Source organism: Diuraphis noxia, unplaced genomic scaffold (genome assembly GCF_037042655.1).
Source record: "Diuraphis noxia isolate RWA-SAM2 unplaced genomic scaffold, SU_Dnox_SAM2 contig0004, whole genome shotgun sequence".
Lineage (NCBI taxonomy): Eukaryota > Metazoa > Arthropoda > Insecta > Hemiptera > Aphididae > Diuraphis > Diuraphis noxia.
The window spans coordinates 22,679,320-22,967,677 of NW_028301714.1; the positions used below are offsets into that span (position 1 = coordinate 22,679,320).

The following is a 288,358-nucleotide window of genomic DNA, read 5'->3' on the forward strand; positions in this document are numbered from 1 at the left end:
TTATATCATAACGTATATACAATTGTCACGTAAATATTTGATGACAATTTAACGCATTACTGCTGATAAATTTTGAGTTTCAACCAAATAAGCTTAATCATTTTTATCAAAAACTAATTTTACCTAAAAAATATCCCTATTTTTTTTTTATGTTTTTCTCGATGCTTTGAGAATTACTGAAATTGAATGTACTGATTAGATTCAATTTTCCACCCAGAAATATGCTGAAATTGAACAACAAAACATTATAGACAAAAAATAACATCATTGTAATATCACTCAAAATCTAAAATATCAATTATCAATATTATACATTTTATAAAAAAAAAATTAAATAAATGTACACTTTATAAAAAAATAAAAAAATATTTAACAGAAAAAAATTATAAATAGATATCTACAAATTATATTTAAATACTTTTTTAAGATAAATTTATGAATAAATTATTATGTATTTTATAAAATATACTTTGCACCAGTCCTTATATAGTTTTATTAAAATCTTATAAATATAACCGGTGACATATTATCATGTAAACTTTGGAAAATTGTTAGAACTCTCTCTTAATTCAAACTTTGTAAACATTCTATTAAAATATTTTATAAGTCCCTCGTATAGACTCTTTTAAAACAAAAACCCGAAAAGTTTCTCAGTTATAATAATGCTATAAGCCAACAGTTGAGCATAACTCATCGTAATATTCCGGACCACGGCTTTGGCTGTTCGTTCATACATATGTTGTAATTTTTGTTAAGTCGTTTGACGGACTTCATAAACAAAATAAATTTATATTTTAAATAAATATATAGTTTATATTATAGAGGGACAAGACCACAAGACTTGTCAGTGGGTGATCAAAATCCTTTCCAATAAGTCGTATAACAGTATTCGCCTTTTTCCTTTACGCTAGTCACTAATGTATAGCAATTTAAAATATTTTATTAATTTCAACTCTGAAATTTGTTTACAAGAATAATTTGTAATTGTAACGCTCGCACGATATGAAAAATTATTTTTTGTACTGTAGCCGTAACGTATTCAACATAACATCTAAAGGATTTCTTGGTAAGAGGCTCGAAACAATAAATCAATTTAAATCTTTTTTTTTTAATCTTGTAGATGGCTAATTTATGTAAATATTTTATACTAGCTAAATTCCCTATTATTAATTTCTATTAAATAATTCAAATAGTGATGTATTGTTAGGTAAGTCTTGGTGCATATAAGTAGAAGTATGAAGTAGAGTATATATTTTATAATAATTGTGTAATATAGTTAATGAGTGGGTACGAGTTAAATTGTTGAGACATTCCGTATACGTAACACATTGTCATTGATAATTTCTGAGGGCTATATCCTTCAGATATTTAGTAATAAAATGTAATACATAGTATATCAGTAGTCCAGTAGTGGCATATTATTATAACAGTTTCTGATTTAAAAATGTCACATATTTCTAATTTAATTACAAAGTTACGGCCTATATAATATACTACTATTCTTGAAATAAATCTAAATTCTATGTACCGACACACAAAACATCATAAAAGGGCATAATCACTATTACATCACATGCTAAGAGCTCAAAACGATTTTAATTCCTAGGGTCACATTTATATACTTAAATATTTTATTAATTAAACATACTTTTAAATGAGCTATATATTTCAACTTATCACATATTTTCACTATGTTTGTATATTTTATTTTATTTTTGTATTATTCAGCATTCACTAATCATGTTAAACTGCCTTTTGACGTTATAAAATACAATAAAAATGCTGTATCGACAATGTTCGAATACCAAGTAATTATATTTTCTTTTATAATAGTGCGTGGGCTACGGGCAAAGTGAAATCTCCGCCAAAACCAACAGAAACTGCAGTGCAGCACTTAGTCCGCGGGCAATGGACAAACTATACTTTATAGTCTTTATACTATTGTTGGTCATTGAATCCGGATGATTTGAAATAAAGCAATGCTTAGACATTATTTTTTACTGCTGTACGCCTATTGTACGTATATAATGTGGTCTGGTGACTGGTCGTATTAATGCGGTCCATTAATAAAATATATAAATAAAATTTTATGTTATTATCCACTGCAATGGTGCACGCCACGGGATATATAGCGGTGTTACTAATGTTACTAACCACTATCGTCTATCCATCGTATATTACACTGCTTACACCGTACACAGCCTTTTAAAATTGTGTCTTTAGAATCGAATCATTTATCAGGCGTTATAGAGATGCAGCCATTATAATAATAGTTTGTTATATAAATATTATGTGTGCATCATTTTCAACCCCTTTAAAATTGTTTATTCAAGTATTAATTGCGTGGTATAGGCTGTAAGACAGAGATGGCGAACCTAGCTATAAGCCTATAACACACTCAACTGTTCAAAAATATATCATTCGTCATAAAAGTTTGTAATCTGCAAAAACCACTAATTAGCACGTAACGTAAGTTAAAATGTATGAATTGAAAAGTAACGCCATTACAGAAATAAAATATCACGTAGGTATAGATGGAAGTGCTTGACTTATTTTTTATCATTCAATCCATCATGGATACGGGAATTTTTAAATTTAAAAAGGTCATCAAATTAGTTGACAAGCAGGGAAAATAAAATCCGATCAACATTTTTAATTGACACATGGGTACAAAAATATTTGCTAACCCTGAGTTTGGGTCATGCTTTCAAAATACGGTTGTATTTGTATGTATATCACATGGGTGTAGGTAGGAAATATTTTCGGAGGGGGTTTTTGTCTAAATCTATATTAATATGATAAAATTAAGAATTATTTATTTGTATGTATTGAATAATATTATAATAATTATAAGTATTTATAATATAAATACAATATTTTGTCCATATAATTTACAAATTTAAAAATATAAAAAAAAATTATAAGATAAAACTTTTTTTTCTTGGTTAGGTTAGATTGTTTTATTTAATTTCGGGGGGTGTTTGAACACCCACCCCCCCCCCCCTACCTACGCCCATGGTATATCATATGCTGTATACGAGAAATAATAAGTATGAGTGATAACTAACATAATTTAAGTATAATAATACTTATAATAAATATTAAATACCTGCTAATATAGTAATAAATTAATTAATCAACGGCGTTATCATCATATACTCAGCGTATATTATATTATTAATTAATGTTATTTACGTGCTTATGTATATCGTTTTAGTTTCCTAAAAAGGAGGCATCCCCAGATGCATGCAAAGGGTGTAAAGTTCTAGTCTTCTATAGCTAGGGTTACCATACGTCCGGATTTCGTCCGGACAGTCCGGATTTCAAACACATGTCAGGATTTGAAAAATGTCCGGATTTTACAAAGGTAATCGTTTAACGTGGTTAAATTGATATAAAAAGTTATATCAGGTGGCAGATTTTTGGGTTCACTCTTCTCCACAATTCTATCAATGTGGATCAATTATTTGATGAACGGTCGTCTCTAGTCCAAGTACTAAGACATCTGAAACCTAACTGGGCTTCACAACCAAAAGAATTCACACCAAAAATGCATGAAAAATGGACGAAAATATTTGATGCATTTTTTAGAAGCAACGTTTCCTTTTTGAATATTTTTAAAATAATAGAATTTGCCATGTGTCTGCCTGGCACTTCAGCTCCCGCCGAGCGTATTTTTTCAATGATGGGGTCTATTTGGAGTGCTGAAAGAGAAAGATTGTCAATAACAGTTCTAAAAGAGCTGCTTAATATTAAAGCAAATTCTGATTTGACATGTTTACAATTTCATGATAAAATTAAAATTGACAAATGTTTTATGAAGAAAATGAACGCATCTGAAAAATATGAAAAGAAAAAAGACGATGAAGAATATTGCGAATCAGGACCAAGCACGAACTAAATAATGAACTAATAAAAATTATTATGTAACACATTTTATAACATATTTAACCTAATTTATAGATCTAAATAAAATTGTATTAATGAAAGAACAATTTTTTTCACCCCCCTCCCCCACCCCCCCGAAACAGAACTGATGTCCGGATTTGGTCTAAAAACATTATGGTAACCCTATCTATAGCACTCCCATAAACATACTATATACTAACATATACTAGCATCGCTTCATGAATAATAACATGAAATTCGAATTTATTTTCTATAATGTGCGTGTACGACAGCGTAGTTATTATAATGCAGTTTATAGTACTTCCTTGTTTTTATCCATCACAGTATGTAAAGCCACGCCATGGTTAAATATTTTTTTAATAAAAAATGGAAAATTTCATCGATTCGTTATGGAAAACCCAGCACTTCCACTGTGTACCTATATTATGTGTTCATTCTTTATCTCGCTCTTTCCGCCTATAAAGTCATAAACAAAAACATACAGAATTTATAATGTACATGTTCTACGTGGATAAATAAATTGTTTTCGTCCATTCGTGTGGCCTCGTGTTGTTATCCCTATAATATAAATATTTTTTCTAATATTACCTATCATAATATTATTATGCATAGGTACCCCCTCCCCCTCTAGAGATTCAGTTGACAAACGATCAGGTAATCACCATAATAATACATACCTATATGTATTGTTTTAGGTACTTACGTGAATGGAAATTAAAATGAATAATGTGGGAAAAAATATTCTACCAAGCTTTAATGTGTTAGCAAGTTAAAAAATTTACTAATAATTGCACCATCTGCCATCTGACCTCCATGAACTATCTTCATCATCACATTATAATAAATACAAAGTTTAAAAAAGAGATGGGTCATACAATCATACTACTTTATATTAATTAGTCATTTAGCTAGATAATGATAGTATCCCTATTTTTTTTTTTTTTTACTTATTTAAATTTTGATGGAAAATACCGGAAAGTTTTTATGATGGGTAAAAATTAGTAATTACTAATAAAATCGAGTGCAAGAGTAGGTATAATAAGAATTTGATAATATTATGAAACATCATTTTAGCAAAAATATTGCTGCTCTATTATGGTACTCTAATGCATATCTAAGTATATTTATATATTTATATTTTTAACACAAAATGTATATTAAAAAAAAAACGTATACGACATGTACCTAATTTATGTAGATAGCTGATAGACCTTTAGAGTAGGATTTTGCGATTAATCATTTGTGTATAATATTTCAGCACCAAAATATTAAGTTGATTCTTGATTCATAAGTAAGTTAAATACTATACTTTGATTGATAATTATTAGTTTAAACTTTTTAACACAAGTTTAAAATTTATGAACATGTGTCCTACGTTTTCAATATCAATTTATATAATATATAAAATATATTAAAAAAATCTTATCATATTTTTATTTCTATGATAATATGAGTTATGATAATAAAATGATAACTTAAATATTATTCTAATATTCTAAATTCCTTACAATAATGTATTAATTTATTATTGAGTGTGAACTGCAAAGTATCTATACTTAATATTAGTATATTAGTATATTACTTATTGCTTTAGTGCCATAGACTAAATAGTTAGTGTCGTGTGACTGGTCAAAGTAATAAATTAATACAGAATTAAATCATGTCATCCCAAGTGGAAAAAACAAAAAAACCATTCGATAAAAAAAAATGGAGAACAAAAAAATACAGCAATAAACAAAAATGTAAGCATAATATCTAAAATATAAACTATTCAAAGTGTAATATCTTATTTTTAATTGTATACAAAGTATGTTCATATGACAAAAGTGTATTGCAGTATAATGTAGAAGAAAAGTAACTTAATATTTATTTATAATTAAATACAAGTAAACAATAGATGCCAAAATTTGATCCATGAATACTAGATGTTATTCTTTTCAACATCCCCAATGTTAACGTTATTCACATACCTAATTTGTTATTTTGTTTAAAACTATTATTATATTCAGCATTTCAGCATTATAAATTACTCCCATTGGTTAACAAAAACTACCATTACAATTTATATTTCTTTATTGCTATTTCAAATAAATTACATTTGAATAACAATCATCTCAGAAATAGTTGAACTATAATGAAATAAAGACCTATTGTACTATTATATTATTCCTAAAATAGTGTTTTGTATTTTGCTCAAATTAATATCACATATATTTTAGTTCAAGATTGGGATGAGCGTCGCAAAAAAGCAGTAATTCGTGATTACTACAAAGAGTTAAACAAATCTGGTAATGAGCGGCCTTTGGATACATTAAATTATGAAGCTAACAATCTAACTAAACAACAAAAAAGGTAAAAACAAAAAAAAACTTAAATATTCAAGTGTCAAAAAAATAAGCATACACTATAATATAATTACTAGTCTCATTCTTATTAACTTTTGAAGTTCTTTTGGCTTTGATGGTATAAAAGGTTTTTGTTTGCTTGTGTCTAAATTTGTATTTAATAGTTTTCTGCTTATGAGTATTCTGTCATACCGTACTCATATATCTAGATTATTGATTAATGGTCAGCTATATATATGTATTGGCTTCCAAATGCTCATACAATGCGTAAACAATTTTAGATATTTATGAACATAATGTTTTGTTCTCAGGCAAAATCCTCATAAAGAAGCACAAGAACGTTACAATCAAATTCAAGAGGAAAAGAAAGCTAGGCGCTTAGAAGCATCTAAAAAAAAAGAAGAAATTCAAAAAGCTTTAGAAGAATATAAACAAAAGAAAAGGCTTAAAAATAAAAAACTTGGGAAAAAAACAAAAAAAGGTCAACCAGTTATGAAAGAAAGATTGGAACTTTTATTAGAAAAAATACAAGCTAGCGTTAATTCATAATTTTCTACTTTTATTTATAATTTTAAATAAAAATACTTTGATAACATATTTTATGAAATGCTGTATTTTGTCAACTTTGATATTGTTCAAGACTAATAAACTTTATATTTATGATTATTATACTATTGTAAAAATTATTTAATTCTTTTTAAAATAAGTACAAAGAGATATTAGGATTTTTTTTAACTGCATAAATTCATCTAATATTCCCATCAATTTTTAAATAAAATAGTTGTCCAGTGATTAAATGTACTAATTTCTTATTAAATGTTCTATAAACTTGCAATGCTGAATAATTTCCAATTCAAGTTTTTTTTTTTAAGTGCAGTCATTTCATTTTTAATATTTTAGGGTTTAAGAATATGTTCTTAAAAGTTGTAAGGACTTTAAGCAAATTTAATATTATCATGGAGATCTGTCATAATCAAAAAATAAATTGTCATGATTACGATATTGTATTAAAATACTCTGTCTACATATATACAGTTTATCTAAAAAGAAAGATAAGAAAGTAAGCGAATTATATAAATTACAACATTAAATATCAAAACAAATTAACTCGCTTATTTTTAAATAACTTTCAAATTTTATATAACAGTTGCAAGGTTAAAATAATTCATTTTAAATCTTTGATTCTACTTTATTTTGACACAAACTTTACATTTGTTAATAGTTGTATTTACACAATTATAATATTATGAATATAAATTGTTACCTATACTCCATTCATGTTAAAAAGAAATCTCGACGGCGATAAGATAACACCCGTCTATTGTCCTTACCAAGTCAACCATCTATATGCCTGCTATGCATTAAAATCACAATAAGTATCTGAGATTTAGGGGAGAAAAGCTGAATAATTTTAATGTAGGGATGAAAATGTTTTGAAGTATTCTAATGTAACATAAAGTCTTAAGGTTAGTTGAAGGGGGCAATAGTCCTCCCAGTGACCATGTTATTTGCGTTGTGCCCCTGACAGTGTGCATAATTCAGTCGCCGAGATAACTTCTAAACCTGCGTGGAGTATGTAATTAAATATTTTTAATTGACATATGTTTGTTACTTAATAATTGCTTAATGAGGTGAAATCTTAATACTAATCATCGAATTCCATATCTTAAAAATATTATTTATAAATTCAATAAATGTATTTTATTGAATCATATTTAAAGATGTGATATTTAGAAAATATTTATTTTAAACACATTAAATTGATATATCTACACTAAGATATTAAATTTTTACTTAATATAAAAATTATATTAGAAAAAACAAAATTAAAAGTTGAAACATAACTTTATCTAAGAAAATATAACAATATACAATGTAGAGATGAAAGTTACCAAACGGTCGGTATTCAATATGCACAAAAAGTGCAAACATTGAGAATATAATTCTTGTATAACTTATTTCCTGTACAATTAGATTGATTAAAATTATTAGCATTAAATAACTGTATTTATGATGTCTACAATCATAAATATTATACTAGTGAACAATATTAATTAATATAAACAAAAAACCATATTAACCCAATAAACATGTTAAATTTTTCTTATCCTGACATCAATAATCAGTCTTTTTTTAAATATTATATAGCTATAGCCTGTGGTCCTTTTTTTGGTTAAGTTCGAAAATTATTCTAATAAAATAAAATGAATCCTCGAAACAAAAACAAAAAAAATTCCAACATTCATAAATTGTAACTTAACCGTAAAATATTGTATATTAAATCAAATTGTGTTCATAAATTGTCATTTTTTTTATTATTATTATATTTTCTGATCAATATAAACTTTAATACCTTCTCAAAAATGTTATACAAAGTGTTTACACATAAAATTTTCAGGAGTTAATTCAAGCATGAAAAAATAAATGAATGTTATTGCTAACATAATAAACACCACAACACCTGGTTGTAAGACAAAATTATTTCTAAACAATAAAATGAACTAATATGAAATTTAAACATCAAGTAAATACAAAAATAACAGTAGGTAATTTTATTTTATACAGTCTTTATTATGATAAATAAAATTATTTAACGTAAAGACGAATTATAATCAAAATATCATAAAAACAGTTTGTGGATTGTGATCCCTAAAAAAAAAAGTACATTATATGAAAAAATTAGCCTACAATAATTATGCAGTTTTTACTATGTGTAATGAGTTAACCCTCTGGTACATGGTGACAAAACTCAATGGTTTTACCGATTTATATAAAATGTAGGTATTCTTTTTAAAATATAAAATACTTGTTAAACACAAATTCTAACGTCTCTTAGGATAATGAAGGTTATCTCTTCTCCTACGGTCAGTCTTTTGAGACCGTTCTATTTCTGCAAGATGTTTACGCCGTTGGTCTTCTTTTTCTGCAATCTGTTCAATAGAAAGTGGAGACCAATAAAGGGTTGGAGTAGTTTTGGTTTTTCGAAACAACTCGTCTAAACTTTTGGTAGGAATACGATCTGGTGTTTTGGATTTTGACTTCTTACGTTTATCTAGTAGATCTTTTTCGTCCTTCTTTATTTTTTTATCTTTTGTAGCATGAAGATCGTCAGATATTTTTCTTTTTATAGGTTTCTCATCTTTTTCATCTTCACCATTCATATCTTCCAACTTACCTCTATCCCATTCACGTAAAATAAAATGATTTTCTACTTGAGTTCTAAGTTTTTCTACTTTAGACTCTTTTTGTTTATCTAATCGGTCTGGATGAGTTCCACTCAGGGCTTTATTTAATTCTTCTTTACTTGTAAAAACGACTCTCAAAAATTTTGGATTGGTTGAAGGCCATTGGGAATCATTGAGTGCATATACAGTTTCAATAGCTTGATCTTCATTTTCATACTCAACAATACATTGAGATTTAATTGTATCTATCCAAAATCCATTAGGTACAATCTTTCCCGTTCTTTGTAACAAATCTCTTAGTTGCCCAACTGTGAATGGCCTTACAAGGTTTGTAATACGAATTACACTGGTAGTTGTGATGCGCTTTACAGAAGATTTTTTCCTTGTCTCCAATTCATTTATTTCTTCTGCCAAAGACTTATCCGATTTATTATCATAATTATCTATGAAAGGTTTCTCTTCTTCTTCTGGTGCTTCATAATCAACTGCTTCGTGATCAATTAACATAGTATCATTCATTTCCATAGGTTCTTCAACATCTTGTTCATCGTCTGAATCTGTTCTTTGTATTTCTCCTTCTTCTGATCGATACTCACCATTATCAGCAATAGAATCCCCATTAGATTCTATTATAGTACCTAAAGTAAAAGGACTTATCGTTATAGGTGTTCTTGTTTTACAAGAGCCCCATTTACGTTTAGGGTGTGAAGACAGTAGTTTTGGCGTTTCATTTAATTCTTTTTCATCATCAACTTGTTTTATATTATTTATATCTGATGATAGAACTTTATAAGATTCTTCAATGGGTGTAGTTACTTGTCTGACTACTTGTTTAGATTCATCTTCATTCACTGGTTTAAGTTCTATTTCATTGTCTGATTCAGTTTCATTCACATTGACTGAATTAGATTCTTCTTCATAAACTTGTTTAGGTTCTTCTCCGCCAACTAGTTTAGTTTCTTCTTCAGTTGGTTTAGGATCTTCATCGTCAACTAAATCTGGTGATTCAACAGTTAATTGTACAACATCTTCCATTTGTTCTGAATCATTAATATAATCAGGTTTATTGAACTCTTCTTGTATTGGATTATTATCTATTTTATTTATGTCAACATTTGATGCAGTTTCTAAGACTTCAGGTTCATTTACTACACCTACAATAGATTCTGGTGCAATATCTTGAATATCTTCACTTAAAGCTATTGGAATATCAATAACTTCTCCAGTAGTTACACAACTTTCTTTTAAAACAGGTTCTGATACATCACATTCATCAATGGATGGACGGACTGTAGAGTCTATAAAATCTATTGATAAATTGGTAGGATTGGTTGATTCTACTATAACAGCAGCAGGTTCTAAAACGTCTTCATGAATTTTTTTTTCTTCAACTTTAATTTCACTGACTACTGCATCAATAAGTTGCTCATCAGTAGAGATATTTTCTACAATAGGTTCATCAGGAGTTATGAATTCAGATGATACTTCAACATTGTCTATTTGGTCATCACCAATATTTTCTTGATTGCATGATAGTTCATTGGAAGGGGCAACAACTTGCACTGGAAATGAAAATAATACAGTTTAGAATTATTATCTTTTTAAAAACTAAGAAATCTAAATAAAATTAGGTTGTTAGTTATTAATGCATAAATATGTTAACATTAAGAATATTATATAGACACCTAATATTATGTAAGGTTCAATTCAATTTTTTGATTTAACAATACTGTTAAATTCATAAAATATTAAGTATCTAAATGTATTATTATATGAAAAAAAAAAACAATTAAAATGTTAAATATGTACTATCATCAATTTTTAATGCATAATAATAAGTAGATGCAATTTATTCAAAATGTGGTAGAAATTAAGGCAAATTGTTTACAAGCATAACAAAAATTAAAAAAATTGTAGATACATAATTAATAACTATAGAACAAATCTTGATTCTTATTATAAAACATAAAACATATAAATATATGTTCAACGCTATTTTCATTTTATTTTACAGTAGGTAAATTGAAAATAAAAATGTTTTTTAAACAATAAATTTACACTTCAGATAGTGAATTTTTATCAATATATACAGTAGTTACTCGATAATTAGAAAAACTCCATAAATCCAACTTAATGTTTAGCCCCCTGCGAAAACCACTATAATTAGAAAAAAAGACATGTATTCCAGATCCCTCGATAATTTCCAGAACCTCTATAATTCGAATTTCCTTAAACGCGATTATATATATGTTCATATGTTTAAAGATTATGTACAATCTATTTGACGTATTCGAGGTGATACTAATAATGATGGCGATTAAAATATAATATTCACCTACCTAATCTGGACTTTAAGTGTACCATTTTACTAAAATAAACCTCTGCAATGGGTTGTTGAAATGTAATAAAATATAATCAGTCGGAATATGGTCATGGGTTCCGTAAAGTACAAGTGTTTGTTGATCGCCCATAAAAAAAGTGGTCGTGGCAGTTAAAGCAGGTGAAAAATAACAAAACATTTTTCACATCTCTTTAATTTGAATTAATTTTTTTTCCCTTAATTATTTAAACACACGGTAAATCGAAAACTTTTATAAATCAAATTTTTAGCTCAGTCCCCTAAATTTCGAATTATCAAGTGACTACTTAATACATACTTTATTTTTTCATATTGAACATATTATGTACCTAAGAACATTATTATATTTTTTTATACTAACATTGATAAAACAAAATAATCATGTATTAACATAGGTATTAGGCGGCATATTTAATATACTTAAATTCATAATTTACTATTTCGTTATTTCAAAATTATATATAAACCTACTACTCCATACTTAATATTATGATAACTAACACTATAAAATATGAAAATAATTTAATAAAGTTAATTAGTGCAATATAAAATATAAGCACAAACTCAATTTTTCTAACACTATTTAAGGGACTATTTATCAATAATTGGTTGAACACATTAATTAACTTCTAAAGTCAAAGAGTTAAAATTGTTTATAATTATTACAATTGGTACTATATTGAATACTTAAGTGTGATATTAAAAACATTATTGTTGATTATTTGACAAGAAAAATATTAACATTTTTTTTATTTTTATTATTATTATATTTTTTTATGTTATTGACTACAACAGACTAACCAGGTATCTAAAATATACTTATTAGAAACCCAAGAAAATTTCTAAATTAGGTTATTTTTGTTAGTGTTAATGTAAATATCTTTAACATTACCTTGTTCACTAGAATCAACTATGTTTTGTTCACTTTCTTCAACAGCAACAGTGCTACAAAACTGTTCTAAATAATTTGTAACGCTACCATCCAACATAGACGGATTTGTTGAAGTGCCTGCAGCTTCTTTTTCTTTTCTTTCGGCTGAATATTTAGCTTCCGCAGCCTGCTCTCTTAGTAAATCTTTAGGCGAACGCCTCAAACTAATTTTTAACTTTTGAATGTCGCCATCTGATCCATTGGAACACTCAACCTTCCACATACCAGTGGTATTCTCTTCACTGCAATCATTACTTTCTGGCTTAGGTAGTTTTATTGTTAATGCAACTTTCCTTTCGCCCTCTTCAACTCTGCTAGAAGCTCGGGTTTTGCCAACTTTAGGTGGTGGTGGCACATCTTCTGATGATGTTTCAGATGTAGACGAATGGCGCCTAGTACGACGCCTTGACGTACGTTCACGTTTCGGCTTACGACCAGTTCTTTTGCTCATTTTATGATTTTATTATTATATATTTTTCGCAAGGTTCACTATCATATACCCACGAGCACAGGGGACATTATAAATATTCACAACATATATTTTCAAATTAAAAAATCACTGGCAGTACTTACTACAGCATAGCGATAAATTCACCTACTTTATTTTACAGTGCAAAACTTACAAAAAGGTTTTTCTACACGTCGATCCATTTATACGAAGACTTAACGTAATTTTTGTTTTGGAAATTAAAAAAACGAATCAATAAGCACCAAATTTTTGTTGTACTCGAAACGAAACGGCGGCCATTTTAATCGTTTATCAACACAAACACATTTCATCGACATCAACTTTCTCCATTTTTTTTTTTTTTTTATTATTCGCACTTAAAAATACCTAAATAATTTTTTCACACATAATTTATCGAGCACAAGTTTTTAAAAATTAAATTAAATTAAATTTATCGAAATATTCAAAATTAGTTAAATAACATTTTTTATTAAAATTTAAAAAGTTAATCACAATAGTTTTAAGGTGTAAGCAGTAAGTTGGCAAACTTGTCAAAATATCATTTGATAACTGTAATCTACTATAGGCCATTTCATTGGTCAATATTTTTCGACTTTTTACTATAAACAATTTATAAATATTATAATACTGTATCAGAATTAGATAATATCTAATAGATATTTATTTTATTTTATACAAATTTCTTGATAATTTAAATTAGTATAGAATAATTATTAAGTTCGTACAATATAATTTAATTACTTCAGTCTAGTCACCAATTATGTACTTTAATACACAATAGTAAAAATGTAAAATTGTCATGATTAGTACTTACCTGTTATATACATTTTTATAATGTGGTTTGAATGTATAAAATTAAAATTTCGAACTGGTAAATTTGCAGATCCTTTTAAATGTTTAAAATTTGACTAAATGAGATAACAAAGTTTTTATTTTAAACAAGTATGTAAACTAATTTAAATTATTTCCCTTTTTATATTTTATATTAAAATAAGTTTTAACAATATTTATCTTTAATCAATCATGTGTGTGTATAGGTGCCTTAATTATACTAAAATACATATGTCAATTGTCACATCCATGATAGTGTAATCTATTTTTAATTTAATAATTCACCGACATTCAAAGTTGTTAATACATTTGTTATTCAATTATTTTAATTAGTCTATATTATTGTCCACTACTATACTATGTACAAATATTCAACACATCATGTCTTCTGTAGCAGTGTTTACTTCTGGAAATAAGGTTTATTTTTTAATTGTTTCACCCCCTTTGTATACCTAATGCTAAGAATAATTGAAAAATATATTTCAATTGAATAAATTATTATTTAATAGATAATCCATTTGATTTAAATAAATCTTATATAAATCATAATATTTAATCCATTGTTCAAAAGAAAAACCTGTTATAAAATGTGAAATTGACATAATGATTTATAAATTTACTTGCTTATTATAGTTTAAATTAGTTTACTCAATTTATGCATGTTTTTATATTTAAATACATTTTTTCCTCAATTATATTTAAATAGATCAATGTATTCCATTTTATATTTAATTTTGCATTTAAATCATATGTAATGTAATGTTTATTGTAATTTACTATTAACTATGAAGACTGATTTTATTTTATTTTATTTATTGTATTCCATACAAGTGTTTTAGATTCAATAAGCTTAAAATTTAAATTAAGGTTAAGTTTCCATCTCACAGAATCAATTTCCTTATTTTCAGAAGTGTGCTGGTTCATCAAAATCTATCAGTTGGTATCAAATAGATTGTGACTTGTGATCACATGAACCATGAAATTTAAAAAGCATATAGAAACATTTTTACATACAATGAAGGAAAAAGCACAAACCAAACTTTCCAAATCAAATAATTCACGAGCTGAAATATATAACCGACTTGCAGCTTATCGTCCAGAATACGATAAAGTTGTTTCATGGTATGAACGGGTAACTGGTTTAAGTGAAGTTCGAGTAGCCCAAGATAGAGTGTTGGAGTCTCAAAAACAATTTATGAATGCCCAAGATAAAAGAAGAGATGTTTCAGTGGAACTCAGAACAATTCAAAACAAACTAAAAGACATCCGAAATGAACTTTTAAATACTTCTAGATCAGAAGATAGGTATATTGAATTAGTAACACAGGAACATGCTTTATTAAAACAAGAAAATTATATCATCGATCGGGTAAACTATAGTGAAAAAGAGGAAAGAGATAGCTTCATATTACTCTCTACCACCTTGAAAGATAGTCATGATCGAGAGAGAATTCAAGCTGAGAGAACTAAATATGTATCTATTGTTGGCTCAATTCTGGGTACTATTATTGGTATAATTGGAAGTACTGTAATCAATGCATGGAAAATGAATGAATTCAAAAGAATGGTGTTGGATGCCAAATTGGATTCATCAAATTCAATCAAAAGTGATCAGATAAAACATTTATTGTTACAAGTTCAAAAACAAAATAAAATGTTGAAAAATGCACAATTCAAGTTAAATTCAGATAAACTGACAAGTATCGTAGAGCCAAACTGGAAATACACTGACCGTGATGTTATTATATTAACAACTATAAATTGTACTTTAGTAGCTCTATCAGCATATTTAGTGTCAAAGTTATTTTAATCGGTGATGTCTATTCAAATTTTGTTTTTATTATTGTTGTTGGTTTTTATTTTTTATCAAACAATGTTCTCCCGTTAAGCTAGTTAATATATATTATATTATTATTTATAAGTATTTATATGTGATAAATGATAATAAAATAATTTGATTATTATATTAATTTGCTCAAATAGTGGTCTTGGGGAGACTTCTTAAGTTTGAGTTACCCAAAGTTTTTACCATAACCTCCAATTAAAATTTATTATAAAGTACTATGCATTTCAAAAAAAAAATTTTCATATTTTCACTTTTATTAGAGCTACTTCTCCAAGCAAACTTATCTACTATACGTCTATACTTTAATTATACTCTACACTTTAATTTATAATTTATACAAATCAATATTCCATGTGGATTAAACTATATAAGATATAACCTTATACCTAGTTGCTGGTTATTTGCAAACTTTAAATAAATTTAGACCTTTAATTCGGTATTAATAATCGGTTAGTTATAACTTTGAACTTGGTAACTTACAATTCTAAATGAATACAATTTTTAAATCTATTACCTTATTATTTGGTTCTTATATACAAAAAAATTATTTTTTGCATTATATATTTTGAACCTAACCTATTATCTTATTAAAACATTATATCAATAAGAATAACAAATTTAATTTTAATTAGAAAATTAAAATAAATTATCTTCAAAAAAATGTTTTCTATAAAGATATATTATGATATGAAAAAAATTTTAAATTGGCAATGCTTAGCATAACAACTTAAAAATAAAGAAAACCTTATTATCATCTATTAATATGCACAAGTCAATGCCAATTGTATAATTAAAAAGTCATATTTACTATTACAGATAAGATATAGTGATGTATAACTCAACTTCAGTAGTATATTAATTTTTTTATTAGAATCATTTTTATCATTTGCATACCTAAATATAAATATCGCAACAATTCAAGGGTGGAAGCAGTGCCGTAGTGATTCATTCTCATTCTTGCATTTTTTTAAATATTTAATTTAAGGGACAACATTTCAAAGTATTAATGTATGAAAATTAATAAAATATTTTTTTCAATGTCACACAGATTTTGTGTAGATCAACTATATGAAGCAGTAAGATACTAAGATATCTTTAATCTTCAACTTTGAAAGTGATTAATGGTTTATTGGTTTGTTAGTAAAAACTAGATCAGTGGTTCCCGACCTTTTTTATTCTGTATCGCTCTCCCATTGTACATTTTCAAAATGTTTACACTCTGCCACTAAATTAGTTTTAACGATCTTTTTCTTTTTTTTGCTATAATGAAACAAAATTAGTATGTAGGTAGTATACTACTAATTATATTATTTTTTTTCCATTAAATAAAAAATAAATCAAGTAAATGATAATAGTTAATACTATTATTTTTATATTTTTGAATAAGAACATTTTTATATTAAACATTCTAACGCCCCTAATTACAATTTACAATAGTTGAATTCCGATTAAACCACGGAATACGGCCGGTAAAATCAGTGATTCAAGCATAACCGACCGAGGTTTAAACTAAGATTGTAAAATTTATTTAATGAGATTTAAATTTTTTATTAGATAAATTGTTATCGCTGTCGACGTGTCAAGTCATTTTTTATATTTATTATCATGCAATCTGTCTTTCAAGCTATAATAGTAGACAGGCCCATGTGCATGAGGGATCACATTTTTTTTTATTCTTATATCATTAATATAAATACTAATATTTATTTATTTTAATCATTTTTTAATTTTTGCTAATAAAACACCCTTTTAAAATTCAGAAATCCAGCTCACGAGCCTCTAAACTAAAAACAAAAATAGTTGCGTTTTAATAATTTTATTGAATTGTCCGGAAGGCCGGAAGTATCTTCAAAACTTAGTGCTTATTGAGGTAGTTGGTGTTTGTATGTCCTAAAGTATCTTATATAAGATAATAAACTTTATTTTTCAATTAAGATTAAGATAGCTATATCATAAGTCATGGTTTTGATTTGTAGGTCGTCGTGTAGAAATGTATTAATACAAAACAAGAGTATAATATTGGAAATGCAATTTTAATCTGCTGCAGATGAAAACAATAACATATTGAACATTAAAAATAAATTGCATTAACTTTATCAATATTGGATCTACCTGTAATATAAGAATCTATTACAAATGCCCTACAACTTTTAAACAATTAGCATACAACCACATATATTTTGATTAATCGTTTGTACATTTAGGTTATTCAAAAGTTACTGGTATATATATGTTACCTTTATACTTATTAGGGCCGGCGTTAATGGTGGGTGTGGGGGGGTGTCACACCCCCCTACTTGGTATTTTTATGTTAATTAGTCGGCAAATTATTATTTGTATAAGAAGTCGGCAAATTTAAAAATAAAGGTAAAAAGTAGAAAAAGTACCTACTTATTTATTGTTGATTATTGATACACAAAAAAAAAATTGTGAATTTTAAATATTATTATTAATTATTATGGTTTCACAATTTTGATGAGTCACAGGTCTGGTAGATTATTTTTTGCTTATGTCATATTTTGAGGCACCCTGAAACGGCTGAAACTACAACAGTGCAATCAGTTTATTTATTATCATCAGTATTGCGGATATAAATAGATTATTAATAGCATTGGTTGTATTTTCCTATTTAGTATTTTACAATACACATCAAAATGTTGTTATCGACGTTATCGTTTTCATTTTATAAATTGAAATTTATTCTATCGACTCCTGTTGTGTTGTTATTGTGTTATATTGTTGGTATTTTCAATTTTGTTAAAAATGAATACGAGTAAAAAGAGAAAAAGGACAAAACTCGAATGCTTAACCTGTGGTAGCACATTCGACGACGATTATAGAAGAAAACATGAATTAAATGTACACGGTGGTAACAGAATAAACGTGAAACATTTTGGCGCTCCTGACAATCCATTTATAGCAGCATCTGCACTGTGTAAAAGGAAAAGTGTACAGCTATCAACAAATAATGAGGAGGTATGATTTGTTTTAGCTTTAGAATTTAAAACCTTCAGATATTTAAGTATATTTATTTATTAGTTTATTCATTATTATTTATTATAAAATAATTTAAACTTTGTGTATAATATAATATAATAAATTAAGATTTTTTCTGAATTTTAAATTTCTGTTTTTAATATGTAGGACAAAGGCCATTTTTCTACCCTATCTTTGGAAACTGTACCTGTACAACTGATATCTTCAGATATACCAAATATTACAAGTAAATTAGATTATTTACACGTTGGTTTTTTACAAAAATCAAATTATATTATTTCAAAATATACTAATTGTTAATAGATAAACAAGACATTGAACTAGTTGAACTAGGAAAATGCATGGAATCTAGAACTGAAGAACCAGAAAAAGGTATGTTAAAACATATCTTATTAATTATATTATTTCAAAATATACTAATTGTTAATAGATAAACAAAACATTGAACTAGTTTAACTAGGAAAATGCATGGAATCTAGAACTGAAGAACCAGAAAAAGGTATGTTAAAATATATCTTATTAATTATTTATCATGATATATCTGTAAATCTCTGTAAATATAATACTTATGTATTTTATACCAGATAATATTATAGATGAACTAAAATATGAATGATAAGATTAGTAGCAGTGTGTGAAGCTTTTGATAAAACTGGTCTGGGAATCGCTGAGAACATTAAAGAAATAATACAAAAAAATGGTCTACCATGTGAAAATATTGCTTTTCAGTCTTATGACTTTGCAAGTAGCATGTCTGGTAAGATAAACGGAACCCAGCAGAAACTATCTGATCTTGTTGGTCATATAATTTATTTTATTCCTTGTCAGGCCCATCGAATAAATACTTTCTTGGAACATAGTTGTGATGCAAGTTCAATGATTGGGGACTTATTTTCTAATCTTGAGGAATTGTATGTTTTTTTTTCATCGAGTACTAAAAGATACGCCCATTTACACTCCAAGTTAACCGAGATAGAAAATTCTTTACATTTACGGAACCTTTCAAAAACCAGGTGGACTGCCCGAGCGGGGTCAATAAAAGCTGTATGGATATCTTATGAGATAATTTTAGAAGCACTTCAAGTAATGTCTTCTGCTCAGAAAATGGATAAAAAAACAAGAACACAAGCTTTTGGACTTTCAAAAAAAATGTTATCATTTGATTTTATTGTTGCTATGTATTTTATGAAGAACATTATGTATAAAATGAAAATTTTAACAGAAAAACTTGAAGCGATAGAACTAAATGTAATTGATGCATTAATGTTATTAAATAATACTATTGAAATTTTAAAAGACATTAATAACGACGATATAGGTATGAATAACCTTGTAGAAAGTTCAATACAATTTGCTTGTAAATTAGGGATTGATCCTAATTACGATTTTAATCGAGTTCATAGAAGACGATTGAAACCCAATAGATTAGATTCAAATCCAATTACACAAACAAACTTTGATATGAAAACATTTTATAGATCAGAATTCAAAAGAGTTCTAGACACATTAATAACATTATCTTCAGAGCATTTAAAGAAATGTATGACTACTATCAAACCTCTTTTCAAAGTATTTTCGACACCTTTACAACCCAATTATATTGCAGACAATTTCAAAAAAATTATTGAACTATTTCCTCCAGGAAGTTCTGCATCCAAATTAACAGACTATGATGGAATTTTTTCCGAGTTTTTAATACTAGTTCATCATTGTAAGGGTATGTTAAATTTATTAGAAATATTAAAAACCTCAGAATCTTTTAAACACCTTTTACCAAATGTGAACATGATGCTACGGTTGGTGTTTACAGCTCCCATTAGTACTGCATCTAATGAACGGGCATTTAGTAAATTAAAAATGGTGAAGAACTATTTAAGATCTACTACGTCTAATGATCGCCTACAAAATTTAATGCTGCTGAACTCAAACAAAGATATTTTGGATAATGTTAATATAACAATGCTTGTTGATAAATGGTCACTTTTGAAAGAAAGAAGAATAATTATGTAAAAATTAAATATCTTATAGAAATATTATAATCTATGTGTATTGTATAACCTACCATATTTTATATTTTGAATGCAAGTAATTTGATAAATACATGAGTACATGACAACATTTTAACAAATTTTAATTATTATTTTTTTTTTTTAAGTCGGCAAATTTACCATAGCACACCCCCCCCCCCACTTGTTATTCATTCACGCCGGCCCTGCCTATAAGTACCTATAAGCAGTACAAAATATATATAATAGCCATTGGCCATTTTCATTAAGTTGTGGGTAAGTAAAATCCGTCTTTATAATTCAACTATCTACAATGATAAGTGATAATATAACCGTGAAGTTAATAAAAGCCTTGTAGTATAATTGTAATAATACCGGCTGCAAATTATATATAGACGATTATCATTATTATTTAAAGAATAGGGGGGGTTTTATATAGAGTAGTAACTAGAGGGTATAGGTAGATATATAATATATCCTATATACAGGTTAAACTATTATAAACTATATGACAATAATATATACATACAGGCACGCCCTCTAAATACATCGCGTCTAATGATTATATATATACTTACCAACGTCAAAGTATTTAGTTTTTATTCAAATCTAATAATAAAATATCCAAACTAAAATACATATTAAATGTATATAATAACAATAAGTAATAATTTTTGTGGCTACATTAACTTTATGTTAAAGCCGTTGAAGGCCATATAGGTATATATAATATATATACCTATAATTATATCAAAGCTTATCAAGCTCGTGGGTCAACGTGTAGATACACACATCACACTGTAGTATCTAAACCATATACCTATAAACTTATAGATCTATGACCTAAACCTATACCTATAGAATTGATTAAGGTTAATCACAAAAAGGCGGGTAAGTCGTGGATGTCGCTCTGCTGTACAGTAGGTTAAAACGTTAAAAGTGGGTTACTGTAAAGGATGGAATTAAATTTGAATCCAATGACATTATATCATTGTTGTTGAAGTACACCAGATACACAGAAGCTAAAGGTAAATAATAATAAGATCGGATATATGTAATAATATAATAATAATATGTATAATTGATACGAATAACTATAGTGCTCTGAGGCGTAATATAAAACAACGACTAATCGTCCTACAGGCTACTACATAGAACGAATATGATGCTAGTAATACAAAATGCCTATTCAGCGTCTGCTGTACTACAGTGTGAATAATTTTACTTATAATCTACATATTATAGGGTGTGTTGTTTACATTCAACACTTCCCCTTAAACAATATACCCTAACTTAGAATTAATATATCTTATTCCCATCATCTCCCTGAGTTCCTGGAATCTTGGTCGTGGAGTTGGCTTAGTCAATATGTCAGCTAACTGCTCCTTGCTTGGCACATACTCCAGAGAAAACATCCCTTCACTGAACTTCTCACGAATGTAATGATAGCGAATATCGATGTGTTTTGTTCGCTTATGGTATTCTGGATTTTTCACTAGTTTGATGGCGCTTTGATTGTCTGCATACAAAACAGGTGTATCTCCCTGTGGCTCCAGAAGATCACTGATAAGTAGCGTCAACCAAGTGAGTTCCTGTATAGATTGGCTCAGCGCTATGTATTCTGCCTCAGTAGTCGAAAGTGCTACCGATTTTTGTCTTTGTGAACACCATGCTACGATTCCATCTCCCATCATGAAAATGAATCCTGATGTTGATCGTCTTGTTGTTGTGTCACCAGCATAGTCTGCGTCACTATATCCACGCAACTTCGGTGTTACACTAGAATCATAAAGTAAACCATAATTAAATGTTCCCTTTAAATATTTAAATATACGTTTCACCGCATTCCAATGAATTGTCAGAGGCTTTTCTAGATAACGACTGACAAGATTTACTGCAAAAGTTATATCAGGCCTTGTTATTTGGTTATTTGGCTTAGATACAACAAACTTCCAACTGCTTCTCTGTATGGAACTTCCCCTGCTTCCAATGATCCTGACAAATTTGGATCTAATGAGTGTTGTGGATCTGTGGGAATATGCAGGACTTTGGTTTCTTCCATATTGAACCTCTCTAAAATGCGCTTGCAATATGAAGATTGGTGTATGAAAATTGAACCATCAGGTCTCTGATCAATTTCAATACCCAAGAAATGATCAAGTTCACCTTCCTTCGTCTCGAAGTTGTCCTTTAGATACTTCACCATTATGTCCACCAGCTGGTTATTTGTTGCTGCGATTAGTCCATCGTCTACAAAAATAGCGACAATTAGTAATTGATTGTTTTTATTACTTACGAATACACAAGGATCTGCTTTTGTTTCCTTTAGGTCAAAGTTCATCAGCATATTTTTGAACATTTTGTTCCAGCACCTGGGTGCCTGTTTCAACCCATATAGGCTCCGTTGAAGTTTGCATACTAACTGTGTTCCATCTTCGTAACCTTTAGGCTGTTTCATATAAATGTCTTCTTCAAGATCTCCATATAAGAATGCTGTTTTAATGTCAAATTGTCTGAGTACTAATTTTCTGGCTGCTGCTATCGAAAGTATTACTCGAATAGAATCATATTTCACTACTGGGCTGAACGTTTCTTGAAAATCTATTCCATGAACTTGCGCACATCCCTTTATTACTAACCTTGCTTTGTACCGATCGACATCTCCGTTCGCTTTGTATTTAGTCTTGTATATCCAACCATTATTTATAGGTTTTTTATTTTGAGGCAAGTCCACAAGTGTCCATGTTTTATTTTTATTCAATGACAACATTTCATCGTTCATTGCTGCCTTCCAATCATCTGAATTGTCACCTGTCATAGCGTCTTCGTATGTAACTGGATCATTACATGCTGAAAATAATGCATCTTTATACCTTATAGGTTTATTGAGTTTTCCTCTGTCTCTGAGTGTCATTCTTGTTTGCTCTTCAGCTCCTATTGGTATCTGTTCATCATCATCCAACTTTTCTTCGTCGTCGTTGTTGTCTTCCTCATCTCCAGCTTCACCTTCCGAATTTATTTCTTCCTCTTCTTCTTTATTTATGATTTTTACTTGTGTAGCTGTAGATGGACTTGTTGACTCTTTGAATATTACATCTCTGCTTATTGAAATTTCTCTTCCATCAAAGCATATACGATATCCTTTGATTTCTTCTGAGTATCCAACGAATATACCTTTTCTACCCTTTTGATCCCATTTTCTTCGTTTTTCTTTTGGTATATGTGCATATACTTCGCTACCAAAAATTTTCAGATGATTTATATGTGGTGTTTTATTGAACCATAATTCATAAGGTGTTTTTCCTTCTCGATCTGTGTTACCTGTACGATTTATTGTATACACGACTGTATTCACTGCTTCTGCCCAAAGTGTCTTGGATAGATTTTTGCTATATAACATAGTTCTGGCCGCTTCTACAATTGTTCGCATTGTTCTTTCCGCCTTTCCATTTTGCTGGGGTGTGTATGGTACACTCGTTTCATGTTTTATTCCAAATTTGATCCAACTTAATATTATCACAGATCACACTTCTCTTACTCAATCAAGATATGGATGACTTTAAAGTTGGCGTAATCGACAAGGATTTTAATGTCAGAGAAATCACACTACCCGGATCTTCGCAAGGAGGTTCAGCTGAATACCCCTCATCTTGGTTTAGGGACAATGGTGCTGTTAAGCCACCTATTAACACCAGCCTTAAGCCGGAGTCTGTGGAATTGTGGGATAAGCTGTTAGGCTATAATCTCCACACCATGGTAAATCCACACATCGCGGTGCTGTTTATGATAGATTATATCATGGACAACTTCATTGCTGTAAGTACTCAAGACTGGAAGTCCTATGGAGTACATATAGCAGGGAGAGGAGCGCACGTGACCCCAATGTCCCTATTGTCAATCAAATCTGGCACAAACGTAATTATAGGAACGGAGGGACCAGAGATAACTGAAATGGAAAAACATAGACTCTTTTATATCTTAGTGGCCGGGTACAGATATGGTTTGGCCTCGGAGATTATTCAAGGTGACTATAAGGCTACGGTACTTGGGAAAATTAACCAAGTTCTGCGGAACGATCCCTATAATCTAGAGAGTGACCTGACTCCTACGGAACTATCCCGGTCTAAGTCCTGGTATAACAATCTGGAATTCAGAAAGTTGATAGCCGCCCTGGACATGTTCTGGACAAAGTTCCCGGATTCTTCAGGGGCAAAGCTAAGAGTATGCACCCTGAATTCCCGGTTTAAGGACTGCTCATCCATCAGTGAAATAAGACATCTGTCGGAGGTATCTGGAAAGAAGGTCGGGGATATACTTAGATATATATTTAGTGCAAGGGTGGGGGAGGAAATCATGAAAATCGGAAAAGAAGGAGAAGAGGTGAACCAAGAAGATTCTTATTTTCCTTACATGCGGGAGTTGGGCCTCTCTAAGAGATCCCCTTATTCTTCGACCGAAAACGTACATCTACACAACTGGATCTCCATCTTCTGCGCACTGTTAGGGAGTGAGAGGTCGTTCAATGCAAGGGTTGTTTCAGAAAATGGTCTAATGATATCCTTAAACTTGGCAATACTTGCAGCGTATGCTTTCAAGACATACTCATCTCCCACGATTGTATTCGGAACTAAGGAAGATGCGGAAGAGGCAAAAATGTTGAAGGAGATTGATGAGGAGGAAGGTTCAACTGACTGTGCTTTCGATCCAGCGTCTCCCATGGGAGTTTATAAACACATGTCCGATAACTCAAACTCAATACCACCGGATGTAAAACAAGTGTTTGTTACCCTATTATCTAAAATGGCTTTTACTTCAGTATTTTTATATTCCAGACCACAATCACTTCTTAAAGTAATTACTGAAATATTTAACTGATTTTTGACTGTATTTAAAAATAGTTCAAATTTATTTTTAACTTCTGATTTTTGGCTCATAAAATACACATATGTATATTTAGAATAATCATCCTTGAATATAACAAAATACCGTTTACCTCCAAGTGAATTTTCCTCCATAGGGCCACAGACATCACTGTGAATTAATTGACCTGGTTTTGTAGTTTTTGTATTGCTCAGTGTAAATGGCTCTCTGTGTTGTTTACCATAAATGCAAGCTTCGCAGAAAAATTTGTTTTTCGTTTCTGTAAATGGAATCCGCATATGTTTCAAGTAGCTCCGAACATATTGGACATTCTGATGACTCAACATTTCATGCCACTGTAGTAATGTGAGAGTTTTAACTGCAACATTTGCTTGTTCAGCTTCTTGCACTGACTTTGTCTTCAGAGCCATTGAAAACATTTTATTCTCACGAACTCCAATAGCAACTATTTGATTATCCCTTTTAAATGTACATCCATCGCTGTCTGTCATCATTTTTATACCTTTGTCAAGGCACGCTCCACACGAAAACAAATTTACCTTAAGATCAGGTACATGTAAAACGTTTGACAAATGACTGTCAACCCATTTATTACCGATTTTCGCTTGAACATTTATATTCCCTTTGCCAATTGCCATGATATGTTTGCCATCACCAATACGTACTGGTAACTGAACTTCAAATGACTCATAGTTACTGAACCATTCTCTTCTGCTAGTCATGTGATCGCTAGCACCTGAATCCACATACCATTTTTCTGACTCACTGATTTTGATGTCCTTTGATTGTACACCAACCAACGCATTTCCTGAGTTGCTCTTATTTCTTTCTTTTTGTTCTTTTAAGAAAATCCGGCATTCACGTCTCCAATGCCCTGGTTTTTTACAATGATTACACTTGCCTGGTTTTTTATCATTGTTCCATTGATTTTCAGAATTGCCAATTTTCGTACGTTTTTCTTTATTTGTTCCAAATGATTTCTTTGCCGAAAATGCACTACTACTTGCAGTATATCTCTCAGCATCATAACTTTGAGTTTGTCTTGTTTCCTCTACCATGAGTCTAGATGACAAATTAGACAATGTTTTGTCCACATTTGGTATCGAATCCCACGCACTGTAGAAATGTTTATAATTTTCTGGCAAAGTCATTAGTATCTTGGTCATAAGCATTGAGTCGGATATTGGTTCACCTAACTGCTTTAATTTTCTACTAAGACTCTCCAATTTCGAAATATGAATCGCCATATTGTCATCTGGATCTTTAACATAGCTGTAGAACTTTTGTTGAATCAACGTTACACTCGAGTCCGACTTTTGTTCATATACACTAAGCAACTTGTCCCACATTTCCTTAGCCGTGTCACAATTCATTATGTACTGCAGTGGTTGTTCATCCACTGACGTGACTATATACTTTTGAGCCTTGTTGTCCGCTTTTTTATATATTGAATAATCTACACCATACCTTTTTCTTGCATCTTCTTCAGTTTCTGAACTTGATTTTGTAAGAGCAGGTTTTTTCGATTTTCCGGTCACAACATCAAATATATCGGCTGCAGTCATCATGACTTTTATTTGGAATTTCCATGTTTCCCAATTGTCATTACCGGTTAGTTTATTAATTTTTATAGATTCGTTTTCCATAATAACAAATTATCTGTACAATGTCTGTACACTATACATGTAATAATAACAAACACAATTGCTGCGCTTCACACGATCGATGCACTAACACTGCACTGCACTAGACTTCGCGAATTATTATTGCTGTACACTGTCTGTACACAAACACGCGATTCGTAAATCAATAATTATTGTATCAAACATACACGACTTTATTATAATTACCTTACTATACTGGGCCCATAACCTGTTGAAGTACACCAGATACACAGAAGCTAAAGGTAAATAATAATAAGATCGGATATATGTAATAATATAATAATAATATGTATAATTGATACGAATAACTATAGTGCTCTGAGGCGTAATATAAAACAACGACTAATCGTCCTACAGGCTACTACATAGAACGAATATGATGCTAGTAATACAAAATGCCTATTCAGCGTCTGCTGTACTACAGTGTGAATAATTTTACTTATAATCTACATACTATAGGGTGTGTTGTTTACATTCAACAATTGTATATGAAAAACGATTCTGAGCGAAGACGGTTTATCTGTCTAGGATATATTGTAGATTATTAAAAATTTTCAAATCTTAGTTTTAAAAAGAAAAATTTTTATGAATTTCTAGTTTGAAATAATTTGCGAATTTTCGTGATTTTTACATAATATGTTGTAAAAATTCAAACTTTGAATGCTTGTAAAAAAAAAATTGTGACTATGCATTTCTTTTATTTTTCAATTTTTATTGTAAAAATATATTATGAGCCTTGTATTAAATTTTCAAATCTTAGATATAAAAAGAAAATTTTTTATGAATTTCTAGCTTAAAATAATTTCTGTATTTTCGTGATTTTTACATAATATTATGTTGTCAAAACTCAAACTTTGAATGCTTGTAAAAAAAAATTGTGACTACGCAATTCTTTTATTTTTCAATAGCTATTGTAAAAATATGATAGGAGCTATGTATTAAATTTTGAAATCTTAGTTTTAAAAAGAAAATTTTTTATGAATTTCTAGCTTAAAATGATTTGTGAATTTTCGGACTTTTATTAACACTAATTGTTTTATCCTAAGATTTACCAAATCTCGTTTGTAAAAATTTGAACTATATAAAAATCATCCAGGGTTTGACAAAATAATTTTGTGTTTCCTAGATGTTTGACTGAAATCAATTGTAAAATGTCCGAATATTTGCCAACAGTAGTCAGTGAAATCTAAGATTCATCGGTAAATCCTAGGTCTAACCGGTACTTTTAACGTAGGTAACATCATATATAATAATATAATATGGAAATTTAATATTATCATACCATTTTTACCTATTTACTTATTGTCTTATTCTATTTTTTCTATTTCATTATTACTGTGACGTGATTAAAGATTTCTATTTTATTAAAGATTTATTTATCAAATTATGATACCTACATATATATTATCTTTAAATGTACGCTTGAATGAGATAAAAATTATAATTTGCGGCGGTTTCTCAGAGATATCCAATTATTACATGTTTTTTCTCAGAAATTATTTTAAGAAGAAAATTTACAATTTATATCAGGAGTAGGTATATATGGGTTGAGAAAACGATATAGAAAATGTGTTGTATACCATAAATATATAGCCATATAGGACAAGGTTATAAGCTGTATATATACCTATAACTATAAGGCTATATAACTATTCATATAGTTAGTAAGTACGTTTGTCGTTTAAAAATTAGATGTATAAAAGCTAAAAGCGCATAAATGTACCTAATAATGTATAATTGAGAGGCTTTAATAGCCTTAGTTTAATACCTAACCAATTATTAGTATAACTGCCTACGTGTTGTGTTAGAGGACAAATATATTGTGAGACATTGTTTACTGAAATAGTGAAACGATATTACAATAAAACTTATTGTAGGTATATTTGTAGGTCTTACCTATTAGAGGTATCACATATTTGTTTTTCTATTAATAAATAAAAATTTAAAAAAAAAGGTTTTTCCTGAAAAGCACTGTGGTACAATGTGTGGTAACGTTAATAAAGTTACCGTGGTTTAAAAACATCTGCAACGGTAGTAGGCTACAACTTTACTGCTGCACAACCCTGTATGAGAAAATCAATAAATTAGACAGCCCTGCTCGAAATTCGCATAATATAGCCACGACGCCGCCGTCGTTCTTACTATACCTACATAGTCCTACAGGCCATAGTTGTATTCTACATTAGCAAGTCAACGCACTCTAGCACTGTTATTATACCTAACCTTGTTAATCCATTGACAGTTCGCACTTTTCACCAGCTATTTAAATAATATAGGTACTTCATTAAATATTTTGTATTTACCCATATGCTTATTTCAAATTGAAGTACTCGAACTAGATTTTAATGTTTTTAAATGTTTAGTTGCTCATCCAATTTTTATTGAATATCCAAACTTTTCATATTTTGTCATTTTTTATAGATTTTTCATAAATCCCTCTAAAATGGAATTTAAATTCGATATAAAAGATTTAGCTGAAGGTGGAATTAAGAAAATTGACCATACTTTAATACCACTTGGCTGCGAATATGATGAAAAGTATGCTTAAAAATCATGCATATTCAGCTACTATATTACCAGAAATATTATTTTTTTATCTTTACAGCTTACAAAGAAAAGTTTCTATGATCATTGACGAAATGGGTAAAGCATCTGCTAGAGCACAGGATTTAAAAATGCCTATAACAACAGCAGAAAAATTATCAAAATCTGATCACATAATATATTTATTGTCAGAACAAATAAACGATGAGTATGTATTTTATTTTTATAATAAATAGGCACCTATAAGGTTAGTATATGATACTTAATATAATATTATTAAATTAGAACAAATGTATATTAAAACTTTTACCTAATTACTAATTATGTCTTATAGTATACACTATATACCTAATCAGTAATCATGGATACAATATTTTTAGGACATTTGTAATTATTGGAATTTTGAAAATGGGATGGAAAAAATTATATCTTTTTGACAAAAAAGGTTCCCGTTCTGAAGCCATGGTGTATTGTTTACTTGATTTTTATATTCACGAAACTAGACAACGTCAAGGATATGGAAATAAGCTAGTTGAACACATGTTGAAGGTTTAAAAACACAAATTAAATATTTTCTTTACTCTTAATCTTAAATATAATTTTAACAATTCATACTTTTTAGGATAACGAGTTAGAAGCAAAACAATTAGCTATAGATAAACCTTCAAAAAAAATGTTACAATTCATGCAAAAACATTATTCACTTAAAAAGTTAGTTGATCAAGGGAATAATTTTGTAATTTTTGAAGAGTTTTTTGATACCCCAGGTAATAATATTTTAAACTTGATATACTCTAACTGCTATGTATTATGGTTACCTTTATCATATATTTTTAACTATTTTTTCTATTATGACTTTAGGATTTACACAACTAAAAGATAAATTTGACAGGTAAGGTATTTTTGATTTAAAAAATGATAACTTATTGTGAAACCTACTACCTAGCTATTACAGTATTATATATTATGTATTAAAATCATTGTATTAGAATTTTTTATGTGTTTTAGCACAAGTGGATACAGAAGCAAACCTTCTTATGGACGCCATGCAGCTAATAAACACAATGACTCCATGTCTGATGTATGAATAATTATTTATTTATATACTTTATATTAGGTACCTACTATGAGTTAAGGTGTTAAGTCTAATATTAAAACTATGAATAAGCTTACAAATATAAAAAAAAATATACTAAATTCGAATAAAGATTTAAAGGAATGGGTTTGTTATAATCAGTGGCGGCTCGAAGGGAGTATATTTGAATCATGCGATTCACACAAATATTAATGGGTGGGTGGATGGGTCTTATGGTTGGAAAAGGTAGACTGGACCATTTTTGCAGGTTGGTAATTTAAATATTAAGTTATAAATAATAAATAATATATAGCCGCCGTAATATGTACTCGGCAGATAATGTACCTACAGTAATAATTAATAACTAATAACTATGTTTTAGGGTGGGTGGTGTAAAAATATTAAACATGATTCTAGGGAAAAAAAGTTCAAGCCGCCACTGGTTATAATTGTTATAAAACATATTGAAAGGGGATAGTATACTGTGGTTAGAAAGAGAACATCACATGGCTGCCAGATAGAAATTGGTTTATTTTGCACATCCACATCAACCAACAGAAGTAAACGGTAGTGTTTAGCTGGAAACAGGCAAGGCTTTAGCTATTAGGTTCCTTAAAGAAGGAAATGGGATTATAAGTGAGCGCTAGACCATCAATCTATATGTACAAAAACCGTGCAACTCGTTAACTACAGTATAGATTATGCATACATATAATATATGCATATATTAACAATTAACACTTATGAAAAAACCAAACTAAACAATATCCCTTGCAAACTGCATGATCCTAATGTTTGTCGAGTTCTTGTGGTATAAAGAAGTTAGGCGATGAAGTTTAAAAAAAAAAAAATTGGCTACTGTAAAAATGAGAAGGAATTATGGCTAATGAAATTTAACTATGCAAACAAAAATATATACATATGAAATGAATAGTGTAATTTATTGTTGATATTAATATATTTTTTGTTAAAAAAGTTTAATATTAATTTAATGTTAGATATTACATGGGGCTGGTAGTGCAACTCGATTGAATGACAAATACGTTGCTAATGCTGATATGTAAGTAGCTATTAAATTATATCCAAATTATATAATTTTTCATTTACAATTAAATTTTTATAATCAATTAATTGTTATTTTTTTTTTTTATCACATATAAAACAGCATCAATAATAAATTCAAGGACAACAAGCCAAATCTCGTCACAGTTCTTCCTTCAGAAAAAGATGTAAATGACACAATTAATGGGAAAAAAGGTGCTCCACCAAAACTGGATCTCAAGTTTTATCATTCACATTTGTGGTAAAAAGCTTTTATAAATATCAGCTATTATATCAATAATTGAATTTTTAACAGTCTTATTAATCTTTGAAATAAGGAGCTTTTTAAACTTTTTATACAATTATTTGTTTAATTTAAATATTGTGTTGATTATAAATAATTAAAAAATTAAGTACATAATACACACCATATTTTAATATTAACATTAAATGTAATTATAATATAGGCATCATATCTACTGGCAGTGTTGGGTAAGTTATTTTTTTATAGTAACTAAGTTACGTTATAAGTTACAAAGATAATGCATAACATTATACTTTTTTATTAGAAAGTTATACTAATTATAATGACGTTACTCTTATGTTATTTATGTTATTTAAGTTCTATAAAAAAAACGTCTATTTTAAATCAATCTACTTTATCTGATATGATCTAAAAACAAATAAACTAATATACACATAGCAGTTGCCGCTTATATAGTAGTCTGTAATCGATGTTTATAGTCAGTTAAATCGAAAATAAAATTAACACAAAGTCGTTTATTTATATAATCATATTAGATTATACTGGAACATGTTATAATTACATAAATACCTACTTTAATAGTTAAATCATAGGCTTGTCCACGGAGGGTGCAGGGTATGCACCTGCACCCTCTGCAATTTCTAGAGGCACAATGAATTATTAAGAAAAATTATTTAAAAAAGAGGGCTAAGGCCCATTAGCCCCTTGGGTACGCACCCGGTTGCACCCTCTGCGTTAAAGGTCTAGACACACCTATGAGTTAAATTATTAATATAATTACATTTTCTGATGTGGCTACGAGGGGAAGGACCACCTTAAAAAGTAGCACCACAATATTCCCCCCCCCCCAAAAAAAAAAAAATTTAATTTACATTGCAATGTGTCCTTCTGCTAAGTTACTTTTAAATAATTAATGTAGTTACTCTTGCGTTATCCAAAAGTAATAATAACGAAGTTACTATAAGGTTACTGAAAAATGTAACTATGTTACAGAAACGAGTAATGTAGGTTACATTACTACCCAACACTGTGACTACAGGTAGGACCTGTCTTCTTTTAATGTTATATACTTTTCTACAATTAGCTTAATCAGATACGATTAAATTGTTTAATTTTAGTTTTTGATTTTTACATTAAAAATTTTATACGTTGATCTATTACTTAAAATTATTATATCTTATTCTATAGGTATTAGGTATATATATGTATGTATATATATATATCTGTGATTTAATTTTTATTCATTTATTTTTGTGTTACCCATTGTTTGAGTTATGTTAAATTTAAATTGTTTTGTTTTAACACATTTAAATAGGATGCTTCATAAAATTGTTTATATGTAATTTATTATACCTTATATTATTTCTGATGATATGTAAAACTATTAATTAGCAATATTAATTACTAATCATAGACTGTTTGTACCTAGGTACCACATAGTTATTGATTAAAAAAAGTTTTAAATGTTTTGCATGAATATCAAAAATCAAAGTTATATTAAGTTTGTTTGGTAGATATATGAGTTATTAAGTTAGTATAAGAAAATTAAACTTCTTATAATATTATAATTTGCCATAAACATTTGTATAAGACATAAGTATGTAATATAAAATTATAAAGATAATAATATAATATGTTTGTTATAATTTATAAGTTTTACCTAATTTTCAAACTTTAAATAGTTTTGCAAATATTTTCAAAAATATAGAAATTATAGGTAGTCAGTTGTAATTTGTATTTTATTATAATAACATAAAAATTAATGTCTTATAGCAAAACATTTTTCTAAACAAATTTTATTATTATGGTTTTATGCAATATTATTATTTTCTGGTGTGAAATATTAATTTGGAACAAAAAAATATGGGACGTATATATTATCATAATTTTTATTTAATAAAATAAAACAATTATAGGAAGATTGAGTGTGCAATGGCCAAATACATAGCAGTGTTAAAAATAATTTCAAGGGGTTTTACATAATCCATTGATGAATCGAAATAATATACACAGATCACATTTGACAAATACAGTTATTTTGTAGTCGTTCCATTTTATTATGATTTATGACATGCATTGTGAATTATTATATATGATTTTGAAGTGGGTGTGTGGATGCAAAATTAATGATCCTTGTTTTAAAATTGATTGGTCAAGGGAGAAACATAAAATACGCATAAGCTATGTGGCCTAATTACCTATACCACATTTCCACCAACCGCTGTTAAAGAAAAGAGTTATTATAGCCGTCGGTTGGTGGGTATTGAATATTGACTAAAATAATAATAACAATAACTTACAATGTTGTAAAATACTTATAATAATTAATTTAATCATTATTTTATTTACTTACCCTCTATAATAATAATTAAATATTAATATAGTATAATAATGCAATGTTCCTGTCTTTTTTCTGGAAAAATTAATTCAACATATTGTTTTACTATATTTTATGAAATAAATTTCTATTATTGAAAAATAGATATATCGTAAAATATACAAAATATACTAAGTTTTATAGCAGACCCTAAAGTAGGTCTTGCGTTTTCGTATAAAATTAATGAATTAATCCAATAGAGTTAAACAAATAACAAATAGATTATTGTGTAATACTTACCATGTGTATTGTTCTGTGGTAATAATGATTAATTTTTTCAAGCAATGGCGGTAAATATGACTTGCAGTGTAGACACCGAAAACAAATTATTGGCGATACCGTCATGGGCTGCCGTTTATCTTATTTTAAATTATTCTTTATCACGTAAGCATGTACAACCACGTACAACGGAAAACGGTAAACCGTAAACGGAACGTTCAATATTATATTAAAAAAATAGTAATTTAGTTCATATAATATTGTAGACCTGTAGTTTTTCTGTGTCGTCCATGAAATCTACAGGTAACGGTTCCACTTCCTCTTTTTGTTTGTTCACTTCTCGGCCTTCTCACTGGTAAGTGGTAAACTGGTAACGCATTTTTATTTTCGTCCGTCATTACTCATTAAACGTTTACGTCTCAACGGTAATTCATCATATTACATAATCCACTCGCATACATGGGTAATTTCGATTTTTCTCTTTTAGATTCACTCAAAATAATATCGTAAGCAAAGCTCATCTGTCCGCAATAGTTCGTTTGTATAAGTTCACCGATATACTTCAAAAACTCAACGTCATGGAGTTCCAATTTGATTTGAGCCATGTCGCCCACGATCAGATCATCAAAATCGACAACTCATTGTTGCCAGTTGGCTACCAAAAAGACGATCCAGAGTTAGTATATTTATGTATTGTAAATACCTTGTACACAATCGATTATTATTATGTCTACTCTGTGTGTCACGCTTTAGTATTTTTTTTTCCTCAAGCATTGACAACTATGGTCATTAGCGTTTTGTGGGTTGGTTGAGGAACACATGTATCTGAGATGAGAATTCGAATGTAAAAATCCGGGTGGTCACCCAACTGTCCAACTATCGATTCCGGTCAATGCTTGATCTCTAAACATGACAGGCCAACCACCTAGCCACGCTATGCCCCATACTACTATTGTCCTAGTTAGCCATAACAATTTTGTCAATATTTCTTTAGATAGCTAAGTATTTGCATCTTTCTGATTTGAGTGGTGTATAGTAATTTTACATATTTTACATACAACTTTATAATTCTAATGACACTACTAAATCGGGCAATCACTATGCCCTTAAAGTATAAAGCATGCATTTAGGTAGGTACCGACTTGGTTTATTGCATAATTATAACATGTGCACCTTTACCTACAATATTTTATACACTACCTAATGTGTTTTCTAAATATCTGATGTGTAAGCATGTGTGTAAAAAACTTAAAATAATATCTTAATTAAGTTCTAACTGGGTACCCACATCTTTAAAGTATTTTAACAGCCTAGATAATTTTTTCTATAATAAGAACTGTTTCACATTTCAGTATTTTCTTTAATACCTACCATTGCTTATATTAATTGTAAATGTTTTATTGAATTTAAAATGTTTTGTTGCTATATAGTCAACCCTTATGAAAATTACTAAACATTTGTTTATTTATGTGTCCCAAGGTACCTACATTATCTTAAAAATTGGTTTATCTAAATATTGTTAGCTAATTAAGTTTATACCTACCTATGTATGTCTATTTCATATTTAATAAACCATGAAGTTACCTAAAGAAAAAATGAAATCAACTAATCAATATCCATCTATTTTTTTTTAACTTGAATATTGCCAATGATAATCAAGTATCAAATAATTAAAGCATAGTACGGCAAGTTAAATACTGTTTATTTTTCATGTTTGTATAAATATATATAATTTAATTTGTTATGCTAAATGCTCGTTATGTATGGTGTTAAGCACTATTGCAGTTATGATAAAATTAAATAAATAAGAATAAGATTATCATAATAATTACAATAATATATTAATAATCATTATTCAATTTAAGGGTTATTCCAATTTTGATTGCATTTGCCTTATATGGTGATTATTGTTTATCTATTTATTATTTATAAATACTCTAAGAAATTAAAAATTTAGTTGATTAATATAAAATGTAACTCATTTTTATAGATTGCAAATGATGATATCTAATATTTTGGATAAAATGGGGATAGCATCAGGAATTGCTCAAGAATTAAAATCTCCAATTACTTCAGCTGAAAAACTTAGAAATTCAGATCATATTCTATATTTGATGACAGAACAAACATCACCAGGGTAATAAATTGATATTATTGAAAATTAATAACATACTTAAATATATATATATATATCAATAACCTTATTTTATTTCAGACATTTTGTTGTGGTTGGTTTGTTAAAAATGGGATGGAAAAAGTTGTATTTGTTTAATAAAAAAGGTTCGAGAACTGAAGCAATGGTCTACTGTTTACTTGATTTTTACATTCACGAAACCAGACAACGTCATGGATATGGAATAAAACTAATGGATTACATGTTAAAAGTATTAAAATTTAATAAATATTTTATATACATTCCATTCCATTTAATGTTTTTTAATTGTACTAGGATAATCAAATTCAAGCAAGACAATTGGCTGTTGATCAACCTACTAATAAACTTTTACAATTTTTATGGAAATACTTCAACTTATCCAAATTAGTTAATCAAGGAAACAATTTTGTAATTTTTGAAGAATTTTTTGAAAGTAATGGTACCTTTAATAATTATTATATTTGTACAGTTAATAAATTTATACTTGTTTTTATTTATTTAGACCCATCCGATAAAGATTCTGCTAATGACGATCGGTAAGTTCACAGTGTTTAAGATGATAAAAATATATTTATTGTGTATAACTAAAGCTCAGAAGTTGATGCTCTTTGAAACAATAAAAAATAACTTATAAAATTATAAATATTAGTTTTAAATTAAGACTCTATTTTACTATAAAATTCTATATAGATTTATCAAAGCTTCGAATTACTCAAAATATGACATAAATGTCCTTAAAAAATGAAACCATGATTAGTCTAATAAAATTACTAATCTTAGTCTGAGGTAATTTCAAAGTTGTAAGTTATCGGCATAATAGTCGACAAGAAACGATAAGAACTGATCTAGTGTGAAATCAATAAAAATGATCTAAAAAGTAATAAACACCAAAAATGATAAATAAAAATTAGTTATTCAGTTTCAAATGCTTATGAAACAGATTTTTGAAAGTTCCAAAAAAAAAAAAAAATGCAATATGCATTATTCCGAGCCCTATGTATAACTAATATATATTTTTGTATATATAGCTCAAGTGGTTATAAAAGTCAGCCGACATTTGGACGTCATGGTGCTGCTAGACAACAAGATTGCATGGCAAATGTATTTATCTTTATTCCTAATTTAACTTCTTTTACATTTGTTAATTATTGTAATAAATTATAGATACTATATGGAGAAAAACCAGTAGAAACACATAATGGAAATGGAAATGGAAATAAGTAAATATATACATTTAATTACATAACCGTATTATTAATCAATATTGTTATGATTCTATTCAGAGTTGAATATCAACAAAGAGAAAATAAACAGCATAATGAGGAACGCCATGTTGAAATGCAACAGCATCACTCTATGGATGAAGGAGATGGTCAGAAATCAAACCAAACCCATCCAAAATTAGATCTCAAGAATTTTCACACTCAATTATGGTAATCTATTAAACTTCGCCTTTTCTAACAGGTGGTAGCTTATTATTTGTTACATATTTATTACTGTATTTTATTAGCAGTTAACAAGAGTTACTCTTGTTAATTTATACTAATCCTAAATATGACTGCAATTATAAAGTAGAATTAAACAAGTTTGTAATAAATTTGCACTGATCAATCTATGAACTAATTTTATATACATAACATTGGGTTCAACCCACTTTAAAAAAATAATAACACAAATACTATATCATTATTTTCAAACTTTTAATTGGTTGTTAGTCAACATGATTAATTAGTAATTAATTTATATTTTTATAATTTTTTTAACTATTTATTTAATTTTTGTAACATGCATTCTATATGTAATATTAACATTTAAAAATTGTTGAGTGAATTTTTTGTTGTGAAAAACTAATTGAAAATTTGTAAACTTTTATGTTGACTGTCTTTTGTGTCATTACTCGATGTCAGACCATTGTATTGAAAATTTATTTTACTTTTAAAGGCTGAAAATGTATTTTCTATAGAACTGTATTGCTTTTGTGTTGAAAAATGAATTAAAACTGGCATAATTTATTTTAAAAATGAACTATTAATCATAATTCTGATACTTTTAATATTGTTACAAGATTTCTTCTTTGCAACATAATAATACAATTATAAAATGTATTGTATTTTCTATAAAATGTTCCTAGACAATGTTTTTTTTTTTCAACAATAATATCAATCAATTTGTTTGCATTGATGTTCTTATAAATAGTTACTAAATTATTTGTTAGACTTTGACCTTATTAATTTCTCATGTATTAAATAAAATAAAATTTATCATTTCATACCTTAAGTTATATAATTTCCATTTAATAAAGTATATTTTTTTCTATTAAAAAACATTTTATTTTATGCTGTGTCTTTATAAATCCTAGAAGATATTGGTAAGAAAATTAATAATTAAACATATCATTATTTTGTGATTTTATTCACAAATAATTAGTCAAATAATATATTTTTATTATCTTATATAATTTAATTATTTATTAAATAGTGTATCATGTCTTCAATTTCATCAGTTTATTGAGACAGTTAATTTAAAAATGTTTTTCCTATTTGGATTTTGGGCTACATTTATGTAAACTATTCATCGGTTCTTCTGTAAAGAAGAACTACTAAGTAGAAATGTAATAATTAGTAATGTGGATTTGAATGAAAAATGCATTTTTTTGTTTGAAGACATTGCATTCTAAGTACAAAGTTCATATTATACATCAAGAATTTAAAAAATCTAACTTGTATTTTCATTTTCTTGACTTTATACAAAAATTGATAGAATTGGAAAAAATTCATTATAAAATAATAAATTAAGATATTATTTATTTCGTCTCTTATTTCTATTTTTATTAAGTTCTAGCTGAAGTAGACGAATCATTAATATGAATAAGAATTTATATAATAACAAAACAAATATTTTTTATGTTAATAAAACATAAAAAGCATAAGAGCAGCATTTTTTAGTGAATTTAAAAATTAAATCCATTTTGAGTGCATTAGATTGTATTTTTAAGGCATTTTTCTTGCTTGTTAAAGCTTTTAAATTAATTCCATACTAATAAATTTAATAACGACACACATTCAACTTGAAAACATGGTATCAACATTTAAAAAAATTATGATTTCATTTAAATGATTATGAACAAACTTTTGTGTTACTTCAGTACTCACAGAATTTAAATTGTAGATACAATGTTTCATATTCATGTAAATCATTATGGGGTGTAACTATGTAAGAAAAATGACTCTTGACGTAAAAGTTGTATTCAATTTTTAGTTATTGAAATATAGTAGTATAACTATAAATAAAAAATTGCAAGCTTTGGTAAATGTCTTAAAATGAAACAATGTAAAATAAATTGTTAATAAACTAAATCCCCCATTCTTCATGCTATAGCAATGACATAACCAAAAATAAGTTCTGATTAATGGACATTAGCTGTTATAATTTTTATATATTATAACTGTAGTTTGTCATAAATTCATTTGAATAATATTAGTAATTTAAATTATAATTCTGTGCCTAGGTCTTAAGAAGTTATATATTGTCAACTATACACAATATAGTCATATTGGGTTGGTAACATACAGTGGCGTATTTTGTATGTTTTTTTTTTTGGGGGGGGGGGGGGGGGTTGTCCAGATAATATTGGTATATACCTACTTATTTGTTAATTGGTTACAATATTTCTCTGTTTTACATTTACTACCACCAAGTTCATAATAATATACTCATCAAATATTGTAATGAAACATTTTTTATTTATTTAATTAAAAGTAGTAATTTTTATGCAATTTAAATCATACATGTATAAAATACCTACTGTAAACATAGTTTTAAAATTTAAAAATAAAAATAAAAGCAAATAATAATAATTTTTAAAATAGAAAATAATAAATACACTTAAAATTATTATACAAAGTAATTTAAATAATAAATTCAAGACGCCTTTTTTTTTAAGCTCAATTCCTTCAAAACATCATCAGTAGTAATTTGTTCATATCTGTGAATCGATAACATAGCCAAACCATTTAATCTCTTCTATAATAAGTAACACAGACACATGGAAGGCACGGAGCCGCAAGATAAAAATATAAATTGCATGTATACTGTAATAGGATAATAATAACATAATATTATTTAAACATATTAATATACATTAGTACCTATATAGTTATCATCATCGGTCACAATAATTTAATAATTATTACTATATATTTTGTTTGTTACATTCGATACCAGTGGTGCTATAAGAATAACAGTTTTATAAATAATTAAAAATATAATAGGATAATAGGTACATTATTTAAAACTAAATTTATTTTCTTTCCTAATTAGTTTAGGACTTTATATAATATTAAAATAGTTCAAAACGAACCACATATTTTTGTTTGTCAGATTCCCTTTAAAATTTATCAAAATTAAAGATTAATTTTTTTTTTGGTTTGGGGGGTGTCTAGACACCATGGACACCCCCCCCCCCAAAAAAAAAAAAAAAAAAAAAAAAAATACGCCACTAAGTGCTATTATAATAATAATAATATTATAATAACCACCCAGTAACATATTATATTTTATGTAGAGTACACATATTCATATTTTCAAATTGTAAATACAAAATCATTATTTGATTTATATAAATTATTTACATTGTGATATATTTTAAAAGTAGATATTTGGTTGAGATATTATCTTTATTAGATATAATTGTAATGTGGTTTTAAGTGATATTGTCACAGGTTATTATTAAATTTTAGTTGTATATTAGATTTTCAACTGTTATTGAATGATAAATATATAGTCTTATCAGGTTTATTATTAATAATAATATAATTTTTAAACTTATTATGTGTAATGTTTTGTCATTCAATAATTCAAAAAAGTTAAATGTTGGAATTATAAAAAGTTATTGAATGGGATGTATAAGTTACTGGTAGAATCGATTATAGAATAGGTCTACTCTACAATCAATGCTAGTAGGTAGATAATTATTGACGATTAGGAATACAAAATAAAATCAGTAAAAAAAAAACCTGTGAGTAATTGATGAACTCCTTACCATTAACACCGCCTCCCCTTTGTAATTTTGTTACTATGACAGAACTGTTACTTGTATTTTTTTTTTCAACCTTGGTTTGTTTGCAGCTTTCTCTCAATTTTCCATGGTCTATTTTAAATTTCCAAAGAAATATGTTGTCCTGGTAGTATTTTATCATGTTCTCTATTATTGTGCTATATAATTCTTTTAGATGTTTAAGTATGTATCCTACCATCTTCCATCTCACTTAAATGATATCCATGGTTGATGACCGATTCTCTCCTACTTTTCTAGGTACATCTTGGTTGCCCAATTTTTTACATGTGACACCTCATCTCCAGTGCTTCTAGTACCTTTCTTTCAGTTCCATTAAAATTGTTTTACAAACATTAAGCACATAATGATATGCTCCAGACATGTTTTTACAAGTCTCTTCCTAATAATGTTTATGTTTAATTTCTTGGGTTTGAATTTTTAACTAAATGCAGCAGACCTTATAATTTCTCAAATGTCCTTACTATTACTATATTGTCAGTAAAATTTATCATGGAAAGTTTCCACTCTATTTTTATTCCAATTAATTATAATTTAAACATTGTTTTCATTTTTTTTTTACATTATTGGTATTTAATTTGAACTTAAAGTAACATTACTCTTTATGACATCTATAACAAAAAAAAGAATAAGTAATTTCTTACATATTATAAAATAACTGAAGATAAGACGTTATTGATTTATCAAATATGATTCATGTCATTAAATTAATGAGCAATTAATGATTTGTGCTTAGCTTGTTTATTTGAAAATACATTCAAAGCATAAAATTCAAGAGATGCAAATACAAGAGAATTTATACATAAGAAGGCAGTCGGTATACTCAAAATAGAAATGTCTGCTCTATTTTTCATTGTATGATTTTGTTAATGATTTGCTTATAAATTTAGTATATGCAATCAATCATATACTTATTTTATAATTATATGATATGTATACTATGCATATTTAGCTTTTGTTTTTGTGTACAGTTATGTTTCAACGGGCTTATATATTTGTATTTTAATGTTAATTCTGCTTTCATAATTTTAATCTGTTTAAAGTGTGATAACTAAAAGTTCATCTGGTTAAATCAATCAATATAAACTATCAAAAGGTGATATTTTTTACAAAACAGAGTAGCAAATAAAAAAAGTTTTTTTTATAATGTATTTTTACTTTAATTTTTAAATGTTATTTTAACAAGTTTATTTTTTTTACAGATAGAATCCTTCTAGAATTTACATAATACAATCATATTAATTCAGAAATATTGAAACAATCACACACATATAATCTATTATTACATTTTACATATACAATAAAAAAAAAATATTCAATAGACTTCCGGTCTATTGTAAATGTACAATATATTTCTTGATTTTATATATTATATTATTTTATTTTATTTATAAATGTTTAGTTAAAATTTACACATGATATTCTCCACCTTCCAATTTATCATCTGACACATATGATACCAAATACTCGGCTGTACTTTGGTCGATCCAAATAACAGATACTGCTAATGATATAAAATACCCTAATATACTGCCAGCAATTACATCTAATAAATGATGGCGTCTTAGAAGTATTCGACTAAGAGCCACAGCTACTGCCCAAACACATAAAAACAATACAATAAACTCATTTAATGGATACAATTTATAAAAATAAAACAATATGAAAAATGCTCTTGAAACATGTCCTGACGGAAAAGAGTAGACGTCCGGGCCAATTGTAACCCATTGGTCATTTTTATTGCCTACAGGTCGACGGCGACGAACAAATGCTTTTATAATAGCAACCGCAAAAATATCAACAAATAATCCTGAATAAAAAAAAAATCTTCAATATTTCGTATTAAATGTATGTAATAGATATGCATATATTATTTAAAAACTTAAATTTAAAAATTTAAAAATTATGTTTTAAAATACAGGAAATTTTGTCTATATTAAAAAAGTGTAAAAATAAAAATAATTTGTAGAAATTAGAATTTAAAATCACTAGGTGAAAAATGTAATTTCATATTTTGAACATAAGTTTAGATATCTAATAACTAGATGTATCTGTAATGGTGCGTTATCTATGTGATCCATATCAATTTTTACAATTTATTTATTATTAGAACTGATTGCAAAAAGTAAAAAATATATTCAATAGTAGGTATGCAATGGATTAAATAGATGAAATGTGTAATAATCTTATTTGAATCAAAATTGTTATTAAAAAATATTGAAATATGAATTTTAAAAAAGTCCTGTAAAATATTAAAAAAATTGAGGTGTGTAACTTATTTAGATTTCTGAACAGATGCTTGCAGTGTGGGTATTTTCTAACTTTCCTTAAAAGATTTCATATAAAAATTCTAATAGAAACAAACAATTAAAAAAATAATTTTAGGTCTAAATTATGATTACATTAAGATATTCTCGTTGTATACATTTTACAGACTTTCTGTAAGTTTTTTTAACGACCTCAATTTTTGTATATTTTTTTTTCACTCTAAGTTTCAGAGCCATAAGACACAAGAATATTAGTCAACATCATCAAATATTAATGATAGGCTTTTATCCTTAAGAAAATAATATAATATTGCCGTTTGTTCTGGCTATATACATAACTAAATAACATTTTTCAACATAAATAATTGATGAAAAAAATTAATGAGTGCTTGTATAAAAGTTATTTTAAATTGTATACTGTCTTAATTATATAAAAATATACAAAGCTTTTAAATATGTGAATGAGGCATATTGTTAAATGTAAAGAACATACAACAAGAATACCCAGCCAGTAACTTCCAATTACTTACCAATAAGAAGGTTAACTTGCATTTGAAACAAAGATTTTGACCAAGCAAACCAAATGAAAGTCAACCAGCAGGCGATCCATACAATTCCATGACACGAATACTTAAATTCAACATGATTAATATTAATCATTTTGATTAAATTTAAGTACATTTTTTAAAGTATGCAGGTATTTTACCTCTAATCCTTTGTAATATGTGGTAAAACTGCGAGTAGGCAGAAACCTAGAAACTGTGTTACAAATAACTGAAGTAAGTTTTGAGTCGATATCCAAAATACTCTTCACCGGCTCCGGTACATTCCGTTTTAGAGGCATTTCAATTTTTTAAACAATTCAATGAAGTCATGAAGAACTGATAAGTGTTTAATCAACTAGAAAACTTAACTACTTAACATCAACGATCGTTCATAGAAATAATATTATAGTAGTAGTATTTTTTTAATAATAACTGATAGCAATAGCAACCGGGATTATTGTGATTCTGTACTACAATTTTTATTTTTTATTTGAACAAAACAACATTATCAGTTATCAGTTATCACAAAACTAATCTCGATTGGATTTTGTACTGTTCTATTAAATACGTCCTATTTACTATAATAGTAATAAAATAGTAATTAGTAATTACTAATGAATAATGATGGACTAGTAGATGTCTAACCATTATTTAATCTATTCTTTAGTTCAACTATAATATCATAAAACTATAACATGACAAAATACATTTATTTTGTCATGACTCATGAACTATTATACATCTGACATCAGCTAGGTAATCTTTGAAACCATAAAAAATAAATCCACATTGACAGTAGTTGACAAATAGTTATTGTTTACATTCATGCCTAATGACTAATGAGTAACGATACTTATTAGTTATTATTTATTTGTAGTAATGTATTGTCGTGCAGTAATAAGTCGTACACTTATACTAATAAATAATAATGATTTTATATTTTTAAGTTATTATACAATCCAACGTTTACTATTGAAGCACATCTTATGATATTGTTATTTTCTGGGCATCGACGCATCTATACTCTATAGTGGGTGTCGGTTGGAGGTGAAAGCTGAAGGGACATATTCTATTTTTAAACACATTTTTTTGCGCGATATACCTGTAGTGGTGTACAGTTTGTTATTAATTATTGCTATAGTTTATTTGCTTGATTAGTTCCATTTATTTTTTGTAACAATCTAACATTTGCTTCTCGAACATTGCTATGATATAATTGCTAAGCTTGACACATAAAATGCCTAAGTATTTTATAATATTGGTAAGTTGGTATAGGTAGATACCAAGAATCAAGATGTTGGCATGTTAATTTTTTTCTGTCTTCAGGCTATATTTTATTTTTCATATAGTTGACACGTGAATTTAATGTATGTATGGCGTTGATGCGTTGTAACTGTTGGAAGGTTACATATTTAATGTAACTTAAAATTTATTCTAGGCACAAAAACTATATAAATGTTTTATGTTGTCGCCGACTCGCCGTAAAATATAATGGAAATGGACGATCAGTTTTCGTATAATATTATTCGTCTCTATCTCACAATTATTTAATTTTTACAGTATTATTAGGTACTTGTTATTGTTACACCTAAAAATAATTTCTATAATCTAAAAGTTATTACCGTACATGGTACATTTGTCATAACATAAAAATCGTTGCAATGACATACCGTTTCACGACTTCGCGGTAGGTATAACTGACAACTGTATAAGTAGGTACCTAATTAAAAATGAGAAGTAAAATCGTAAAGAGCAAACGGTCATTTAATATTTGTTCACTTATTAGTACCTATAATAATTAATAATCATTTACATTTTTAACACTTTGTATTTAAATAAAATATTAATATGATGTAAACATTATATCGTGTTTAAAATTTTAATAATTAAATATAATAATATAAATATATTAATAATTAATAGGTTATATATATATATATATATATATATATATATATAATATATCTATGTGTATACAATAGTATATGTTTATAAATATAATATATACATTTAATAACAATAATAATGATTCTTTTAACACGTATAATAAATTAATAAAATGTATATAAACAAAATGCAATATAATTTAGCAACAAACTGAATTAGATGTATAATAGGTTAACGTAAATTATGTTTCCATAGTATGATGAAATATTATTAGAAACTATTATATGGGTGTAATATTATCGTCTAATAAACTATATCTGGATTCCCTAGTTGGTTCGAAACAGTAAATACTAAAATTCTTATGTTATTTATATATTATTAAATTCTATCTGATAAATAGATTTAATTACTTTATCATATTATGAATTATGATTAACTATATTAATTACTTTCATAATACCAGAATTACATGAGATTATTATGGAAGTGTAATTGCGGAGGACCTCCAATTGGTGACCGTAGTGGAATATCATCACTCTTTCTGTGTACCATTTGTCGACCTGACCAAGCTCGAGTCGGGCTTGGTGAGTTACGACAAGTTCTCGGTAATGTTTCAATTGGTCGGATTGGACTTTGAATGTTTAGAACGCTTCTCGGCAATGCTTCCACAGACAAACTGAGTGCTCCAACACCACTAGTTCGACCTTGCATTCTCATCATTTTTCGTTTCTATAGAACATTAGGTGTGAAGTTTACACACATATATTATACGTTATACATTTTATTTTGACTTAATTTAACCGTCGAGTAATATTTCACAGTTTCACACTTACTTGAACTATAGCCCTCCAGGTTTGTCCATAATTACGAGCCAACTGCAATCGATTCTGTTTACGAACATGATGTTTCTTGTAGCCTATCTCGATTACAATTAAAAACATTCCAACCACTATGCCCACAGCGACGAGTATGAATACACCAGCCATATTTTTCAATCCTAATGTATTGGGTGTTTTTTCTTGATCTTCGCATTGTTCTACTCTCCCTTGAAATATCCACTTATCGTCCAAGCTTTCCATGAAACCACCTGGCTCAAGAATATCAAGGATTATATTTCATCATCCTTGTAATTGTATTATAGAAACTCGAATTATACATAATACGCATAATACATACTCTCGTGGAAGTCTAAAATTGATAATGTAACTGATTCAGACCAAGGAGAACCTTTTTGTAGACCGACCCCATACCCAGAACGTCCAAATAATTCGCCGGCCGTGACTAATTGACAATCTTGTGCAGCTTCAAATTCTAAACGGCTGCTGTCCCAAATAAATGCCATAAGCTTACTGAAAATTATTTTAAATATGTTAATAACCACTGTCAAACTTAATTTAAATATTCTGATCGTACTCGTTCTTCACATCTCGAATTGCGTCTTCAGCAGTTTCGTAATTGTTGGCTTCCATTGTCCTATACATGTTTGAGAGTTCCACTTGTCGTCTAAAATACATGTCAACTGCGGATCCCTTTACCGTGGCACAAGTTAAATTTTCCATTGTACTACGGAGCTATTGTAGAACAAATCAATGACTTATGTTTAAGTAGTTGAAAACTATTTCAATTAGGTTATAATTAGTAAACATGAATTTTTCTTACCCTAGCATCATTAATTCCAGATAGTTTCGTCTTCGGCCTCTCGAGCACGAGAAAAGCAGCCAAGTTGGCAGTGTAAGATGCTACAATTATCATGGCGAATCCAGCCCATACCATTCCTAGTACTCTAGCTGAGAAACTCCTTGGTGTGCCTTCGCCGATACCACTGTTCAATAAAACTCCCCACGCAAACCATGTAGCGCTTGATAAATTAAGTGCATCCTCTTCTGTGCCATCAGCGTTAATCAACTTGAATCTAGCAAAAGGAGAAAACCTGTCGAGTAGATATAACACAAGTGCAACCACATGAACAGAACCCATGACAAGCACCCAGAGCGTGTGACTGAATGGTTGCAAAAACGATACAAGTGTCGAAGACCGCGATGGCTAAAAAAAATATGAAAAATCTTTTATTATGAAAGTAGTAAGTGGGTAATGTAAAGATATTGAGGTACATTTTAACTATTTAAGTATTTTTCTTTTAAAAATGTAAATGAAGTTTTTTTAATTTAAATATTTTAAAAAGATATTACAAATTTGTGTACCCGATATCTGTATCAAAAATCTCAAAGCATTTACCTTTTTCTCCAAAATAGTAATTCCTTGATATTTGAATGGTTTACTGAATTCTATGAATTCTGCTCTTTCCGGATTGATGGTAAGAGGAGCTAATATCATATCTGCTCTTTCATACACTATTTCGCCAATCAAACCATTCCATTCTTTTTTTCCACTAGCTAAAAATATTAATCACAGTTATAATGAATGTATATAACCTTGCAATTTTTATTATTTTATTGAAGTATTCACCTGAGTTATTTCTTATTTCGTAATTTCCAAATTGACCATCTGGCGATAATGATAAACTGTAAGTAAAATTTATCGTTTCAGAAAGCTCCATTAGCAAATCAATACAATATCCTTTGCAACAGTAAACTATTGGTTCTAGAATCAAAATAAACAAACATAGATTTTTATCCAGTTTTTCGTTTACTCTTTAAAGTAAAATTGTTTACCTTTAGATGAAGTATTATACAATGGACACATTATTTCATCCGTCTTACAACTATTTCCATCATCCTTCTTTAATGGTCTTACATACACAAATGGTTTTTCTTCTATTGTTAATACTTTTAAATGTGTGGGAATCATAAAACCTTCGGGTTTCTTCTTCAAACGTCCTGGCCATAAAATGTTAGATTCGTTAAGTCGCAATTTCATCTTATTAAAATCCTAAAATCATTTATGACTTTTAGAATCATCAATATTTGTTTTCATTATGTTAATTATTATTGTTCATTTATTTACATTATTAAAATAATATTTCCCAATAGCATCTTTATTGGCCTCTTCTTTGATATTGACTATATCATATTCAGCATATATCCGATCACCGTTATTATCGAAAGCTACTTTACCTGTGTGTCCATCTTTATACACTTGTTTCTTAATATACCTAAAGAAATATTAATGATTACATTTCATTCAAAATTGTATGAGATATAGGTTGCAAAAGTTACTCGAAAAGCGTCTTGCCCGTATCCCAAATAGCACCTGTGTTGTCACAATCAGCTGGGGGTGGGGTTATAGTTTTTGTACGGTTCATATCTGTAATCGCTGAAGCCAATATATATCTGCAATAAACCAAATTAGAATTTTAATACTTAATACATGAAAAAGTAAACTACAAGAAAAAATATAGATGCGTACATGCTATCGTATATATGAGCTAACTCATTAGAGGCGTTAACCAATTTCAATCCGATTGTCCCTTCCGGTACATTAGTGGCGTCTAAAGCTTGCTCCGTCACAATCCACACATATCCTGCTTCGGTCATGTTTCGATGAGCCGCGTCCCTGAAAATGACTTCAGCATCCAGTTTGCTCGCGTACATTAAGTACACCCTGGCTTGTGCATTTTTCATTTCGTTCAACTGGTTGTTAAAATGAAACAGGCCCGGTTCAAACTCAATAACTGCCTCCACCTACAGTAAATTAAAAGAAAACACCGTAGGTGCGTTACACATTACACAGCATAACATTTTGTTATCTACATTATAATTTAAATATCTCATATAATTAATATAATATATATTATTTGCATGCTGCAGTAGTTGTGTTTAAGGGGGAGGGGGTATGATGAGATGATGAGAAATGTTTTAAGCCACACATTAGATTATAATCTAATGTCTATAGACATTATATATATAGAGACAGTTTCGTTTATGACTAGTATATGGTTTGCGTTGGGATGATTTGTAAATTAAACGGAGATAAGTATTGATATATATATTCAAATATTCAATCAGTTCATTATTATATATTATGGTAATGACCTGGACTTTCTTTTCGATGTCGTCTCCTTGATTTTGAGAAGTAGTTTGGAATCTGCCAACAAACGCTCTACCATCGGTATCTGAGCTGTGAATAAATATGACCTAGAGCAGATATAATTTCTGAATTATTAAAATGTATATAAAGCTATGTGTATAGTGTAATGGAGTACCTAATTCCTATTTACCCAATACAGTAAGAGTGTAAGATGTACATTTTAACTGCATACAATGACATCAGACAATGCATATTACCTACCTGTTTTACCTACCTTTAAATAGTTGAAATATTTGAGTAATTCAACCCATACTTCGGCTTGGTGTGAATAGGGTGGAACGGTACGAAGGAATGACACGTGAATGTTCTATAACAATAGTTATAATTTAGGTACACAACAACAAGGCATCAATAACGATCAACGTAAATAATACAATATAATAAATATGGTTGTGGTTACTTTATCTGAGAAAGCAGAATCTCTAGATGAAATTCCGATCACTGGTATATGATAGAAGCCACTAGTGTATGATACAGCGGCCGGAGACAAATCTCCGATTTGTGGATGAGACACGATAACGGCATACACCCTACGTACGATGAGTTGCTTACAAACGTTAAGAGCGGTTTTAATTGGATTTGGATCCATTTTTATTGAATGAGCATAGAATGTATTGCCGGGTTTCATAAATGGTGTATTGAAGTTTAGGTGCTATATAGAACAACACAAGTTTGGTATAAATATATATGATAATTATTATTTATTTATTTTTATTTCAAAAAATGATTACACATATATTATAATAATAGGTTAGGTACACAGCTGTGTCGCTAAGATTTGGCGCTCAGGGAAAAATTAAAAATATTTAGCAAGTTTAAAATATTATTAAAAAAATGTTTAGCACCCTTTAAAAATCATGCGCCCGGGGCGTACGCCCCCTAGGCTGTCCACGGCACGGCTTTGGGTAGGTACCTATATTAGCCTATAGCTTTATATTTATGATTATTATTATACAAAGGCCATGAGGCATAAATAGCACGAAATGGGTTCATCAAATCTATCTAAATAAAATGTCGTCGGACTTATTCCGTATTAATTTTAAATTAAATACTATCTATAAATTAAACTTATATAATTATAACAATTATAATATTATACCTTTATCAAGATAAAGTACCCACTATAATATTATATATTTTCATATTTACCTATATTATCAAAATGATTATAATAAAAAATAAACCTTTTTTAATTCTTGTCAAAAATTTTCAAAAATACCTTCACAAAATATATATTATTGTTATTAAAGTAATTTATTTTCCTATTAATATTACGGTAGTACACTGTACGCAGGAATATTAAATTAATTTTTATTGAAAACATTACATTAATTATATTATTAAATTTACGTAATTTTTATAATAGTATATATTGATATAATTTATTATTTTTGTCAACTAGAGTCGATATATACCAATAACCTATATATGTACCGACTATCGTAGAATTGTGAGAAATCACTGAGTATAGATTCATGGTATTAACAAGCATTAATGCATTTACCTACTTTATACTTAAAATGAATCTAAATGTTTTGTGAATGTCATTGCAGTGTATATCAAATATAATATGATAAAGGCTAAAGATTCAATTCTCCATTTATACAACAATATAATATAATATTGTATTTAAGCAATAATTAAAATAAAAAAATAATCATATTCTTTAAATATCTAATTTTGTCCAAATTTAAACTTTGATCTTTACATAATATACCTATTAAATTTTAGATTCTGAGGGGAGCGAGGTATGCGAATTGATTTTACCACGATGTGTTTTTTTTGTGTCTGTGGTAACGTTTTGGGGCAGTAAAAGTGTTTCGATTTTCGACTTTAGTATCTCGTTCGATCAGAAAGTGAATCTAGTTGGTACTATGAGGGGTCAAAAGTAAAAAATTACTATTTTTCTAAATAATCGGGATAAATAAACTAAAAATTAAGGGGAAAACGGGAAATTTTACGAACAATCAGTTTTCGACAAAATCGATTTTGGTTTTTGATTTCACATTAAAACAAATGACCATAGATACATGAAATTTTCGAAAAATTCCAACTTAAGTTTAACTATTTATAAATAGGTAGGTTATAGGCATATGCAATTTTCGATCATTATTATTATTTTTTTTTAATGAATATCGATAAAAATTTATTTGTTAAATAGAAAAGCTTGAAATTTAATACAAAGCTTCTAACATATTGTTACAATAGTAGTTTAAAAATAAAAGAAATGCATTTCAGTCACAATTTTTTTTATAAGCATTCAAAATTTGAATTTTTACAAAATATACGTAAAAATCACGAAAATTCGCAAATTATTTTAAGTTAGAAATTCATAAAAATTTTTTTTTTTAAATCTAAGATTTGAAAATTTGTAATAATCTATAATATATCCTATTTTTTTCAAATTTAATTCCATCCTTTACAGTAACCCACTTGTAACCTACTACACAGCAGAGCGACATCCACAACTTACCCGCTTTTTTATTTCATAATAAACAACTTATAAAAAAATGTATGTTTTTTACTTTTAACCCACTTTAAGAATCAACTAGATTTATTGTCCTATCAGAAAATAAAATGAAGGTATAAAAATATGCATTTTTCTTCTGTAAAAAGGGTCTTTATGATGCATAAAACAAAAAATAGTGTCATAATTATGGGCGTAAAATGGAGGGGTCAAAGGGGAATATAGCCCCCTAAAATTGTATTTAATCTCCCCCATACTGTACCTAGTGTACCTACAATTTTCTAGATATATTTTTAAAATAATTGCTGTATACCAGAAATATAATAGGCTGGCTATAGCCCCAACCCTTTTATATAAATTAATCACATTACAATTATGGTAATAATTTATTAAAATTATCGATCCACTCAAAATCTAAAAAAAAATTAATGGACGTAACATTATAATTTCTGTATATGAGATTTATTTATCCACCTTTTATATCATTCTTGCTTCATGCATAATAAATACAGTAACTCATTATTAAAATGCTGACAACGACAAGGACTACTTTTATTGACGAACTTCAGTTAAAATAAATACTGCAATTTTATTAAAATTATTTAAATGCCTATTATTAAAATATAAAAGCTGTACATTACTTCAATTGTTTGTTTGAAATAATCTTCACTTGCATTGCTACTTAAAACTCCACCAATGTGAAATTCATATGGATTATTATCTGTATTTTCTTTTTCTGTATTTTCGCTTTTACAATAAAATGTAGAAAACAAACATAACATAAAAACACTGAAAACTAGTTTCATTATACTAAATTTAAATTTAAATATCTTAGACATTTTTAAAAATTTCAAACAATATTCGATTAAAAATTTGTTGCGTAGGTACCTACGCCCGAATTGTGAAGACAATTTTTATTATTGTTTCAACTATTTATCGTCGTCTTTGTAAAAACCCTTTTATATTTAAATATAATTTAACGAAGGTCGTCAAAAACATTGTGATTTACATCTTATATTGTAATGGTTATTGTATAACCGTGTAAATTACGAGACTAAAAGTTACAAGCCTATAATGGACCACAGAGCATGATAGCTTGAGAAAGACCGTAACCACGGCAACAGAAAATTATCCTGTCTGGGTATATTGATCAGATTACGGTATAGCCATACCTACAAAACTTAATAACCAAAATGTAGAAATAAAATTCAATTTGAAACTATAAAGAATTATAACTTTTTATATTATTTATTATTTATTCCATTAAATTATATATGTTAATAAGAAATAATACCTATATACGATTAAAACTAATCAGCTATACTTATTTAGAAGAAGATCCACTTTTAAGCAATGATAATTAAAAAAATTATTCTAAGTAGATTATTAATGGTTTTTTTTTTAAATTTTAAAGGTTATCAACGATCATCCTATAAAATAAAAAATATTTTGAGACAAGTGATTTTACATTTACACTATTTTCGTTACCTGCATACAATGCAATCCTGTATTACATAATGGACGCTGCAACACTGTTGTTGCAGACTTGCAGTCAGGCACGTCGCCAAGGGGGGGGGCCTTAGGGGGCCTGGCCCCCTAAGAAATGTCAATGGCCCCGGACTGGCCCCCTTGATTTTTATTTTTAAATATTATAGTATGTAATATAATTGTCCCAAGCCGGTTAAATCCTAATTATATATTATAATATGGTACTCCATAATATAGTAATGATCGTATAACAAAAATTAAATTCCGAAATTTTATAAATATTCGTCAATAATACAAGATAGACAATAAGATGTCTATTGATAAATTGAAATCTAGGAATGCCAAATACGGGTATATCGAACGCACATTTGATAAACACAACTATAGACAAAACTATATATAATAGTGGACCAATACGGTAATCGTATAATAAAATAAACATGCCTAACTAAATGATATATCCCAATATAATATTATTATATATCGAGTTAGAGACTTAGCACTAAGCAGCAAACCATATAAATAGATGACTTTTCCTGATATAGTTTTTTAAGATGTATAATATTGTATACCTATATTAATAAATAACAAAAATATAATGCTTAACTAATAAAAACAATACATTGTGAAATATAGTATTACTTTTTATAGATATTGTCTGATAAGGAGAGGAGAGGTATTGGGTACAAAAAACAGAAAGGGGCCAAAAAATATTGGCCCCCTTATAGAAAAATGTCTAGTTACGTGCCTGCTTGCAGTATCTATATTTTAAACAATACATAAACATTATTATTATAAATATGTTTTGCATATAAATATTTTGTTTTATGCTATATACATTAGGAAATCAGGCTTTAGCTAGCCCTATAGCTGATTATTAGAGGCGGCTCTTAATGTTTTTTAGAGCCCGCGTTGTGATTAATCTATTGCAACAGACAATATATTATTACTAAACACACCTACCAATACGTATTTTTATTTATTTGCGATCTACATCACTACATCAGGTCAAAGCGGGCCGTGTAACTTGTGAAGTGATGAACCCCCCTCCCATTGGCCCACTTACTTCTTAGACAATGTTATACTTACCTATGTGGTTATACCTATCTAATTAATATCTAAAGCCTTATAAAGGTAAAGATTGATCATAAATCGTGACAGGGGCGTAATTAAGGGGGGGATGAGGGGGATATATCCCCCCAGAGCCTATATAATGTGTATATTTATAATATATTAATTTGAAGAAATTATTATAATATTGTATAGGTACTAAATTGTGTAGAATTTTAAAGCACATTTATTAATACATTTTGTGTACATATATATTAGTTTAAGAATTTTTGATGAAATATTGTACTTGAAAATCTAAGTATTTCGTGTGGAAAAAAATGTTTATCCCCCCCTAAGACAAATTCCTAATTACGCCACTGAATCGTGATGTACACACATATATATATATATATATGTGATAATGAAAAATATATTACGATGATACATTTGTACCGTCTACGGTTAAACTTCGATTACGCTTAATCAGCTGATAACAGATATTTAACCGTGCAAATTCAGCCGATTAAACTCCGGTTAACTTTAATCAGAGACGGTACAACACGTCTGCCCCTAGTTTTGTGTGGATTACTGGATTATGCACGGTTTAACTGGTTTATAATAACTCAACTTATTGGACCAATAACTAGTTATTGGACCAATAACTAGTTATTGAACCAATATAGTTTTGTGCAACCGGCCCTTAAGATTATAGGTTCTCAGCATCTTTTGGAAAACTAAATAAATAATTGGTAAATTGTAAATAATTCATTAAATTATAGAAAATTGACTTTAATAAATTAATATTTTTTTAAAATAGTTTAAGCTTACCCATGAAATGAAATTCCTTTAGTATATCTTTGAGTACAATTATATGCTGAACAAGAAATTACCATTTTTAATATTATATTATATTATACCTATACAAAATATGAATAATAAATAATAATTTAAAATAGTATTTTAAATAAATAATAATATGCTTAATTATAATAATTATATTAATAATTAATAAGGCAATATGACAGTAAAAACTGTGTTCCAAACGGCAAACGCTGTAAGCGGTAAGCCTGTGAACGAGTGAACACCAAATAAACAAATTAATAATAACTTGAAATTGTTTTGCCCAAACGTGACGTCATATATCATTAAACATGATGGCTACATAATTGTGCCTATGCCCTATACAAGCATATGATAAGGCGCGTATATTAGCTTATATGGTCGAAGACTTTACCCTTAGTCCTTAGAAAATAATAATACCCATAATGATAGTATAATATATTAATATGATCTAAGACTTTACCACTTTATCAGTGACAACAGTAATGCCTTGTTTACACGTGACGAGTACTCGGTCGAGCACTGTCCCGTCTCCCGTATGAACTCATTGAACTCAAGGAACCAGTACTCGGCCAAGCAATTGGACGAGTGAATAGAAACAGTTTCTAATGTTTCTATTCGCTGGGCCGAGTGACTACCCCCACTACCAAGACCGAGCAACATAACGAGTGACACGGCCGAGTACTCGTCAGTTCGTCACGTGCATGAACATATAATAATAAGGACTGGCCACTGGATAAGAAAAGTGTATTCCATCTGTCACGTTATCAAACAGAATCGCCACCAAGCGCTAGTAGTCGGTTCGCCCTGTTAATTCATATTTCAATTACGAAATACACCAATTATTAACGTGCATTTTGTAAGCAGATTTTTTTTTTATATCCTGTATACAAAATTTCTACCAGAAGGAATGCTTCGATTTCAACCACGGTAGATTATAATCCACCGTGATTTCAACATATTATAGTACCTTATGGCTTATCTTTTAGCAAATTGGATCAAGATGGTACTTTAGAGAGGTCATTTTCTCATTATTTATTTAATACCACGCGAAAAACTACTGACAAATTACGAAAAACCACTTAAAATGGGATTTTAATTTCTTACGCTTTGTCTATCACCATGGAAACGAATAAAAAATAAAAACATTATAATATTAATTCAACTTAGACTATAATAAATTAAAAAAATTAAAAAAATCCAGACTGATAAACTGTCTCCGCTCAGAATCATTTTACTTATACAATGATATTTTATCATTGAATTCAAGTTTAATACAATTCATTATACATTGACCCACTTGTAATCTACTGTACAGCAGAGCGACATCCACTTACCTTCTTTTTTAAATACTTTTTTTAAGGAAAGTACCTACTAAATACGGTATTTAGAATACCTACTTTTTGTGAAGTATTCCGAATACTTAGGAATATTATTATCATAAAGTATTCAAATACATATTATTCTAAATACTTTTTTTTTAATTATTTGGAATATGTATTTTAAATACTTTTAAAAAGTATTTCACCCAAGTCTGAAAAATTCTATAATTACTTAGTAGTAATTGTTATAGGCATATTGTTAATAATAATTTATTAGTTATTACTGTTAGGTTTGTATACAATTAAGTAATAATCTTTTTAATTGTGGTTGTTTACTTGGACTAAGCAAAATATTAATTTTCCTAGAAGTTGTATCAATATTTTTTGACATCCGAAGTTTTTTTCGATTCACACTTCGTAAGGCACAAGTACAATACTGGCAAATATCTTTTTTTTCAATAATAAATTGACATGAAATGTGTCGAATATTTCCAATTGGATCAACATAAGAGTTTTGTGTCTTCAAATATGAATCTACTTTGTACCCTTTACAAATATTTGAACTATCAAATTTATTTAAAAGTTCTTCCAAAAGTGTAACACTAGTTATTTCTTGAATACCAAATATGCTTATAGAAATTTCTGTATTTAAAACCAAACAACTGGCCTTTAAATTAATATTCAAGCAAACTCTCTTGAAAATAATAGGAGTGGGCATTTCAGTGTCATTTCCTAATGTAATATAATAGGAAAAAAAGATCAATTTGTTGGGTATATCATGCCTACTCCATGCTGTAGGAAGAACAATGGTGTTAATATTTTCTTGCATAGTCTTAAAAGAAAATGGTTCAACGGTATTTTGTTTTTCAGGTTCAGTGTTATTAAAACATTCTTTGTCAACAGATAGATTGGAAATAATTTCACCAAATGGCTTATGAGTATTAATTGCCATTTTTTTCCGTTTTATTGGGCTGTGTCGTAGTAAAGGTGCTTTTCTTGGGTTTGAGTATTTCGTAAGATATTTTGGGCAGTTTTGAAATATAGAAGGGACTGCTCCTTCTTGTAATCTAGGTATTTGATACAAAGCCTACAACAAATTAAAATATTCAATAATTAATAAGAACTTCAACAACTGAAAACTTTTTCATACCCAATTAAATATTGCAAAAAAATAAATTTCAAATTAAAATAGGTACCTAGATAGGTTAAAAAAAAAATTAAATAAAACTCTTTTAATAGTTAAATTTAACAATAAAATTTATTTCCACGAGCAATAAATAATATGCATACAAAATCATAGGTTATTTTTAATACTATATTAAGCAATAGGTAATTGATTGGTTATAAGAATATTTAAAGATCTAAATCAATCACAAAAGTTGAATTTTGATACTCATTAGTATTTAGTTATAGAGTTAAATTAATAAATAAGTATAAGGTCATTTTTAATTACAAATTTACAAACCTCTGCAAGTACTTTCCCGTTTTTATCTGTCATAATTTTTTTACGTATTATGTCTGATTCTCTGAAGTGTAGCTCACAAACCACTTGTTTTGGTTTGATTACAAATTCTTTCCTGGGTATAGCTTTTGTCCATTGAGCAAGTCTGATTGTATCTTTAGGGACAGTAAAAAAGTGGCGTTTTTGAGTGCAAGAATCATATCCTGAAGTACACGCCGGAACAATACAACGATGCCCGGGCATGTTGAAAAATTAAATACTATAGTGACTGGTCTATAATCTAAATACTATACAATATCAATATGTCATCAATATCAATATAATAAGTCAAGAAGTCAATAAGAAATTAAGAAATAATATTCGTCATTGGACATTGGTACATACTACATAACAATATAACATAGCCGTCGTAATTATATTATAAAAATATACAATAATACCTAGGTATATCCAGCATTACTAGTTACTAGGGCGAACTCACAACTAGCGCTTCGACGGCCAATCACACTAATAGGCGACACTAAAGAATCATCATTTAACATGATTGATATAGGAAAGTGCATCGGCGTGGTCACGTGTAAACAAGGCATAAGTGGTGAAAGATTCCTACGTGTGATTCTATTCATACTTAATGTTAATTTTATTAAATTATTAAATTTTTTTATTTTAGCTAGGAAGTTAAGTACCTACTTAATTCAAAAGTTTCCTGTGACAATACCAACTTCTGTTTTTCAAACATAATCCAATCCTTTTTTTACTGTAAATTATTTAGTGGATGTTTTTGAAACTCGTCATGTACCTAAATTCAAAATTTGGTTAGTTTCTCAATTACACAAATGTTTATTAGGATAATGGTTCTTAAAAAGTCTAAAAAAAATATAAAATAGATATATCTAGTATATTTTATTATAATTAGGCCATTTTGACAAATTATTTATGTTGATTAATCACTAAATCATGCACCACTCACTCAATTTTTAATCCTCCGAAAGAGACTGGCATAAAGGCAAATGGGGTGTAGATAGGTTTTAAGGGTTAAGCCTTCCAAACATTATTTTTAAGCTTATAAGATAAAATCAGGGATTCTTTTAAGCACTTCTCCGGGGGAGGGGAGGCATTGCCCCTCCCAGAAAATATCCAATGCCCCCCGGTGAAAATGTGAAGAATAGTAAATAAAATAGTTATCAGACAAAGGTAGTTTATTTATTTTGATAGCCTTAGCCTAGATAACCTAACCTAGGTTAAAATGTTTAATACATGCATAAAATTATTTACAAACATTTTTTTCCTAAGTGTAAAATAATTGCTCCTCTATATTTGTAAATGTCCCCTTCCTGGAGAAAATTATCTGAAAGAAACACGAGAATACAATGATTTTTGAGCTACAACCTCTCCCCTAAATCTTATATTATATTTTGCGTAGGGATAGGACTTATCATTTGTAGTGTTTATGACTGATGCTAATTTATTTATAATATTAATACCTATATTATAACATGAGTAGATTAAATAGACTTATAATCTAATATATTTTGTGATTATATGGTTATATCTTATATATATATAGGCGTGCACAGGGGGGATGCCGGGTATGCCATGGCATCCCCAGCAATCTACTCAGATATCTTGTTTTATGTTTTTACTATTAATAGTGAAAACTATCAATATTAACATAATTTTTATCACAAACGTAACAGAGAGTTTTATAGTTATGTATTACAATATTTTAGAAAAAAATTCTGATTTGTTTTTTTTTTTTAAGAGAGTTAAAAATTGAGTTATTTTGAATTATATTGGCATCTCCTGTGAATAAAGTCTGCACATGCCTATGAATTATATATATGTAATATATATCAATATTTATCATGAACAATTATCCCAATTTCCATATTTTATGAATGCTATAAATTTAATCATAATTCATAAATCATAAGCTATGTTAATGTTATATAAAAAGTATTTTATAATTGTGAAAATTCTTAATATATTTAATTTAACTGTGATACACTGGTACCATTTTACAAAGATACAGTAAATTTTAACTATGGTATAATGTGAGATCCAAGGATTAATAATAATATGGACAATTATAATTTACCATAACTTAGTTTAATATTGATCGCAAAATAATTATTTGTTAGGGTTTAAAAATTAAATTGATAGAAAGAAAGAATCTTCATAATGACTGTCATCAATTACTCAAATCTGACTTAAATAGTTAAATCTGAATTTTAAGCAATGAAGCAGCAAAACCATAATCAATAATATACCTATAGGAATATATAGTATTAACACTTATAACTACAATAATAATCTCACAATTTTAAAGATTTTTAATGAGTGTAAGATGTGTTAAAGTGTAGAATATAGTATAAAATATAATGCCATTACAAATGTACACCTACAAAAATTAATAATTTACAATAAATACATAAAACATACAAATACAAATGAATATTACATGGAAAAAAAGTTAAGATGACATTATACTGGCATATTTTGCTTCTGTCTTAAAATTGAATGACATATTAAACTTTTGCTTAGCACTTTAGCAGATTATGTGTAGCTCCATTATATTAAAAATTAGTGTGAATCAAACTATTATGAAACTTGATGTTAAACTTAAGAGAGCATTATATGTGTTTATATGTGGGATTTTTTTATGGTAGTTAATATTATAGCAAGTTATATATATGGAATATATTAAATTAAAAATGCTCATAACTCATTTAAAAACTTAATTACTGAAAAAAAACTCCCACATAAACATAGATGACTTAAAATCAAGTTTGATAATAACTCAATTCATTTTAATTTTTAAATTAACAGAGTTAAACACGATAATTTGTTATGCTATACAATAATTGTAAGATGGAGACAGCATTTTTTTTTTTGTGAGTGAAAATCATAAATCATAAAATCACTAAACATAAAAGTATGACAAAAAAAAATATTGTACTTGATTGATAAATTATGAATTACAATTTATTGAAGTAATTATTCAATTATTGATAAAAATATCTTCAATTGTTTTAATGCATCTATTTCCAGCAAAAAATTCGCTAACTCCTTTGGCTACCGTGTTTTCATCTATAAAATTTAATTTAAAAATCAAATATTAACATATATACAAGAAACATGCATAAACTATGTGAATAATTATCATTTTAGTTATAAAATAAAAATTACTAGCCAGTTTTGATTTATAAGTTAATGTTGTTAAGTCAAAATTACTTGAAAAACTAAGACTATCGAAGTATGGTATGCAAAATAGATATTGCTGTTTTAAAAAATATAAACTGTACTGCACAAATCCCTCTTAAAATTTAGTTAGATATCAGCTGATTTTGTCAAAAATGTTCAAATTCAATACAACATTATACAGCTTAGAAGTTAAACAATTTAGTGTTCTCTAAATCAATGTACTTCAAGTGTCATGGTTTATATTAGAGGTATACATATAATACGAGTAAGTCTTTGAATATATGTAGTATATTAATATTATATTTTAGTGTTTATATACACTATTATAATTTTTTTAAACTATACTTTACTTAACCAGTATATTTTTCTATTAAGGTTACAGAAAATTAATTGTAAAAAAAATTTTTTAGAAGGTATAATTATATTAATGGTTTTAAGTTTAATATAATTTTATTATGAAAACTAAATTAAACGTAACTATATTTATTGTATATAAGTATGCCAAATAGCATAGAGATGATTTCATTTTCCCACATTTTCAACCATACAATAGTTTATGGACAATATTACTTGGATAAATTTTAAAAAAATTGAATTGCAATTTGTTCCTATTTTTTTAAACCTTTTTATATGTTTATTTACTAAGGCATATTCTCAAATCTATTGAACATTAAACATTAAACAAGTTGATAATTTTTATGTTAAATCTCATACATTTTTATTAAAACCTTATAATTAGATAAAGTAAACTACCATTTAAACTCAGTTACCTGGGTCATATGATCGATCCATAAGATTCTTAGAAATTAACTTAGCAAGATTTTTAAATAAATGTCTGCTGATACGGTGTGCTTTGTAATAAGGTGTCATACATTCTACAACCATTTTTACAATTCTTTTATGTGCAATAATACGTTCTTCTTCTTCAGATAATGGATCAGATTCATAAAAATGACTATTCCCAAACAAGTCATTAAATTTCTGGTTCAGTCTGATTTGTAGATTTTGTGGCAATTCATTCATACTGTTCCTTAATTGATATGACTTGGCAACTCGTTTACTTTTAAATTTGTCTGTAATTATTTCATTTATTTTGTTTGGACGTATAATATTAGGACTTATACTGATTGGTTTAGTTATCTCGGTTAAATTATCTGTGGAATTATTATTTTCAATTGCTAACCCAAGTGCAATTAAACGTTCCTCCAATTTTGAAGACTGTTGTTCATATTCAGGAGAATCTTGAAGATCTCTTAATAATGCATTAATACTTAGTATATCATTTGATGTAGAATTTTCTTGTTCGTCTTTCCTTTGTATATTTTCAAATTCAGAAGATTCATACTTATAATTTACTTCCATATGAACATCAGGAGATGAATTTGAAGAACAAGATGACTTTAATAAAGAATTTAAATTATTGAAGATATTATTTGATTCAGAGATCTTAGATTTCACTTTGTAGGGACTAGATGGTATATTAGGTTTATTCACCAGATCTGTATTAACATTATTAATAGGAAATTTATCAAGTAAATTATTGTCAACATTTGTCCATATTTCAGTCTGTGTTGATGTTATTTTATTACATTTTTGTTCAGTATTAACACTTGCATCAATACCCACTGATTTCTTCTCTTTTATATTTCCAGATTCAAATAATTTATCATTTGATGGTATTTGATTATTTGACTCAATAATATGCTTAAGCAAATCATATAGCATTGAATTTTTTGTGCACGTCTTGACTTTATTGATCTAAATATAAAACATATAAATAATTTTTAATCATTTAAATAGTGAAACTATGTATCTATAAAGGTTAAATTAAATACAAATAGGTGTTTTATTAAATTATTTATAGTCTAAATGATGAAAATAACTTATAGTTAATTTACCATAAACTTATTTATCAAATGGAGGCTACATCAAGTTTTTTTTTATTTAGAAGAATATATTTACAATCTATTTTTACAATAATCAGTAAGTATGATGACAATATTGTATTTATGACATTAAGGAGATTAGAAAAGGTAATGCCTCAGTAGTGCCATCTGACAAGAAACATTAAGTTAATTATTTGGTATGGTTTTAATTGGATTAAAGGGTTGTAATGAGTGTGGAGTTTGGAAAAGAATTTGGTAAATGGAATTTGGCCAAATCGTTAAGGGTAGGTAGATTTAAATCTTTGTGATTTTTATTTGTTACGTACCAGAGGGCGGAGGTTATTAGGCGTAGGCATATTGATTGAAAAGCTTGTAGAGTTCTGGTGTTGGAAGGCTTTGAAAACCCCCATAGCTGAATGCCATAGAGCCAGGCCGGGCAGATTATCACTTTATATATTGTCACCTTGTTTGTTAGGGATAGTTTAGATTTTAAAAGGGGTCTAAGGAGGTGCAGCCTGGAGTTAACTTGTTTCCGCTTTAGTTTTAGGTGTGGACCCTAAGTAAGACGTTTGTCAAATGTGAGCCCTAAGTACTTTACTTCGTTTGCTGAAGCAAAGACTTTGTTGTTGAGTGTAACTGGAGGGCAATCAGAGTTTCGTAAAGTGAATGTTACGTGAATTGATTTGGTATCGTTTATTTTTATTTTCCAACGAGCTACATCAAGTTAAAATTGATATAAGTATGGTATTAAATATTTTAATTTAATATAAAAAATAGGTAAGTAAAAATAATTAACAGCTATAGATACACACATAAGCAAAAAAACATAAAAAGTTTATTTTAAATAGTACCTAATACAGAAATAAAAACATACCACATTAGTCATTCCTTCACGATAAATACTAGCAATCATACATCGTCTTAAAGCTTGCTTTTCCAATTCAGCCATACATATATTAACACAATGTTGAATCTGATAGTGAGGTTTATTTTTATAATGACTAGTAACATCTAAATTATTGAGCAATGTTTGATGGAGACGTTTTAAATATTGATTTCTAACCAATTCGCACAAAACGTCCAATTCTTCTAAGTTATCATCTACATCCCATGGACTTTTAGGTAAATCAATATTCCAAAAAGGAATTTTAGGTACTGAATTCTCAAATAAACTGAGAACAGGCTCAACATTTAATGTCATTTTACCTAAAAAATAATATACTTTTAATACATGCACACCTAATATTTTCAAGTAATAAATTATGATTAGTAGGTAGGTATTTTAATTTAACCTGTAAACGTTCAAGTGCTATCAATTTAAGTAATATCCAAAACTATTTATATAGGTGTATAAATGTTCCGAGTTCATTTTGATTTTAAATAATCCATACATTTTTTTTACTATTTAACTAGAGGTACCTATTACAATATTCATCTGCAACAGTTTCTAGGAGTTTATTGTCTTGCATTATTTCGATAAGTAATATAGTGCAAGCTGCTTATTATTGAATAATGACATAAACATCTAAGTATTTACTATTTATGCAATACTTCGCTGAGGACAAACTAATATTAAGAACAACTTGTATTAGGTACCTTCATAGGTATTAATTGAAAATTGTAACGTCTATGTCCAACGCACATTATAAGTTTATTATCCATTATTGTTTGGAATTACAATAAGTATTTTCATCACAGCGCTAAAAACTCATTTATATTATAAAAAGATTTTCATACCTACCGGCTACCATACTATTACGGATAGTTGATAACTAATAGTTTATCAGTTTATGACAGATTTTAGACAGATAAATGATAATATAATTATAATATTACATTTTCATTATTATAAATTATGATTGATGCGACCCCGACACTGCAGTGCGGCAATGAGTTATTTGTTATCAAATTGTAAATACCGAAATTTAATCTATTCTGTCCCGAAATCAAACTAATTTTTACTGTTTAAAAAAAGAATACACTCACTCCGTATCCACTAGATCGCATTAACAGCCTCTGCAAAGGCGCTAATGTTGTAAAACAAATCTTCGTCATTTATACGAATGAGCGTCTTGGCAGTTGACAAATGCCACACCCTTATAAGTTATAATTCTGGTACGAATCGACTATCGTACGCATCTATCTATATTCTATGATCGTACGATTCGTAGGTACGGTACGACGTGTCTATAAAATGTAAACGGTAAAAAAGTTTGAATTTATTCTAAAATTATTCGGTTAAAATTATTGTTCTATGATAATAATTATTAAAAAAGGTGGTAAATTGGGTATACCGCTCTGCCAAATTTAAATGCTTAGGTATAACGAAAAATCGTGCCAAAGTATTTTAATATTTTTGACCTGTTATTCTAACACCTCATGAAGAACCATAATATTATATTCAAGGTTCAAGGTTCTTGAACGAGTAAAAACTAATTGATTGACAATAATTGAATAAAAAAAAAAATTGTTATGGGTTATGCTTATGAATATAAATCAATGGCGCCGGACCCTATATTGAGGTAGGGCCTTGATCCAACATGGCAACATCTTTTGAAAATTTAGGATGGGGCCGCTTCATATTGGGCCGAAGTTTGGCTGCATAACCGTATGGAAGCTTCATTACAAAGTTAAAGCTTACTCTTCTTACATCTTTAACGATAATATTTTGTTCATCAGGTTCATCTATTGTATGCACTGTACACTTAAATGATTAATATATTATATTATATAGACGTTTAACCAACAGCGTAAAAATAATGATTTATATTAATGAATACTTATACATTTATAATAAATAAATATTAATTAGTTTTACACAGAAATAAGTTTTCATTATTTGAAATCTAATTATAAAAAATTATAGCAATATTTACATTGGGATTGTGATATTTGGAAATGATCAGAGCCGTGCAAAGGGGGGGGGGGGCAATTAGGGCAAGTGCCCCAGGGCGGCAAAAGTAGCAATATTTTATAGGGCGGCAAAAAAGATGGTACTTTTCCATTAGTTTAGACTCCAAATTCGCCACGGTCACAAAAATTAAAATATCTACCATCTATTTTAAGATAAAATATTTTATCTGTGAAAAATGTGTTGTAAATTGTAATTTATGATTATGGACCGGTGTATGTGCCTACACTGGCTTGTTGACCTATGGGTGGTGGCAGGGGCAGGTGACTAAACGGCACGGACTAAGATATATAAATATATATAGTCCGTGCTAAACGGGTAATTAACAAGCCACGGTATATCTTAAACCGTGTAACAAGCTATTTTTAACCATTTTTCGGAAAATTTATTGTTATTGAATAATCGACATGATAATAACTTGATATACTAATAAGTAATATAAATATTTTTAATTAATAATAATAATATGATGGTAAATCGTGAATGGTCTCACTCTGTCATGTTAATGATTTAGAAGTAGAATTTGCTGAAGAAATCGTTCAATTTAAAAAATACATAATACATTTTCCCAATGAAACCAAAAACATGCAAGGAATGTTAAAATACTTTAATAATATTCCATCATTAAACACAACTTTTCCTAATGTTGAAATAATTGCTTTAAAATTATTTATTTGTATGCCATGTTCTAATGCCAGTGGTGGCAAAGGTCCTTTTCTGTTTTGAAGATAGTCAAAAACTATTTACGATCATCATTATCAAATGAGAAAACATCAGCATTATCAATATTATGTATTGAAAATGAAATTGTCAAGAATATCAGTTGTATAAGTCTTGTTAAAAAATTCTCAAAACTTAAAGCTAGAAAAAAAACATTTGTATAAAGTTATTTATAAAATCGTTATTCAATATTATAATAAAAAAAAATGTTTTTATACATTTATTCTTACTGTCTCCTAACTAAATGTCTTGTAACTCATAACCGCCATGAGATTTTATTTGAGATCTCAAAACAATTACTAGTACGTAGTGGTTATTTTCACGTCCTGCCCTGTGATTGGTCGTAATATTGATAAGAAATATTTAAAATTTAAATTATAATACAGTCATACAGAATATAGATTAATTTTAATAATTCAAGTCAGTCGTCAGTGTATAATAATATTAAATTAAGTAAATAAATCAATAAAATAGTTTAAAATTCATGGTCTAAATGTAGTATAGTATAAAACTTGATTAAATTTGTTTTGTTTTGCAAAATTTGCAAAACCATATTTTTTTTTAAATTAGGGTTTACATTAACACAAATAAAGTGGAACCACTTTCATTGCTTGCTATTGCCTTAAGTAAAACAGCATTTGAAACCTTTTCAGGTACAGTTTCAACATCTTCTTCATCTATTATTTTATTTTGATGTACAGCAGATTTAGCAATAGTGTCATGTACAAACCAACATAATATTTCATACTGCCTTATATCTGCTGGAAGTTTTTCAAAAGGAAGTAAGTTTGTCTTGAGTTTTCTTTTCTTAGGTACACCAATCACAGTTTTGTCTTTACCTACATGGCTACATTTAATAATAGTTAAAATATGTACCTATATTAATAATATAGAAAGGTAATGTTACCTTATGGTCGACCTCTTTTAGGAACTCTTGGCGATATAGATGGTAAAGTATCTTCTGAATTGTGGTGATCTATTTAAAAATTTCGGGGGGTCCGATCCCCATGGACCCCTCCCCCTGGTTACGTAATTATTTTATTAATTAATTAAATAAAATCAATAATTCAAAATTACGCGGGTTTCCTTATCAATATAACGACCAATCAAAGAGCAGGGCGTGAAAACAAATACTTTCACGTCGGACGTGAAATTGTGAAAATAACAACTGCCTTACTAGTACCACAGGGCACAGATTACAGAACAATAGTACTGAATATCTCATACGGAGTCACGGATAATAGATATATCTATTATCCGTGATACGGAGTCTCAATATTTGGTACTTTTTGCCGGATTTGAAAAGTACAGTGTTGCCACTTTCAGATGGCGTAACAAGCTTGCAGATATCATTTTTAGTTTTTTTTTTATCAATATTTGTTTAAATCGTCAAAACTGTTACCAAGTAAAATCCCCTTGGCGGCAGGGAGTAAACTGGTGAGATCTCATACAAGAGCTCATGGCGGTCAATGTGTTAAGGGGGGCCCGAGGGGTCTTGGCTTGGCGAGGTATTTAAAAACAAACTTATATAGTTAATAGTTATGTAGCTATATATGAAACATACGCCATATAAAATACCCATTACAAGTTTTATACTTTTTAATATTTTAATATTGTTTTATTATAGCGTCCTCATTGGCTAATTCTTATCGCAATATCGCCTCGGCGGTTATAAAATTTTCATGGAAAATGTTAAGAAAAAAAAATGCCGTTGTATGCGTCGTGGTGGGTTGTGCTGTGGTGCACAACTTTACTGACTGGCACCACCGCTCTGTTGATTGTTATGAATTGTGAATTGTGATAATGTGAAAATATGAACGTAAAATTCACAGCGTGGCAGCGTGCCCAGAGTGGTACCAATGGTCGGTGGGAGGCATAAAAGCATTAAATAAATAATCTTCATTTTCTATTTTTCCATGATAAATTAAATAGGTATGTCAGCAATATGCTAGTTTGCAACTATTTCCGCGCAAATATGGCTGCTGACGTTCGCCTCTTCTCATTGGACTAAATACTACTCGTGATAACGTAATAGCGCGATACTTTAGTACTGATCACGGACTAAGATATATCTTAGTCCGTGGTACTGATACAATAATAATTGATAATAGGCGAACGACGTACGCCATTTTGTGCGTATCACTAAGTTGCTGACATACCTATTTATTTTGTCATGTATTTTTCTAAATACCATTGAGCAATATCGGCCCTAGACATGTTTAATGTTTATCCTTTATCCTTGTCACGAGTTCACGACTGACACAATTCATGAACTCACGCTGTTGTCCTTAATCCTACAAGAAAAAAATAGTTCTCATTTTCTCAACAATGTTCTTTAGTGGTTTATCTTCTATATTTTTTATGTTCATATCGTTTTATGTATGCTTTACAGTATTCCACTGCCCCCACGTTATGTAACAAGTCGTAATATAAATATTATGTAAAAACTAAAACAAACTATTTGTTATAATATGTCTCATGTTATTTCATGTAAAGCTTTTTAAAACATTTACCTAAACGTTGAAAATGGCCTCAATTAACATCTCAACTCTACTGGATTAATTGATTTGGTTTGTTCCTGTTTGATTTGTAGGTAGTATTCTCCGAGGTAAGTCTTATTTGTTTATTTATATTAATGTTTTTATAAGGTATTGTATTTGGTTCTAGTGTGAATCATTATTAAATTAAATATTTTACGCTAAATTATTTATGAATGCCCTGTTTACAGTATAATTGGCTGAGTCTAAAAATATTTGAAATAATGTATTGACATATATAAATATATTAGTTAGGTTGATGTAATTTATACAACATTAGTTCATTATTAGTTTACTTTTTTAATAGTAACTATTATAATATGCTTGATACTTATTAAGGAAATAACTACTACTAGTATACATGATAATATAGCTATTAAAATATGTAAAAGTAGATTATCTTCTGTAAATTTTGGTAATTATTGTATTAACAATTTATTACACAATGTTGTAGTATCAATGATTAATAATATTGCACCTATGTTAGAATATTTATTTTATCGAGAGCTAATTAGAACATTAAGTATTTATTTCTTTATCTCAATATTTATTTTTGACATTTAGGTACATTTTATCTTAATTTATTTTCTAAATTTATTGAATGTATAATATGAACTGTTTAATCACATTTTGAAAAATATTTTACATTATTCTTATTATTGAAAATAGTTTTATTACGTTATATATGAGAATAAAAACAAATAATCTCTTGTTTAAATCAGGGCTCAATGATATATGTAATCTGTATTGTATCATTTTCAGCTGTAGTTAATCTCTTTTCTATAGTAGTGGTGCTTCATGTAACTTCCATCACCAAATAATCAATTGTCTTTTCTGGTAAAGACAGCTCACAAAAATAAAAATCAATGCAAAAAAAATGTTAACTAGTCCTTACTATTAACTTTAACAAAACTATGGTCTTGGTAAATTATTATGGCAACATATTGATTTTTATTATTAAATACTGAATTTTCCATTTAATCAATTTCATTTTTATCATAAATTTTGATATTTGGACTGGTTTGAGCCAAGTACACTTGACTTAACTTATGTTGGTAGGTAGTAGGTACCTACTTACATAGTTATTATTTATAAGTTGCTAGATTGACTGTTATGTAGTATGTGAGTCAAGTGTACCTCGTCATTGAATGTGGTACTGTAAATATGAGATTTCAATTTTAAAATAATATTATTATAGTATTAATGTTATCATTTTTGAATTTTTATTCTAAGATTTTTTGTGGATATTTTTACAATTCTTTTCTTCCATTAAAATTCAATTAAACTGAATTAAAAAAAAAGTGTTTCCTTTTTTTTAACTTCTCCTATACGGATGCTAATTTTACCTGCAATTCCTTTCGTACCTATTAAAGTCATTCTACTTTTCATCCTTTATGTAGATTTTTTAATTTTAATTGTATGAGTTTTAGAAATTTAATATTTCAATATTTTTTTTTTTAGTGAAATAGGTACTTATATCTAAATAAATTATTTATGTTTAAAAATAAGTTATAATTATTAGTTAAAGGTAATTAAGTTATAATAATTGTTAGGTGAAAATATCTTCATCAGTGTTTAAGGAAATTATTTGTAAATGTAGGATTTAAACAATTAACAGTAAGGTGGTTTTAATATGAAGGTCAAAAAGAGGCTGGTGAGAAAGTGATGTAAAATAAGAAAATATAAAGTGATCAAAAGTTTTTAAGAGTTTAGATATTGATAAGTACTCATAATTGAATTTGGTGGTTTGATGCAAATAGTTGTAACTAGAGTGCGGATTAATAATATTCATTTGCATATTTCTTTCTGATTGGTTGTATGATATGCTAGTGAGTGTAAAATTTGTTTCATAGAAAAACAATTTAAAAAATGAAACTGTTTTAGTGCATATTTTGCATAATTTGGTATCTAGTTTTTCTATTTGAAAGGCTTATTTTACAATTTTAATCGTGTATTTCATTTTTTTAGCGTATATTTTAATGTTTTTTGTAGACATTTTTGAAATATATACTATTGTCATACATTTAAGAAACAAGTATTATATTTTTATAGTTTTGATTAATATCAAAATAAATTAATAGGCATACTTGTAGGTATAAACAGTTTTCTCTAAGATCTTAGACTTTAAATCAATAATCATTATATAAAACAAAAGTATCAGAGATATAAAATATATATACCAAGATAGGAAAATATTAATTATGACTTCACCATTGACATTATTTTAGAAAAAAATTAAGAAAAGTATTTAAAATAGGGTTCCATAATTTTAAATAATATGTTCTTTTAATTAAATATTCAAGAAAATTAAAAAATTAAATATTTTTTATCTTTTGATTATATTTCAATGTTTTAGTGCATAATATATTTATGCATATTCAATATTTTTCAGCGCATATGGTTGGTTTTTAATGCGTAAAAATCCGCATTTTAGTTATAATGGACATTGATATATCCAGGGCCGAATATCTTCGGATATCTATCACTTTCAAACTTAATATCAATGATATCTATAGTTGAACTCTAACACATTTTCAGCCAGTCACCTGATGACTTAAATTCCCCAAAATTATTGGGGCCCCGCCAAATTTTACTCGGTAACTCGCAGGGCCAATCTGGCCCTAGATATCTCATATTATGTAGTTTAGAAGGTGTTAGCACAATACCTGTTTTTTCCCTCAGACCCACCATTTTTTGGTAATTTAATACATTTTGATAGTTTGTAAAAGAATGTTTTGTATTTTTATCAGTTTTTATAAATAATTCAAATTAATATTTGCAGACGTGTGATTTCTAAAAAAAATCAAAATGATGAAATAGTTTTTATTTGAATAATCATTGAGTTTTCTAATATCTTAAATTGGTCATCAAAACACAGACACAGACATAATATTATTTCACCTATTATTTAGCGAAAAATCAACTTGTAATTATTGGATAGATAGTGATTATTGTCAGTTGTATGATGATTAATAATTTTGTAGTGCTGAAAATTATGTCCTTGGTAACTAGACAAAGTGTTTTATTTGGTTTTATTGAAACCAAATCTGACCATATCTGAGGTATGCAAATTTTTTGGTTAAGACGAATATAATATCTTAGTTACATTCAGCTAAAAACTTTGAGAGATCAGTTCAGTTTGTAAATACCTATTATAAGATTGTTTTCAATTTGAGAATTTGGCAGTGAATCATTTCTTCACATTTTTATGTACCTACACAAAAGATTTTAAGTTATATTTTATTGTATAACGTTCTACTAGTGTATTTCTTGTGATCTGCAGAAAACTCAAGTAATGTTCTTGAATTAAAATTCATTTCAGATATGCCTCCCCAAACACTAAAAAGACCTACTGAAGATGTGAGTTATAGTAATGGTACGTAAATTGTACTATTTAAAATGAGTTTGTAATTTCCCAGGAATAAGTTAATATTAGAGTTATTAAGTTTAAGTATAATATAATTTGTTTCAATTTACTTATAGATGAGGACGAGTATGACACATGGGTAAACAAAAAAAAATCAAGATATTTATATACATACAAATTAAAATCACAATCACCTGATTTATTTCAAAATATAAATGATTCAGATCAATCTGAAAGTATTCATAGTACCCAATCCAAAGATACAAGTAATCATTTTTTAAAAATATTTAAGTTGACTTTTAAATTTAACTTAAATATTTGACGTTGAGTGTTACAATTGTGTGATTTAAACAAATAATGCCACAATCATTTTAAGTTTTTAACTTTCGGAGGGTTCCATCACTGCATGACTTCTGTCATCATGTGCTTCATGTGTCTTGCTTATTATTATGCATATGCCTATGTACAGTTACTGTTTTTACTTATTTATAATAAGTAAAAGTTACTAACTTATAGTCCGGATTAAGAGAAAGGGATTTAGTTGTTGAATAAAAACAGAAATATAAAAGTTAGAATTAATGAATTGTTTTGTTATATTGATATAAACGAGACAGGTTTAATTCTCAATTATTTGTTGAAATAGTATATTTCACTTATGATTGTTTAAAGTGTTTTTGTTACTAAAATATGAAAATCTTATTAAAAACATGAAAAAATATTTTATAATATAAACAATTTTATGTAGTTGATATTTTTATTAAAATTAAAAGTAAACAAAAACTAAGGATATGTATTTTTAAAGGCTATTAATTAAAAAAAAAAAAAAATGAATAAGTAATAAAATAATTTAAATTTTAGAGAACAATAAACTTCTGCTTCAACATTCTTTGTCCAGATTTTTATAGCTACTAAGCTTTTTTTTATTTAAAGCCCTCTGCAATAGTCTTAATCTGGGCTTTATTAATTTAAATAATATACTTTGGTAATAATTAATAATAAAGTAAGATAGACATAAGATTTAATACTAAAAATATTTAAACTCATATTGATATTTACTTTATTTATATACATATATTTATGTATGTGTGTTATATACATTATTTATGAGAATATTTTATTGGCTGCACATGGGGATAATTTTTTAATTATTTGTGATTTGTATTATTATTATTATTTTATGAGTTTTATTACAATAGAAGTAAAACAAATGAAAACATTTTAAATTAGTTATGTCAGTCATAATTGATCCTTATGATCAATTAATGAATGTACACTTTTGTCTTAAAAACTTAACTTTGTATTCACCCACCTTTAAATAATTAACTGAAAATTGTAATAATCAAAATAATAATAATAATAATTTTATCTATTGAATGTTTATTAATGCAAAAATAAAATTTTGTTCAATCTATTTTTATTTTATTTTAGTGGTTATTGAACGTTAATTTTTAAATTAACAACTAATTATAAATATGTATAATTTATAATTAATTTCAATAAACATAGTTTTGATATGAAGAAAAATCAAACTTGATCATCTATTCAGGATCAAACAAGAGTTGACATGTATTGATTCATCAAAGTTCATCAAATTAGACAATTCATGCACCACGTCAATTTTTAATTTAATTTAATATATTTTGATTATAAGTTTTAATTAACTTAACCTTTTTTTTTAGTTGAGGTAGCGGATCTCCTTGATTTTTCATCTGTAACAAGTTGCCATAGTGACTGTGATTGTGACGGTTCTAGTCAAAGCGATTGTGACTATAAAAGTTCAAGTCTATCAGATTCATCAGAATGTGAGGTAGTAAGTATTAATTCTGATTAGAATAATCACATAAACAGAGTACTCTCGACTATACATAGAATAGGATGTTGGGGTATTCGTGGATAATCTGCTAAATTCAAATTGAAACTAAAATGCTTATTATATTATAGTATAAAATTATATTATTGAAACAATTATTATGATTTTAATTACTGTTAATTTTTAGGTTACAAAAAACGATATCTTCCTTGACATTGAGAATGGTTATGTCCCCGATGATACAGATTTACAAATATTCATTTCAGAGACAAATTTTAAATCGTCACTAATTTTTAGAAAATGCTGTCAATGTCAAAAACCAAATTCCAACCTTAATTTTCAGTACTGTAATCAGTGTTTTAAGGTAAGTTATAAAGTAAATTAAACATTTTATTTTTAAAAAGAAATATTATATAATATGTGCCCTAGAAACAACAAAAATAAATGATACAAGATTATTTACATAAAAACTTGAGGAAAAGAGCTACCCAGTGATATCATTTGTTATTTAAATTTTTAGTGTGTGTAAAGTAAGATTGGAAATAAATGGTAGGGCATTAGTGATAGTGCATAGGATTTCAATTTAAAAAGTTTGGATTTTTTGTTATTTTGGCATAGATTAAATACACATCAGCTTAATCTTTAATTTATAAAAGTGATTTGATCTTAAATTTCAGTGGTGTCCATTCAATTTTCTTATGGAAAGGGATTAAATTATATACATTTGCTAATCAGAGTACTTGACCCAAAGCAATAAGTTCTATTAAAACATCATTTAAAATCTTCAGAGTTTTCACTATCATATATATTGTAATAATACTTATTAACTTAATATGGTATATTTCTGTTTTACTGATCACCCATTTTTTTTTATTTAAGCGCATGTGTACTTTGGCCCATGAGAGTCTGACTGTAAATCGACCGCAAAAACCTATCTGTCACTACGCATCAGTCTCCATCCTATATACCAAACCATATTCACGATGGGAAAAATTTTGGCCAGCTGACTTTGCACGCGTCAATATTAGTGCGCTATTTACAGTTGGACTATTGTGGGCTAAAGTATAGTTTGATATGCTGAAAACGATGATGAATTTGAAATTTGACAGTTGGACTTATGGCTTATGGCTTTGAAGTTATAAAATCCAAGTCTTATCCAAGTTGATTTTACATAGCAAGTTGAGCGATGATATTGATTTTAAAAGTTTAATTAACTATAAGTTAAAAACTAAGTCCAACAGCCAAATTCTGACTTCATCATCGTTTTTTGCATGCTTAACTATACATAAGTTAAAACAAAAAAAAGGTGTTGTCTTGTAATACAAAAAAGTCCTCAACTTATAAGTATTGAATATTACTCTGTTACAAAAGAATTTACAACCGTTGCAACTTGTCTGCTGATATTGGGTAATAATGATTTATGGATAGCAAAGCTAAGTTCTTCACTGTTTAAAAAATAAGTTTTTAGAAAAATATTTAAAGAAAGAGAAATAAGTAATCAAAACATAAACTAAAATAATATTTTGATGGCGCCAGTATACCACTACTAAAATAGATTTAAATACAAACATACCCATTGGCCACAACACAAAGACAATTGCTTTACTAATAATGATAAATAATGTTAAATATCTATAAAGAAATAGTTTTTATGTCAATAACAGTCTTTTATTTAACCTCAGACAACAAATTAATATTTTTTTTTAATTCCAGCATAGTTGATAAATTCTAAATTTAATACTCATGTTGAAATTTTTACGATGTGTGTATTTTTTATTTTTCATTCTAATCATTTCAAAACTGATTTTTTGTTTTTTGTTTTTTGTTCTTGGAGGAAGATTTATCCCAATCCCTATCCCTCATTAGTATACCACAGCTAAATTTAGTATTTTTTGGATATAAATGTTTTGATTAAGCAAAAACTTGCATTTGAAACTAGTTTTTTATCTTATACAAAATTCCCAGGTGAGACAACAGTCAATGATTTCACCTTAGTCTTTTGAAGATGGAATTGGTTTATTAAATCAATAATGAATTAAACGATTTTTTCTGGGGTTATTAAAATGTACCTAATTAATATTACGAGTAGTATGTGAGGTCTAAAAATGGTAGACAAAATTAAACTAATATTTTAAATTCAAACAAAATATGTTATTAAATTGTAAATTTTTATTATTTCTTTAGTATCGGATGCAATTATTTGAGAATTCGTCAAATTCAAAACCAAAGAGTATCAAACGTTTTTACAACATGGCCAACCGCACAGAAGAAAATTATTTGCCTAAAGATTGTCAAGAATCGTCTTCTACTTCAAATTCCCAGGAGTCCTTAAATTCACTTGGAATATCTGGTCTATGTTTATCTCAAGATAGTACATCTAATACATTTGAAAATACTACAAACTCTTGTAATATTTGTTTTTTAAAACCAAAAAATGGCATTTTTAATCACGGCAAAACGGCACATGTGTATTGTTGTTACACGTGTGCCAAACATATATGGAGTAGATCAGGTAAATGTCCAATTTGTAATTTAAAAATAAGATATGTTACAAAAGCAGTTTGTGCTTGATAATGTTATATTATTTCATCAAATCACCTATGTATATTATAAAATATTTATTAAAATGTTTATTGTACATCCAGAATATAATGTTATTTTTATTTTTAATTACTACCATATATTATTTATAGGTATATACCAAAATAATCTTAAAAGATATGTGTTATTTCTGGATACTTACTCATTTATAGGCCTGCACAGACTGTAAAGGGCGGTGTCCACATATTGTCATTAATCTTCTAGTCAATTATTTTATAAATACAATGCCTAAATTTATTTTATTTTTTTCATTACTGTTATAATAGGCTATAATAGTCCTGTTTATGTACAAAATATTAAACTATAGAGTGCACATAGTGAGTTAATACATTTTTTTCAAGTTTACTTTTAAAATATCTTGAATTGAGTTTGATAATTTAAGTATTTTGATGACAAATATATGGGTAATGTAATTGAAGTGTACGTAGGGTGCTTTGCCGCATGAAAAATCATAATCACTGGGCATCCCATTTGTGCACGCCTATGTTCTTATTAGTTATACAATTTTTTTATTATCAACCAAATCTTAATGTCTTGTTACCAAACATTATTAAAACACTGAATTTTTCAGTATGAATCAAAGATTTATATTATATAAAATGATGAGGCTACTATTAATTTAACCAAAAACAATACAAAATAATATTTTAATTAATTATATATAAACATTTTTATATAATATGTAATAACAATATAAATAATATAATTAATTTAATATAAAATATCCTAGACTGACAATCAGTCCTTGTTTAGAATCGTTTTTCATATACAATGACTTTATAACATCGAAATAAAATGTAATACCATCCATTACAGTAACTTGCATGTAATCTACTATACAGCAGAGTGATATCCACTTACCCTTTTTATAATTTTGATAAAATGTTAAACCTGTAAAATCTGGACATATTATTTACCCACCAAAGATTTTGGCGTTAAAACTATAGTTCAAATTTAAATAATATGTTTGTAAAATCAATTAAAAAACTCCTTGAATAAAAATCGAGCATTTGACAATTTTCAACACTTGATATTTGCCAATTATCATCAGGAATGGCACTTATATTTGTCTACGAGTATTGTATATAACAAACCAAATTCCATCTATAAAATACATTTTTTTTTATACACAATAACTATCAATTTATTATTACATTCAGTATTAAAATGTATAAAAATAACATGTGCACTCAGTATATAAAATCTGAGTAGATGAGCGAATTCAGCTGTGACATCAGTGATCAGCATTCAGATTTTTAGTAGGTACCAGTAGGTTAGGTAGGTACCTAATAGAAATATTAATTAGCTAAAATAAGATTACTAACTTCTCGGGCAGATACATTTCGTTCTGTCCTCAAATTTATATAATTTTATTGTAACTTAATAAACATTTAATAATAATTTTTAACGTCTCATTTATAAACTCTGTAACTTTCTCCTTTGAAAAACTTGCTCGTTATCCAACGTCGTCGAGCTCAAAATATATAAGCGTTAGTGAAGGACCCCTACAGTACCCATAAATTATAAGTTATAATACTGTGCTACTAAGTACTAATCGTAGTTAAATACAGTAGGTACGTCGTGTTTACAACGTGTTAATGTATAGCGCGTATATGTATTTACGCCTGCCTACAAAAAATTTTAAATTATTGTAGTATTCGGACACCCGAAGGTCGAAGAGTCTTCCCCAGAGAGAGCCTACAAGTGGCAACTCGTAGTTAGTCAATGGTGAACTCGGGCACGACCGCACAGCCCTCTGGAACTCCAGTACATTGCGCTCCTGGTCGAATTCCTGCAGGAACATGTCATTTACAGCAGTCGAGGGTGCCAAGTTCCAGTCGGTGACGGGGGCCGCAGGGAACAGGGAGTCTGCTATTAGGGCTTCTCTGCCCCTAGCTGGAGTCCGCTGCTGGGTTTCAGATGCCAACATTTTTCATGACAAGTCTGTATGGTCTTCCCCAGGGATCTGTGTCCACCTGAGAGCAGAGATTAGCCCAGGATTTGCCAAGAGACTTCGCGTATTGCTATCCTGAGATTCCTCGTGGCTGCGGAATAGAAAAATCTAGCCTCCTGTATGCCCGGGTGGCCGTCCCGCCTGAGACATGATTGGTACTGTCTACGAAGGACCTGTGACGACCTACGTAGCTCGGCAATAGCTTCGTTCCACCAGTACACTGGACGTCTGCCTGCGTGACTGGGTCTCGTTCTCTGCATGCAGGCATCGCAGGCGCCAAGTAGAAAGTCTTTCTTCCAGTGGATCAGCCGATGTGAGAGCTTTCCCAGAGACTCGGGGCGTCTCCGTTGAGCTTTATCACGGTCCAGCTGCAGTTGGTGCCGGGGTGAGGTTCTGGTGTTGCCGGGACCTGGGCGTGATTGACTACGTTGAAGAGGACATAGTTATGGTCGCTCAGCGATTCTGTCTCTATTAACGCCGCAACAAAATAAATTTTAAGTATCAATGGTCACGGAGGAACAGCTGGTTACACATACACACACAATTACCGTTGTAATCATTGTTTTATTTTTGTATACAGGTTGTTTCTATGTAATTAGTATGCTATTATTATATAATATTTTGCATACCATGATTGGCTTGAAAAGAAAATAGGTGCAGGGCACGCGTAACGCGTATTATTATTGTTCGCTTCCGGTCCTCACAACCTCGGCACCCTCCAACCCCTGGGCTGCGAACCTGTAAAATGTGATATCTATGATGCAGGTAGCTGCTCCATGTCTGAACATTGGTGTTGGTACCCAAAGTTTGCAAGAATAAGCCCTGGGCTGGAGACGATTTCAGAGAGTGCCCGGCCCTTAGGATTGCTGACTCTGGAGCCCCATTCGACGTTCCATGCGTTGAAATCCCCAGCCGGTATGATGGAGGTGTTACCTCTGGCTCAGATTGCGTCGTCTAGATCACTCAGAGAGGTGATGAAGTCTTAGATCTAACTGGGGTGGAGGTAGCATTTGAAGATGGTCAGGTCCCGGAAGGACATTCAGGCGATGCCGTTTCCGTGGCTGAGCTGGGTATGGCGTGTATGATGGCCCATGGAGGTCTTACGGTCGTAGCTGAAGCTCCATCTGTCTTTCCGGCAGTAGTGGGTCGCAGGTTAGGTTAGGAGATGAAGAGGACATCCGCTCCCTCTTATCCGTCGTCTGAACCACGAGTTGTTCCACTGTTTAGTTTGCGTTCAGGTTGATTTGAAGAAGTCTATACATTGTGGCCGGTTTTGCCACCTGCCGAATGTTTTCTGGCGGCACATGCGCCCGAACCTGGCTTGTGGGGAATTTTCGGGAGCCCAACGGACTCACATACAACGCACAGATCGTCTGCTTCCATGCAATCCTTCATAGCGTCTCCAGTTCAAGCAAGCACCGGTTCTGTCAGCTGCCTTGCAGTCGGAAACACCTCCCCGGAGGTACGGCGTACGCGGAACATGGTCCACCCGATTGGGACCCTGGTGATGATCACGGCCAAGTGCTTGGGCATCTTGCCGTAGCAATCTGTTGACCTGAACGGGTACCCCATATCCTGACGTCGCTGTAGATGACCTCCCTGTCGACTTTCGCCACTGGGTCGTCCAGCCCGGGGATGGCGTCACAGCTGTGGCGGCTGCATCGATATCAACTTCCACCTCGACCTGTAGTCCAAGCTGCTTTACCTTGCCGACGGAGTTACCGAGCCTGGATGACATAGCCGAAACGATGTTTTTCGCGGCAGAGGTCGAACTCACGCCTTTCGGGAGGAGGAGACATCCGTCCCGCGTCTGCCTCATTGTGACGTTAGTCCCAATGTCTTCTCTGGATAGGCCACAGTTGCGGACCACCAGGATTGTGTCCCGGTAAGTCTTGCCCCTCATCAGCGTTCCTGGTGGGAATAGCTGGTGCCTTGTTCGAAAATCTCGTCGGCTGCGAGCGGAGGGCCACTGCAGTCATCGTTGTTTTCGCTTGCCTAGAGCTTGCCATGGCGGTATCAGCCTCGGTCTTGGAGGGAACTGGGAGGCTGAGGCCTTCGAACTCCTCTTACGTTGGCTAGGGGGCGGCCGTTCTCGAGCCCTGGCTGTCCCAAAACCCTGAGGTAAGTTCTATATCTGTGTTGGCGTCGGACGTGGGTCTTCTCACTGGAGACACCGGCCGAAGGTAGGTTGTGTTTGGGCAAGCCCACGACGTTGCCATTCTTCTCTAGAAGCGAGTCAACTGCCGTTAACGCGTCAGAAGAAGCTCAAGATGGGGCCGCAAGATGTCGTCCCAGTTTTATCCATCACGATCTTCGCGCTGGATGTAACACTTATGATGATGGACCTCGCTTTGATAAGCTACTCCCTCAGTTTGGTGTTCCGAATGTTCCGATCGTGTCCGTTGGAATTCTGAGTCAGCCTGAGGCCTGGAGGGGGCCTGCCACATTAAGTTTCTTGACGGTTGGCCCGCCACTGGCAGCGGAGGTCTTTGCAGACGCTTCCGCTGGGGTCAAGACTGGCCGGCCTGGTCCATTTGGCTGCTATGGTCTAACATGTTATTACCAGGGGCCGAGCCCCAGGTGCCTGGTATGGTAGTTGACTTTTCTTCCAGTTGGTTGCTGTTCCGATCCGGATTGCTGTAAAACTGGCGTTCAGAATGCAGCGCACTGGGTTATATAGGGTACCGCAGAGGTGTTTCTGCGCTTGCACGGTGGATAAACCCTACTGTTGGCTGCTAAGTAAGCCTAGCGCATGTAACTTTCTACGGTTGGCTGGTGGGCGTGGTAAGCTTCTGAGGGCGCGTTACTTGGTGGGGGCGAGTGGGGGCATGGCCCCACCAACTGAACTATACTATTATAGTTAATTTCAGGTTATAGGTTACAACAGATGGATGTAACGTATCCTGTCAAATATAACACAAATAGTAATACAATATAATGGTCCGGTGCCCGTCGATAACGATGTACGGGAAAACCATAAACATATACGACTTATACAGTATTACAGCATACATAAATATATATTATATATAATACAAATTAATTAACACAATATAATAAATAAAACGTTTTTCAAAATTGCCACATATTATGTCGATTTGTTTACTTTGGTTGCATTCATACAACTGCGACTTAGCTTATTAAAAGAAAAACAATAATGACCCTGGGAAACACCAAACACGCCTTTTCTACAGCCTGCAGGCAGCTATGCACGTGCAACTAGTCGCCAAATTCTCACTCCACGGCCAGTCCCAACCCACGTTTATGTATTATTATTTATGGTAATCAAGGATTACGTAGCTTTCCACTGTATAGTTCATTTAATCCTTAACGTATTCATGTATAACAATAAATAATTAAATGCTGTATTAATAAGTCCGAACTTGGGCACTTTGATGACTTGACGTGATGTAAATAATACTGCCAATACAATACCTGTTGGCTATAATTAATCCAATAAATGAAAATCTCAGTGGATGCATTAAAATATGTTATAATAAACATATATTATTTTTTGTTTAAACATTTTACTGGATTTTAGATAATATAACGAGTAATAGATAATAATATTTTATCATAATAAAATATAGAGGTAAACGGAAAAATGTTGAAATGTTGAATAATGTAGAGTAATGTCATCAATACATACGATTATAACTAGAGAACCTAGTTAGGCTCTCTTATAAAGTTATAACTACCTATATAAAATTCATACTATTTTACTGTATTGCAGGGTAGGCACAAACTAAATAACAACATAGAATATAGATTACAGAAATTATGTACTTCTAAAAATATAATATGAACTGATTTAGCTGCGTGTTATATTGAACATGACACACGATTTTCGGTTTTTGAAACCTTCGAATTATTGAGTACCTATATAACAAAATAGTTGGGAGTGATGAACTAATTTACAAATATTGTTAGCATTTTTTATATTGTTGTATGCGTTTACCATATTTTTTTTTATAATGTTTGTTAATATTATTTAATATTAAAGCCTTTACGCGTAATTAATGCGTTTGGAGTGTTGGAATGGAGGAAAAAACACGTAATCAGACATTAAAATAACACGACGAAACTCCCTTTTTTTATATAAGTACAAAGCTCAACGTTGCTGGTTTATTGATTTACCGAAGTAAATAGCTTCGTGTTATCTTTTTGACGGTTATTCTTCCAAGGCATCGATTTGTGGTGCTAATACCATAGGTGAGACGGACAACACGCTGACCGTGTGCAAAACAAAATAATGGATTGGCCATTGGCGGGTACAGATTATATAGCATTTTGGGCGTCAGACTTGCCACGATCATGGCGTTATTGACAATAGTAGGGAGGTGGTCAATAGGATATAAATTATAAAACCTCATCTCTTAAAACGTCCCATCAGAAATTTTAAACGTTAATATTAACAAATTACATTATCCTACATTGCTACAAATATAAACCTAAAACGGCTAAAACCAATTCAAAGTCATGTACAATAGTCAATAATGTGCTGTTTGTGTTTGTTATCACCTGACTAAGATTTAAAAAAAATATTTCCATCCTCAACTTTGAGGTGATTTATGAATTATGATACCTAGCGAGTTTGTTATGGTTTGATTTTAGTTTTTATAAAGGGGATATCACTTATAGGTGCATAATGTAGATTATCATCGATTATCATTAATTTTTATACACTACTTTTAATTCGTTGTTAATATTTTATGACCACGAAAGCAATGTAATTCGTTTTTAGAAGATATGCTGTGTTCGCCCGAATCTGTAAAAATGAATTCTGTGCTAAAGATGCTAAGTTCAGTTTTTGAAAACTCCTCCAAAATAGCCAATATCGGGATAAATGTACTAAATGAGGATGCATTGGGATTTTATAAATATGCAATAAAATATTTTTATTAACCTTTTTCATATTATATTTGAGAAAATAATTGGCTAACGTAAACCTCTCATAAAATATGTGTTTTAATTTACATTTTAGTTCGTATAAATTATTACGGTAGAAAATTGAAAGCATACCTTTTTTAAATCAATTTAATGATTAATCTAATCTATGCACTGCTACGAAGATCGGTCATCCGGATATGGATTGATTCGGATTTAGTGCTTAGCACTACTCAATACGATAAATAATAGAAAAATTCTTCAATATTTAACTTTTAGTCAGTATCGGTGCCATGGGTGGGCACGAAGTGTAACCGCACAGGGCCTCGCAATTGTTTATTGGCGTTTTGTACGATTGTAACATTATGTTTTCGTTGTCACTTGTCCAAGAGATGGAGAAGAGGGCCTTGTTTTTATAAATTGCATAGGGCCTCGCGAATCATAGCACCGTCACTGCTTTTAGACTTATAGTGTAGTTTCTGAATTAAGATTTGTCGAAATTGAAAATTCAAAGTATTTCTCAAAAATATCGAGATAAGAAAATAAGGAATTACAGGATTTAGAAATAAATACTTAACAAAAAAAAAAAAAAAGATTTACATATTAGTTAAAACATATGGTAATTAAAATTTTATATAGATTTAAAACACAATTACGTAAATTTTTGAACCTCAATTATCCCCCCTTCCTTGGTGAGTGATAAAACCCGCGGGGCTAGGTAAATTGAGTTCGAGATAAGTTTGGTACATTTTGAAAGCGGTAAATTGAGTCCCGGGGAAAAAATAGGTAGTAGGTAAGTTGAGTCCCAGGGAAAACGATTTATATGCATTTAAAATTTAAAAATGTGCACTATAAAATTTTTATTTGTGATTTGTGGACATTTATTGACTGCATGTATATGATTTTGAAAATAGCAACATGCATTTTTATTGCATAAAAAATAATTATATAATTAACAAAAATTCAATTAAAATGCATGTTGCTATATTCAAAATCATATAGGTACATGCAGTCAATGAATGTCTACAAATCACAAATAAAAATTGTATAGTGCATATTTTTAAATTTTAAATGCATATAAATCGTTTTTCCGTGGGACTCAAATTACCTACTACATTTTTTTCCCAGGGACTCAATTTACCGAGTTAGGGTCATTTGGGACTCAATTTACCAACCCCGGGTTGTAATTGTAAATATTTTCTGAATCTCAAAGGCTTTACTCATTACTACTAAAATTAAAAAATCTTAGAATATAAAAGACTGCATTACTGCAATAATTGATTGGCATCATAGACATTAGACATATAAATATTTATATGTCTATTGTGTATGATTGGCACCTTGTACCTACTTAATAACATTTTACAATTTATACACATTTTAAATTTTTAACACACTTCATATTAATGATAAAAATTAAGCGCGACCTGTTGGCTGAAATAAAAAAATATCTTTGCAATTTTTCTAATATGTGTCTAACAATTAAGGAAATATGTTATAATTTATAAGTTTACAACGAATTATTTATATTATGACTTATGTCATATAGGTGGTTACGTGGTTATGTCCAAAATTGTATTCATTTAAGTTTAATTATTTCACAAATTTGAAATTGATTGTAGGTATCTTACTAATAGTTTGACGTAGACCTAAAAAATAAGTGGTGACAAATTAGAACTTTAAAGTGTTGAAGACCCTTTTGAACCTTCAGTTGTGACAATACAGTCAATACACGGTTACACTGAAAGTTGACTGCGACTATATTCATATACTACATACTATATGTATTTTTTTAATATACTATTGACAGTGACAATATACAATTATAGTTAGTAAAAATTAGTAGTAGGTAAAATTAGTCATTTGTCATTACTCATTAGTCATTACTCATATTGATATTCAGAACAATGTTCAAATAGTAAATACTTGAAACACCAAACACTTCAGATTTTAAAATACCTATAATAATTACAATTAACAATAACCGTTCAATGATTTTATCGAATCTCGCTGTATTTTACTTAAAAAAATAAAAATATTTACAATCTATACTACAATAAGCTTTAAGGTAATAAGGTAAAATAAATTAGAAAAAAAATCAGAAATAATACTAAATAACAATAACATGAAGAGGGAGGCTATCCAGAAATAGAATCCAACATCATTTTATGTAATGGACATAGATAATATCTATGGTAATGGGAAGTTGAACCACAGAATTTAATTTAATTTAATTTAACCACATAATCTGTGATTGAACTGTTTAAATAGGTACGTTTATCACAGTCCACACTGATAACGTACAAAATGACGTAAAATCTGTATCAAAGAGCTACAATAGTACACCACCGTACCAAATCTTTTTCTCTAAATTTAAATCGATTACCGCGTACTGTTTTTCCTGTGTTGCCCGTGCGTACTACACTACAACTACTCACTACTCAGTACTCACTATATAATCACTACTCGGTAGTCCGTAGTTCCGTACTCCGTGTTGACAGAACACTGAACAGTCAAGTCTCCGACGTACTATTGGACGGACCTATGTCGTTGCTTAGTTGGCGTCACGTTCGCATACATTTCGAAAAATATTGCCATCCGTTCCGTAGCTATTAATTCCATTTATACATAAACATTTCAAAATCATTTTGTGTTCAAACAGTTTTCTATACATCAATAGCAATAATTACCGTTTCTGTTAAGCAATATATATTTATATACGAACTAAAATCTTTGATATTTACTTATAAGTTTTCGTAAGTTCAGTGTAAAAAAAAAAACTGTTGTTAAAATGTTTAACGGAATCACTAGTCAGATGAGTAGCTGGATCGGTAAAAAGCAAGAGGATGTAGAAGAAACTGTACCATCACCAAAGACTGAACAGCCAGAGGAGTACATTGAAAAAAAAGAAGATTTAAGGTAAGTTATTAATAAAAATTAAAACATTAGGTAGGTATTTTGATTGTGTGTCTGATTTTTGGTATTTACACAGCTAATGTATTTATTATTTTTAGCCCATCAAAACCGCCCAGTAAACTAGAGATGTTGGGAAATGTGAAAAATCAAATGTCCAGTTGGTTGGGAAGTGGTATATCTGGCTTGCGTAAAAGTGACAGTGAAGTTGTACCAGATCCCCCTGCAGAACTTTTACAAGAAGCTGCCAAAGAAAGTTTTAAAGAGAAAGATGACGATAACTCTAGGTGAATTATAAATTATTTCTTTAAAGAAAATATAATATTTATTTTAATTTACTATGTTTTAGTGCTACTGGAGATCCAGATACTCCTATTTCAGAAGGAGAGGATGATTTGGGTAATAATCAAGGAGGAAATGGTTAGAATTTTTCATAACTGATTACATTAATAATTTGGTTTTGGTTTACTGTTTAGGCAATATTAAAATAGTATACAGTACCTAGGTAATATAAGCAAAAATTATATTATGACAGTATTATTTATTTAATTTAATATTTATCTTGATAATGAAATTGATATCATAAATTTTATGTTAAATATTATGCATAAGCTAATCTTAATTCATTAACATTCCTTTAACATTTGTTTTATTCTTTAATATAGTTATGTATTCTAATGTTCTTTGATTTTTTTTTTTTTATATATATTTCCAGTATCAACTAAAGCTTTACAAGGAGCAAAATCGATAGGAAGCTTCTTATATAGTGCTGTGAATAAAGCAGGAAAAACAGTCAGTGAAGCAGGAGCTAAAATCAAGAAAACTGTTGGAGAAAACGTAAGTATCATGATGCCTTTATATAGATTTTTTTTATCTGTGTGTTTGCTTATATAAACCTAACAAAATCGTTTTTAAATTCTACAAATATTTTGGTAAAATCCAAGTAGTCATGATTTAAATGAACCAATGTACTGCTCAAAATAGGGAATGTATTATTAAGTAACATTTCTTTTAGTAAAATAGAAATCACTCTTTAATTACCCATACATATTTATTTAAAAACTAACATTGGTATGAAGTACTTGTCTATTTTTTTATGTATAGAATCTTAAATGTTGTTTTTTACGGGTTTTTTTACTTTATTTTAAAGAATATTTATATAATATATTTGTCAATATATAAGTTATTAGAATAAAATATAATTTTTTAATATAGTGTAAGTCTTTTCTTTACAATACAATATATTATTTATTTTAATTTTATTGTGTTGTACCTATATTGATAATCTTTTTATAATTTAACATAATTGAGAGCTTTTTATAATTCATCATACACACATACACATTCAAATATTGTTTATTTTTTGTTTTTTAATTTCTGTTAAACATAACAATTTATTAATTTCAAGTAATTAATAGCTTAAATAATTAATTACAATCTAATATATAAAATAAATAAGTTAATTTTTGCTGGTTAGGTTAGGTTTACTTGTATGTGGATGCACTATATTTAAAAATGTATCATTTTTTTCATTTATGCCACCCTCTTGTGGCATATAAGTATAACGGAAGTGCTCAAAGGGGAGGGATGCTGTTTAATAGCAGTAGCAGTTTATTGATCCATCCTATCCCCTTGCATTTCCCAACCCTACTCATTGTACGGCTTTAAGCAACTTCTCCCAACCTTGACCTACTACTGCAAAAAAAAATAAAAAAATAAAAATATTTATGTTACAATGATTAATTAAATATATATTAATTGATTAATAATATGTGAATAATATTAATCAGTATAAAAATATTATTAGTTAGTATTGATTATATTGTTTGAAATAAGTTCATATAAAATTATTTTTGAGTTGTATAATTGTATCAGTTGTATTACATAATTTTATAAAACTAATCATAATTAAAAATAAAAACAGAAATTTATAAATATCTATTCAAATATTATTACTTTTTATTCAATATTACAGTTTATTCATACTGTATAAGTTATTAAATTTATTAAAACAATTGTGCTCTTATTTTTTAATATATGCAGATTTCAATATTTGTTTAATAACAAAGAAATTAGCCAAATTATTTTTTGTAAAGAGTAGGTAAGCATTTAAATTGTTAATTTCTTCACAGATTTTCATTATTTTTGTGAACATTTTAGAATTACATTTTTAAATCCCAATTACGTATATTTTTGAATAAATAGATACCAGTAATATATAAGTTTTAGTGTACTTTTAAAAAAATAATAAATTAATAAAATACTTAAAATACCATAAAATTTTAGTATCAATAAATTCCATAGTTTGCAGTTCGTACAGTCTACTTATATTAATCTACAAAAATTGAATGAATTTTTAATTTAACGATGATGACTAAATGTTATAAATCGTATTGTGTTAAAACTAATTTTTATTCCTATATTGTATTATATTAATATAAATATCTCTTGATAAACCTATAGGAGGTTCTGTTTATTGAATAAAAGTTTTTAAAAAAATGTATAAATTACAATTATTAAAAAAAAAAAGAAAGAGGAGCACTGAAAATATAAAAAGTATTTTAGATAGGTTAGACATCCATTGGGTTAGGAAATCATCTAGTATATAATGTAAGAAAAATAATGACTAGATGTGTTAAAAAATATAATTTTGCTTACGTGTTAACATGTAATGTTGTGGTGTAAACAAAAATGTAAATTATACCAAATTAGATTCTATATAATTTTATATCTCTCATAAAATAGAATAAGAAATACATATGCACCTATGTTTGATATGATCTGAGTATTTAAATTAAATTAGATCATATTCTTTACAGTGCATATTGAGATTTAATTATCAATATTTTAATATACTATGATTATAATGATACATACATACCCTGCCCAGCAAAAGAATGTGAAGCTTGCCAACTAATATCATTTTTCTGTGCTCCCCATGCAGCAACTTGTTGTTGGAGAACCACTTTCAATAGCTGGGTGACACAGTGATATTTGCAGAATTAGCACGTTCTCTTGCTGGATAGAGTATAGATAATAATTATGTTTGAGTAATGATTGTATATTTGTATGATTGTAAAGGGAATACTTGGAGAATTAAACAAAGAACAAGAGTCATTTTTAAAAGATAAAAAAGATAGTGAGGTTGCTGCTGTTCCACCTTGGATTGGTCACCCAAATGAAGAAGCTGTGAAAGCTGAATGTCTTGCATTATCTACAGTAAGTATAAAACTATAACGTTTTAACCAAGATTCCTTAATTCTAGGTAATTAATTTCTTTTAGACAATATTTTTTCCCCTAATTTTGAATTAAATAGAATTATTCAACTTCATATACCCAAAATTATGAAAGAACTCAAATAACTCTCATATTAATTCCCTTATGTTTATTAGTTGAAATGATCTATTAATTTAAATATCAAATTATTGTAAAGTGTATGCTTCTGTAGCATATTTGTTCTCATTTTGCCCCATGAATCATGATGTTCTTGAATTTAAATAACATAAATTATCATAATTGTTTTGAAGTAAGTATTAATTATATAGAATGTTATTTTATAAATAAAGTAGATCAATACTGTGTCAAACGTAGATATTTCAATTTTTTATAACCTCTAAAGTAAACTGAAACCCGTTGAATTTACCATACACTAAGACTCGATATCTTAAACATTTTTCTGTTTCCCTTGAGACAGGGCCAGCGTTAAAAGGGAGAGCAAAGCAGGACATTTATAGTCCAAGGCCTCGCGCTTAAAATTTACATTGAAAAATGTTTTACAAGGAAATCCTATAGGCTGGTTATTGTTTGAATAAGTTTTGCCCAGGGCCTCGCAAAAAATAATGCTGGCCCTGCCTTGAGATATGACATAATGACATAATATAGTTAACTAATTAACTGTACATGTATGTTAAAACTATTTGTATGATAACTAATAAGGTATTATACTTGTGTTATATCTATAGGATAAACGTAATTTTGTACGCAGTCCTCCAGTAGGTGTAGATTTTAGTTTCAATTATGAAACTTCATATCCTGTCGCTTTGGCTATTTTAGCTGAAGACCCAAACTTAGAGAAAATGCGATTTGATCTTGTTCCCAAAATGTAAGTTCTAATTCTCAAAATATAATTCTATGTATCTTATATCTGAAATTATTTTACTTAGAATAAATGAAGAAAGTTTCTGGCAAAACTATTTCTACAGAGTCAATTTAATTTGCAATGCAAGCAATTTGGAATCACTAGAGACAACAGATTACAAAACAGCATCATCAAATGTCAATTCTGATTTGACAGGTAATTAAATAAATAAATAAATAGTTTAAAACATAATACATATTAACTATTGTAATAATATGTAGTTAATAGGTAAAAAATCTTTTACATTATTCAACAGTTATTTTAAAACTTTAATATTTAGAAAATGTTAACATTCAATTTTAATTTATGTATTAGACAAATTATCATTGAAAATTAAACATAAAGCTTTGTTTATTTTCATAAAAATTTGATGCTTTATTTTTGCATGAAGTAATTTTTGGACTTAAGTACCTGTCTTATGCCATTTACTTCTAATTTTAGTGAAATAATGCACATATTATTTTTTAGCATTCACTTTATTTTGCTTCTTTAAAAAATTATTATTGTAACAATAGACACCACAAAAAATGACAATTATATGAAAGAATCAGAGTTTGTATCAGACACATTTGCAGAACATGATACAAATGAAATAAATGAAATAAGGAAGAGTTTGAAAGAAAGTTTGGGCGTTGAGTCTTCAGAAAATGGTAAGTCAAAGTAAAAGTCAATATCCAAAGAATCATAAATAATTTTATTGACATTAATAATTAAAAAACTATTTAAATATAGGCTGATACTAATTCTGATTGTCTTATTATTTTAAAATTTTATATAATAAATACAAAATTCTGGTACATCATAAATTGTACGTTTATTAAAGTCACTATAAATTCTAAATTGGATTACTAGTAATGGACCAAATACCCATAAGTTTTATACAATTTTTATAGACTGTTTTACTTTTTTTTATAAAGAACATAAATGAAAAAGATGAAAATTAATTTGAACATGTATATAAAAATAGTTTTAGATTATCATAAATTTAAATATTTGCATTGTTTAATTTTAATTTTTGATTCTCATTACCCGTGGTAATTTATAATTGTAAAATTACAAAAATATTATGTATTAAACGAATTTAAATTTAAAAAAATGTTTAATTAATATCATTTATTTATTACATTGAAAAATGGTTATATTAAAACTTTAAAATGCACTATTTTTTTTTTGCTATTAAACCCTAAATCAACATTAGAACAATGCACTTATTTTTTTTATTAATTTGTTATTAAATTAATGCATATGCGTAATTTTTTATTTATGTTATATTTGTTTTTTATAGTTTTGCATTGCACTATATCTTATTATGTATCCTTGTTTTTTTATTATTATTGTTAATATTATTTGACATCCAATTTATTGAGTCTAAACATTTTTATATCATCTGAAATAGCATGGTGACTTCACATAATTCATAAAATATTGTTTTATACCTTTTAATTAAAACGTTCCAAATTTATATAAATTACTTAAAGTTTTCATTTAATTAATTAATTTACTATATGCAATCGGTAAGTAAAATCATTTTACTACTGAATGATTTAATTATTATATTTTTTGATGTCCCCTTCTTAATTATCATACTATGGTTAACATTCAGTATATGCTTATTTTCTAACATACATGAAATTCATTCAAGTATGTGTGTAGACTGAAAGTATTTTTAAACTTATACAAATATGTATGTGTGTGTGTGTGTGTATTGTGTTAACAGCTTGAAACGATGTCAACAAATTGCAACCACAAGACGACTTTCTTTAAGCGCTTCGCTTCCATTCCCCCAAAAAGCGTATTTTCTCTTCTAATCGCTTTTCCTATATCCTTAATGTGCAATAATAATTTATACCCATAAGATCTATAAGTACTTTTCCTATCCTTGTGTGTTTATTTAAAATTTACGGACCCGGTTTGTAGAAGAACATTGGGAAAATGAGTTGGAGGCAGAACTACAAGAGTATGAGATTGTCAAAAACAATGATGATGGCCAAACAGACAATACAAAAACTGGATTCGGTGAAATATATGACCTCAAATAATTGTTTATTACTTAGCTATTAGGTCTCAAAAATATTGTTAATTGATTTTTTAAGGCTGGTGTTCTATGTAGAATCTAGATTAAATAAGTAATAATGATTGACTGTTTAAAATTTTATTATTTACAAAATTAATTCTATTATAATATTATAATGAAACAGCCTAACCAAACATTTATAACCATTTATGGTAAACTTAAAAAAATTACCTTCATGTTGTTAAATTAGTGATAATTTATTATTATATTATATTATATTATATTATTATTATTACAAAAAAATTATTATTATTATAATATAATCTTATAAAGCAATAAATTGTTTTTATTATTTATTTTCACAAAATAATACATCTAAGATTTACAATTTATTTCACACTTAAAAAAAAAACAAAAAAAAAACGTTAACATAAAATTAATAGACATGTACCATACCATACAAAAATCTGTTAATATAAGGTTAAGAATAATTATTAATATCTACTAATACATTTTTATGTAATATGTAACCTTAATACTATGTCATTCATCATTATTATACATACATAGAGACATGTCAATGGGTTACAGTGAGGCAGAATTAGCAGATACATAATATAAAAAATTGTTTTGAAGTTTTAAATTTGCAGCTAACTGCTAAATACTTCAACCCATAATACAGAGTTAAAATGTAAATGTTATACCTAATCAATGAATTATTTTTTAAAAACCTATGAAACCCTATAGGTAGTACAGCGGTTTCCAACCTTTTTAGTTTCGCAGACCACTAATTTTGTAAAAAAATATTTGAGGCCCACCCATAGCATACCTATATACGTTTTCATAAAATTATAATATAATATACTATATACATATATACATGCATATATAGTTATTAGGAATAAAAAATATAAAAAAAAACAATTGTTTATTAAAAAAAACCTAATTATATTATATATACAGGGTGATTCTTTTATCAAACAACACTTATATGGTGTCTGTGTGTAAATACCACCTAACATACACCTATAACACACAAACATTACCCAAAACCACCCAACTTTGGGAGGCTATATCTTGTAAACGGATTAACGAAAAATGAAAATTTAAACGTGAAAATTCATTGAAAAATAACCTTTTTAGTTTATGAAATTTTAAGTATAGGTTGTCATTTGAAAATCAAAAGTTGATAATGGTTAACCTGAAAGGGTGAAAATATTTAAAAAATATATAGTTCTATACTCTATTCAGTTTAAGTTGACCCACTCTCGTGCACGCATACTAAGCCGCCGAAACAGCTAGACCCTTCTGGTCGGTGAATGGTGATCTGTGATTGGTCGCCGATCGACGTTAACTATCGGAGACCGGAGTCGACCAGTGTCATAGTCAATAGGTGGTAAGGCGACATTGGACACTAGCGCTGCGAGTGAGTGCGAGACATGCGCAATCATGACCGGTTTTCGTCTGACAAGTGGGTCAACTTAAACTGAATAGAGTATAGAACAAGATGGTTCTAAATTTTTAAAAAAAAAAATTTGAAAAAGTCAATAGTTTTTGAAATAATGAGTGTTGTTTGATAAAAGAATCACCCTGTATATAATATTTAATAGTATAGGTACCTACGGCCCATGGTTTGGGAACCGCTACTGTAGTAAATCAAGTCTTAAGTGTTATTTGTCAGCTAAAAAATCAAAACTTATCATCTTCAATGTAGATAGTGTTATGGTGAACTTTGTATTTTTAGAGGCAAGTTTAATAATTTACCCAAACTGTTGCACCAATAACCCAACAAAGGCATTCACTAAAATATTTGTAACCTGTTGTATGTTATTATTAAAATAGGTACTATAGTTAATACCATATTGTAAAGAAGATAGATCTTCTTTAGATCGTGGTTAATACTAAATAATCAGTTTTCACATATAGGTTATAACTTATTTCCCCACTCCTTCAATTGGTGGTCACCTCTAATTTACCCTTTTTTCCATGCTATAAGCTGAGTCATGTACCACTTGTAAGCGCTTTAATTTTATTCTTTTATGGGTGGGAGGGGGAGGATTATAAGAGGTGAACTGAGGACTTTCAATATAAGCTCAATCACGTCAAATGCCCAAATTAGTGGTTGCCAATGATTTTGTATTAGGTAGTGGGGATGGGGATAGAAGGAATGTGGCTGAATTCTTAACATAAACTGTTTTGAACATTAAAAATACATTTTATAGTCACTGTTTTAAGTTGAAATTGAAAAAATATCATGGATGAAGACTACCCTTTATCACACATTTTGTGCCCACCACTGTGTCAAATATAACTAAAAATTGTGAAAATATCTAATTAAAATTGTTGTATTGATTAAATTCAAAAAGGATACGTCCAAAATAATACATATGTCTAAAAATATTTAATTAAGGAAATTAATAACAATTTTGTAATAATTTCATATGTTTGTAACAACTAATTAATATATTCAGGTTCACATTAACAAAATTATAAATTAAAAATAATCATAATCATAACTATGGATTTTTAATGACAAGTAATAAATCGAGATTTTATTGTTTAGTGAACAAACACTAATCATAATCTAATGGCCCAAACAGCATTTTGTTTTATTTTTATTAACAAAAAAGTATACATTTTTATCAAATAGTGGTGTGGGTATTGCATTGTGCAACAACTGTGTTTGCATAAAATTTGAAAAATATATTCATAGATGAGTCTAACATGTGAAACAAACAACTTTTCATGTTCCAAATAATACATACATAGTAATTATGCAGCTATTTACAATTTGATTTTTATAACATAGATATGTTTTTAGGGAGTTGAATGTAACTTTATTTTTATACATTAAATTTATATTAAATTGATTTAAAGTATTGACAACAATAGTTTAATATACTTCACTTTTAGAAAAAAATTGTGTTTTTTAAGGTTGTTAAGAATAATATATAAAAATGAATGTCACCAGTTTAATATTAAAGACAATGTTAATTCGTTCCTGAATATATATTATATTTACAAATCTTTGTAACTTTAAAAAAAATGTATTTTATAAAAAGGATACAAAAAGTCCACTGAAAAAACCTCCTGTTAATAGACTGTGTCTGTTGAGGAAATATTTTTGCCACAAATTTCCTGCTTTGAACAACAACAAACCCTAAAAAAAAAAAATAGTTAATTAAATCCAAATGTGTGTGTGTATTAAGTATTATGCTTTTTCAGTACTAAAATTAGTTAAATTCTTATCAGTGGCACATATAATAGTATTATTAGTAAAACCATATACTTAGTGTTTATATAAATTAAAACAATTTATTTTGTTAGGCACCCTAAGAAAAATTTCTGGTTGTGCCACTGATTCTTATGTATTAAAACATGTATTTAATTATTAATGAATAATTTGAACCTCGACATTTATTCTTGATGTAAAGAAGTTGATGAAGTTGTATCAGACTGTCCACGCTTAATTTATCTGTACTTTGATTTACAATAAAGTGATTAACAACTTATAGAAATCAATTTTGATATACTTTTTTTGTAACAAGTAAATTTTTTTTTACTGTGAAATTTATTTTTGCTGTAGCAGTAGATAAGGGTCCAAAAATGAGTGAATATAATTTTCAAACTTAGATAATATGTAGTTCTATAGTTCAAGTGTATTTTAAACGATACGTTTCAAAAATTCAAAAGTAAAAACATAATTTTATTTTAAAATACAATTTAAAATATGTCCAAATGGAACTCATTTTATGTATTTTATGTAAAAGTAATTTGTATATCCTTATAGATAGGGCATTTCAATAATACATCATATCAAGAAATGTGAATTATTAATTAAGAAAAATTAAACAAATTGCTTTTATGAAAGGGATAAAATGTAATGGTTAACTAATATGATGAATGAAGAACAGTATCCAAAAATGGGTTTAAATTTTGTTCAGGGTTATGAATTTGTTCTGTAAATCAAATCATTAATAGTGATAAGAGTAAATAAAATATATTTTTTTAAACCAGTAATTGTTAAAGATCCTATTATTCTGGCATGCAAACATTACGTCATTTCAAAACATGACTTTTGTAATAAGTTGAATAGGAGATTTTTGGCATACAACCTAAATTATCTAGATTTCAAAAAAAAAAATTATAATTATATATCAATGTGAGTTTACCCATAACGCTAAAACAGAAAATATGTAGAATATGAATCCAGATAATCCAGTCAATCCGAGAATGCCAGCAGTACACCCAGATAAAGCAGACATTGAAGTACGACAGTATTCAACGACTGAAGAGTTATTGCGAAGAGCCGGTTCACTGTAGGATACCAATTCTACAAATATTGTGCATCATATTATCAAAAACTAATTCAAATTTTTATTTATTTAAAAGAAAGATTAAATAGTATTTGAAAATTACCTTTAAATTTTGTTTCTTTAGATTCTTTGTTTTCTGTCATTTTAGATAAATGATGTAAGCGAAAGAGAAAATTAAATATTTTGTAATATGTTAAATAAATTGAATTGGACTAGAAATGGAAATTTATTGCTTATTTACATATACTAAAGTACAAAAACGACTACAAAATTGGAATCTTGGATGGTGATTAAATTGAAACACTATTAATTTTTACTTTTTTAGTGGAAGAATAATAATTATTAATTAATCGCCCATTCATTTATCATTATCTATATTATAATAAAATAATAAAAATATTAAAATAAACATAGGATATTCATATATGCCCACGGCTATAGATAATAATAATAATAATAATCCATAGCCGTGTGTATGCCTGACGCCATCTGTCACAAACATATAATATCTGGGACCTGGGTTCTACATTATCTTATATTATAATCGTTTTATCATCATGGCTTGTACCAAATCAATTCTGTGCTTGTACCGCGGTACATATATTTTCACATGGATTATCAAGTTACTTAAAAAGTGCTTATTCTTTGGATACAACTTTTAAGAATTTAAGGTTATCGAAAGCCGATGTCAACGTGTTTTTTTTTTTTATCTGAAATAAAATTGATGATATTGTATTTTTGTTCTCACAGCCACTTATTTTAATATGTAAATGTTTTTAATTTCGGTTGATTCTGTATTTCTGTAATTAAAACAAGTTCTATAGTTATTAGTGAAGTATACTATAATAACAGTTCATCAATAATTGTTAGTTGTTACTTTTTGATAATTTCTTAAGGTATGAAAACTTACATAATTATTTATTAAATTATTGTACACTCATATTATTGTTTTATCGTTAAAGTTAATAACAATATTTAGTACCTTCTGACTTTACCTAATACAAAATAACCAAACACATTCTTTAAAATAATATTAAACGATTTTTTTTTAGTTTTAAAAAATATTTTGAAATGCCGCGAAACAAAGCTGTTGAAGAGACGGATAAACAAATCCGAATAGCTATTGTGAATAATGATAAATGTAAACCCAAAAGATGTCGTCAAGAATGCAAAAAATCTTGCCCTGTCGTAAGGATGGGAAAATTATGTATAGAAGTAACACCCAATGATAAAATAGCTTCAATATCAGAAGAATTATGTATTGGTTGTGGTATATGTGTCAAAAAATGCCCATTTGAGGCAATAACTATCATTAATTTGCCTAGCAATTTAGAAAAGGATACTACACATAGGTATTCTAAAAATTCTTTTAAATTGCATAGATTACCAACACCAAGACAGGGTGAAGTCTTAGGTTTGGTTGGAACTAATGGTATTGGAAAATCTACTGCATTAAAAATACTTGCTGGCAAACAAAAACCAAATCTTGGACGTTTTTCTGTGAGTTGATTTAAATTTAACATGGAATTCTGTCAATGTTTTATTGCAGATATTTAAATTATTTTTTACTATCTTGAAATATTCATAGGATCCACCCGATTGGTCTGAAATATTAAATCATTTTAGAGGATCTGAACTACAAAATTATTTTACTAAAATTTTAGAAGATGATTTAAAAGCCATGATTAAACCGCAATATGTTGATCAAATTCCAAAAGCTGTTAAAGGTACTGTTCAGCAGTTATTGGATAAGAAAAATGAACGTAATAATATTGAAGAAATATGCGATTTCCTTGGTATGTTAGTACTTACTTACAGTATAATTATTTTTTGACTGCCATTATTTATTTAATCATAAAGTCCTAATCTCATTTAAATATTAATATGCATTAATAACTATGTTTTAAATTAATTTTAGAATTGGATAAAATACGAGATAGATCAATCGAACAACTGTCTGGTGGAGAATTGCAACGTTTTGCGTGTGCAATGGTTTGTATACAAAATGGAGACATATTTATGTTTGATGAGCCTTCTAGTTACCTTGATGTTAAACAACGTTTAAAGGCTGCTTTAACTATACGGTCCTTAATTGCTCCTGATAAGTAAGTTATATTTGAAAATTCTATTTAAAATACCAATTAAATCTTTGAAAAAAAACTTTCTAGGTATATAATTGTAGTAGAGCATGACTTATCAGTGTTAGATTATTTATCTGATTATATTTGTGTTCTTTATGGAGTACCTGGAGCTTATGGAGTTGTCACTATGCCTTTTTCAGTACGTGAAGGTAAGAAATATTTCTTTATTGGCTTAAAATTTTACTTTTCATATGTTTATTAAAAATTATATATATAAATGGATTTTATATCATAAATAAAAAAATGTTAATATATTTTATTTTTCATATATTTGTTTTAATAATATTTTAGGCATAAATATATTTTTGGATGGTTTTGTACCAACTGAAAATCTACGTTTCCGAGATGAAAGTCTTATTTTTAAAGTCTCAGAGAGTGCTACTGAAGAAGAAGTTAAACGCATGACTCATTACGAATATCCAGAGATGTCAAAAACTTTAGGCAATTTTTATTTGAAGGTTGAATCTGGGCAGTTTACAGATTCTGAAATTTTAGTTTTGTTGGGTGAAAATGGTACCGGAAAAACAACATTCATTAAACTTTTGGCTGGTATTATGCCCCCTGATGGTGCCAAAGGTATTTTACTTTTGATTGTTCCAATGTCTTATATTCTATAGTTAAATCAACTTCTTAACTTAATGTTGCAGTTGAATTACCACGGTTGAATGTCAGCTATAAACCTCAAAAAATCAGTCCTAAAAGTCAGTGTATGGTGCGAGTGCTTTTACACGAAAAGATTCGTGAAGCTTATATTCATCCACAGTTTATAACAGAAGTTATGAAACCATTGAAAATTGATGACATTATGGATCAAGAAGTTCAAAACTTGTCTGGTGGAGAATTACAAAGAGTTGCTATTGCACTTTGTCTAGGAAAACCTGCAGATATATATTTAATTGATGAACCATCTGCTTATTTGGATTCGGAACAACGTTTAGTTGCTGCTAAAGTTATTAAGCGATTCATTTTGCATGCTAAAAAGACAGGATTTGTAGTAGAGCACGATTTTATTATGGCAACTTATTTGGCGGATCGAGTTATTGTATTAGAAGGTCAACCATCAGTAACATCTACAGCAGATACTCCTCAAGGATTATTAGCTGGAATGAATAGGTTTTTGGAGCTACTTGGAATTACTTTCAGAAGAGATCCTAATAACTTCAGACCTCGAATTAATAAAACAAACTCTGTGAAGGTTAGTAAATATATATATATATACTTGGAACATTATTCAATCATAATATTGTATGATATCATGTGTAGGGAGTTACTGAAGTTAAAATTGATAAATTGATTACTTATTAACTTCAAATTACATTATACATTAAATTAGCATATTCCAAAATATTTTTTCTTAATAAAACTGGTGTATTCAAATATGGTTAGATGATAATTATAATTCATTGTCATATCTTCACCTGATATTTGATACTATAACTATAACTAGGAATTATCCTTCAATTTGTTATATTGAAAAAAATAGCTTTTTACTACTTATTACTTTATAGAAAAAGAAAAATATATTTATATTATGTAATTGAGTCTAAAATATCTACATAGATAATACGATAAAATTAGCTTAAAAAATATTGAACTTGCATAAATATATAGAAACTTGAAATATATGTTATTTTATTTGAAATTGGCAAAATGTGCATTTATAATTTTTATTTTTGAACTTTTATTATATTAAATGCTTTTTACTTTTGTCTGTTATCATGGTATAAACATAAATATTTTATTATGTTAATATTATGAGTTGCATATTATAGTTAAATATGTAACTTCTACATATTCCAAGCCCTAGTGTTGACTAGGGTTTTTATATATGTCTAAGAATATAGTTTATACTCTGCATTAAGATTGGTATCTTACTGTTTACAATTTTACAATTTATTATATTTCTATAGTCATATATTAACAATATTAACCTATGTTATTATGTTTATCATAAATTAAATTATTTGATTTTTCTAGGATGTGGAACAAAAAAGAGCTGGACAATACTTTTTCCTGGAAGATTGAGAAACAAAATTATTCAATTGTTTCATAAATTCTTTATCTCAAACATCAAATATAATACATTTTTATAAATATAATAATTGAATCAATTGAATATATTTATATGTATTTTTTTATAACATGTATAATAAGTTGATTTATTACCTCCTGTATATACCTATATAAATTATTTTTAGAACTATTTTAGAACATTAATTAAATTATAAATATATTATGAGTATAATATTTATTTTGGACAATAAAGTATAGTTCAAAATATAGAATGACCCCTAATTTTCTATTGAGCTTATTAAATACATTGTTACTCAAGAATTACAATTTTAATATATTTTATTTTTTATAGATAATCTTGCTTTAAATTAAAACTTATAATTTCATTTATTTCAATACATTCAGTTATAACTTATCATAATAAGTTACAGCATTGATTTCATAATAAATTATTAGGGCAGAGGACTTAAAACATTTGCATATTTGTTTTGCACAGTCACAAAAATAGCAGATTATGATACAAATACATTTCATGCTTTCACAAAGCTAATTTTGAAATTTTATTGTGCATAAAAATGCATATTTTGCGTTTTTGGTTTTTAAGTTATATTTCACACTTTTATGCGCTATTTTATACTTTTTGAGACATTTAACTTAAATCAATTTTTTTCACTGTGACATTTTTATTTCAAACAATACAGTCAAAATGTTTGGATAAATATTTATTTATTTTTAATTTTTGTTCTTTAATATAGGTTTTGATTGAGTGTGCACGGGCACACATTTTTAGTAAAAACAAAAACGATCTAACGTCGTACACTATACCTACGACATCACCGCCTCAGCTTTGTGTGCACAGTGCACTACATAGGATTTTATTCGATTAGGATTTATTAATAAAACATTTCTAGAGATGACACTAATCAATATTTTAGAACTTAGTCTCAGTCAGTTCTATATAAATGCGGTATGTACATTTGTGTAAAAAAAAAGTTTTAATTGCATAAGTGCTTGCATTTTAGAGCTATAAGTCCTCTTCCCAATAAATTATAAATAGTAATATTTTTTTTTGATTTTCAAGTCAATGGTTAAAGTCAACATGCATCTTACTAAATAGGTATCTAATAAAATATAATAATAAAGTCCTACTAATAACCTTTTTTAAGTTTTTTAAAATTTTAATTAAAATACATTTATGAATGCTAACAATTGTATTTTAAGTAATCATAAGTAAATATGAATGCTTATCTAACCTATTTAAAAAAATCCGTATTTTAGCAAAGATAATCAAATTTATATTTGTTAATTGATCGTTTTAATACTTAAAAATGTATGCTAATATTTTTGAATAAATGCGTGTAATATTAGAACACACCATACTACGTCATATCGTACCACAATTTAAATTTGTAGATAATTTTTACATGTTAACGTATTAGTGCATGGCATGTCTGTGAGAACATAAATTAATTTACGATAAAAAAGTTTTACCATTACCTTTGTATTTAAACCTAACCTAATAGGGCATATCACGGACGTATATACACTTCCGGTGGTGTATATAACTCAATAATTTTATTTTGCTCTAAAATAAGGTTATAAAATATCAACTAGTACCTATTAACCCAATAAATTATAGGTATATCAATGATATAATATAATTATTAATTGTTATACAATTTAATTAACTGATAGACTATGTGTTTGATTGGACGTCTGCAATGGCTGTAGATATTATCCATCACTCCATCAGCCGCGACGTCGTGCGACTTCTGCAATATTGTCTAATAACATTTAGAATTAAACGCATTTAGGTAGTTCCTTGCGAAGTTGTGACAAACTGGCTATTCACTATGTGTGGAACAAGTAACTTAGCAACTTTCAAGGAGAAAAAATTGGTTGTGTTGTAACTTGTAGTTACCTACTATAAAATTAACTTTTGAAGTGTTTCGTAGTGTCATGCCTTCCATAGACAAGAATTTTGTATGGAGGGGAGGGGAATACATAGTTTTTTTGTAAAATAATAGTTTTAATATAATGGAGCATAGCTGAAACCTATACTATATTTTAAGCACTGAAAATTACCTACTCACCAAATTCAGATTCTTTCGCTATCATAAGTGACTCTCCGATTTTCTTAAATCAATTTTAAGTCCCTATTCTAAGAACGAATTATGCAGCATATCTAGAAATAGACATCATCAACCAACAAAACAACTGCTTTCATAATTTCGTGTGGGTCCTTCCCCAGACCCCAAGTCGGTATTTCTGGCAACGAAATAGCAGATAAATTTGTAAATGAAGTTACACTTTCTCACAACGGCATAAAACCAGTGGCGTATTTGGTTTTTCCACCTCTAGGCACTTTCCATTTCGCCGCCTTCCTCCCCCTTCATCCTTCCTACAATTATTTCTAAAACGTATTTAAATATACAATTTATTATATTATAATATTATATTAAAAAGATACATTGAGATATATGTAGATATATGATTAATTTTGAGCGAACAAAAATTAGTTGAGTTTGATTTCATCAAATGAAAAATAATTTTTCTAATTTTGTAAAAAAAAATTGTTGAAATTTGCCGCCCTCCAATGTTGCCGCTCTAGGCCCGGACCTGTGCCTAAATACGCCTCTGCATAAAACTAAAACTTATTACATCTTCAGAGTCACCAGACACCATTAATGGCATTAATATAAGATTCTGTCATTCTGGATACATGGCAGAAATTATGGAGCAACGTTCTCCTCACAAATAAAAAATTAAGTACTATCAAGTCATTCACCTATGAATGGAACTTCCCCCATACCCTAAAAAGAAGAGACGAAGTCATCATAACCAGTATAAGAATAAGTTACACCTTCACAAGCTTCACACATTCTTTTCCCATCTTGTAAGAACTTGCTCCAGTATGCAACACATGTGAGGAAAACCTCTCGATCGACCATATCGTCATTGGATGCTCAAAATACGCTGAAGCACGAAACATTTTCTACATCCTTCCAATTTGCTCTCGCGCGTCTCTCAGTGAAGACAATACCAAAAACCAAAGCAATAAATACCTTTAAATACTATCATTGATACTATATTCCTGTTCATATTTCAATATTTGTTACAATTATTCTAAGCTAGTAAAGTAATAGGTAACTACAAGATGTTGAAGCATTTACCTTATATTACAAATATTAATGATAGGCAGAATTTGGTTCATAATGAACAAAAAGTCACGGGTTATAATTTTGAATAGAAAGGTTAAATAAGTACCTCAATTTCACAAACTGCATAAAATTAAATTAAAAATTAATTATAGTAGTTTTAATGTCATTTTTTAAGACTGCCATTTGCCAGAGAATAATAGCAATGATAATAAATTGAACTATTGAAAAATAGGTTCATTGTTTACCTATTCAATCACGAAAATATTTTTGATTATTTATCCCTAATAATTAATTTTGTCTGGTACTCATTATGACTTCTAACATTAAGTTAGTTTTTACCTCATAAACGTAGGTATGTCGTAGAGAACAAAATCAGTTATGAGCTGATATCAGCTGTTATGAAAATGAAACAATAGGTTGTTAAAAATATTAGCTAAGGAGTAAGGACTGGTAAGATTTTTCACATAATAAATACTAATTAGGACAATTAGGTATACAAGAATGTTTATCTCAATTAAAGTAAGGTAAAACTATATATGAAAACCCCATAATCCATTTACTTATAGGTCCGAGAGAATGTGATAGTCGGTAGTGGTTAACTCACTTCTTCACTTATAACCATTGATATACCTATCTATACTCAATGCTTATACGTACAACGTATGATAAATTTAAGTCTATGATCTAGTAAAGTTGAGCCCATGACTAAATGGTAATGGGAAAAAAAGATAACCAAAAAAAAAAAAAAGCAATCAAGGTTTTTTTCAAATATATCAAATAACTCGATATTAATAATTGAAATACCATACCAACTATATTTTTCTTTATCAGATAACTACGTAAAATACACCGTGTGTTCACTAATTTAGGGAACACTTAATTTCTCGGCCGGATTTTGTTGAAATTAATCAAAATTTTTTTTACAAGCTAATGGTATATAAATACACATTTTCAGATAATTTTTCAATTTACGATTTAAGATTTACTTACACTGTTATAGTTCACTAGTTGATGTACTTAAAACATAGATATACCATAGATAATAAATACGTTTTATTATTTATTTCCATGAAATAAGCATAATATGTATAGCGATAACGGTATAGTTATTACTTACTGCAATACTTGAGTTACTTGGCTACTGAATAGTCAACTCCCGTTGTATTTGAATTTTGAATGTACATTAATAATATTACAGTTTTAGCGCTTTTTTTTCAAAATCCATAAAATGGCTTGTATTCAAGCATCAAAGAATTTAGTTATGTTGGTACTTCTCTCATATCACATGTTATCAGTAGCATTACTTAAGTAAAGTAAGTTGTCAAACGTCATTTTTCAGTCAGATTTCAGTTATTTTCATTCCGAGTGTTAAACTGTTAACTAAAATTCACGTTGTTTAATATTATAGTGTATATTTTTTTAATTATTGATATACCTCAGATATGACATTATAGTTTCGATTTTGAATTGAAGGTTTTTCAGACTCTAGAATGTTTGGTAAGTGGTTTAATTGTTTTGTTAATACAAGTAATATTACATTTTTAGTGCATTATTATTATGCATACATTGAATAATTTGTTAAAATAATTATAATTTGTATTATAATATTTTATTATTATTGTATACAATAATAATCTATATTTATGTTATACTAAATATGATAGGTTCTGGAGCAGGTGCATTTTCCGGTGGGGCCGGAAACACGTCAGGATTTGGTCAGTCGGCATTTGGTAAGCCTACAGCACCTGCAGTATTTGGTCAAACAAATACATCACTATTTAATCAAACTACACAGCCTAATACGGGATTATTTGGATCTACTGCTGCTGCGCCTGCATTTGGTCAGACACCAACCGCTCAACCAACATTTGGAGGTTATTATTTAGAGTTAATTTGTAAATCCAATAAATTAAAAGTATTTCATTAGGTTTTAATACTGGTGGAACTTCACTATTTGGAACTCCTACAGCAACATCGGCATCAACTGGAGGTTTATTTGGCCAGCAAAATGCTTCAATGGGTGGAAATACTGGAGGTGGATTATTTGGTTCTAGTAATCCTAATACATCATTCGGACAATCAAAACCAGTTGGAACAGGTTTTTCTTTTGGAACACCAGTTGCTCAGCCAACGGGTAATATATTTGGTACACCTCAATCAAACACTACAGGCACTGGAATGTTTGGCGCTTCTACTACTGGTAATCCATAAACATAATCATAAGGGTTGAGATATATACAATAGTGTTCTTATATTTAATTTAACTTAAGCTAAGACAAACAATTAATTTGTTTAATATTTTATGGGAAAAATCTTACCACTCTTCCACGGTCAATCCCTGTTTTAAATTCCTATTTTTCGATTACTGAAATATCACATAGCATTCTACAATATGCAGTTATAAGCTAACTAAATGTTACAAATCAAAATGTATAGCCAGTAAAATGATATGTTTACTAAAATTGTCTTGAAGAAGCTGGGAAATAATTAATGTATTTATCAATAATTGCTGTCTCCAAGCCTGTTAAATAATTTAAAATTAGATTTTTTAAGTAAATTTTGAGAATTTTTAATTTATGCTATATTATATATGCTAAAAATTAGAACTAATGTAAAAAAAACCACATATAACCATAGATAATGTTCTTACCATCAAGTTTCATGATTCATCAAACCACTTTAATCTTCAAACTAATGAAGCTGCATATGATCTGCTGAGTGTAAATATGTTATGTTAATGACTTGTGTCAACCTGATTTTCGGGTATAACATCCTTTTAATTGTAATATTAATTTTGGTGATCAAATATGCTATTAGTAGATTATTTTGAATCTTTAGTGTTTAGGAGAAACATATATAGTTTTTTTTATATTAATTTTACATTTTTCCATTTTTATAAATTTGCAAAAAAAAAATTTATTATAGTTCTCATTTTAGATTATTCTTTAAAATATATATATATATGAATTCATTCTAATTAATTTTAGGAAAAATAAGGTTTTATAAATAGATACTATTATATGTAAATAATTCACAGGAACCTTTGGTGCTACATCAGGATTTGGAGCAACATCTGCAGGCGGTACAACCATAAAATTCAATCCTGTGACTGGTACTGATACAATGGTCAGAAATGGTGTAAATCAAACAATTAATACTAGACATCAATCAATAACTGTTATGAAAGAATATGAATCAAAAATATTTGAGGAACTTAGATTTGAAGATTATTCTGCAAACCGTAAAGTTGGACAACAGGTAATCTGAAAATAAGGATTGTTTGTAATGTTTTGCTAACTTTTCTATTTGCTCTGAAAATATTTGAAACTACATTAATTGTTATCAATTATTATCACCTAAATAAAACCTTATATATTTTTTTTTATTCCTTTTTATAGGGTGCTGTTGGTGGTGGCATCTTTGGATCTCCTAAAACTTTATTTAGTTCTACAGCAACAACAAGTACAGGTTTATTCGGAGCAAATGATAATAAACCACTTTTTGGCGCAACCTCGACTACACCTGCACTTGGAGGTAAGTTTACTTTGTAGTTATATATTTCAAATTAAATTGACTGAAACATTAGAATGTATTTATTACATTACTTCATACAAATATAACAATTAGTAAAACCTTAAGAGATAGAAATTCTATATAGATTTAAGAAATACCTATTAAAGTATTTTTATGTCAAACCATTTATATTTTATCATAATATATCTTGAACAATTTTAATATTTCAAAATTATATTATCATTTTGACTCATTTAAATTAAGGTATATGTCGAATAGACTTTAGTCTACCAAACTGATTGACTTCCCTGATGAAGCACCACCCTTAAACTATTCAAAATGCACAATCGACGTTGTATTTTCTTATTTAAATATTTTTATTAAATAATATTTGTCCATAAAAAATTTAAATTATTTTATTAAATTGTTTTGATTAAGTACAAGAGTTTATACATATAGTTTAGTTTGTATCCATACTTAAAAACTTGCAATTATCGTAATGTACTTTAACCAAAATTGTTTTTGGGCACTGCAAGTCATAATTCAGTCCTGTATTAGGCTTAAAGTTATAAAAAGTTTACTCTACTTAAATATAAATATATTTATTAACAGTTATGTAAAATTAATAGGATTTGGAAATACTAGTACTTCCAATGTTTTTGGTGCACAAAATAGCATTTTTGGGAAATCTCAACAAACAACACCAGCATTTGGTACTCAACCGTCAACTCAACCTTTTGGTATGAATACAACTCAACCAAATATCTTTGGATCAAATACAGCTCAAACAGCTAAACCATTTGGAGGTAATTTTCAAAATATAAATCAATATACAGGGACACATAGTGATTTTTTAAATACTTCTAACCCCCATTTTTTCTTTAATTTTATTTTTTTATTCAATTCCTGATTTTCAGGATTTTTAAGAATGCCTAAATACCACATGTATTATTAAATTCTTGACATTTTTTTAACTTAAAAACCGTCCTACAGAATTCTATTTTTAATGAGAACCCACCTTTACTACTGTAAATTATTTGGCAGGCAATTTTCTTGAAACTTTTGATGTATCTAAATCAAAATTCTAATAATTAATTTTTGAGTTATTAAAATGTTTATTCTTAAGTATGTTTTAACTAAAGTATAAACTGTTATATAGTATTAGATGTAATATTCATTATACTTTATTTATTTTATAAATTAAATATATTAATAGATCGATAGTGATAACTAAAATTTTAAAATTATCTTAGCCCCTTATCTACTTAATCCATTACCATAGACATATTATCCTCAGTACAAAATGTTATAGAACTCAAAAACTCTTTGAATTTTGATTTAGATATATTAAAATTCTCAAACAAAAAAAAGGTGCTTAATATTTATAGGTGAATATGGGGGGGATTCCTGTTTGAAATAATAGAAGTTTGTATTCACTGGATTTCTCTAGTGAATTATTTATAAGATAGATTGGTTATGTTTCGTAAAATATTAAAGTCTCTAATCAATCAACCATTTTCCTCATCTTAGATCAATACCTATTATATTGATTTTACTACTTGTTTGTGATTAAATTATTAATTAGTTATTTTATATTGTTAGTTATATTTTTGTATAAATACCTTAATATATATATATATATATATTTATATTTAAGTTGCTGCTCCTCAGACAAATATATTTGGAAGTACTGCACCTTCAACTTTTGGTACTCAAACTACTGGATTTGGTCAAACTGGATTCGGACAACCTGCTCAGGTTATTATTGTTGCTTTAAAAAGTAACTGTTTATTTCTCTTTGTTTTACAGAAATATTGTAATATATTTTTAGAACAATCTATTTGGTCAGAATAAACCAGCATTTGGTCTTGGATCAACACAAACAACAACAGGTTTTGGTTTTGGAACTAATACATCTACTAGTACAAACGGTATTTTTGGTAGTAAACCTGCTAATACTGGTTTTCAAATGACTACTCCAGCTTTTGGTACAAACAATGCTTTTGGTGCTACTTCTACATCTCAACCAGCTACTGGTGGCTTATTTGGTTCTAATTCTTTTAATAAGGCACCAACTACTTCATTATTTAACCAACCTTCAAATCAACAAACAGGTTTATAAAATTATTATTACCTTAATAATAGCGATGAAATTAAATAACATTATTAAATTAAAACTGTAGGTGTATTTAATAATGCTGCTAAACCAGGAGGGTTATTTGGCCAAGGAACACAAGGAACTGGACTTTTTGGATCATCTAATACTAATAGTTTTGGTACAAGTGGAACATCGTTTTTTGGGAATAACCAACAAACTAGTGGAATTGGGCTTTTTGGAAAGTAAATAAATTTTAATAAAATTAAATTTATAACTTCTGAAACCATATTATTTTAATTTTAGTACCAACAATGTTCAGTTATCTACAAATCAGGCATCACAAAGTAATCAAATGCAATTACAACTAGATACATTAAAAGCAATGCCATATGGAGATTCACCACTGTTCAAAAGATTTTATAAGGTACTCTAAATAGTGCTAAATGATTCATTATACTTTTTTTATTAAAATTAATATTAAATATGTGTTAAAATTAGGACGTATCAAAAGTAGATGATTCATCTCTTGTGCGATCCCAGAGTGTATCACTTGAGAAGTTTGGTAGCTATAAAGTTTCTCCAATACCAACACCAAAGAGAATACCTCAAATTCGTAGAAATTTCCCTCAATTCAATCGTAAATCCTTATTTGATGGACTTGAAGAATCTCCACCAACAATGAAATGTCTAGATAAAGTTAGTGATAATTCACTGCTACTTAATATTTCTTCTCCGAGATCAGGCTGTAAGAAATTGAATTTAAAAAAAGACATTAATGACTGTAGTAAAAACAATGGAAATAGTATGATTATGCATACAAAACCACTTGCAAAGTAATATATAAATATATGTGATTTAATGTATTAAATTAACGAATTATTAATTTTTATTTTAGATTAGAACTATATTTTTCTAATAAACAAAGCTCTCCAGAGGATAAATCACATTCTGTTAATTTATCTTTAACTGAAGAAAATAACACAATTTCTCAATTACAAAGCAATAAACAAATCAATTTGAATACTTCAAAAGAAACAGAAGCCAATGAATCTTCTCGAAATAATGTTATTGGTAAGCAAATTGTCAATTTTATACTTAAATGATAATAAGTAAATCTTCTTCTTCTTCGGTTTTCAAAGGCCATTGAGGCCCATTACCGCAACACAAACTTGCTTCCATCTATCTCTGTCCTGCGCTATTGTTTCTCCATCTCGTATTCCAATCTCTGCTAAATTTTTCTCCACTTTGTCAATCCACCTTTGTTTCGGCCTGCCAAGTGGTTTTTTCCCCTGGGGTTTCCATTTTAAAACCGCTTTCAGAAGACCATTTGACCTTCATACATGACCGGCCCATGCCATTCTCCTATTTTTTAATACTGCTACTATGTCTGGCTCTTTATATAATTGTTGTATATCTATATTATTTCTTTTCTCGTATTGTTGTGTCATGTTATTTATTTTTGGCCCAAATATTCTTCTTTCGAGTATTGCTAATTTGTCTTTGTCTCCTTTAGTCATTGTCCATGTTTCACACGCATATAAAAGGACTGGTCTGATAATTACCTTGTATATTGTAATTTTTGATTTAAGTGATACCTGTTAATAAGTAAATCTATACATATAAAATGCAAATACCACTCACTCACTGATCACTGTAACTCAAAAACTACGCAATGTACGAACTTGAAATTTGGAATAGAGGTTCTTCTCATATTTTCAACTTGCAATAAGAAAGGATTTTCAAAAATTTTGTGTTTTAGTGGAGTAATTAAAATTTTAATTATTCATTGCCAATACGTACGTATTGTGCTGCATGCCACAGGCTCATGAGGGCCCGTGGGTTTCTAGCTACCTGCAACCTATCCTTTTTGTACGAAGTTGAACAAGTATTGTTCTGAGAAGTTTATCAATAAAAATAATCTCATGCATCGCGCATACACCAATATAATATACTTAATATACCAATAGAATATTATGCTCGTATTATATATTAATTGTCGAACGATAAAATGCACACCGATAACATAAACTAATACACATACAAATTAATAAAAAAAAAAATTTTTCATTTGATTTGTTTAATCTCTGGAACTATTTTAACTGATTTAAAATTTTTTTTACTTTCAGAAAGCTAAAAAATCCTATGAATCTATAGGCTATATTATGTCGTTATAAGTTGCCCTACATTTTTTAATGTAATTTTGAGATTTTTATAGAAATAATAATAATATTAAATATATTTTTATACAATTTAGTGTGGAAGAATAAGAAATAAGCAATTTGTTATTAGGCAGCAATTTTAAAAATTGTTTCACATATACAAAGCTAAAAATCCAATAAAATAATATTATTGAATATACTTCTTCTTCTTCTTCTTCTTCTTCTTCTTCTTCTTCTTCTTCTTCTTCTTCTCTATTGGCTTCGGCCTTTAAGACCATGCCGCTATAAACAAATCTTGCCATCTGTCCCTGTCCTCTGCAACTTCTCTCCATCTGATTCCTGGTCCTATCGATTTTATGTCCTTCTTTACACAGTCTTCCCACCTCAACCTGGGTCTTCCTAAAGGTCTTTTCCCTATAGGCTCTTCCTCTATTACCAGCCTAACAAGAGATCCTTGCTTACGCCAGGCATGACCTCCCCACATGAGTCTTCTTTTTGTTATCTCTTTAATTATATCAGGCCTCTGAAACTGCATTTGAATTTCATAATTATGCAATTTCCTCCACTCGTTTGTTTGGTTATCAAAGACCGGTCCATATATTTTTCTTAAAACCTTTCTTTCGAATACTCCTAGTCTCTGTTCTTCGGCTTTTCTCAGTGCCCACGTCTCAGATCCGTACATGACAATAGGTCGTAATAATGTCATGTACATTCTTATTTTTAAATTTTTAGAGAGGGTCCTAGATTTCAGTACTTTTTCTAACCCATAGTATCCCTTATTAGCTAGTTGTATTCTCGACGACGCCTCTGTTTTAAGTTCATTGTCTTAAGTAATAATAGATCCGAGATACTTAAATTGTGAGACTTTCTTAAAAATATGTCCTTCTAATTCAATATGTTGTCCTAGTCTGTAATTTTTGCTATTTCGGCTAACAGTTAAGTATTCTGTCTTATCATCGTTAACGGTTAATCCCACTTTCTCTGCAGCCTTTATAAGTTTTTTTCCCAGCCTTTTTATCGTCTCAATATCATCTCCTAAGAGAGCTATATCGTCCGCGTATGCTAAAAGTCCTATTGTTATTTGTCCCAGCGCAATTCCTTCTGAAACGTTCATTTCTCGTACTATTTTTTCCAGTACCAGGTTAAACAACACTGGGGAAAGCGCATCCCCTTGCCGGAGACCTGTCGTTACCCTCACAGGCTGAGATGTTGTGTTCGCTATCTTAACCTTTATATCCGTCTGGTTGATGCTGGCTCCAATGAGGCTTACAATTTTACTTGGGAATCTAAATTCTTTGAGTATATTTATAAGGCTTTCTCTATGAATAGAATCATAAGCTTTTTTAAAATCTACAAACAATATGTGTACATCCTTATTATACTCCCAACTTTTTTGGAGGATCTGTCTTATTACGAAAATCTGATCCATTGTAGATCTATTCGGCCTAAAACCTCCCTGATAGTCTCCTAGTAAAGTCTCTGCTATTGGCCTTACTCTATCCAGTATACAATATGCTAGGACTTTATACGTTGTATCTAGTAATGCTATACCTCTATAATTACTACATTCTTGTGGATCATTTTTTTTGTGAATAGGACACACTAATGCGGTGCCCCAATCCTCCGGAAGTCTTTCTTCATGCCAGATACTATCTATAATACTATGTATTCTATTTATTGCTCCGTCATCCAGGTTTTTTAGTACTTCTCCTTGGATCCCGTCCTCCCCAGGAGTTTTGTGGTTTTTTAGTCTATTAAGTTGTTGTAATACTTCCTCTTTGCTTGGAGGCGGACAATCAGTGTCATTAGGTTCCGTTGGCATCCATGTAAATGTATTGACTGGGTTTTCGCAATTAAGTAATAATCCAAAATATTGTCTCCATTTTTCCAATACCTTGTCTTGTTCTGTCACAAGGGAACCATCGTCATTTTTAAGGAACTTTTCATGTTTTTTGTACCCCCCTCTAATTGAATTTATCTTCTGGTATAATTGTCGAGTTCTATTTACTTTGTGATCAATTTCGGCTTCCTCTAATACATCTTTTGTGTATTTCCGTTTTTCATATCTAAATATATTATTTGCTTCCTTTTGACATTCTTTGTATGCCATCACTTTCTCTCTATTATAGGGATTGTTGAGCATTTGAGTCCTGGCTTCTTTTCTTCTATTAAATGCTTCCTTGCAGGAGTTGTTGAACCACGGTTTCCTTGTCCTGTTTTGTAGAATATACTTCTAGTCCTGTATTTTAAATGACTGTGTTAAAATTCTTTAATGTAGATTAAGATATGGTAAATACATGGGAAGTTTTGATCATGACTAGGCCTGGTATAAATGACGAATTAATCATACAGGGTCGGTATTTTGAACGGGCAATGTAGTGCACGGGGAAATCAGCTAGTAATATCTAAATTTAACAAGAAACATTATGAAATGTTTGAAGTAATGGTAACTTGCTTTTCTGCTTTATTTTTCAAATTAGAGATTTAAATCTAAATGGGTTTAATTTATTATGCTATTATTGATTTATTTTATGTTTAATTCTTGAACAGAAAAAAAAAATGTTATTAGAATAGTAAACTTTGATTTGAAATTAGATACTACTCATTTACCTAATTACAAGGCTGTAGACACTAGAGCTTTGCCTTCCTTACAACATGGAAATATATAAATTTATTTATTATATATTTATATAATATGAAATTATTATGATAACTCATCACTGTACTAAATTCCTGTCTGGCCCTGCATAAATATTTTTAAGATAATTTCATCATGTTGTCAATTTTTTAAAAATTAAACCACATAATATATAGGATAATAAATTCACTGACAAATTAAAAAAAAGTCTAAATTTAAACAATTTTAGTGAAAAATAATTTAAACTTTCAACAATATTAAGAACATAAAATAAAATATTAAAATTTAATTTTTACTGTATTATAAACCTTAAGACTTAAGGACTAAGATTATAACTAGAAATTGTTTGACCATGCAACCATAAGTAAATATATAAGTGTTAAAGAAATACAAACTTAAAGTCATGAGATAATTGTTACAATTATGGTAGTTAAAAAACAAAAATAGTTTTAAATATATTATGTATGGAATGTTTTCCCCTGGTTTAGATACTGTCATTGAGAACCAAGAACCTTCAATTGATCCCAATTCTCCTGAAGCAGAGGACCATCCTACCGGGATAAAGTTAAGACGTGTTGGATATTATACTATTCCACCTATGAATGAATTGGCAGAATTAGTAGATGATGATGGATCATGTTTTGTGGATAATTTCACAATAGGACGCTATGACTTTGGAAATGTTTTTTTCCCCGATCGTTTTAATGTTGCAGGTCTAGACTTAGATACTATTGGTAAGTAAGCAGTGTTTTTTTTATTTGTTTTTTAAAATAAAATTATGTCAAAAAATTGTATATTTGTTACAGTGCACATACGACATAGAGAAATTATAATTTATCAAGATGATGAACTCAAACCCCCTTTAGGGGAAGGGTTAAATAGAAAGGCTGTTGTTACTTTGGATAGAGTCTGGCCTAATGATAAGACGACAAAGCAACCAATAACTAACCCTGATCGTATTGCAGCTACAAATTTTGTTGTTAAACTTCAAAGGGCATGTGCCAAACTAAACACTCAATTCGTTGATTATCGTCCGGACACGGGATCTTGGGTTTTTAATGTTGAACATTTCTCCAAGTATGCTCTTGTAGATTCTGATGATGACGATGATGAAAATAATGTGGAACGTAATATTGAACCTAAAACTCTTCCTAAACCAACATTACAAAAACCAAAAACTATAAAATCAACTGAAAACGTTAGTCCAAAACAAAATGTATGTCTTTAAATTTTTTTGAATTTTCTTCTTTAAGCGTTATTATTATATATTTATATATCTTCTTAAATATATTTATATAGGTTATGAAACCATTGTTAGATCTTTCTGTTGGTCTTGATAGAGCTCAATTACCACATCAGTATTTATTAAAACCAAACTTTCAACTATCTGTTGTTAATGAACCAACTAATGATTCACACATGCATTATTACGGTACAAATTAATTTTAAAAAAAAACTTTTTTGTATTCTAAATGATTTTTAATTACAAATATATTATATTTATTTTAGACATCAATAAAGAAAATAGCATTAATGTGACTGCTCAGCTATCACAACATATGAATTTACAGACATCAAAGATACAATGCATGAAAGCTTCATTTAATGATATTTTTTATAATGAATTAGATTTGATGGAACAAGATGATGATACATATGGTATGATTATATATAATGAATAACAAAATACACAATTTATTAATGAATGAGTGTCTTTTAGGACAAAAAGATAAATTTGAAGATAAGTTGGAAAAAATTTTGGAAACTATTCCTGAATGTTTAATCAGCCCTAAAATTCAAGATAGTATTTCCAAGTCAAAATCAATAATTGCACCAGTAGATAATCAAGCGTCTCCAAAGTTTTTCATCCCAAAACAAAGTAATTAATTTTTTTTTTATTATTTAAAATACATCTACAATCTATACAAATGTTTGTACAATAATAAGATTTGATAAAAAAAAGAAGAGAATATAAAATGACGGCGAATATTAAGATTGGCAAGTTATCCATTGATAACACCCTGCCAAGTAATTAATTTAAGTGATTTAGTTCAGGTTTTATAGTTAAATAATTATTTTTTCAACTATTATTGACGTAATAAAAATTTAAGGATACCATTTTAAAGTTGTTTAAGTTTTTACATTTTTTTCTTACTAAAATTTCCATTAGCCTACAAAAGTTAAGGAACAATACATTTTAATTTTATCATAATATGTAATTATTGAATTATTGACATTTTTTGTTATTGCAGAGGAATTTTAATCACGTATTAAGTACATAGTATTACTTTAAACAGAATTTTTAAAACCTACAGATAAACTTTTCAAATTACAGTTTACAATTTATTGAAACAAATCTTATTATTTATTTTATTTTTCTAAGACTTGAAAAGTCAAAGTTATACTAAGTATAAAACTTTTTAACGACTACAATAAGCATTTAGTTTAATGAATGTGAATGCTATAAAAGATTAATTCTATATAGTTAATTTTTAAAATTACATTTGTGTTTTTAATATCTGATTAACTTTTTAATAGGGCTGTTATTTTTTAACTAAATACAAACATATATTTACTATCGTGTGATAAAAATAAGTTACTTAATTATTTGTCAATAATATTCTAACCTAATTTACTCAAATAGGTTTATATTGATTACTATGTTATTTATTTTTAGAAACTAAAGTTATTCAAGCTGCAGAACTATTGAAACCTATTTCAACTGCTCCAGTAAGTAAATATATTTTTTCTATACTGTTTCAATTTAATATAGCTCATATTTATAATTCTAATCAATCTAATCCATTATTACTTTATATTTTTAATCAATGCCTTGTATAATTTATTACTTAATCTAACCAATACTTACTCAAATACTTAATTTTTCTGGTGCATAATCGATACATTTATTCTTTTTATAACAGCTTCAAGCTCAACGGTTCAATTTGCTATACAATTCTAGTGTTCGGTTACCATTTGAAGTAGAACTTAATAATACATGCGAATCTAGTAAATTAGCATTGTTGAATAATTTATCAATGAAAGTTCCTTGGTCTGGCAATTTAACATTTATTACACTCAATACAAAATCTAAAGGAAGTTGTTTACCAAAAAAGGGATTGGACATTAGTTATTTATCAACAGAGTTGTCTGGGCGTGGAAATAATGATTATACTTCTACTATTGTACAGAAGTTACAAATTATTACCCCTAACCAAACAGAGACATTCACTGTAAGTTTATAGCTCATATACTTATATAACTTATAAGTTAACAACAATATGAATTGATTATGTAAATTGTTACATTTTAGGAATTATTGACTGAACATTTGGAAATTTGTATGATGAATAGTAATTGTGATGCTAAAAATGGTAACATTCCATATTTTTATCCAAAATTTGGAGTTGATGCATTACATTCTCATTGTTACCTGCTGTCCCACTTTTCTGAACTTCCCGAAGAAGAACATTATGCTCATGTATGGGAGCTGATGAAAGCATTATGGGGCGATCCAGAAAATCTTTATACTAAAGACTGTCCTCAAGAACATGTATACAACATGGCTAGACGTCAGGCGGTGTCTGATTGGTTAGAAAATATATTAGAAAAGACAGTGAATTCTAAAAATGTTGAAGAGAATGTCTCTCGAAAAATATTAAACCTAGTGTCAGTTCATAAAATTATGGAAGCTTCTGATTTAGCAATTTCCAATAGTGTGTAACATTAATATTATTTAATTTCAAATAATACAACTTATTTTTTAACAATAATATTTATTTTATTTTACTTTGATTAATTTTGTTTTAGACGAATTTATTTTAGCAATACTATTATCACAGTTAGGAAGTGAAAATTCTGTCAGATGTTGTATTCAACGACAACTTTGGCAATGGTTCAACAGCAAAGCTGATCTGTTTATAGATATTGATCACCTAAAATTGTACACTATGATTTCGGGTCAACCTTTATTTGATTCCAATCAAGGTATAATAAACGTCTGTGAAAATTTAAATTGGATCAGAGCTTTTGCTATACACATGTGGTATGTATAATTGGGAGTTTTTATTAATTGTCATAGTAAATGTTCTAATATGCAATGTACAATTTAATTTTAGGTACATACTACCTTCAACCAGTACCATTGGAGATGTATTAGATGCTTATCAAAATTCATTTGAAAGTGACGACTCATATGCTTTCAAACCATATAAGACATATGATGGCATTATTGATATTGATGATAAATTTGCTACTTATGATGTCTGTTACCATTTATTGAAACTTTACACCGATTCAGCATACCAAATGGACAAAATTATAAATCCTTTTACTCATACACGAGATCCATTGGATTATAATTTTAGTTGGCTTTTGTTCAACACGTTACAATCCCTTGGCTACACTCAAATGTCTGAAATATATGCCAATCAATTACATATAAATTTTGCTTCACAGTTGGTATCACATGGACAGTGGCAATGGGCAGTATTTGTTCTTATGCATATAAAAGAAGAACAATTGTAATAAATCCAAGTTCTAAGATAATTTTGTACATAGATGTAGATAAGTTATCATATATATTATTTTAGGAGAGAAAGTTTAGTTGAAGAATTTATTGGAAGAAATGTTGAACTACCTGTTGGCGATATCAATGAAATAAAGCTTTCTGAGAAAGAAGCTTTTGTAGTAGAAAAGTTAAAAGTTAAAGAAGTGATACTATTTAATGCAAAGGCTATTTTAGCTATGACACAAAAAAAGTATATTATTAACTGTTTTAAAAGCTAAAATTGAATAATAATTTCAGTCCTCATATATTTTATACTTATTGATTTTAGATATTTGGAGGCCACATTTTGTTACTTAAAAGCCGAACAGTGGCAAGAAGCACATAACATACTTGCAAATCACTTATTTGCCAATTATTTACTTCAAAAAAGTATTGATTATTTAAAATTAATTATTTTTTCACAATTTAAATTTTTTATTTCTATTTTAGATGGCCAAAAAACATTAAAACATTTGCTAGGTTGGTTAATAGATGGTTCCAAGATAAATGGGTCAATACCTACAACCTTGCAAGATAGTTTAACTATTTTAGAATATTTAAATTTAAATGATAATTTAAGCAAAATGTCTGATGAAAAATCAATAACACATATTGCATTATTATGTGAAAAAGTATCATGTTTGCCTGATACTACAAATGAAGAAAGGTATTTAACAAGTCGTTTTGTTTAGGAAATATTTATAATACAGTAGAATCCGCTTAATTGGGACTCAATGGGCAGTGACCTATTTGTCCCCATTATCCGACTGTCTTGTTTAACCGAATAACTAATAAACCGAAATTATTAAAGTGAATATTTATACATACATAATAACTTTATTTTAAAAATACATACATACATATTATACTTAATTCGTACTTTATATAAAAATTATATATTTTTATTAATATTATTATTAGCAGTAGTACATTATATTTACTATTTAGTATTATTATATCATAAATTAATTAGATAATTATTTGATTATAGATATTTATTATACATTAATTGATTATCATACTTAATTTACTCGATTTTGTACATAGGCTAATTGACTCTTATTGTGGTAGTAGAAAAAAAGAAATAATTGATTTGAGATATACGCGTACCTACATTACCGGTGTGTACATTATACATATACGTACGTATATAAAATATAATAGAGCCATAAAGATAAGATAATTACAGTTTCAATAAGAAAGTAGATAATTTAGGCCAGAATATAAACGCTTTTATTTTTGTCCCTTATAACCGATGGTTTGTCCCGGATAAACGAAGTTAAATTGCATTAAACTTATACATTCGTTCGGGACTATGCCAATTTTTCCACTTTAAACGGTTGTCCCCTTTATGCGGTGTCCCAAATAAGTGGATTATACTGTATTTATAATAGTACAAACATTTTTATTTTCATTTATATTTTATGATAAAGTTTTATTATTATTTTCAGGATGATAAAAACTGAATTGTCTAGTGTTATAACTTGGCAAATTGGACAACTGATATCAAAAATTGATCCAAAAAATCTTGAGATTTTGGATTCTTTAGTTCTACCTTTATATAAGTTATCTATGACTGATGATTATACAACAGAAGAATTACTCAAAACCTTATGCAAATATATTTAAATATTATTTAGAGTATTTTTATCATGATTATTTTGTTTAATTTTTTTTTTTCATGTCCAAATATAATATTTCATCTGATACAGTATTTACTTGATTAATGTTACAAGATTTTCCTTATTATTATTTTGAAGGTATAAAAAAATACCACTTTTATTTGTTATTTTTTTAGCTTTAATTTAAGTATGAAAAGTCTACAAACATAAAATAATTGTAATCATAAATTTGGATAATAATTTTAGAAATGTTAATAAACTGATTAATTTTGAATAAAAATAATAATTTGTTTAATAAATTATTTAATGGTTAAATTAATTTTATAAAAAAAGAAGCATTTATTAGTGTTTCATAAGAATAAATAAAATGTTTATTGTTTAGTTTTGGCTGCTTGTCGTCGTTTAACATCCCAGTTGTAAACCCTGGCCATATTAACTTCAGTTGTAGTAAATTGATCCCTGAAAATAAATACGAACCGATAAAAATAAACATATTATATTTAATTATTTAAATTAAGTATACCTTAGAAAGTCAAGATCATCGTCAACTTGTGCCATATTGTTTGTAGCCAATTGTATATTCCTTGAAATAAGTTCAGTGGCATCTTCAAGATTATACTCCAACATGACATTAGCCTGTAATAAATATAAAATATCAATAAATTAAATACCAAAATATTCAGTTAATTGATAAAAGTAAAAATTAAATTGCTAAACAAATAATAATTACACCAAGCCAAAGATACACATTGTCAGTTCCTTGTATGTGAGCTTTCGCATAAACATCATCAGATAACAAGAAGTCTGTCTTCAACTGTTGTCCTTTATGAGCTTTCATAGTTTGAATCATCTCAAGTGTATTTTCTAAATCGGGTAATTGTGATTGCAATCTACATTCATAAATAAAAGACAAGATATACTTATTATAATATGATATAATTTATTTAATAATTGAACAAACTTAAGAGGACATGAAACCTAAATATACTTTCTTCAATCAAGATTGTAATATTTAATTTAATACGAGAGTTAAAACTACTATTACCAAATTTTAAGAGCAGAAAACTGGTTGAATAAATAATGTTTTAAAAAGAAGTTGAAAAAGTACATAAAATCATAAAACACACTAACTGACCACATATTTTAGAAATAATATGTAAAATACAGATGGGTCAGGGACTCGAGGACTTATTTTTGATATTATACGATTGAAAACGTAATATTTTTTTAGTAATACAATTGAGAACAATTGTCGGCAGATTAAGGTTCATCAATCAAACAGTTAAAAACATTTTTAAAGATAATTAGTTGTTCATCTTAATTTGTAGCAATGAAGATAAATAATACGGTATTATGGTTTAGGAGGACATAACATTTTTTGTCTCTCAATCTTTTAAGTGACATACCAAGTTAAGTACATACTAAATTTACACTCAACAGATCACATGTAGCTTTGTTAGTTTAAAAATTATAGTAAATTAATCTATTATAAGACATGATAGTAAGAACATAATTGTAGTATGTTTATAAAACTATTTATGGAAATACCTAACATCATATTTTTAGCCCTGGCACAGAACTAAATCCGAGCCCCTCTAAAATAGCAATTAATTTTGAAACATTTTTCTGTATGATTTATTGAAGTAATTATTTGCATGAATGCCAGCCCCCTCTAAAGTCTAGGCTCTAGTACCATGGGTCATTCTGAACCCCTCTTGTAGGGGCACTGTCGTCAGCTTAACAATATACTGTACTTGGATAAAAATTAACCATTTAATCTAAGAGATAATTTCAATTTACAGATATTACAAACTAAACCTTGCTATGCAATAGTGAAATGAAGAAAAATTTAAATAACATTTTTTAGTGCCCTACACAATCTTACAATGTTTAATTGTACATAAAATTATGTCTTACCCAAATGAAAGAAGTGCCAATGAGCCAGAGGTCTAAGAGAGTAATGGCTAGTATGGCACAGATAATTGAAAATTCCGTAGAAATTTGAATATAATATTATATGGTAGGTATAATAAGCTCTAAATAAAAAAAAACTACTTGCACATCTATACTATTGGTTGACAGAAATTAAATGTTTATTCATTGATAATTCTACTGAAGATGACTTGAAATGGATAAATTCCTTAATAGTGGGAAAAAGCCCAGGCATAAATTTTAGTTTACAAAAATAAATAACCATTATATACTTAGTTGGTATTGATAATTTTCAGAATAGTGAATAGTCAAAATATTTTATTAATATGCTTTTAATGTATAATAGAAAAATTACAAAAATGTAATAATAATTAAACAATTTTTACTTTACCTTTTTCTCTTTGTAATTAAATTATATTCAAAAAATTTATATTTGCTATGTTGTTCATCCAATCTTTTAAGTACATCTTCAACATTACTATTTTCTGTTTTTTCCATAAACTTATCTACATCATCCTGCATAAAAATTTGTTTATTAACATTAAAAATATATAAGTACATATCATATCATTTAAATTGAACAGTTAAAATTGTAGAATTTACAAACCACAAAGACTGCTGATGGTATTCGAGGATTATTTTCCTGTTTGTTACCTTCTTTTTCCATACTTCTAGAAAGTTAAAAAATATCTTGAGTTTAAACTAGAATTGTTCAAATTTCATGTATCCACTATTCACACTTCACGGGTCTAAATTCAAATTCAATATTCTTCAATCAGATTGAAATTTTGAAAACCAACATCAAATTATCAAAATGATCTAACCTTAAATAGTTAAATCTGACACAATACTAAATTATTGCATGGAAGTTCAGGAAATATTTTACTCTATTATATTTTGATAAAAAGTGTTTGATAAGAAGTCTGAAGTTATTTATTTAGTCATAACTCACAAGCACGGACTAGTCTGTGTGCCATCCGTGGTCATAAGCATATTGTATAACACAATTATATAAAATAAATATATCTGTTTGTCATAACAGACAACAGAAACAGAGCCCGACTTGGACGTGCAAAGGTAGCCCGGGTACTGAGCCACTGACATAATTAGGGGCCCCATATATTACTCTTAATATGTAAAACAATACCTATACGGTTTATTATCAATATCCAATAATAATTACTCATAAACTTTCATAAAAGTAAATTTAATATAAAAAACGGAATTTATAATTTAAGTCAGTGGTTCCCATTTTTTTTTAATTTACCTCCCTCTGCAAAACCACCCCCACTATTTTTTATTATAGGTACAAAATTAAAAGAAAATAATTTATTGTATACCTATAAATGAATGTAAATTGTTTTATTAAAATAATTTAATAGAAATATATTTTAAAAATGTTTGGATTATAGTCCATAATATTCATGATAGAGTATAACTGTATAAGCAATACTGTACTATGGTATAAGTATCTGCTTTTGCAGCCTGAATTTAGAAATCTTTTATCTTGGTATCCAAGTATGTTTCCTTGAACTTAATTTATGATAAAGATTAGATTTTAAGAGTAGATTACTATTTACTCTAATACTCCAATATTGAATATAATATATAATAGAATAAATGTTGTTGTGATAGCCGATAGGTAACTACGGTTTATACGACGAAAGGTCTAAAAATACAGAGTACTGCATATGTGTTAAAATGTTAAAACTTGGATAATATTGTAATAATAATAACATAATATTGTTGAAAAAATTGAAGCAGTCCATACCCGACTGTTTCTCTTCCCTTTTTGTAATCGAGTGCCCCCCAATTAAGCTTTTAACTTCCATTGTCCTCCTGCATAGCCTACATAACCAGCTACTCTAGCCCTCAATTTAGTTCACATACCCAATATCACCCATTTTAGGAAACACTGATTTAATTTAAGGAGCCTCACCAAAATTTTAGGGAACATTTCTAGTTTAGCGCCCACGCGAATTTTTCAATTTTTTTTCGGAAACCTATGCGTTTTAACGAGTTTAAAACGATGGTGCAAAAATTAATTGGCGGAAACCATTATTTTGGAAGTAATAGCCTTCCAAAGTTTGCAATTTTACGTTAACGTTTATGTCGTAGTATGGGCAGTGATGCCTTGCTAGCGGCACTCGTCGCTACGCTCTTCGACGCCGTCGCTCAGCTCCGCAAATCGAAAATATCCCTCGACTTGCTGTGCAACACCGCCTTAAGTAGGTCACAGGGACAGTGGGAAATCCCTAACCAAAATGCATTTGACGAAAAAAAGGTAATAAAAACGTTGATTTAACTAGGATTTGAAAAAAAAATAATTGAAAAATTCGTTATAAGCGCGAAAAATATAGCGTTTTGCGCAAGCGTATAAACGTAAAATTGCAAACTTTGGAAGGCTATAACTTCCAAAATAATGATTTCAGCCAATTAACTTTTGCACCATCGTTCTAAACTCAGAAAAAAAAATTGAAAAATTCACGTGGGCGCAAACTAGAATTATGCCAAGTTTAGCACTGGGCACCAAAATTCCTATGTAGTGCTCTGAAAGCCATTTTCAAAAGATGAATATTCATTTTTTTGTTGACACAAATTAATCGTATGAAATTCATTTGGCTATAACTTTGAATAGTAAGACCAACGGTAGAAACTGAATTATTGAAATTATTATTATTATAACGATTTATAGCGAATCTGTTAAAATTCTGACGTTTTTTTGGTTTATTAAGATTATTAAAATTATTAAAATTATTATTACTTCCTCCATGATTAAAATTTTGACTTGCATTATTATTATTATTAAAATTTCTACTGCCGTTATTATTAAAATGTCTGTTATTATTTTGTTCGTTTCTATTATTCATCGCATATTCGCATTTTTTTTTATTTTTTTTTTTTATTAAGAATAAGCCCTCGGCGACATCGGCCATTGGGAACAATGAAATTACATTATTTACATCTATAATTTACAGAATTCACATTTGAATAAGTGTCCTTTTTTTTTTTTTTAATTTTGTTTTGAAGTTCTGCCAATGAAATGAAGTTGAAGGTGACTGCGAGTGAAGAGTTGTTGTGGCCAATAGTGATTCTGCCAGGTGTTTAGGAAGATTTGATTCCAATCTGCATATTCGCATTATATTGATTATTGTATTGTCTATTCATGACTCATGTTATTATTGCCGTAATATCGATACGCGTCATAATCGGATGTAAGTTCGGTTTCTTTTCTACCTCTTTAGCTAACTGCATAGCAGCTTTAAGTGTGGGAGGGTTACGTCATTTTACAATTGTTTTTAAACTTGGTATTAATCCCTTTAAAAATACAACTAATGTTTGTTTTTTTAACTGATCGGTTATTACAATAGATTGTTTAGATATTTTTTATCCTTGGTAGTGACTACGCATAAGTTAAAATATAATTGTTCTACCCTATGTGCATAAGAACTAACGTTCTCATAACTTCGCATAATCGCATTCTGACTGAATTTAACGCTACCTGTAAGGATGATGCTGTTTTGATTGATTGATTATTTATTATTTAATATTTATTATTTCCCTATTATTTTACCCTACTTAAACTATACTACAGCCAATAATACTGTAGGAGACGTACAATTAAAGTTTCACAACTTATACTCTAATACTCACTAACGCAGCTGACATTGTTGAAGATGTTGCCGAAGTACTTTCCATGTCTAGCTTGGATTGATTTTCTGAATACGATTGTTGACTGTTAGTGGTAGTGGTGGATTCTTTTCTGGAGTTGCTGGAAGTTGATCAGGCCCCAATTGTTATTCGGTGATGAATTTTTCTCCAATTATTGAAGAAGACAGAAAAATTTCAAAAAAAAAAGAGTTTCAAAAAATGTCTAAGTTCTTTTTTTTTTTAAACCCTGTCCACAGCGCCAATTGTAACGATACCCAGTCGGAAAATCAATTTAGTTAGATGGAAGATAGATAACTCTTGATGATTTATTGAAATATTATGAATTTATTTAAGTCCAAACAGTTATTTATTGAAATTTGACTAAGTCCAAATAATTAACTGTGATGGATGAGCGAGAGGTGACTGAGTGTGGTGTGGTTTCTGGTCGTCCAGTCGCTAGTCGTCTTGTTTTACGTCTGATGATCGTGTCGTCGACAAGCTCCTATCGTAGAGAGAATCCCTAATCCCCGCTACATGCAGTCAATATCCTTGTATATCTCATATTCATGGTCATAAAGCGAGTGCGTGTGGCTGCACGCGTGCTACACAACCGGATGTACCTTACTCCCTTGCACATTTATTAAATAATATTCTCGATCGCTGGTATCTATATTGCTATAGATATTTTATTTAGTTCATAGTTGTTTAAACTTCAAACAAATTTATTTAACAATAATCTATGATACTGTTGTAAAAAAAAAATAATAATAATTTCGAAATAAATTAAAAGTTCAATAAATCTCAAGTGAACAAATTTCCGACCACAAAATTTTGGCGCTCTGAAAAAACTTGCAACCAGGGTAGTTGTAGCCAGTGACCCCCCCCCCCCCCCTGAATGCAGCCCCACAGAACGACCCATGGTATAGGGGTAGGGCGTTTATGCAAATATTATGTATTAACTACTATTAAGCATTATAATTTATTAGATACCAGAACTATACATACATACAGTATAAATTGTAATAATCATACTATTTTATTTTCACCTATAAAAAAAATATAGCAAATGTTTTGTATAATTTTTTTTTAATTTTAACTTATAACATATATTTTTAGTTTGTACTATGTAAATATTACATTTGTTCTCAATTTATAAAGGATACCTATAAATTTGTTGATGTTTTATTTTTTAATTATACTCCTCTAATCATATAAAATCTATACATAAAACTAATATTTAAGGTATATTCGTGTCAAAAAATTAATTGTTATTTAAGAGGCCCGGATTTAGTTCTGTACTAGAGCCAAAAATATGATGTGGGGCCGTGGGGGGCCTGTCTGACTGACTGTGAGATAGTTTGTGATCTAGAAACCATAGCTAAGTAATAGGACTATAGGAGAGTAATCTCTATTCTATAACCTATTTAATCTATACTTTATGATTTGTGATGAGTGTGATGCAACAATAGAGGCATATACTAATTGTATAGACCCAAAACAATTTTTTCTTTCGTGCTTTTATAAGCATAGATATTATAAATTCTTATATCTACCTATGTTTATATTAAGTCTACGCCTCTACGGCACGGAATGATATTCGGATTAATTCGTGGTCTATGGATACAACCACGGTATCAACCATTTAATTATCAGTGGTACACTGGTACATGACCCATGACCCAACTACCATAGATAAGTAATATACATAATACCATATTATAGCAGGCTGATATATAAATATTTATATGTCTATATATCTTAATAGGTACCAATAATATTAATATACATGTTATATTATTATCTATGGAACTAAAAGGAGCCACGGTCTGAGGAGCAACTTTACTGGGCAAGCTGCTATGATCTTCAATTCTTCATAATGACAAATAACATGAAGATAAGAAATTTTTGTTTTTACTTTGAAGTGATTGAATAAAATATTAAAGTCAAATAAAATCATTAAAATCCTTAATATATTTATAAGTTTATAACGTTAAACATCTTATAATATTTATATGCTGATGTATTATTATTTTATAACTAATAAATGGAGTTTTCTTGATTGATAGTTCTGTTATCGTGAAATAAGTCAATAGCTGTAGGTATAGAATGGCTGATGACTTAAATACCGAAGCCGCTTCATCAGCGACTACATCGGAAGACAACGAATTAATGATCCCATTTGATGAGGCGGTTGAACCAATTCATAGCGATAAAACTGACCGGGAACATGTGGGTGATATAACTCCTGACAAATGTGCAGTTGTCGCTGTAGACATAAATGAACCTATAATAGGTAATAGTGAAGAAATTAAAAGTTTGATAACGACCACAGAACATGATATTAGTAATGAAGATTTAGAAACAAGGGTTAATAAAAAACACATTGATGAAAATCTATTGGATAGTGAAAACAAACTTGATGAAATCGATACAGGTGTAACAGAATGCTTGGATAATGACGCACCTGTTATGTTTATTCCTAACGTTGAAAACAAAATAATGGAATCAATCAGTGAAATTGAAATTAATATTGACCAAACTGACCAAATAGTTGATAAAGATATTACAGGTATTAATTACAATTTATAATTATTTATTTATCATATTCAATATTTTAAATATTTTTAAACTATATTATTTTATAGACTCACCAACAATTGATATTTTAGAATCTACCAGAAATAATGACTGTAATGAATATAATGATGAAGATAAAATTATAAATGAAGAATATGTAATAAGTGAAGAGAGTCTGAATCAAAATAATATGATATTAAATCCTGATATACTCCAAGAAAAACAACCCCAAAATGATTTAAGTGAAACACTTTTGAAAACAAGTTCTAGACCACAACGCCAAGCAGCAAAAAAAGCAGAAAATCAAATCAGAGTAAATATATTCAAAACTTATGTCATATTAATTAAAAAGGCTATTGTATCTGTCTTAAAAGTGCTTAATATCTCAAATTTACTTCCAACAGTTCATTTTTAGCTTAGTTATTGAATTAGAGTGAATCATTCTATCATGAAACTTATTGGTAAGGACATTATTAATGTTCATATATCAGTTTTTTTTTTAGATTTTTGGGTGATTAAATGGCTCACTTAACTCGCTTAAAAACTGAATTATTGTAAAACACCAAAAAAACATACATGGTTGATGTTCTTACCATTTAGTTTCAGAATAAGTTGATTCACTCAAATTTTAAACTAACAAAGATAATCTGAACTGCTGAATGTGGAGATAATAAATGCGGGTGTAACATTTTTCAAATATTTATTCTACAATTTATAAACAATGTATGTATTGATATTTAATTAATATTTTAGGAAATAGCTAAGGAAATAATCAAACCTATTGATAGTATTGATGAAAAAATTATAGATGCAGTTGAAGAGTTATCTTCTCCATTAAAGAAAGTATGCTGCCAATGTAACAGGGTATTGAAGACTTATTTACAATTATTTCTTGTACCCATTGTTTAACGCATATGATTAAAATAATTGAATTTACAGTTTCGTTTATGTAAATTTACTGTAAATGACCATAAGTCTGTCTATTTGTGCCAAGAAGAATGTGTTGAAAATTACCGTAAGAAAAATAGTCAGTGTAAATTTGAAAAAAAGTGCCAGCATTGCCTATCAGTGATTTTAGAAAACGAAGATAAAAGTTACTATTGGCAAACAAAACATTTTTGTTCAGTAGATTGCCTAAGTAAGTAGTGTTATTCTATAATTTATTGTAATTTAGTTAATTTGAAATTAATATTTTGTTATGATTTATGTTGTATTATTTAGGTCACTATCAAAATACTGTTTTTGATTCAAATTGTATAAACTGTCAAAATCTTATAACATCAGATGTTGATTTAGGAAAGTTTTGTCGATATATTTCTGGTAAACTATTACAATTTTGTGGGACTTATTGTACTGAAATGTATGAAAATAAGTTAAGTTTGTGCAGTTTTTGTCAAAAGGATTTAGTTGGTTGTGATTTTAAAGTAATAATTGAATAAGAATCAATAGTAAATGTGTTATTATTTTTATATACTTTAATATTTAACGGATATTTTATAGGATTTCTGTTCATCATTTTGTCAAACTAAAGATTATGAATCAAGAAGAAAGCATGCTGATCCAGATATTTCTGTTATAGATTATGGTTCAAATGAAAAAGTACAAGTCATTGGTAAGTCCACATTAAAATATGTACTAACTTATATTATTATTAATATATTTTACGTAATTTAACACCTATATAAATAATAAATATTTATTTACAGATATATGTAATGTGTGTTTCTGTAAATTAAATTCTTCATCCACAAATGAGTTTCAAATATTAAGTAATACAAATATTTTATTTAAGTTTTGTTCGAATGAATGTTTAAATAAATTCATTGTATCAAAAAAGAGAACTGTTTCTTGTTCAATATGTAAAGTAAGTGTATTTTAATTGCATAAACTATTTTTTGAAATTGTACTGTTCTTTGTTGCCGATAAATATCATATATTTAGAATAATCCATTTAAATAATTAGCTGCTACATTTTCCTAGGCAATTTCTGTATTTTTTGATCAAATTTTAATCTGAAATATTATTTTAGTCAGTAAAATTTATATGCATAAATAAAGTGATTCACCAAACATACATCCCATTAGATGTGAGGGGGGTGAGTGGATTTGTGTGGTAATTTTAATTGACACTGCTCAGGGTTAACGCAGATGCAAAAAGAGCATTTACTCAAGGCATCAAATTTTGAGGGATAGCCATGTATTAAAACTAAATATCTGAAAAATAAGAAGTTACTCTGGATTTTATCAATGATTTTTTTAGTTCAATACCCAAGAAAAATTTTAATAATAACTTATAAGTTTATTAAAATTCAATATTAACTATGTAATTTTCATCAAAACATTTTCTTAAAATTATTTTTATTTGTAAAAATTGTTTATATGGGTGTATTTATGCGGATACATTAATAAGTTAAATTATTAAAAAAAAATTATTGGTTATAAAGTTATAATGATGAGAGGGGTAAGGGGCAAAAATGTTATGATCACTGGCAGCGTTGGACCTTAACTCGACTGACACTGCTATAGTTTGAACATGACATTAGTATTTCTCTGAGCAGTCAAAAGTTTAGGAAAAGAAACTGTTATACCCTATAAACTAGGTATAATGGAAACCTAAAAGTGCCTAAGTCACGATGATGTTAGATAGACTACCAAATTGTGCCTTTGTGCCTATTCTTACTCATGTCAAATTTAGATTTATTATGACAAATATTCATTTATATTATTCAATCGCAATTATATATTAAAATCGTTTAATATTTTAATTTATTATTTCAAATTATTGAACATAAAACATGTTGAACTTACGATAAATCATATTTTAACTGTTACCTTTTTCTTTTCTAAACTATTTAAAATTCTTAATATTATTCTTAACTTATTTTGAACTGTTATTCATATTTTATAAGATGTAATATCTCTGAACCTATCCATTCAATTTTTGTATAAACCAATAAAAAAAATTTAAAAATAAGGTCAAGCATAGTTGTTGAAATACCAAGTGTATATTATATATACCTATTAAAACATTTGCATTAATATGTGATTTTAGGTTAAAAAGTATAACATTGATATGATTTCTACCAAAAATATGTTTTCCAATAATTCTACATATATATGTTCATTAAACTGTGTTTTTCATCTACAAGAATCACTAGCATCAAAATCAAAAAAGTATTTTTCAATTCAATAACCTATTAATAAATTATTTCAATTATTTATTTATTTTTTCATTATGATTGTTTCCTAGAATTATTTGTGATAAGTGTGGATTACATTCTCAAGCAAATTATAAAACAATCCATATTGGAACAACCTACAACTTTTGTAGTCAAAACTGTTTAAATTTATTTCAGTTAGAAAAAAAGCAAAAAAAATCTAAATCTAAATCTAAAAATGGTTTGTATAATTGTATATAAATATAATATATAATAAATATTGTAATATTTTATGGCTGACATAAATAAATATATTCAGGGTATTACAGAATAACTGGCAGTTGTAATAATTTTTACTCATGCTTACCAATTTAAATAAATATTATTTTTAATTTATGTATAATATAGTTTGCTAATTTTTAATTATTTAAAAAATATATAAACTGATTTTAGTTAGAACAAAAATTATTACATATTAGTTATTTATATTAGTCAGCTTTTTCTGTTATTTTTTGCATGTATAATATAATAATTAAAATAAAGAATTATTCTAGTTTTTAGTTTGTTTTTTATATTACATTTTATATAATTTTAACTAGGAAAAAAATCTTCAGCTTCTAGAATATCTACTCGTCAGTCTGTGCGTAAAGAAGACAATGATATTGATGTAAATACAAATTATTAATAACTCTTTATAAGTAGTTATTCATAAAAAATAAATAAATATCTAAATATTGTGGTTTTCCAGAGTTATGGAGTACATAATTCTCAGCAAAAAACTTTGAAAGTTAAACGAAAAGTTGGTAGAAAATTAAATTACAAAAATGAGGCATTTAATGTTGATAAAGAAGTACAAACAGGTAGGATTTAATTTTTTTTATATTTATATGAATAAATCAATAAAATCAACATTTATGTGCGATTTATTTTAGATCAAACGGGTGGTAAAGGAGTAATAATACCAATTCCAGTGCCAGTTTACATTCCAATGCCTATGCATATGTATGTAATGCCATATCCAGTACCAGTGCCATTCCCAATACCTTTGCCAATTCCAATTTTTATACCTACGACTAAAAATACTACTAAAGCAATTTTTAAGGATATAAAGGTAATCAAATAATTGATCTAGTTGAAATTAAGGCTATTATCTAGTTTTTTATAAATTATATTTAACAGGGAAAACCTTAGTTTTAGATTTTGAGTTTTCTCATGAATTTACTAGTTTTTCTAGACCATAAATTTTTTTATATGTGTGAAGACATTTTACAGCAGAAAAAAATTTTCATTTTCTATTATGAAGGTTGATTTCTAGTAGAAAATATGATATTGTTTGATAAGTGTATGCAAAAAAGCGAACAATAATCTAAAACAATAGAAAAATCTGGTAGTATCTTGCTTAAAAATTAAACAATTTGAAGAAACTTTAAAAAACACAGATAATGTTCATAACTAAGTTAAATTAAAAGTCTATTCTTTCTAACAAAAAAAAGAATGGTGCAGAGTTTTTTTAAAAATATTAAATTGTTTAGCATGTTTAAGTTTTTTTTGTAGTAATTGTATTATATAATAAAAAGTTTATACATTCGACTCTCGATAATTCGAAATTGATGGGACTGATGAAAAACTTTGAATTACCAAGAGTTCGAATTGTTGAGTAGTTCGAAATAACGAGAGGGCAAAAAAAATTCAAATTATAAAGAGTATTATTATTGTATTAGTAGTATTATTATTGTACATGCATACATATTAATTATTTCAGTAAATTAGGTGATTCATATTAGTTATTTATTGTTAGTTAATAATTTTAAAATTTTTAATAATTTATTATTATTATAAAAGATTATTATTTTTTGAAGAAATCTGTAATGGTTTTCTGCTTCATTGAATTTAGTTTCATTTTTTCAATAGTATTTTCTATAGTAAATAAAGCCTCAAAACCTCAACAGTGACTTCGGACTGAGCGAAAAATTTTGTAATTAATATTTTATAGTTATCGACAATAATAATCTAAATTTCTACTCGATTATATAGTAAATTCTTAATAAAAAAATTATAAGAATTCAGATAAAATACATTTGGTGAATATACTTTGAATTTCCGAGCATTGAACGAAGGATCCTTCAAATTGTCAAGTATTAGAGGCCAGTTTTCCCAAAATTTAATTTCGAATTACCAAGTGTACTTAAATGCATTGTTTTTGTTTGAATTACCGCGTGATTTTCAAGGAACTGATTATTTACTTCGAATTACTGAAAGTTTCGAATTATCAAAGGTTTGAATTATTGAGAGTCAACTGTAATTGGTTTTCCAAAACTCAGTTAAAAGCTTTAGATTAAATTAATTGATATAAATATTTGATTTAAAGAAAATTAGAGAAGAAACACCAGCTGATCCATTTGAAGCAGAACTGTTGTTAATGGCTGGCATGGTAGCTAACGATCTAAAACATGATAATGGCTCATCTTCAGATACTGAAAACGACGTATCAAATAATGGTAACAAACTTATTTTTCTTTGGAAATTGTATTTTTTAATATACACAATATTTATTAGAATACAATGATGACACAAAAGTTGTTTCATCAAGTGCTCGTAACACTAATTCTTTTGGAGATGATGTTCTCGCAATGGCTTTGAATATGGCAGGAGCAGATACAGAAACTCTTGAAGGGTCTGATGAATTATCTACCATGACGTCAAATGATCAAACAAATCAAATTATTGATGATGTTGAAGCAAACTTAGTATCTTCTACAATTATGCCTCAAACACCTGATCCAATGGAGAGTAAGTTTCAAAACTAAAAACTCCAAAACAAAATATTCTTTTAAAGTAAAATATTTATACTTTTTAAAGATATAACCCAGGAAAATATGATATCTTCCCCTCAAGATGTGTTATGTCGACCTCCAAGAAAACGTGCACCTCGTTCACAGTCTCAGCGTAACTCAAATTCAAAACGCTCTCGCAAAACTGAATATCCTCAAGCGCAATGCATCCAAGCAGGATTAATACAACAAGTTGTACAAAATCCTATATATACCATTCCGATGTCTGTAGTTAAACCTGACGCAAATATGTGTCTCAAGTATACATTAGGAGTTAACGCCTGGAGACAGTGGGCTTGTACAAAAAGTATAGAATTCGAGAAAACATTAACTAGTTATGTGTGTGGCATAAAAAAGACAAATATATTTAAGTTGGATCTCTTACAGTTAACAGCTAACGAATTAAATTATTGTCTATGCTTATTTGTGAAAGAGGTACGCAAACCAAATGGAAGTGAATATGCTCCAGACACAATTTATTATCTGTGTTTAGGCATTCAGCAATATTTATTTGAAAATGGACGAATTGATAACATTTTTACTGATATTTCTTTTGAAAAATTTACCGATACTTTAAATGAAATAGCTAAAAGATTCACTGAAATCTATAGTGATACAAGTAATACAATTTTTTCATTTAACATAATTTATGTGTTATAATAAAAATTTGTTTAGAGTATATTGTTACACGTGTTGAAGAAGAGTATCTTTGGGAAAGTAAACAGCTTGGGGCACATTCTCCCTACGTATTGCTGTGCACATTGATATTTTTCAATACCAAACATTTTAATTTAACTGTAAGTACAGTATAGTAAGTATTATAATATAGTTATCATTCGTGTTTATTCTATTTAGAGTGTTGAAGAACATATGCAACTATCATTTTCACATATTATGAAACATTGGAAAAGAAATCCTAACCAGCCATCAACGTCTGGTGTTAAGGCACCAGGAACCTATAGAAATGTATTACTGCGTTTTTATCCTCCACAGGCATCCATTGGTAGACATATAAAATTTAATTCAATATCAATTACCGAAATAAAAATATTTCGTTTTTTTTTTTATTATAGACTCACCAAATTCTCGAAAGAAAAAAGTGTATGAGCAACATGAGAATGAAGAAAATCCATTGAGATGTCCTGTAAAGTTGTATGAATTCTACTTATCAAAATGGTTATTATTTTATATTGAATCAAACAGTCTAAATTTGTGTTTTTTTAATGTTTTTATAAATGTTTATAAACATAATTATACACATAATTTTTTTTTTATAGCCCAGAAAGTGTTAAAACAAGAAATGATTTGTTTTATCTAACTCCTGAAAGATCTTGTGTACCTGATAGCCCTGTATGGTACTCAACTTGTGCATTAAATAAAGAATCACTTGAAAAAATGCTCAATCGAGTTAAAATGGTAAAAGAAATTAATGTTGCTTTGTTATCTTCCTAGTTGATAGTTTATAAATTATTGTTGATTCAATGTTTTAAGTTTTATAAGAAATTTTTTTTAATATCATATTATTAATATTTTTTGAGTCTATTTGTATTGATAATTTATAATTGTTAAATATTGATAATTAGTTGTATCAAAAACAAATGTTATATTTAAAAGTGTTACCTTAGTAATGTCATTAATATTTTGTAAGTAAAATTTTATTTTTCTTCTTATACAACAGAAGCATCCTAATGTTTGTTGTACCAACTACCAACACAATTTAATTGTCCAACAACCTAAGTAGTACCACTAGTATCTACTATAAATCCTTTGACCCTTTAAAATATATTTTTTACCTACCTAAAGTGAACATTTTAATTAGTTTGTTTTATTTAAATACAGAGCGATATTGAAGAAAACTGTTACATTTTTAAAAACATGATCCATCAATTATTGATTTTAGAAAATATCTAAACTTAAAAGCTTAAAATAATATTGATTTAAAAATGACATCACATATTATTGAATCAAATGATAAATAAGTAATATTTGTGTTGTTTTTAAATTCTCTGTATTAATGTAATGGCCTAGGACAGAGGTCAGTGACGTATTTAGGGTGGCAGGGGGGAGGGCTCTGGCCCCTGGCGCTAAATTTTAGAGAGCATTTTAGTGTAATATGGTACCTAGGTCATTTGGGTGATAAAAAAAAGTTTATTTAAAAGTTTTTTTACCAATAAACTATCATTGTTTTTTACAAATATAACTATTGCTAAAGAAATTTAGGTTGGAAGGAGGTGTTTTTTTTTACCTGAGACCCAAAATTCCTAAATACGTCTCTGTCACTTAGTGGTGGTCAACAGATTAATACTATCTGACACATAGTTAATAAAAAAAAGTAAAAACTTAATATTATACGTTCTTGTGTTGTAGTTTGGTATCAATTTTTTACATTGGTTTTTACCGACGTGTGCAATTTTGATGGCCCTCCAACAGGTTCCTTATGTGTATAGTGCAATTTCAATAAAAAAAAAAAACCAAGGTCGTTTACGTCGTAATCCATTTCGTCATTGTATTAACTTTTTTTTTTCTAAGAAGTTTTTGATACATGAGCACGAACATTATTTGAGGGTGCTAATACCCCCTAAGCCCCTTATTTGCACTTATGCTTAGGTATGTGCAGGGCCGTCCCTACAATTTGCGGGGCCCGGGGCATAACTCTTTTAGCGGGGCCTACAAAAAAATGTAGTGCATTCCAAACAATGGCATTACACTCCCGTAACCTCTACCATTTTAATGTACATGTACATACCGTATGTGGCCTTCAAAAATATTAATTGGTGACTTGCACTAAGAACTTGAGCAGGGATTATCAACTTGTGTGCCGTGTGACCTTAAAAAATTGGAAATTGATGTTCCAAGGTAACTTTTTTTATGCTATAGTTATATCTATGAGTAAAAACAAAGTTACGTATTTGCTGATGCCTGATAGGGTTTTTAATGTTTTAGATAACGGTAATATACTACTGTTGTAACTTAAAGTTATTAGCATTTGTGCGTTTGTATTGCCGTATTGGTATTTATAATTCATCAATCATCAATATTGTGCGGTACTTTAAAGAAGAATGAAAAAAATCAAGTGTTTTCAACAAACAATAAAAATACCGTCGGTTTATTCCAACAACAATAAATAATAATAGTAAAAAATATATCTAATATTGCACATCGTAAAAAACAAAATTATACATGTATAAAATTTCCTCTGACCCTGTGTGTTCATCTATATGATTTTTGCCAGATTTGTAACAAAAGTACTCCTGAATGGAACCTGTAGAAAACTACTAGTGGCAATGATATCCTGGACAGTAGTCCCCAAAAAAGTAAGCCCATGAAACGCAGTTGTCGTTCTTGACTAATCCAACTCTGCGTAATGAACGAATCGAATAACCACAGAGCGATGTTGCTGCATAGCAGGTACGTGATTATCTGAAGATGCAAAAAAAAAAATCATTAAATTATCTCAATTTTCATGATATACGAGTGGTACTGCAATTGTTATTTACGAGTATTATGAATTGTACATATTAAAGGTGGTAATACGTGGGGAGAGCGAGACTAAGCCACCCCAATATTCCATTACCCTCTCATAAATAGACAGCTTTTTAGATATGCGAGATAAAATGCCCTGTTACTAACATTTACGTTAATCCCCCCCCCCCCCAATTAAATTTAAATGGATTCCCACCTATGATTTTACAATTCGATCAATCCAAAGAGCATAAATCGCAGGGAACGTCAAAATATTTTATTTCACTGCGAAAATTAAAAATTAAAATTACCGTCAGGTGTAAGTGAATTTCTAAAATACATACCTAGGATAAATACACTTTGTAATCTGTATTATTGAGATTAACTATAATGTAGTCTATATTTACTACATTTTAATATAATACCGAATCTCGTAATAGTGTATAATATATCTGCATTTCTAGAATTTGTGCGTAAATTATTAAATAATGATAACTATTGTTCGTAAATGTGTGCACAAATGAAATGTTTTTTTTATAAAATGTGGTGGGGGCACAATAAATTATATCCGTCAATCTCTGTGTTCCTAAATTTTAAAAAGTAGGTAAATACAAAATACTAAACTTAAAGTTATAGTTTTAAACATTCCTTAAAATTTGCTTTTAACTATAAATAATTAAAAATTAAGAATTACCTAGTTAAAAATCGATCAAATAATTGACATTTCGTTATTTCACGTACCTAACCTATTTATTATGTTTGTGAATTAATAAATTTAATTTTCAATTTAAACTATGAATGTAATTATTATGATAAATTATGTAATTTATACATGGACAGATTATTTGTAACTAGGCATTGATAGGTAACTAATTATAGGATATACTATAAGTATACGCACGATTATGGTTGAGATTATTTGACAATATTGACATTAATTCGAGTTTGTCAATAGAGATATTGAACTTGATCAAGTAATTAAAGCAAGTATATTAAATACTCGTATTATTTTATGTAGCCCATGTATGGGATTGAAAAATTAAATATCAACTAATGTTTTGACGAATTAAAGTTGGATGTTGAAATTTGCAGAAATTTGAAAATATGGTGTTTTTCATCGACTTTCCCACTTAAATAATTTATTTATCTATAATTAAATCTAAATTACCCTTGTATGAAATTACTTAGTATACGATTATAGGTAGTATGGTTTTCATGATATACTTTAGTAGTTTAGTTTTTATACAATTTAAATAAGTCATCGGAATGCGTTAGAATCTTTAGCACAAACCAATAAGATGCAGAATAGTGGTGTCAAATTTCAAAAATTCACCGTACTATTCTTATAATATCAATATGGTATTGTAGAGTTGTGAAGGTTACCTGACGGCCGGGTTTGGTGAATAGTTGATGTCTCGACCATGAGCTTCTCCTGTAAGCCTCGGCGGTCAGTGAGCTCTGTACGGCCACTTGGACTAGCTGCAGCACGTTGACGGCGGTCAACATGACGTCCACATTCTGTTCCGGTGTGCCAGGCTGCGACGTGACCACCCCGACAGCGCCCACCATGGCGCTGAAAACCGCGTACAAGACGACGCCGGCACCCGACACTGTGGCCAGCATGGAGTCCAAAGCTGTTAGGTGGTTACCGTTGTGGCACAGCTTGCGAATCTGGTAGAGGCCCACACAACCCAATAGCGTACCGGTGGACAGTATGGTGGCCAACGTGGTGGACGTCATCCAGAACAGTGTGTCTGACGCAAAATCCGCATCGTCCTTGACCACCAGAAATATGATGACCACCACGATCACCATGACCAACGTCAGCAGACCAAGGAATAGGCCCTTGTTGGCGCCCGAAAAGCTCACCCCCTGAGACACGTACATCCGGCCCAGCTGAGCGGCTGAGTCTTTCTGCAGGTCTTTGGGCGTCGTTGACGAGGACATCGACGACGACGGCGGTGGTTTTTGCATGTTACGTTTCAACGGTTTCATCGGACAAGTGCCCACGTTCTGGCCCATAACATATGTAACTCCGGCAGCTATTAAACTGTGTGATATAACAAATTTGATATATATTTTTACTATTTATACCACGTGATTCATTTTATGTAAGACACTCATTATTTCAAAAAAAGGCAATCATTTTTAAAAAATTTTTTCACATAATTTTAATCCGTTAAAAAGTATAATTTGTTGTATCGTTGTAATTTTTTACCCTTTCTAATGATAACATGCAATTTTTTATTTTTTACTCCAATGCAAAATATTGTTGGAATACTTTTATGTAAAAAAATCGAATTTTGGAATATTAGCTTATGAGTAGAACTCGGATGTTAATGACTAAAATGTCACTAAAATATGCAATTATATTAAATATTCCTATTTTTCAAAAAATATATACAAAAAAAGGTTAATATTGATTAAAAAAAATTATATACACTTAAATGTGTATTTAAAATTACTTTATTACAAAATACACAGCTTTAAAATTCGAAAAAAATAATTGCTTAGTTTCCGATATATTCAAATTAAATTTTACATTATAGGTTTAGTACTTAAAGTACCAGGATTACATATTTACATTGTATAACAATTATTTTTTGATATTTCAAAATTTGAAAGATTTTCGACGGCCCGATCATATGTTTTTATAGATCAAAACGACCGCTCTACGTTATGAAAAATGTATATTTCATCACATTTTTCCAAGTCGTATACTCGTATTAAATATTTGCATTTTCGTACTGTACCTACATTACACATATTGCACACTAAAAAAAGTATACGTATATGTGCTGGGACAGTTTAAATGATAACAGACGCAGAAGATTAGATGAATAAATGTATCATGTAAAAAAAACCCCTTTAAAAAATTATAAAAACGAATATGAATAAAATATAAATCAATAAACACAAAATGTATAATACATTTTTCTAAAGTTTGTATTTTTATAATGTATTGCAATTAGGTATTACATATATATTATATTATATATATTATATATAATATACATATATATTACCTATACCGAGATAAATAGTAACTGTAACTAAATAATAGTGATTGTACCTATAATTTTTCAACTATGACACTTTAGTAATACTTGCTAAATTTAATTAGTAACAATAACTAAAATATAGCGATACCACCTACAATTTGAATAGCTATAATTTTATAGTAATTTTTTTTTCCGTGCAGTTTGTACCTAATTAATTAAAAATATTATCTTAGAAAAAAAACTATTATATGCACATTTAAATCTGTTCCTATATTATATACCTATCTTCAATAATATCAATATTTTTTCTTATTATACTTATATTTGACTAACCTAAATTGCACAATGAATGGATAGAGATATGGCATAGAAGATGTTAAAAGTTGTCCGAGTGAATTAGTGTTCAAACAATGATGAAGTGTTACTACTTGTGACACGTGGTTCTCGGATACTGGTTGGTAGATGGTATTTCTAAACGTCTCGTTGTAATCTGAAAATATCCCAAATGACAGTGTATCATAAATTCATAATATAATTTATAAATTGTGTAAATAAAGTCAAACATTTCCTATACCTATACCTAAAACATCTTTGATCAAATTTTCACTGATCTGTTTGTTCGTCTTTATTTATACACATATATATAGTACTATATATAATTATAATGGCATACATTGTCAATATTGTTTGTTTATAATGTTATTGTTTTCAAATTTCGTTGTGATGGTTGTGTATAAATCGTATAAGTTATAATATGCGTATAATAGTTGGTAAAGTTTTAGGTACCTGGTTTTACGTCTCGCGTGTGCCTCGAAGTGATAAAACTGGGAAATCCACGAAGTTGTAAGGGTGTTGGAATACTTGATTCATATGTCGATGCTGACATACCAATGTTCGATGTCTGTGCTAGATGGATGAAGTAAATCCATTCAATGCCACTCTCCCAGATTACCAAACGAACCCATAAAGCAATGTTCGTGGCAGCTAAATGCATGAATCCGAATCTGGCAGCCAAACCAAACCTTTCGACTAATACCTAAAGACACACAGGTGAATTTATAAGTTTTTTTTCAGACAGGTAGGTTATAGAGGAACGTGGGGCAAAATGGGGACGATAAGGTTTTAGTACCTAGCAATAAAAATGTTAATTTCACATGATATTTTTCTAAAATTGGATTCATATGATCTTTATGTTGTCTAATATAATACCACTATCAGCTAATAACAATAAAAAAATATAACTTATGTTATTGGATATTTTTTTTTCATCTCATTTTTTCTATTAGACTATTGACTATCATAAATATTGTTTCATAATCACAAAAATTTAAGTAATTTCAACTGATTGTATTAAATTATTTATATAGCTAGGTATATGACTAAAGTCATAAAGAATGTAGAAAATAAATCTTATACAGTAACGATGATGAATTATGTTAAAATACTTATGCTGTAAAGATAAATGTTTTGAAGAAAATCTCTCATGATAAACCATATTTAAAGAGAATTTGTTTTTCATACACAGTGCATGATGATACTTTAATCTTTTTAGCAAGTGGTGCGTGATTCCTGTACATGACGTGGGTACAACGTACGTATCGTCATGGACCATGCTTCGAATATTTTTTCTTAATATAAATATTATGAACATCAACGGATTTATAAATCGTACTCTGCACTGCTTGCTAAATTAATATATTATAATGTCACGTTCTAAAATCTTCAATAATACATTAAGGAACAATTTAACATTTCAATTTAAATCTATTTCACTACTGTTGTACTCGTATAAACTTCTGTATACAGGTAGTACAGAATAGGACACAGGTACCTATCCTATTACAGTGTAAGGTTTTTCATTCTACTTCTTTCTTTTCGCCTGTTAATTGTGAAACAAAATTGAAGTTGTTTATATCATTATCATAGTCATCCGCGCTGCCATATCTATCCATGCAATATAATATAGGTATTATAATCTGCTGCTCCTTCCAGATGATGCGTTCAGGAGGCGACGTATTGAGGCGATGGCGGAGAAGCAGAGGTTGGCGTTTGGCAGAATGGTGGAGGCGATTCTCGGGCGAAAGGAGGATGCAGAGCGGTCCAGACAGGCACGATTAATATATGGTGGTTGAATTTGTGGGCTGAAGGCCAAATACCTGGGGTGGTTAGAGGCCCCCACGTATGTATATATCTTTGTTGTAAGTTTTTGTTATGGTGAATAAACGATACGGGTTCGGGTGGCAGTATTGTGCTAAACAGTTCCCACCCGTTCCCGGTTTCAAGAAGGAAAAAAAAAAAGGTATTATAATCTGCTGAACTCTAAAACTCTAAAGTCTCTAACTCTATCTAACTTTTTGAACTTATATTCGATTAGCTAAATGAAATGTATTAATGTAATACATTTGATATCTTTATATGCATGTTTATTCAATAGTATTACCTTCATTAATTTACATGTATTGATGTATTACCAATTATTTCGCATTGTGTAACATACACCGGCCGCTCGGGTGTGCGAAGTTTCAAGCAGGTCATTTTGAAATTTCACCAGGCCATATAAAAATATATATACATACGTATATGTATATTATCCTGCATTCAATTATTTCCATACATTATAGACCGGTTATTACAATTTGATTTTAATCATATAAATAATTTTGCATTCGTGGCTCGTGCATTATTTTAGGCTTCAGCAAGGCGCAGGCCAATTGTAACATTCTAAAAGTAAGGGTTGCAACCGCACACCCTGCCACCCCCCAAATGACGCCCCTGACCGGCCGTGCTATACAGTATGAGAATATAATTATTTAGTGTCCGTTGTTCATATGAGTGTGATGGTCATAGACTATACATTTTATAATAGCGGTAGATGGAGCATAAGTGCATAACAAAATAATGTAGAATCTTTGATATTTTTTCAGAAATATTATCAATTTTTAGTATAAAATTCACATCTATGACGCCTATATTATTAAAATATTACTTTACCATTGAGTATTATGTAATGGTAAAATATTAGATTTTATTCTTCATCTATTTTTTAATAGCGTTTTAATATCCAGCTGTCACGGTCTGTCAACTCAAACTTTCACCGAAAATTACAGATAAACCATCATGTAAAAATAGTGCATCCAAGTCTGAAGTTATTGTTGTTTCTTATATTTAATCACAATTTATATTTTGTATTTTAAAATAAAGTGAGTATTGCTAGGACGCTGTTGGTAAATAATAATATTATGTGGTACCTATTATAGGTAAAAAAAACGGGCTCCGAGTACTCTTTATTCATAATACTATTATAATATAATCATTCATGATAAGTACAGTCTATAATATATACCATTATAATTTATAACTGTAATTATATTTTGGTCCGGCTGAAGAAATTAGATCTACAAACAATTTCAGGACAGCACACAATAATAATTGTAATATAATAATACACGGCTTCAGTCTTCCGCCATAAATTATCATTTATTATATAATATATTATGTTAAAAAAATACTTAGTAGTAGACTAGTAAGTAGTAGGTATATACTTATGGTTGTGGATATAAGACTATACCTACAATAGTCTACTACAAATTCATTTTTTATACAACCGCCTACTGAAGTTATTAATAAAAAGTATTGAAATAAATTACTTGGTAAAATAAACAAATTTTACCTGGGAATTTATGAAAAGAAAATGCATCTGTAAAAATGTGAACAGTCCGTGTAGTATTGGATGTACGAATATAACATCGTTTAAACAACTAATGTCCATCATGGAATACATGGCCATTTCCAAACCATTGAATACGAGCGTTCCTAAACCGAATACTGAAACAATTAAGAGGTCATCAGTATTATTAATTAATAACGAAAGTACAAAAATATAATATTGATATTACAATAGGATCATGCAACGAATGTATATAACAAAGGAGAAATTCTCAAAAAAAAAAAAAAAATGCTCGTCACAGAAGATATTTTTAAATAGCTTGGTGCTTGAAATATATTTTTGATTATATTTTCCAAATATTTTCTCAAATATCAAGTAGTATCGTAAAGAATACAATAATATGATTTAAAATTTTTAAATAAAAATATTCGGATATTGTGATTTATGATTGATAGGTATTTTAAATAATTTTCGGTGTACAGGTAAAGATTTGAAATCATTTATTAATACTTTTCAAAAGTATGTTTCTGAGACCTCTGAGGCTCTGAAGTGGTATAAATAAATTTAATGGTGTAGATAAAATACTATGGCCTTAGTGTTTTTACAGTATAATTGAACCTAAATACATATTAAAGTATATAATATTAAATAAATATGAATTTCGTTTTAAATTTGCACAATATAGACTTAAACATAAAATATTGGTTTTGCTAGCTAGCATTAAAATGGAATAATATAAATTAGTATTCCCATTGTAGATAAAACCTATTCATTTCAACTTACCTAAAGCCCCTACTCTCAAATAGAAGCTGGTGTCCGAAGTCTTTGAACGTGAAATATGCGCACGTTTCAGCGAATTGAATTGTTTCAATGAGTTGAACCGGCTCAATGTAAAGACACCTGGCGACGATGAGCCAGATGTGACGATATCAGTTTCGTCCGACGTTAAGCTGACGCACGAATCGATTAGCACCCACACATAAATGCATATAATTACGGCTATGCTTCCCAAGTAAAGGTACATAAGATAAATCCCCTGTATAGATAATAACTTAACAGGATTGTCCATAACTTCTATCAAACAGATGGCGAACATGAGAATAACCAACACCATTCCGTAGAACGAGCTGAGCGTCACCCAGCAGTGGTGGCTGTAATAAACATAAAAATTATAATAATTTGTTATGGCTATAATACATATAATAAATATTATACTATATAACAGCCAACAGGTGTAATTACATTGCTCGTCAACATAAAAATAAATTGATTGGAATTGAGGTAGGTACTCACAAAGATTCCGTATGTTGTAACATGGACATGTCTGTCCCTCTATTCGTCAACAGGTTCATCAGAGTCCGACTACTTTTAAGTTTAAGTCCATCAGATCGACCCATTTTGGAAGATCTTTGGACTAGTTTACGATTTATGTGTGAAAAATGATCATCCAGACTATCTTGTTCAGTTAATTCACATATACTATGCACTGAAAATTAAATCATTTTAGATCATGTATTTTATTTAATAATTTAATGTTTGAAAAGAATAAATGAAGGAAAAACATATAATATAATTTACACATTTAGTAAATTGTTATACCGTTATTGTATACCTACATAATATACAATAATTTTATAGTAAGCATAGTACTATATAGTGTATATAGTTTTCAAATTAATTTAAACATTTTCAATTTAGATTGGAAGATTGTCTTTAATTTCATAAAATTTCTATTTTTTCTAGCATTTTATTTTTGAGGTACAAATTTCTGTTTTTCAAATGTCAGCCCCCTTTTGTACTGTAAATGAATTGGATGTATCAATACCAAAATTCGAACAATAATAATAGATATATTATGTGTGCTCTGAAAAATATATAGGTACGAGCTCGATTATAGCTGGTTCGGAAGATATGGGTTCTATAGTAATTTTAAAATGTTAGTAGCTTACACATTTTTATAAGATAGTTAAACATTGTCCAAGTACAATAAAATAAATACTAGATAAAATCATTCTAAAAATATTATTTTATTTTTATTACTATTATATGTATAATTAATATAAAAGTTTAAATAACTAAAAACCTACTCGTTTAAGTTTTGTATTGTGTATTAGGGACGTTTACAAAAAAATTATCTACTAAAATATAGTCTTTAAATGCATTTAAAAATTCTAAAAATTAAAATAAATTTATCATCAAATGAAAAATGGAGGTGGGTATGAAAGTGAATCATTCTGTATACATTTTCTTTTTTTTTTTTGAGTTAATAATAATATGATCACTCGAGGTTTCAGCTTGGATTTTAATACAAAAATAATACTGGTTTCAAAAGTGCTGAAGTTTAATGTTTAAACGCTAAAGACGAATAATTGCTTTACTTATGCCGTTTATTCGATGCGTAATTATGTATAAAAGAATATTAAGAAGAAACAAACAATAGGTAGTAAAAACTAAAATATCAACAACACTATACTATACGCCATACGGTAGCAATATTCAGTGCTCATAATTTTCCCTTTCAAAACGAACGTCCGTGCATAATAATTACACACATAAAAGTAATACATATACACGTGTGCCCTGTGCGGCGTTTCAAGTCATTGCGGCCCTATATACACATAACAAATATAGGTAGGTAGCTGCTATATTATAATATTATAATGTTACACCACGTGGCATACTATATACATTATTATGTGTTTGTATGTAAATGTATATATGTATATATATATATATAATTTATATATATGAACTCAGCGATGACATTAATCTAGGAATATATGGCGGTTAAATCCGACTAGCTGTGCTCTTCGATCCGCGTAGGTTGCAGTGAGCAAGTGTAATAATTGTAGTATGTAGACTATGCGACGAAATGTCGTGTATATATATATAGTGTATACATATATAACCTAACCCGACAAAACAGTCTTTAAAATGCGTGCAGAGATTAACTAGACCATAGTCATAAGTCGAGTTGTATATGTATAAATATAATATAATATTTTGTAATTTATGTCAATAAAACGTACAAAGTTAGTATATACATATAGCAGGCACCTATTGCATAGGTGTATTATAATTATAATTATTATTATGACTGTGCCAACGGTTTAATTTTTATTTAACGGAAAACAAAAATCTACTATGCGTGTTATTTGCAGCAACATACATCATTCCACATGTTAGTTAGTACCTAAGTCCCAGCCCCTAAGTATATATGTTAAAGTCTATATACGTGGTATCATTTTATTTTAGAAATCAATAATTTCCCCCCCCCTCAACTTTATAACGAAACCATTTTTTTCTAACCTTTATGGCGTTATTATTTTTTGGTTTTAGCACGGTTTATTATATTTGATGTCATTATGTTTTGGTTTATGAGTACTGAGTAGTATCTATATGACTATATATGACATTTCAGTATACGTGTATACGTTAATATACTACGATAGCGTAAAAGTTTGATCAATATTGCGTATATTATGTACTCTATTTTTATAAAGCCAAATTTATTAGCTACGACGTATATTTTACAGTTCACTTTAGAAACACACTCTTTCAGGAAATAAAATAATCATTATGTTGAAGCGACTATATATTTTATGCTCACTTCTCGTTCCGGTTCCTAAATAAATACTTTCCCACATTACAATGATGGAAGTCTAGAAGAGTATTATATAGTTATGGTGATTACTAGCTGATTTTATATTATAGCGGTTTTTAATAATAATTTGTATTGATAAACGTAATGTTTTACATGTAACGCAGATTACACATCATAATTAGTATACCTATTGTTATTTTTACAAAAAATATGAAACATAATATTAGATAAGTATAATCTTATTATAGGTACTACTATATCATTTTTTTTTTTTGATCATTCATATACCATAGAAACATAGCCTATAGGCTGCCCAGCCACGTTTATTGTAATAGTCGCATTACTTAACGTATCGTATATTGTTATATATATTTTATTTTATGTAATAAACGATGGCGACGATGTCGACGTAAAGCGCAAGGAGTTCCGGCAGCGTCGTCGATATCACAAAAAAAAAGGCTGCCCAGCCACTATAAATATATTATATGATTTATATGAGTACCTAGCTATTAACAGTGCCTATGGCAAAATATAATTTTATGATGTGCCTCTTTTTGACTTGGCCGGGAAGATACTCTTAAACGACATAAAATTATATCACCTACCCTTAAGTACAAATTTCGACTACAGAACGAGTTTAGAGGTGAGAGGTGACTGGAACTATATGAGTTTATATGACACTGGCACACTGCAGTTTGATCCTGAAGGTTTAAACTGCAACTTTCAAATAATGATACAAAAATACCTCTAACCTTGACCAGCTGTTGTGATATTTGGTAATTGGAATTATATTATACTTATAACTTATATAAGCTATAAATTTATCAACAATTAAGTTACTTTAACGATATTGTTTTAACAGGATATAACTATAGTAAGTATATAAATATGTAAATCGCGGTTATTCGAATAAAAAATTATATTTTTGTTGAATTCTCCAATTTAAAACATAAAATTTTTTTAATTTGTGACAAATCCCCGAACTCAAAACATCTATGTAATTTAAATAGTCTAAGAAAATTGGCATGATTGACGAATACGATGAAACTATTTCTTCATAATGCATAGAAAATAATTTAAACATTTTTTTGAAATTATTCTGCTTTAGATTGTTCAATTTAACATAAAAGTTAGGTACTATTTAAAAAAAAGTAAAAATCACATATTAGTATGTTAAATTTTTTTTTTTTTTTAATGTCTAAATTCATCAATCTGTTATGAAAATAATGTGAGTGGTGTCCGGTCTGAATATTGCAGATATTATAATATAATAATATGCCATTATAGTTTATTGAAAAAGAAAAAAAAGTTCAAATGTTCGCACAACGTGCCATACAATACGGAGGAATAAAAAAAAACTAAACAACGTTTTATGAAAGACAAAAAAATCTGCTGGTATTACCGACCCGCTTTGATAACATCGTATAATACAATAAATTGTATAATTACAGTATAATAGCATCATGTGTACAGAAAAAGGTAACGTGATGAACACACGCGTACAGTGGTACGCAAACGGTTAGGGTATTTGTTGTTCACAATAAGCCGGGTTAAATTGTCGTCATTTTCCGAAGAGATAAGTTGGATGTCGGAAACGAATTCGATTGTCCTACTTCGCTGCAGTAGAGTCAGAAAAATGGAAGCCCAGTCGCGCACACACATGACGCGAATACTTATATGAGTTATGAGTTATGAGTTACTAGTTGGGTATTCTTCTGTACTTGTAATTAACTCCGAACTATAATAGTCTCTGAACTCGCTGACCACACTACCACAGGGACATATTATATTGACGGGGGTAAGAGAGAGTGATGGGATGATGGGAAAATAGCCGAAATGATTAAGACGAATAAAATAATTTATATACGTGTTTATTTACAATATAACGTGGCTAAAAGTGATATTTTTTTGAAATTAAAGGTTTCTATTTAAAAACAATAAATGTTATAAAAGTTATAATGATAAAACGTGCCAATGGATCGTAAGTGTTCATTGAAAGGTATATATTAATTATGGGATCACTGAATAATGAAAGATACCTACTGATGTATTTTAGCTGAACTCATAAAATGAAGTCATAAAAATTATTAATTAAATACTATACGATCCACATCAAATAGTTTCAGAATCTGCTATTTTCGTCAGTATTTTTAATCTTTCGACGATGTTGTTCGGGTGGTTGTGTGATTATACCGATCAGTTGTTTAATTTTTTAATCGCGTGGAACAATCATAATAATATATTTTTAGCATTTTACAGTTAAAGATTTATAACAACATTATGTGGAAATAATAATTAGTAATTACACGTTTACTGCTTTTTACGAACAGAAAAAATTATTCGCAAACACGCCACTGCAGCGAACTCGGTGTGTACGCACATTAAGACACACTACTCACTCGTCCAATCGCTATCGGCTGACCCACCTTTAGCGGCGGCAGCGGTGTCTCGACACCCGTCAGAAGCTGTACTGTTAACGCCGTGCTGCGCCAACTTCCAATTCTCACGTCCCACGGCGTCTCGGGTGCCCGCGTTCCTGCTCCTGCTGCGGCCGTCACCGTCGACATCGACTGCAGCGGTGGCCCGCCGTTCGTGGACGACGACCGTCTCCTCGGAGGCTGACGCGACCGCCGCCGCAGCCACTGAAGATGACGTCGGCGTCGTCGTCTGCACGTTATTGACGGTCCCGCCGCGTACCGTAGTGATCATTGTTGTGACTTGTTTATGTGTGCACTGCTAGCGGGTCCGTAAACGCGCGGCATCGCGGATCGGCTACGACTACAATGCGATGGACGACGGTTCGGTCACTCACGCTCGCTAGGTACCGCATATGACCCGATGGAGAGGGGGGGGGGCGAGGAGAGAGGCCTTCTATACGAATCGAAAGTATAATGCGAAATGTTATAATTAAGGCCCGGATTTCAATGCAAAGTGCATCTTTTTTTGATTGGTCATTGACAATGCTTTCCAAGTATAAAACTTGTTTTATATAACGATATAGTGTTTCAAAGCTAAACATTTTTTTTTTGCATATTTCGGGGTTTCTATGTTATAAGAGCATTTTTAGCACTAATGGGTCATTTTTATGGTTTTTAATGCATATATATTCGTTCAATATACTACTAAACAAATTTAGTGTATTTATTAATATATATTTTAGTGTCTAAATTTAGAATGAATAATAAATTCCAAATTAAAATAACATATTGTATAAAAAATAAATATAAATGGTATTTTTAAGGTTATTTTTTGAGGGAAAATGCATGTTTTAAGGACATTTTTGGCTATTTTTTAGAGCATATTTGTATGGTTTTAAGTGCATTTAAATCCGGGCCCTAATTATAATGATAATAATATATTGTACACTTTGTTTTGTATAGGCACATTGTAGCACACATGATATTATTATTATTATTCTAGTGATGATACGTACCCATAATACCGAGACGGTTGCTGACGCAATTATAAAATATTATATAGGTAGGTATATGTTATGTGCAGACCGGACGATGGTCGTTGTAAAAGTAATACTTCCGAAGTATAACGCGTGCACGAAAATTGTATAGGATTAAAATTTAAAATACTTACTGTGTATGGTGATATGATAGGTGACGACAATAATGATATAGGTAATAGTCCGAGTGATGTGGTCTCGTCGCGTGCTGCCGCTGCAGTGTCTGCCAATATTATTATAATTATTGTAATCAACGAGGCTGATCCGATAAACACGTGCTGCGTGTGTCTTGTCTAGCACTTTGACGGCCCCCCCCCCCTCAATAATAATAGTCCAATGTTTACATAGGTATGTAATGTTAAATCGAGATTAATGAACCGTTGACGGTCGGTACTAACACGCCTAAACAATAATAATATAATATATAATATTATAGACTATATAGCAATAATATTATTATATGAAAATGTTATTTATGACTATTATTAGGTATTATTATTATCTTTGTTTTTCGAGATATTTTTTGCCGTATATGTCTCCGGGACGGTGTCGCATCATTTACTGTTGCGATTGTCGCACGCGACCGGATGAGGTTCGAGCATGTGCTCGAGTGGTGTTCCTCTTCCACGCGACCAATAAACCGGTCGGTTCGACGGAATCCGTATTTTCTTAATTAAACACGGTCACTTTATATACATATATTATGGTTTTTTTCGGCATAGTTTTTACGCTGATATATTAATATGTTTTTTATTAATGTGTACCTATTTTACATTTGTTTTTATTGGCCGCGTCATCAGCGCCGACGACTTTCCAACGCATACTTATATATAAAATATAATATACGAACCTGTCGCGGTGACTTTACGGAACCGCTCTGCAGCACATGATATTATAATTAACCACGTTTACATATTATTATTATTATTATTATTGTGTATGATATATATATGGTACCTGCCTATAGGCTGTGGCCTACATTTTCGTACGCGCATCACACACGTATAATATAATAATAATACAGACGATGATAATATGTTTTTGTTGTTAAAGTCGCTCCAGGGAAGTGATCTGTCGACGGTCGTTTGCGCATTATTTTATATTATTAGATTAGATTTTTATTTATTATACCTACTATTGTAGATGGGATGCAGCCAGCAAGTTTCATAGGTAGGTAGTGGACTGCAAGAGTGAAAATTACTTTTTATTTTCATCTTGTTTTTTATGATGGTATTACCATTTGTGCTGCGTATACTGCAGGGTGATTATTTTAATGGTGGACATCCGTATTTTTACGGAAAGTATCGGAATCGAAAGTTACTTGTTGAAAATGTATAGGTCACGTTTTACTCTCTCGATTTTTAATCAAGTATTTACGGTAATCAAAAGAAAAAAGTATTAATTTTGAAAATTTAAAAAAATTGTTGACAAATATGAGCTCAGGCCAGAAAACTATATTTTTAAAACTTTCTTTTAAACTATACGAGAGCTAGACTTTTAATAGATAACTCATTAAAAAAAAGGCTTGTTAATTAAATACAAAATGTGAAATAAAAAATTGTGTTAATTTTTTAACCGTTAAAAATATAAATAGTCAATTTTAGCAAGATTTTCTTTGTATAGCGACTCAAATCTCCGAAACTGGAGAATGGATTTTGTTGTTAAGGGTCTTGTTAGATTCATATCTATTGACTAAGAGAAGAGAAGAACCACCTTCAGATCACTGTCTGGTGTACAATATGGTTTAATCCTATTGTAATAAATATATACTACTTAAATTGTTAATAATTCAATAAAATTGAAAAACCAAAAAAGTAACACGCCATACGCCAAATCCAACGAGGCAAGCATTTATTTATATATATATATATTTTTTTTTTGTTCAGGCAAGTGGACCGCAAATCGTGAGCAGCATATGCCTCTTAGCTCGTCTTTAAACATTCAGATAACTTAAATTGGTGTCTATTAACTAATTAACAAGTTTTAAATATGAACGCACATTAAATGCATAGAAATAAAAAGTAATTCTTCCGCAGCACAATACTCAATATTTATAAAATAAAATCAGAAATTTAATATAGGTCGCTTTATATTAGAAGTCCAAAGTTCGTAGTGTTGCATTCGCCAATAATAATAATATTATGTGATCTTATATACTTTAACGTTTTTATAGTTCGTAAATACGTTTTAAAACAATAAACGAATGTTTAAACGTTTGAAGTTGAAATTATCATTGGTACTGTATAATATAATGTATACATATATTATATTTTATAAGTACGACCATTCGTAATAATATCACATTACGATTTACGATTTACGACTTTCTGGCGCTTCTAATTTATACCCGTACCAAGATAGGGACAGGTGTCTATTTTTATTGATTGGATCTTAATATAAATAACATGTATAAATATTTACAAATCTATTTATAGTATATATTACAGCCTATCTATTCCAATTCATCGTTTTCGAAAGGAACATTCAACGTAATTAAAAACTTTGCCCTACTATATTAGTATAGGTATAATATACTGCAGATGTAGGTAAATACTATTTATTGTTTACAAACCGAACGTTTGACCGAATATATTACATGTATAGATTAAATATTTGTTGTTTTGACTTTCGAGAATAAGTGCTATAATTCCAGTGGTATAATAAATAATAATGAAATACTTATATCCGTATAAACGACTATCAAAATGTGAGAGTTTGTAATACACGTATAGATAATAAAATTATACATACATTTTATGTACACAATATATACGTTATACATATTATATATATATATATTACGCAGTGACGTCCCCTAACAAATTTCTAATGGGAGGGGCCCTGAATATAATTCGTGTTATAATACATTATTTATTGTACATAAATATAGGTATAATATAATAATCAATGTGGTATACAAAGATAAAAAATATAGATTGGGAGGATTGAGGGCAACTCACGTCCACGTGTATAAGAATAAAAAATTGATTTCTCGAGTTGCAGATTTAAAATCGTAAATGTAAATTTATATCATGTGACACATAACAAAGTGAAAAGAAAATTTTTAATTTCAAATCAAACTACGTTTTCGACTTGTTAGGTGCTGGAATTCTGCTGTCTTGGCTGCATACTCTAGTTGCGTCCCGAAAATATTTACGAAAAAAGATCTAATCCGAATTGCGGCCCGAGTTTATTCAATTCTAGATAATTTAATCTTAACCGAAAGACCTATCATGCAGTGACTTGGTATACTTTATAAGTACGTCCTGAGATCTTCAACAGATGTAGAACGAAGTTTTTCTCGATTTTAGAGTTTATTTACTGAAAATTTAAGTCTTTAGTAGTCAACTGTAACTCTTCAGGTAACTTTGAAATATTAAAAAATATACTTAATTTATTTTAATTTATTATTGTTCATGACTTTTTATTTAGATGAGTGAATGTTCAAAATGCAACATCCTACTTTATACAAAATACATAGCTAAATATCTACATTAGGTATACATCAATTATTTCAAATATTAGATATATATTTAATACATTTTTTTGTCCATATTACTCATTTAATGAATTATATATATTTGTCATTTTTAAATTAAATAAATTTAATTAACATGCATTTTTGTTAGCATATTTTTGCATATTTGAATGAAAATCAATGCATATTATAACATAATAAAATATAATTACATACATATAATTAATTTAATTTTAAATTCCGGGACGCAATTCATAGGTAACTCAAAAAAACTCGGGCCGCAATTCGTATGCATCCCAAAAAAACTCGGGCCGCAATTCGGAAGAAATTTTTACCGCGGGACGCAACTAGTAGCCACCCGCTGTCTTCTGCAGACGTATCATATAATGGTACCTTTTTTTTTTTTTTTTTTTTCTGTTTGAACCGACAGCAGGGGAGGATCTGTGTGAACAATCATATTATAATGGTACCTATAGTACCTACCTATACTTATCTATAGCCAGAATTTCGATTTCTATATACATATAGGCGCACATTTTTATGACTCGAACACAATCATTTTCTATATTGTTTACTCGTTTGTGTTTTTTGTAGTCCTGCTGTATAATTATGATAGTCATCAAAGAGTCTTGTGAATATATATCAAAAGCGCAAACTAAACCGTAAATATAATTCAGCGCGATTGACAGTTGACCGCAACTACACGACCGTTCCCGATCAATACTTTATATTATTATTATTTATATATAATTATTAATAACGAAAGACCACAGGGCAAACAATAATATTGTTGACAATAGTTGTATCCAGGGTCGGCTGTAAGTTGGTTCAAGGTGTGAATTGTCATAAACTAATAAGGCCTTTTCTTGTGGCCTGTGGGAGACCTGGTTATAGCACCATAGGCCAAACATTATTTTATTATGCATCGCAATACGCATCGTTATTATGTCATTGAAAATGTAACTGGAATACGAAATATTGTATTAGGTACTTCGGTACCTATAGGTCATATCTTGAGTTTAGAACGTGCTTATATATATTGACATCAAAATATTAATATCACAATGAACTTTTCACAGTTATATTATATATCTTAGCAAGTAGCGTTCTCAGGGAGGGGGAGGGGGGTTAGTGGTTATATCCCCCTCCGTTTTCTTTTTTTGGCCGACCTGCAGAAAATAACTTATTAGTTGTAAGAGCTGTTTTAGGGTTTACTTAACACTTTTTATTAGTCATTAGCAAAAAGTTATAGTAATTTCATATTATGAACAGAAATTATATATAAACTATATAGACATATAGTTGCAGAACGCAGTAATTATAATAAATAATGTTTTTTAAATACCTTATTGCGGTGTTGTATGAATATTTAATAGTAATAAATATTTATATATTAAAAATATGTTTTAATGTCTCTTATTGTTTATTTATATAGATTCTAATACATAGTTTATTATCTTGAAATCGTTAATATTTTAAATAGGTGTTTTCATTTTCATGTTTTGTATAAGTCTTTGACTTTGGATAATCAAATCGCAATTACAGAGAACAATATTATTTATTTGAAAATATGTTTTCACAGTGTAAATAATAAATATAAGTATTATATACAAATATATAATACATTTTTAGAACAAATTATAATAATTAATTATGTTATATTATGCTATTACAGTATTCATTTTATGTATAATTTGTATTGTTATAAACCAACGATTCGGGTCACTATATACGCCGAGATGCACAAACATAATCATACGCTAATTTAACAAAAACAAAAAATGTTCAGTATTAAATAATCAGCTTAAACATAGTAGGTAGGTACTATCATTTATTATGCCATGATTACTTAAACCTACTAAAAATTATTGAGATTGGTGATTACTTTATTAAATAGTCTTGAAAATCTAAAGTAATTATATTACCTATTTACTCTAAAATTGATACTATCATTTTTCTTTTATTTTAAACAATATTCACATCGATGTTTTTAAATTATATTTGGTATTAATTATTCTGCTGATAAGATTTTTCTATAAATTGGTATTTAGAAACGAAATGGGTAATTTATATTAAAGTTGCAATACTCGTATTATTATAAATTTATTATATTTAGCTTACCTAGTATCTATATAGATACTAAATTAGTAAAGTTACTATACTATAGCAAAGTTTGCAAGTAAGATAGTATAATATATATGTATATACTTACTTAAATATTTGCATGTAGTATTCATATATTAAGATTTTACACAGCAGGAATCAAAAAACAAATGTATTTTTAATGTCGCGGTCGATTGATATTATTGTAGGTATTATTTATAAGTTATTATTTTATTACTTATTGTTGTAATTTGTAAATAATACCTTTCTATAGAATAAATGGCATGTATTATTATAATGTATGGATAAAATGTTGTTATATTTTGTTTTTAAAAATAATTCATTAACTTTAAAATGTACTTCTACCCAGTTCTACGTTTAAGTCAGATTGTTTTTCTGCTTGTTCAGAATAAAAAGTGTATTTAATAATATGACAGTGAAGACATGTAGTATTTGTGATCTATAAGATTTCATACTCAATTAAACATAAAATAAAAAAAATAGTTTAATATTATTAAATAATTCATATATTGTATATTATTATAATAGTTTATTCAGAGAAAAAAATGCTTAACACGAGTAACGTTATGTAAAAATCAAATGTTGGGCTTTGCATATTATGCACATAATATGTTGAGATTGTTATCGCGTAGGTACAGTTCATTGTCGGTTTCCAATTCGGCATTTCTCTAATTAAAAATATGGCTCAGCAAAAACGATTTTCTAACATTACATCTACGATAATGTAATACAAAAATATAATTCGCGTGTCGTAAGTGAATTTATGTACCATAACGGATCTTTTGTGTAACACGAAAATAAACTGTTTAATAAACGGTTTGAATTCATCATAAAAACAAAGATAACTCTAATTAAAATAGTATTATGAAACTATGAGAGTCGTCTGAGTCAATAAAAATTCACAATTTATTGTTTTTATACATATGTTATAAGTTATAGTGCAAAAATTTTTTTTACTTAATTGAGCTATTAAAAACACGTATTTCGGCAAAAAAAAATATATTTATCGTTTTTTTTTTTCTTAAAAATAATAAAACATGAAGATATCGCTCGAAGACTGTATATTAGTATTTATATATATATATTATATGGGTTAAATGTCAGAATAGATCTGCGTGTCATATAATATCATATAATATATAACCATAATATTATCATATAATATATTCATATACAAGTAGGTATATGCGCTTTTTTTCGTGTCTATATTAACGTGAAGCTCTTAGCATATTACATTTTAGCGATTTCGTAACGTTTTTCCGCACTCTGACCATAATACAGGAAATAATAATAAAATGTATCATAAATATACAATTTGGACGTCTTATGTCATTATATTTTCGTCGAGTGATACCTTCAATATATAAGTCTGTCTGGGCTATGTTATAAAGCGTTTGTTATTTAAAATGACTTTTAAAGTTAATTTTATCTCTCGCTTAACTTCGATCGGGTTCGATCTCGCAAATCCCGTCTATAAGACTATAAATGGTGTATATTAAGGAAGAACCCCATTATGGTGACGGTGGCAGTAGCTACCATCGCTGTGGTGGTTGCGCTGTACCAGTACGGTCCATTGGAGACATCCCTAGAACCATTGCACATGTCTGAAGTACAGGAGCAATGGGTAACGTCGATGTCATGTGACCCGAGTCTGCTGTAGCAATCCTGGTCATCGTGAACAGGATCCTCTATGTACCCGCAATCCCGCACTATCCGAATACTCTTGTGAACTGTTTAAAAATATGACAAATATCAATTACCTATACATGTATAATCAATATTATAAGGGTAGTTAGGGGTAATAGTGGTAATAAGGTGAAATGGAACAGTGAATATTGAATGATTTTTAACGTTTTAAATGTTTTAACAACGATTATTAATCGAATAATATTCATGATGTAATATATTTTTAATGTTATACATATAATCACTATCAGTATATAATATCAGGGCGCCGAAGAGTTTAAAATATACCATGCCATAATACATCAAGGGGCCTCATCATCTACCCTATTTTTATAATTTAACCTGCATGCATCTGATGCACATTAAAATCATCTATACAAATAAGTAATGTATAACGTTTAATCTGGATACAGTACACGGCAGTATCTTATGGTGGGCACCCCATCTAAAAACTCGAATATGGTATATGTCATATATATGTATATTAGATGATTGGCGATACTGTATAATATTATATATGTATACTAACTATTTTGGACAGTCTTCCGACATATCACTGGTTCTCTTCCTTTCAAGTGACTAGGAACGTCTGTTATGTTGCAATCAACTAAACCGATGGTGTACGGATTGAATGGATCTCCACACCTCGGATCATATTTAGAATTGCACTTGTAACATATTATAGATTTTGCACCTATAAACACAGTAAAAATAATTATTAAATCTATTCGCAAATACACAACGAATATATATATAATATTATATCATAATATATTCGTATATTTATGCAGTAAAGCAATTTAAATAAGTTATAATACATTTTCATACTGAATTCTTGAGATTTTAGCATTTATTCGATTGTTAAATATTTTTAAATCCTATTCCAGCTTTTAATGGATAAAGTACATTTCGATTTTTATAAACAATTCAGCCAAACTGAATGTAATATTGTTAATATTTATTTAACAATTATTTAACATTATGCCAGAGGTGGATCATTTTCCGCAAAAAACTGAGATACCATTTTCCTCTACTGTCCATTTTACATCAATTATCATAGTATTTACTATTTAGCCGAGTCCAGTAATTGAATCCTAGTTATGTAGCAAGAGGGTTTGGGTGTTTAAACCTCCCTTCATTGTGTTTTCCCCCATACTAAATGTATTTTTTTTTTATACGAAAACTGTAAAAACTTGGTTTTATTTATACTTAACCCCTCTCCCCTTTACAAGATCCAGGCTACGACGCAGCATAGTGTTATGTAGGTACCATATTTAAAAGTGAGAGTAACAGCAGTCGTATAAATTGCATCGTAACTTTGATTAAATCTAATATTAAAATACATTTTATTTTATTTTATTTAAAATTGTTAAATACATTAATTTTTGGTTTGTATAATATAATAATCCAAACATTTATTTTTGCTATTTATTTATTTTGTATTAAATAATATAAAAAAAATATAATATAATAAAATGACTTAAAAAATATTTATTATACTTTTAATTTCTGATTGTAAGAAAATGGACAAGATTTTTTTAGGAAAATAGACAGTGGAAGGCATAGGCGTGTCCAGGCCTCCATGGCTGGGGAGGCCATTTATAAAATTTAAATTTTTTACTTACTACAACGATCTGTATTTAATAATCTATATTTGGGACTTTTTATTTTTGTATGGAAATTATATAGCACTACTAACCATTTAGAAATCCGTGTTTCAACAACGGTAGATTATACGCCAAGAGGCCAAGAATCAAGTCACTGGGGAGGCCGGTGCCCACCCTGCCTCTCCCGTAGACACGCCTATGGTGGAGGGGGAGGTGAAATGGCTACAAGCCTACAACATATACTTGCAGATTAATTATTTAGGTTATTATTTATTTATTTTGTATTCCTTTAAGTTATTTATTTTTTAGTATATTATATAATATTGTTAATTTATACAATTGATACACGTGTCGTATGCTATCTACCGTTATCTATATTATCTACCGTAATCCGTATTGACGGCATCGATATTATATATATTTATAATTCCTTTAGGAATTTCAAAGTTTTGTATTATAGAATTTAGTACCTATGTATTCGTTGATCGCTAAGATCAAACGTCGTAGTTGTGTTTTTTCATTAATTGTAAATTTATGGTTTTATAAAATGAATACATTGGGAGAATTATACAGAAAAATTATTTTTAATGACGAAACTTGTATACAATTTTTAAAAGATCGTGATTTATTACCCAATACAAAGCTATGTACAAAAATAAATTCTATTGGAGAATAATGTATAGTGATGAAATAAAAGAAACTTTAAAAAAAAGCCGAAAACGTGATATCAACGGAGATATTATTACAACAAAATATTTACAATGTAAAAAAAAGGGTTGTCAAACATGGCAATCCATTAGCATATTCTCAAAGAAAATCCATATTTTACTTACACCGACAAAAATGAAAATAGTAATAGTGGATTAAGTTTATGCGAAATATTGGAACTTGTTTGATGCTGGGCTAATCTAAAAATATACAAACAGAAGAAATTACTGGTAGAGGACATCACACAGTCTCAGATTGCTAAATTTCATTAATTTGTATAGAAGCGTTGTCGTCGAACAGTTTAAACATCGAGGAAAAATGGGAGGTAAAGGATACATCGTACAGATTGACGAGTCTCTTTTTCAAGGCAAACTAAAGTAGAATAGAGGCAGATTACGGCTTGGTGATCATAGACCTTTTTTTTTCTTCCTGTTCAAAAACCAGGAACAGGTGGGAACTGTTCAACACAATAGTACAATACTGCCACCCGTCCCTGTATCGTCTATTCACCAAATAAGACAATCTATACAAAATTGGGGGCCTCTAACCATGGTGATCATAGACCTAATGATAACGCAAATTCCTATTCAGATTCAAGTTCTTGTTCTGATTTTGAAAACGATTCTGACGAAGGAAATCAAAATATTGAAAACCAAAACAGAAATTACGGAAGTCGCGTTCAAGGATGTTTGGTATTGATATGTGCTGCTTGCATCAAGATAATATTTTGGAGCGCCGTTATTTTATAGTTGATAAAAGAGATCGTGAAACATTACTTCCCATAATTGTCTAAGAAATAAAACCTGAAACCACAATTTATTCAGATGAATGTAGAGCTTACAGTATTCTTAAGGAACATGGTTTTCTTCACCAAACAATTAACCACAGCAAAAACTTTATAAATCCACGTACAGGTGCCCAAACACAGACTATAATTGCATGCTTATAGAAATACATGAAAGTAAAGTATGGAATTAGAGCTCGTGGAGCGACCAATCTTCATGAAAGACAACTGCAAGAAGAATGGTGGAGATCCGTCAATCAAAAAAATGTTTTTTAATGTTTTTATAAGATATAAAAAAAAAGTTTTTGAAAAAAAAATATGAAAAACTGTTAACAAACAGGCTATTTAAAATAGGGCAACTACTGTGAACCAACAGTCATTGAGCAGGTTAGTAGCTTAAGTTTGTAGATTTTTATATATGATTTTCTTGGTAGATAGCATATGACACGTGTGCCATATAATTAATAATACTATTAAGTGATTTTGATGATAAATATTTTAAACAAATGACTTACAAATACAAACAAAATTGTTTATAATATACATTAAGGGTATGTCAGCGTAAATGCATAACATCTGTAATCTATGGCTAACATATAGTAACATGCACAAATTATAATAAAACTGTAAACATACTCATAGTATTTCTTATTTTATACCTAATCAAATTGTTCACGCTAGTAACAAAAACTAGGCAAATCGGTAAATGTAAACACTAAACCAAATGTAAGTTGTAACCTTCGACAACAATATTATGAAAATTCAGAAAGTATATATCTAGTATTTACCTATACTAAATGTATGATAAATAATAAATAATATTAATAGATTAATACTGAAAGTTTCTTTTATAATTTAAGTTTAAAGAAATAATACTATAAGACTGTACAATGTACATTTTAGGATACTAAATACCTTTACTTAGCCTTTTCTTTGTATACTTAACATACTAGTAACCAGGGGCGTATTTAGGGGGGGTGATATGGGTGTTAGAACACCCCCCATCATCCGTATTTTTTTATATTTTCATCAAACTCTGAATTTACTCATTAAACCGAATTTCTATGAAAGACGAAAGTAAGTATCTACTGCTACTTGGCTACTTTATCTGTGTTTTGGAGTATCAGTTAGTTTTGCGTTATTTATACATGCTGTTACCAATTTACCATTCGCTCATTATCAGACTATCAGAATCAAAAAAAAAAGTTCATGATAATGTGGTATCACAGACTGAAATTTTGGTTGCATTCATATGATTGATATCAATAATTATTTAGTATGGTGATAACCACGGCTTCTGCTATTAACAGTGATATACAACTGATACTCCATAAATGACATATTCTCGCATTAGCTTGCCTTTAAGTCGTCAGTTACAAACAGAAAATTTGGACTTGGTTAAGGCTAAGGATTTAGCTGAAGATGTGTCTCAAGCAGTAATGGAGTTAAGAAAAAAAGCTGAAGCAGAGTTTAAAGAAATTTATACTGAAGTAAACAGAAAATGCGAAACCTTGGGAGTTGCAATCACCATCCCTAGACTTACAAAGAATCAAAAACATAGATCAAATTTCACCACCAACTACAGTGAAGAATATTTTAGGTTATCTATATATATTCCATTTTTGGACAGTTTTTCAAACCAATTAAGAGAAAGATTTTTAGCTCATAAATCACTTGTTAAAAAATTTTCTTGTTTACTAAGTGTTCAAGATGATGATGAAAAAAATTTTGTTGAACTTATAAAAATATATGCAGAGGATATTGTAGTTGATGAAAAAAGTGCAAAGGGTGAATTTTTGGTTTGGAAGCAACAGATTAAAAAGTCCACTCCGAAACATGTAATAGATGCTTTGCTTAACTGTAATTCTATTATTTTTCCTACGATTCACAGGCTGTTGGTTATCTTAGCAACATTTCCTGTCACTACATCTACGAGTGAACGTTCCTTTTCAACTCTCCGTAAACTTAAAACATATTTAAGAAATACCGTTGGAGAAAACAGGCTGAATGGTCTAGCTTTAATGAATATTCATAGAGATATACCTATATCTACGGCAGAGGTTATTGATGAACTTGCACTCTAATTCCGTCGCTTAAAATTCACCTAGGTTCTCAATTTATAATAATATATACCTTATTATTATTATTTCTTTTTTGTGATTAATAAAATAAAAGTTATTATTTTAGTTATACCTAGTATAAAAGTTTTATAAGACTTGAAAATTATACGCATACTAAATATTTACTATAATAATTTACATCAATATATGGTACTTGTTTATGTTATACGGGGGTGTGGGGGGGCAGAGCCCTCCACCTACCAAATGACTATTAAATTTAAAAACACCCCCGTAAAATGAATCCTGGATACGCCACTGCTAGTAACAAATCAACATAGTAAATAGGTACCTATTAAATGAATATAGTTTTAAACGTCAATAATTCTCCAAAAAAAACTTATAAAATATTAAAAATATTTTTAGATTCTATGCGGAGCTAGGATTGAATTGATTTTACCATGATGTGTGTGTTTTTTAATTCAAGACACCTAACACATTGTTACAATAGCAGTTAACAAATAATAAAAATACATATAGGCACGGTTTTTTTTTATAAGCATTTGAAGTTCAAATTTTGACTAAATACGTAAAAATTACGACAATGTTCAAATTATCTTAGATAGAAATTCATAAAAAAGCTTTTGCTCTTATATCTCAGATTTGAAAATGTAATACAAGGCTTCTAAAATATTTTTAGTATAGCAGTTGAAAAATAAAAGAAATATATATTTCCAATTTTTTTTTACAAGCATTCAAAGCTTGAATTTTGACAACATACGTAAAAATCATGAACATTTGCAAATTATTTTAAACTAGAAATTCATTAAAAATTTTCTTTTTAAATCTAAGATTTGAAAATTTTTCATAATCTATAATATTATATCCTAGACTGATAAACCGTCTCCGCTCAGAATCGTGATATAATATCATTGGATTCAAATTTAATTCCATCCATTACAGTAACCCACTTTACACTTATAACCTAATACTGTACAGCAGAGTGATAGCCACTTTCCAGCTTTTTTTTTGTAGAGCATGTATAGTAATTATACATTTCTAGGCTATGTATTAAAATGTAATCGCATTAATGATATCCTAAAACTAATACAATATGATGTGCTATAACCTATAATCATCATAATAAGTTAATAAATTACATATTTTCTGGAGTTAGTAAAATAATTACAAAAATAATTCAACATTTAGTTAGTTTATTATGTTTCAGTTTCATAATACAGTAATTTAAAATTTTTAATTACTTATAAAATAATAAATATTATTATAACAACTATAACAATGGTGTCATAGTAAATTGACAAAAATACGGGGTCTAGTGAACGTGGAAATAATATGTATAATTATTGCACTACACTGTTCATAATATAAGAAAACACCTATTACCAGTGGGGTATTTTCAATGATTTCTTTGGAAGAGGGAGGATTAACATTTTTAAAAATTTTACGTTAAAGCTTATTTGTTTCATCTTATTTTGAAACGCAACGATACTCCACATCAAAATAACGCAATTGTCTATGTTATTAGAAAACTCGTTATCAAATATTGGTTTAACATTGAGTAAATATTTTTTGGGGGAGTAGGGGATCAAACCTGGGATTCCCCCTGTAAATACGCCACTGTCTATTATTGATAAGAATCATTTTACACTATTTATACCATATACCTAAAACCTAATGTTGCACACTTGCATAGATCTGCAATAAAAATTAATGCATCAATATAAATTATGTCGTATCTAAAATCTAAATGCACAATATTTCTTCTTTAAAATAAATGTATTACTTATGAAAGTATGAAATATGAATGGTTACAGATTAATTAATAATAAAATGATAAATATAATATTAATTTCATGCTATTATAGAATATAGGTGAGACGAGACGTAGTAATTTATATCTCTTTATGATAAAGACTTTATCAGTTCATTGTTGGTTGAGTAAAATTCAAAATAAAAATGAAATTATTTTTTTTTTATATAGTATTTGAAAACAGGCGACTTTGGTATTCACATTTTTATTCAATGAAAAGTTATAACATAAGAGCGTTTTATTTATAACCTTTAATTATAGCAATAACTGATATAGTTCAATTATTTACTTATGAGTTATGAACCCTAAAACCTTTTTACAGGTAATATTGTCGCAAATTATGGTGTTTGAACTCATAAATTTCAAAAATGATTGGGTGTAATTAATTAAAAATAACATTAATTTGTTCCTTTAATAAAACATTATTGTATTAATTATTTTCATATTTCTTTTTAATAATGAACAAAAAATTTAAATTATAAAATATATTTTTATTTTTTATACTCAATCAGTTATAATATTAACTCTAACAATTGCAATATTATAGTACCTATTACATTAAAAAGTATTAAGTTATATACTTCGTTTATATTTTTAATAATTGCCATAAAAGTGTTATCTTAATAAGTAATAAACTAATAATTAATGATAATTATATTTTACTATACATATCTATCATTCACCTTATGCAATTGAAAATTAATTCATCCCAATATTACTTACCCAGTTAAAAATTCATAATTATGTATGTATAATGTATATAGAAATAGAAAACACAATAAGCAAGGTCCGACTATTCACTCTGCATAATATTAAAATTTATTTATAAATCATCAAAGTATTAGTAATTTATTTAATATCTACATTAAGTTAATTATATTTAATATTCAGGATATCCGTTTTAAGATATAAAAATTCAATTTTTATTTGTAAAAACCACTATCTTTTTAATATTTTATTGCCAAGTTGCATATTATAATATTGAATAATTTAGTGGTTCACTAACATTTAATGGTCAGATCTAACCACTAAATCATGTCTAAAGGATTATAATTAGCTTTATTTAGTTCATTTTTGATTAATTAAATGTTTAAGGGTTATTATGCAATCCAAATCCATTATCATTATTATTATCAATTTAATGGCTTTGTGTCTCTATACTATCCCTTGTTCAAAAAGAGAAGAGACTAGGTGGCCTCAGGCAAAAACGGTTTTGCTACGTACATTTGGTGTCTTTTTTTGAAACAAGGTATATATTTACTATACATTATAGGTATCAATATATAAATTTATGATTATAACTACAAATCGTCTGAGTTTCTTTGACTTATGTTTACCATAGATAGTGCAGGAACCTATATATCTTGAACAATCCTTTTTTAAAATCAATATTAGATTATTAATAGGGCTGGGATTTTAATGCCCTAAAACAACCCTAAAAAATGCCCTTAAAAAATGTTTTTATGACCTAAAAACTCGTACTGAACGTCGAACGATATCATCGGACGTCAATTTTACCGATTTAAGATTATTTAACAGGAAATTCGGGTAGGTATAGTGGTTACTCAAACCTTGTCCGATAATATAATACGAAATACGAGTACCTATATATCTACTTATAATCTGTTATATTTATATAAAAACCATGTTGGTGTAAAAATCTTAAAATAAAATTTCAAATTCATACTTGGTTTCCAAAAACTCTAAAATGCTCTAAAAAATTAAGAAAATGACCTAAAAACTAAAAGTTCCCAAAAAATTGCAAAATAAACTTTCTTATTCTCATTCATAAGTACATAAAACAAATTTGTGACCAGACGAGCATCGCACAATAACCTTTGGAAAACAATGCAAAGTGCATCGAAATCTCAACCCTAATTATTAATAATATTGTAAGAAACTATCTTATCATCTACATCATAAAATCATTCAAAACATAATATAATAATTTCTGTTACTCCAACATTAATAAAGGCTAATTGCTATAAACTATAAAATAAACTAAACCAATCCACTAAATCCACAAAAAAAAAAATAATAATAATAATAATGATATATAAAGGTAATATTTCTAGTAATCGAGAATTAAGGTCATTTGAAGCTTATAAGAGGCCTTATAACACAGTCGGAATGTCCCCTATTAAATTGAATTCCGATCCTCGTATAGGTGTATAATACAAAATACATTTGTATGGCTTTGCGGTGAACGTCAATAAAAGCATAAACCAGTTTCTAAAGTAAATACACTACAAAATTATGCTAGATCAAACTTTATAGGTACATTTTTGGCCATGTAATATCAAATATGTACCACTCAGTAATGTACTGAATCAATAATGTTAGGCGCCGTAAAATCTAGGCGAAGGGTTGTATCCGTTAAAAGTTTAAAACTAATACTAAATTCTCATAATATTCTGTTTGCATTGCATGAACCAATAGCTAGTAGCTACAACTTGCGAATACTGTATTAAGTATATTGTATATATTATTTTGTTTGCAGTCGCGGATCTAATTTCTAACCGAAACTCAAAAATATACTTAAGAAACAAATATTTAATGCCTTTTTCACATCAACATTATTTTTATTTCTTGTTGATATGTCCCTACGTATATGACTTGCTATTATGATTTTATACGGTAAATTAAAATCAGTAATCACATACCTGACCATCGTTTATAATAGATAATAATAAATAATACATTAGTTTTTACTTCATGCCTACATTACACAGTGTCATACAATAGCATAAACACGCAAGAGCTTAATATATGTAGACACCTATATATTTAGAATTAATTTGCCTCAAAACTTATCCCCTTAACCCTTACTATATCCCAAAGATTTACGATTATTAGGTACTTCATCTATGTAGTGATGAGAGTTTATGTAAGCACTATAAGCGCTATACTCACCACTGTCCACAAATAAAAACAATATTTAAGTCTCGAAAATCAATATTTTGTCGATACATTTTTATTTATATGAATAATGAATATATAGTGTCTTCACATAGATCAGGCATTTTTTGAATAAAGTTTTACAATTCTTAATATTAACATTGTACAAATATATTTTTGTGTCTTTTAAGTTACGTATTAATCATTAAGACATTAACATCTAATAAATAATAACCCAATATAATTCATAATATTTATAATAAATTACTAACAAAATAATATAAACAACTTATTTTACATATGTAGTACAAATTTAATCATATTTTTTGATTGGCACCTGGACAATTATAATCTAATTTGTATTTTTCGACTGTTGATACACTGCAGTTACAACTTACAACACGGTTAATCAAACTTATTATTGATGTACCAAAGATAATACAGAAATACAATTAATGTAAACCTATACGATCATAAAAAGTAAAAACTCTGCAGTGTTGCCATTTTTAATTTTTAACTATATTATATAAAAAATATTTATTTAAATAATCATAATAATAATTCAAAATATGGTTCGAGTTAAAGTATAACATGATTTCAGAGTCAAATTTCATTGTTCTTATAAAATAATGGGGTCCCTGGGGGTCGACTCAGCTCGTTTAATTTTGCTCAAAGGTGGGCATTAACTAGTTAAAATGTTAATTTCTTATAACATTTTTACTTAAATATAGGTAGTTAGTTTTCTAATCAACGTATGAACTTAACTAGTTTAATCGACAGTTGAAATAACTTAGATTTTCTCAGTTGATTTATAAAAATCAATTAAAAACTTTTCGAAATTTTTCGTTTACACGCAAATATTAATATAAAATAAAAATAATTTTATACTATAATAACAAAAACATTTATATTCTTTTTCTTGATAAAATAATTGTGTGCATTGATATAGTTTATTAGATTAGATAGATACAGACACTCTTTATGTGATTTACATAATAATTAAAAAATAGATTAACTTTATTTAAACTGAGTGAAGTTAATATTCTTTCCCCTATTAAGTTTTGTTTAATATAATTAAATTTATAATTTGTTAACGGTTAACTTTTAGCTAATCGATCATATATCCTGTTAACTTAACTCATCTTGAATTAATTATTTTTATTAACGTGCCCACCTTTGATTTTACTATCCTAATAATTAGTGTAATGATATACCGATATACGTGAAAATAAATTACAAAACTTCGGGAACGTCATAAAAATATTCTCAGTTCAATCGTGTTGTTAAAAAGGTATATGCTCGATCGAGGTTTACCGAAGCCAATACTTTGTCAAGCAAAGTGCTTGCATATAATAATTACCTTTGGTATTAGGTACCTACATGGCTACATATTATCCCTCGCGATGCGTACATAATATAATAACAGCAAAACAAACCTAAATATACACATATTACATGACACTGTTATTCGGTAACCCACCACCCCTCAAATATAGAATTTAAATGACTATCTAATATCTAATCTATATTATATAATAATATGTATTTTAGTCTTAGTTTATCACCATTCACCACCCATATTATATTATACTCATCAACAGTCAACACCTCATGTACCTACATCGTGACGTTATTATGTCTTGTTTATTTCAAAGTGTAGTGCCAAATCGTCATGGTAATAATATTTTGGTAGGTAACATGTTAAAATCGATTTGTCGCTACCGAGAGAAAAGTAACCTATATAAATAAATATATAATAATATAACATACATACTATATTCAACCCTTTCTGTTCGCAAAAAAATGTGTTTTACAACATAAACTATGCATAGATATGTGTATATAAATGACAATTGTATGTATAAATTATTCGTGACTCGTGTCTGTATTCCCGACAATGCATAGATAAATCTATGTGTGTATGTCCTACACGATCGATAGTAACATTTGGATTACCTACCTAATATAATCTTTCTATGTACGATAATATATTATACCATCATCTACGCACAGCTTATGTCCAGGTTTTTCGTTATACAGCTTCAACACAATAATATATCTTACCATCGATAAGATCTCTCAGATTAAGAGACTACCTATTCAATATTATGTACGTCTTATTCTGTAATTATATTGTTATTCTAATTTCTAATATCAATTAGATACATAAAAATTATTATACGATTTTTCACGTACCTAATACCTTATATGGATATAATATATATATATACCTATATTAAACTTTGATACAATGAATTAATAAGTACATAATACACTATAATAGGTAGTGCTAAACACATGTGGTGTTGAAGGGATATTTAACATATTATTAACTTGAAAATTAATTATTTTTAAAGTTTTTTTATAATTAGTTTGAAAAGTATTAACTTTTTTCCATTATTCTCCATAAAATAATACCTACATTTAAACATTTTTACTTGATATCGGTCAGAATCATTTTTTTCGTATTCATTATATTTTCATCAAGTAGTGTAATAAATAAACAGTAAATATATTATTGTACATCATACACATAAAATGATATTCATTTATACACAATAAACATGATTAAGAACGTTTTCACTTATAATATGTAAAATTATGGATGCATCGTTTTTATAAGTAATTGGGCACAGTGGGATAAGGAGGGAGAAGCCCCCATAAGTTTGTGATCAACTTTTAACAAAAACTTTTCCCTAATCCTATATTCACTATTTTCCCCTATATATTAATATAGATTTTAAATTCCATACGTTTTTGTGATTATGTTTACAGTGTGCAGTAAAATAGGTACCTATCTAGATATTTTTGTACCATGGGTATTAATTATAAATGATTGTTTATTAACACTACGTGTAAATTACTATAGGCAAATATTGTATATAATGTATAAAATTCCTAAACGATCGAGTGCCATGTGCAGCATTAATATAGACAATCATAATACATTGTACGTATCAACTAATTAAATTCGATTTATATTATTATGTGACAAATACCTTTGACGACGAACGCGAAAAGTACGAAGAGGACGGCGGCAAGGCACGCGGCGCATTTAGCGCCATTCATACTTCCGGCGGAACAATACCGGATATAATGAAATGCACTTGCTCGTGGTGTGATGTGTGCGTACACTGCGTGTATGTATATATATAAATAAAAATATTCGTGGGTGTGTGTGTGTGTACGTGACTGTTATTGCAGTACACTTTAAATATAATAATAATAATATCGTGTTTACAAACTTCCTCGCGATCGTATGGTGTGTGTGTGTGTATTTATAAACGTGCGCGCGTATACTACGAAACAGGGTGTACCGACGAACGAATAAAATTGTTATATTAATATTATAATATGTTCGATGACGGCGCCGCGACGGTGATAGCGTACCACATAAAGAGTTTGGTGCGCGTTTGACGGTCGGGCGCCGCGCCACCACGAAAGCTGCCGTCGCAGACCCCACCGCCGACGACGACGACGACGACGCCCGCGGAGTTGGCGCTGCTGGGACGGACGCGGGTGTAAGTTCCGGGCGAAACGCCACCAGTCGTGCCAACCGTACCGGTATGGCGTTTATGAATGACGATAATAATAAGTCCGCAAGTAGATCCAAGTACGCAGACTTGCAGGTCGTGGCGCCGCGTATCGCCGTCAATATAGCTGCAGTAGGTATACCCACTAAAGAATTATTATAATACGAGTGATTACAATTTTGACCCCGACAAAGGTCAAAATAACTGAAACGTTTTTCTAAATACCTGCAACATTATTATGCGATATTGTTAGGGTAGTAAAATATGGATTTTTATTCTCGTTCACTTCATTATAATGTTTGATTTGGATGGCTTTTTTTTTACCTATCGAAGTCGAAACCTAGACAATCATTTTTTATTTCACATAATATTACATATAATATATAATTATATGTTATATAGGTAGTTCTGCAGTGGCTGTAACGTGTGATTAGGATACGTATATATATATATAGGTACGGCAAATATATGTATACACGCAGTCCTCATAGGTGCTTCAATTAAATTAAAACAAGACAAACAAGTTATCTATATTATAATTAAAAATTAAACATTAAATTGATAAATGTATGAATAAGTAATTTATGAAGAATACCTAATGTAATTTCACTAAAATTATTTCGGTTATATATCAGAAAAAAAACAAGAAGTCTATTTTCATTTTTATTAACTTTTTTAACTACCTACATGCAGAGGTTTCTATAGTTATACCGTAATTAATATTAACAATACAAACAATTTATTAAGTTCAACTTAGTGACATTTTATAATAATTATAACAACTCATTAAAAATATTATAAGAAATGTTTGTTTAACAAAAAAAACTTTTTAGGATACTGCAAAATTAAATAATTACCCATGGTCCGTACTCATACTAGTTATTTAAAAAGTAAAAACCCTATAATTATAAATCAATATCTATTATCTATATTTACATAAGATTTTTTTTCAACAATATAACATACATAACTAAATACTGTGAGAAATACCTATCATTTATTCAATGGAGTTATTCAATTTGAATTTTCGTACTCTTAGCTTTCGTGCGTGTACTGGTAGTACCGGACAGTTACTTAATTTATCTAGAATGGGATTGATCGAATTTACTACACTGTATATAGCTAGGTATATAATAATTATTATATATACGCCATTATACTAAATGTTAACGATTTTTTTACTGTAAATAATTATTACGTAATCGTGTGATGTGACCCTCGGTATTAGCGGTGAAAGGGCTAAAAGTTAAAATTTCAAATAGTGGTAGTAATATCCACACACCACACTAAATAAGCTTGCGCAACTTTATAGTTATACATTCGTAGATTATTAATATTCAATAAATAGTGATGTAAAATTACATTTTAATGAAAAAGTTGTCTTTGTGGCAATTTTATTACACTCTTCGATATTTTATGGTCTCTTATTTTACTCACTATTAGGTAGGTATATACACAGAATTCATATAATCATATTTAAATTTTCATAATGATATTTAAAAACACCAAAACAACTACTGTTGTTAGAAATATTATTTAAAAATATCATTCAATAGTGAATAGACAACATTAAACAATACTCAATTTAAATATATATTTATATCTAATAGTTTTTCGGAACGCGAATTGCAAATATTAATTTACATTTTTAACGCTAAATTAATATTACCCATTCATCCTCACCGAATGTTGAACAATTCCACAATATTCGAACAAGACACAACCTTCCCAAATCACTAGGTACCAGAAATACTAAGCTATCACCCTCAATCAATAGCAAATATCATCCAGTTCATTACAGCCGCCAACCTCCAAACAAAAATATAATTAACACTTACATTTAGTAACTACACAATTATTATGTAATAAATTATTTCGATTTAAGCCCTTGTTGCCTATGTTGCCGAGCGTATATTATGTACAACTAAAATATATATATTTATTACCCATTATACTCGTATACCTTTTTGATCAGTTTAGCGATATAGTTATATTTATATATAGCCTATAAATAGCCTATTTAAAAATGGACGATACAATATTGCATTAATACATCTCTAACTAATTAAATGTATAACTTATTACAGTAATAAATAAGACATACTTCGAACAAATAATGTTGTATTAACAATTTTTATGAATATAATATGATATTTAATTTGTTTTTTTTTTAACAAAAAAAATAACCAAGTTCTAGACTCAAGACAGCGTTAATTACCAGCCAAGTGCACAATGGGTGACAACATAAAAAAATTCTCTATGTGATTAAATGTCTAATAACTGTATAAGCTGTATAATTTTAAAATGATAATTAGGTAGATACTACCATTGGCACCATTATATAATAATATAATACCTAAAATATATTATATTGCTTGACAGCCATCAGGTTAAAACAGAATCATTATAATATATATAAATATTATTATTATTTTAAATTTAAGGACATTTTTGTATAATATATTCTATTAAAATATAGGTACGTTTAATATACCTATAGGCAGACAATTATAAAAATAAAAAATTTATTTCAAATATACATTTAAAAATATTATAATTAAATTATTGTTGTTATAAATAATATATTTTTCAGGCTGAACTAAAATGTATTAATTAAATATTTGTCTTACCAGTTACTATGAAATATATTCGATATAGACGATTACTGACCATGGTTTATGCCCAAATGTATATAAAATAAAGGACATATAGTATATATTATGGAGCAATGGTATAATTTAAAAAAAATTACAATAAATATAATTATTGGTACACATTTTTTAAATTTAAATTATATTAATGATAAAAGTATGATGCATGTAATATACACACGCATATATATAATTTATGTTAATATATGCCAACATTTTTTACAGTCTCATATATATATTTAACCTTTGAATAGGAACCCCTGCAATAAAAATTTAACCTTCACGTTTGGTCAATGCGTATAATTCGTTTTCTTCAGTGTCGTTGCTACCCTTACGTGATAAACTTAATTTAGTGGTTCCTTCACTAGAATCCTCTTCGTCTTCTTCTTCGATGACACTAGATTGGATCCACTGTTTGATACGTTCCTTTTTTGCAGCTCTATCAACAACAGCAGTTTCAATTCCACAATTGGAGAATGCCAACAGAAATTTCTTATTCTCTTCCTGGTCTGTTTGATAGCTGTATAAAGATGGACTCAGCTCATCTATATCATCTGAAACTATTCAAAGAATTTACACGATGAAAATTATGGAAAATAATATCGTTCATAAATGTATCAAATTATACTATAGTTGAACGTTTGACAACAATTATGAAAATTTATGGTTGATAAATAATTTAAGAAATTAAATTATGTCAAGAAATTCTCAGAAAAAAATGTAGAAAAAAGTTATTATAGGTATATATGTTTCAAATTAATTAACTCAGAAAAATATTTAAAAATAAACTCCAAACAGATTACCTCATATAAACATTTTTTACCATAAATATTTTTCTATTTTATTCACAAATAAACTTTTTTGAATTTTTCCAAAAAAATATAATACAATTTTTTACTTTCGGTATTAAAAAAATATAAAAATATTTAAATATTTATATTTACATATAAATATGTATATTTTTTTAAATATATATATATATATATATATATATATATATATATATATATATATATATATTAATTAAACCAAAAGTTATTTCACTTATCAGGTCAAGTACCTACTTAATAGTTTTATACACTATGATTAATGAGTAATGACTATAATAATATAATACGTACTATATAATGTTGGTACGACAAAACATTTATAATTTTCAAAACAATTCATCAAAATAAAGTGTTCACCAGAATACAAAACAATGTAATACTACCTTTACTTTTGTCTAACATGTATTTTGATAGCCACCGCTCGTCAATAAAATTTTGCACTTCATCCAAGACACTAGGCCTGGTCTGTACATTGGGTTGTAGGAACTTTCGAAACATTCTTTGTGCATTGGACGTCAACATCTTGAACAGTTTAGGCCTCCTGAATGGACTCATTATGCCATTGCTGGACACCCAATAAACATAACTAACGAACCTCGGGTCTTCGGAACTGGCTTTCTGCCACGGCAAGCACCCGGTCAAACACACGAACAACACTACTGCAAACTGCCAAACATCGTGTGAAGTTTCTACTCTAAATATATATAAAACACGCAAAATGTTGTATGATTAATGTCTACGTAAAATAAAATACGTATACATAAGTATAATAGATGCACGCGATTACGATTGTATACAAGCATATATAGGCATAGGAGTGTTCCCATACCGCATAATTTACACAATATACTACCGAGATATTATTAATATATTATTACAAAGTTATGAGTATATGCATTATGCAGTAATATACGGTAGTATTTTGTTACTCGATGGCTTAGCAATTCAGTATACTCTTAAAAAAATTAATGGGAACACTTCTATACAAAGGCCACGAATAAAATAATTATCTTGGTTTGATTAATTAAAAACAATTATAGATATTCGTCTACCATCATACTTGTATTTGTGTTCGGTGTCTATGGCTAGGATTTCGGGAGGCATGTAAGGGATCCATTCATTTCGACGGGTGACCCAGTTACCATTTTTTCTCGTCTCACCAAAGTCACATAGTTTTATTCTTGAAAAATCACTCTTAAAAACTAAAATATTGTCTAGCTTGATGTCTCTGTGGACTAGGTCATAACTGTGGATATACTGGATCGCAGAAACCAACTGAACACATACATATATTTCACATTAATATTCATACATATAATAATAAATATAATATAGATATAAGTATAGTGGACAACCCAAATGAGAGATTCGGTTTATAAATCTCCCCCTTCTGCAATCTGGTTTCATGCAACCAGCATGTTACCTCTTATATGTATATAGTATATATATATATATATATATATATATATATATTGAAACAATGTAACCCCCGACATTATTTTCTATAGTTGCAGCGCCAGTGTATACGTATATATAATCGTTATGTATTTAGGCTGTATAATATATACTGTAAATAAGAATCGTATACGATCGATGCAATTGACAATAACTACCTGCTTTGCGACGCTTTTACTGTGCAACTCTCCAATCCCGGTGTCAGATATGTTGGATGTGAGGTCGCCCAACGGCGCGTACTCTTGAGCGAACACGTAAAAACTGGCCGTCTGGAAAGCCACGTCAAACGTGGATACGATGTTACGGTGTGCGCTCAAGTGATAACTGAAATGGAATTCTCGATAAAAATCCTTAACGGCTGTGTAATTTTTAGGCAACGATTTGAGCACCATCTCGTTATCCGTGCCCCGGTGTTCGACCAGTAATATTTTCCCGAACCATCCTTCACCGACTATTTGCACAATATCAAACGTCTCCACCAAATCTATCTATAAAAATAAAAGGTTTATCATTAGGTTGATTACGATATGTCCTCTCATCTATACTGTAGAATATATTATACCAAATTACTAAATAGTAAATATAATACGATTGATTTATATAATAATTCACGAGTTATATATTGAAATATATATTATATACGAGTTATACAGTAAATATAATATAGCTATATATATAGGTATAAGTTTAAAATATTAGATCCTATATTAGAATAACTAATCTGAAAAAGACGATTTTAAAATGTAAGCTTAGTTATATTGTTATACCAATGTAACTTATATGTTGTGAGTAATATTAGAGCAATATACAGATTTAGCCATTTACAACGTACAGCGTTCTTGATTATTAATTATTGCTAAATTAAATCACATTTAAATATGTGAAAGTACCCATAAAAAAAAAATAAATGGTTTTTCTCAAAGGGTTTATCTCAGTATTGTATCGCAAACTGATAATAGTGATAAGGATAACATATTGTCACTTATATTTACTATTACTATAATATTTATACATATTATATTATTATATATATAAATATTATATAGTATAAATTATGTACATTATATATATATTATTGTGTAATATGTATAATAGGTAAATATTAATATGTAGGTACCTACTATAAAGGTTTCAAATTTTGATTGGTATATTATATTTGAATGTATACCTATAGGTACTATAAACTATTAGGAAATGCGATTATTTTGTATCGCATTCACCACATCCACCAATATAGGTATAGACTGCAGTATAGTTGAATCTAAGGTAGATACCTACTCGTCCTACTCACATTTTTTGGCTAGTAGGATGATAGATATGATGTGTCATGAATTATAATAATATTAAGTTCACTGTAAAAGCATCTTCTGAGTTTGATAAATGAATCATTTTTATCTTTATACCAATGCTTTAGAATTATATGATAATTACATTATAATTAAATTAACAGGAAGAGGTAGATGCCTAGGTAAATTGGAGATTAGGATCTAATTTTTATAAAAACATTATAGAACCACAAAATAGTTTAATTTTAATATTAAACATTCAAACAATTAATCAACATAAATAAGTAGTGGATAACTATATTAAATACCTATGAACATACAATAAGCAGGTACATAAATAACCATAATATTTATAATATTTACCTTTTCCAATTCAAATTCTCGGATTTTAGATACGTTTCCTGCTTGTTTTAATTTTCTTGACACACCACCAGATTTACGTTCAAACTTAAATTGACTTTGTGACATGGTTCATATAATTTCACATATTAAACAGTTTGTAATACTAAAATTAATACAAAATTGAAGTACTGCGAACGTCAAATATAATTAATATTTGTTAAACAGAAATGATTCAACACTTTTTAGCTTTTATAATACGTTCGACAATGCAGTATATTTATGTCAGGCTCTATTTTAAGAACAATTATTTCCCCTTCTCCAGTTTTAAAAACAAAAAACAAAACTGAACTGCATCTCTAACATCAATCTGTTTCTGATAAAGATGAAGCAGTTTTAAAAATGAAAAAATGTTATGCTTAATATTTTTCTCACTCATAAGTTGTAATTTTTGTTTTCTTATAATAAAATAGCACAAATATTGTTTCTAACGATACTTTGTCAATCCGACGCGTATAAAATAAAATAAAATAAATATATCAAAAGATGTTCAAATACTACAAGAAACTACAATAATATACTACTAAAGTAAATCGGAATGGTAACACTACACTCGTATAAACACAAAACTAAAATTATAAGAATAAATTATAATATGCCATTTAATATTTAAATAATAATTAGATGAATGGGTTGGTATAAAAACATTATAATTAAAAATAATACCTGTATATTTAGAAGTCCACCGTACACAAGCTGTAGTCAAAAAGAATTTTAAGCGTTTGAAATAATAAAAAAAAAAAACTTTGGTTGGGTACAAAAGCATCCAAAAAAATCCAAAACATTCAAAATTCATAGTCAGCTACAGATTTCTGATTGGCCCACCAGCATAATTGGAAAGTTTCCGGTGGGCTGATCCTCGTATTAAAACTGTGGGCCGATGTTCTTGGATTACAAATTATTTGATAATTTTTAACTACGTGTGTCTAAGTTTTTTGTATATTCGTATCACAACTTTGGATGCCTCTTTGGTTGTACTATATAGTAGCTATTTATGACTTTATAATATCAGATAATTAATCATTCAAAATTTTTTTTAAATATGTTTTAATATTTTATATTCTGAGCGGAGCGATTCGTTTAGCCATAATTGCATATTTTCTGACAGCTAATAGCTATACCCTGCTAGGACAGCCTTGACACAAAATAGGGAGGCGGAGGATGCTATATATTTATATTAAATGATTATAGAAAATTTGATAAACAACACAAGCAATTGAAAATTGGACTCCGAAACTTCCGACGCTTTGCTCAAGCTAGTGGAATCAAACTTGTCAGATATATTTGTTTTATTTAGCTAAGAGAGTTAATACTTAATATTCAATACAAAATTATTATAAATATTATAATATAGGTATGCAGTATGCATAATGCACAATAAGTATAGCTATGTAATAGGTATACCTATGGCCTATGGGCTATGGTTAAAATATGGAGGAAGTAAATTATAATATATGGGAGTTACATGAATATATATATTATTAAAAAGCCACCCGTTATTCATCAATGACACGTGGTTTGAGATAAATATCGATGTACCTATATCTAAGGTTAAAAAAATTTAAATCTAAATATCACGGCATCACTTCCACTTAAGTCGGCATTACTCGGCAACAAGGATTTAACTAACGCCGTAATGGATAGGTACCTGGGTAACTACTGCTGTGTGTCTATACTATCTATAATCTATAAAAAAGCATTTCTGTCTTTTGTCCATTATGCATTCTTTTTATATTATGTTAGTAATTTATTAGTGGATATCTACTAGAGTGCATAGTTATTTCCTTGTGAATCAAAATTGAATTTTAAAAAATTCATTCAGCTATATAATATAGCGGGCATACCTCAAATCGAAAATACATAGGTAGTCACAATTTTCCTTGTACTTTTCATAATTGTAGAAAAAATAAGGAAACAAATACTTGAGTTCATCGGAAATATTTATGCAACAATGTACCTAATTTTTACCTATTATTTACCTAAATGCTTAAATACTTAATAAACAAAGGTTAATGGTTATGGTATCATAATAACATGAGTTATTAGTAGTCCTGTGAGTATAAGTCCCCACAGTAAATCTCGTTACAGATGCATTTTATTTATAGCTACTACACTACTTCAATGCTACACTTAGATAACCTTAATTTTTAATAAATATAATAGAATAATTATGAACAATAATAGAAAAGAATACAGAATATATATCAAATATTTGAAACATAATTTGAGATACTTATTTTAAAACGTGAAATGATAAAAAATCGAGTGAAAACGGTCTCTAAATTATAGTCAACTTTTGTTGTTCGTTTTTGGAGATCAAGATGAAAAAATATTATGTATAGGTGGTGCGGAATGTTTAGAATTTATTTGAAATTAAAAAATACAAGAGAATAGATTAAAGTTAATACTAAGTAATGATATTTTAGAATCTTAAATAATGGAAAAAGCGAAATGAACATGAATTTATTTAATCAAAAGCAGATATTCATGATAAAAACTATTTTAATTTTAAAATTTTGGAAAATATTTAAAACGATAAGGAATGTCTAGGTGAAGCCGAACAATGAACATAGAGGAATCTATTATATAGTTAGTAAGTATTAAATTGTTTATTTATCATTTAAAAATATAAATAATAAATGTATGATATTAAAACAAAAAATAGACAACTAATACTAATTAACTCGTGGACTGATAAGGCACATAGATATGTTATGGTAAGATAAGAAATTCAATTATAATTTAATTTTACAGATTTTTATGAAGTTTTTATTATAAATATTCATAATAGGTAGAACATTCAAATTTCACATAGAAGCATATTATACTAAACAGTAATTATATTTGAATAGCCAAACAAATATTATTTTTTTCAATTTTTAAAGAGTACCCCATGAATATAAAATAATTTTAGTAACATGAAAATAATAAATACAAACTTTAATTACTGTTAACCATATAGGAACTTTTAATTTAATACACATAAAAATGATGTAAAATGTAAATGCTTAAAAGTAAATATTAAAAATAATACAAATTTGTCCACATAATGGTTTTAAAAATATTGCCGCTTTAATAATTGTGATAAGTACATATAACATTTATATATTATAAATTATTGCAAAATATAGAGATCAACCATGGTGATGGGAATGGTGGGAAGAAATGGGTATGTTTACAATGTTTAATATTCAATTTGATATACTTATATTTTTAATATTATCAACATTTTTAACACTTGTGGCATCTTTATTTTCAGATTTTTCATCTTTACTACAATTTTCTTCATTCTCATCATTATTACTATGCACTGTTGACGTTAAATCTCGTTTATCTCTTTTTGTCTCTATTTTGGTTTTATTAGGTCTGTTAGCTTCTTTCAATACTAATGGTAAAGGTACCTGCTCTTTAACTAATTTGCTTTTTTTTTCATCTAAAGATATATGATTTTTTTTAATTTCTTGTTTATTTGTATTTATATTATTGGTGTTTACATCCTTTACATTGTTAACAAGTTTTTTTTTATTTTTTTCAAACTGAACTTGACGAGCTCCTTTTAATTCTTCCAAAATTTGTTTGGATTCAGCTAATATTTTTTTCTCTTCTTTTTCGTGACTTCTTAACTTTTCTAGTAATTCTATTTCAGGTCTTTTTTCTAATTCTTCATCCTCTTTGTTAATTGCATCTTTACTAATAGTATTTCCATTATCTACTTTTACTGATTTTTCTTGTCTTACTTCAACATCATTTGCTTTTATAATAGGTTCCACAGGAATAGGAGGTTCAACTCTTATCTCTTCGGATGTTTTCAGTTTCGGATTTATACGTTCATTATGTATATCCAACGGTTTAAAAATCAATGATTCAGCTTCTATAACACAGTTTTTTTATATTAAAATATGAAAAATATTTGATTTTAATAGAAATGTCATTCAATATGTAAGCCATGGTATATAATATTATAATTATAATTATAATTTAATAAAAATTTATATTTTAGAATTAAACCATGCCACACTACTTTGATATATTCCTCCACAAAGAAAATAAATATGTTTTTTTATTAAAAAATAGGGATGGGGAGATTTCACTTTTACTGATATCTGATACGCTGATGTATGCTACGGATAAAAGACACAAATTTTTGGCACAAATCATAATACACACATAATATACGATACACAGATATCAGCTATAGTACTGCTTATCAATAAATCTATACATTTTAGATTCTGAGCGGAGCGATGAATGTATTGATTTTACCCTGATGTGTTTTTTTTTTTTTTTGTGTCTGTCATCACATTTTGGGGCAGTAAAAATGCTTCGATTTTTGACTTCAGTTACTGAAGTTCAGTACCTCGTTGGATCAGAAAGTGAATCTAGTTAGTACTTTGGGGGGTCAAAAGTGAAAAATTCTTAATACTTTTCTAAATAATCGAGAAAAACAAACTAAAAATTAAGGGGAAAACGGGAAATTTTACACACAAAATCGATTTTAGTTTTTGATGTTACTTTAAGACAAATGACGATAGATATATGAAATTTTCACCAAATGTTTATATAAGTATATTCTATTCACCATGCAATTTTCAAAAATGTTCGACTTAAGTTGAACTATTCATAGGCATTTGAAATTTTTGATCATTAATAGTTTTTTTTTAAATTAATATCGATAAAAATGTATTTGTTAAGCAGAAAATCTTGAAAATTTAATACAAGGCTCTTAACATATTGTTACAAATTACAATAGCAGTTGAAAAATAAAATAAATTCATAGTCACAATATTTTTTTTATAAGCATTCAAAGTTTGAATTTTGACCAAATACGTAAAAATCACAAAATATTTTAAGCTAGAAATTTATAAAACATTTTCTTTTTAAATCTAAGATTTGAAAATTTAATACAAGATTCCTTAAAAGTTTTTAAATCTTTATCACAAATAAAAAGTCCACCGGAAATTCAAATTAAATTTTTATGAGCATTTGAAATTTAATTTTTTACAACATTGGATTTTCACTTTTAGTGATTTCTTTATTTTGGTATAACTCTAAAACAAATGACCGCAGATACTTGAAATTTTCACTGAATGTTTATATTGGCATTTCCTATACTTGATAAAATTTTCAAAATATTTAGATTTGTTTTGAGCTGTTTACTGAAATTTAATTTTTCAACTTTTTTGATTTTTTTTTCTATAAATATCGATAAAATGTATTTGTTCGGTAGAAAAGCTTGAAAAATTAATACATGGCTTCTAACACATTGTAACAATAGCAGTTAAAAACTATTAAAAATACATAGGCACGATTTTTTTTATAAGCATTTAAAGTTCAAATTTTGACTAAATACGTAAAAATTACGATAATGTTCAAATTATCTTAGATAGAAATTCATAAAAGTTTTTGTTTTTATTTCTAAGATTTGAAAATTTAATACAAGGCGCCTAACATATTTTTACAATAGCAGTTGAAAAATAAAAGAAATACATAGTCACAATAGTTTTTTATAAGCATTCAAAGTTTTAACTTTGACAACATGTGTAAAAATCACGAATATCACTAAAATTCGCAAATTATTTTAAACTAGAAATTCATAAAAAAATTTCTTTTTAAATCTAAGATTTGAAAATTTTTAATAATATATAATATATCCTAGACAGATAAACCGTCTTCGCTCAGAATCGTTTTTTTATATACAATGATATAATATCATTGGATTCAAATTTAATTCCATTCATTACAGTAACCCACTTGTAACCTACTGTACAGCAGAGCGACATCTACGACTTACTCGCCTCAAACCTAATTCAAACTTTGAATGCTTTAAAAAAAAAATTGTGACAATGTATTTCTTTTATTTTTCAACTGCTATTGTAAAAATATGTTAGGAGCCTTGTATTAAATTTTCAAATCTTAGAATTAAAAAGAAAAACTTTTATGAATTTCTATCTAAGATAATTTGAACATTGCCGTAATTTTTACGTATTTAGTCAAAATTTGAACTTTAAATTTAAATGCTTATAATAAAAAATGGTGACTATGAATTTCTAATATTTTTTAACTGCTATTGTTACAATGTGTTAGAAGCCTTGTATTAAATTTTCAAACTTTTCTACCAAACAAATAAATTTTTATCGACATTTATAGAAAAAAAAACTAAAAAAGTTGAAAAATTAAAATGCCTATGAATAGTTCAACTTAGTCGAAATTTTTTGAAAATTGCATGGTGGACTTATATAAACATTCGGTGAAAATTTCATGTATTTATGGTCATTTGTAACCAAAATCGATTTTTTCGAAAAATGAGTGTGCGTAAAACTTCCCGTTTTTACATTATTTTTAATTTGTTTTTCTCGATTATTTAGAAAAGTATTAAGAATTTTTCACTTTTGATCCCCCAAAGTACCAACTAGATTCACATTCTGATCCAATGAGGTACTGAAGTAAAAAATCAAAGCACTTTTACTGCCCCAAAACGTGATGACAGACACAAAAAAAATCGCTCCGCTCAGAATCTAAAACTATGAAACAATGGCAAGTCTTGGAGAAGTGCTGAACTCTTTCATTACGATTTTCTAAAATATCCAAGGTATATTTCATCATACAAAATGCATTTTATAGTTTAATTATTACAAGTATTTATATATTTAAATTATGTATTATGCATTTATACAACAAATAAAGTGGTTAGTAGAAACGTTTTGAAATAAAATTTTTTTTTAAATTGAAATGTGAGTAGTTTGAAACTAATCAACTAATAATAAATTAAATGAATAAATGACTGCTGTCATATTTGTTTTTGTTTTTATACAATTTGTTATCTATCAAATCAGTAAATATAATGTCTTCATTTTTACTTTACCTCTATGAACTGTTTTCATATTTGAAAATGTTTGATGTATAGCATAAAGATTAGCCGAAGTTCCCATTACCATAATGAAAATACCAACAAAAAATATGAACTGGAAAAAAGAATATGCATAATTAATATTACTAAAAACGATAATATTAATTACAGTTAACAATAAAAGTTGACACACTTACTCTAGCCCAAAACCTTTCTTTGGGACTCTTATTTGCCACACGTACTAAAAACATAGAAGGAAACATAACATTTATCATAACACCTATGGTGGATCCAATTAATCCCAATACAACTTCAATATTAGGCATTAATAGACCGGTAACTAAGGAAAAAAGTACTATAAAAAATGTTATGCATTTGAAGGGGGTTTCTGCAATATGTTGCCTTCCACCAGATACGAGTACATAATCCTAAATAAAACAAATTTAAAATTATATAAATTATACATCATTTAAAATTAATAGTAAATCATGTTGTTATCAGAATTGTAATCTTACTTTTGTAGCAAGTAGAGAGTATATTGATGAACGACATGGAAATATGACTAGAGGAAAACTAACAGCAATAGACATAACAAAACCAATTTTAATTATGTCACTGGACAGGCATTGCGAAAAACTAGTAAGAATGTTCCCTGTAAATAATATGAAATTAAAATCAAATATTTATTTGAATTAATATGCACAACAAGTTAACAAATATGATGATACAAATAAATAATATAATAATATAAAATTAATATATATATTAAGCAACAATATGTTTAAATTTGAAATACAAATAGTACAACACATACACAATATATATATATAAATTTGTATAAATGATTTAAAAAATGTTCAAAACCTTTTGTTGGCAACACTGATAACTACTAGATAACATGAAAACAGTTTTATATTTTATCACAGAATTGTATTGTTAACGAAAAAAATAACAAATTAGAATATTTAGATCAATGAAGTAGGAATAAAAATAAATGTGAAGAATATCACGAAATATTAATTGATAGTAATTATACAACACCGAATCATAGAAGTAAGTATAAGTATTTAAAGTATTGAACTATTGAAGAAATAAATTGTATATATTATTATTACTTATTAATAATTCACACTTAACTAACTAACATAAATAAATGTTTCAGGTTACAGATGTTAAATACTGTATTAATATGACGAAACTGGAGAAGAAAAAACAAGAATTCAATATAGAAATAACCCAAAATCGGATTAATTATTTATATCAATTAAGTACAGCCCTGGCTGAACAATGTCCTGGATTATCATCAACATATAACTCTATAATGAAAGGGTTATCTCAAAAAAGTTTACTAAAAATTGATCCAGAAATTAAAAGAAATATCTGTAAGGGTTGTGATACCATGCTAATACCAGGAAAAACTGTAACATGCCGTACAATAAAAAAGTCCAAAGGTGCAATTAAATGGTCATGTAATTTTTGTGGAAAGTCAAAAACGTTTAGAAAAAATAACAATAATTGTATGTGGTCAGAAAATTCTGATTTTTTGTTACAAACTATTATTTATGATTAACTAAATAAAATGTTTTACCTGTTAATACTGAGTCGTAATGTGCAATATATCCAAAAATTCCAACACTAATGTAAACACTAGTGCACATATTCATTGATGAGCGTATTACGGCATTTAATTTATCCAATGATTCATTTGTAATTGTTTCAAATATGTCAAACAACTGTCTGTTAATCATAAAATTTTATAATTTGATTAAATAATTATTAATTTATTTCAAAAAACTATCAAAAAATGTAGTAACTTATTATAATTAATGAACTAATACTGTCAATACTGAATGAAAATATTTCAAATAATTGGTAATTGTAAAAAGATTTATGCTCAAAATTGTAAAAATAAGTAAAATATACATAAATTATAAACGAATTATTTTAATTATTTTATAAGAGATAAATATTGAGTCAAAAGTGTATTTCAAAGATTTATTTAAATTCTTTATTTTATTTAAAATTTATGTAGTCATATTTTATAAGTATTAAATTTTAAAATTTATTAAGAAGATGTCAGCGCACTATTTGTATTCTCACTTTAGCCCATGCACAGCTTACTCAAAATGCATTAACGCAGAATCATTTTTTTCCATGTTTTTAAGTAATCTTAGAGTAACATCACCCATTGCAAAAAAGAGAGGGAATACAATTTTTGAGAGAGTGACAATATATCAATATTATATTTTATTGTTATTGTATTTTGTATTCGACTATCAAAATAAACAAAAAAATTTTGTAAATTTTAATCACTGGTTCCCAAACTGGGGGGGAGGGACATGTACACATTGCTGGGGAGGTGCAAGCAGTTATTACAAAATACAATTTTTATTTTAAAACTTAGAGAAAAAAATTTTTGACCAGAAATTTTTATCTGTTAATCGAGTATCAATAATGGATAACCGATAAAGATTATAAATGTTTGGCCGCATCATGTAACTTAATCGTTTTATGTCACATTATCTGTAAATTAATTAGCATGATAAAAGGTTGTCAGGGAAAAAGCTATTAGATGAGTTTAGACTCGATTTAGTTTCGTTTTGCAGTTGCATAGAGCACTGGTGTTGTAGTACATAGTCGTCCCGAGTGTACATACTTAAAAATAATGGCTCCACAGAAAATATTAAATAAGATTGTGAATATATAAATCTGGGTTCTCCAGCATGGAAGTTATAAAAAACAAACATAGAAATCGTTTAGATGTCACACCTGACTTATGCTGCGTTAACCACGCTTTCGTGAAATACACTTCAGTGTGAACGCATAGTCGTTAAACTTTCTTTTTCGTGAGGAACGGCACACAACTCAAGCGTGGATAGATCAAACGTGTTTGATTTTCAGTCGTGATATACTGTTCGTGAAGCATTTCATCAATTCACACTTTTGTGAGTGTCACGAACGAAAGTTGACTAGCGTGGTTGACTGTCATGATTAACGCCTCGTGGGAACGCAGCATTAAGGTGTTCTCTATGAAATATTGAACCAAACATAAAAAAACTGTCCAAAGAAAAGTGTTGTCAGCATTAACATTAATTATTAATTTCATTATGTATTTTTTTAATTTATTATTAATATTTTATACTAATTTATTACTATAATATTTCACCTTAATTGATTTTTACATTTTATTATTTACTATTATTTATATTTCATAATTATTATCATCAATAAAAAAAGTTGTCATTCCGAATATTGTATAGAATATAGAATATAGATAGTTTATATATAAAGTACACCAAAAAAGGTGATCGACTTTTAACAATTTATAAGAGGGGTGCAAGATTTTGCAAGGTTCTACAAAGGAGGGGCGTAACATAGGAGAGGTTGGGAGCCACTGATTTAAATGATGTTACAATTGTTTTAAGACAAATGTCATTCCCTTAAAAATATTATTCTCTAACTTTTATGTAATAGATGATTTTACTCTAAGGTTACTTAAAAACACAGAAAAATGATTCTACGTAATTGCTTTTTTTCTATGTTGAGTATGGGTCAGAGAGAGAAAACAAATAGTGCACTGAAATCCTCTAACATAATTGTTAATTAATTTCAGTTTAATTGGACAATCAACGTACATATCTCTTAAGTCAGCATGGCTACTTTAATAGCTTTTATAAAATACATAATATTATAATCAATATATTTTCTAAAATTTTAAATAGGATAAAATATTTTTTGACCATGGTTCATAATCGAGAAACTCTTAATGAAATAACATTTTTGAGTTAGATGTGTATTACAATTTAACTAAATCATATTGATTATTATGGAATTCAAAATAATTTTCAATTCTTACGTTTGACAAAATAGAGACATTGAAAATATTGGTAAACATTGGAAAAGACCAACTGGCTTCCAAAAATATATTTCTGAAAACCAAACAGAAGAGAAAAGTTTGTCAAAAGCTTCAATGAAAATCTGAAAATATAAATCATATCATCAAAAATTTAATTAACATCGGAAAATGTATTTATTTATTCTAAAAACATACCTTAAATACTAAACAAGCATAAAATATTATTGCTGCTGTACAAATTGTATTTAAACTATTAACATTACGTAATAACCCCAACGGCAACACTACAAATACAGCTAAACCTATAAATAATTTGTATTAATATAAAAAATTAAAAGCAACTGCATAATGTTAATCAAGCCAAAGGGCATTTAAATAATCATAACATATATTACATTAATATTTTTAATATCCTAAAATTTTTTTACCAATCATAATGCTTGGACGAAGGGCTGAAGTATTTTTTATGTTAAATGTGTCGCCAATAATCTGTGGTCCTAAATCACCCATAACAACAAAAAATGCAATACAGGTCCCCATGAGAAACATTATAATGCTCAACTCAACAGTGACTTTCCCTAATTTTCCAAATAAATGGAATGCTGAAATAAATAATACCATCTATTAAAATCAAATTTTGTAAAAATAGACGTAGATACTTACCTAGGAATTCAAAATCTCGTGTCCTCGATTTAATAGCAGATTTTAATAGAAAATGACAAGAGGCTCTCGACATAAAATTACTTAACACCAATAACAATGTTGAAAGTACTATTCCACACTATATACACAAAAAAATATAAAGGTATACATTAGTTATATACTTTTATTAAATTATAATACAATTTCATGTTTACCTCTTTATAACAAAATGGCATAGCAAGTATACTAACACCAATAATGCTGTTGGCCAACGTCATTACATGAGCTCTCATTTTCAAAATGTATTTCTTATTCGTCTGTTTTGAAGGGTTTAGTCATAGTAATTAATTAGAAAATTTGCAAATTTTTAAACTAAACAATATTATTGACATTAAATTTTACATTATAATGCAATTATACTGTTAAAATTGTTATGTTGAATGTTTCCCATATTTTATCAATAGTTAATTTATAACTGAAACAGAATAATATACAATTTATATAATTGCCACTTGGATATTTTTTATTATTCGCAAATACATATTGCCTAAAATAATGTTAATAGAATTTAAAAAACTGCCAAGTGTTAAAGTTAACAAATAATATGTATGAACTCAGAAACAAACACGTAGTTATGTGTGATAATACACTTTGAGAAACCCTGAACACCACATCAGCGGTGATAAGATATTAATTTTATGATAATCGACTATATAGATGACAAAAAAATTGTGAAAGGCAAGGCACTTGCACAATATTAATTATTATATTTGACTGGCTATAAATGTCAATCAAATCTTGTTAATTGTAAGTTTTTAACTTGTGTGCTGTACTAACTATACAAAATGGGAGATTCTGTTCAAACAGTAGGATTCAAAATAACTTTAACATCGGATCCAAAACTGCCGTTTAAAATACTTAGAGTACCAGAAGCGGCTCCATTCACAGCAGTTTTAAAATTTGCAGCTGAAGAGTTTAAAGTGTCGTCCGAAACATCAGCTATAATTACAGATGATGGTATTGGTATAAACCCACAACAGACAGCGGGAGTTATTTTTCTAAAACATGGAGCAGATCTGAGGCTTATACCAAGAGACAGAGTCGGATTGAATAAATGTTAACATGTAATATAATCTTGAATTTTTAAATAAATTATCAAAGAATCTGTTTCAGTTTGTATTATTTTATTCAATACCTTTATATATTTTTAATTTTTCAATACAATACCCAAAAATAAATTAAAGTAAAATTATTCCATTCTAAATGTAAGACAAATTGTTGTTCAAGCAATTCTTAAAAGACATCCTGATGTTGTATTCATTCTAAATATTAAATGTATATTTTTTATTAATATAATACTTATTATTTATAATTTGTTTATAAATTGTATTACTTAATTATATCTTCTGATCCTTTAATGTCATGTAAAAAGTATTTAAAACCGAGTTCTTTTATCTTTGATACCTTAGCACAACGAACTTCTAAGTCCTAAAATGATAAATATAAAACATTTTTTATATACTATTTACTATTGCATTGTTATTGTGTATTTAAGGAAGGAAAAAACTTCCTAAATCAATTTAAGATATTTGTAAAACAATTTCCTTAAGAAAACATAGAATTAGTTTATAGATAGGAGTGCTATATGTTTTGGGTTTACTAGGACTCTACTAGTTTTCAAGTTTCGTATCCTAATATTATGTTATCTCTGGGCATATGAATATCTCTGGTTTGAGAATATTTTTGGAATACAGATTTTTAATAATTCTTATAAAAATATAACAATTAAAAAATACTTTAATAGATATGCAATGACTGATATAAGTAATCAGTTATTTATATAAATAGATCTATAGTGGAACTTCAATAAATTGAAAACTTTAAGATGTCAGAATAAATTCCGTTCCTTTGCCTAAACTAATCTAAGGAAGTTGAAACCCTTAAATGTGTTTTATACTTTTATTATTAATTATTAGTATAGTGTGGAAATTTTATTAGTAGTATGTGCAATGTTTGCCATAGTTCATTATTAGTTAATATTAAATAAAATTAACAATTAGTTATTTTATTATATATTAAAATTAATTTTAATTATAAAATATAAAATTAATCATAAATTAAAATTTTCTTGCTGTGTTACATAAAAGTTAACATTTAAATAAATTTAACGTTTTCTAAAAAAGTAGATAAACAGTGACGACAACCACAACTATAATGCTTCATTCTGTTCAAAACATAATTGATTCACTAACTTAAAAATTTAGTTTAGACATTTCAAAATAAGTTTTGATTTAATTCTGGGTATGTAAAAAAAAAATCTGCTAATCTTAATTATAAGTCACTATGGGAATGTTTAACGTAAATTTTAATCCAAATTATATTAATATTAATTATTATTATACTTATTCAGTAGATAATGATTTTTAGAAATACTGAATTTATTTCATAATTTATTATTTTATTTCAGTAATGTATAATCATTAAATGTTGGACAACCCCCGAGAAATCACCCAAAATATTCCACTGACTGAATATGACTAAATTATATAAAAAATAAATGATTTTGACAAGTTGACTTTATCACTCAATCCCAACAAATATTTATTTAAATATAAATTAAGGAAATTCTAAATATAAATTGTATATTCTGTCCAGTGAGAGAACAAACCACTTTTATGCATATCGGTAGGACACTCTACTTACGGGAATATGGCAGGGAGTCATGTGGGAGTGCACAGAACCAATTATTGTTGGTCTGTGAATAGGTATTATGTTGCTGAAAAAGATGTGTCATTATGTTTTTATACTTTTTATAACACTAAAATTTGTACATAAAAATGGATGAATAGTTATCGTAGTTAATTTTTATATATTTTACTTCACAAAATGAAATTACTTTAGTAACCCACTATTTTATGATTTGTGTTATAAATCATGTGATCAAAAAAAGATTTTATTAATTTAAATATTGTTGAAATTGCATTAATATAAAATCCAAACAATTAATTAATATACATAAAACATGTACATAAAAAAAACTGTCTGTTTATAGGAAAATTGGTTAATTAAATTAAGAGTAATTAAATTTATGTACATTGCACATTGGTTAACAGAAATACCCACTCATGGCAGTACCTATTTTAGATTTAAGTTGAAAGTTTTCTTTTGGGAGTATTGGTTTTTAAGTCATATTTCTAGAAAATCACAACACCAATTGCATTTAAGGCGTATTAGTGGATAGCTAGATTTTTTACAAGTTGGCTCAGTTGGGTGGTTAAAATGGTATGGGACATTAATTAAATAGTTTTGCTTCTTCTAGAATAGATTACATATGGAGATCTGAATTTATTGTGAGGTTAAATTTCTAAGTGCTATATTTTGTAACGTTTGAATTTAATTGATTTTTTTTACATTACCCCATAGATTAGGTGTAAAAAGTGATTTTTAAGATTAAATGAAGTTAAACTGTTTCAGAAGTTATGGAATTTATGGCATTGTTATCTTTGTAGTTAGCAACTATGATGTTTAGAGTGGAATGTTGATCAGTGGCATATAATATGTTTGAAGTACAGATGAGTATTCTTCCTTGAAGAAAATCTGTTGAAATATTGGATATAGCTTAGATTTCAATACTAAATTTAATTTGAAAATAGCAATTTAACAGATAAGAGTATTTATTAATAAATATTTGGGATCCAAAATTTTTTTAAATTTAAGTCATCCTATCAAATGCTTGTGAAACACCTAGCAAAGCACATGTGAAATACAAATTTTATTTTAAATGAGTAGGATATGGAATCCATTACTCTGTGAATTAAAATAATAGCACAGAATAGATTGGTAATTATTAATTAATAATACATAGTACATACTAACAATTTAAAATAACTTACATGTTCTAATATTTCTTGAAATTTTCTACGTTTGATTATTTGAATGATATATTTTCGACCTTCAATGTAACGTTTTATAAAGTTACCAGATGATGGAAAAGAAATCCAATAACTTTCTTGATTTCTAATCAATAAAAGTCCACAGTTGATCAATTCCCTAAAAATAAATATAAATCCTTAATCATTTATAACCAAGATAACAAAACAGACAGTTAATGTAATTAATTACGTCAATTCATATTGCTGCAATTTAAATTTTTGCAGTAACATACATTTTTCCACTCCAAATGATTTTATAGAAGGTAAAATAACGTTTAAAAATTTTTTGACACTACGATTTTCTGGATAAATATTTAATGTGTAGTTAACATAATCTTCATATAATATTAAGGCTGAAGAAGAATCAGTAGTTCCAATTGTGAGTTTTTGTATCTTGCACTGTTTTCTTAATATCTCCTAAGCATAAAATTGAAATGATTCATTTCTATAAATGAACAAAGAATGCAAAAGATATTTACCAACCAGCTCTTTATTTATCAATGTTTTATTATGTACTATATCATATAGTTGACGAATAAATACAATTGGTGGATATTTAAAAGTAGCTGGTAACAATGTTTTGATATACCTTATGGCTGCTTCTGTATCATTCGGTAAATCATTTATCACTATATTGTTGTCATCTAAAGATACTTTGACATAACAATAATTTAAAATTAATTAAATGTATTTTATCATTCCACAGATAATTTAGTGTGTATATAGTACATAGCATGAAATCTACAATAATAACAATTTACTAGGTATATATTTAAAAAGTATATAATACTATAATAGGTGTACTTACCAATATCTGAAGAAGACATTTCCAATTCAAGGAAAGTAAATACAAATTAAACATATAAATACATCTTGTATCCTTATATAACTGATTGATAACCTACATCAAATTCATTCATTAAATCTCATTTTGTAGAAGAAAAAAATAGGTATAATCTTTAAACAATATTAACATCAATTATTATCTGAGAAATTTAAATTCATTAAATACATAATTTTGCTGATAATAATACAATAATCCAGTAGTAATTATACACTATTTATTTTCGAACTACATTAACGTTATTCTATGCATTGAGTATGAAAGTATTGCTTCAATCTTCAATGTAATTGTGTCTATAAACAGCATGAATTATGATTTATGACATGTTGAATTCAGACCATAGACATATAATATAAAACAATATATTTTATATGTCTATAATTCAGACTGAAGTACTGAACACTAAAGACAGTGAAGACTGAAGTCAAGAAATAATTGATAAGAGATATCTATATATAATATTATAATGTATAAATATATGTATATTTACATTTTACATACAAATTAGGTACTAGGTATAACATATTTTATAACTTGTCTAGTTCAACTAGTTTTCTATATTTATATTGTTTCCAAATAAAAAATAAATACTCATGTGGTACGCACCCACAAGTCACAACTCACGAAGTCACGACCCACCCCACTTGACTATTTAGTATTTAACCACAGAATATATGAAATATATTTCATATATTCTGTGATTTAACAAAGCCGCTATGTATTCCACAACATTATAATATTTATAATTTAATAATTTAAATATTGCATCTTAATTGTACAATTTATAGTATTGATATGTCGGTAACATATTAATCTACACTGTTGTAGATTTTAGTTTAATTGTTAAACGGCCGTCATAAATATTGTTATGTGCGTGATACGTCCAGTAGTACTCAAACCAGTAACCAGTAACAAATAACTAATTAGACGATTGTTATTTCATAATCATGTTTTTTATGTTCGTATTTTTATTGATTTAAGAATTGTTCAAACAATTTTTGATTAATTTTTTAGAACTTTATTGCGGTTAAAATGCATATTTTTTTGCGCATTTTCGCGATTTTTAGAGCATTTGTGGATTGTCTTTTGTAAATTTAAATCTGGGCTCTACTTATAACAAGCCATACATATTAAACTATTCATCCAAAATTTAATTTTAATACAGCGAAGTAGGTATTTCAAAAAATATACTATTTTAGAAATGCTTACAGAATAATTAAATAATGAAGCCATATATTAATGGCGACTAAAAAAAAAGGTTTTCAATAGGTGTCTAGTTTTTGAAATTATAAAAAAATATTCATTAATTGTATTGACATTATATTCATGTAATTATAAATATATATTATAGTATTTCATTAATTGACAATATTCATTTTATTTTTCATATAATATAGTTTATAAAATAAGCCCTCAGCCTTACTTATACTAACACCAAAAAAATAATCACATTTTTAAAACAAATTGATATGCATAATCTAATTTAAGAATCTATTGTATAACTATATTTTACTATATGTGTTAAATACTTAATTTTATTACAAGCTAATAAAGTAATAACCTTATAGCAGTTGAAGCTGTACCATGAATTAAAAAAAAAAGGCGGGTAAGTCGTGGATGTCGCTCTGCTGTACAGTAAGTTACAAGTGGGTTACTGTAATGGATGGAATAAAATTTGAATCCAATGATATTATATCATTGTATACGAAAAACGATTCTGAGCGAAGACGGTTTATCTGTATAGGATATATTATAGATTATTAAAACTTTTCAAATCTTAGATTTAAAAAGAAAATTTTTTATGAATTTCTAGTTCGAAATAATTTGCGGATTTTTGTGATTTTCGTGATTTTTACATATGTTGTCAAAATTCAAACTTTGAATGCTTGTAAAAAAAAAATTGTGCTGATATATTTATTTTATTTTTCACCTGCTATTGTAAAAATATGTTAGGAACCTTATGTACAATTTTAAATTCAAAGAATAAAAAGAAATTTTTTTATGAATTTCTAGCTTAAAATAATTTACGAATTTCATGATTTTTACATAATATGTTGTCAAAATTCAAAATTTGAATGCTTATAAAAAACTATTGTGACTATGTATTTCTTTTATTTTTCAACTGCTATTGTAAAAATATGTTAGGCGCCTTGTATTAAATTTTCAAATCTTAGAATTAAAAACAAAAACTTTTATGAATTTCTATCTAAGATAATTTGAACATTATCGTAATTTTTACGTATTTAGTCAAAATTTGAACTTTAAATGCTTATAAATAAAAAAATCGTGCCTATGTATTTTTAATATTTTTTAACTGCTATTGTTACAATGTGTTAGAAGCCTTGTATTAATTTTTCAATCTTTTCTACCGAACAAATAAATTTTTATCGATATTTATAGAAAAAAATATCAAAAAAGTTGAAAAATTAAATTTCAGTAAACAGCTCAAAACAAATCTAAATATTTTGAAAAATTTATCAAATATATAAAATGCCTATATAAACATTCAGTCGAAATTTCAAGTATCTGCGGTCAATTGTTTTAGTGTTACACCAAAATAAAGAAATCGCTAAAAGTGAAAATTCAATGTTGTAAAAATTTAAATTTCAAATGCTCATAAAAATTTAATTTGAATTTCCGGTAGACATTTTATTTGTGATAAAGATTTAAAAACTTATAAGGAATCTTGTATTAAATTTTCAAATCTTAGATATAAAAGGAAAATTTTTTATGAATTTCTAGCTTAAAATAATTTGTGAATTTTTGTGATTTTTGTGATTTTTAAGTATTTTGTCAAAATTCAAACTTTGAATGCTTATAAAAAAGAATTGTGACTATGATGAATTTCTTTTATTTTTCAACTGCTATTGTAACAATATGTTAAGAGCCTTGTATTAAATTTTCAAGCTTTTCTGCCTAACAAATAAATTTTTATCAATATTAATTTTAAAAAAAACTAATAATGATCGAAAATTTCAAATGCCTATGAATAGTTCAACTTAAGTCGAAAATTTTTGAAAATTGCATGGTGGATAGAATAAACTTATATAAACATTCGGTAAAAATTTCATGCATCTATGGTCATTTGTAACCAAAATCAATTTTGTCGAAAAATGAGTGTGCGTAAAACTTCCCGTTTTCCCTTAATTTTTAGTTTGTTTTTCTCGATTATATAGAAAAGTATCAAGAATTTTACACTTTTGACCCCCCACAGTATACCAACTAGATTCACTTTCTGATCGAACGAGGTACTGAAGTCAAAAATCTAAGCACTTTTACTACCCCAAAACGTGATGACAGACACAAAAAAAAAACACACATCATGGTAAAATCGTAAAATCAATACATTCATCGCTCCGCTCAGAATCTAAAATAATAATTTAAAACTACCACTAGAATGTTACTGGGGATTTTTATCCAAATTATCGCAGAGTCTAATATCAGCATTTCCGGTAAAATTACGTTGGATGCACTGTATTTTTATTTTTATTTATCCATAATATTCTTTCCGTATTCCGTTCTACCGTTCTACTAATCTACTATACATTCATTATTCATTACATTCTCGACTGAGTCGTCTGCATTTTCACCCGTTGATTCACGGCTTCACGCATCACACCAATACAAGATGCCTATGATAAAGCTGCAGAGTTCGGATGGCGAAGTGTTTCAAGTAGACTTCGAGATCGCCAAAGCTTCGGTGACTATAAAAACTATGGTGGAAGATTTGGGCTTGGAAGAGGAAGATGAGGAGATCGTCCCGTTGCCAAATGTAAATGCCGGTATATTGAAAAAAGTCATCCAGTGGGCAACCTACCACAAAGACGACCCACCACCAGCCGAAGATGACGAAGGGCGTGAAAAGCGCACTGACGATATATCCAGCTGGGATGCGGATTTCTTGAAGGTAGATCAGGGTACTCTGTTTGAACTCATACTGGCCGCCAACTATTTAGATATCAAAGGCTTGTTAGATGTCACTTGCAAGACGGTCGCCAATATGATTAAGGGCAAAACACCGGAGGAAATAAGGAAAACTTTCAACATCAAAAATGATTTCACTGCTGCAGAGGAGGACCAAGTACGTAAAGAGAATGAATGGTGCGAGGAGAAGTAATTGATTTTTGTCTACAGATGTATGTACTTTTTTTTTTGTCAACAGCATAATTTTAATTTTTCATTCAATAATAAACCTGTTTTGTATTTATTTACTTTTTGTAATAGGAATTTTGTTTTAGTCGAGGTTTTAGTTTGTATCTTAATATAAGGACAATTTGGATTAAAACATTTGTACATTTTATCTGCTTCATTGTACTTGGCCTTATTACAATAAGTTGATTAACCTACACATTTCACGTTATTGATTTGTATAAGTATTGGTTAATTTATTACTAAATTGCCTAAACTTTAACTGTAAGTTCCAATACAATTTTGTGTATATTTTACTAAAAATGTATATTAATTTCTTGATAATATTCAATTGATATATCTAATACAGTTTTTTTATTTTATTCACATTTAAATCCCTCTTTTTAAAGTATAATTTCTCGTTGCTTAGAACTTTTGACTAAAAAATTGAAACATTCTGTGATAGACCTTTTTTTATAAATCGCCAATTGATGTCAGTTTTTTTCTATTAACTTAGAGTTAATAGAATTAGTAATATTAAAAATGTACAAAAAAACTAATAAAATAACATATTATGTCTTCTATCTTGGTGATTAGATTAATGTTTTTTTATTTGATCAGCAGTACAACCTAAGGTTATCCGTACAACTGTTATGACCTTATTTCAAATACTTTATACTATATTTCATTCATATTCATTTATTTTAAAATTAATATTAAGAGGAAACATCTGAATTTTATTCCTATAGGACTAAGAGGATATAGGTAAGTGTTGTAGGGTGGGTTTTTTGATATATTATTTATAAATATTGTATCAACTTAGAAATCGTTTGCTATAATGTTTTTAAAGAGGATGTGATACCCACATGTGTTGTCTCCGTCTTACAAGTGCATTATATTGTAAATTTTACGTTCAGCAGAACACGTGTAGCTCGGTTTGCTTGAAAATTTCAGTGAATTGACCTCTTATATAATTTAAAAGTATGATTGTCATCCAGACAACCACATACAATTTTTATTATATTTAAATTTTAAAGGAAGTTATGAGTATTTTAAGATGCACAAAAAATTTCCAATTTTAAAATACTCATAACTGGCTTTAAAATTTATAAGAGGTCAGTTGATTCCAATTTTTAAGCTAACGGAGCTACATGTGTTCTGCTGAGCAATAAATGTACTATGTTACACACTTGTAAGACGGAGACAACACATGCGGGTATCACATCCTCTTAAGTTCTAGAACAGTTTTTGTATTATAGCGATTCAATTGCCATTGTTGGCATTTGATTAATTTTTAATTAATTAAGGTGGTGTTATATTTAAGATTCAACCATTATAATTAAATAATAATTATAACTCGGATTAATATACATAATTATTAATTAACCTTTATTATAAAAATACAAATAGTTGGGGTCTTTTACAAAGTTCATACTCGGTTTGTAACTGCCATGCCTCCTGATCACTATGATGTGTCAGTGTATATAAACCTCAATGTAAATACAATGTGACCAACATTACTTAACATAAAACATTACAGGTGGTATCTAAAAAAATTAAAAATACATTTGTGATCTAGGATGATTTACCAAGTAAACTCATCCTCCTGTTTATATTTAATAATGATTATTAAGAGCCTTATGTTTGTAATTTTTAAATATACTTGACCATACTTACAAATCCTTGAAGCTTTTGTGCTACTTAGAATCGTCTTATGGAAATACAAACTTGTATTTCAAATGCTAACATCCCTTTACATTTGAAAGTTATACAAATTTGACGTATCAAAGTTAATATTCAATTTTTTAAGTTTTGTCTTCTAAAAATAAAAGGTAATGGATAATATATAAGATATGGAGGCTATGGTGATTTGAAAATGTTATTCAAACATTTAAATCTATTTATATTAATAACTAGTAATGGCCAAAATATAATAAATACTAAATACCTACTTTTAAATCGATTTTCTTTAAACATTTTAATAACTAAGAAATTCTTTATTCAAATTTTAAACTAGGTACCTACATCAAAATGTTCAAAAAAATTATTTACTAAATAATTTACAGTAAATTGAAAAGCAGAAGTTTGTAATACCAAAAGACAAAATTTTGAGAAATTGAAGGGAAAAAAGTGGTTGAGCATGGTTGTATGTATTGAAAAATTTAGTTCGAAAGAATCAAATTTGTCGAATATCTGAAATTAAAAATAACTATTACTTCAATTTAAAATTAAATTAAATTAATGGTTAGCAATAATCCAGGATTATATATATATATTTTTAATTACCTATTACTTTAGTTATAAGATCATGTTTAAATTTAAAAAAAAGTAATGGTTATAAACAACAATTGTTAAAATAGATATTACTTTCCATTTGTGTATCAGGATGATCTAAAAAAAACTTTGGTAGACAAGAAGTATTGTTTTTCTTCAACTCAGTCATATATTGAAATATACTGGCAAGAGGATTCTATTAGTAATGTTCAATTAATTTTGAGCATGTTTGCATTTTTACTCATACAATACATCTATAAATACCAATGTTAGTTATTGGAATAGTTCCAAATACTGTAAAATTTCGGAAATACCTGTGAAAGTTTAAAACATTTCCAAAAACGAGCAAATATTTGGAACAATTCCAAGCAACAATCGAATAAAATACATCACTTGCATAAGACAAACATACCAAAGGATCAAAGGTTTACGCCGATAAAAGTTCCCTGAAATACATTTTACGTGTGTACATTTAATGGGATTTATTGCATTACACTTTGATACATTTTTTTTTTTAAATTTTATTTTAACTAAACAATAATTTTACATAACTGAATAATCGAGTCATATATTTTTTTTAAATGCTAATCTATATTTTCATACAATCTTAATAACCTGATATTAAAGCAATCACGCCTAATAAATCATATGTAACATAATATTAGATATATATTGTATCTAAATATTACAATATTCATTAAATTGAAATGTGTATACACGATGTTAATTGTGTAATTTATTACAATGGGATTGAAATACTAATTAAAACAAAACAAATTGTAATGATCAGTTTTATAGACTAGGTTAAATTAATAAATAATATATATCATAACAAAATAATAATAAATAAATATAAATAATTATACAATAAAATAAATAAATAAAGTAACAAAAGATATAAAAATTTAAATAAATTAACAATAAAAATAATACTTTTTATTTATTTATTTAAATAAAATAACAATAAAAAGAAGAATAAGTTGGTAGAAGATTTAAATATTAACAATTAAATTGTATGTTATGTTTGAATATGATTAATTTATCATATGATTCTCTTTTCGTTAATGGTCATTACAATTTAAACATTAAATTGAGATTACTATTGATTTAATTTGAGGTGATGACAAACGGTGTATTATACTGTCTATATGTGAATAAAAAAAAAACACAAACAAAAACAATAGTAATAATATAAAATATAGTGGACAAAATAGTTATTTAAAAGCAATTGATTCTTTCACATTAAACCTAATTAGGCCTATATAATATTATATTTATTCAATATTTAATTATCATTATTAAATTGGTAATTTCTAATTACCTACTCTTCTAGACTAGGATATATAATATAATATTTACAAGTTTTGATAACATATGATGCAGGAATTTTAAAATTAAAATGTATTTACAAATTTTGTTGGCCACAATATTGTAATAGATATACATATTTTTTGATTGTCGACAATAAAAAAAATTATAAGTTAGTTGGCATAAGAAATTTGTAAATTTAAGTCATATTTGTAACAATGATAAGGCTTACTTTGAAGTAAAATATTTTATTCTATTCATATTTTATATATCATTTATGAGGTGCAAATGAACTGAAAAATTAAGCATGAAAATTATATGAATGTTTTAGTTCTTAACACATCGAAATTATCAGTCTTGTTATAAATACAATTGGATGACTTCAATAGAGAGCCAAAAAGCAGATACTTAATATCAAAACCATTATGTATTTCCAATTTATAATGGTACATGTTAATAAAGAAACCCCAATTGGATTAATAAACATTATTTACTGACTAGACATGATGTTGATTCAGTCAAAATGCATATGAAGATACTGATAAACAAAATGAAGTACATAGTAAACAGAACTTACATATTTAATTGTAAATTCAAAAATAATTTTATTCATAAAAAATTGCTTACCATTTATCTACTTTAAGAAATTTTGCATGAATTGGTTAAGTTAAGGTAAAACTAAATGGATGATATTTACAACTGAAAAGTTCTCCAAGGTTGTCAATTTACAACATATAATATGATTTCCATTAGAAACAAGTTACAAAATATACCAATGTTGATAATCATATTTAACACCTAACTTTTCCTCTTTTAATATCAAATGTCTATATTTCTTCTTAATTATTCAATAATTAATACAAAATGATGGAATCTACATAATATTATAACCAATAAATGATCTGAGGTTTATGTTATTTTTCTAAAACACTAAATTTTAAAACATTTTAGAATTTTTTAGAGTATTTTGAGAAAGTAACAAGAAATATAATTTATTTCACAAACAACAATTACTGTAAAATATTATATCATCTTACACATACCTTGGATATTGCATACATTTTTTGATTTGTTAAAGTTTTAAATTTCGAAAATGTAATTTTAAATTGACGCATAAAAATATTATACAGTCATAAACAACTTGTAATGGATTTTACAATGCTTGACTAAAATGATTTACTGGTACGAATAAAAGAAAATTAAAAAATATGTATGTACAATAGAAAATACAATACATGATTGTAGATTGATAATATAGATTTTATGGCACCAATTATCAGAAATATTTTAATGTCATGAATTTCTTTTTTAAAGTATGGTCTCATTATGCTCAAACATTTATAAATTAATAAATTGTACTAAAAAATTATAAAATGTATAAAAAATAGTATTTTATTACATTGATCTAAACTATCTATTCTCAATAAAATAACAAGAAATAATGAAACACCACAGTCTTATATAGTAGCAATACACTAACCTTAGCAAATAAAACCCGGGTAATTAGTCGACAAAAGCTGGGAACTGAGGAAGGTTATGGATTAAGCAGAACATTAAAATTAATTCAAAGAGAAGCATTGAGATTCATCAGAGATTTGTTTAACCTAATACCTTAATATGTAACTAATTTCCATTGGTGTTTGTAGTGGATGTTAGTGGATCAGCTTCTTCTTGAATAAACATTTTTCCTGGTTTTTTCAATTTTTTTAACAGATCATGGGTGGATTTATGTGTAGAGCGTAATGATAATGCCCACTCTTTTAAGCCAATTTCATCCTATAATAATTAATGAATAAATTATGATAACACAATGAATTCAAGTTACACTTGATATAATTATAAAATGTTTGTTGTTTATAAAAAAATTAACCAAGACTTACACTATTGGTAAGAACTAGTTTGCCATCTTTTCCATCTTTCATGCGTAATACAATGCATTGCTCATTTTTAACAATTACTAACTCAGGACTGACTTCTAATACTTGGTCTAATGTGATAACTTCAGTTTTTACAGATCCTGAATCTGAATGCAACTCTAACCGGTTAGGGTATAGTTTAGCATACCTTGTTTGCCATGCAGATGCGAATGGTCCACCTAACTTTTTTATATATCCGTGAAGAATGCAATCGGATTCTAAAGGAATCAAATTAAAGTTATACTTAATTTAATTTGATGTATATTTGTTTATAAATATACCTTCTTCATTGTGTTCATTGAATTTCTTTTGCCTAGACTTTCTTTTTTGATCAGCTTTATCAGCCTCAGAATTAACAGTTTCAAATACTGTTTCAGCAACTTCATTTTGCCATCTTTCAGATATGGTTATAGAAAAGTTCTTATATAGTTCTTGATCAGCATCAGTTAACTATTATTTAACAATATCCAAAATTTAAATTTAATTTAGTTTTAATTTTTTTCAAATTTTAATTTACTTTGATGCCTTTTGTGTCTTCTTCGTCAAATGAACCAATATCAAATGCATCAGCAGCATTAACTTCTCCTCTAGGAGGTATAAGAGGCGGTGTATATTTTTGCATGTATACTTGTTGCCAGTCAAGTCCCGCAAAAAATGGATGTTCTTTTAATTCATCTGACCTAAAATTAAAATTAAAAATATAGAATTAATAAAAATGTATACTGATAATAGTTTGAGTTGACAATTATTTTACCCCCTTCCACGACACCCAATTCTTTCGTTTATATCACGCTGTAAAAGTCCTTCTAAAAGATCTTTTAAACTTTTTGAAAAAGAATCTGGAAGTTCTACATTCTGCAACATAAACTGTTTTTGTTAATTTGAATTAACAAAATTAACAAATACATATTTTATTATATTATAAATAACAATAAAATCATGCATGTAATTAGTTAAATTTATAAATAATAAATAGGTGTTATATTATTTACTTATGTTCTGACTACTATAAACTTTAAGTAAAAAATATAATAGCTTATTTATTAAAAAGCTTAATAATTGAAAAACATACCATTGTTAGAGTCATTCGATCAATCTCATGTTTGTCCTTGGTTTTATGTTGCCTAAATGGACTGTGACCCTTAAGTAGTTTGTATAACATACAACCAAAAGAAAACCAATCTGCACTTGAATCATAAGCTGTTCCCTTTGATAACACTTCTGGAGCCATGTAACCATGTGTTCCTCTAATTATTAAACATGTATTACTATTTTCATATTCAACACAATATTCTATTTTATTTAACTTACACACTGGCATGTGGTTTCTTTTTAGAAAAGTCACACGCTAAACCTAAATCTGATATTCGTACATGTCCATATTCGTCTAATAGTATGTTTGCTGGTTTTAAGTCCCTGTAGACAATAAATCTTCGGTGCATATGCTCTAAACCTAATAGTAAAAAAATGTTTGTAAATAAATAAGTAAGCCATAATAAGTTTTTCTTAAACATACAATAATAATTTGTTCAGTCAGTTTTAAAAACAACAGTTTTTTTGTATTTATCTATTACTATAAAAAAAAACCCAAAATGACTGAAAAATGAGTGTATTATAGGATAAATTTTTAAGAAACTCATACTATATTTACCTAAAATTACTTCAGCAGCATAGAACTTCATATCAAGTTCATTAAATACACCATGCTGTGCTAAATGATAATGTAAATCACCACCATGCATTAAGTCTAAAATGAAACAAAGTTTATCGGGTGTATGAAATGCATAAGTCATACAGACAATAAAAGGACAGTCGACCTACAAACCAAGTTAAATAATAAATTATTAATACAATTGCAAGTTTAAATATAATATTTGCTTGATTATGTTGATATGGTCATATTTACCCCTGTACTGACTAGAGACAACATAATACGTTCATTTAAGGCAAGTGTTTCACCTTGTTTCATTTTTATTCGTTTTTTGTCAAGACATTTCATAGCATACATTTTACCAGTATCAGCTTTTCGACAACCATAAACTTCACCAAAACCACCTCTACCAATTATACGGTGAACGCTAAAATCGTTCATGGTCAACTAAAATAAATAATACTATCATTTAGTACCCTAAATATGTATGTGACAATATAATATATTATATTAAATTACTTACTGAAATATTTAGTTCTAAATTTTTCCATTGACAAAATCTAGTATATTTATCACTAATAAAAATTTGTTTACAATTAATATTATTAATATAGTTAAAATAGATTTAAAAAATAAATAAAAATTTTAATACCTTTCTAGAAATTTTTTAAAAGGTTCCTCTCGAAGATGATTGAATATTACTTTAATATAAGGCTAAAAATGAGAAATATATTATTAAGTAAAAAAAACTTTTTAATGAGTAGTTTAACTTACTTCAAATAAATTTACAGGCACTTCATTTTTCATCAAATATTTTTGAACATGAGCGACTGCATCTTTTGGATAATTCTAAAAGATAATTAAAATCAATGTAAAAACATTTGATGAAATTATGATTTATAAACCACTATATTTACAGAGACACCATTTTGAGTTATAAATGTTAATCAATAATTAATACAATTTTTGTGATGATTAAAATTTTGATAAAATAAGTTAGAATACATTTATTGAGAATTGCGGGAGGAAAAAGTAATAAGTATTTAAATGATTATTAAATTATAATAAGTTATACAATTTTAAAATTGTTTGAACAATTATAAATTGACTATAAAATCATTTTAACTTACATGAGTATGTGACAAAAGTTCTTTCATAATATAATTATCATAAATGTCTCTAGCTAATTTTCTTCTTTCCTCGACTGATTCCAATTTTTCATACCTTTTGATCTGAAAAAAAAATTAACATTACTCATAGAATATCAAACATATGTTTTTAAAATAAATTATGAAGAAAAGAAACAATACTTTATAGGTAAGCAAATTTAAAATTTGTATTCCAAAAAAATATAATAATTTATTATATAGCTATAAGCCTATAACTATTACTATTGATTAAATATACAAATACAGAAATAAAATTTTTCAGAGCCATATTCATTCAAAAACTTTTCCAATAAATCACATGTTATGGCCTATCTAATCAACACTATTACTATAAAATTTGTGTACAGTAACAAAATATTTCTAAATATGTGAATCAAATACATAACTTTCATAGTATGCAATATGTGTTAACTATCTAATTTATTATTTCATTTCTTTATTCATTACTTTAAAAAAAATTATTCATCATCATAACATGTTTAATGCATTTCAAATTAGTATTTATAAAGACCACTGATATAACGAACAGTGTATGTATATAAAAAAATCTAATAGGACCAAGAGTCAAGTTGATGAGAATTTATATGGATAGCCCGCCATAGGCGTATTTACAGTGTACAGAGGTCACTTATTAAAGTTATAAGGAAGGATGATGACAGAGGCTGTTTTGAAACAGTTCCACTTGACCATAAAGCTCACCCTATTTTCATGATGAAAAAACTTCAGTCCTCAGGCCTTCTTTAATATTGCTTTATGTTGTCATATGTATCTCAAATAATGGTTGCTTTTAATAGTGACTAAGTCTTGTATCCAGCAAATTAAAGTACATAGGAACTAAAAAACAATTTACCCTAGCATATATATTTGAGTTTTTAACGGGTTTTTTGTTCTCATTGTTAATTTAGCCTAATTATTCATACACTACAAACATACTAAACAATAATTTTCATCTTATTCATAATAATGATAATTTAACATGTTTACAAAGAATTAATAAGTGTATTAGCAATATTATTAAGGTAAAATAATTGGGATATTTTACAAAATAAAAAATGACAGATTTATGATTTTAAATGTGTTAACCAACTCTAAAAATTATTTTAAATGTAGATATAATATTTTTAACGTAAATAATTTCATTCATACAAAACTAGAAAAAAATCACTTATATGAAAAAAGAGAGCAAAAAGTGGCATTTTATGTAAAAATAAAGCAATTAAAAAATGTTACAGAAATATATTTTGACTAATTATTTTAAGGATAATATAGATGTAAAATATTTGTATGTGGTTAACAGTTGTACATCAAAAATTACCTTTCCAAAAACAGAATGATGTTATACCTATTTGATAATAACATGTGTGGGTAGTTTTTTAAGTAAAACTTAAATTGTATTAAACAAGTTATTGACAACTCATAATTTTTTATTTTCTCTTATCATCTAGTTATCATAAAATTTTATAATTTAATAAAAAATTAAAAAAAAACAAATTAAGTTTCTTCCCCTTGAATAGAAATTGAATTAAATACAAACTATCTTTCTGTTATTTTTTTTTTTAATGATAGAAATTTTTCTTTTTTAAACCCATATAAGCTACATAGGTATATATAAAGGAATTATAAATCGTACCTCATCATAAAAGCTAATTTCAGGTATTTGCTCATCTTCAGGTAGATGTTCACAGAAATCTTTGAATAACAAATAACCTAAAACATATAAAGTAATAATATACATAAACATAATATATAAATGTATTATAATATGAATAAAAGTGTCCTCTGTATTTCTCGCTTATTTATATTTTTTTAAACATAATTTTAGATAAATTTAAACTTTAAGATGACTCTAGAATAGAGAGATAGATAAAGTATGAGAGCAAGTATGTAGGAAAGCAAACATTGTTTTTATAAATTACCTAAAACTTGATTGAAGATTTTATCAAAATTAACTTCTTCTTTTTTTTCCAGGTATTTATGCATTACACTTCGAACACTAAAACAAGAAAAAATATTTACCATACAAAATATACTAATTAAAATAATGTTATTAAAATGACTAAACTCTAGTAACTATTTATTCTAATTTGTGATAGAATATTAAAATTGTTTTTTATATTTCATAGAAACTACTCATTGTTATTATGATACAAAAATAATTTCAACAAGTTATTATTAAGAGGACGCCACACCCACATGTGATGTCTCCGTCTTACAAACGTATAACATAGCAAAATCTGTTTAGCGCGGGACAACTGTTCTCCCTCAATATTTATAATAGAATTTTCAAAATTTCACAATGCATAGGTAAGAACTTTATCTGTGTCGAAGCGTCGTTATTTTTTTGATAGCAAATATAATTAAAGTTATAAGCTTAAGAAAATACATTTATTTTTTATTTTTTCATTAAATTACTCAAAATTATTGGTTTGTGCTATCAAAAAAATAACGACGCTATGACACAGATAAAGTTCTTACCTATTGCGTTGTGAAATTTTGAAAATTCTATTATAAATATTGAGGGAGTACAGTTGTCTCGCGCTAAACAGATTTGCTATGTTACCCACTTGTAAGACGGAGACAACACATGCGGGTGTAGTGTCCTCACTGTCCTCTTAAGAGAATTTAATATTTTTTATTAATACAGCAGATATGTGTTAAGCAGGACCAATGTTGTGTAGTAAGCTTAAAATCACCCACAACTAAACTTAAAGATGAGAATTTTATAGTGAATATTTTAGCTACAATCATTTAAATACTCACTTAATAACTTACTTAAAAACTGAAATACATTGAATTTCACCTAATGTGGACAGGACACCGGTTATATGGGCAAAATGGACTGGTCCCGATTCCAATGTAACTAATTTTGGTATATATAGCCAACTACTTAATATGTTCAAATGAGTTTAATCCTAATGTGTCCACATTAAGAGGAATCCACTGTATTCTAAAAATCTATATATGAAAACAGATAATTTCTAACTTTGATAATAACAATCTGTAATTTTAATTTACAGTAAGTATCAAAATGAAGCTAGCTAATAGCACTTACAACAAAAATATGTTTAATTTATAGATTTTTTTTTTAAATTTTGCTCACGATACCATCTTTGCTTAAGCCTGAGAGGATTACCAGGAATAGTCAGAATTTAGGGCTGATATAAATAAGGGAATTTGGGTGGTAAGTTAGTTGTGGAATCTAGGAATGTATTCATTTCCAATTGATCTAATGGAGCGATAAGTATTCTGAAAAAAGATTTGAATTTTTCACTATGACCTCTTAAGATCCATTTACCCACTACTTTGATTTTATCCCTCTAAATCCAAAAAAAAAATAGTAGTAAAAATGAAAGGGAATATTTAATTTTTCTCGAGGAGTTAAAATCAAAATAATAAAAAGCTGGGAAAGTCAATCCCAAATTTAATAGATGATGAATTGATGACAAATGCAAATCTGGTTTTAGAATTCTTATCACTTCACTAAATCAATTGGTATGTTAGAATGAAAACATTTCTTAATTCCTACGTATCATGTGCATAGGTGCAAATAGAAGGGCTTAAGGGGCTAAGCCCCCAAACATTTCTTAAATGCTGAATTAAGCTTATTCAATATTATTAAAATTGAATTTTACCCCTTCCCCCAAATCTTAAGCATTATTTGTGCCTATGATCATGTGTGTTAGACAAACATAAAAAAAACTGCTTCTAATTTCTTTAACTCCATTATAATATCTACAACTACAAAACAATTTAACATTAAGTATATCTAGTTTCTTTTTAAAATGTATTTCTTGTTTTAGTAAAAATTATAAAATGTAAGAATCATCTGCATTTCATAACTTTGCTATTGAAATGAAATCGGCTATGTTCTAAATTTCTATAGGACACATTTTAAGCATTACACAACTATACTTTGCTGTTTGCAAAATAATTATATTAATGAATAATGTCCAATTATTAATTAATTTGTTTAATTTGAAAATGAAAAAAACCATGAGATAAAAACATTAAAATTATTATTCTACTTTGAAAAGTAATTAAATTACTGAAATTTAAAAAATTAAAAAATACTTTAGGAAATTAAATAAATATTTAAATACTGGATAAGGAAATTTTTTTTTTTATTATTGATTTTGAATGTAAATTCTAAATGTGACTATCACACTGATTATCTAAAATTCCAGCAATAAAATTATTAAATTTTTCTTCATAAAAGTTAAAAAAAAATAAAATAAAAATTATTTTATGTTGTATAGAATTGAGTTTGAACTCTAAAATATTGACATTTTATTAGTTAATAGTTTTATTAACACTTATCTAGGTATCTTTCATAATTATTTCATAATTTCAAAGGGCAAAAAATTGTTTAATGATATAGGTACATTATTGAATTAGTAAAATAATGCATGTTACTATAATACTTATAACCAAAATTACAAGACCTTTTTAACATACTATACTTACTATAAAAAAATATTATGTTCATAGTATAATGAAATATAAAATATATACTCTAATGTAGTAGTCCTCACTAGGATTTAAGAAAGGGCCAAATATAGTTTTTGAAAATCACTTGCAGGAAACTTACATTTTTTTTTTGTCATATTTATTTTAATTTGTAGGTATAGTCCTTATAAAATATTTTTACAATAAGCATAATAGATGGAAGGGTATATAAGAAGACTTGGTTGGCTTGATTGAAAAAACTATTCAATAATAGTACTTTATCTTACATTGATAAATTGATAATAATTAACAATATAAAAATGTACAACTGCAGTTCATTGAATTTAGTGAAGAATAGTAAAAAAAAAAATAATAATAAAATGAGATAGAATATTTTGTTAGGAAAGAGTATTATAAGAAAAGTTCATGAATAACACAAAAGTTTTTCTTGGATTTGGGATCTGTATAATTTTATTTTAGTGCGGGCCGCGTAATGAGAACTAATAATATCTCTTCAAATATATTTAAACAATAATGAAGAAATAAATTCATAAATTAATAAGAATTATTAGGGTTAGTTTCTATGTGTTGGTCAACACAGCAATACATATTTGGTAAATTTACACGACAGTTATGTTAAATAACAAAAATAATATTGCTAAGAAACATAGTATATTCATTATATATGAACAGCAATAAAAAAAGTAAAGCATCAACTAATTTGTTAAAAAAAAAAACATATTTATTATTTTAATAGAGGGAACAATTGCAGTTTAGCTCCCAAGCGATTTTTTCGATTTTTTTTATTGAAACATATGTATTTCAACGATTTAAGAACGATGGTGCAAAAATTAGTTAGTGCAAACTATTATTTTGAAAGTTATAGCCTTTCAAAGTATGCAATTTTACGTGTTTTTTTTATCGCGCGCCGCATGCGTATTACGACGTTTTAATTTTTTTTTTTTAGGATTATAATTATATTAACTAGGTAGATTCTTTGATGTGTTTCATGAAATACTCTCGCATTCAAATGATTTTACTTAAATTTCAAGGTAAAAACAGAGCTAAGAGTTAAATAACAAAATTATCAAGTAAAGCGGCTCCCTTCGCCTACCAACTCCGGTCGCAAAAACCCCTCAGGGCTAAAATAGCAAACTTCCGGATTCGCGGGAGGGAGAGCATAACTGCCCTGCGGGCAGGCGGATGACCTAACAAGTAAATTTAACCTTGTTAGTAAAAGTAACACAAGTATAGTGGCTCCCTTCGGCTGACGACTCCGATCGCCAAACTCAAGGGACCTCCCTCCGCCTACCGGCTTCAGTCGCCATACTCGATGGCCAGTTAGAGACTTAAGACCCTAAAGTAAGTTAGCCTAAGAGTAACATAAGTCAACAGCTGTTGTGTTATATGATAAGTGCACCGCACGCTGCAATACATACTATTTGTCATACAACCGCATACTTTGGAAGGCTATAACTTCAAAAATAATGCTTTGCACCAACTAATTTTTGCACCATCGTTCTAAACTTGTTGAAATACATATGTTTCAATAAAAAAAATCGAAAAAATCGCTTGGGAGCTCAACTGTAATTGTACCAAATAAAGTACCTAAATGAAGTTTAATGAACTTAGAAATGATTTCAATGATTTCATATGTAAGAGACAATTGCATTTCATAACTTTACTATTGAAATGAAATCGGCTAAGCTCTAAAATACTTTAGGACAGCATTTTAACATTTGTAAAATCTCTATAAAAACAAATGTATTATAGTAAATTATGTCCATTTTAGATAAAATCTTTATGACAGTAATTTTTAATTAAGATATAAATAAGAAAATTTGTTATAAAGTTAACTTTTCTATTGCAAATAATATACAGCAATTTTTATTTTATTTTTATCATTTAAATTGGCTAACCAATAATATTTGGTGGTCTATGTAAAATTTTTAACTAAAAATAATTTAAATCTACAAGTTTATGATTATTTAAATTAATTAGACATTTTAATTGAGTTATTTTTATTAACATTGCCTATACTCAGTTCAGCAAGAGAATACACCACGAATCAACTAAGATTGATTGTTTTGTGCATATCAACCCTATCATAGAGGAACTGGTTTAGATAGCAGAATGCACAGAATCAGCAGGTTTTTAATTAAACAGGTATACATACTGATGTAGTAAATATATAATACAATGTATTATAATTATTTAAAATAGCAGAAAAAATAGTAGGTATAAACAAATAGCTATAAAAATAGGTCCTTAAGATAATTTCATTAGCACTGGGTTGTGTTTCTGGATATGAGGGAAATCAAAATCATTGTAATGTGTAATAGAGTTATAGTAATTATAATGATAATGCCAGACATATGTCTGTGTACACTAAGTTGGGAATCAGATATATATTCTAAATTAACACAACTACTTAGTTACATACAGACAATTATTATCAATCTATTAAAACAAACAAGTATTTTTATTTTATCACATGAATTAAATATTATTAAATTGTATTAAAAACATATCTGCCAAGTAGAATGCACTTGAATGTCCACAATATTCTTAACTCTTTTCTATACCTATTAGAATATGGATTAATACTGAGTTACCAACTGTTAATTATGTTTTCATACAGTTATTTCTTAAGATAATTAGCATTTATTGACTGCAATTCTATATGACGGATATATAATCCAAAAACACCTAAGCTAAAGATATAAAGGTACGAGGAGACTTAAAATTTCAGTAGATATTTAACCTCGGTCTAGCACTTTTTGGTCCTGACACAGAAGGTATTTGTAGGATGATGTGAACTGCTAGTTTGATCAGTCAAGTAAATTTTATCTTACCAACAATTATTGTAAATCTATTTATAGAATTTCTTAGAGTAGATAAAGAACAAGCAGAGGATGCAATACCGGGACAAACAATCACAGGTCAGTAATCGACAGTGAATAGTAGGCGCATAGGTCGAGCATATTACCTGGGATCCGGCAAGACGATTTTCTTGCTAGCCCTAGCCGCCGGTGTGCACTTGCTCTTCTCCATGGCCATCAGATAGCTGACGTCGGCCAGCACGGCTTCCAAGTCGGCCATCGTGCTCAGTGTAGTTCACAAGCGAATCGAACACTGACAAAATGGATGTCCGCGCCAACGAACTCGACAGTGGAATGGCGAATTGATGGAAAAGAATCGCAATAATACGATACCGTGGTAGGAGTCGAACGACGTGTCGGACAACCACCACAATCGGTGGCGGCGACGACGATAACAACAATAACAATTGAATTAACGAAAAACACCACACCAACAACCTAGGCCACGACGGTCGGCAGCCTAGACTCGGTGAAAACCATTATCACTTGGCAGTTTTCACGGCAGTCGCGTTCGCAGCAATTGCGACGGCCGCGATCCCGTAAGACATATAACAACTGCGGTCACCGTGGTGGCCGTCATCATCGCAGCCACGGCAGGGGCCGCGGCGTTCGTAGGACATGACGACCACGGCTAATTAGACAACAACGATACTGCGACGTCGTGATGTACAATTTCACCCCGATTGGGTTCCCGTCGGGTCAAATGAAATAATCGAAAAAACAAACCGTCCGACCGAATATAGTATGTGGTATGTACTTGTGTGATACTTAATAATTACTAACCGGCCAGCGGTGGTGGTTGTCGGTCTGTGAAATATTATTTATACATTATTGCAATTATTATTTTTTATTATCGTTTATTGTGTTATGGTGTCGGACGGGTATCAGTCACCTGGGCGACGACAACGGTCGTTTAACCGACGGCGGCACGTAAATGTACGTAACGCGAAACTAGGTCGCCCGCGCGCACATCACATTATTATTATCGTCGCGATTTAATTATTGTCGTACGACAGGCCGACCACACAAAAGCACACCGACGGTCGACACACACACAAACTACCCACACCAACGAGCGCCGCGCGCGCGCGCGCGCCCGAAAAACGATAGTGGGGTACGCAGTGGAGAGGGGTGGAGGTGGACCGCCGTTCGTGGTCTCACTACGGTACGCGAATGCGAATGCGGAATGACAAAAATCTCCGTCGGGTCCGTTGCACACTTGCACTGCAGGCTGCAGCCGCTCGTGAGCTCGTGGCCGCCTGCCGGTGGTGGCGTGGTACGCTCCGGCCGATGCCCGCGAGTATCACTCGCTGTGACCCCCCTCAAGCACCTAGCGATATCACGTACACCGCGCTTAACCTGCGTCCTCGCTTTTGTCGGCGTACGGCGACTGGCGAAGTTGCGAGTGCGTACGACCGGCGGCCAGGTCGCATCTGTTTGAATTCGCGATTTTCGGTTACGAGATGCCACCAGTAGTTGTTTTTGTGGTGGCAATCCTGTGACTCAGGTCTAGACGGGTCTAGACGGGATGGCACGATTCGTTTTAAGCGGTACCCATGATCTTATTCTTATAATATGCTGATCGTGAAGAACCATAATTATTAATTATTATAGCGATATTACTCAATGTGGTGAACAGGAAACGGGACGGAAACTGATATTACGGGATTGAGAACTACAGTTAGATGATGTGTCCCGTGGTCCGTCCCTCACGGGCCACGGCCTCACTTCGAACGAGGAGTCGAGGACTCTGTAAAAGTGTAGTTTGTGTGTGTCAGTTGGCACGCCAGTGCGTCCAGATGACCGGCCGCTAATGTCGGGATGCAGCACGACGGGTTTCGAACTTTAGAGGAAGCTACACACAATATATTTTTGTTGTATCCGTCTTAAAAGTGCGTAATACACTAATACCTATGACAAATTAACAATTAGCAGATTTAATTCCATTGAAAATTAAAGTCAATTGACCTATTATGAAAACTGATGGTACAGTGCATTTTAGCCGAACATTATCTGGTTTTGTATGTAGGTTTTTTACGATAACTTAATTTTTAAGTGAGTTAATGAGCATTTTGAATTTACGCATAACTTGCTACAAAATTGAACTATCGTAAAAATCCCATATACAACACAGATAATGTTCTCAACATTAAGTTTCATAATAGGTCGATTCACTCTTTTAAACTAACTACGGCAGCTAAACGTGATCTGCTGAGCGTAAATTTGCAATGTTATACACTTATTGTAATAAGACGGAGACAACAAATGATTGTGTAGCGTTTTCTTAACGCACGCATACTTAACATTTATAATGGTATAAATAAATTTATAAGTAATGTATTATTGTCTATATGACTATATCTTTTTTTCTTATTCTAAACACTATATAATATGGTAGATTGGTAGCTAAACATGATTTGACTTCCGCAGAGCGATGAGCATCGCTTGTTGATAAAAAAAAATACAGTGATTATCATTTCAAATGTTAGAATAATTAATTATTTTGTTACCAATAAGGCAATAAAATTGTGTTATTCTTTTTCTTGTGTTTCAAAAGACATAATTTTATAGAAAACATAATATGTTATTACGGGTCTGAGTACGTCCAATCTTATATCGTATTATATTATAAATTATGTATATTATATTGTATTGTATTACCTATATTACATCATATCGCTATTTCAATTATCGAGATTTGTGTTAAAAGCCGTTTAGAGTCATAAACCTTCTACTAACCTTCCAAACAAAAAACCGTGATAGAGATGAATAGTTGATGTTGATACTAAAAAGTAAAAATCTGTACCTACATTACTTGGGTAGGTAGTATACAAAAAAAATTAAACAAAATGCCTGCTTGAACTGTTGAGGAATTTTGCATTACATTTTAAAGCTTTTTGAAAGCGCGAAAACTGTTTTATAGACAATAGTAACAAAAAAAAAAAAAATTAATAAAAATAGAAAAATTCTTATACCTATAAATAGCTCAACAAATGTTGTATACTTGTATAGGTACATAATTAAATATTTATAATCAATTGCATCGGTGCTATAGTTATTCCCAACTAGGAATAAAAATGTAAAACTTGTTTAAAACCACATAGTAATAATATATGTATTCTGTTTATTATTGTTGTTGCAATGCAATTTACAGCTTATAATGCTTAGAGTAATAAAAGCTAAAACTACACTGCTTACATTACATAGTACGGATACGGACTACCCACAGTTGGAAGGCCACAGCTTACATAAATATTATATACACTATACACATATAATATACATCATACTAGTTAGTAGTTTAGTAGTCTATAGATTGCTGCCGATACTTGAACTTGTTAAAACCTTCAAGTGTCAAGTCTTTATCATCACAGCAGATGTTCGGTGTTGTTGATATCCAGAAACAACCACCCCGGTTCCCCGGATATTTGATATAACTATAACATTAAAAAAAAAATAGTGAGCTCACAATAATATTATATAATTGTATAATTAAATCACAAAAATTAAAAACTGTGTACACATTACATTTGTTTAAATAAATAATAATAAGTACCTATATAATATAATAAATAATTGTATACATGACTATTATTGATTTGACATTTGAATGACTTTTATCAAAAATAAAATTCACTCGACTGTAAAAACGTGAGTGCGAGCACGGTATATCACACACACATGTAATATAGCCATATAGGCTATAATCATAGGCGCAAATAGGGGGGGGGGGGCTCAGGGGGTATTAGTATCCCCAATTTTAAAATTGGCACCCTCAAATAATGATCGTGTTTATGTATCAAAAACTTCTTTCAAAAAAAAAAATTAAATGACAAAATGCATAACATATAAGCACCCTTAGTTTTTTTATTGAAATTACGTCTATGGTTATAATTATATATTTATATTAAAATGTTCTTGCATATTGTATTAATAGCCATAGGTACCAATTATAATATGTAGGTACTCAATAACCGACGCTACAGGCTACGGCATATATTTAACATAATTTATATTTAATTATCTTTAATCATTAATTGATAATTTAATATTTTACCAAGCATATAGTTTTGAACATGCGCCACGTGGATTTATGACCGTCGTTGTTATAAATTATCATTCACCTGTTATAATTTATGATATATTTTTTGTACCTACATTAATAATGCTTGTGAATTTATAGGAAATATAAAATTTAATGACTAACTATGAGGTACTTATGAATAAAGTAGAAATGTAGAATTATTTATTTCTTTATCCGTGTGGAGTTTTTGGACTGCTCAGCGAGTGTTGGTTTGATATGGGAGAGAGGAGGGGGGACAAAGAAAAATGCTATAAAATAACCTAAGTCATAAAATAAACTTAAATACCTATAGGCTCCTCGATGGTGTTAAATATTTAAGTTTAATTCTTGTCCAAACATTAACTTGGAACAAAAATATAGGTAAGAGTTAAAAGATAGATCCTTAATGCTCAATCAAGATCACTATAAAATCGTTATTATCCAAAAATAAATTTACTAACTTAAAAGCTAAACTACTAATATACAAAAATCTTCTAAAGCCTATAATATGGACTTATGGGTTACAACTCTGAGGCTTAGCAACAAAAAAACCAACTTAAACAAAACTTAAAACAAAGTCTTTCAGAACATTACTCTCAGAAAAATTACTAACGCTCACCTCTTTGTTTCTAATTTAACCCTCCGCGAAGATAAAGATATCAAACAATCAAACCTGTTACAGCGGAAGCGGAATTAATCTACAATAAAACGGTTTTTTTTATCAAAATAGAAAATCATCCCAACCGACTAATATAGGAGTCACATACCTTCACACTTCCGGAAAATCCACAACGTAGATTCAAAAGAAAATGGTGTCGTGATCATTTAAATTAAAAATGTCTTTCTTCAATAGATAATATTTTATATAATATACGAATATACCAAGCTAACTGTCGTCTGTCACTAATGGTTGGATTATTATATAAATAGTTTATGTTATGTTTAGTATCTTATCTAATACGCTTATTGTATAGATTGAGTATTTGAATATGTACTGTTATAAAAAAAATCTATATAGGTACATAATATTATATCATGTCATCGTAAAAGCTTGATGTGAAGTATAATAAATAGAGAATAGAGCTAAGCTATACTAGTTAATCCTAGGATTACCATTTATAGGTACTCTGTACTCATAATTTTATTCGAATTTTAGCCTTAAACTATTAACATGTGATCATCCTTCTATATAGGTGTAAGGATGGCCAACTGTAATAGAATTATTGTGATTGATCTTTGAGATTTTCCAATTTGTTACGATCGACAAAAAAAATAGGTAAGTAAATAAACAAAAATATCTTTTATATACGTGTTAGTGTGTTACACTTCTTTTATTACTTTTATTTAAAATATAAACAAGTATTAATAACTATTATTTCAATATAATTGATTACAAATTATATTCCTGAGCTAAACAAAAAAACATACATAAAAAAAAAATGGAATCACATATTTGGGACCAGAGTGACACAGTGGTTACGCAGTTGATTGCGACTCACAGTTCACACTAGTCAATCGAACCGATTCATAGCAGAGGGCAAAAATTGCATGGTTTTACGGCTTAGCGCGATTATCAATTTGAGACAATTTCCTATGCTGTCGCCTGTCGTCGGATTGCTACATTCGTTTTTTTTCTCCGAATGTTTTTTTAAGCCTAGGTACATAACATTTTAATATTACATACTAAATTAAAACATTTTATGGTTATAAATTAAAAGTTATAATATAATAATTACTATATAATATATTATATAGCTACCTATACCTATTCTTATAGCGACAATTAGCTAGGTATGTATAATAATAATAATAGTTTAATATGCAATTATGTGCAGTGTTTAATAAATAATAAGTTTATAAATATTATATTTTATATTCGTATTTAAAGGGTGACAAGACACACATTTTTTTACTTTCAAATTTTACCTCCACACAATAAAATATAAATATACTTGAATACTTGAGCTTGAGTCTTGGTAGTAATGAGGTACCTAGACAATTATATTTATTTAGTGCTATTTAATTTTTATACTTGGACTTCTGTTATAATTGCGCATTTACTCCATGTAAACTGTAAAGGCCTTTTATACATAAACAGACTTTAAGAAAACAAATAATACATTTTTAAAGTCCCTGTTTGCTGTTTATACTGTGTAAAACGTTATTTGAAGTTATAAAAAAATGCTTGTCTAGTTAATAAAATCAATAAAGTAATAACATATCTGAAAACAGATCCAAATTATTTCCCATTCAGTTTGATTAAGATCTCTAATTTTAAGTTTTTGAATTTTATATTTAAAGTTAAATTTGATTTTAAGATTTTACAATTCCCGATATTTATAAATATTAAATTGACATTTATTTATAATAGATTAAACAGGTATATGAGTGAAAAGGGTGGAAAAGCAATCTAAGTAAAATAAAAATAAGAACAAATTCAAAAGTGCCTATTAGTGCCAAGAATCTAGGTAAGTCCTAGATCAATCAATAACCATGTAGGTCGTAGGTGACAGCTAGTGAAACCAAAAAAACTTCTAAAAGGTATTTCAGAGTTCAGATAGATACTTAAATATTTTAATGAATATTTTAATGAATACCTATATGTATATTCAACTAATTATTTAAATATTTGTCCAACAAGTATTTAAATACAATTAAAAAATATTCAGTGAATATTAAATATACATTAAAATATTTAATGTTAAATATATTTGGATTTTTTTGGTGAGATTCATTATTCTTAGGCCCAGGCACGTACACAGAATACAATTTCGGGATGGGGGGAGGTTTTTTACAATATAGCATTACAAATTTTAGAGCAACATAATAAAACAATATTTCTTCCTCTTTACCTACTCATTTTTTTTAATGAGACTTTTATTATGCTAAATATCAAAATTTTATGTAAGTCATTTGTTAATGTAATAATATTATTTTAATACCTAACCAAGTTGGAAATTGGGTACATAATACATACGTTATTTACATTGCTCGTTATAACATGTTTATGTTCTTATATTGCTAACTAATTATATCCCATTATCCCAATATGAGCTGTAACGAGTTTGTTAAGGTTTTATTACTATATGCATGAGCCATGAATTCCTGAGTCCTTAAAAACGAGCAGTTATTATCGGAGTCCAGAGGATTCACCAACATAATTATCGTCTATAAGCAATTCCGGTGTTTGGTCAACCTAGAACTCTAGGAGAGTATCATTAAGTGGACATGGTACATACTTCATCATGATACAATGAATATATTATTATTTATTTGAATATTTAATCTATAATGACTTGAGTTTGGCAAAAAATAAAAGAAGGAAGGAAAGTTGGGATACATAAGTGTAAAAAAAATGTGTACGTGTGTACTACATTTTTTATAGTAAAATATATATTACATATTATATTGACTAGGATATAATTAGAAGGTATACGCTAAAATATTTATTTTTTAATAAGCGGGAGCCGTTCTCCTAATATTCAAGCGCTGAATTGCTTGAATTAATGATGGGTCAACCACTGAAATATATAATTCAGTGGGGTCAATCGACTACTTAGACGTGTTCGGTTCACACTTGAATAGCTGAATCTTGATTGTCATGCATATATTATATTTTTTTCCTAAAAATTCTGGGCCATCAAGGCAGCGCAATCTGCAGTCGCTCTCGTATTCGCTATTTAATAGTACATCAAAAGAGTCAATCATGCTCAGTTAGATAGCGTCGCCACGTACGATTAAAACATAGTCCAATTAGTATTAATACTGTTAATAGCAGGGGCGTCATTTTTTTTTTTTTTTTTTTGGGGGGGGGGGGGGGAGTGCAGGGCAGTGGCGTGCAAAGGGGGGTCGGGTTCAACCCACCCCCCAGGACCAAAAAAAAAAAAAAAAATGTGATATTATTGATGAATTTCTTATTATACACGGACAAGCAAACGTCATCGTCATAATAATATGACTATTGATTAAACACTATACTTTACCAACAACGAAAAAAGACTTCATAACGAAATTATGGTTGTCGTATATCAATCAAAATAGACACTTGATCGTACACAGTCAGTTAATTGCATAGGTACATAGTAATATTGTCATTTTCTCGATCGACTCGATCAGACAACGGAGGAAAAACCGATTAGTGTTGGTTATTTTTTTTACACCCCCCCCCCCCCCCCCCCCATATCAAATTTGAATGTACGCCACTGGTGCAGGGTGTACATTTGCACCAACATTTTTTATAAACGCCTTCTTTGGCCTACCAACAATAAATATAAGCGCCGATATGCCTAAGTATTATATTGTTATATATTAATATTTTTTTTTTTGTGCCATTTTGATCAAGGTAACCCATAAAACAAATTTCAGGTTTAGCTATATTATTTATTTTGAGTGTGTAGGGAGAAAAAATGTATAGGTTAGGTTTGATTAAGTACTATTAAGGTGCTTTATACCCATAAATTTACTTACCAAATACAACTATCATCCACAATATAATATAAACTCATTGAAAGTACATATAGTTCTTCAAAAATAGTAATAATATTGTGATGTAGGTATTCATATTAATATAGGTGACATATTAGATACAGTTTTTGTCACCACTTAACCCCCCCCCCCCTGTATCCACCAAAAAAAATCTCCATGTGGCCTGGTAATGATTCCTTGAATGGCTTGCAAAAATTTTGGCACCAACCAACAATAAAAAAGTTGAAATGACGCCCCTGGTTAATAGGTCTATGGAGTAAAACATTGATTGTTCAGTTTACGATGCAAATAAAATGTGATTTCATCTAATAACATGTGGTTTTGCAAACATTAAAAATGATGTTCTCGATTAGTTTTCATAATCATAATGTATTAATGTTATTTAATATTCCAATATTCCGTTATGTTCTTGTACGGTTATAGCACAGAATATAATAATGGTTATAGTAGTATTGTTCATTTACTTCATTTTAAGTCCATGCTCATAAATATCTAAGCTTAATACTTACTTGGTCAGGTAGAATAATCTATTCTGTGGTCACACTGTTTATGATAATTGAAATTTGTTTATCAATATTCAACAACAACAACAACTTTACATAATTTAATATCACCCTTGTGGCCTTGTACATTATCTTAGATCATACTAAGCATATCACATATTGACACGATAATAATTTATTAGCTTAATCATTGAGACAACAATACCGAGTGAACCACTAACTATGATATGACATAAAAGTAATAAGTACTAACTACTTAGTTCTCGCTGAGACGCTGAGTGCTGAGTGTGAAGTGCAGCTGTATAATTGTTTTTTGTTTATTAAATTAGGTGGCGAGTGGGGGTCAGTTGACTCTTTTTAAATTTACGCAAGAAATCTTATGAAATTTGGTTTATAGAAAATAATCATTTGTTAAAGTGTAAAAATGGATATGGAGGAAGAAATAATTAACGCAGATGATGAAGAAATTTCATATTTTGAATCTATTACAGGTGAGACTTTAAATAAAATATCTAGGTTATTGGAATAATTTATATGTTAAATAATAAATCATTTATGCTATAAATTACAATTTGTATCTATGGATAGTAATTAATTAAATTGAAAAATATCTTGTTTTCCAATATAGACTACGTATGGAGCTTTTTAGGGTTTGTTCAAAATAATGGATGGTACTTCCTGGCTTTTATCATTTTGTTGGCATATTTAGTCCCCAAATTATGGCCTCATTATTTAAAATGGTTAAAACAAAGAGCAGAAGCTGCATATGATGCAGACATTAAAAAAAGTATGAAAAACTACCATTGAAATAAAAAAATTTAAAAAAGCACTAACCGTATAAAATGTATAGATCCAGATTTATTTAAACAAAAACAAGAGGAATTACAAAAGGCTCGAATAAAATTCCAAGAAGAATATGAGAAAAAGGCAAAAATAGCACTAGAGAAACAAAAAGAAGTAAAATTAATTAATTATAAATTTTAAGTTATGATTTGAATTAAGATGTAATTTTATCTTAGAAAGAAAAGAAAATATTAGAAGAAAAACAAGCATTATTAAATAATGGAACTTCTGGGCAGTCCATTAACAGGTCTCAAAAGTCCAAGAATTCAAAACCAGGTAATATTTATTTTTAAATTTAAATGTTGTAAAAAGTGTAACAATCATATTTGATAAAATGTATTTCATAATTCTATATTTGTTTGTATACTCGACTAGATTCAACCAAGGTATACTGTATTACTTCTGAATACATCTATTATGTTTTATGTAGATAATTGAAACTACTTGTAGGCCAGATATGATGCCCATTTAATATTTATTTTCATTATTATAAATATAAAATATACATATTAACTAATTTATTAACTGTATATGCAAATTACTAATAATTTACTCATAATTTTATATTTATTTAATACACATATTTTTATTTATTTTTAAATATTTTTTTGTTTTGTTTAGATTACAATCCTTTAATGGGGTCTGGTAGTGGTTCAAATTATAGACCTCCAAGGAGAAGTGCATGTTCTGGAGGTGGATGTGGATGAAAGCAAAATATAAATATTCTATTAAAATAATTAATATCATTAAAAAATTTATATTTTATAATATTACTAATAAATAGTTTATTTCTTCAGCTCATATTTATTGTAAACCAAACTTACAAATAGATTACATCTGCACAAGTGTAAACATTGAAAAACTTATAAATTATAATATTAATATTATCATAATTGTTAAATCATTATACTTTAAAACAATAACCTGAAAATATAACATTATTTTTATTTTATTTTATTAGAATAAGCTTTGGCAGCGAAGGCCACTGGCTGACGTTTGACAATTAACAATGACTATAATATTATTATTTATGTAACCAAGAATATATTTAGTTTAAAAACTTGAATTATATTATTATATTTTACTATTGATTTTAGAGTAAAATATGATCGTGAAATATAAATAAAATAATGGTATAATATATCATTGATTATAAATACTCAATCAATGAATATATGTATCAGTTAAAAATTCTATATAAATAAATATGAACCCACTGGTCACTAATAAAAATGCTATAATAGTAATACTATATTGATCAAGCATTAAAGGAATTAGGCATAATTAGGAATATGGTTTGTGGTGGGAAATTACATGTTTTTAGCAAAATCTGTAAGCCTCATACAGTAACTTACCTAATCAGAAATGAAATTTTAGTAATATATTAAGTTTTTTTTTTTTTTGGGGGGGGTCTATTTCCCTCCCCTCTTAATTACGCCTCTGAGGCCATGGCCTGACCTAATACTTACTGGATAATATACTGACATAATAAAATTTAAAATTTAAACTAAACTCATTAGTCATTATATAATAATATTTTTCTTTTGGCCTGTCCTAATAAAAATTCCTAGTTTTGCCTTTGGCTGTCAGTCTTAGTATTGGCTTTGTTTATTGTCTTTATACTGCCGTCATAAGCCATTAAGCAGCAACTCCATTTTTTTCAAAATTGAGTTTTTGGTGTTTATCATCGATAGAGATTTTAATTCAATTCCGATTTCCATACTAAAATTTAAGGTTTTTCTCATTAGAAATCCATATAGATATATAAGAAAATAAGAAAAAGGCGGTATGTACACGATTTCATTAAGATAAGAAGCAAAAAAGCAATATGTCCAAATACTAGAACGAAAATCAGTAAGTGATCCGTTAACTCCTGGAATTCCTGCTTTTTCCCCTAGTAATTATTGTATTCAGAAAGCACTTTTTACAATTCTTATCATACTCCGGGAGAACTAGTATGTTCCCTTTATCCAATACATGCCAATGATATTAGAAGCCATTTGGCAGTAACTCCAAATAAAATTATACTTACTGCTTTTAATTTTTGGCTAATATAAGCTAAAAAGCAGTAAGTCCATAAAAATGTATTAATCAACTTTTTTTGGGGTTCAATAGTTTCCTCATGAAAAATACAATGATATACTATCTCTTTAATGTTTAAAAAATTATTATTTTTACTCTACGGTCTAATTTAATGTTGAAAACTGTTTTATTGTTTCCTAAAAAACTCGTTTTTTGGAGTTACTGCTTAGTGGCTTATGACCGTATAGTATAGCTGAACAGTTACCATAATGTTAAGTAGAGCCGACATTTTGACACTCTTAGCATTGTTTTTTAAAACCAGCTACGTGATGATTGTTTTATTCTACATTCATTTCTAGTATTTTTGTATGAGAAAAATGATTTCACATTTTAGATTCTGAGCAGAACGAGGAATGTATTGATTTTACCATGATGTGTTTGTATCTGTCATCACGTTCTACGACAGTGAAAGTGCTTCGGAAAACGGGAATTTTCATGCACAATCAATTTTCGACAAAATCGATTATGGTTATTGATGTCACTTTAAAACATAGATACATGACATTTTCACCGAAAGTTTATTTAAGTATATTCTATCCACCATGCAATTTTTTAGTTCCTGAACGAAGTGATGAATGTATTGATTTTACAATGATGTGTTTTTTTTTTGTGTCTGTGAACAGCATAACTAGTCGAAATAATGCTTCGATTTCAAACTTTAGGGGTGGTTTCCGATGTAAAATTGAAGATCCTTGGTGCATTATAGAGGTCAAAAGTAAACATTTTCCAACAGTTTTCAAAAAAATCGAGAAAACAAAAAAAAAATGACACAGAAAAACTGGAATTTTTACGCAAAACCAGTTTTCGACCAAATTGATTTTTTTATATGGTTGTAATTCAAAAACTAATCACTGTAAATACTTGAAATTTCACCAAATGTTTATGTTAGTGTTATCTATATACAGTTTAATTTTCACAAATTTTCGACTTTTTTTAGTTAGGTTAGTTAGTTTTGTGTTTATAACTAAAGATTAAAAATACAACACTAAGTTTTCCTTCAAGTAGCTATAGAGAAAACTCGAAGCGTCATTAAAAGAAAAATTTTAAGTGCGTTTGAATTTTAAATTTTTACAAAATAGCGTAACGATAACGATTTATCCTGAAACGATTTTAAATATTTGTTATTATTCAAAAAGTATAAGTCGATAAAATTTTTATGGCCCTATCAAAATTCTTGAAAATTTAATACAAAGTTCCTCGTAAGTTATTCTTATAGTGATTAAAAAATTATAAAAATACATAGGTATAATTTTTTTTAATTAGCATTTGAATTTCAAATATTGACAAAAATTCGTCAAAACCGTGAATATTTGCTAATTATTTTGTAGTTCAAAATTCATAATATTGTTTGTATTTATATCTAAGGTTATAAAATTTAACACCAAGTTTTCCATAAGTTTTGCTTCAAATAAGTATAGAGAAAATTTGAAGCGTCATTATAGGAAAAATGTTTTGAGTGTTTGAGTTTTAAATTTTTATGAAATCGCGTAATGATAACGATTTATCCTCAAACCAGATATTCGTATATCTATGATAATATAAGGTATTATGAATAAAATTATGATAACTACACTAATTGATTAACCATGCCTTATGCAAAATGCGACTTAATTGAAAAATAAAATATTTGTTTCAAAATAGAATATATGACAATATTTAAATATAATATATCCTAGACTGACAAATCATCTCCGTTCAGAATCGTTTTTCGTATACAATGATACCTATCATTGCATTCAAAGTTAATGCCACCCATTACAGTAACCTACTGTACAGCAGAGCGACATCCACGACTTACCCGCTTTTTTTTCTATAAATATTATTAAAAATTTATTTTTTGGGTAGAAAAGCTTTAGAATTTAATTTAAAACACCCAATATATTGTTACAATAGCAGTTGAAAAATCAATGTTTAAATTATCTTAGATAGAAATTCATAAAAATTTTCCTTTTTAAATCTAAAATTTGAAAATTTATAATAATCTATAATATATCCTAGACAGATAAACCATCTCCTCTCAGAATTATTTTTCGTTTACAATGATATAATATCATTGGATTCAAATTTAATTCCATTCATTACAGTAACCCATGCACTTGTAACCTATGTCCTATACTGTACAGCAGAGCGACATCTACGACTTACACGCTTTTTTTAATTTTATACTAATATTATTTTTTTATACTTATAATGTTTTTATACAAGCATATAAGAAGTAATAGAATTATATTATGTTACAGCTAGTATTCTTTTTATAGAATTAAGCAAAAAATTTTTTTTGATCAAAACTTGTTTGAAATAAAAATAAAATCAAAGCATTTTTTTGACAACTTATCGTGTATGAAAACACACATCAGTGTAAAATCAATACATTCATCGCTTAGCTCAGAATATAAAATTAGCACATAAATTTAATGCGCATGCGTAAAACACCAAAACCACTTCGTGAAGCTATAACTTAAAATTGAACGGTTTCCGCCAATAAACTCGTTGAAGTACATAGTTATACAAAAAAAAAAAAAAAAAAAAAAAAATGGTATAAATTCGCATAGGCGTTAAACCAGATTTGTTCAGAAAAACAAAATGTGGATGACCCTGAATAATTTGAAGTCAGCACTAGCATTAACTTTAACATATCCATCATAAAAAATCTAGCGAAAAATTATCAAATTCACTCGATAAATAAAATTTAGATAACTCTGTACTATTTACAGTTCTGAGTTCAACGAATGTCCAATTGTATCACAATTCACAACTGTCTAGGATGAAACTGAACAGTAATGGCTTATATTCGTTATATATAAAAATGGACACCTTCACATAGCAAAATATACAACTATTTTATATATATATATGGATTTCTGTCTGTCTGTTTGACCTTTATTCATTCCTAAACGGCTAGACCGATTGTGACGAAATTTGGTACAGAGATATATTAGACTTATAGAGGCAGAAGATAGGCTCAGTTAAAACGTGAAACAGACATTTTGAGATTTTTTTTTATTAGATAAAATAGAATATTTACAATCTGTAATATTTGTACACACAATAAGTAAATTTGATAATTAATAATTAACATAACGTGGATGACGTGAGGAGGGAAGCCCACCAGTGTAGATACCCTCTAAAACATTTTTAAATTTACGAAATTTTTGTTTATTTGTAAATGGTTGCTTATTAATTATTATTATTATAAGCTAGCTGAACCCGTACAATTCGTAGCCTGTTAAAAATTTTACCTCTTGTATGTCTCAAACTACAACAATACTTAATTATACAAACTTATAATATAAAATGTCGACTAAAATTACCGACAGGCGACAAATGAAGAGCGTTTTGAGTTCTTCCAAAGTCTTTATATCCAACCAAATTTTTTTAAGAAACCGACTAGGTATATTCCATACTTTAATATTTTCACACACCGTTGTTTATAAAAAAATTATGTAAATTGTATTTAAAATCAAATTTGCTCCCGAGAAAAATTATTTAAAACATAAAATGCCTGTTAAGTAAAAAATAAATTGCAATTCATGGCCTGAAATCAGAATCGGCTTTAGTGTTTTGCCTAGAGGGGGCCAATATTTTTTAGTATGTATATATCAAAACTATAATAAAATAAGTCAGCAAGTGTTTCTATAATATAGAAAAATGAGTGTTATTATTTAGAGTAAAAATGAACAGTTTATGATATATAAAATTAATAAAATAAAAAATATATAACCTTAACACTAGCTGGTAATGTCTTTAAGATAACTAACAATTCATGAATTAGAGAATATAAAAATATAGCTCTAGTTGCGGCTATGCATGTAACACAATAACACATTATTTACATAATTTTATAATGAATAGAAGGCACATGACACATTATTTACATAATTTTATAATGAATAGTAGGCACTAGGCACATAACATATAATTTGATAGGTAGGTTAAAATAAAAGGAAAATTAATATCTAAAACAAAACATCAAATTTTTTCTTCGTTCTTTTTAATTTGTAAGTTATGGTTAAAATTGTATTTCTATATTAATCAACCTAACCTAATTAATAATGAACTCATGGCTCATATGCCTCCTCCCTAAAAGCCGCTCTGCCTGAAATGTTTAAACAAATATGTGTTCACATTTTTGTATTTAACATTATACTAAAAAAACAAATAAAAAATAATTTATAATAAATATTCATATTCATTAAGTTTAATCATTTATTTAAATTTTAATTATTATATCACATAAGTAATATGTATCATAAGCTATATAAATATTATTTATAAATAAAAGTAGGTATACTATATAACCAGTAGGTATAGCCAGTATATGTTAAGTTAGACACACCACTACACTATTTTAGTCATTATAATTTATTATTTAATAATCGCTATCACACGCGTTCCCATTTTTAGAAACGTGGAGATTAGTTTCGCGAAATAAAATACGTTTAAAATTAAAATTCGATGATTAATCGATGTGTGTGTATGCGTAAGCCATTTAATAAATTGCTAAAATTAACACGCAACGTAAATTTATAATAAATTTCTTGTTAAGTGTCCTCCCGGACTTTGGAGACTAAAATTAGAGGGGAGGAATAATTTTCTTGTAAATTAGAAGGGGGATTCCGTATCCCACCACTTTAACTACTGCGAATATGGTGATACGATGAGGGTATCCTGAAAAATGAAGTCTTCATCTTTCATAATTATACATTGCAGTAACGTACTTATTTTGTCTATACAATACGCCGGGCAATACTTAATGTTTGTGAAAAATAAGTAAAATAATATTTTATAAGTTATAAGGTTATAAGTTATAACTTATAACATATTATTACTAGCTGTATTACCTGGTGTTAATTGGAGAATGGGGATGAATCATAAATGAAACTATGGTGGGAAATCCCCACGCGGTTTTTTAATAGATTGACATATATAATTCTGAAATTCTGAATATTATTCTTTCGTTTGCAGGCACACGATGGTGTAAAAGAAAATTTTAGTTTGCTAAAAATAAAATTTAAAAAAAAAACTATTGTTTTGATTTAATCAATTATTTGTGTTTACTATAATCTGAGGTTAAAAATAAAATGTAAAAAAAAAAAAAAACAAGCTACTATTATACAAACTCCTACTCAAATCTGGACTTACGGTATCCAACTCTGAGGTGCAGCCAAAAAGTCCAGCTTAAACAAAATCCAAGTCATCCAATCAAAATTTCTCCGTTAAATAACCAAAGCCCCCTAATATGTATCTAACGACACTCTACATAGAGATCTAGCCATTCCAACAGTCCAAAACGTCGCAAAAATTTTCTACTAACGCACACACTCCGTTCAGTGACGTGGCAAAGAGTAATTTCAGAGGCAATTGCCTCTGGGATTTTTCAAATATTGGGGGGTGGGTATCAAGGATTGTACTTATTTACATGTAAATACATGTGGGGTGGGTCTTCTATAAGGGGGGTTGCCTCTGGAATATTTTTAGTTCACCACGCCACTGACTCCGTTCCACAACCGACGTAATCCCCTGATTTTCGAGCTATCCATCAACGCTATTCCTGGTGACCCCAGAAGGCGTCTTAAACGTACCTGGTGTCGTGACCTACTTATCTAAAATTGTATATACCTATCTCCCCTAATTTTGTAATCCCACTGTTTCTTGCTAGCACATTAAAATCCTAACTTCACATCCCAACCTTAAGTGCCTTCAATGGGCGGCTTCTTATCTCCTGCCACTCAAGTCACGTCACTTCCATCACATTCACTTTTGTAAAATAATATTTACAATGTATTAATAAACGCTCAATTAAAAGCAATTTTTGTAAAACATCTTGATTATTTGATTGATATATTTAAACTTTAATACATTTATATGCTTTTTAATATTTTCACATAGAATAACATTTTATTATTATTATTAAATTGTTTTTATAATATTAAGTGTTTTAATGGTTGTCAAACTTTGGAAGAATGATACTTAAACTACATACATATTATAAAGGAAATTAATAGATTTTTTTCATTTATTAAAATATCGTTAATTTTTTATATTACACATATTTTATTTTTATCTTATTTTGTTCCTAAGAGATTTTTTTAAATGAAATAGTAATACATAAAAAAGAAATCGGTTTAGGTATTATAAGTATAATTTTAAAGATAAATACGATGGTCATAACATTCAATATAAAAAAAAAACAGTGAAAGCAGTGCCGTATTGTGTAAGTTATTGATCATACTGCATGATAATTTAAATTTAATGATAAATATTATATAATTTGAAAAAAATAATTTAGTATTGTAATTCAAATCAAAAACCTTTTCTATGAAAACTTCATGATTAAATTATTTATAAATAATGGCAGTCTTTGGAAAGCGTCCAAACAAGCACTTAATTTTAAAGTAACCTAACCTATTCAAAGATATTCCACCTGTCAACTCAAATACGGTTTTTAGTAATCTTGATATGCCTTTACAACCTTCTCTCCCAATTAAACATTTTTCACCGAACGATATTAAATTTACAATATTAAAGAGTAGGTACACTCTGAGGAAGTCTCTGGTCTTCGATCTAATAATGGCTGAAGTAGCTAGATGCCTTTCTGAATGTGATGCAATCATTCTACTTATTCACATATTTAACACCATACCCAGATTATCGCACTTTCCACTCTAGTGGAAGTTCTCCAAAATCATCCTTTCCCCAAAACTAAACAAGCATCCCAACCTGGTAATGCCGTATAGACCAATTAGTGTATTTTTCGCAATAGCTCTGAAAAGACTTATACTGAACCTCATACTTCTACTAATTAATGACAAAAAAAACTACAAATTTGGTTTTCACGCACAATATTCGACAATACAAAGTACATAGACAAGTTGATTCACTCTCTTTTACACTTGGAAAAAAAGAAATGTACTGTTCCTGTAATTTTCTTGATATCCAACAGGCCTTTGACCGTGTATGGCACAAGGAACTGTTTTACAAGCTAAAGAAATTTTTGCCCAAATTTACTATACTCTACTTAAGTAATATCTAACTGATCGTTATTTTCAAATCCATTTTAAATCCGTATATATATTCCAATATAGCAAACATCAGAACTAGTGTTCCACAGGATGGCATCCTTTCCCAATACTGTACAATATACTTCAGATCAACCAACCTCCTCCAACACTATAGTGGCAAACTATGCAGATGATAACTTATCATATCTACAAATGAAAACAAATATTGTAGCATTTTATAATGTTCAAAATCCCTTTTCCCTTATCTCCAGGTCTCCACCTGGTTAATTGGAGGGTCGAGGTAAATCAAAACAAATCAAATGACACGTTTACCCTTAAGCTAAGACATTGTCCAGCAGTCACTCTCTATGGTACTCAAATTTCGTTTGCTCCAGCAAAAAAATATCTCAGCTTAACTTTGGCCGTAGACTCATTTGGGCCACATGTAAAAAGGATTCAACTAAACCTGCGAATTCGTAGGACTAAAACTTTACTAGTTAATAACAAACACACAAATCTAAATATAAAACTACTAATGTATAAATCTCTCATCAAATCCATTTGGATTTATGATCTCCAACTGTGAGGAAATGCTAAAAAATCAAATTTAAATTGTATTCAGGCTTTTCAAAATATTACATTAAAGAAATTAAAGAACTCTCCCTAATATGTATCAAATTATACCCTTCACACAGACCTGAAAATTAAAATTGTAAGAGGAGAAGCAGTATCTTATTATAAAAGATTCCACAATCTAGTATCTAGCATCTCATTCCAATCCTCTTAGAGATATGTTAAATTAATAAAAAATTAAAATAATGTATACAGTATACACAACTAAATTAATGTACAACTAACTTAAAAGTGTCATCCCTGGGTGGATGCTTTTATCAAGTTTACTAATGTATCATAATTTTTATGTCTTAGCTAATACTCTCATTGTACCCTTGAGGTACAGGTTGTGTATATAGCAATAAAGGAAAAAAATATATTGCTATTATAGTTTAAATAATTTTACTACTTTACTCATTCACATACCATAGACATGGCTAACGATGAACATCATATTTTCTAAAATTGCTACTAAAATATTGATTTCCATTTTTCAAGGTATTAGACTATAAGAGGATATCAGCTCATTTTTCCTCTATGATCCATGCACAACGAAGCAAGTAATGGATATTTTAAGACGTAAAAAAATAGCAATTTAGAAAAAAGAGCTCACATCCTCTTAAGAACACGATAAGTTTTAATCTTGACTTACAATGGATTAGTAATAATAATAATTAATAAAGTATATTTTTTTATTAAAATACTTTGTGTATTAAATGATGACAGACAGTTTCTAATTAAATAAATATGCATATTTCTACTAACAAACTTGAGCATTTTTATTATTAATTAATCTTACAATTTAATTACATAATATTTAAATATATATTATTAAAATAGTTTAATATATAATTTATATAGTTTAATACTATCAAATATTTTGAGATATTTAGAATTTGTACTTACATCTTTAATTATTTCCTTAAATACTTTATAATTGTTACGCAAGTAGTTATTCTGAAAAAAAGTAATAATATTAATGTTTGATTGTTTGGATATTTATATATATTATATATACAAACATAGCTAAACTGAGACCAATAATTTGTTTGTTTGTTTTCTTTCTTTGATATATTGAATAATTTTCCACTTTGTAGTTTGTCTTTAGTTTATAAATGATACGACTATGCCTATTAAAAACATTTTTAAATATTTAAAATATGTTAAATAAGTAATCATAATAATGAATATTAATAATATGTATACAGCTTAAGTTTAAATTATAAAAAAATAATAAATAGTGCTATCATTTAATGGTTTTTGGTAAAATTTAAAAAGATAGAGACAAACAATGAATTTCCATTTAATCAATAATACTGATAAAAAATATTTTATTTTTGAATAGCTGGACCATAAAAATTATTATTGAAAACAAAAATTATTTTAGATGAAAAATCTCAATTTAAATTCACAACTTTGTTTGTTAAGATAAATTACAGTTTAAACTGTTATTACAATAAAGATTAATCTTTAAAACTTAATAATATGTTCATAGGCTGAAATACTGAGGGCTAAAAAAATAGTAACCCCATATTAAATATAATAAGATATATCATATATCATTTTTAATATTTCAAATATTATTTTAAAAAAGTACTCATGCAATTATAAATATATTTATTGATTTATTTTTAATAAACAGGAAAAAGGTTGTTTTTTTCAATTGTTTGATTTTGTTTTAATACACATTAATAATATTATAATTTATAATAAAAGTTTCTATTACATTATGTACAAAGTATGTTATTCAATGATAATTTTATCTTTTATTATTATAGATTATAGAATATTTGTGACTTTTGAGGAGTGTGAGGGGCATAACCCCACACAGTTCACTAACAAGTTGATTTTGGAGGGATTTGAGCACTCTTTGAGTACTAATTGGATTTGCGTCTATGAATATGTAATCACTCATAACAATAAAGAAGACTATTTTTTTTCTATTATAAATATTTTGAGGATAATTAAACTAAGGTGTTGGTGGTTTGAGATTTGAAAATGTTTTGTTCTACTACTTTGTTTGTGTATGATATTAAAAGTATTAAATTCAAATCTAACAAATTATAGAATAGTGGCTTTAGATTAATGTTGTGGATTTATAATTTTTAAGAAAATTTGTTTATTAAAAATATTAAGACAGTTAATTTAGAAAAACATACATGAAAGGGAAGGCAACCAGTGCAGTATATTTTGAAAGTAGTTTTATATCAAAAATACAAATTTGTTTGAGATCTTGTTTAAGCTGAAACCAAAAATATAATCATAATGAAACAAAATAATATACAAATATAAAATATTATCGGTTAATTTTTATTGTATTATTTACTTTTTTTAAATCCAACGCCTTATAAAGAATTCCTTTATTCTGAATTATTAAATAATTAGTCTGATAATGACGACCATCTGCCTCCAAATCCTTTATTAAAACATATTTATAAAGATGATAGAAGTATATAATTTTTCATAAAATGTATACTTTAAACAGCTTAAAAAATATTGAATACTCACCAAAATATTTGATATTGATCGACTCGTGAATAATTTGTTTTTAGAAAATTCTATTGATTTAAAAAGTTCTATTAAGGTATATCTAGTACTTGTATTTTCACTATAAATGTTCATTAAAAGACCAAATTAAAATAAAATTCTAGAGATTCTTTGTACTACATCAAAAGTGTTATGTGGAGATAAAACTTATGTTTTTAAATGAGAACCCCCTTTTTCTAAATTTATCAGTGCATGATTTTTCTGAAAAATGTGACATATCAGAATCAAAATTGGTAAGAGGAGTTTTTGATTTATTTGACTTTCTGTTCAAAGTAATGCAATTTAAAAAATGAAGGCTACAGTGATTTGAAAATTTTAGTCACTAATCCCATATGTGTTGTGTCCATCTTATGAAAGTAATATTGAATTATTCAAATTTGAATAACTTTTTTTCTTCTAATTGTGATATTAAAAAAATAAAAACAACATTGAACAGTAAATTCTCTCCTCTTTAAAGTGTGAAGGAGACAACACATGCTGGTGCAGTGTCCTATTAACATTAATTATTTGTAAAAATAGCCTAAGTATAATAATTAGGTACTTGTTCCAATATTACATTTATTTTATATTTTTGTAAAACAATTTTTAAGGACTTTTATCCTTAGTACAAACATTTTAATAAATAAGAAACTACTCATTCAAATTTTGAATTGGATAGATAAAGATTATCAAAAAAGTTATCCACTAAATAATTTACAGTAAAGTGAGGTTTTCATATGAAAAACAAGAGTTTTAAAACAGGACACTAAAAGTAGTACAAACAAAATTTGAGTTTATTTAAAAAATATTTAAAAATGTCTGAGTTTGAGTAAATTCATTAAAAACAAAAAAAAAAAAAGGCGGTGAAAATGCTCAATGAATAACCCTATATATTATTATAAATTATTTTAATTTTGAATTTAAAATGCAATACATTAAGAGCAGCTAAAACATTTTTTAAATAATTTATATGCATAAATGAATTACTTACGTTTTACAAGAAAAGCTTTTAATAATATGAATCATTTTAACAAAACAATAACCAGTGTAATAGGCATCCCAACCCGCATGGTGTAATTTCATATCTTGAGCTAGAATTTAAGAAATAATTTTTATTAATTTTTATGCAATAAAATTATATGTCAAAAATGTTAATTAAACAGAAATAATTGCTTGGTATTGAATATTAAAAATAGAATTTAGAAAAATAACTTTTATTATGGGTAATTACATAAATATTATTTCTAAAATAAAAATACGCATTTTATTTTATCAAGTTATTACTTCTTCTTATTTTTCTTCGCCTTTGGGCCGAACTATTTGGTGTTGGCAACCCAGGTTCTCAATTTCCACTTACTATAATCCTTTGTATCCTCCTCACAAACACCAGTCATTTTCATATCGCACTCTATAACTTCAAAGTTCAAACCATCTCTTTTTCAGTCTTCCTCCTCCTTTTTTTCCATTCACATCAATGTTCTATGTCACTGAAACTGCTTCAGTTTTTTTTTTCTTAAAATATGCCTTTTCTCACAAAATTTGTCAACTATTGGAGCCGTTCCTATACTACCTTTTACATATTCATTTCTTATTCCTTCTTCTCTCATCACTCCACTCATTCATCTTAACATTCTCATCTTCGCAACACTCATTTTCTTCTCCATTGTTTTATCTATAGCCAACATTCCTATCCATACATCATCGCTGGCCTTACTACTGTCTAACAAAATTTACCTTTTAACCTGATTTAGATTTTTTTATCACATAAAACACCTGATGATTCTATCAACTTCATCCATCCATACTTAATCCTATGCATAATATCTTCGTCAAAACCACCATCCTTTTGTAATACGAATCTTAAGTGCTTTAAACTATCAACTTTGTCTACTACTTCATTCACTATATTTACTAAATGCCTATTCTGATTTACTCTTTGGGCTCTATTTCCAAGATGAAAATTAAACTTGATATACACAGTTTTACTTCTACTAATTTTTAATCCTTAACTCTCAAGTGCTTTCCTCCATTCTTCCAGTCTAAAATTCACCTCCTCCAGTCTCTCTCCAACCAACACTGCATCATCCGCAAACAACATGCACCATGGAACTTCACCTTGTATACTTTTTGTTATTTCGTTTATTACTAAAGAAAACAAGTAAATACTCAATGTTAAACCTTGGTACACTCCAACCCCAACCCTAAACTCCTCAGTTTCACCAAAAAGGCTTTTAACCCTTGTGTTTGCTCCTTCATACATGTCTTCAATTATATTTACATACGCTATTGGTAACTCTTTTTTCATCAATGTCCATTTCAAAACCTCTCTAGGGCTTCTCTAGATCAATAAAAATCATACATAACTTCCTTTTTTCTCTATACTTTTCAATCACTCGTCTCACACAAAATATTGGCTCCATATTTGACTTGCCGTGCATAACACCAAACTGTTTTGAAACCAATGTTTCACCTCTAATATTTAAATCAATTAACTCTTCCTAAATCTTCATAGTGTGACTCATAAGTTTTATTACTCTATAGTTTCCAAATTCCTGTAAATCTCCTTTTCCCTTGAAAATTATATCAAGTTATTACTAGTTCTTTTAAATTGATAGGTTTTTACTAAAAATAAGACAAAGCATTATATTTTTGATTTAACTATTTCTAAAGAATATATATTTTGTAACTTAACTAAATTTAAATATTATGAAATATGTTATATTCTTACGTTCTTCAATACCAGTCAATTGAATACATATGGTATCTGCGTATTTGTGGCCGTCTCCATCTTTTAAATATGAATATATTTCTGAGAGAGAACTTCCTAACCATTTATCTAATAAAACAATAATTCTTATTAAATTTATAAAAATCATGAGTCAATATAAACTTTATAGTTTAATAAACCTTACAAACCATTTTTAGATACTATACGTTTTACTTCTTTACATAACAATTTAGTATCATATATTGGTCCAAAATTGTTAGATACAAAATGTTGGAAATCTTTAAAATTTTCTGAAATATGAAATGTTAACATTATGTATAAATATATTTGATTTATTTAATATACTTCATAAACTTTAAAAATAATTTTGCTACAGAATTCTATTCAGTAAAATTGGAAAATTTGATTTGGTAAGATTGACAATTTTATAAGAAATATATTATAGAAGATAAAGGAAGAACCATTTACAAAGAACTAAAGCTAGCTGTCATGGATAGGAATGTGGGGGATTCATAAGACCAATCTAAGGACTGAAAAACAAAATTTCTGGATACAATATATTACAGTTTAGGTAACTATCTTAAAGTTAAAATGTGAACATTTTTAAATTAATTTAGTATTTTAGTCTGATAAATATGTATAATTATATTATACTGACCAGGTAAGGGTGTAAAGAATTGGTTAGACAAAATTAAAATATCTAAAGCACAGTTATGTCCAATTATCGGTTTTTTCAACTTTGATATTAGTTTCATTAAATATTTGATACCCATCATTTTATTTAATAGACTTAATTTTAGATTTTCATAAATTGTTCTGTTCAATATTTCTGAATTAGTATTGACTTCTATTTTTGTAATAGTTAATCCTAATTGATTCTTAAAAATATTAATATAAAAATAAAAATAAAAATATTTTACAAGATATTTCCTTTAAGGCATTACTTCATCTATGAGTATATATTTTAACTTTTTCAGAACATAATATTGCATTAATATAATGTATGCAGGTTCATTGCATCCATTGATTTCCAAAAATGTCTGCTCTCCATAATTGGCAGTATCATACCATTCAGAAACAATTTTTAAAATTTTCATTAATTCTTCTTCAATAGGACGAAATTTTATATTAGTCTCAAAGTATTTATCAAAAAATAATTCATCCAACATTTCTGATTTTATTTTTAATTCTTCTTTGTCAGTTAAATATGGTACCCTGTTATGAAACAACTACAAAAAAAAAAAAAAAAAAAATGTATTTAAATAATTAAAATATATTGGTAGGTATAAAATAATATTTACCTTATTAAAATCAAAATTATGTTTACATAAAAATTCAACACATGATGTTTGAAATTTGACTACACTATCAGATTTATAAAATGTCTGAGGGTATGTATAAAATGAGTAAGTTTTCGTTTCAAATATTTTATTTTTGGCATCATAAATATAAATCGCAATACCTAACTGAATACAGGTTATATCAGATACTTTTTGATGCAATTTATTGTATCGTTCTTCAGTTGTATCAAATAAACTGTAAATGAATTTATAATGTTAGTAAATTATAATAATTAGTTAGACAATAATATCTATGAATTACAGGATTTTAAAAAGATAATTTAAAGACATAGATATAAATAAGTAATGAACATTTTTGTTAAATTATATAGATATCTTACTACCAAATTTAGAAATACAAAATAATCATCTCTAATACTTAATATTATTTTTATCATCAAGCAGAATACAAATAAGTTACAGATTTGGTCATAGGAAAAATTAATAAGACAAAAATTGTTTTTATTTAAAATGGACTATTATTTCATTTCAATAATAAAGTATGGGAAAATACTGGCAACCATTATTGGTAATATCTTTGGAAATATTTCTGTTATAACTGAGATTACTTAGCTCTTATGATTTGTGTTGAGTTTCAAAGTTAATATTATTAATACCAATTTCCTGTACTGAGGTAAGAGCACACTATGTATCAACTATGCTAGCTTATAAACTTATACTTGCCATTAAGGGAATTGGAAGCGGTGATTTTCTGTCTTTGTTTAACACACGTGGAACATATAATATGCCTGATGAAAATTAAAGTACTTCTAGTTGCTCGATTTAAAATATGTAAAGATTTTTGAATTGGTATACAAGTTAACTTTGTATCGGTCGAAACATATTTTTGATACATTTAATAAAAAATATTGACAAATTTATAAAATTTAAAATATTAATTCTTATAAAAATATTGCTACAATCGAAAAAGTGCTTCGACCAACGAAAATTAAACTTGTATACTAATTAATACATCTTTACATATTTTAAATCGAACAACTAGAAGTTCTAGTTGTTCGCTAGAAGTACCTTAATTTTTGTCAGACGTATATAATGTCCCACATGTGTTAGACAAAGACAGAAAATCACCGCTTCCAATCCTCTTAAGTAAGCATCTAAAAAAATATATTTTTTGATAATTTTATTAGTAATTATAATTTTAATCTCATATTAAAATGTATTGTATATTACATGGATATTATTGGCCTTGTTATATCTGTGATTCCTATTTTTATTTTTATTCATTGAAAAAACTCACGTAAATGGCTTTGATACATTGTCAAATAATTTGGAGAACTCCATATCTAAGCTTATAAAAGCACATTTTCTGATTGCGTCTTCGATCACCGGCAATTCAGAATAAAAATTTTCACATGTGATCTCACACATTATTTAAATGTAAAACAATATCGCATCTAATTTCTAACAAGTGTGGAATCCTAGAGCAATTAGAGCATATTCATGTAGAGCGAAAAACTATTTAGTAAATACTTGATGGAAAAACCTATATTAAATATATGTATCTGTTAAATTTAAATTGTTAAATATTGAAGACTAAAGTTCAACTGTTAACTGTGTAAATTGTGTAATAGTTTTCAATGTTTTCATCTTATCTATATAATATTATTGTTTTATTCTACAGGTAACCATGCAGAGAACTAAAAGATAATACCTCCTTCACATCGTGATTCGTGGCATCGTGCTATGAAAGTAGCCGTAAAAACTGTCAAACTACACTCGTAGTGACGTAGTGTACTACAGCTGCAGTAGTCAGTGTGTCTCATAGAGTAATATTATAATAATAATAATTATAATAAATATTATAATAATTATTATAATATAATATTACTCTATGGTGTGTCTAACCTTTTGTGATGACTTTTTTAAATAATAATACAATTCAATGATTAAATCATTCTATAATACCAAAATACATTTTTTTATAATTTTACAATACCAAGTAATAAGCAGAAATATTTTTATATTTACATTTTTTTTCGTAATATTAATATATTATAATTATATACAATTAATTAATCAATTAATGGTAATTAAGTTTAAGTGGGGACCACGGGTTGGACACCTAAGACGTCTGCCATAGAATATTAATTATTAATTAATAATATCTTTAATCGTGGTACCTAATACCATAATACCCATTAAACTATTAAAGTATTAACTAAAAATTACCCTACGTCCTTATGGCCTATGGGAGTAATACTATGGTCGACTCGACTGCTCGACTGATCGACTAGAGAAGTTAAGTAGAGACAAATTAGGACTAGGGCACGGACTAAGATATAATATCTAGGGATCACGATTCACGGTTGCCGGTCTATCATTGATAGACTTTTTGCCGCGCGACGAGGTAGTGGTAACTGTTATCATAATTTCTTATACCACGTTACTAGTTATTAAAATGTTGTTTATTGACAAAAAATATTTTGAGGTTGGTCGATTGATAACATGGATTTCTTTCTAAATAATTGTGATTTGTGGTAGGTACTGTCCCTTCGTATTTTAGAATTTTCATCCACAAACATCCAAGTAAGTACTTATTTATTTAATTAATTTTCTTTTAATTCAGTTATATCATACATTTTAAAATGTCATTCCTGTTTGATAAATTTGAATTTTGACGGAAATCAAAACATATATTTTTGTAATGTGTACTTATTAAGTTGTCGTATTATACGTTTATACATAATTAAATAATACATTTTTTGAATAGAATGTTGATGCCAAAAAAGAATCGTAGGGCTATCTACGAATACTTATTTAAAGAAGGTGTTATGGTTGCTGAAAAGGATTTTCATAAACCTGTGCATCCCGATATTGAAGGCATTCCAAATTTGCAAGTTATCAAAGCTATGCAGGTATTTACGCCCTTTATTCTATGATTGCTCTGTATATATTAATGTTTTTAAAATTTATTTAGAGTCTCAAATCTAGGGATTATGTTAAAGAACAATTTGCATGGCGTCACTATTATTGGTACTTGACGAATGAGGGAATTCAATACCTTAGGGATTATCTTCATTTGCCAACTGAGGTAAATATATGGTTTTATAAATTTACTTAGATATTTTATTATAAAATATATTCATAATCTAGAGTATTTGTATCAGTAAATAACATATAGTATTGATGATAATCAACATTCATACACTAATGAATGCAGTAATATATGTGTTACTATAAAAAGTATACAGTATAAAACTTAAAATAATATGTAAATAAGTTTTTATATGGTTTATTAGTAAAACTTAGTAAATTTTTTTTTGATTTCAAATTTGTGTTATTAAGAGTATGCTACACAACCATTTATTGTAACCATCTTACAAGTGCACAACAAGTGGCAAATTTACACTCAGCAGATCACGTTGAGCTTTGTTTAAAATTTAGAGTGAATCAACCTGTTATGAAACTTCATGTCAAGAACATTATCTGTGTCTGTATGTGGTAATTTTTTTTACGATAGTTCAATTTTGTAGCAAGTTATGCGTACATAAAAAAGTATAAGTTAAAAATACTCATAACTAAGTTATTGTAAAAAAACGATAAACAAACGGAGCTAAATGTGATCGGCTGAACATAAATTTTCTATGTTATCCACTTGTAAGACGAAGACAACAAATGGTTGTGTAGCAGCCTCTTAAAGACCATTTTTTTTGTTTAAGCAATTGCTTTTAATTTTTTTATTAGGCTTGTGAACCATTATTTTCATTTAATTGACCGATTATTTATTGATTAAATTTTTATTTGTTATATTAATTCATAATTTTCAAAACATTTTTCTCAACAAATTTGGCTCATAATTATTAAAAAATTTAATTTAAAAACCTGCTCTTAATTTGCTTAATAAAAAAAACATGATACATTATGCAGAAATGTGCAATTATTATAAATTTAATTTATTGAATCTTATTACCTTGAAACAATTTTCTTTTTTTCAGTAGGTCTATACAAGATTGATACTCAAATGAATGAACTAACAGTCGTGATATTAATCAATACCTTTTTTTAATTTGTTTTCATATGTTGTATAAAACTATTAAAACACATATTAATGTTTTTATAAACATTTGTCTTCAGATTGTTCCAGCTACACTGAAAAGACAAGCTAGACAAGATCCAAGAGGACCCAGGACCACACCAGGTGGAAGAACTGAAGGCGGTCGGTCAGGTGAAGACAGAGCTACATACAGGCGGGCTCCAGGTGCACCTGGAACAGACAAAAAAGCTGAAGTGGGTGCTGGTACTGCTGAATTAGACTTTGTAAGTATTATGATTATAGCAAACAAATAACTTAATAACATTATTCATACATTTTTTTATTCATCCAGAGAGGACCTGGTGCATTTGGTGGATTTGGCCGTGGCAGAGCTCCACCTCAATAAATGTAATTAATTATATTACTTATAAATAAAAAAAATAATAAAATAAAAAAAAGTAAAAAATTTACAAATTCGTATATTTTTTTTCATAATATAGTTGATTTCATAGTAATTCACCAATTTATAGTGATATTTAAAGTTAAACATACCTATCTATAAGATTTATATTATATTAGTCTTCAAATGTATTATAAAAATTTTTTTTCTACACTGACATCTGCCCATTGCACACTCATAATATTTATAAACAATATCCTAGGCTCAAAACTTAGAACTAAAATGCATAAAAACAATAAATCATCTGTATATTAAACATATTATGTGCTCTAAAAAAACTCAAAAATGCTCTTTTTATAAAAATTTTATTGATATGGGAACAAACTTGGATAAAGCATTACTAATTGTTTTTGTTTATTTTTTGTTAGGCATTATACCTAGTCATATTTTTACTTAATTATTATCTGGTTTGTTCTAAAAGTATTTAATTATTAACCAAATGATCAATAAGGGCCAAATTTACATTACATTAACAAATTTAATTTAATACTCGATATAGTATAATTCAAAATATAGCCAATGTGGTTTTTTGTGACTTTATTTTTAAACATTTTAAATAATTGAAAGTTAATTTGTTGTTAATTTATAAACATAAAATGCCTAAAATCTTAAAGTATGCAAAGTTATAAATTTAGTAAAGTATGAAGCATCCATCATAAATGCCAGTATTTCGATTATATTATGTATCAAGAAACGAGTATCAAATTTAATTTAAATATGCATCTTTCTATGAAATACCAAGCTCTGGTTATGACTACTCAATCCAGAATAAGTATGCGCCTTTAAGTGATACCAATTAAATTTGCGATTGGCTACCAAAGATAATAGTACATGAGAGCTAATGTATCATGGTGCGAAGTGCAGTGTGAATTGGACTGGTTTTCTTCTAATGCCTGATAAACTTTTATTCTGAATAAAGTGTGATACAATTTATTACTTGAATAAGTTTTTTTGAAGAGTACTAAAAATTAAAATTGTTTTTAAATTATTTGCGATGTCAGCACACTTTTCTCTTAAGGCCCATACACATCATAGACTAAACTAATTTACGTAGTATCTTTTTTTGTTTTTGATAATTTTAGTGTAAAATCTCTCGTTATGGAAACGGTTAGAGAATAATATTTTTGAAGGAATGGCATATTGATTTGTCTAAAAATTATCTCATAATAATTCAAACATTTAAAATTATAACATTATTTTTATTTTTGAAAGCCTCATATATTGCCAAATAATAATAAAATATAAAACCAAAAAGTCATATCCTCTATCATTTTTGGTATAAGTGATTTTACTTTTTTACTCAAAAATCAAAAAACGATTTAAGGTGAATGCATTTTGTCCATGTTATACATGAGCCTGAGAGAAAAAATATACTGCTCTGACATCCTTTTAAGTATTTATTATATTTACTATATTCATAAGTGAATTATCAAGGTTTTTAAGCCATTAGCATTGAAATGGATAACAAAAGGTACTTTCTTCTATTCTTTTTTTTTTTTATTGAAAATATTTTCTCTACCACCCTAGTTAAAAAAAATAGAAAACTGAATATAGTTTAAAGATATTAACTTATAATAACTTATAATTAATTAAATTAAATAAGATATAATGTATACGATATCTATTGGCTCTTATAAGTTTTAATAAACCTAATCCAATGTCCCAATAATATACCTTTTTTTTTTTTTTTCTTTTTCCTTTTGTATCAAGAGCCAGAGAAGGAACCGCGTTAGCATTACTTCTCTTCTGACTCCCATCGTTTATTGATAACAATAACAACGACAATTATTAGTGGTGGGACAATCCCCCACTCGCTAATATTACAACAATCTTTTTACATCAACAATATTTACAACAACAATTTTTACAACAACAATTTTAACAACAACAATTTTTATAACAACATTTTTGCAACAACATTTCTTATCGCCGCACCTCCGCAGCCTGGCGGACTCGCTCCTCTTCTTCTTTGCGTGAGAAGATGCGTTCGACCATTCCATAGAACAGCCGAAAGGACTCCTCCGCGTACCTTAGTATATTCAACTTTTCATCTGGGTCTGCTGGAAGCTGGTCAAATGGCGGCCCGCAAATTATATCCTGGATGTTCGGCTGTACGCGGTCTGTGCCCCAGGTGAATGGACAAAGGATCACGGAGGACGTTCCAGTAGTAGCACTCAAGCAGAGTATGCTCCACCGTGTCCTCTCCGCCTCTACACTGTAGGCACATCGGACTGGGCCCCCCCAATAATATACCTAATTTGTAGATAAATTTAAACTATAATATGTAAATGGTATACACTTTTGGCTAGATTTTTCCTTTTTTGTTAGGTACCTAATACCTTCATACAATGGGAGTCCGTTTTCCGGTAACTAAAAATATGACATCTCAAATAGGTATTAAAGTAAAATTGAGGAGACCGTTTTAAAAATAGGCAACTAAACGTACAACACTTGAATACTTTCGTTAGGTTAGGTTAATATTATTCATTAAGTCCATATTGTAGGTATTATCAAACATTTTTAATTATTTGTTTGGATATTATATACATGAATAAAACAAAAAACGATTTAATTATTTATTTGATATAATTTATTATTTCCCGTTAATTTTCAGTTTTAAATATAGGAAAATATAAAACAAAACCTCTTGTAACATATAAAAACAAAAACTGTAATTTGTAAGTTTCCAATTTTTTATGTTTCCTATTTACCAACATTGTACTATGATAGTTGTTCTGTATTTTTAAAAATCTCTTATGTACAATATACAAGATACAACATCTCATTTCCAATACTGTACTTCTATATTTTAACTCTATACCTTTATAAATAATCTACATTGTACTTACTATTCATAATGTTATCTAGTACCTAATTTAATGTTTACATTGTACAATATGCCAATAACCTTAGTTGTTGCGGCTTTAATTAAAAAAAAGTTACAACACCATAATTTATTACTGTATTTTATTTACGATAAATAATATATAATATTTAAATATAGGTAAATTTACCTACATTTATTATACTACAGTCTACAGAGTCTATCACAGCTCTAACTATCCAGCCTTTTTCAGAATAAAAGTGGCCACACCTGGAAGTGTATTGACGTGAAAACGGCCCGGGATTACCTTTATTGTTGGGTCCGGGCGTCCGGGAATAACAGGTAGTCAAAACTCACTACTCACTAAAAAGGTCGATAGTACATTATTCTGTCTGATATGTATAAATACATGTATATTCAATTACTGGATCACATATATTTAGACATGAACTAAAACATGATCAGATTTCATCAGTAGGGTACAAACTTACAAATAATGTATCATCCCGTGCACAAAGTAGCAGGAGACGAGGTAACGTGCTTAAAAAGTTTAAAATTGCAAAATATGAATTCATAAATGTTCGGAACGTTTTCCACCAAAAGTGTGCGTTTTCTTTTTCTGCCAATAAGTACTTGATTCTACTGAATTGACGGATTCCAGGTTATCGCCAAAATAATTTCTATTATATAATATTAAAAGCTGTTACAAACAGTAAGTTAATTTAAAGTACCGTTCAATATTGAAAAACAATAGGTATATTATACGTTTTAGATTCTGAACAAAGCGGTGAATGTATTGATTTTACAACGACGTTGTTTTTTTTTATACTGAAAACTGAATACACTTAATTGAAATATTACTTAGATTTACAATTTTACCATATTTTCTGATAGCTGATGGTGAATAAAACAACTGTTTACAAGTTGCTACTTGGCAAAGTTAAAAAATAAAAATTCCCATAATATTTTTAATATTGAGGAAAACCCAAAAACTATATGGGAAAATGGGAATTTCATTGGATCCAGTTTTCAACAAAATCGATTTAGAATTTTGTGGAGATTTATAAATGTATAACTGTAGATACTTGAAAATGTCACAATTTTACCAAGTTTTGTAACAACTTGAAACCATGTAAAAATATGTGGTGTAAAAGAAGTGTTCTATGTAAATGAATCACTCAGTATATTATGATATTTGACATTTTCGATTTTTTATGTTTTTTTTTCCATAAATATTGATGAAATAATTTTAATTAGGTCAAAATACTTGAAATAAAAATATTAAATGAAAATTATGTCATTGCAAATTTCACGAATACGGGAGTAGATTAAGGCCATATCCAAGACTAACGGAACACTAAATATAATATTTTTTACTTACTAGTTACTCAATTCATCGCACGAATGATATTTACAACTTAACAGCATAATTAATTTAGTTTTTATTGAGTTCACCTCGTAAAGTTCTCTTTAAACATTTGATATATTTTGCACGTCGTATTTTTACATATAATTTTAAGGATCGGGGAAATATAAATGCAATATTCCAGTATATATGTATATAAAATATCCCATGGCTTAACTTCGAATAATTTTATTTAAGATATCGATCGTTAATTTCTACGACTTTACAATGCACGAAACGACAACAAATTAAATTTCCATTGTCCGTTTTGTTGTCCATCATGTCTTAACGGACTCGTTATCGAAAGATATCCGACATTTTTTTACTTATTCAACCTATCTACATTATATATTTACGTACTTCATTTAATTCACTGTAATTATTAGGCACACACATACAGTAGTTGAGTAGTGCGTTTAAATCTTAAATGCATTATTATTCAAAAATTAAATCCCACGGCACAATGCTCGAACTGTTGGTGGTGCATACTGCATATAATATATATAGCAGCAACATACTGGCTGGCTTTATAATATTTGTACTTTGTACAATATATAATATACTCCAATATTCCAATCATAAAGTCTAAATAATATTTATATAATATATAATTCTACATTTATACTACACCGTGCAGTTACCATAATAATGGGAACCGCTCAGGGGCGCCAAAATATAAAAATATATGTAGGGCAAATCATAATTGACAACCCACCTCAACTTTACATAGGTACCTAATATATTTCTTATATATCTTTCTTACAATTAACATCTATCAGGCATCAGCTACTGCCCACTCGGCACCCACCAATTTGAGCCATTTCAATATGTAGGGCGGTCTCCCTACATCAATATAGGTCTCGGCGCCCCTGGAACCGCTCAGAAACAGATCTATACAATCGCCACTCCTAATCAAACATTTTTTTCATCCACTAGTAACATTTTATACAGATGTTATTTTTGTAATCAAAATTTGACGTTTGAATGAAAATATTAATATATTATATGAACTGGTAACCATTTTAGTGCTTTGTTGGTAGTTATGATACTATTACTAGAAATGTTAAATATATATAATATAAATAAACGATATACATAGGTAGGTACTTGAAAATTGATAACCAACCAACATCAATTTAACATTCTTAAATTATTTTGGCAAATTGGAAGTAATAATTTTCTGTCTCTGTTTAACACACGCGGAACATAACAATTTAGATAAGTTTTCATTTCAACATACTGATTGATAAAAACAGATTTGAATTTGTCGTAAAGTCTAATTGGAGTCGACTTTACCTTATCTCCATAATTTTGATTTCAACTTTTTCAAAATTTCAAATTTTTCATTTCGTTTTTATGTACGTTTTTTTTAGGATTTAGGAAATAAAATAAAAATGTGGGAAGTCGATCTCAAGTATACACAACGAAATATTCAAATGTGTTTTAAGAATTCTTATAGCTTCACTAGATAAATCAGTACGTTGGAATGAAAACAATTAAATTCCTATGTTCCACGCGTGTTAGACAATAATACTGAAATTCATCGCTTTCAACACCCTTAAATGAGTATAGGCTTCACCTTAGTTGAAATAACACAGGGAAGAAAGGTAACTACTAGTTATACGATTTATTATAAACAAATCATTTATACACTTTCAATTTTCAATTCGAGAATCTGAGCGGAACGATGAATGTATTGATTTTACAATGATGAGTGTTTATTTATTTATTTTTTTGTGTCTGTGTATACGATAAGTAGTCTAAATAATTTTCAGTAGTTTTCAAAAGCACTGAAAAAAAAACTAATGAAATTTTTACGAAATCGATTTTAGATTTTAGTGTGTGACTCTAAAACAATAGTTATTATAGGTACATACAATTTTCATTAAATTTTTAGTTATAGCATGTTTCGAAATATTTTGACTTATTTTAAGCTGTTTATAGAAACTTTCAGTTTTAAATTTTTTTTTTATGAATTTCAATAGAATGTTATTCGTTGAGTAAAAAAGCTTGAAAATTTAATACAAGGTTCCCCATAGGCCATAAATTGATAAAATAGCAATTGAAACATATTAATAATATATATAGGCTTGTTTTTTTTTTTAATAAACGTTTCAATTTCAAATTTTCGACAAAATGTATTAAATTGAAAATATATAAATTATTTAGTTAAAATATCCTAGACTCACAAACCATCTCCGTTCAGAATCGTTTTTTGTATTCTATGATGTTATAGTATCATTGAATTGAAATTTAATCGTATCCATATTATCCGTGACCCATTTGTAACTTACTGTACAGCAGAGCGACATCCACTTACCTAGCCACTTTTTACATAATATATATAATAATAATATATATAATATATTAATTTGTATACAATAACTGCTCAACTCCAGTTGACATAATGGACATTCCTATATATAGGGTGTTTCATTAAGAACGCAGGATTTGATTTGGCTGTCATTTTTTGTTTTGTATGTTTATTGAATTGTTTCTTTTATAATTGTTATCTTTAAACTCTCCGGTTCTGTTTATAACCATGACACAAAATAATAATATTATGTGACCATGGTGCGACCCAGAGATGTATCAGCAAGTGATAGCAAGTTTTGTGATCCGAACAGTAGCTTGCCAGCGAAACCGAGGTGGACATATGCCAGATGTGATATTCTACACTTCAATCGGAGAATAATGTATACTACAGTTTAATGAAAAATTTTTGTTCAAAATAATTTTTTATATAGTTATAACAATATTAAATACGGCGTTATTTATGAAACACCCCATATTATACCTACAGCTAGAAATCAGATATGTATAATAATAAATAATAATAAGAGTTTAAAACTAAAAAAAGTTTTTATTTACTATAATATGTAAAATATATATAATTTATATTATTTTATGATAGAATTATCTAATAAACATATATAATAATATATTCTAGTACTTGGTATGATGGTGTTTACTATTCTTATAGACGAGAATTCATTGGAAAAATTGGGAAAACAATCTATAAATGTCTAAACGACAATTTATTAATAGATATAAGGTATTTTTTTTATTTGCCGCTGCATTAATTCTTCTTCTAGCTTTTTATGCATAAATTATTATTGCTGTTAACAGTTAAGGTAATTAATAAATTATTTATTATATTTTAGTTTATTAATTGATATTTATTTTGATGCAATGATTCCGAATTGATTTGGTTCATAATGTATGGAAATAATTGAAAGCAGGATAATGTACATATACGTGTGTATATCTATTTTTATATGACCAGGTGAAATTTCGAAATGGCCTGTTTGAAACCTCATACACCAGAAAAAAACCTGAAATGACACCCCTGCTATCCCACCATGAAGTGCTATTATTGAATAGCTTCTTCATTCAAGCCTACCAAGAACTATTATGTAACCCTCCATTATGCTTATTGTAAATTTCTCTTAAAGATTGTACAAATTAAATAAATATATTAAAAAACATTTTTATTTTAGGAATATCTGTTTTGTAATAATCTTGTAAAGCATAGGGGATTTTTTTTTATAAAAAATACATGTCATAAATATTGAAATTTGAAGTCCTCCGAAAATTTGCCATTCAGATTAGCTATAGTTGTTTAGCCCTTCTTATAATATCTGATATCACCATCGCCGTGAACACTACTTAGGTAATTTAGTTATTATTATAATATAATCTTTCCATTAGTCATTTTTTTTTAAAACCGCACTATCTGACGACCGCCGCTGCCGTGAGAGCGTGTACTCGTATATTTCACGGACTTGTATAATCATTATAATAATCGCCTGATATTATATTGGACCCGTTTGATTGTACTGTAAAGAATAAATAAAAATAGCAAAAAACATCACGACAACAATATTGTCATATTATTTTATATTATTATTTATTATAACAACCGGTGATGTTTTCCGGCTTCCAATGCCGTTGCAGATATACACGACAGCAATTGAAATATATTATAGCGAACTAATGACGGCCTTATATCGCTCACCCATATAAGCACCGCCTGTGCTACACGCACGCACGTACGTACGCTCTTAGGAACAATATAAAAAATATATTATCATTATTATTACCATTACTATTATGCTCTCGCCGAAATACGAAAACCTTTTATTTAAATTTATTTTCGTGCATCGGCAATGGAAACACATTTCGGTCGAAACCATGTACGCACATATTATATGTATATATATTATAAACCTACACTCACACAGTCACACACACACATATACTAAATACTTCCGTCGTCGTGCGCGATTTACCCTCTACGCAACATCCCCATAGACCATAGTGCACACATACACAGTGGCGTATTTACGGGGGGGGATCAAGGGGATCAATCCCCCCCCCATAGACTGTATACACACAATTAATTATAGTCGTTACTCGTTATAATTTGACGATTATTATTTAAAATAATATGATTTTTTTTTTTTTTTTATCAATAATTGATTACATTTGCAAGAATTAAAATATTATATTATTGCACAGTATTCTCATTGGTATCGCTGGTCACTGGTCTGTGGTCAGTGATTATACCGGGTGGCGGGTCATACTCTAGTATCATATGGTATTATGGTCTATGCGCTCTGTCGTTTCGATGCATGTAATCACAATCACTTTACACTGTTAGTGATAACGGTAAAAAGTCATATCCCCCCCCATGACAAAAACCTAAATACGCCACTGCACATACACAAACACACACATTACATATATATGCACAAGTGAGAATAAATATATAACGTCTGTATACGAGTATAGTGTATAGGACCGTCACCGTTCGGTCGGCCTGCGCACGTAACTCTGTCCCCGCCCGAGCACCGCGAACTGAACAACAAAGAAATCGCGGCGGCTGCTGCTACTGCTCATGCTGCATCAGCGGCCCGTTTTTACTGGGTCACCGCCGTGCGTATGTGTATATTGTGTAAGTGTATAATTCACCTTTTCGTATCGATTGGTTGTAATATCAGCTCGCAAACGGACCAAAAAAAAAAAAGGCAATATTTTCAAATACCTACCTATAATGTTATATTATAATACTATACTGGTAACAGTGTGGGCACAAGTGTACAACCAATTATATTCACCAAAATAATAATATATTATAATATGATGTTTACGATTTGGTCGCGAAATTCATTCAACGTGTGACAAATTATTATTGTTAAAAGGCTATTGCGCGAACAGACTTACACAATGTTAGATACACTTTATAACGGCGAATCTGCAGTAAGTTTGGCATTTTTGTTTTTTGAATCGTAACGGAGGACCCGGGAGTCTCAAAATAAGTATTTCCTATTTCGTATCAAAGGCGTTTTTGATATTAAATAATAATATTATGCATAGTCGTGTAGATACCAATACGCACAGTACGCCGAGACGCGTGTTCGTTCGTTGCATTTATACACAATACACATAAATACCTATAATAACATATAATATATGGTGTATATACTATATAGGTATACAGTATATTCAATATAGTATATTGTATATATCGTATAAGTATAGCCCGGTATAACTGGTACGAATATTATTATCGATTATGCCATAAAAGCCTTTAACTATAGAAATTTTCGAATCATCCTGTATGCGCACACTGCAGGGTGTTACAGAATTATATACCTAGCTGACAAACGTAATCAAGTAACCATATCTTGTGATAATTTTTGTTCTAATCAGTATTTTTTTTTTTTTATAAAATTGAAATTTAGCATACATTTAATATCTAAGTTGATTTTTTTTTTTAATTGGTTCGAATAAAAATTATCGCATATTGTTATATACCTATAATTACATATTGTTGTCATGTTAGTTCTTTCAGTTACTGCACCCTGTATGGCTGTATATTATACACTATAGTATTATACTTACGCATTACGACAATGTCGGCAATAATAATAATAAAAATAATAATATTATTGTTGGGGCAAGAAATATCGACTTGGTCGCTAAACAATTGTACAACATTTATATTTATATATATATATATAACCAACCCATTTACGGAGAGCCCCGCAACAACCTTTTAGTAGCGTTTTCGTCTGTTCCATCGTAAAGTTAGCAACCATCTTCTCTGCGTATACACTACACACACACAACACTCGGTCAAGGTCGTCGTATCGCCGCCCTGCTATATATCACCCTTATTTAGACCGTTTCACGCACACTCCCTAGCGGCGAACTCGCAACCACCGCCCAGCAATTCTCCCGCCGCGGGGCTAAGTTGCCAATACTCGAGTAAACACTATTCACCTTGACGATGATGATGTTAATAATAATACAATATTTATTTATGGTATACCTGCATATATGATTATATAATAACATTATTATATTATGCTAATATTATTATTATGATTGAAGTGCGCAAAACTATTATTTTCACAGCAATATGTAAATAAAGGTACCTAGCTATAGTTTGTATAAAATTTTGTTTAACATTTTAATAATTATTAAATGCATACGCATGTATTGTATATACAAATGGAGGTAATTTTGCAGCTTTGAATTGTATCTACTACATTTAATGTTGACCTAATGGCTAAGATACTTTTGGTCCATTTACAATTTTAGTAGTTATGTTAACAACTTTTCGTGATGTTTTATGACATAACTAAAAAATAACACGCTTATGGGCGTAAGAGTAAATATTTGAGTATATATTAACTGAAAGCATAAATATTACAATATGGTAACGTAATGATTTTAATAGTATATGCAACAGATAAGGCATATTATATGATGCACCTATAAATAGTATATAAATATATAATTATATATTATACGCTATTGTAAAATATTTAAGTATATGATAACGATAATGCATTTTGCTTAGATACGAGTAGGTAATAACTAATAAGTGTCAAAAACCTTTAATGTGGTTATTAGGTGCCTTGTGCAGGGGGAGAACCCGTTTGGGCGCAGTATAAATAATTTACCAGAAAATTGTTAACACGTTTGGGCGCATGTAATGAAAACACCTTTGGGCACAATAGGTATTGCCATAGGCGTGCGCACGGGGGTGCAGCCTATGCCCCACCTGCGGAAAACTTGAAAACTATTTTTTTATTCAAGTATGTTATTGCCTTATTGGCATGGTGGAAAAAACAGTAGTGAATACTGAATAGTGATAAATTGTAAAATAGGAATGCACCCACCACCTGCACGCCTATGGTTATTGCAACTAGTAATCGAAAGCATATTAAAAATTAATCTAATCTAATAAGTACTTAATCGTTTGATTTTTAGACCATAATACTATTAGAAAATACCACACCTAAACTATACCTTTTTTTTTTCAGTTTTCAACCGACGACGCAGCGGGGAGTGCTTTCGCATTTCTTCCGCTGCGCTAAACTATACCTAAACTTTGGTAAAATATGTTAATATATGAAAAGAAATAAATGCGCCCAAACGTACTTTTATAAAGGGAAATATTACGCCCAAACGTGTTATTGATTTACGCCCTAAAGTGTTCTGTTTTGGGTAAATGCGCCCAAACGTATTTCCCCCCCTTGTGCAGAAGGCTTTAATTTTAATTTTATGCCAAGTACAATAGATTGACAAGTATACTGTGTAGACGAAAATAAATTAAAAACACATACATGTATAGATGATGAGATCTCATATTATACATCTCATATACATCCAAGATGTATATTGTATATTGTGTAATAATTATATATTATGTTTACTACGTCATTTAATGACAGTCAGTTTTGTATATTTGTATCAGTCAGTTGCGTCGGCACTCATCGATATAACTGCGGTGGTTTAGCAGATGATAGTATAATAGGTACGACGCGTCGACGCCACTGTTTCTTGGAAATTGGTTTATGGTTTAATCAATACAATATTATAACATACTGATGAGTGATGACCTTACGCATATATAATATAATATATATTATATTATATGCAAATTTATTGAAAAGTTAAATATGTTTTTTTTATTACAGAATTAAATTAATTATAATATTATTGGTATAAACTATAAGGGAGAGTCGGTCAGTGATGGGCATCACATCAATATCAATGGCTGAGTCAGCCTTACAAAGTTGTATCTATCTAATACCTATCTACTAAAATATTAAACCATGCGAGTGTTATACCTACACCTATACTAAATACTTATTACTAATTAGCAATTACTGTGCTATTATTACCATGAAATATAATTATTCATTTAACAAACAGTTGCAATTACTGCACGTATTTAGGTAGTCGAACATACTAAAGTTATTACTTTTCAATAAGCACAATCTATTTAAATAAGTAAAGTATAAGTACCTATAAATATCAATGTTCGGTGTAGTATGAACTATGAATAATAGGTATATTATATTATATACTTATTAAGTATATTATATTATAATATGTCATGTTTATTTTCATCAATCGAATGGCTATAGGTACCGGTTAATGAGTCTAAAATAAATATGGTCATATGGATTTTCAATTTATTTAGGTACTATTATAAGTTATTAATTAACTATTATAAATAGTTGTTCTGTAGTAGGTACTACCGCTGACTTATTTAAGCAATATATCAAATATTGAACCAATCATTACAGACTTGCAGTCTGCAGAGCAATTTTACTCTTTTAGATATGTGGAATGAAATAAATTCACATTTTGATGCTTATTATATAAAAATTTCAAAAAAGTATTTTGAAATGCAAACATACACAATAAATAATAATAATAGCTTAAAGACAATATATAATTTAAATTATAATCACTTTATTATTTCTTCATCAAAATACGTATTCAGAGTCGTAGAAAAGCTCAAATAGTTCCTATAAATTATGTATACTCATAACGATTGAAAAACCAGCAGCAATCAAATTTACTTAAACTATTCCTAATTACTAGGGCTCAGATTTTAAAGCAAATGCTTCATTTTTTATATATAAGATAGAAATATAATTTTAGATTCTGAGCGGAGCGATGAATATATTAATTTTACCATGATGTACCTATATGTGTTTTTTTTGTGTGTCGGTCATCACGTTTTGGGGCAGTAAAAGTGCTTTGAATTTTGACTTCAGTACCTCGTCGTTCGATCAGAAAGTGAATCTTGTTGGTACTTTGGGTGATCAAAAGTAAAAAATTCTTAATATTTTTCTAAATAATCGGGATAAACAATCTAAAAATTAAGGAAAAAACGGGAAATTTTATGCACAATCAGTTTTCAACAAAATCGATTTTGGTTTTTGATGTAACTCTAAAACAAATGATCATAGATACATGAAATTGCACCAAATATTTATATAAGTATATTCTATCCACCATGCATTTTTAAAAATTTTCGATTTAAGTTGAATTATTCATAGGCATATGCAATTTTCGATCATTATTAGTTTTTTTAAAATTTTATTGATATCCATAAAAATTTATTTTTTGGATAGAAAAGCTTGAAAATTTAATACAAGGCTTCTAACACATTGTAACAATAGAAATTGAAAAATATTAAAAATACATAGACATGACTTTTTTTTATAAGCATTTAAAGTTCAAATTTTGATTAAATACGTAAAAATAACGGCTATGTTCAAATGATCTTAGATAGAAATTCATAAAAATTTTCCTTTTATATCTAAGATTTGAAAATTTAATACAAGGCTCCTGAAATATTTTTACAATAGTAGTTGAAAAATAAAAGAAATACATAGTAAAAATTTTTTTTTACAAGCGTTCAAATTTTAATTTTGACAACATACGTAAAAATCATGAAGTTTCGCAAATTATTTTAAGCTAGAAATTCATAAAAAATTTTCTTTTTAAATCTAAGATTTGAAAATTTTTAATAATATATAATATATCCTAGACAGATAAACCGTCTCCGCTCAGAATCGTTTTTCGTATACAATGATATAATATCGTTGGATTAAAATTTAATTTAATTTATTACAGTAACCCACTTGTAACCTACTGTACAGCAGAGCAACATCCACGACTTACCCGCTTTTTATAGATAAATTAATTTCACGTAATTTTCATTTCAAATAAACCACTAACCGCAGTTATAATAAACAATTTATTTTGACTTTTTTTATAAATGCTTTTTTCAGTTATTTTAGGTGTGGAATTTGTATATTATGTTTATTATGTTATACTAATAAAAAAATTTAATTTAATTAATAAGAAAATCCGGAATACGCAGTACGAACTAAAATAAATGAGTATATTGCATGGTTTTCTATATGAATAAAAATATTATGTCAGACAATAGAGTCAGTTTTACTACTGAAAATCTTTCCAAATATATGGTGGTGAATTCTTTTTTTGATTTAAATTAATTTTTAAATGTTTTTTTAATCAGTTTTACTTTAACTACTAATCCATGTTAGTTTTTGGTCATGCTTTATTTTTGCTTTTTTAAAACAATTTTGTGTTTTTTTTGTTATTTATTATGCTTTAAAATCCGAGCCTTACTAATTACTACTGCTAATTATCTAAAATAATTACATCATGCAGTATAGGTACGATTATTATTTTGTTGTTTGAACTCAATTGCATTGCAAATTAAAGTTTTTCTTTTGCAGTATAACCATATTCGTTGGCTTTTGGTATTGAACACACTCAACTTTTACTTTTTATCGATTTTACTGAACAATATTACACGAATAACTTCATTTTGTCGTGTTAAAGTTTCAAAAGTTCAATTATTTATGTCTTATAATAATATTTATTTTCCATTCTCATATTATGCATTAGGGATTGAGTCTTTTTATTATAAACACCTATATTGCTAATGTATGATCACTTATACATGGACTACTTGAGTGCATTTTAGTGTCGTAATTTGGTTTGTGAGGGGATTATATGTGTTTAGCAAAATCTGTAATCCTCATACAGTAACTATACCCCACCAAACATAAAATGTTACAAGCAAAATAAGTTTAGGTGAAATCTATCCTCCTTATCTCTTCATAATTACACCCCTGGTGTTATTGGTTAGGTTAGGTTAGGTTAGGTTAGGTTAGGTTAGGTTAGGTTAGGTTAGGTTAGGTTAGGTTAGGTTAGGTTAGGTTAGGTTAGGATTTTTCAATTTGGACATTCAACTGTCACTCGATGAAGATTTAATTCTATAATAACGTGACTATTTCAGATTTTGTATACCTTAAAAAAACTATATTGGCATAAGTATTAAGTAATATCATTATATTTAGCTACAGTGACACTATACGCTGATATTTAAATTTTAAACCTTTTTTTAAGCAACATTAACATAAATAATGTTTCAAAAATAGTAAATTTGGCGTAACATCGTTTATTAATAACAACTAACAAATATTTAAAATCACTTATAAATCCGAATAGACTTGGTATAATAATAATAATGATAAATAAATAATAACAAGTATTCAGTGAATATACAAGTACAGAGTACCGTAATATATGTATTGTATATTCCTCAAAACTATAAGCACTATATGATTAAAAAAATAAAGTAAGACATTAATTTTTACTTTTTACTTTATAGAGTTGATAGTATTAACATCATTAACACAAAAATAGAAAAATTAGTTTACAGAAATATACAAATTAAATATAGAAGTTTCTATTTATCATAGTTCACAGCGTTTACGTTCAGGTAGGTATAAAATTATTTGTGATCCATAACCATTCCGTACAAAGGTGGGTATAACATGGTACCTAAATTATACGTTAAGTAGAACCAATTTTTTATTGTTAGGTCGATCAAACTAGACTATTCTCAAACTTATAGGTAATTTGGTGTTCTGCGATATTTTAATTTTTAAGTGAGTTGTCTTCATCCTTATAAATGTAGGGTTAAAATAAAACAAAATTAGTTTTACTGAACGAAAAGTTTGCCATGTTGTACGTTATTGTAAGACAGTTTGAACTCATATTCTTCAGGAATAGTGTCCTTTTTAATAAATAATTAAATAATAAACTATTTATTGTCTCTAATCCAAACAAATTCATTTAAAAATTGTTATGGTTTTATGTTTAGGTAGACTTTTAAGTGTGTTGAGATTTGGGTTGACTATTACTTACACTTATTATTTCTTTTGTAGACTAGACGTTTAAGTACAAATAAACTATAATTTATTAAAATTCACAATTTGATTAGTTGGTTTATATTTATTTTTATAATTCTAACTAATTTTTCACATGAAAATTCTGTAATAAAAACCCTGAAATTGTAACAAGTGGAAATTATCTATTAGATATTATACAGTTATTTTTTCTCTGTATTATGATAATTTTCAATAGCTTAATAAAAATACTTTTCCACTATAATTTACTTACTGAAACAAATTCACACAATAAACAAAAACTTACATATCTACCTATAGGTATTAATTTATAGGTAATAATATTAATTTTAGTATTTTTATAATCCATTAACTCAATTCAAATTATTCATTATTGACTAGTTTATGAATAATATGATATTAGAACCTAATAATTAGGTGTATCAGAATATAAATATAAAATCGCATGAAATACCTATATATACCAATTTATATGAATTCTATAAAAACGTGATTATTTGTTCATCTATAATAAATGCTACATACATTATTGCATTGGAATATTTAAAATTTAAATCCAATAAAATATATGTACTAAATAAACAAAAAATATTATGATTTTTTCAAATCGTCTTCACCTCTACAGATGTATATGGCCACTTTCTATTATAGCCAAGTAATGAACTGAACTTTTGCCAATTTAATTGCTATGCGAAGAATTACAAATAGGATGGCCAGAAAACTAATCCGAGAGTCATAATGCAATAACCTTTAGACTGATATATAGATAGATAGGTAGAATACCAAATTGGTTATTAATAGTAACATATTATGAGGTAAACAAAAGTTGAAATTTGTTTTAATCAACACATGATGAACAGTTGAGCTAGTTTCCATACAAGAACTAATTATATATATTTTTTTTTAATCGTGTTTTTATTATATTGCATGTAATTGACAAAGGCGAACTGCAATACATTTTTATATTTAATTTAAACGATTTAATTAGGTAGGTATTTAATAGGCTTCGGAAGTTATAGGAGTTGCATATTGTTCTGTATGCTTTCAAATTATAGCAGACCAAGCTAGAAATCCGAGCTATACAATGTTGAATTTAAAAATTGAAAATTAAAAATGCATATTTTGCATACTTTGATAATTTTAGAGAAAAGTGCATATTTCGTCGATTTTCATCGATTTTCGGATATTTGTATGCATATTTAATATTTTCTACAAAAATTAATTTTTTTTCATTCTTAATCAATTTATTTTAAATAATGTTACATAACACAACCCTAGTAAAGCGAAAAACAACTTAACAGGTATTATTCAACATATTTTTATTTGGTATTTCATAAATAATGAAAATATATTTATTTAACTATTTTTCAGTTCAATAAAATCTCAAACGCCAATCAGTAACACACCATATTTTTAATTTTTTTTATACATAAGAATTCTAAATAATACAATTTTTTTAAATACCTAGATGTATTTAGAATTTTTTTCATGCATATTAATAAATAAGTAACACACTTTTAATAGGTAAATAAATACATTTTTTATGCATATTTTGCCATTTTTGCTCCTATATAACTTCCGAACCCTAGTAGTTAATATAAATTACATAATAATATGTAGTATATTGTGCTCAATTATTTTGTGATAAATTTTCAATAATTTAAAATCTATAAAAAAATATAAATTAATTATCTATTAACAAACCTTAAAAAAAATATACTATACTTATTAATTAAAATTAATTTATATTTTTCAGTTATTAATTAGTATAATAAATACTTGTTGGAGGTACCTTGAACAACTTTCCTATGTATTTGCTATATCACCTATATTGATAAAATGATTTTTAGATTATTTTATTAGGTACCTATAGTGTAAGTGTTCTGGTATTCATTATTAAATTATGTCTGTCAGTAATTCAATATCACTTTATCACGTGACTTCAAGCCTGGTCGATACTCTCAACTCTGTATATTCGATCTATAATTGTAGCTTGTTTAGTATTGCTAAGTAAATAGTATTTATAAAATAGTATGGATTCGAATGAAGTACGTATATAAATGTTTAATACATTATGTATCTAAAAGCAATAGGTATGTATATTAGGTAATAATATTATATAATACATGAAAACATAAATATTGATTTATATTTTTAGCCTATCTCGGGCTAACTCTTGATCGCCGTTTAACCTGGGCTCACCACATCAAAGCCAAAACATCACAATTAAATTCCTGCTTACAAATGCTCAAAACCCTAATAGTCAACAACCAACACTCAAAACTAAATATTAAACTACTCCTTTACAAATCTCTCCTAAAACCAATTTGAACATACGGCTTACAGCTATGGGGTAACGCAAAAATTTCAAATCTAAATAAAATTCAACGGTTCCAAAATAAAATACTAAGGAAAATTACCAACTCTCCACCATATGTTTCAAATCACTCCCTGTATAAAGACCTACAAATGAAAACAATTCAGGAAGAGGCAAAAAATTATTATAAACGATTCCACCTACCCCTTAACTCTCATCCAAACGAACTTATAAAAAATCTAGCTTCATTAACCATTCCTGGTAACCCTCCTCGTCGTCTTAACCGTAAATGGTGCAGAGACCTACTTAATCCCTAACATAAAAAAAAAAAAAATAATAATGATAATATTAAAGTTAAAACAAAATAATTAAAGACGTAAGTGTAATCGGTGGGTGGCTTCTTCATTCAAAATTTCATTATATTGTCATTGTCATTAGCTCATACTCTTATTGTGCCGATTGCGTATAGATTGTGTATTTATTAATAAAGTAAAAAAAAAAATAAAAATATTTTTAGCCAAACATGGTTATTTAATTCGTATCAACACAATAATATAATTTATTCAGTAAAACAACTGAGAGATTTGTTTTATAGACTCAATGTAAATAGTTAAAATAAATAATTTATTCAAATTAAAATTTGACCATGAAATTCATTTAATATAATTTCTTTAGAAGTTGGCAAATTTACGGTGCAAGTTATTTTAACATAACATTTATATTAATTAAAATTTGTATGCAGTTATGTACTTATGTATGTATTATATATGCCAGATTATTTTATTTTATACTTTTCTATTTTTAACTTACACTATTGTCTATTCTTATGAATATTATATCCACAAAAGTAATTAATAAGCTATATATCAGTGTAATAATTCATGATATTCTAGACTATTAACATTTTTTTTTGTGTAATCATAATTTGAAACAGATTACTTTTCAAAATAACCTTAAGTGGGGGGGGGGGGGGTTAAGAAAATATGGAAAACGGGAATTTTTACGCATTAACCAGTTTTCTACAAATTTTATTTTTTAGCAATTCAAAAAAAAAAAAAATGCTATGGTTTTCTCTTTCCAGTCAAACCAGCTTACTCAGTTTTATATTTTGAAGTTTAAATTTTAACAAAATAAGATTAGATATAACAAGACAAGATTTAAACGAAAATTGATGATATTCATTAATACATTTAACTATACTAGTCGTTCTATAGCAATTCAAAAAATATTAATCGTAGAGACAAAAGATATCAGTATTCTGTATATTATTGTTTTGTATAATTTTATACACAATGTAATTTTGATCAGCAATATATTTAAGCTATAGGTACATTACACGCATAACCCTATCACACTATTCTATAGGTTCATTGGTATTGAATTATAAGTTATGTATGATATTTGGGCAAAAACTATTTATTTTGATAACAATTATAATTTCTTACCAAATTAATATAACCAACTATCCTCAGAAATATATTTTCTGATTCACCACATTCCTTCATTCAAAATCGTTTTTTGTGTACAATGGTTTAAAGTATTTGAATTCAATTTCAAATTTTTTTTACTGCTATAATAATACACTCGAAACAGTTGAAACCTATCATGAATAGCTGAAACGAGTTTTCTTTTTCTTTTTAAATTTTATACGATATGATATAATATTACAACTACTTCACTAATGGCCACAGAAGCCGATGTTTTATATTAAGATCAATAAAAAAAATATAACTACTTCGAATTTCTTAAGTTTTTAAATTATGATTTATGGCTAGGATGCACACTAGCGATGTCCTTAGCCCGGTATATAGGGCAGTGAAAAACTGCCATTGATTACGAAAGTAAAAAAAGCTAAACAAGTGAAGGTTCGCATATTATCATCAATTGTCGTTATGGATTTCTACACTTATTCCTTTTTAAATGCTTTTACAATTGATACTTTTGATTGTTTAATCTTGTGCCCAGTACCCGTCATATAGTAATTATGTTTACAATAATTAAATATGTAAATAATTAATTATTTATGCATGAAGTAACTATAAAACATAGGTAATGTCAGGTACTGGGCAAACGTTTTTTAGAAAAAAATTGAATGATCAATCTCACACCACAAAATCAAACTCACCCCACCTTACGGTATATAAACTATATATGCGTACTTAGTAATTATTTATTAAATAGCATAAAAATATAATTATTAGAGAAATGTGTCACCTCTCGACTACCTAAAAAATTGTATATAATAGGTACCTATAACTAAAAGGCTTAAAGAATAATATGAGTTTTGAATATTCAATTTTCACAAATGATTGGAAATCTGAGACTAAACTCTATGTCAACAATTATTATACATTAAATAAATGCTGGTTTTTTTTTAACGAATCGCAGCAATAAAATTGTAAATTACATAAATTATTTTTATATTATTGGTGATAGCTGTTTGTAATTCAGTAGTGAAATTATCATAATATATAGAAACAAATTAAAATGTTATAAAACTCTTACAGAATCACCCTGTATTTCAGCGGGATACTGGGATACTGCACGCTTATTATTTCGTATACCATCCCCGCACGACACTTGCGCATTTCTATAGACCTATATAGCGACCGTGACCTACTAACCGACGTACAACCCCCGGCCCCCGGGAATATTTTATATAGGCCTCGGCGTAGGCTCATGACCCAAATGTGATGATGTAGTCTGGGTCGTACACGAGCTGTGTATATTTTGTGCAAAAACGCGTTACGCATCAAAATATTATATTGTAAGTATTGTGAAAAATAACAATTATATTTTTGTTAACGAGCTCCGAGGCTCCGTTCAAAATCATTGTTAGAATTTATTCATAAAAAAAGTTTCATCGATCGTACTGATTTATTGTTGTTAATTTAAATGTAAGAGTATAATATTATATGTAATGCATAATTGTAATAACTTTTAATATTATTTGCAGGCTACTCGTTGCGATAAGTGGAGGCAGTGGAGCAAGTATATCAGTATATGATGCAAGATGAATATTCCGAACAAGCAACGCCTTATTATTTATACCTATTATTAATTATTTTATGTTTCGTATTTTAAAGTTTCAACGAGTATATTTGTTCAACTTTTATTTTAGTAGATCTCTATCTATAAACATAAAAATTCAGTTTGAAATAATGAGTTATTATCAAAATATAGGTGGATATTTCTTGATACTTCCACTTTTTAGTTTCTTACAATCGTAAATAATCATCGCAATAAATGACATATTATAACATATTAACACATCATTGTACAGCTTAATTTATCTCACACTTTAAAAAATGTTTGAAAGCAATACAATATTATTGCATTCAAAGATTCATTTGAACGTTGGTTTCTCTGACCAACTAGGTATATGGTTTCCGCCTTTCCGCTGGTTCCTCGCACTTAAATGAAAATATTTTTAAAAAAATCGAAAAATTAATTCTTCATCATAGTACCAACTAGATGTCTAGACTCAATTACCAATATTAATATATTGTAAGAACTTAGTATTTATTACGGTCACAGTTTTCTCCTTTTACGTGTGGTAAATATTGTAATTAATAATGGTAGGTAAGTATTTAAAAAAAAAAATGATTATTGTAAAACCATGCATTGATTATAAATGTATAATAGGGTAAAAGGTACGTAGGTATATTGCTGTATTTCGAATCTAAAGACTAAAATAATTAATAATAATCATTTGTGTACCTATTATAAACATTGAATGTGTAACTATTTCTTTACATTACGTACATTGTCTAAATAACAATAAAAAAATTTAAAAGATTAGAATATCAAATTAAGATAATAAATAAATTAAAAGTTATTTAATATAAAATTAGTTATCACTTATCAGTTATAATTAAGGTTTAATCATTTATGCGTTAGTCATATTTTTTTTTGAAAAAAAGTAATACAATTTACATTATATTTAACTTGAATATAATATAAATGATATCGTCACTTAAAATTTAAAACTACATATACATGGCCAATAATAATCGCTTTAATAAAATACAATATGTTCAGTTTTCAACCGATTTGTATCTATAATATTATTATACTGTAGCGACATATATACCATAAAGTGCATATATTATGTGCATATATATTAAGTAATTGAATAATAATAATTTAAAATAAAAAATACTTCAATGGGTTTGTTATGTTTATCGGTAGACACTACTTTAGAATTTTGGTTTATAGTAACTATACTTTAAAAGGTACGTCAGTATAATTAGTAAATTTGGGACACGGAATTAGGATTCCAGTGCAAATGTAATATGTTTAGAGAAAATAGAATATTCATTTAGTGTCATTCAAAAGCTACAAAACGCAGGTACCTATATACTGTTATATTGTATATGTTAAGGTAGTTAGCTATATTTATTTATTTTATGATACACATATTATCATATTATATTACAATGTTTAGGTGTATGGTGTATGAGTAATCTATACTAATATTATAAAGTTGAAGAGTTAAAAATGATCTCAGGAATTACTTTTTTTTTTTATTATTTATTTTAAACATAAGACATTCCTAGCCTAAGGATATTTTACAGTTTACATAATAGTTTTAACATTATAACATGATAATTAAAATATTAAAATATTATAATATATAATAATAATAATAATAATATAATAATATAAGTACTAAGGATAATATTAACAATTGGTAATTTTAAGATTACAATAATATTCTGATATTTACATATTTAGGTACAATAGTATAATAGGATATTCCTAAACAGTTGGACAGATTGCGATTAAATATGGTACAGAGATATATTAGACCTATGTGTAGAAGATAGGCCAAGTTAAAAGGGGACAGGCCTAAATATACCATTCACTTGCATATTTAAACTGTCAAACTTTTTTCGATAAAACGAATAAAATTACATAATGATCAACTAAATTGAATATTGTGGTAAGATAATTTTTAGTATATTTTAACCGTTATCTATCTAAATGTATTAAAACATTCTGCTGGCATAATCACAGTAAATGAATTCAACACAAAGTTTAAGACATATAAGTAGTAGGATTTTTAACGGGCTACGAAGTGGTTTAGCTTATATAGTAATCATATATAAGATGTCGTGAGCCCGTGACTAATGATGGCGATATAGACGCTTCTAATATTTGCCAGCATATTAAATATATTGCCATGATCATTTACAGAATTTCCAAGACACATGAACGAAAAAAGTCAAGATGCCATAACCCCATAACATACGTCAGAATGTTTGGAACCCGACCTCTTCATTTCATTCACCTGTAACCCTAAATGGTTAGAAATACAAAATGAACTATTACCTGATCAAAAATCTTACGATAGACAATTATGTATGATAATACAATTTATTATGAATGAATAAGATTTAAGGAATTTGTTATTAGGTACCAATTTTAAAAATTGCTTCACCTTTACAAAGCTAAAAATTCGAGAAAATAATATGATTGAATTTAACTTTAGTCCTTAAAGATTAAAATAGGGTAAATTCATTGGAATTTGTCAAGGGAAGTTTTGAATGAATTAATAATCACATAGAGTCAGTATTTTTAAAGGAGAACGAAGTGCATGTTAAGTTCAGCAAGTGTGTTATATATGTATTGTTATTTTTTAGTTTTTTTCTAACTTAAAGCGCAAGTAAACAATATGCGTGTACAACCCAAGAACATCGTGATTTAAAGTGTGTGTATTCAAAATAAATTGAATATTATCTAATCTACAGACAACTAAAAGTTCTTTACACAGATTATATTGGCGCCTACCGTACAACATAATATATATATATATATATATATATATATATATATATATATACTGACGTAATAATTTTTTGAAAAAAAACTAATGGTCATAAGCATAACAAATGCATAAAATTTTACTAACTACAATTAATTTGTATCTCATCTCAACACTCGAGTATTTCATTTACACAAAGATTGGCTTTACTTTTAGTTTTGTTGTAACTTGTAATATATAAATATAGTTTGTTCCGTTCGTTATTCTTACACAACATCGCTAACGAAAACATACAAAGTTGTTAATTGTTACACGTACTTTTATGTTCAATACAAATTAACTAATTGCTCAGGACTGCCAAATAATTTATATTAATTCAATATTATATGTTCATTATAAATTTTTGAGATATTATAATATTACCTATGTATGATAAAATCTCAATAAAAAAAGTTCAATATTGACTTTAATGAGCAAATCGAATTCAATCAAAACATGCAATTAAAGAATGATTACAAATATTTTTAATTAAATTTTACACAGACTATAATCAAGTTGGATGTATAGGTATTAGGTACTATATATTATTATTCATGTTTTTAATAGATATGTTGTTCATGTGTAATGCGTATAATTATAATATTATAATATTATTTTATGATATTGTATTAAGTTATAGTATTTCAATTTAAAAATATTCTTCTGCAATATATTAACAAAGATAAAACCCATTTAGGTATTTGAAATGCCTACTTCTGCAGGCTATCTATTTGATCGACTTATCCGCAGAGATGAAATATTAAAAAAAGAAACTTTAGAGCCAATAAAAATGCATACTATAATAGACAATAGTATAATACAATGATTAATCATTTGACTACTGCATTATATATTCTTTACTGAAAATACTTTCTTGAGCGGAGATTCTATATTATGCAGAAAAGAAAGTGAATATAGGTGACAATAGGATGTCAATTTAGTTATTGGTGGCTATTGCTGTCACGTATTATACAAATCATACAATTATTATTTTTATTTTCTTAACTTATCGATCGGAAAAAATCTAAATGTACGAATTTTAGGTATAGGATAGTTAAATTTAAATTTATATTATTAAAATTGTACAAATAAAAGGAATATTTAGAACATACAACATAATAGTATAGTTATAGATTTTATAACTTTTTTAAATTCGTACAGATAAGAGTGTTTATAGATTTAAAGCTTGAGAGAAGGTCCCATCTCAACATACGACCTTAGTCCTTAATAACAGTAGCTTAATTTTTTTTAGGTAAGAAATAGCTTTGAATAGATAAGTGGAATAAACATCAATTGATAATGCAATATTTTATTTTGTTTGTAATATATTTATTAGTATTGTCAAGGAAACATCGTTATCTCCCTAGCATTTTAACATTTATGCTCCTGACATTCTTCAACAAATCATTGCTTAGTTGGCTAAAACGATGTAAAAGTTATTATCTCTATTAGTGGAGATCCTTTAACTGGTCCATTAAACTTACAAATGTATCTTATCTTATTCGTCTGAGTGTATAATGATAAATTATGAGTTAAAATAAACTAAAATATATTTATGTCTGGTAAATACAAATTATTCACACTTGAACAAGGTGAAATAACAAGGTGAGTACCTATAAATCGTAATAATTCCTACTTCTGATATATAGTCAAGTACCTACTCGAAAATTAACTTGGACAAACGACCGATCTGAAGAAACTGAACCAAAAATTGATCTTTAATATTTGAATGCTTAGAAAATAAAGTATCTACAGTCTACAACTAAAGTGTTTTTAATTCATAAAAAAATTTATAGGTATCTTTATCTGGATGCACAGACCGCAGCTCTGGGGTTATTAAAAAAATTAAACTTAAACAGACTTAAATCTTTCCAATAAATATGGAATTTCGACGAAAATTTAACGCACTATAACTTATCTGCAACCTAGAACACTTCATGATGATGATTTTGGTATGAAAACTATTGAAAAAAATTGCGCATATTCTAAGAAAGAGCAATTTCAAAAACATTCTAATCTCCTAATAACAGATCTTTCTATCTTAACATTGCCAGGAAATCATGGATGAAGATCAATAAATAAATGATATTTCTGCTTTTTATATTAACTAATAATATTAACGTCATAATAAATAACTTCTTCATATTTCAGTTCTCCACCATAAAACTAACGTTTATATTTACTGTTAATTTCATAGATTTTTTATTTCAAATAGAATTTTCTTTTTAAAAACAGTTCTATTTTTAAAATTTTTTTTTATGAAAATATTTAAAAAAAATGCGTTTGAATAATATAAAATATATGCAAGAACTAAGAAGTACAGTATAATCGGTATGTTTAGATACATATATTATATCATCTTCAAAATTAGTTATTAAAAAATAACGCACGGGTACGGCTAATATAAATAACAAAGATTAGATAAGTTGAAAGACATATACAAATATTGAAAATAGTATAAAAATGTATAGTATAAATATCTAATACTTTATACTTCTGAACCTCTTCGCCCCAGATTCGTACCATCCACAACAGAACGTGTAGTTATATACATAAACGTTTTACACTAAGCACGCACACATATTATTAGTTTATAATTATTTTTTGTTAAATTAGAAAAATGTAAATCAAGTTTTAACGGCGTAATTATATTGTATTATATGTTGGTTTAAAATTAATAGTTTTATTTAATAGCTTATACACATTTTGCCATTATTTATTTCCATCACATGAAGTCGTAGGTAATGAAAACAATGAATTTAATATTCCTTACCCTCATAAATCAAAGGATACTACAGTTGTTTTGTTTATTCATATACCTTTAATGAATATTATGTGTTCCACTGACAAAATAGAGTTAAAATACCTATACTATACATCTTATATGCCTATTGCCTAAATAAATGTAGGTAATAATTGTTTTTGGGAACTTTCCTTAATGCAAAAGGGAACTTTCCTCAAAGTCATAATAATATTATACACATAATTCGTCTTTGGACGCACATTTTTCTTCCTTGTTTAGTCCTTTAACGTATTTACACGTTCATGGCGCTATTTTAAATTAAATTTTAAAAGGTACTTGACCCGTATATGCGCATATAGTATGTAATATCGCGCCACGTCTGACGAGTAGCCAGGTGAATTCAATACTATCCGGTTCCCCTAGCACAACACATACATTATGAGGTCTCATTTGAATTGGTAATCGAAAGAAAAATATAAACGCACCAATAACAAATATACAATAATGATACACCTTGCAGAACAATGGGCGTCCCCATGTATATAGTGTTTTCCAGGCCGTAAAACGATTGTGGTAACTGTTTTTTTGGTTTTTAAAGAAACATGAATTGCTTATAATTGTCTATAAGAACGTTTTTGTTTAACCTTCATAACCTTTGAACACTTCCGATTTAAGTACACAGGTTTACCATCGATAATTTAATTAAAATAGATTACAAACATAAAATGTTCAATGGTCTCCCAAACAAACCATATAGGTATGGATTAAAACTGCCTGCTGTTTGTAAGTAACATTCGTTTTTTTTTTTTTAGAGATTATATATAAATAAATATTTGTTTAATTTAATCAGATAATTCTTTTCTAGATTAAATTTCATGAAAAGAAAAATTGTTTGTTTAGGCATTATTTTTTTTTTTTTTTGTAACGTATATGGTTTTATTATTGGTTAGTGGGTATAACGTATTAAAATAAGAATCTAAATTAAAAATAATATTTCTTAAATTCATTGGTCTGGTTGTCTAACTGCAAAGTCTAAAAGATAAACCTTATGTACAATGTACATTGACGATAAAATTAATAATGAAAAGTTAAAATTATATTATATTCCATTTATTAGATACATATAGCCTATGTCAATATTATAATATAATATATTATTGTAAAATATTTACTAGATGGTCTTATCTTATTAGTTTTTATCAAACCGATAAAACTATAATCCTGCGGTCAAACATACATGGTCTTAAAAAAGAAAAAGAAATAAACTATACTGTCTATACCTACTCAATCTTGTAATATAGAACGATTAGACGATGGCGCTTACTGGCAGTGGCGCAACCAGGATTCATTTTCGGGTAGGGAGAGGTGTTGAGAGTTGTTCGATAATAATAATTTACGCTCATAATAAATATTTAATTATCCTTTATTCATAAATGAGAGTCTAATAATATATTATAACGGTTTACAGTTTAAGATTAATTCGTCTTGTAGAGTGCTTTGCCATTTCATCCAACACCAGATATGGCTCAACTTGAATATCAGTATATTGTATATTTAATGAAGCCATTCCATAGGTAAGTCTCTACTGTCCTGTAGTGTTACGTAAATAAGTTTTTAGTCTTCTAAGTGTAGAAAATGACCTTTCTTCTGTAGCAGTTGTTACTGGCAATGTGATTAAAATTTGTTATAGTTTTGAAATTACTGGATAAACTTAAAAATCACATTGAAAGTATTTAATTATTAACGATCTATTATTATGTTTGACTGATTCTCGGTAATCACAACTTTGGTACCGACAACTCTAACTCTTCAAAACTCATTTGGTGACTTAAAACAAAATCAGATCATTCATTTAATATGTCCACATACAAATTTAAAATTTATATAAATTCAAGTTGAATTTCATTACTATCAACTTTTACTCCTTGTTTTGGTAGTAGACAAATGAAACTCTTAATATTGTTGTTTGATATTTCAAAAATTGATTTTTCATTTGGTCTAAGAAATTATCAATGAATGGAATGAAAATTGAAACGTGATAATAATGTTCTGGACAGTCAGTGGCTACATTGAATCGCAATGACTGCTTGCCTGTAACTCTAGGAACACATATATTAATATTTAATTCATTAGAAGTATCTTTAGTTTCCTAAAACATGGAATGAAATACATTATTAACATTTTCTCTAATATTTTGAACTGCAGACTGTGTTTGACAAGCAAAATTTAAAGCTGTTTCTAGATTCAAGTTTTCAGACTGGAGGAATTTGCTTAATGGTGCACTTATTGCACTTATTAATGGAGCACTATTTTTACTAAAATACTTAGAGAAATTTGAAATTTGAACTGATGTATTGAGGTGTTTAACTGGTTTGCTGTTATAGATGAATCTATATCTCTCCATTTATATATCTAATCTAGAGCATTAATAATGATGGCAGGTTGAAGCCTATAAAATATCAACTCTGCATCGTGACGTTCTACCCATCTTGTAGCACAAAATTGTTTTAATTTTGATCTCTTGGATTCTGGTGCTATGTTTTTAATAGATCCTTGTCAGATATTTTGTCTTTTAGGGTATCCTTATATTATATTAGGATAATAGGTAGGTATTGATACATTTAATCTTTTCATGCATCATGCATCTGGTATCATATTATTTTTTTGTGATATTGTTATTGCCGATTAGTATTATTGTAATAACACAAAAATAAGGCTGTAGCCCATCATAAGCGCAAAATATGACCCAAACGCAATCCAAAAGCGCAAAAATAAATATCCCATAAGCGCAAAAAAAAAATTACCTTTTTAACAACCCATAAGCGCAAATTAATTTTATAAAATAAAGTATATTTTATTAAAATCATACCTATAGTTAAAAACATATAATTATACAGTGATAAATATACTATATAATATGCTATTCGTGATTATAAAATGTGTATTTAAATATAAAAATATATAAATAATTATATAAATTTTATTTTATTTAATAGCAACAACTAATAGATGTTTTGTTTAAGATCAATAAAAAAAAAAATTAAAAAAGTAGGTACTTTAATATTAAATTTGAAATTTGAAGCCCACAGTTTTTAAGTAATCCAATCTTGAAATATTTTTTATCGTAATTTGTCACGATAAAATTCGATAATACTAAATACTAAATTAAACTGAAATAATACTACTATAATAATTTTAAAATGAAACCTATAGTGTAATGGTTACATTATTGTATCAGGTAATACAATTTATTTTTGCACTTTTATATCACTACTATTTACCAAGGTACAAAAGCACAAATTCGTTTTGCGCTTTTGGTTTATCGAAAAAAAAATGATCTTTTGCACTTTTGGGCTTCACCGAAAAATAAGTATTATCAGTATTATCACAATCAATATATAACAATCGAAATTATCACTGATAATAATTTACACAAGCAACATAATATTAGGACGGCAGCTTGAGTCAGTCAATACCATTGTCCACAGAGTAATAATATAGACACCAAAGGTAGACAGTAGAATAAAACTATAGAAGCCAGCTGTTTAGCAGAACAGGTGTATAAACAAAAATCATCACATACTCGAGATACTCATTGTAGTGACCAACAATATTAATAAATTATTATTTGTAAACAGATAAAGCAAATTAAACATTTATTTGGCACTTATGTTATTATTTCCAGTAGTTATAAATGAAGATTCCATTAAACACGTATTATGCATAAATCCGAATTTTGACTTACTTTAACTTGGTCAGTTTTGTAAATAGAAAAAAACTTTTGATACAAAAAAATTAAAAAAAAAAAAATCTATCTGAATATATAGAAAAAAATTAGTGTTTTCATCTAAAAAAAAGTGGGCTAGTCGTGGATGGCGCTCTGCTGTACAGTGTTAGGTTACAAGTGGGTTACTGTAATGGATGGAATTAAATTTGAATCCAATGATATTATACCAATGTATACGAAAAATGATTCTCAGCGGAGACGGGTTATCTGTCTAGGATATATTATAGATTATTAAAAATGTTCAAATCTTAGATTTAAAAAAAAAAACTTTTATGAATTTCTATCTAAGATAATTTGAACATTGCCGTAATAAACGAGGTACTGAAGTCAAAAATCGAGGCTCTTTTACTGTCCCCCCCCCCACTAGTTGCGTCACTGCGTTACTGATGTCCCTTTCAACTCTTTTAACCCCTGTATAGGTTGAATTAAAAAAAAAATATAATATATATAGTCTATTATGACACTCCCAAATAAATAATAATGAGGCTCTCTATTGGTAAAAAATTTTCAAAATCGGTCCAGTAGATCCAAAAGATTTTCCTTTATAACCTCACAAACTTTACTTATTAAAAATAAGAGTACCTATAGATATAGATTTATACGGTAGACGGTAGCTACTATAGTTATGTGTGCAAAAATATAAGCACAGAACTAACGAATTATTATACTGAATTATAATTTGGCCAGATGTGGTAGTATAAAATACAAAATGTCATCGTTATCAATCATGAAATAAAATTTAATCTTAGAATAATTAATATAAGATTTATGATCTTAAGATATTTAAAATTGTTTGTACAAATACGGAATAATCTAGTCTACGGTGGAGCACGAAAGAAGTTAATTTTATTATTATAATAATATAAATAATATAATAAACTAAATGTTTTCCCAAACTCCAATGAATAGACAAATATACGATTGAAAAAGTTAGATAACACTAGGAGTTATGTAAATAGCTACAAAGGTAGGATGGATTCATTTCAATACACACAGGACACAGCTACAGCAATATTCGTTAAACAATAAATTTAAATTTATATTTATTATTTTATAATTTTAAGTTTTAAGACAAAATATATTTAGTAGTAGGATACAATAAGATATGGATAATAATTGATTAAGAGTAGGACACGTCTAATTTGACTTCTGTAAGATTTGTTGTTGTAAGATAAGAAAAGTTGTATGTTGAGTTCTATTTCATTAAGTTTTGATGGCACTGTAATACTCTATTGAAGAATTTGAAATCTTAAAATTAAAATAACACCCTTTCTATGAGTAAATGTTTAATGTTATTATTGTTGAAAGTTTTAAGTATGTTGTATTGATTTCGTGGCATCACGATAACTAATTTTCTGGAAAATAAGCAAATATCATAAAGGTACAATAAATTATTTGGCAACATGTACCATGCTCATGCACACACAGTTTAAATTAGTTCAAAAGCTTGGTTTTAACCTATTAGTTCTAAGACTAGAAAAATATATCTATTTCTAAAATCATTTGTGTACCATGTAACTTATTATTGTTAATCCTAATACAATTTTTTAATTAAAATCAATCGGCATAATGGAAAGCTTAGTTAAATACATCACTGAGATGTATTAAGCTAAGATAAAATATTGGTAATATACTGTGCATAGTACTAACAGTACAAGAGCAATAGGGTGTATCAGTTGTATCACTCTACAGCAGGGGTTATCAATTAATATTTTTGAAGCGCCACAGTAGACATTTAGAAATTTAACGCAGGCCATCAAAATTGCTAAATCGGTAAAAACCAATGAACAAAAATTATAAACCATAATACTAGAACATCGGCGTATTTACGGGGGTGATATACCATCCTCCCCCCCAAATCCTTTTTTACTTATTAAATAAATGTATATTATTAGAAATGGTGGTTTTGATGGTTTCCCTGTTTTTCCTTATTTTTGTTTTGTTTTTCCTGATCTTTGAAAATACTGAGTTTTTTTCCATTTTGACTTTCCCAAAAGCCCAAATAGATTCACTTTCATAAATTTATAAAATATGCGAAGGTAGAAAATCAAAGCATTTTTACTTTCTTAATATGATGATGACGGAAAAACTCACATCATTGTAAAATCAATACATTCAATTCATTGCTCCGCTCAGAATCTAAAAAATGGCCATGGGGATAGGACCATTAACCATATTCCCTCGTGTCTAAACCCATGAATTAAGGTAATGTTTATGAACCATTTCAAACATTTTATGTTTTTGTAAGGCATAAGACCATCTTGTATGTTTCTGATTAACACAATGCAATATTAATTAATGTTAATTTGTCTCACTGAATCTTTAAATTTTTAAGATCGATGCTAATGTTGTCAATAAAAATATACAAGGCTGAGCATTTACGAGTTTAAAATTACTTTTAACTAAGTTACTATTTGCTTAGATGAAACTTTCAACTTGATGAGCTTATTTTTTCCGTGTTATGTAGTAACTTATGAGTTAATTAATTAATTGTATTGTTATGTTGTTAATTTCTTTCCCCCTTTTTTTTTTTTTTAATTTGCCTAATTTCTTTCCTTAAATCATAGATTTTATGGACACCTTACATTTAGATAAGTATAAATGTTTATTGAAAACTCCTACTGTGAAGAATATAATGTTTTACATAAGTATGTATTATATATTCCACTCAACACTCGCCTCAATATGGTTCAAATTAACCCACTATAGTTGTTTATAAAAATATTCGTTAATTACCTTTTCCAGCTATGTATCTTAGTAAAATATATGAAATATGATATAAAACTATAAATATAAATTATTATAAATTATATATTATTTTTTTAATGAGTTTTTTTGGTGAGCTTACTTGAATAATTTAAAAGGGACCTTTGGAATGAGGGATATTTTATCTAAAACAGACTACAAATTTTAGAAGATTGTTAATGACAAAAAGTCATTTCATACATTAAATTAATTTTTTTTAAATATGCTTTTATTTTGTGCTTGGCTATAAAGAAATTAATAAACTATTTTTTTTTATAGCAATTGTCAATGTCAATAAAATAATATTCAGTTTTGTAATTCTTTCCAAACGTTTAAACTTATCATAATTGTTCATCATCTTAATAATTTTTCTAACCATTAATCAAGATGATGAGAAGATTAATAAAAAATGCGAGTATTATTACAAAAAACTTTAGAACATTAAGCAATATGAATAGTCGTAAAGAAATTGAAAAAAATAAATCTGAAAACGAAATTAAGAATATTATTTTTCATAAAAGAGAAGAATATGTACAAATAATGATGACTCAGTCAGATGAATGTATTAATTTATGTGATGAAATCAATAAATTGGAATCCAAACTAAGAGCGTCATATGGGTTCAGTAAGGATGAAGATTTAACACGTTTTCCAGAGATTAAATTTGAAGAGCCAAAAATAGATCATCCATTTGATTAGACCAAAAATACTAGAAGGATAAATGAACATTTATATATTTTTGATACATAATATAAATGAATATAATATATAATAAATCTTTCTCGTTTGCTTTCAGTATCTTCACTTTTTGGTCTTAAAGAATTAGAAAATTAATTTTTTTCATCAGAATTAATGCTTTAATTTTCTGATGTATCTACTAATATTGGTGTCTCAGAATCATCATCTTCTAATATCATTGTATTTTGAGGTCCAGATAAATTGCTTTTAACTTTCAAGTCTAATAATTTTATAATAAATTAACACTTTACTAGTAACTTTAATAATACGGTTTTGTTTTGTGTGAGTTTTGGTCTAGGATGATATTTATGATACGCTGATTTCGTGTAAGTATATCAATACACTAAACAATTTACAGTTTCTGTACTTAAGTCTTTTATTGTTTACGAATAGGTAATATGAATAAGATATCTTAAAATAAAAATATGTGCCTACTGCAGTGTATTACCTTCGTACAATATGTTTAAGTAGTATTTGTATACCTACTATTGCTAACCAAAGATATAATTACATTATAATTAATTTTTTTAGTCTGTACAAATCTTTAACGGTACTTAGTACTCACGTTTATATTGATCCATCATAAAATTTTACTTGCAATAAACGCGTGGTTTTGACTTGTTAAACCTTTCATCATCGATAGTGCGACGATTCGCATTTATGACGTGTAGAGAACGTATTATATTTGTTTGAATTCTCATACAATTGAGAATACACATATACTTGAGTTGATTGGATTGGAATAAGATTATAATCAATAGTTATACTGCAGTGGAGTAAGAAAAGCCTGATGAATATGATCACAACAGACAACACTAACCGTGGGCACGTTAATCTTGTGCGTATTGTGTGCAGAATAAGACATATATTTATATATATATGTATATATAGTATTACAGTCACACAGATAGATGAGCGTAGGTACTTGTAAAAATCAATTTTTGTTTGATGAACATTTTATGATTGTGGTCACGTGGTGTGATAACAAGGTCACAAACTAGTTATTGTAAATACAAGAAATTGTTTTATTTTTTTGTTGATATGCAATTCAAATAACTACATATAAATACAGTAAGTGTACAGACATTTTTAGATGCCTGTATTAGCCTAAGACAGAACTGCAAGACATGTTATAGTAGAAATATTAAAAACAGCCACGAAAAAATGAATAAATGTTATCTTATGGAATAATTATAAACCAATTGTATACATCGGTATAATATATATATCTATATGTACGTTTTAAAGATACTTAAATTTTTACAAAATAAAGGTTATTTATTTCATAAACATTGGTTATAAAATAATACAGGTTAATGTTAAAATAAAAATTAATTAACGATAATTTTGAAGCAGTTATTGGCACATAGACATAATACATTATAATAAATAAATATATTTACATAATATATTCAAAATGTATGTTGTATATTACATGAAATATCCCTATTAAGAATCAGGATTTTTCATAATTTTATTCTTATATGTACCTAACCTAAATTAATACCTATATCGGGTTGTTAATATTGTCTCTATTTCCTCTCCAAGTATATTATATACCTAGGTAATAAACTTATAAGGGAATAACCAATACAGTTTTGGATTTTTAAATTTCGTAACCTGTAACAAACACTTTGACTCAACTACAAAATAATTTTACAAAAATATCTAATTTAAAATTCACAAATATCTAAATTAACTCCAAAGACACTTATAATACCTTATACTTGTATTCGTTGGTCTAAAAACAAATTACTAAAACAGAAATTTCTTACACTAATAAGAAATTAACTCCAACTCAACAGATTTTCTTCTCAAAAAACTTTTAATCAAACAACCAATCCCATCAAGGGATATTTCCTGCAATTCTAGTGAAGTCAAAATAACAAATCATCTTGCTACATTCATTAATGATTTAAAATCCTTTGAACTCACTGTTCGCCACGACTATAGAAAAACTAATCCTCACAATAGGTATGCTAAAAAAATAAACATCCTTAAGCATATTCGAATGGGACGCAACGGAATTACCTGTAAAGTAAATAATCTCCAAATAGTGGTTCAATAAAACAATGTCGCAATCTAAGACCGGCGCCTTAACCGTACATGGCTTAGAGACTTACTCAGCATTTAACAAAAAAAACCACGTAATCACAACTTAATAAATAATTGTTAATCATGTTCAGGTGACCCAACTGCATGGGTCCTTTTTTTCAAGCATTTTGCGTCAAATTTAGACATTCAGTACTAGATCAAAATATATATTCATTGTACACAGGCATATTATAGATTGTATGTAAATTACTAAACGAAGATTAAATATAATATATATATATATATATATATATATATATATATATATATATATATGTATTTCTGTATCAAATGTACATGTTATGTCCTTACGATAAATGACATTTAAGTCCCAAATATTAATACATTTTATGTAAATGATGTAGGCATTGTTTTAAAATGTCTAGAATTGTGTTCCATCTCAGCAACAAAATTGTCTTTCTTTATTTTATTTTCCTTATTGAAATAATTTTTAAAAATTGTATTCGATTTACTATATATAAATATATAATACTATATAGTATATATTGAGTAGTTAAAGTAGTCGATAACGATACAACGCTTTCCAATATTACATATACTTTAATAAAACACTATACCAATAAGAAACAACCATTATTATTAAATATTATTGTACAGCAGTTCGCAGCTGTACCTAAATACGTGGAAATACAAAACGTTAATGATGTTTTGATTAGTTTATTAGTTATTGTTTGTTAATTGTTATACTATAAAATTACTCTCCCAAGCGGTATATTTAGTTCAAACAGATTTTATGAACCTCGTCCAAACCATATACAACGATACAACTTATACATACATTACCTTATTTATATTTTTTACAAGACATTTAATAACACTTTAATATAATATGATTTTTATACGTATAGGTAAAAACTAAAGTTATGAACATTGTTTTTTTGTAACCATACCAATAGATGATTAATAATTAAATTGTTCAGTTATTTCAACTTATAATTATCATGGACTACACATACATGCATAATATATGACAGAGTGAAGTCAAAACCCGATTAATGCTTAAAGAAACACATTTCTAATATTCCGACGACGCTAAATGTTTAATTATGTATAATAAACATAACATTACCATTATATTTACATACATATCTATACACACAGTGCCATTTGGTATGTCGTCACTATAACACTATAAAATGTATACTGCTTTTTGTTTAATGAATTAATATTCCTTGCTCAAGTCGTAAATAATCATTTTTAATTGATCATTAAAAACAGATAAGTATAATGCTTCAAACTAAAAAATAAATACACACGAATACTTAGATGTTACATTGTGACATTCAAATAGAAATTGTAAATAATTAATAAAGAAATAGTAATCAAATTAATTTGAAAATATATTGTATAATCGGTTAACAATCATTATATATAGTATGTATTTATAATTTAATTTTAAAATATGAAGGTTACTCGTACTTTACATATTAAGTAAATATTATATATAAACAGGCATAATGCTGATTTAATATTTTTCATTGATTATTAGTTTAAAATTGTTTAATTTTTGATTGTAGTTTTATTTTATTTAATATTATACAACCAAATGTCCAAATGTATATTTAATAATATACCAATAGTTTGCTTAACTAACTGAACCATTATAAATACGTGAATTGTTTATTATATTGTACATATTACTGAAGTATCCACATTGCATTATTCGTAACATTATTTTTATAAACTGTTAATTATTTCTAATTATATTAACTGAATTTTCATCTTATTCATTTTGCTTAACAATTAAGATAATAATGTGGTATTATAATATTATGATGAAATAGTAAAATTTGTATTATACTATTGCATGCAGTATTTATTATATACGTTTAACGTAAAATTACATTACTTTTAAGTTTTAACTTTTTGCCTCAATTCAAATTTGTTACATGTTATATTGATATAGCTGAGTAACATTGCAGTTATATATCTATAATATTTAGGGACATGACCATTGTTTGTATATTTATTAAAAAAATATGTGTTATTATTATACCTATAGACAACTAATTGTTGTTAATATTGTTCATAATAATATTATTGTCCATTTTAAAGAAATATTAGTAATATTACTAACTAAATATAGTAAATTGGTATGTTACATTAAAATTAATAAAAATAATAGTAATCGTATAATTATTATTCACACGTGCCGTAAAATCACGTGATAACAATTTACCTCGGTGACGATATAGTCACATAACTCAAAATATAAAATAAAATATAATCGTCAATAAATCTATTATAACATTTTATACTTTTTATACTTTTATTTGTTCTTATAGTGACATTAAGAAAAAACTTTTGCAATAAAATTGATTTTTTATTAATTGATTTTTTTATTACCACAGTGTCATATACATTGTAATGCATTATAGACAAGTACATCATAATATCATATTATAACAGATACTTCAGTAGTATGATATTGTACAACCGGTAGTGGCGGTAGTGCATATAATTATAGCATTATTAACCTATCTAGAGTAGGTATATTTACTCCGCAATAATATTGACGGTTTTGAGGAGGGAGCAAAAAATTGCGAGTTGGATAATTGCTTTAATAATAATATAATAATATGATACACTCCACGTCAAGTCCAGGTGATGACTGATAACTACTGACACGACCTCTCCAAAGATAAACCGGCGCAGTGGCTTATCGTGGTTTTAATTTGCACTTGTTCTGATAAGAACGTATTGGAATTGAAAACACTGCCAGAACTCAAAATTAAACAATATGGCATTGCCTCTATCCTGGAGACACTATCGTTGTTCATAGTTCAACGATAAAAACACCCGATAGTGGCGTTGAACTACGTTTTGGCATGTTTCACATTCTATAAAAGAAGGAACACCATTTTTATATCCAACTGTATATGTATTATAATGTCAATATATATATTTTATAACAAAAATCGTAAGACATACCACGTACGTAAGCATAATTTATCGAAAATGGTATAATACGAATGTGTAACAAATAAAAACAAAAAATTACCTAATCAACTGTTTTTGCATTAGGTAGGTAAATTGTTATAAAAAATTTTTGCTACGTCATAATAATAAATTAATTTTAACGATTTGTGAAAAACCTGTCGTAGAAGCAAATTAATACGATGTGTTGTATTGTTTAGGTATAATAATAATTTATAAATATTCGATTAAATTATTGAAAATATTTAAATATATTGTATTGTTGTAAAATAAAATTTTCATGAAATACAAGTATAAATAACAACTAAAAATGATTAACTATTTATTTTGTATTGATGTAATGCTGTGTGGTAGTAGCACATATACCTATAATACATTTTGGAAATAATTAAGTGTAGACAAATTGACAATATGCATTTTAGATTCTGAACGAAGTGATGAATGTACCTATTGATTTTACAATGATGTGTTTTTTTTTTTTTATGTTTGTTTTTGTGTCTGTGTACAGCATAACTAGTCGAAATAATGCTTCAATTTCAAACTTTGGGGGTGGTTTCCGATGTAAAAGTTAATATCCTTGATGCATTATAGAGGTGAAAAGTAAACATTTTCCAACAGTTTTCAAAAAAATCGGGAAAAACAAAAAAAAAATGACAGAAAAACGGGAATTTTTTCGCAAAACCAGTTTTCGACCAAATCGATATTTTTATATGGTTGTAACTCAAAAACTAATCACTGTAAATATTTGAAATTTTCACCAAATGTTAATGTTAGTAATATCTATATACCACTGAAATTTTCAATTTGTCTGAAAATTTTTTTTTGAAGTGTCGATAAAATTTTTTTGGCCATATCAAAATACTTGAAAATTTAATACAAAGTTCCTCATAAGTTATTCTTATAGTGATTAAAAAATTATAAGAATACATAGGCACAATTTTTTTTTTATTAGCATTTGAAGTTCAAATATTGGCGAAAA

The 288,358-nt window shown here is 28.1% G+C and overlaps 30 protein-coding genes and 1 pseudogene across 57 annotated transcripts; 17 read left to right on the top strand and 14 right to left on the bottom strand.

The window, feature by feature from the left end:
* The first annotated feature begins 5,392 nt into the window (after positions 1-5,392).
* LOC107161597 (uncharacterized) lies at positions 5,393-6,923 on the top strand. The gene is made up of 3 exons (XM_015508070.2): positions 5,393-5,651; positions 6,129-6,261; positions 6,566-6,923. Exons 1-3 carry the CDS (start codon positions 5,570-5,572, stop codon positions 6,801-6,803), a joined length of 453 nt encoding a protein of 150 aa, XP_015363556.1. The 5' UTR covers positions 5,393-5,569; the 3' UTR covers positions 6,804-6,923.
* Positions 6,924-7,422: 499 nt separating this feature from the next.
* LOC107162198 (apoptotic chromatin condensation inducer acinus) lies at positions 7,423-13,616 on the bottom strand. The gene is made up of 2 exons (XM_015508988.2): positions 12,691-13,616; positions 7,423-11,001 (listed from the first exon to the last, which is right to left on the bottom strand). The coding sequence occupies exons 1-2, from the start codon at positions 13,178-13,180 to the stop codon at positions 9,077-9,079; spliced, it is 2,415 nt and encodes an 804-aa protein (XP_015364474.2). The 5' UTR covers positions 13,181-13,616; the 3' UTR covers positions 7,423-9,076.
* A 256-nt stretch (positions 13,617-13,872) lies between these two features.
* Positions 13,873-16,009, top strand: LOC107161443 (mitochondrial potassium channel-like). Of its 3 annotated transcripts, none has more exons than XM_015507870.2 (2): positions 13,873-14,069; positions 14,938-16,009. In XM_015507870.2, the coding sequence occupies exon 2, from the start codon at positions 15,006-15,008 to the stop codon at positions 15,837-15,839; it is 834 nt and encodes a 277-aa protein (XP_015363356.1). In that variant the 5' UTR covers positions 13,873-14,069; positions 14,938-15,005; the 3' UTR covers positions 15,840-16,009. The 3 variants fall into 3 exon arrangements, with proteins under 3 accessions (XP_015363356.1, XP_015363343.1, XP_015363350.1); XM_015507857.2 differs by having other exon boundaries at positions 13,874-14,140; XM_015507864.2 differs by lacking the exon at positions 13,873-14,069 and adding an exon at positions 14,188-14,446.
* Positions 16,010-18,262: 2,253 nt separating this feature from the next.
* On the top strand, positions 18,263-20,972 carry LOC149055862 (52 kDa repressor of the inhibitor of the protein kinase-like). Of its 4 annotated transcripts, XM_089227744.1 has the most exons (5): positions 18,263-18,851; positions 19,020-19,098; positions 19,176-19,244; positions 19,303-19,371; positions 19,457-19,584. In XM_089227744.1, the coding sequence occupies exons 1-4, from the start codon at positions 18,639-18,641 to the stop codon at positions 19,326-19,328; spliced, it is 387 nt and encodes a 128-aa protein (XP_089083870.1). In that variant the 5' UTR covers positions 18,263-18,638; the 3' UTR covers positions 19,329-19,371; positions 19,457-19,584. The 4 variants fall into 4 exon arrangements, with proteins under 4 accessions (XP_089083870.1, XP_089083869.1, XP_089083867.1 ...); XM_089227743.1 differs by lacking the exon at positions 19,457-19,584 and having other exon boundaries at positions 19,176-19,311; XM_089227741.1 differs by lacking the exon at positions 18,263-18,851 and having other exon boundaries at positions 19,093-19,244; positions 19,457-20,972.
* A 3,455-nt stretch (positions 20,973-24,427) lies between these two features.
* Positions 24,428-25,753, top strand: LOC107172489 (uncharacterized). Its single transcript, XM_015522775.1, has one exon. It carries the CDS (start codon positions 24,428-24,430, stop codon positions 25,751-25,753), a length of 1,326 nt encoding a protein of 441 aa, XP_015378261.1.
* A 3,780-nt stretch (positions 25,754-29,533) lies between these two features.
* On the top strand, positions 29,534-34,072 carry LOC107174192 (alpha-tubulin N-acetyltransferase 1-like). 2 transcript variants are annotated; one of them, XM_089227831.1, is made up of 10 exons: positions 29,534-29,699; positions 29,845-29,961; positions 30,029-30,175; positions 30,348-30,516; positions 30,590-30,734; positions 30,829-30,859; positions 30,976-31,048; positions 32,041-32,102; positions 32,208-32,345; positions 32,551-34,072. In XM_089227831.1, exons 2-10 carry the CDS (start codon positions 29,867-29,869, stop codon positions 32,624-32,626), a joined length of 936 nt encoding a protein of 311 aa, XP_089083957.1. In that variant the 5' UTR covers positions 29,534-29,699; positions 29,845-29,866; the 3' UTR covers positions 32,627-34,072. The 2 variants fall into 2 exon arrangements, with proteins under 2 accessions (XP_089083957.1, XP_015380533.1); XM_015525047.2 differs by having other exon boundaries at positions 29,537-29,699; positions 32,208-34,072.
* A 1,051-nt stretch (positions 34,073-35,123) lies between these two features.
* On the top strand, positions 35,124-39,423 carry LOC107174168 (alpha-tubulin N-acetyltransferase 1-like). Its single transcript, XM_015525017.2, has 9 exons — positions 35,124-35,369; positions 35,432-35,620; positions 36,935-37,081; positions 37,160-37,328; positions 37,394-37,532; positions 37,602-37,635; positions 38,128-38,200; positions 38,264-38,319; positions 38,383-39,423. The coding sequence occupies exons 2-9, from the start codon at positions 35,523-35,525 to the stop codon at positions 38,534-38,536; spliced, it is 870 nt and encodes a 289-aa protein (XP_015380503.1). The 5' UTR covers positions 35,124-35,369; positions 35,432-35,522; the 3' UTR covers positions 38,537-39,423.
* A 1,397-nt stretch (positions 39,424-40,820) lies between these two features.
* LOC107161467 (polyisoprenoid diphosphate/phosphate phosphohydrolase PLPP6) lies at positions 40,821-45,489 on the bottom strand. The gene is made up of 3 exons (XM_015507890.2): positions 45,147-45,489; positions 44,971-45,070; positions 40,821-43,983 (listed from the first exon to the last, which is right to left on the bottom strand). The coding sequence occupies exons 1-3, from the start codon at positions 45,282-45,284 to the stop codon at positions 43,583-43,585; spliced, it is 639 nt and encodes a 212-aa protein (XP_015363376.2). The 5' UTR covers positions 45,285-45,489; the 3' UTR covers positions 40,821-43,582.
* A 1,459-nt stretch (positions 45,490-46,948) lies between these two features.
* LOC107162112 (glutamate [NMDA] receptor subunit 1-like) lies at positions 46,949-54,478 on the bottom strand. Its single transcript, XM_015508873.2, has 15 exons — positions 54,028-54,478; positions 51,320-51,571; positions 51,134-51,226; positions 50,865-50,966; positions 50,239-50,513; positions 50,049-50,162; positions 49,837-49,984; positions 49,545-49,761; positions 49,339-49,473; positions 49,108-49,265; positions 48,532-48,915; positions 48,286-48,443; positions 48,049-48,221; positions 47,706-47,959; positions 46,949-47,601 (listed from the first exon to the last, which is right to left on the bottom strand). Exons 1-15 carry the CDS (start codon positions 54,223-54,225, stop codon positions 47,338-47,340), a joined length of 2,925 nt encoding a protein of 974 aa, XP_015364359.1. The 5' UTR covers positions 54,226-54,478; the 3' UTR covers positions 46,949-47,337.
* Positions 54,479-56,929: 2,451 nt separating this feature from the next.
* On the bottom strand, positions 56,930-60,223 carry LOC149055863 (uncharacterized). Its single transcript, XM_089226963.1, has 3 exons — positions 59,552-60,223; positions 58,423-59,173; positions 56,930-56,991 (listed from the first exon to the last, which is right to left on the bottom strand). Exons 1-3 carry the CDS (start codon positions 59,789-59,791, stop codon positions 56,930-56,932), a joined length of 1,053 nt encoding a protein of 350 aa, XP_089083089.1. The 5' UTR covers positions 59,792-60,223.
* A 1,640-nt stretch (positions 60,224-61,863) lies between these two features.
* LOC107161338 (uncharacterized) lies at positions 61,864-66,855 on the bottom strand. 7 transcript variants are annotated; one of them, XM_015507731.2, is made up of 4 exons: positions 66,625-66,855; positions 65,513-65,844; positions 63,523-64,510; positions 61,864-62,638 (listed from the first exon to the last, which is right to left on the bottom strand). In XM_015507731.2, exons 2-4 carry the CDS (start codon positions 65,837-65,839, stop codon positions 62,550-62,552), a joined length of 1,404 nt encoding a protein of 467 aa, XP_015363217.1. In that variant the 5' UTR covers positions 65,840-65,844; positions 66,625-66,855; the 3' UTR covers positions 61,864-62,549. The 7 variants fall into 7 exon arrangements, with proteins under 7 accessions (XP_015363217.1, XP_015363193.1, XP_015363226.1 ...); XM_015507707.2 differs by lacking the exon at positions 66,625-66,855 and adding an exon at positions 66,380-66,534; XM_015507740.2 differs by lacking the exon at positions 66,625-66,855 and adding an exon at positions 66,376-66,532.
* A 3,558-nt stretch (positions 66,856-70,413) lies between these two features.
* On the top strand, positions 70,414-78,653 carry LOC107161622 (protein Mdm4-like). Of its 3 annotated transcripts, none has more exons than XM_015508124.2 (6): positions 70,414-70,877; positions 74,129-74,182; positions 74,290-74,439; positions 75,853-75,980; positions 76,171-76,347; positions 78,168-78,653. In XM_015508124.2, exons 2-6 carry the CDS (start codon positions 74,131-74,133, stop codon positions 78,552-78,554), a joined length of 894 nt encoding a protein of 297 aa, XP_015363610.2. In that variant the 5' UTR covers positions 70,414-70,877; positions 74,129-74,130; the 3' UTR covers positions 78,555-78,653. The 3 variants fall into 3 exon arrangements, with proteins under 3 accessions (XP_015363610.2, XP_015363617.1, XP_015363601.2); XM_015508131.2 differs by having other exon boundaries at positions 70,416-70,877; positions 75,853-75,983; XM_015508115.2 differs by lacking the exon at positions 70,414-70,877 and having other exon boundaries at positions 72,923-74,182; positions 75,853-75,983.
* A 9,149-nt stretch (positions 78,654-87,802) lies between these two features.
* LOC107174031 (Synapse-associated protein 47kD) lies at positions 87,803-94,831 on the top strand. Of its 3 annotated transcripts, none has more exons than XM_015524832.2 (9): positions 87,803-88,344; positions 88,440-88,625; positions 88,688-88,758; positions 89,054-89,175; positions 91,420-91,557; positions 92,302-92,441; positions 92,503-92,633; positions 92,993-93,127; positions 94,395-94,831. In XM_015524832.2, the coding sequence occupies exons 1-9, from the start codon at positions 88,217-88,219 to the stop codon at positions 94,514-94,516; spliced, it is 1,173 nt and encodes a 390-aa protein (XP_015380318.2). In that variant the 5' UTR covers positions 87,803-88,216; the 3' UTR covers positions 94,517-94,831. The 3 variants fall into 3 exon arrangements, with proteins under 3 accessions (XP_015380318.2, XP_015380334.2, XP_015380326.2); XM_015524840.2 differs by having other exon boundaries at positions 87,807-88,344; positions 94,195-94,831; XM_015524848.2 differs by lacking the exon at positions 92,993-93,127 and having other exon boundaries at positions 87,805-88,344.
* Positions 94,828-99,210, bottom strand: EMC6 (ER membrane protein complex subunit 6). The gene is made up of 5 exons (XM_015524921.2): positions 98,911-99,210; positions 98,664-98,824; positions 97,559-97,651; positions 96,863-96,882; positions 94,828-94,958 (listed from the first exon to the last, which is right to left on the bottom strand). The coding sequence occupies exons 1-5, from the start codon at positions 98,948-98,950 to the stop codon at positions 94,928-94,930; spliced, it is 345 nt and encodes a 114-aa protein (XP_015380407.1). The 5' UTR covers positions 98,951-99,210; the 3' UTR covers positions 94,828-94,927.
* A 315-nt stretch (positions 99,211-99,525) lies between these two features.
* Positions 99,526-103,089, top strand: pix (ATP-binding cassette sub-family E member 1 pix). Its single transcript, XM_089225208.1, has 8 exons — positions 99,526-99,703; positions 99,860-100,307; positions 100,396-100,603; positions 100,726-100,912; positions 100,976-101,097; positions 101,240-101,524; positions 101,596-102,143; positions 102,926-103,089. The coding sequence occupies exons 2-8, from the start codon at positions 99,879-99,881 to the stop codon at positions 102,971-102,973; spliced, it is 1,827 nt and encodes a 608-aa protein (XP_089081334.1). The 5' UTR covers positions 99,526-99,703; positions 99,860-99,878; the 3' UTR covers positions 102,974-103,089.
* Positions 103,090-107,460: 4,371 nt separating this feature from the next.
* On the top strand, positions 107,461-123,003 carry Nup98-96 (nuclear pore complex protein Nup98-96). 2 transcript variants are annotated; one of them, XM_015508383.2, is made up of 26 exons: positions 107,461-107,619; positions 107,787-107,996; positions 108,050-108,322; positions 109,160-109,380; positions 109,521-109,656; positions 110,265-110,441; positions 111,293-111,393; positions 111,467-111,749; positions 111,819-111,975; positions 112,037-112,157; positions 112,232-112,566; positions 112,629-112,804; positions 117,019-117,264; positions 117,337-117,746; positions 117,830-117,962; positions 118,040-118,189; positions 118,251-118,409; positions 119,208-119,260; positions 119,455-119,763; positions 119,844-120,246; positions 120,341-120,575; positions 120,649-121,053; positions 121,123-121,290; positions 121,369-121,469; positions 121,530-121,746; positions 122,531-123,003. In XM_015508383.2, exons 1-26 carry the CDS (start codon positions 107,613-107,615, stop codon positions 122,706-122,708), a joined length of 5,364 nt encoding a protein of 1,787 aa, XP_015363869.2. In that variant the 5' UTR covers positions 107,461-107,612; the 3' UTR covers positions 122,709-123,003. The 2 variants fall into 2 exon arrangements, with proteins under 2 accessions (XP_015363869.2, XP_089081784.1); XM_089225658.1 differs by lacking the exon at positions 107,461-107,619 and having other exon boundaries at positions 107,780-107,996.
* Positions 122,988-125,702, bottom strand: mgr (prefoldin subunit mgr). The gene is made up of 5 exons (XM_015507954.2): positions 125,241-125,702; positions 125,025-125,149; positions 123,432-123,591; positions 123,225-123,337; positions 122,988-123,160 (listed from the first exon to the last, which is right to left on the bottom strand). The coding sequence occupies exons 1-5, from the start codon at positions 125,298-125,300 to the stop codon at positions 123,073-123,075; spliced, it is 546 nt and encodes a 181-aa protein (XP_015363440.1). The 5' UTR covers positions 125,301-125,702; the 3' UTR covers positions 122,988-123,072.
* Positions 125,703-130,024: 4,322 nt separating this feature from the next.
* Positions 130,025-138,705, top strand: woc (zinc finger protein without children). 2 transcript variants are annotated; one of them, XM_089226789.1, is made up of 19 exons: positions 130,025-130,853; positions 130,954-131,174; positions 131,615-131,725; positions 131,801-131,999; positions 132,083-132,285; positions 132,362-132,473; positions 132,568-132,725; positions 133,913-134,034; positions 134,111-134,259; positions 134,618-134,685; positions 134,767-134,878; positions 134,951-135,129; positions 136,387-136,516; positions 136,575-136,808; positions 136,878-137,468; positions 137,525-137,646; positions 137,705-137,852; positions 137,923-138,025; positions 138,127-138,705. In XM_089226789.1, the coding sequence occupies exons 1-19, from the start codon at positions 130,391-130,393 to the stop codon at positions 138,299-138,301; spliced, it is 3,600 nt and encodes a 1,199-aa protein (XP_089082915.1). In that variant the 5' UTR covers positions 130,025-130,390; the 3' UTR covers positions 138,302-138,705. The 2 variants fall into 2 exon arrangements, with proteins under 2 accessions (XP_089082915.1, XP_015364465.2); XM_015508979.2 differs by having other exon boundaries at positions 130,026-130,853; positions 130,930-131,174.
* Positions 138,706-139,925: 1,220 nt separating this feature from the next.
* LOC107162116 (proton channel OtopLc-like) lies at positions 139,926-154,586 on the bottom strand. 3 transcript variants are annotated; one of them, XM_015508894.2, is made up of 9 exons: positions 154,173-154,586; positions 153,011-153,455; positions 148,274-148,466; positions 147,764-148,131; positions 146,984-147,138; positions 144,100-144,349; positions 143,647-143,803; positions 141,695-142,361; positions 139,926-140,269 (listed from the first exon to the last, which is right to left on the bottom strand). In XM_015508894.2, the coding sequence occupies exons 2-9, from the start codon at positions 153,291-153,293 to the stop codon at positions 140,060-140,062; spliced, it is 2,283 nt and encodes a 760-aa protein (XP_015364380.2). In that variant the 5' UTR covers positions 153,294-153,455; positions 154,173-154,586; the 3' UTR covers positions 139,926-140,059. The 3 variants fall into 3 exon arrangements, with proteins under 3 accessions (XP_015364380.2, XP_015364371.2, XP_015364388.2); XM_015508885.2 differs by having other exon boundaries at positions 152,984-153,455; XM_015508902.2 differs by lacking the exon at positions 153,011-153,455 and having other exon boundaries at positions 154,173-154,584.
* A 5,537-nt stretch (positions 154,587-160,123) lies between these two features.
* On the bottom strand, positions 160,124-174,660 carry LOC107174005 (UPAR/Ly6 domain-containing protein crok-like). The gene is made up of 3 exons (XM_015524797.2): positions 174,211-174,660; positions 161,856-162,020; positions 160,124-161,370 (listed from the first exon to the last, which is right to left on the bottom strand). Exons 1-3 carry the CDS (start codon positions 174,278-174,280, stop codon positions 161,120-161,122), a joined length of 486 nt encoding a protein of 161 aa, XP_015380283.1. The 5' UTR covers positions 174,281-174,660; the 3' UTR covers positions 160,124-161,119.
* On the top strand, positions 163,609-164,701 carry LOC149055864 (uncharacterized; annotated as a pseudogene).
* LOC149055865 (zinc finger MYM-type protein 1-like) lies at positions 165,673-166,615 on the top strand. Its single transcript, XM_089226913.1, has one exon. The coding sequence runs from the start codon at positions 165,760-165,762 to the stop codon at positions 166,507-166,509; it is 750 nt and encodes a 249-aa protein (XP_089083039.1). The 5' UTR covers positions 165,673-165,759; the 3' UTR covers positions 166,510-166,615.
* A 2,188-nt stretch (positions 174,661-176,848) lies between the features above and the next one.
* On the bottom strand, positions 176,849-181,569 carry LOC107173781 (serine/threonine-protein kinase meng-po). Of its 2 annotated transcripts, none has more exons than XM_089226619.1 (5): positions 181,330-181,569; positions 179,839-180,168; positions 179,286-179,500; positions 178,615-178,919; positions 176,849-177,955 (listed from the first exon to the last, which is right to left on the bottom strand). In XM_089226619.1, exons 1-5 carry the CDS (start codon positions 181,432-181,434, stop codon positions 177,669-177,671), a joined length of 1,242 nt encoding a protein of 413 aa, XP_089082745.1. In that variant the 5' UTR covers positions 181,435-181,569; the 3' UTR covers positions 176,849-177,668. The 2 variants fall into 2 exon arrangements, with proteins under 2 accessions (XP_089082745.1, XP_089082744.1); XM_089226618.1 differs by having other exon boundaries at positions 178,609-178,919; positions 181,330-181,567.
* Positions 181,570-184,106: 2,537 nt separating this feature from the next.
* On the bottom strand, positions 184,107-193,067 carry LOC107161853 (putative sodium-coupled neutral amino acid transporter 10). The gene is made up of 10 exons (XM_015508440.2): positions 192,926-193,067; positions 192,732-192,849; positions 192,497-192,670; positions 192,264-192,370; positions 192,069-192,190; positions 189,801-189,949; positions 188,728-188,864; positions 188,410-188,640; positions 188,228-188,327; positions 184,107-185,236 (listed from the first exon to the last, which is right to left on the bottom strand). The coding sequence occupies exons 1-10, from the start codon at positions 193,001-193,003 to the stop codon at positions 184,557-184,559; spliced, it is 1,896 nt and encodes a 631-aa protein (XP_015363926.1). The 5' UTR covers positions 193,004-193,067; the 3' UTR covers positions 184,107-184,556.
* LOC107161859 (winged helix repair factor 1-like) lies at positions 193,042-197,912 on the bottom strand. 3 transcript variants are annotated; one of them, XM_089225863.1, is made up of 7 exons: positions 197,617-197,912; positions 197,451-197,543; positions 197,126-197,295; positions 196,833-197,059; positions 196,604-196,760; positions 194,104-194,198; positions 193,046-193,185 (listed from the first exon to the last, which is right to left on the bottom strand). In XM_089225863.1, the coding sequence occupies exons 2-7, from the start codon at positions 197,467-197,469 to the stop codon at positions 193,125-193,127; spliced, it is 729 nt and encodes a 242-aa protein (XP_089081989.1). In that variant the 5' UTR covers positions 197,470-197,543; positions 197,617-197,912; the 3' UTR covers positions 193,046-193,124. The 3 variants fall into 3 exon arrangements, with proteins under 3 accessions (XP_089081990.1, XP_089081989.1, XP_015363946.1); XM_015508460.2 differs by lacking the exon at positions 193,046-193,185 and adding an exon at positions 193,874-194,032 and having other exon boundaries at positions 197,451-197,912; XM_089225864.1 differs by lacking the exon at positions 194,104-194,198 and having other exon boundaries at positions 193,042-193,185; positions 197,451-197,912.
* Ufm1 (Ubiquitin-fold modifier 1) lies at positions 193,556-193,882 on the top strand. Its single transcript, XM_015508483.2, has one exon. It carries the CDS (start codon positions 193,556-193,558, stop codon positions 193,829-193,831), a length of 276 nt encoding a protein of 91 aa, XP_015363969.1. The 3' UTR covers positions 193,832-193,882.
* A 3,094-nt stretch (positions 197,913-201,006) lies between the features above and the next one.
* SkpA (S-phase kinase associated protein 1 SKP1-related A) lies at positions 201,007-201,979 on the top strand. Its single transcript, XM_015507621.2, has one exon. It carries the CDS (start codon positions 201,115-201,117, stop codon positions 201,601-201,603), a length of 489 nt encoding a protein of 162 aa, XP_015363107.1. The 5' UTR covers positions 201,007-201,114; the 3' UTR covers positions 201,604-201,979.
* Positions 201,980-204,344: 2,365 nt separating this feature from the next.
* Positions 204,345-218,516, bottom strand: Gprk1 (G protein-coupled receptor kinase 1). 2 transcript variants are annotated; one of them, XM_089227561.1, is made up of 17 exons: positions 217,368-218,516; positions 211,849-211,925; positions 211,563-211,639; positions 209,894-209,995; positions 209,538-209,612; positions 209,416-209,477; positions 209,287-209,338; positions 209,019-209,210; positions 208,764-208,929; positions 208,424-208,565; positions 208,185-208,359; positions 207,867-207,979; positions 207,630-207,792; positions 207,394-207,562; positions 207,077-207,330; positions 206,808-206,972; positions 204,345-205,032 (listed from the first exon to the last, which is right to left on the bottom strand). In XM_089227561.1, exons 1-16 carry the CDS (start codon positions 217,478-217,480, stop codon positions 206,820-206,822), a joined length of 2,085 nt encoding a protein of 694 aa, XP_089083687.1. In that variant the 5' UTR covers positions 217,481-218,516; the 3' UTR covers positions 204,345-205,032; positions 206,808-206,819. The 2 variants fall into 2 exon arrangements, with proteins under 2 accessions (XP_089083687.1, XP_089083688.1); XM_089227562.1 differs by lacking the exon at positions 204,345-205,032 and having other exon boundaries at positions 205,075-206,972; positions 207,867-207,967; positions 217,368-218,513.
* A 1,848-nt stretch (positions 218,517-220,364) lies between these two features.
* Positions 220,365-245,063, bottom strand: LOC107161373 (pre-piRNA 3'-exonuclease trimmer-like). Of its 2 annotated transcripts, XM_089227563.1 has the most exons (13): positions 244,702-245,063; positions 243,405-243,639; positions 243,048-243,332; positions 242,762-242,981; positions 242,292-242,393; positions 242,104-242,211; positions 240,367-240,466; positions 239,358-239,457; positions 239,176-239,265; positions 239,009-239,091; positions 237,872-237,979; positions 237,756-237,806; positions 220,365-220,697 (listed from the first exon to the last, which is right to left on the bottom strand). In XM_089227563.1, exons 1-12 carry the CDS (start codon positions 244,830-244,832, stop codon positions 237,764-237,766), a joined length of 1,605 nt encoding a protein of 534 aa, XP_089083689.1. In that variant the 5' UTR covers positions 244,833-245,063; the 3' UTR covers positions 220,365-220,697; positions 237,756-237,763. The 2 variants fall into 2 exon arrangements, with proteins under 2 accessions (XP_089083689.1, XP_015363248.1); XM_015507762.2 differs by lacking the exon at positions 220,365-220,697 and having other exon boundaries at positions 237,528-237,806; positions 244,702-245,062.
* Positions 222,582-228,220, top strand: LOC107161575 (uncharacterized). 3 transcript variants are annotated; one of them, XM_089227564.1, is made up of 6 exons: positions 222,582-222,599; positions 226,641-226,802; positions 226,940-227,098; positions 227,162-227,268; positions 227,331-227,430; positions 227,776-228,220. In XM_089227564.1, exons 2-6 carry the CDS (start codon positions 226,736-226,738, stop codon positions 227,859-227,861), a joined length of 519 nt encoding a protein of 172 aa, XP_089083690.1. In that variant the 5' UTR covers positions 222,582-222,599; positions 226,641-226,735; the 3' UTR covers positions 227,862-228,220. The 3 variants fall into 3 exon arrangements, with proteins under 3 accessions (XP_089083690.1, XP_015363533.1, XP_015363530.1); XM_015508047.2 differs by lacking the exon at positions 222,582-222,599 and adding an exon at positions 226,397-226,549; XM_015508044.2 differs by lacking the exon at positions 222,582-222,599 and having other exon boundaries at positions 226,556-226,802.
* A 772-nt stretch (positions 245,064-245,835) lies between the features above and the next one.
* On the top strand, positions 245,836-247,911 carry RpS10b (Ribosomal protein S10b). Its single transcript, XM_015522490.2, has 5 exons — positions 245,836-245,990; positions 246,175-246,319; positions 246,382-246,495; positions 247,539-247,721; positions 247,790-247,911. Exons 2-5 carry the CDS (start codon positions 246,176-246,178, stop codon positions 247,841-247,843), a joined length of 495 nt encoding a protein of 164 aa, XP_015377976.1. The 5' UTR covers positions 245,836-245,990; position 246,175; the 3' UTR covers positions 247,844-247,911.
* The last annotated feature ends 40,447 nt before the right edge of the window (positions 247,912-288,358 follow it).

Bases quoted from the DNA above. Each gene is read 5' to 3' on its own strand.
- Nup98-96 (XM_015508383.2), top strand. The intron at 111,750-111,818 runs GTTTATAAAATT...TTAAAACTGTAG, and splicing joins ACCTTCAAATCAACAAACAG to GTGTATTTAATAATGCTGCT. The intron at 121,747-122,530 runs GTATTTAACAAG...TATTATTTTCAG, and splicing joins GATACTACAAATGAAGAAAG to GATGATAAAAACTGAATTGT.
- EMC6 (XM_015524921.2), bottom strand. From the start codon at position 98,950: ATGACAGAAAACAAAGAATCTAAAGAAACAAAATTTAAAG. The intron at 97,652-98,663 runs GTAAACTCACAT...TTTTTTTTTTAG, and splicing joins TTTCTGTTTTAGCGTTATGG to GGTTTGTTGTTGTTCAAAGC. The intron at 96,883-97,558 runs GTATCCTTTTTA...AAATATTTTTAG, and splicing joins GTTTTTTCAGTGGACTTTTT to ACATATGTATTATTTTGGAC.
- LOC107161338 (XM_015507707.2), bottom strand. The intron at 64,511-65,512 runs GTATGTTTTTAT...TTTTATATTTAG, and splicing joins GTGAAGGAATGACTAATGTG to ATCAATAAAGTCAAGACGTG. The intron at 62,639-63,522 runs GTAACTGAGTTT...TAAATTTTATAG, and splicing joins GGATCGATCATATGACCCAG to ATGAAAACACGGTAGCCAAA.
- LOC107161443 (XM_015507870.2), top strand. From the start codon at position 15,006: ATGAAATTTAAAAAGCATATAGAAACATTTTTACATACAATGAAGGAA.
- RpS10b (XM_015522490.2), top strand. From the start codon at position 246,176: ATGTTGATGCCAAAAAAGAATCGTAGGGCTATCTACGAATACTTATTT. The intron at 246,320-246,381 runs GTATTTACGCCC...AAATTTATTTAG, and splicing joins AAGTTATCAAAGCTATGCAG to AGTCTCAAATCTAGGGATTA. The intron at 246,496-247,538 runs GTAAATATATGG...ATTTGTCTTCAG, and splicing joins ATCTTCATTTGCCAACTGAG to ATTGTTCCAGCTACACTGAA.
- LOC107161597 (XM_015508070.2), top strand. From the start codon at position 5,570: ATGTCATCCCAAGTGGAAAAAACAAAAAAACCATTCGATAAAAAAAAA. The intron at 5,652-6,128 runs GTAAGCATAATA...CATATATTTTAG, and splicing joins ATACAGCAATAAACAAAAAT to TTCAAGATTGGGATGAGCGT. The intron at 6,262-6,565 runs GTAAAAACAAAA...TTTTGTTCTCAG, and splicing joins CTAACTAAACAACAAAAAAG to GCAAAATCCTCATAAAGAAG.
- LOC107162112 (XM_015508873.2), bottom strand. From the start codon at position 54,225: ATGTCTAAGATATTTAAATTTAAATTTAGTATAATGAAACTAGTTTTC. The intron at 50,163-50,238 runs GTACGCATCTAT...GGTTTATTGCAG, and splicing joins GCTCATATATACGATAGCAT to ATATATATTGGCTTCAGCGA. The intron at 48,222-48,285 runs GTACGATCAGAA...AATAATTTTCAG, and splicing joins ATTCGAGATGTGAAGAACGA to TAAGCTTATGGCATTTATTT.
- LOC107162198 (XM_015508988.2), bottom strand. From the start codon at position 13,180: ATGAGCAAAAGAACTGGTCGTAAGCCGAAACGTGAACGTACGTCAAGG. The intron at 11,002-12,690 runs GTAATGTTAAAG...TTTCATTTCCAG, and splicing joins AGTTGATTCTAGTGAACAAG to TGCAAGTTGTTGCCCCTTCC.
- mgr (XM_015507954.2), bottom strand. From the start codon at position 125,300: ATGGAAAAAGAAGGTAACAAACAGGAAAATAATCCTCGAATACCATCA. The intron at 125,150-125,240 runs GTTTGTAAATTC...ATTTTTATGCAG, and splicing joins TACCATCAGCAGTCTTTGTG to GATGATGTAGATAAGTTTAT. The intron at 123,592-125,024 runs GTAAAGTAAAAA...TTATGAATGTAG, and splicing joins TTAATTACAAAGAGAAAAAG to ATTGCAATCACAATTACCCG.
- LOC107173781 (XM_089226618.1), bottom strand. From the start codon at position 181,434: ATGTCACAAAGTCAATTTAAGTTTGAACGTAAATCTGGTGGTGTGTCA. The intron at 180,169-181,329 runs GTAAATATTATA...TTATTTTTATAG, and splicing joins GAGAATTTGAATTGGAAAAG to ATAGATTTGGTGGAGACGTT. The intron at 177,956-178,608 runs GTAGTATTACAT...TTCTTTGAATAG, and splicing joins CATGTTAGACAAAAGTAAAG to TTTCAGATGATATAGATGAG.
- LOC107172489 (XM_015522775.1), top strand. From the start codon at position 24,428: ATGGATGACTTTAAAGTTGGCGTAATCGACAAGGATTTTAATGTCAGA.
- LOC149055865 (XM_089226913.1), top strand. From the start codon at position 165,760: ATGACATATTCTCGCATTAGCTTGCCTTTAAGTCGTCAGTTACAAACA.
- LOC107161859 (XM_089225863.1), bottom strand. The intron at 197,060-197,125 runs GTTGGTAAATAT...TTTTATGCTTAG, and splicing joins CATTGATAAATAAAGAGCTG to GAGATATTAAGAAAACAGTG. The intron at 196,761-196,832 runs GTAATTAATTAC...ATTTATTTTTAG, and splicing joins TTGCAGCAATATGAATTGAC to GGAATTGATCAACTGTGGAC.
- LOC149055863 (XM_089226963.1), bottom strand. From the start codon at position 59,791: ATGCCCGGGCATCGTTGTATTGTTCCGGCGTGTACTTCAGGATATGAT. The intron at 59,174-59,551 runs GTTTGTAAATTT...AATTTGTTGTAG, and splicing joins ACGGGAAAGTACTTGCAGAG to GCTTTGTATCAAATACCTAG. The intron at 56,992-58,422 runs GTAAACAACCAC...ACTCGTTCACAG, and splicing joins TAATATTTTGCTTAGTCCAA to GCTTACCGCTTACAGCGTTT.
- LOC107174031 (XM_015524832.2), top strand. From the start codon at position 88,217: ATGTTTAACGGAATCACTAGTCAGATGAGTAGCTGGATCGGTAAAAAG. The intron at 91,558-92,301 runs GTAAGTATAAAA...TTATATCTATAG, and splicing joins AATGTCTTGCATTATCTACA to GATAAACGTAATTTTGTACG. The intron at 92,634-92,992 runs GTAATTAAATAA...TTGTAACAATAG, and splicing joins TGTCAATTCTGATTTGACAG to ACACCACAAAAAATGACAAT.
- SkpA (XM_015507621.2), top strand. From the start codon at position 201,115: ATGCCTATGATAAAGCTGCAGAGTTCGGATGGCGAAGTGTTTCAAGTA.
- LOC107161467 (XM_015507890.2), bottom strand. From the start codon at position 45,284: ATGCCTCTAAAACGGAATGTACCGGAGCCGGTGAAGAGTATTTTGGAT. The intron at 45,071-45,146 runs GTAAAATACCTG...GTTGAATTTAAG, and splicing joins CATATTACAAAGGATTAGAG to TATTCGTGTCATGGAATTGT. The intron at 43,984-44,970 runs GTAAGTAATTGG...TTTTTTATTCAG, and splicing joins GCAAGTTAACCTTCTTATTG to GATTATTTGTTGATATTTTT.
- LOC107161373 (XM_089227563.1), bottom strand. From the start codon at position 244,832: ATGTGTGAGATCACATGTGAAAATTTTTATTCTGAATTGCCGGTGATC. The intron at 242,212-242,291 runs GTTTGTAAGGTT...TTGTTTTATTAG, and splicing joins ACGTATAGTATCTAAAAATG to ATAAATGGTTAGGAAGTTCT. The intron at 237,807-237,871 runs GTTTGTATATAT...ACTTTTTTTCAG, and splicing joins ATTGGTCTCAGTTTAGCTAT to AATAACTACTTGCGTAACAA.
- Gprk1 (XM_089227561.1), bottom strand. From the start codon at position 217,480: ATGGCCGACTTGGAAGCCGTGCTGGCCGACGTCAGCTATCTGATGGCC. The intron at 211,926-217,367 runs GTAATATGCTCG...TTCTTGTTTTAG, and splicing joins ATCGTCTTGCCGGATCCCAG to TGTTCGAAGTGTAATGCATA. The intron at 207,563-207,629 runs GTAAATTAAAAT...GTTAAATAATAG, and splicing joins AAGACACAAAAGGCATCAAA to TTAACTGATGCTGATCAAGA.
- LOC107174192 (XM_089227831.1), top strand. From the start codon at position 29,867: ATGGAATTTAAATTCGATATAAAAGATTTAGCTGAAGGTGGAATTAAG. The intron at 30,176-30,347 runs GTATGTATTTTA...CAATATTTTTAG, and splicing joins TCAGAACAAATAAACGATGA to GACATTTGTAATTATTGGAA. The intron at 30,860-30,975 runs GTAAGGTATTTT...TATGTGTTTTAG, and splicing joins CTAAAAGATAAATTTGACAG to CACAAGTGGATACAGAAGCA.
- LOC107161853 (XM_015508440.2), bottom strand. From the start codon at position 193,003: ATGAGAGCTCATGTAATGACGTTGGCCAACAGCATTATTGGTGTTAGT. The intron at 192,850-192,925 runs GTAAACATGAAA...TTGTGTATATAG, and splicing joins TGCCATTTTGTTATAAAGAG to TGTGGAATAGTACTTTCAAC. The intron at 188,328-188,409 runs GTAAGTGTGTCA...TCTTTTTTCCAG, and splicing joins AAGAAAGGTTTTGGGCTAGA to TTCATATTTTTTGTTGGTAT.
- pix (XM_089225208.1), top strand. From the start codon at position 99,879: ATGCCGCGAAACAAAGCTGTTGAAGAGACGGATAAACAAATCCGAATA. The intron at 100,604-100,725 runs GTATGTTAGTAC...AATTAATTTTAG, and splicing joins AGAAATATGCGATTTCCTTG to AATTGGATAAAATACGAGAT. The intron at 102,144-102,925 runs GTTAGTAAATAT...TGATTTTTCTAG, and splicing joins ATAAAACAAACTCTGTGAAG to GATGTGGAACAAAAAAGAGC.
- LOC107162116 (XM_015508885.2), bottom strand. From the start codon at position 153,293: ATGATCACTACGGTACGCGGCGGGACCGTCAATAACGTGCAGACGACG. The intron at 143,804-144,099 runs GTACCTAAAACT...GGATATTTTCAG, and splicing joins CACGCGAGACGTAAAACCAG to ATTACAACGAGACGTTTAGA. The intron at 142,362-143,646 runs GTTAGTCAAATA...TATATCACACAG, and splicing joins CCATTCATTGTGCAATTTAG to TTTAATAGCTGCCGGAGTTA.
- LOC149055862 (XM_089227741.1), top strand. From the start codon at position 19,485: ATGATAAGATTAGTAGCAGTGTGTGAAGCTTTTGATAAAACTGGTCTG.
- LOC107161622 (XM_015508131.2), top strand. From the start codon at position 74,131: ATGCCTCCCCAAACACTAAAAAGACCTACTGAAGATGTGAGTTATAGT. The intron at 74,440-75,852 runs GTAATCATTTTT...CTTTTTTTTTAG, and splicing joins TACCCAATCCAAAGATACAA to TTGAGGTAGCGGATCTCCTT. The intron at 75,984-76,170 runs GTAAGTATTAAT...GTTAATTTTTAG, and splicing joins ATTCATCAGAATGTGAGGTA to GTTACAAAAAACGATATCTT.
- LOC107161575 (XM_089227564.1), top strand. From the start codon at position 226,736: ATGGATATGGAGGAAGAAATAATTAACGCAGATGATGAAGAAATTTCA. The intron at 227,099-227,161 runs GTATGAAAAACT...TAAAATGTATAG, and splicing joins TGATGCAGACATTAAAAAAA to ATCCAGATTTATTTAAACAA. The intron at 227,431-227,775 runs GTAATATTTATT...TGTTTTGTTTAG, and splicing joins GTCCAAGAATTCAAAACCAG to ATTACAATCCTTTAATGGGG.
- woc (XM_015508979.2), top strand. From the start codon at position 130,391: ATGGCTGATGACTTAAATACCGAAGCCGCTTCATCAGCGACTACATCG. The intron at 132,000-132,082 runs GTAAGTAGTGTT...TGTATTATTTAG, and splicing joins TTGTTCAGTAGATTGCCTAA to GTCACTATCAAAATACTGTT. The intron at 137,647-137,704 runs GTAAGTACAGTA...TATTCTATTTAG, and splicing joins CCAAACATTTTAATTTAACT to AGTGTTGAAGAACATATGCA.
- Ufm1 (XM_015508483.2), top strand. From the start codon at position 193,556: ATGGGAGATTCTGTTCAAACAGTAGGATTCAAAATAACTTTAACATCG.
- LOC107174005 (XM_015524797.2), bottom strand. From the start codon at position 174,280: ATGAATGGCGCTAAATGCGCCGCGTGCCTTGCCGCCGTCCTCTTCGTA. The intron at 162,021-174,210 runs GTATTTGTCACA...CTGTGTTTATAG, and splicing joins TTTCGCGTTCGTCGTCAAAG to GTGCAAAATCTATAATATGT. The intron at 161,371-161,855 runs GTTAGTATACAT...ATTTTTAAACAG, and splicing joins TCGGAAGACTGTCCAAAATA to TTCACAAGAGTATTCGGATA.
- LOC107174168 (XM_015525017.2), top strand. From the start codon at position 35,523: ATGGAGTTCCAATTTGATTTGAGCCATGTCGCCCACGATCAGATCATC. The intron at 35,621-36,934 runs GTTAGTATATTT...TCATTTTTATAG, and splicing joins TACCAAAAAGACGATCCAGA to ATTGCAAATGATGATATCTA. The intron at 38,320-38,382 runs GTAAATATATAC...GATTCTATTCAG, and splicing joins GGAAATGGAAATGGAAATAA to AGTTGAATATCAACAAAGAG.